General features: G+C 50.8%; 10 protein-coding genes, 1 long non-coding RNA gene and 1 other non-coding gene across 26 annotated transcripts; 7 read left to right on the forward strand and 5 right to left on the reverse strand.

Annotated features, from left to right (window-relative positions):
• Nucleotides 1-2,473: 2,473 nt before the first annotated feature.
• On the reverse strand, nt 2,474-13,213 carry ALKBH6 (alkB homolog 6). The gene is made up of 6 exons (XM_073322341.1): nt 11,907-13,213; nt 8,333-8,401; nt 7,323-7,383; nt 5,741-5,892; nt 4,876-4,992; nt 2,474-3,349 (listed from the first exon to the last, which is right to left on the reverse strand). Exons 1-6 carry the CDS (start codon nt 12,057-12,059, stop codon nt 3,077-3,079), a joined length of 825 nt encoding a protein of 274 aa, XP_073178442.1. The 5' UTR covers nt 12,060-13,213; the 3' UTR covers nt 2,474-3,076.
• Nucleotides 13,214-15,048: 1,835 nt separating this feature from the next.
• Nucleotides 15,049-41,901, reverse strand: CLIP3 (CAP-Gly domain containing linker protein 3). The gene is made up of 14 exons (XM_073322340.1): nt 41,798-41,901; nt 36,791-36,945; nt 27,196-27,335; nt 26,367-26,460; nt 25,169-25,330; nt 24,447-24,565; nt 23,586-23,822; nt 23,287-23,422; nt 22,155-22,283; nt 21,144-21,278; nt 20,844-20,967; nt 20,262-20,326; nt 19,464-19,536; nt 15,049-18,382 (listed from the first exon to the last, which is right to left on the reverse strand). Exons 2-14 carry the CDS (start codon nt 36,924-36,926, stop codon nt 18,328-18,330), a joined length of 1,605 nt encoding a protein of 534 aa, XP_073178441.1. The 5' UTR covers nt 36,927-36,945; nt 41,798-41,901; the 3' UTR covers nt 15,049-18,327.
• Nucleotides 41,902-49,470: 7,569 nt separating this feature from the next.
• On the reverse strand, nt 49,471-63,105 carry THAP8 (THAP domain containing 8). 2 transcript variants are annotated; one of them, XM_073321450.1, is made up of 4 exons: nt 62,913-63,105; nt 60,621-60,813; nt 58,138-59,232; nt 49,471-51,593 (listed from the first exon to the last, which is right to left on the reverse strand). In XM_073321450.1, the coding sequence occupies exons 1-4, from the start codon at nt 62,993-62,995 to the stop codon at nt 51,447-51,449; spliced, it is 1,518 nt and encodes a 505-aa protein (XP_073177551.1). In that variant the 5' UTR covers nt 62,996-63,105; the 3' UTR covers nt 49,471-51,446. The 2 variants fall into 2 exon arrangements, with proteins under 2 accessions (XP_073177551.1, XP_073177552.1); XM_073321451.1 differs by lacking the exon at nt 62,913-63,105 and adding an exon at nt 61,462-61,575.
• Nucleotides 63,106-72,784: 9,679 nt separating this feature from the next.
• On the forward strand, nt 72,785-113,647 carry WDR62 (WD repeat domain 62). 2 transcript variants are annotated; one of them, XM_073321607.1, is made up of 31 exons: nt 72,785-72,984; nt 75,556-75,647; nt 78,183-78,245; nt 78,629-78,686; nt 79,038-79,208; nt 80,678-80,812; nt 81,384-81,566; nt 81,716-81,876; nt 83,392-83,566; nt 85,004-85,141; nt 86,234-86,409; nt 87,030-87,121; nt 87,526-87,651; nt 89,068-89,135; nt 89,511-89,632; nt 91,191-91,266; nt 94,746-94,857; nt 95,672-95,735; nt 96,570-96,692; nt 97,747-97,877; nt 98,255-98,307; nt 99,524-99,727; nt 100,692-100,843; nt 102,627-102,751; nt 103,165-103,323; nt 104,743-104,869; nt 106,006-106,117; nt 107,760-107,826; nt 109,184-109,269; nt 111,229-111,383; nt 111,755-111,806. In XM_073321607.1, exons 1-31 carry the CDS (start codon nt 72,880-72,882, stop codon nt 111,756-111,758), a joined length of 3,615 nt encoding a protein of 1,204 aa, XP_073177708.1. In that variant the 5' UTR covers nt 72,785-72,879; the 3' UTR covers nt 111,759-111,806. The 2 variants fall into 2 exon arrangements, with proteins under 2 accessions (XP_073177708.1, XP_073177707.1); XM_073321606.1 differs by lacking the exon at nt 111,229-111,383 and having other exon boundaries at nt 111,755-113,647.
• On the forward strand, nt 84,099-84,240 carry LOC140902384 (small nucleolar RNA SNORA16B/SNORA16A family). The gene has a single exon (XR_012156059.1). It is a non-coding gene; the product is annotated as a small nucleolar RNA SNORA16B/SNORA16A family (small nucleolar RNA).
• On the reverse strand, nt 108,159-116,481 carry LOC140902022 (uncharacterized). The gene is made up of 3 exons (XR_012155988.1): nt 116,205-116,481; nt 108,629-108,767; nt 108,159-108,220 (listed from the first exon to the last, which is right to left on the reverse strand). It is a non-coding gene; the product is annotated as an uncharacterized lncRNA (long non-coding RNA).
• A 3,942-nt stretch (nt 116,482-120,423) lies between these two features.
• On the forward strand, nt 120,424-123,191 carry OVOL3 (ovo like zinc finger 3). The gene is made up of 4 exons (XM_073322395.1): nt 120,424-120,669; nt 120,903-121,051; nt 122,164-122,347; nt 122,914-123,191. The coding sequence occupies exons 1-4, from the start codon at nt 120,567-120,569 to the stop codon at nt 123,189-123,191; spliced, it is 714 nt and encodes a 237-aa protein (XP_073178496.1). The 5' UTR covers nt 120,424-120,566.
• Nucleotides 123,192-124,345: 1,154 nt separating this feature from the next.
• POLR2I (RNA polymerase II subunit I) lies at nt 124,346-132,285 on the reverse strand. Of its 3 annotated transcripts, none has more exons than XM_073322356.1 (6): nt 131,397-132,271; nt 130,657-130,711; nt 128,833-128,942; nt 127,756-127,830; nt 126,884-126,935; nt 124,346-124,572 (listed from the first exon to the last, which is right to left on the reverse strand). In XM_073322356.1, exons 1-6 carry the CDS (start codon nt 131,453-131,455, stop codon nt 124,510-124,512), a joined length of 414 nt encoding a protein of 137 aa, XP_073178457.1. In that variant the 5' UTR covers nt 131,456-132,271; the 3' UTR covers nt 124,346-124,509. The 3 variants fall into 3 exon arrangements, with proteins under 3 accessions (XP_073178457.1, XP_073178458.1, XP_073178459.1); XM_073322357.1 differs by having other exon boundaries at nt 128,833-128,906; nt 131,397-132,257; XM_073322358.1 differs by lacking the exon at nt 126,884-126,935 and having other exon boundaries at nt 131,397-132,285.
• Nucleotides 131,327-160,269, forward strand: LOC140902350 (sphingolipid delta(4)-desaturase/C4-monooxygenase DES2-like). 6 transcript variants are annotated; one of them, XM_073322351.1, is made up of 4 exons: nt 139,215-139,420; nt 140,542-141,494; nt 158,167-158,909; nt 159,183-160,269. In XM_073322351.1, exons 2-4 carry the CDS (start codon nt 140,918-140,920, stop codon nt 159,324-159,326), a joined length of 1,464 nt encoding a protein of 487 aa, XP_073178452.1. In that variant the 5' UTR covers nt 139,215-139,420; nt 140,542-140,917; the 3' UTR covers nt 159,327-160,269. The 6 variants fall into 6 exon arrangements, 5 of the variants coding, with proteins under 5 accessions (XP_073178454.1, XP_073178452.1, XP_073178451.1 ...); XM_073322352.1 differs by lacking the exons at nt 139,215-139,420; nt 140,542-141,494 and adding exons at nt 145,608-146,697; nt 148,739-149,504; XM_073322353.1 differs by lacking the exons at nt 139,215-139,420; nt 140,542-141,494 and adding an exon at nt 131,373-132,307.
• Nucleotides 160,270-169,427: 9,158 nt separating this feature from the next.
• Nucleotides 169,428-177,603, forward strand: TBCB (tubulin folding cofactor B). 2 transcript variants are annotated; one of them, XM_073321401.1, is made up of 6 exons: nt 169,432-169,623; nt 173,809-173,952; nt 174,854-174,950; nt 176,364-176,555; nt 176,685-176,757; nt 177,206-177,603. In XM_073321401.1, the coding sequence occupies exons 1-6, from the start codon at nt 169,498-169,500 to the stop codon at nt 177,321-177,323; spliced, it is 750 nt and encodes a 249-aa protein (XP_073177502.1). In that variant the 5' UTR covers nt 169,432-169,497; the 3' UTR covers nt 177,324-177,603. The 2 variants fall into 2 exon arrangements, with proteins under 2 accessions (XP_073177501.1, XP_073177502.1); XM_073321400.1 differs by having other exon boundaries at nt 169,428-169,623; nt 176,364-176,757.
• Nucleotides 177,604-185,309: 7,706 nt separating this feature from the next.
• Nucleotides 185,310-189,044, forward strand: SDHAF1 (succinate dehydrogenase complex assembly factor 1). 4 transcript variants are annotated; one of them, XM_073321404.1, is made up of 4 exons: nt 185,681-185,903; nt 186,259-186,348; nt 186,962-187,078; nt 188,053-189,044. In XM_073321404.1, the coding sequence occupies exons 3-4, from the start codon at nt 187,017-187,019 to the stop codon at nt 188,360-188,362; spliced, it is 372 nt and encodes a 123-aa protein (XP_073177505.1). In that variant the 5' UTR covers nt 185,681-185,903; nt 186,259-186,348; nt 186,962-187,016; the 3' UTR covers nt 188,363-189,044. The 4 variants fall into 4 exon arrangements, with proteins under 4 accessions (XP_073177507.1, XP_073177505.1, XP_073177506.1 ...); XM_073321406.1 differs by lacking the exons at nt 185,681-185,903; nt 186,259-186,348 and adding an exon at nt 185,310-185,670; XM_073321405.1 differs by lacking the exon at nt 186,259-186,348 and having other exon boundaries at nt 185,681-186,207.
• A 6,562-nt stretch (nt 189,045-195,606) lies between these two features.
• On the forward strand, nt 195,607-206,691 carry LOC140902053 (NTPase KAP family P-loop domain-containing protein 1-like). Of its 2 annotated transcripts, none has more exons than XM_073321686.1 (4): nt 195,607-195,685; nt 201,914-202,045; nt 202,226-204,015; nt 205,244-206,691. In XM_073321686.1, exons 1-4 carry the CDS (start codon nt 195,643-195,645, stop codon nt 205,577-205,579), a joined length of 2,301 nt encoding a protein of 766 aa, XP_073177787.1. In that variant the 5' UTR covers nt 195,607-195,642; the 3' UTR covers nt 205,580-206,691. The 2 variants fall into 2 exon arrangements, with proteins under 2 accessions (XP_073177787.1, XP_073177788.1); XM_073321687.1 differs by lacking the exon at nt 195,607-195,685 and adding an exon at nt 201,736-201,812.
• Nucleotides 206,692-223,564: the final 16,873 nt, after the last annotated feature.

The following is a 223,564-nucleotide window of genomic DNA, read 5'->3' on the forward strand; positions in this document are numbered from 1 at the left end:
GGAAGGGAAGAGGTGGCTTGAAGCCCCCTTTGCTCTCCCTGCATTCTGGGCCTTGCCCAGCTCCCAGCAATAGTCAGAGCAACCCCGAGGCTGCTCTAACTCACATACTCACTGGGCCCTGGGGAGTATGGGCATAGCGCAGTGTGCTCCAGCCAGGGCCATTTATGCTGCACAGAGCAGCTCAAGTGTAATTATCCAAAGGAATGTCAAGAGGCCTCTTGATCCTGGTCTATAAGTACCTACACAGGCGGCAGATTTCTGTGAGCGGAGGGCTCAGTAAACCAGCAGACAAAGGCTGATGTAGATCTGGACAAATTCACACAGGGAAAAAGATGCAAATTTTTAAACAGAGAGGGAATTAACCCTAGGAACTACTGACCCAGGGACAGGGGGAGTAATCTCCATCACTAGAGTCTTTAAATCAAGATTGGATGCCATTTAATCCACTCTAGCTCGACCACCAGAGAGGGGCTGGATGTAGGAATGGCTCGGTGGGACTCTCTGGCCTGGGCTATACAGCCCCACTCACGCACCAGGACTCATTTGTGCAAGGCATATTAGGTGTACTACAGTAGTGGCAAGGAGCCCCAGCCATGGACAAGGTCCCCATCATGCCAGGCGCTGCATAAAACACCAAAAAGAGACTGTCCCTTCTGGCCACAGACTATGGGAACTGAGCAATTTCCCCTTCATGCACACTTGTGAATCTCCAAGCTAGAATCCAGCCCGAGACACCCACAGACCTTCCCGACTGCCCCATTTCAGCCTAGAGGAGGGGACCAAAAGGAGCCGAGACCACTGTAGGTCTATAGGATTCAGGGTGACACCTGCCTTCCTGGGAGATGTTAGACAAGACAGGGAGTCCCCCGCAGTGCGGGAAAGGCTAATCGATCTATCATACTTCTATAGCAGGATGCACCTTAGATGCCCCTAGGCATACCAGCTTCAGCACCTCCCCCATGCCTACAGCCGATCTTCATTTGCCACAGTTTTAGACAGGTAAGGCACCCCTAGAATGCGGCACCCCTAGGCACATGCCTACTCTGCCTAATTGGAAATATGGCCCTGTTGATAGTGCCCACCACTGTACGAGCTGAGGGTCTTACAACTCCTCTGTGAGGTAGGGCAGTGGCATTACCCCGCCAGCACACAGGTGGGGAAACTGAGGCCCAGAGCAGCTAAGTGACTTGGCCCAGGTCACACAGGAAGGCGGTGGCAGAGCTAGGGCTTGAACCCAGGTTTGCCGAGCCCAAGGGTAGTGCCCTGACCCCTGAGCCAGCCATCCTTCCTCCCAGAACTGGTTCTGCTGCATCCACAGAGCCGGGGAGAGTCTGCAATCAAGGATATCCTCCGCTGTCTCTTCAAGCCCTGCTGGCTGCACCGAGACAAGAGGAGAGGCGGCGGTGGCCCTGCGCTCATCCATTCCAGCCCCGGGGCGCCGCGTTTTCCCCACAGAGAGCAGCATGCTCCAGCATGTCACACAACGGCCTTCACGCCCGAGTGCAGCCGGCTCGCAAGAGAACCAAGGGGGTGGGGTGCACAGATAGGTCAACACGTGCTCTTAGCCACTCACCTCCAAAGGTATTAAGAAAGTCAGAGTCGTGCGGTAAAGGCCAGATTCCCAGGGGGGTGAAAATCCATATGGACACCAATGGAGCAATGGCCTGTTCACACCATCTGGGGATCTGGCTCCTCCATACCTGGCTCTCGGAACAGCCCAGCGCTTCAAGTATGTTCATGAATGAAGCCTCATAACCTCCCCGGGAGATGGATGTATGACATTTCTCCCCATTTTACTGACAGGGAAAACTGAGGCACGCAGCAAAGACGTGACTCACCCAATGCTCCAGAGTCAGTGGCAAGGGCAGGCATAGAACCCATAGGCATAGGCGTCCTGACTCCTGGACTTTGAGCATGCTCTCTTCTCAGACCCAGACTTATAGATCCCAGGGGTCCCGACTCCCAGCCCTTTCTGCTCTAACCACGAGACCCCACTCCCCTCCCAGAGTCCGGAATAGAACCCAGGAGTCCTGGCTTCCAAGACTGCACCCGAAGCTCAGAATCATCTAAATACCATTAGCCTCCAGCCACTGATTCTCCCGGTATTCCTGGTTTTTGTGGTGGATTCCCCACTGGGTATCCACCTCCCGTCCATCTGGAGGCGCTCCAAGCCACTGCCGAGTACAGGTTGCTCCATACTCCAGTTCCCCATCGGCTCCAGCTTAGAAAGCGCATCACTGATGGGAGGTGGATTAACAAGCCCTTAGCTGCAGCAGTTAATGGCCAATCCCTCCCCTCAAACGCACGGTTTCACCTACTAAGCACCCAAGGGCTACGGCAGGGGCAGAGAGCGCAGGTGTGAACGGGGGGCAGGGGCAGCAGCTGGCTGAGCCGAGATCTCAGTCCGGGGAAATGGGCTCAGTGGCATAAGAGAGTTCAGAAGCAGAAATGTAACAGATCCCTCAAACAGCAGCAAGGAGCCCCCAGCGAGGTGGAATGACCCACCCCGCCTTTATTAGAGTTTATCGGTTTAAATGAATGTGTTTGAATGTAGGTAGGAGCAGGCGAGCCCGCCGTGCGCTGCTGAAGTGCTCAGGGTGCTTTACCAACGGATAGCAACCCCTGCCATGTCCCATCCAGGGAAACTAAGGCACTGGGAGGTGGAGAGGAGAGTCCCTTAAGGTCACATGGTGAGGCAGCAGCAAAAGTGGGGAGTAGGCAGCCAGGCCTTCTGGCTTCCTATCCCCTGCTCTAGCCACTAGACCCCACTCCCCTCCCAGAGCCAGGAACAGAACCCAGGAGTTCTGATACCCTGGCCTCTCGCTCTAACCACTAGACCACACTGCTTCCTGTCCAAGGCTCTGCGCCTTCGTACAGATGACCCCAGAGGCTGCTCTTCTCTTCCCCTGCGGGCGAGACGCTCTAGGGCTTGGCTCTTCCCGCTCTCCCAGCGCGCCGCAGGATGGGGTCTCTGCAGCCTTCCACATCTGGGCCTCCCTACCCCCTTGTTGATTGCGCGTTTCACGGCACCATTCTCCGGCAAGAGCCTGGGAAGGAGGGAAGCAAACTTCTCCCCTCACTTCCCCCTGCCCAGGAAAATGGCCGTTTTCAGCACCTTGGGGACATGGCGGATGGTGAGCGACACCCGGGTTCCCCGGCGCAGCTCGTCCCCGAGCACCGCGTCGCAGGCCGCCACGTTGGCCACTTTCTCCGTGATGGCGTCAGAGGCGGCGGGTCGGATCCCGTGCAGGTAACGGACGTACATGTCCTCCTGCAGGACCAGGAGGCTGCGTGGCTCCAGCAGCAGGGACAGGAAGTGGCGCTGCTCCTCTGTCTGGGGCGTGGGGACCTGGGAAAGGAGAGTGGTGCACGTTCAGAACGAAACCTGGCCCTTTCTGCAGCTGCTTCCATGGGAGGATCTCAAAGCACCTGAAGGATGTTAGTTGTTTAAGCCACACAACCCCCCCGGATGTTGACAGCACCACTCCCGTCTTCCAGATGGGGAAATGGAGGCACAAACAGGGCTTTGCCTAAGACCACACAGCGAGTCAGCAGCAGGACTGGGGAACAGAACCCAGGAGTCCTTATTCTCAGGCCCCCCCCCAGCTCTAACCACTACACCCCACTCCCCTCTCAGAGCTAGGAACAGAAGTCCTGATTCTCAGGCCTCCAAGACCCCAACATGTTCTAACTACTACACATCACTCCCCTCCCGGAGCTGGGGACAGAACCCATGTCCATGTGGACAAACTGGAGAAAGTCCAGAGAAGAGCAACAAAAATGATTCAAGGTCTAGAAAACATGACCTGTGAGGGAAGATTGAAAAAACTGAATTTGCTTAGTCTGGAAAAGAGAAGACAGAGGGGACAGGATAATTTTCAAGTACATAAAAAGGTTGTTACAAGGAAGAGGGAGAAAAATTGATCTAAACCTCCGAGGACAGAGCAAGAAGCAATGGGCTTAAATTGCAGCCAGGGAGGTTTAGGTTGGTGTCAGGGTGGTTAAGCACTGGAATAAATTGCCTAGGAAGGTTGTCAAATCTCCATCACCGGAGATTTTTAAGAGTAGGTTGGACAAACCCCTGTCAGGGATGGTCTAAATAATACTTAGTCCTGCAATGAGTGCAGGGGACGGAACTAGATGACCTCTCAAGGTTCCTTCCAGCCCTGTGAGTCTATGATAAGGTGGGCCGGGGGGTGCATGCATACACACCTATAAGTGCATCATCCTTAAACTGTATGTGAGAGAGAGAGAGAGAAGGAACAGGGATGTGTATGTGTGTACTGCTGTAGTCGTTTTTAAGCTGGATGGAGTTAAATTAAAGCACTACAAAATCCACATGCAGACCAGCCCTGCCTAGCTTCGTGCACAGCAGGGATCCCACCGCAGGGAACACGACTCGGGTTATTGGTTTCCCTGTTGTGCCTCCGGCAGAGATTTTTAAAGCTGCCCAAGAGATCTGGCTCTCAGATTAAAATGAGCAGGAACTGGTTATCCCAATCCGCCGATCAGGCTCCACTGCCCGCAGCACTGAACACACAGGGTGAAAAAAAGAGTCTCTGTCCAGCTCAGGTACTTAAGATACCACAGTGATGGGCACCAGCTGAGCGCCTCACAGTCGGAAATGGATTTACTTTCACAACCCTCTACAGGAAGCAGGGGGATTCTACTGGGGCAGGAGCTGCCTTTCTGTTCCAGGTTTGAACAGCTCCCAGTTCAATGTGGGTTTCTGGTCCAGGACTGGGACTCCTAGGCACTACCATAATACACCTATTAGCAATAAAAATGTACAGCTCCCGGCACAATGGGAACCAAAGGGAAAAAAAACAAATCCGTTATTCTCCGGGCTCTGTTTGTAATTCCTTCTGTGCTCACCTGCTCACTGTCTGCATGCTGCCCCCTACTGACGGGATGGTAGAAGTCCAGCAGCGTGTGAGATCCCAGGCTGATGGTGGTGACGGTGGGGAAGTACAGAGGTCCATCTTCATGAGGCTAGAGGGAACCGGGATGTCAGACTAAAAAGGGAAGGAGCACGCACGCACTCACTCACTCCCCCAGCTCTCCTCTCCGGTACCCAGCACGAAACGCAGGAAGAAATGTCTCTACACACAGAAGACACGTGGACCAACCCGTCACACGCAGGCCCTGCTGCTGAGCAGATGCCTCCCTGACGTTGCCAACCTTCGCAGCCAGCGCACGTGGCAAAGCCGGGAGCGTGCACGGGGAGTGCCCTAGGCTCGCATGTCACTGGTACACCACACCCAAGATACAAGCACGGCTGGCGAAGCAATCTGCTCTCTTGAAGTGAGGTCGGGGCTATCAAAAGATGTTGGGATTAAGAGAAGACGTCGGTAGCTGGGAGTCCTGACACACAGCCTAGCCACTAGACCCCACTCTTCTCCCAGAGCTGGGGACAGAACCCAGAAGTCCTGACTCCCATCCCATGCTCTAACCACTAGGCCCAATTCCTTTCCCAGAGTCAGGGACAGAATCCAGGAATCCCAACTCCCAGGCCGCTCCCGCGCTAACCACCACTCTCCTGGGAAAACCTAGTCTTGGCTATCTAGACTCCGCCTCGCTGAAATCTCCAGCCAGCAGGATTTGCCATGGTTACAGGATTTGCCCCCATAGACACGCCTCTGATCAGGTCGGGATCTGCATCTGCCCCTCTTCACTTGCCCCCAAGTGCAGGAACTACCCTGAGGTTGAGTAACGAAGCAGCTGGCCCACGGGTAGTTACCATGATCCCCTGCCCAGGGAGGTACTCGTTCACCAGCACGTGGTTTGCCAGCTTCCCTCCAAATGCTCCGAGGGAGGAGATCTTCTCAGCATAGCTCTGCAGCCAGGCAGGCAGCTTCTCCAGTACCATCCCTTTTGGGTGGGGCAGCCCTCCTGGGAGGCAGAGGATACAGAGAGGAGCTGGCGATGAAAGAGATCCAGCTGGTCCCATCTCGCTCAGAGTGCTGGGAGATCCATGGTTGAAAAGCACTGGGCTGGATCAATTCCTCTCCCTCTTTCGCACCTGCAACCAGCAAATCCCTAGCTCTCAAAGCACTTTACACAATTTGCAGATAGGGAAACTGAGGCACAGAGAGGCAAAGTGACCTGCCCACGGTCACCCACCTGGCCAGAGGCAGAGCCAGGAATAGAACCTAGGTGTCCAAGACCCTGCTTAGTGCTCTATCCTCTAGGTCACTCTGTTTTCCCATCTTGGTTGTCACCTATGCGCTCCAGCCCCTGGATCATTTTTACTGCTCTCCTCTGAACTCCCTTCCAATTTGTGCCCTGAACTGAATGCAATTAGCATATTTATTAGGTATATTACAGTAGCACTGTGGTGCCCCAGTCATGGACCAAGCCCCCATTGTGTCAGGTGCTGTACAAACCCAGAACAAAAAGACAGTCCCTGCCCCAAGGAGCTGACAAGCTAAGTAATATCCCTTGGTCCACTCACCCCAGATCTGACTCTCAGCTCCCCGGCTCAGTCATATTTGGGGGTGTATATGCAGCCCCCCCCCACCCCCATCACTATATCCTCTTTGATGCTACATCCTACTGCAAACGCCCATGCGACTGGCTGCTCTTCAGTCATTGCTGCTTCCCATGGAGGGCTGCAGATCATTTCCCACCACCCTCCAGAGGTGCTTTTGCCTGGAAGCTGATTAAACCCCGGACACGCAGTGAGGTTGATAGGGACGGACGCACTCCGGAGACATCTTTGGAGAACCACCGGTGGAGGAATCTGGGTCATGGGGTCCCAGGGAGGGACCTGGTCTTAGCTCCCACCTGTGACTAATCAAGCCCCATTTACACGAGGAGAAGTTTCTGCAGGAGATCCAGATTCAGCCACACCAGTTACAGGAAAGACCTGACTGGGGAAAGCAATGGCCCAGACATCAGCAAAAGCCCGAGACCTTAGGAGGGGCCTGGGTTACCTGACTTGACCTATGTCGAGCTGCCCTTGAACTATAAACATGTCCTTGGGGAAAGGAACTGAAAACAAACACTGATGGGGAGCTGGCCTGGGGCCTTGCATGAGAGTGGGAAAACTGAGGCAGGGTCTGGCGCTGGGTTTGGGGAGATCTTGTCTCCTCAATCCTGCAGCCAGCCAGCCCACTCACCAGCCAAATGACATTCCTTCCCTCCCTGATGCAGGCTGCTCTGCGTGGTTTCTAAAGGACAAAGCTGACACATACTGATCCTGCGCTGAGCCCAGACTAGACCATCAGCGGGAGCGAATTCCCCAGTCCCATGCACTAACCGGTCCTGGTGCAGTGGGGGAGGTCACCTGGGAGCCAGCGATGGGGCCGGAGAGAACTCACCCCAGTTCTGCAGCTTTCTTCCAGACAGCTGGGTCCACTTGGGTTTGGGGGCAGCATAAACCTGAGGGGATGAACGCAGGGAAGGGATGAGATGCCAGAAAGCTTTGCTTGAGAGGGGAAGAACATTATGGAGAAACAGTACGAGAGGCACAAAGTATTATTTACATTAGCGCCTAGGGATGCCAGCCACACCCCCCACCACACTGTGCCGCGTACTGTCTAGGCACAAAGAAAGAGACCATCCCTGCCAGGCAGAGCTTATAAGCTAAACAGACAAGGCAGACAAAGGGCACGAGGGGAGACTGAGGCTCTGAGGCTAAGTGACCCACCCAAGGCCTCACAGGTGGGTCTGTGGCAGAGGCAGGAATTGAACCAGGGCCCAGGCTAATGACCAAGGGGCTTCACATTAAAGGAGCCTGCCCAAGGGACCAGGGGGGAAACAGAAGCAGAAAATTAAGGATAGGCCTTAAGCACAGGGAGTGGGTGATGGGGCCCAGAACTGAATGTTTAGAGGAAGGCCGGCCCTGTGGTTAAGACCCTGGTGCAATTCCTGTCTCCACCACAGACCCCACAGGCAAGGCACTTCCGTGCTTATATCTATAAAATAGGCACAACAATCCACCCTGCCTACTGAGGCTGCAAGGTCTTTGGGGCAAGAGCTGCCACTCATTCCGGGTCTGTGCAGCGCCCAGCACAATGGGGCTCTGATCTTGGTTGGGACCTCAAGGTGCTCCCATAACACGTGTCATGAACTTAAGATCCCTACTGGTCCTACTACATTGAAGGGGGAGTGTCGGGCGGATTCCAGATCTACAAAAGCTGGGTCCATCTGTGCACTCGGGGTCTGGGACCGAGATCTCCGTTGCAGAGAAGTGAAGTTAACGGACAAACTGCCCTGCTTTTATCCAAGTCAGGCAGGAAATTCCTCCCTGCAAGAGCAGCGTCCACCAAGCACTACACTCGCTTCTCATGCCATGGGAATAATAAACCCAAATGAAAATCTCACATACCTGGTGCAGCAGATAGGCCTCCTCCGACTCAGAGATGAAGTTTGGAATATAATAGACAGTTGGTGGAACCTGTAATTAAAACATACTCATAACACCACCAGATATTCATCAGTAGATCTCAAAAGCACTTTACAAAGGGGGTCAGTGTCATTATGCTCAGTTTACAGACTGGGAAACTGAGGCACAGAAAGGGGAAGTGATTTGCTCAAGGTCACCCCGCAGGCCAGTGGCCAAGCCAGGAACAGAAGCCAGGAACAAGTTCCAGTGCAGTGCTCTATCCACTAAGCCATATGCCACCCCTGCAAAACTCTGTACAACGAGTTTGCTGGGTCTCAGCAGGACAGGTGCCCCTTACACAAAACCACCAGTAGGCTCCATGCAAATTGCCCTTCCACTCCCCCCACCCATCCCAAAGGTGTGGGCCACGTCAGCAGAGAACCCAATGGCTGAACACACCTCTCAGCCTGAACTCTGTTCACACCGACAGAACGGGCCTCCCTCCAGGGCAAGGCAAGTGAGAAGCTTAACGTTATTACGTCCAGGACGGCAGTATCCAGAGGCACCAGCCGAGATCGGGGCCAGGTGCCGCCCAGACACAGTCCCTGCCCAAAAGAGCTCTCAGACTAAATGGACGGGGAGGGGCGGGGGATTAGTATTTCTGTGTTATAGATGGGAATGTGGGGCAGAGAGAGATGAAGCGACTTGCATAAGATCCCACAGGGAGTCTGTGACAGCAGGGAATAGACCCCCTGTCTCCAGCGCACTACTTTAACACTCTAGTCACTAGGCCAGGGGTTCTCACTTTTTTTTTTTTTTTGCTGGAACCCGCTCTGAAAATATTTCAGGCTCTGACAACCCCCCCATACCATGCCACCACTACCTTTATGCTGCTGCTGGCGGTGGAACTGCCTTCAGAGACGGATGTCTGGCCAGCAGCCGCCGCTCTCTGCCTGCCCAGCTCTGAAGGCAGTGCAGAAGTAAGGTGGCCATACCGTTACCCCCCTACAATAGGCTTGTGACCCCCTTTTGGGTCAAAATCTCCACTGCAGTAGGCCATCCCGGTCTCAGTTACACCCATCTGTTGTCTCTGCAATCCCAGCCCAGCCCCTTCACTCCAAAGCCACCCTTCCTTTCTTGCCCCACTGCTGGCCTACAGATTGACAGACGCCTCCGACACACCGTAATTCACCCAGGAATTGAAGGAGATCATCAAATCCCTCTCCAAACAACTCCAAAAGAAACTCGATAACCTCGTCCCCCACAAACCCGCCCCACGGATCTTTTACTTGCTTCCCAAGATACACAAATAAGGGAACCCAGGCAGGCTTATTGCACCTGGCCATGGCACGCTTATTGCACCTGGCCATGGCACGCTTACCAAAGGAATAACTGAACTCATAGAAACCATCCTCAAGCCCAGTGTTTCTCAAATCCGGCCACAGTGGCCACATGTGGCCACCAGGGGTTTTTCCTGCAGCAACAGCAGCCTCCTGGACAGAGATGGGGGAGGGGGTCAAAGCAGCACCCCTTCCCTGCAGCGTCTAGGGGCTCCAACAGCAGGCTTCAGCCCCCTCTTCAGCTGGAGGCTCTGGGCTTCAATCCCCCAGGGTGACGGGACCCTATGCTTCAGCTCCCCCCCAAGCTTCAGCTGTGGGGTTCTGGGCTTCAGTCCCCCAGGATAGCAGGGCTCAGGGCTTCCCCACCCCAGTCCAACCATGGGGCTCCGGCTCTGGGCTTCAGCAGGGCCGGCCTTCCTGGGCACCATGGTCAAGAAGCAAGGAACGGACAGGAGCCTGGGATGTGAGGCTGCAGAAGGGAGCTCGGGGCAATTGGCCCGGGGGGGAGGAAAGAGAGCCGTGGGGCCCGGGGGACAATGGAGAGCCCGAAGGGAGGCAGTGGGGGCCAGAGGTGATGGGTGGGGGGCCATGGGAGGCAGCAGGAGCTAAAAAATCCAACTGTACATTATTTTTATGATTGAGTCTGCAAAATAAACCCACCCTATGTAAATAAATAATATTTGGACTTGTTTATGTGCATATTTGTTTTTCCTAAAGTATTTTAGGAAAATTTGTCAGAGCAGCCACCAGCAAGACTTGGTGGCCACACTCTAGGCCATCCAAAAATTTGTTGCGAGGACCCTAGCCAGTCACCACACAAAGGACCAGCTTCCTCCAGGACACAACTGACTTCCTCCAGAAACTCCACAGCATTAACCATCACCCTCAGATCATCATCCTTGCCACCTTGGGTGTCACCTCCCTCCACACTAACATCCCTCACAACAACAACATGGCCACCTGCCTCAAATATCTACAAGACAGACAGACAATGGACGATACTGGGATACCCACCCCAAGAGCCAAACTCATCCACGTCATCCTCACCCTTAACCATTTTACATTCAACACCACTTTGTCCAGACCATGGGAACAGCTCTGGATACTCGGATGGCTCCCCAGTATGCCAATGTCTTCATGGGCCATCGTGAGGAATGAGGAAGATGTTCTGGACAAAGGCACCACAAAACCAATGATGTACCTGTGACACATCAATATTTTCATCCTCTGGACAGATGACTGACCTCTCACATAGATTTCCGTCACAACTTCAACAACCATCCCACAACCATCAAACTGTAGAACACTCCTGTACCAGTGTCAACTTCCCGAATGCCAAGATCCGCTTCAACAACGGAACCCTACAGACAACTATCTATTCTACAAGAAACCCACGCATCAACACATTTGCCTTCACAGATCCAGTAAGCACCTCAAACACACCAAGAAATCTGTTCTCTCTGTAGTGAGGCACTCCGATACCACAGAATAAACTCCAAGGAGGAAGTCCAGGATACACACCTTAACACACTTAAAACCACCTGCACCGAACAAGGACACTCCACCAGAGAAGTAGATTGTATCCTGGAACAGGCCACCCAAATATCCCAAGAGAACCTGCTCCAATACAGAACAAAACCCCCTCCAACTGTACCCCCTTAGTAGGGAGACCAGATGTCCCAATTTTATAGGGACAGTCCTGATATTTGGGGCTTTTTTTATATGGGCTCCTATTACCCCACCCCATCCCGATTTTTCACATTTGCTATCTGGTCACCCTACTCCTTAGTTGTCACCGACCAGCCCATACTGGAACGCCTACAGGGTAACATTAAACAATTCCAACCTATACTCGACAGGGATCACAACCTGAAAGAAATCCTGGCCAAATCCCCTCTTCTGGCTTTCACACCAACCTAGCGAAGCTCATCATCAGAAGCATGTTCCCCCCAAACCAGGGCCCACCAACTCAAAGCAGCACCAGACCATACCAGAACAACAGATGCGAAACCTGCAGGCATATCTCCACTGCTATAATGCTCAATAACCCCTCCCACCCCAAACTCACCTTTCAAGACCCATGGTTTTTACACATGCCCCAACAACTAAGTGGGTAAAACCAGACGATCTCATCTCTCTCAAATGAACGTTAGGGTATTGCACCAGTGCATAACAACCACATAAAACCCCCAGTTCCCCCTATTGCCACTTCCCAGCTACGTTCCCCGCCTGGTTACCTGCTCTAAACGAAACGTTTCCAGCGCAAGTATCTTGGCACATGGCTCCTCCATCTCAAAGGAGGGGCCTGCGATGGCTGGAAGGTCCAGTCTTCTGGGTCCCCCTCCTGGAACCGTTGCAGATCCATGGAAAGGAAGCAGAGGCGGCACCATTAGCTACCTGAGAGCTAGCCAAGCTCACACTGCAAACAGAAGCGAGACCATCAGGGTCCCCAAGCTGCAGGGAGAGCTCCAACAGGAACATTGGCACGGCAACAGTGGCTCTCAACCAGGGGTACACATACCCCTGGGGATACACAGAGATCTTCCAGGGGGTACGTCAACTCATCTGGATCAGTGTTTCTCAACCTGGCAGTCACCCCCCCCCCCCCAAAGGGTCACAGGGCAGGGTTTAGCGGTGTTGCAAGTGCACAGCTGGCTTTAGGGGGTGGCAAGCAGGACAGCCGCCCAGGCCCTATGCCACAGGGAGCTTGTAAAGTTATATTACATGCTTCAGCCCCGGGCAGCAGAGCTCAGGCTTGATCCTCAGGTGGCGGGGCTCGGGCTTGACTCCTGAAAGTCAAGTCTGGAAAGGTTGAGAACCACTGACCTACAGCACACACGGGCCTTAGTACTGTGCATGGACCAACCCTTGCAATCCCCACTCCGCTTATGGGCAGGGTTATCCTCACCTCACGTACGGGGAAACTGAGGCAGGGAGAGAGGAAGTGTTCAAACGGGCAGAGCCGAGAACAGAACCCAAGAGTCCTGACTCCCAGGACACTAACCTCTGAACCCCACTCCACCTCCCAGAGCTAGGAACAGAACCCAGGAGTCCGGGCTCCCAGCCCCCCGTCGCCGGGGCGAGAGAGAACCCAGGAGTCCGGGCTCCCAGCCCCCGTCGCCGGGGCGAGAGAGAACCCAGGAGTCCGGGCTCCCAGCCCCCCGTCGCCGGGGCGAGAGAGAACCCAGGAGTCCGGGCTCCCAGCCCCCGTCGCCGGGGAGAGAGAGAACCCAGGAGTCCGGGCTCCCAGCCCCCGTCGCCGGGGAGAGAGAGAACCCAGGAGTCCGGGCTCCCAGCCCCCGTCGCCGGGGAGAGAGAGAACCCAGGAGTCCGGGCTCCCAGCCCCCCGTCGCCGGGGAGAGAGAGAACCCAGGAGTCCGGGCTCCCAGCCCCCGTCGCCGGGGAGAGAGAGAACCCAGGAGTCCGGGCTCCCAGCCCCCCTCGCCGGGGAGAGAGAGAACCCAGGAGTCCGGGCTCCCAGCCCCCCGTCGCCGGGGAGAGAGAGAACCCAGGAGTCCGGGCTCCCAGCCCCCCAAGCCAGAGAGAGAACCCACGGAACCACCTGGCAAGTCGCAAAGGCTCACGGGAAAAGCGCTCCGCTGCTGAGGCCCCTCCCCCACCTGAGGCACGAGCACAACCACTTCCGGCTGCCCCTTGATCGAGGTCCCCTCCCCGCCCAGCCCCTGAGAAGCCACGGCTGAGCCAATCAGCGTTGGGGGGAAAGGTTAAGCGGGGGGAGGGAACCAATCGGCCTTTGCGATAGGCGGGGCAGGCCGCAGCCAATGGGCTGGGGGCGGAGGCGGGCCTTGGGCGCCTCGGGGTTCTAGGCGGCCGAGGCGTCGCGCGCGCCCCCTGGCTGCCAGCAGCAGCCTCGTGGGCGAGCGCGTGAGCGCGGCCGGGGGCTGCAGCCCATCCCCGTGGCCTCCCGCCGCTCGCGGTACAGCAGCAGCAGAGGGTCCTCCGCCTCCCCGTGCCCCACACCACAGCTACCCGGCTGCCCCCCCGGGGTCACCCCTTGCAGCGTCTCCCGGGGGCTGCGCCAGGGTGTGGGGTGCGGGGTGTCTCGGGGGTGACTCCCCTTACCCAGCATGGCACGGGGGGCACGGCTTCCTCCAGCTGGGTGCTGTCTCTGGACACCCCCCCCCGTTCCTCCCCAGCACGCTCTTTCCTAGTTCAGGGACTCCCTGCGACCTACACCCCCTGCATCACACCAGGGGCTCCGCACGTCCCACATTCTTCCCCCCCCCCCCTCTGGGGCTCTGTGTGCCCCCCATTCTCCTCCCCCCCCACCATCCCGGGGCCTCTGTGTGCCCCCCATTCCTCCCCAGGGCTGCCCTCCATAACATTGTCTCCTGTTTTCCCCATTCACGCCAGGGGCTTGTGTCCCCCATTTCCCATTCCCCCCATAACAGGGTCATAAGAACGGCCAGAGTGCGTCAGACCAAGGGTCCATCGAGCCCAGTGTCCTGTCTCCCGACAGTGGCCAGTGCCAGGTGCCCCGGAGGGAGTGAACAGAACAGGTCATCATCAAGTGAGCCATCCCCTGTCGCCGAATATCCCCCCAGCCAGAGGTTCTGTGTGCCCCCCATTCCCTCCTCCTCCCATACCAGGGTCTCCCATTCTCCCTCTATGCCAGCAGCTCTGTGTGCACCCTCTTCTGCCCCATGGCAAGGGCTGTGTGTGCATTCTCAACCCCTCCCCATTATCCCTCTTCTTTCTGTCTGAGTGATAAGTCATTCAGGACGTCAGCTCTACTGGGAGGATAGGCAGAGCCGAGATGGGGGCTTGTTATGCTGGAATGCATAATAGCTGCCATCTGCAGCCAGCAGCAGAGGGGCTTGAAGATGTGGCTGCATTCAACTCCAGTAGTTGTCCCCTCCATTCCCCCCCGCGCCACCAAATCAGTGGAGTTCTGCTCACTGGCGCCTAGAATGATCCCCGAAACGTTGGGGTTGATCAGCTGCATCGTTCCAAGGGCGAGTTGAGCCTAGGGCTTCACTTCTAAAGATGCTCTGTTGGGAAGGACGGCCGAGCCGCCAGAGAGCTCAGAGGCAGGGCTGGAGAGGGTCGAAAGAGAGATTAAGTTCATACTCCAGAAAGAGAGAGAAGGTGGCATCTTAAAGCCTCCGCTGAGAATCTCAAATTATTATTTTTTTAAGTTAATTTTCTTGCCCTCACAATTGCAGGGGAAAAGGGGGATTCTAAACTTAGACACTGCAGAGGCTTTCGTTTTAAATGCCCCGCTGACCTGAGATGCCACCTTCCCTCTCCTCATATTATTACAGTACTTCCAAAGAGGAGCTGGGAATGGGGGGGAGGCAGGGGGATGGGACAGAACAGCACTGAGAGGAGTGGAAGCCAGAGGCCGTTTACACAATGCACATAGAAACACTCTTTATTAATGACAGATAAGCAATAGGCATACTGATTTCTTCTCATGCTGAGTTTTCCAGAGATCCTGGATGGAAGGGGAAAGGGACAAGGCATGCAGAGTTAACAGCGAGATCATCAGCGGGAGTAACAAGCCACTCGCTAAACCATTTACAAGGAGAATGGGTTACAAATTTTAAAAATAGTGTTAAAGAAACTCCATCCGACGTGATTTCTATTATACAAACACTGAGGCCATGGCGGGGACCACTGCAAAGGAGTCAGAGCCGGACTAGGGCCAGGTTAGCATTTTGACAGCGGTCCCCGATGATGGTTAGCATCAGGAACGCAGGCCCGGCCGGGGTGACTCAAGGTCCGGATGAAATGGGGGAAGGCCCAGGATACCCCCTCGTGACCAGGACAAAGCTGAGCAATTGCAGGTTTTTTATTGCTAGTAAAAAGAAAATGAGAAAGCAGGAGTCTTTTTATTGGGCTAGAGAGGAGGCAAAGGGGATGAGGTTATGTGTGTGTTTAGTACTCATACAGCTGACAGGGATGGAGATGCATGTTGGGGGCAGCTTTAGGGGCCAGCCCTGGCTTCCTATTCCCAAGGCTCCTTTCCCAGTGTCAGGATAGAACCCAGGAGTCCTGGCTTTTCCCAGCTCTCACAAAATGCAACAGAAAGACATGGAGGAAGGCTGGAGGATTTGGAGATGGTGGTTAGAATTCTGGCCTGGTGCACAAGCTGCTGTTCCATTTGGAGGTGTTTTAAAGTACACTGGGCCCAGGTCCTTTTTTCACTGACTGGTACTGCTCTGTGTTTCCAGGAGGGGCTGCCACTCTGAGGGGCTCAAAGCCTTCTCGTTATGCAAGCTCCATGATCCCTCAGTGAGGTGGGTCAATATCCTCATCCCCATTTTGTCGATGGGGGAAACCGAGGCACACAGAGGCACAGAGACTTGCCCATAGTGTCAGTGGCAGAGCTAGGAAGAAAACCCAGTAGTCTCCCGCCTCTAAACACTTAGCCACCCTCCTTCTCAATGCCAAGAACAGAACCCAGGAGTCCTGGCTTTCTATTCCTTTGCCCAGCGCACCTTTCCTAATGTCAGGAATAGAACAGGTGTCTGGACTTCCTTTTCCCTTGTCCTTCCCAATGTCAGGAATAGAAACCAGGAGTCCTGGCTTCCCCACCTCTAACCACTGGACCAGGCTGCCTCTGCTTACTAACAGGACACCCCAGAGAAAGCAGGTTGACCAGTCGTTTTTCTCCAGCTTTCCTACTTTGTGACATTAGGGGACATGGCAGCAGCAGTGGAGGATGGAAGAAAGGGTAAGAATGGATGGACAGATCCAAGGATAGAGGGAGAAGGATGGAGAGATGGAGGGAGAAGATGGATGGATAAAGCTGAGGAGGGAGGGATAAGGAAGGATGGGTGGCGGGACAAGATGGATGGATCCGAGGACAGAGTGCGATGGATGGAGGGATAGATTTTATGCAGCTGTTCCTGGTTGCTAGCAATGACCCACACCCTGTCTTGGGCAGCCCCCACCCAACTATCTGTAGCTCTCCCCCAGCGAGAGCAGGCCGCGGTACCGTTTGCTGCCCAGAGCCGAGCCCCGGCACTCAGACAGGGAGCTCTCCGCCGTTCCCAAAACCAGCCACCCGGAGGCTGTTGGCAACGTCCCAAATACCTCCGACTTCCCAGCGTTCCCAAGACCTGCCCTGCCCCCAGACGCTGTACCCCTTTCACTAGACCGGACCAGCTGACGTGGTACAACTCCCCTCTAGTGTGGACGCAGCTTTACCCGGCTCAGTGTGCTGATACCAGGATAGCTATTCCCACATGGGAAGGGGAATAAGCTGTTGCAGTCTGAGGCACCTTTATAAACCGCATGGTTATACGGGATCAAAGCTGGCTATTTATCCAGGCTGAGGTTATCACAGGAGAGAACCGGGCAGTGGTTTTTTTTACTGATACCATTACACTGATATAACCCCCGTGTAGGTTTACTTGTAGCTAGCTTATTCCCTTTCCTCTCCACTAGACTGATATAAGCACCTTGATACCAGTATAAATCCACAGTACTGCTTTAACTGGACTGGGACTGGACTGCTTTAACAGGGAGAGTTAAACAGGACGACGGTCGTGTTTAGACAGACCTTTGGCTCAGTGGAGAACATCAACATACCCTCCATGGCTAATTTTTCTTTTAAGATAGTTATTAAGGGTCGTTTTCTTTTCTTTTCTTTTTTTTTCCTAAACAGCTCAAAAGGAAAAAAGCCCGGTGCCTCTGCCTGTGAATAAAGAGCGATTACGCCGAGGGGAACGAATCGATAAGAGTGAAAGAGGGACAGGGGAGCACCAGGCACCCCGCTGTGTTAAGAGACCCCAACCCCTCAGATTCGCCCTGAACATATCGGGTACAAGCTGCTCCAACCTTTGAAGCTAACATCAGATGGTCCTTGGAGCGGTTGTGTCTCAAGGGGAATGCTTAGCAATCTTAGTAAGTGCTGATCTCACTTAGAAATACACTCAAGCACTGATTTCCCCCCATGGTAACTGCACAGTGCGCCCCAGAGTGAATGCCTGGGGGACAGGGGCTTTCTCAGAAGGGGGCCCGCACTGCTTCCAGAGAGGAAGATCCCCCCCAAATCTCACTGCTCTTTAAGGTCCAACAAGAGACCGGTTTCTATAAGCCAGATCTCCTCCCTGGAAGGAATTGAGCAATCTAATCCTGGAAGGTGAGCATTACATGATTCCCAGAGAAAAAGGCGGCTTAAGCTGGGGAGGAGCATTACTTCCACGCTTGGAGTGTTATAAACTGACACTGTCCACACAGCTACAGAGATGTAGAGAGAGGCCAGGTTAGATTAAGTTTCATTGGGGAGCAACTCAAAGGGCCAGGTTCAGGGGATGCTGGATCGGCCTTACCCCGAGCGTCAGGCTCAGAGCAATCAAACCGCAGAGGGAAATCCGTACCAAAGAGGTTTTGTGTTCATGCCACTGTGCTCCGGAAGGGGGTCAGGGGAGAAATCAAAGAGGGGAGCTTCCAAGCCCATGTCACATCTACCCGGGGTGGGAGGTGCATACGCGTGGTGTTTGGGGGGGTTAGTGCAGCCTTTCTCGCAGACTACGGGGGGGCGACGTTCAATGGTACCAAGGCACTGGGGTTCACTAGAACTGCGACTAGGGTGGGGGAGATGAGAGCCCAACGGGGAGAGCAGTCTTTCGGTTAGTTGGAGAACAGAGGACAGAGCGGAGGACGGGAGAGGCGCGCGCCGAGGCCTTAGGACTGCATCTCTGCACGCAGCATCCAGGGGAACCAGCAGCAGAAGAGTAATCTGAAAGAGACGAGAGACGGGGGGAGCGCTCACCGGGCAGCTCGCAGCAGGGACCCCACCAGCAGGGGGAGAGGAAATGAGAAGGCAGCGTGTCAGCTTCTAGGGGCAGGGACTGACTTTTTGTTCGGTGTTTGTACAGCACCTGATCGCAATAGAAATGTACAGCGCCTGGCGCCACAGGATCCTGGTCCAAACCTGATAGGAACAAAACTGTACAGCACCTCACACCATTGTGACTGGGGCTCCTAGGCACTACCATAATACACCTAAGAGCAATAAAAATATACAACACCTAGTACAATGGGGTCTTGCTCCATGACTGGGGGGGTGCTACCGTAATACACTTAATTGCAATAAAAACGTACAGCCCTAGCACAAAGGGGTCCTTGTCTGTGACTGGGGTTTCTAAGCGCTACTGTAATTCCCATAATAAATAACAACAGCTAGGTAGGCAGCCAGGGAATGGGTATTTCCCCCCAGCTAGATCTGAGGGGGGCTCACAACAGGTTAGCCTCCTGAGGACTGAAACGCCAAAGTCTAGCTCAAGTCTTCGGGCTTGATACAGAGGTATCGGGGTCAGATTAGAGGGTCTAATGGTCCCTTCTGGCCTTAACCACTATGACTCTATCAATCATCCCCTGCAAGAGCTGGTGCAGACGTTCCAGGGGTCTGGTGCTGCCACTCTCACTTGAGACAGGGAAGGTGGTTTACAATGGCTTTAAGCCAGCTCTGTCCTCCCCATATGCTTCCTGTGCAGGGGCCTGCCCGGCCAGCATTACAAGTCAGAGCAGCCTCAAGGCTGCTCTAGCAGTCAGTTAGCTCTGACACTGCTCTCATTTCCTGTTTGCTCCTCGTGGGGCCTGGTGGGCAGAGAATAGCCACAGCACAGTACACTCCTGCCGCGTTCCTGATCCTCCCCCCTATGGATCCTGGGGAGCAGAGAATAGAAACAGCAGGCTGCTTTGGCCACATCCCCAATCAGCCCCCTATGGGCCCTGGTGGACAGAGAGTAGCCACAGCGCAGGGCCCCAGCAGTCCAGCTATCGCCCCCTCCCCCCCCACAGCTCCTCCCCCGCCTTACCTAGAGATGGAGTTTTCTGACGTGATGTCTTTTGGGGTCCTGACTGCTGTGAAGTTGCGCTTTGGCTGTGACACTGCGAGAGAAGGGACAACGCCCTCGCTTTAAAGGGAGTCACTGTACCCGGGGGCCACCGACGCCCTCTAACAAACCCAGGTGGAATCACCGTGCAACAAACCCAGGAGGGTGCACAGGCCTAGTGGTTAGGGTGCTCGCCTGGGATGTGGGAGGCCCGGATTCAATTCCCTGCATGGTGGCTGCAAAGGATCGCAGAGATGACGGGGATTACGGCTCTAAACAGGGAGGAGGGAGGGAGTGGCGGGCTGAGGCAAGGGAGGGCTGCTGCTGCATCGAGGGCAGTGTGTGTTGGGGGAACGGCGCTGGCAGAATGAGGGGAGCGTGGAGCAGGGGTTGGAGCATGACCTGCTAAGCCACAGACTCCCTGCGTGACCTTGAGCAAGTCACTTTGCCCCTCTGTGCCTCAGTTTCCCATTCTGAGCAAGGGGGATAAATATTCCTGCCTCCCAGGGGTGATGTGAGGCTAAAAACACCCTAACGATGGTGAGATGCTCAGAGAGGACAGTGCCGGCGGGGGGTCACATAAGCACTGAAGAGAGATTCCATGGGGCCATGCCTTCGGCACAGATGGAATTGCTGGGGAAGACTGGATGTCCCCATGGCCTCACTAGCTAAGTCACCCCCGGTGCAAGGCCAGTGGAGTCACAGGTGGGGTGGGCTTGGCCCCTGGTCCCTCCCGTCGCTGGGGGCAAGGGAAAGGCAGAGGATCCAGAGTATACCTACTAGTGACTTGGTGCACCTTCTTCACCGAACTGCTATCTCCCTGGGAGTCTTTGGGGCCACCGATCCTGAAAGGGAGGGGCAGAGAAGAGAGGCTTGTTCACGGAGGTGTGGAGGAGCCAAGACCGGACCAACGCCAGGGAGTTGCCCAGATTCCAACCCCCGGTGATAGTCCAGGAAGGCTGCTCGCATACCAGTGACGGGGATCAGGGTGAACCCCCGCATAGGCGAGACCTGAGATCTGTCCCAAAGCCTCTTAAAAACAGGAGGTGGATAATCCGGGCAGAAGCCACTTCTGTGACATTTGCCTCAGACGGGGAGAATATCTGCCACTCAAAGGGGCTTCGTTAGGATGATTTGGAGGCTGTCGCGTCCTTGCCAGTGAGAACCAGAGCTGTCAAACGCTGCAGGAAATGGTGCTCACAAACGCCCCCTCAGGGAGGCAGGATTTGAACCCAGCACCTGCAGGGCCACAGCCGTAGGTTCCCACCCTTGAGCGAAAGAAGCAGCACGTCCCTTGGTGGGGTCAGCCACCAAAAGGCAATCGCTCACGCTCACACGCAGCGAGAGCCAGGAGAAACGTACCTCTGGACCCTGGAAGGTGGGGCAAAGACTCCGTGCTTAGGGGGGCAGGTGAAATACCGGACCCCAAAGACCGAGCCATCGTGTTTCCCCGTGGGCTTGTCGAGTTCGATGCCGAACCAGTAACCTGGTGATGGGATAAGAAGCCGTCAGCTGTCCACTTCCCAGCACGAGCCGCGGGATCAAACCCCGGAGCCTCGGATCTACAAGCACCAGACTCCCACTCCAGAGCTAAAAGACCCTGTTATAGTCTTTTCCACCCACCAACCGGCGGCTCTGCCCTCCCGCCAGCCGGTGCCTTACCCGGCGCAAAGTCCGTCTTGCCGTAGAACCGGATGATGCCCTGCTTCTGCCCTGCCACCAGCACCTGGTCCCCGATCTCGATCTTCAGCCCTTCTCGGTCCAGGCTGCCCACGGATGGAGACTTCTTCCTGAGGGCTGAGCGGAAAGGCAGTGAGACCAGCCCAGGGCTGCCCAGACCTCCAGCAGCAGCGGCCCCAGAGGGTAGCCTGGTGCCAGAGTGGGGTAGGAAGGGGGGCGGTGAATGAAACCCCTCCCCCTGCTCACCTGTAAGCCAATCCTGCCGTCTCCCTGCCCTCAACTTTTCCTCTCTCCTCCAATGAGTGACTTGGAGGGAGCAGGGGGAAGAGCCGAGGAGAGGGGGCGTTGAGCCCACAGCAGGAGATGGGTGGGGAGAACTGGTGGGATTGGTTTGTGGGGAGGCTGGGCCTTTCCAATTTGCATATGTAAATAGCATGCAGATTTCCCCTTCCACTCTTTGCGGCACCAGAGCCGGCCAGCTGGCCGGGGCTTTGACATCTCCCCCACCAGACATGGAGGGGCAGGAACGATCTGAGGACAGGGCCGGGGGGGCTCCTGGTTTATCTCCTCGCAAAGAGCCCCTGATTAATTGGCCGTCATGTCAAGCCCCTTGATGAGATTTCAGATCCAAAGGCTGGGTCTGCTCTTTCCACCCACCCCCAGTGATAAAGGATCTTCAGGGTTAATTAGCCAAGTACCTTTCTAGATGTGGATGAATGAGACATGGAAGGAAAGGGGTACAACCAAGGTCATGCACAGAATCAGTGGCAGAACTGGGAGTGGAAACCAGGAGTCCTGTCTCCCAGCACCGTCCCCGCCCCAGCTCTAACCACTAAACCCCACTTTTCCCAGAGCTGGGCAAAGAAGTGAACCCAAGAGTCCTGCCGCCCAGCCCTCCTGCTCTAACCACTTCCCCTCCCAGAGCTGGGAGCAGAACCCAGGAGTCCTGGCTCCCAGCTCCTGCTGCTTCAGCCACTAGAAGTGCCCTGCTACCTTTCTTGTCCTTCCGGCCCTTCCCAGTCATGCGGGAGAAGTCCATGCGGGGGGTTTTTGGGGTGGATGTCACCGATGATGGCGTCTGGTCTGTGGCTTTGGTGATTTTAGACACAGAGGCGAAAACCCCTGAGAAGATGGAGAAAAAAACAACAACAGTCAATGGGGGACTCAGAAAATGCTAAACTGTACAGCCCAGGATCCACTAAGCCACATTCCCTTCCAGAGAGAGGAGCAGAACCCAGGCGTCCGGGCTCCCAGGCCCACCCGCTAGCCTCTGGGCCAGAGGTGGGCAAACTATGGCCTGCTCCCTGCAGCACAGCCCCCCATACTGTCCCACATCTGGCCCGTGGGACCATCCTGCCTGGCCCTTGAGCTCCTGTCCGGGGAGGGTCGTCCCCAGCTCCTCCCCTGCTGTCCGCCCTCCCTTGCCGGGCCGCCAGCGCTCTGGGGTGGGCGGCGGGGCTGCGAGAGCTGCAGGTGTCGTGTATTAAATTGCTCCCCGTAGGAATGCGCTACCTACGGTGTACTACTTACAGCTCCCAGTCCTGGTGCTCTGAGCGGCACGGTAAGGGGGCGGGGGGTGGGGGGGTTGGATAAGGGGCAGGGGGTCCCGGGGGGGCAGTCAGGGGACAGGGAGCAGGGGGGTTGGATGGGGCGGATGTTCTGGGGGGCGGGGCAGTCAGGGGACGGGAAACAGAGGGGGCTGGATAGGGAGTAGGGTCCCGGGGGGGCGGTCAGGGGACGGGGAACAGAGGGGGCAGTCAGGGGGGCAGGGGTGTGGATAGGGGGTGGGGCAGTCAGGGGACAGGGAGGGTTGGATAGGGGGTGGGGTCCCGGAGGGAGCAGTTGGGGCGGGCGGTCCTGGGAGGGGGCGGTCAGGGGACAAGGAGCAGGGGGGATTGGATGGGTCCGGGGTTTTGAGGGGGGCAGTCAGGGGGCGTGAAGTGGGAGGGGGTGGATGGGGGGTGGCAGGCTGTTTGGGGAGGCACAGCCTTCCCTGCCCGGCCCTCCATACAAGTTCAGAATCCTGATGTGGCCCTCGGGCCAAAAAGTTTTGCCCACCCCTGCTCTAGACCCCGCTCCCCTCTCAGAGCTGGGAACAGAACCCAGGCGTCCGGGCCCCATTTACCTTGCTTCGGAGGGCAAATGAAGTAGCGTATTCCTCCAACGCTCCCATCGTTCTTGCCCTCTGGCTCGTCCAGCTCCACCCCGATCCACTGGCCACTTGCGAACTCCGTCGTGCCACAGAAACGCAGGGTGCCCAGCTACAGAGACGCAAACAGATCATCGGCCGGCCTGAGCCCCCACCCCGCTCCCTGCAGCGCAGCGCCCCCTACTGCCACACTGGGGTCAGCGCAGACCCAGCCCCGGCCCAGCCCACCCCCGCTTCGCTTGGGGAGCTCCCAGAGGGGGCCGACGGGCCGGTACCTTCTGTCCGTCCACCACGACGCGCTCCCCCAGCTTGAGGCCCAGGGAGGTGAGCATCAGGTTGCCGGGGATGTTGTCGTAATTGGGCAGCGTGACCTTGGGCAGGTTGCAGCTCAGGGGGACGGCGTCCAGCAGCAGCTGCTTGAGCTCCTTGGCCACCATGGCGGCCTCGGCCTTGTCCAGCGTCATGTCCATGGGGTCGGGCACCACGTCGGCCGGCACCTGCCCTTTGCTGTTCTGCAGGGGGCAGAGGGGGAGAGACGCTGGGACGGGAGGAGGGGACGGGGCAGCCGGGGGAGGGGGGGAGGGCCCGAGAAGCTGTCTGTGTGCGGTCCCCCATCCCCTGTGTCATATCCCAGAGTCAGGGCCCCTCTTTGCCTGCAGCCCCTCCCCCCAGTCCATATCCCAGAGTCAGGGCCCCTCTTTGCCTGCAGTCCCTCCCCCCAGTCCATATCCCAGAGTCAGGGCCCCTCTTTGCCTGCAGCCCCTCCCCCCAGTCCATATCCCAGAGTCAGGGCCCCTCTTTGCCTGCAGCCCCTCCCCCCAGTCCATATCTCAGAGTCAGAGCCCCTCTTTGCCTGCTGCTCCTCCCCCCAGTCCATATCCCCACAGTTAGGTCTTCTCTTTGCTGCCACCTCCCCCTGCCCTCTCCCCAGTCCATATCAGGTCACTGGTTTGATGCCAGCTCCCCTCTCCCTCCCCACCACCCTGATCCGTATCCTGACAATCTGGTGTCTTTTATATGCTGCCAGCTGCCTCCCACACCAGCCCCTATCTTGCCCCAGCTGGTCTCCTGCCTGTATAAGGTCATCCCCTCCCCTCTGGGCAGTTTAGTTCCCGTTCCCGCGCCTGGGCTCTCACCCTGACAGCAGGGTTGGCCCCGTGCTCCAGCAGACACTTCACAGCCCCCAGGCACAGATTGGAGGCGGCGATGTGCAGCGCCGTACCGTGGTTGAAGTCGCTGCAGGTCGAGTTGAGCACTGCAAGGCAAAGCGTGGACGCGGCCCAGGGTGAGGCATCAACCCCTGCCCTGAAGGGACCTGCCGCCCCCCATGCCGAGGGCTAGAGGGGAAACAGGGGCATGGGGAGCGATTTGTCCAAGGTCACACAATGAGTCAGTGGTAGAAGTGGGAACAGAACCCAGGAGTCCTGGCTCTCAGCCCCCTGCTCTAACCACTAGACCCTACTCCCCTCCCACAGCTGGGGATAGAACCCAGACGTCCTGACTGTTAGCCCTCCCCCACTCCCACTCTAACCACTAGACCCCACTCCCCTCCCACAGCTGGGGAGAGAACCCAGGAGTCCTGACTCCCAGCCCCCTCCGCTGCTCAAACCATGAGACTCCCCTCCCCTCCCAGAACCGGGGATAGAACCCAGGAGTCCTGACTCCCAGCCCCTCTCCCTCTCTAACCACTGAGGTCACCTTTGCCTTCCTAGGTATTTTGACATTCACCAGTTACCAGAAACACGGCTTGGGCCACCTGGGCCAGGGCAACGCAACCCCAGAGCCCCTGGGCAGTAGCACTTGGGGGGGAAGCGTCCCCCTCTTTGGCATGTGTCTCCCCCGTCTCACCCCGGCTCACCTTTGGGCTTGGAGCCTTTGAGCAGGAGGCGGATGAGCTCAGGCACGTCGAAGTAGGCGGCATAGTGCAGGGCATTCATGTTGGTCCAGCGGCTACGCAGGGTCACGTCCACCCCCAGGGCCAGCAGCTGGTTGGAGAGGCGGACGGCAGCAGCAGGGTCACCTGGGGGGAGGGGGACAAAGGTGATGGGATCAGAGCCCTGAGTGGGCACAAGAGCCCCTGCAACCGCCCTCCCCCCGAGGCTACTGCACACTCCAGACCGGAGGAAGGCAGAGGCGCGCTGGGCCCAGGCTGGGAGCCCCGGCTCCCTGCGTCACGGGACCCCCAGGAGGAGGAGCTTGGCTTGCACTGGAAAGAAAGCAGCTCTCCAGCCATGGTGAATGGGGGAAAAGCCCGAAATAGAGGAATGGAGTGTGACTAATGCCTGCCAGAGTCTGCCGAGAGCCTGAGCCCATTGCTCTGAGCACGGGGAGCTGTCCTGGGTGTAACTAACGCAGCGACACTGCCTGGGTCTGCCGAGAGCCCGAGCCCATCGCTCTGAGCACGGGGAGCTGTTCTGGGTGTAACTGACACTGCCTGGGTCTGCCGAGAGCCTGAGCCCACCGCTCTGAGCACGGGGAGCTGTCCTGGGTGTAACTGACACTGCCTGGGTCTGCCGAGAGCCTGAGCCCATTGCTCTGAGCATGGGGAGCTGCCCCAGGTATCTCAGTGGGTTTTTTAACTCCCAGCCGCCCTGCTCCTGGGGGTCCGGCCAGCCCTGCGCAAGCAGGGAGCTCTGTGTGGGGCAGATTGGGGAGAGTGCAGCAGGCCCAGCCCCCACCACCAAGCAGAGACACCCCAGCTGCTGAGGTGAGCACTGTGGGGCCGCCACACACACCTCTGTGGAGGAGAAAGAATGGCCCCGATCCTGCTCCACAGGGGGAAGAAATGGGTCCCACGATGCTGGCCCTGCCTCAAGGGGATGGGGGCCACCTGCCACCCCCCTTCAAGTGCGGTTTGGGCCCACGGCACAGGGGCAGAGTCTGCGTGGGGGAGTGTGAGCCCCCCAGCTTGTCCCAATTGTTCCAGGACAGCAGCTCCCCACCCCGCAACCGGGGGATTTGGCCATTCGCGCCTCAGCAGAGATAGAGGGCAACCCCCACCAAGGGAGCCTCCCCCTCCCACCCCAGCCTGCAGCCCTCCCCTGACCCCAGCTCACCGACACCGTGCGCCCCGGCTTTGCAGGCGTAATGAAGCAGCGTCATGTCGGTCAAGCCATCCCGGTCGTTCACATGGCAACCGCGCTTCAGGATCTGGGGGGGGAAGAGGGGAGGAGGGCAGGGGGAGGGGGAAAGAGGGGAGAGAGGGTGGGGGGAGGAGAAGAAGGGGAGGGGAAAGAGAGAGCAGGGGGTGGGGTTGGCCAGAGCTGATCAAGCCTTGTTCCCCCCCAGCCATCCTGCTGCGTCTCAAGTTAATTTCCAGGTCAGCAGCACCCAGCCTAGAGTGGGAAGGTGCCTGGTGATGGGGGCTTGGGGGGTGCAAGAGATGAGCGCGTCTCAGGGCCTGATGGGAGGTTTCTAACAGCAGCCACACGGTGCACCTCTGCCCTGGGAATCCCGAAGGCAGGCACTGCCCCTTTGGCAGAAGGGGGAAACTGAGGCACAAAGTGGGGAAGGGACTTGCCTCGGGTCACAAAGCGACTTAGTAGCAGTGCTGAAGATAGAACCCAGGAGTCCTGACTCCCAGCCCCCCTCTGCTCTAACCCGCTCAACCCCCCTCCCCTCCCAGAGCTGGGAACAGAACCCAGGAGTCCTGACTCCCAACCCCCGCCCAGCTCTACCTCGGAATTTCCTGTGGGCTGTTTTCCAACCCGCTGCAGCGCCGATCTCAGACCCCCGCAGTGGAATCAGACCCTTCTCTGACCAGGATGTGCCGGTTCCACCCAGCTGCAGCCCCCCGCGGCGCGTCCCATGTCCCCAGGGCGGGCAACCCGGCACCTCTCGCGAGCACCAGGTACTGCGCAAGGCGCGTCGGCTCCCCTCACTCACCTCGCTGCCTATGACATCAATCTTGTGTTGCACCTGGGGGACCCACTGTCGGATGATGGCAAACAGCTCTGGGACCGTGGTCTTGGGGTCGTAGAGGATTTCTTGGCAAGCCGGGTCATTCGGGTCAAAGAAAGTGAAAGCTGGAAAGAGAAGGAAGGTCTTTAAAAAGGGGAATCTATCCCTTTATTAGGTGCACTACAGTAGGGGAATCTATCCCCATCCAAAATCGAGACCACGCCATACCGAGCTTGTATGACAGTAGCACCTAGAGGTCCCAACGCAGACCAGGGCCCCCTAGTGCTGGGCACTGCACAGACACCAGTTAGTTCTTGCCTAAACAGACAGAAGTGGGAGGGGAAACTTAGGCACAGAGCGGGGAAGGGATGTGCACAAGGCCACCCAGCAGGCCAGTGCAGAGCCGGGAGCGATGAAGAGTCAGGGTGTTTTCTGAGCACAGCTTGTTTCATTTACACCAGCCCCTGGACAGAGGTGGTTGCAAACAGCATGCAGGCCCCCGTCCACCAGGACTCAGCGATAACCAGTATGTGCCCGCATGCCAGACCTGCGCCTCTCTGAACCAACTCTCCAGAAGCTCAGCTTTCATTTACAAACCAACTAGCTCTTCTGGCTGCCCAGAAAACAGGTCCCCATGCAGAGAGTCTGAAGTAATTGCTCGGAGAGGTGTGAGCCGCTCCCCTCATCTCAGGAAGGTGTGAGCCCGTTTAAACGTCCGCCGCGTTCATAGAATATCAGGGTTGGAAGGGACCTCAGGAGGTCATCTAGTCCAACCCCCTGCTCAAAAGCAGGACCCATACCCAATTAAATCATCCCAGCCAGGGCTTTGTCAAGCCTGACCTTAAAAACTTCTAAGGAAGGAGATTCCACCACCTCCCTAGCGTTAACGATTTCATGTCCAGCCAAGCCAGGGCAGGTCACGGGGATGCCCAATATGCTGGGTGGGGTTTGGGAGCGGCCACAAGAGTTTTTGTTTCTCCTCCGCAATCAGGAAGGAGTCACCGGTTACAATTCAGGGCAACTGCGCCTATATTCCCCCTCTGGGGGCCAGCAGGGGCACCCGCTCTAGATTCCTAGTTCCCCAGCCATCGCCTCTCTTGGGTGCAGTTGTGCATCTCAGCGGGATACGTCCAGGCAGCCCGGTTCCCAGCAAATCTGCCTGCCTCAACCGGATTGCTCCTCCTGAGATACGCCGGGAAGTTGCTCGTAGAGTCGAGCGCACAAGGCAACGCACAGACCCGAGACGTAACCCGGATGCTGAACGTCCCAACAAAGTTGTCTGGCCACCATTAAAGCCCTATCAGTGTCACCCCGTCAGACAAACACCAACGACCCTGTCGCCTCCGCGCTCCGGCTCCCACCAGCCGAGCCCCTCCCGCCCGGGGCAGAACAGCCCTGGGCTGTTAATCGACTCCGCGCTGGAGCTGGCCGGTCCAGAGACGCGCTGCTCAAGTGAGGCTACATCACTGGCCCCAAGAGCTGTGACTGCGGCAGAGACCCTGCAACGCCCGCTGCTCTTCCAGTGGCCTGGCAGAGGGCAAGGATTGGCCAGGCACCGAGGCTCGAACAGGCCCTGGCCCATCATCAGTCCTTCTAATCCCACCCAGCGGGGGGTTGGTTTTTTTGTGGCCACAAATTCACAACGGCTCTCGCTCAGAACCAGCCCCGCCGTGAATCTGAGAGTCACTCGCCGGTCCAGTTTGGGCGTCTGATCTCGTCCCCCCTGTAACAGTTGATCGGCCGACCACGGCTGTCTCCTCGGGGCGCAAGTGAGCTGTTGCCTCAGGCCTGGTCTACCCTACAACGCAATGCCTTAGCGGCGCACGGGTCTCCACTGAAACGTGTCTCCTGCCGATGGAAGTGGCCCGCGACGCCGACAGAAACGCCAGCCTCGCCTCTCGAGGAAATGGATTAACCACAGCGACAGGAGAACCCCTCCCACTGGCACGAATTGCGTCTACACCAGCGCACTCCAGCAGCGCAGCTGAATGGCCGCACCGCGGCAGCGTTGCAAATGTAGACAAGCCCTAGGATACCGACGCTTAATTCAATCAGGTTGGGCCAGGTTGGAGATTGCAGGAAATTGCCTTCTCTGTAGGGTGACCAGACAGCAAGTGTGAAAAATCGGGATGGGGAGTGTGGGGGGGTAATAGGAGCACATATCAAAAAAAGCCCCAAATACCGGGACTGTCCCTATAAAATCGGGACGTCTGGTCACTCTACTTCTCTGTCACACTGAGCCCAGGAGTCTGGCAGAGCCCAGGGGCAAACCAACCCCCTTTACGACTGTCTGCACAGCCCGCTGTGGGCGGAGACACGTGCGCGGGCGGGGCTTATTTAGTGGGCGGGGCTTGGAAGAGTAGCACCTCTTTTCCCCCTCTCCCATCTGACCCCTGTCCTCTGTCTGGCCAAACACCAATGGCTGATTCCCAGGGAGCAGCTCTGCCCAAAGCCTCCACTCAACTCGGGGAGACTGAGGCAACGGCTCAGTTCTCCCGCTGATTGCAACAGCTCCTCCAGAGAGAAACGGCAGCACGAAAAGAGCCCAACTCTGCTCCCAGGCTAAGAGAAAGAACTGATATGGCTGTCACCGTGCCACCCGGTGACTTCCGCCATAACCATATAAACCACCCTCCTTTCATATTTGTGCAGGGATCGCTCACCAGTGCTACCATGCAGCCTCCTCTGGGGTGGGGCGCGGCAGCGTTCAACGGCAACACGGTGCATCCCTTTAGGGTAGAAAGTAAAGGGAAACCCTACATATAATTGGAACGGCATGGGGGGACTGGAAGGAAGTAGGCTCCAGTTAACCCCAGTGCCTTGGCTAAATGGGCTGAAGCCGCTATATTGCAAAGAGCGTCGCAGAACCACCAGAAGGGTTTAGGGTTTCAGTTTTGCATTTTATCTGAAAGACGCCAAGTCAAGAAGCACAGCGCCCCCCTAGTGACGCATTGGGGTCAGCCCTGACTGCAAGGGGAGAGCGCCCCCCTACGGACGCTCTGCAGTACAACGCCTCCTCGCACGGCCTTGGGGTCAGCCCTGACTGCAAGGGGAGAGCGCCCCCCTACTGAAGCCTTGCAGCACAGCGCCCCCTAGCCCCACACTGGGGCACCGGGGTCAGCACTGAATGCAAAGGCAGAGCGCCCTCTACTGAGTCACCCACCCTGCTCCCTGTAGCAAAGCAGGGGGACCAGGACTCATTGAGAGGGAAGAGTATCTCCAAAAGGCTTCTCCACCCACACTTTTGGCTGGACCGATCCCCACCGCCCCAGTACCACCCTGGGGCACTGACTCAGTCCTGACTCATAGGGTCCTTTGAATTAACCAAGGCCTGAATTAACATTCTAGCGAGCCGACAGCTCTGTGCCGTTGACACATATGGGCTGCAGCCACATTTATCCGCTTTGCAGGCAGCCTCGGGCTGAATATCCCAGGCAGTGGGCACTCACACAAGAGCTTGTCTCAGCCTGCAGGGGAAACACAAAGCCTGGATCTTCCCTCCCCCAGCAATGGCAGCTTATGAAACTGCTGCTTGATCTGCACACCCCAACGGCAAACCAGGCCAGCGTGACTGTCGCTCGCGAGCATCACGGCACGGCAGCTCCCCGGGCAGAGAGCCGCGCCAGCAGAAGTAGCCGGACGGCCACGCCTGAAGGGCGGGGGGGGGCCGCATCTCGACACCACAGGTGTGCCGTGCCGTGCCGTGCCGTGCAGAAGGAGGGTGTGCCGGGGCCGCCGGGCGGGGACACGGGAGGCGAGCGAAAGGGGCATCGAGTCACTTGCTGTTGAAATCAACGTGTGAGTTCCCGCCGAGTCCAACAGGCTCAAGCCCGAGTTTATAACCCAAAACCCGAAGCAGCTTTAGCAAAGACTGAAAATAAAGACATAAAAATAGGTCCCATGAATTTTAGGCCAGTGGAGAATCATCCCTTACGCCTGCCAGCAAATACACCCTTTCCTGGCAGCCCCCTAAGCATGGCATAGAATCATAGAATCATAGAATCATAGAATATCAGGGTTGGAAGGGACCCCAGAAGGTCATCTAGTCCAACCCCCTGCTCAAAGCAGGACCAATTCCCAGTTAAATCATCCCAGCCAGGGCTTTGTCAAGCCTGACCTTAAAAACCTCTAAGGAAGGAGATTCTACCACCTCCCTAGGTAACGCATTCCAGTGTTTCACCACCCTCTTAGTGAAAAAGTTTTTCCTAATATCCAATCTAAACCTCCCCCACTGCAACTTGAAACCATTACTCCTCGTTCTGTCATCTGCTACCATTGAGAACAGTCTAGAGCCATCCTCTTTGGAACCCCCTTTCAGGTAGTTGAAAGCAGCTATCAAATCCCCCCTCATTCTTCTCTTCTGCAGGCTAAACAATCCCAGCTCCCTCAGCCTCTCCTCATAACTCATGTGTTCCAGTCCCCTCATCATTTTTGTTGCCCTTCGCTGGACTCTCTCCAATTTATCCACATCCTTCTTGAAGTGTGGGGCCCAAAACTGGACACAGTACTCCAGATGAGGCCTCACCAATGTCGAATAGAGGGGAACGATCACGTCCCTCGATCTGCTCGCTATGCCCCTACTTATACATCCCAAAATGCCATTGGCCTTCTTGGCAACAAGGGCACACTGCTGACTCATATCCAGCTTCTCGTCCACTGTCACCCCTAGGTCCTTTTCTGCAGAACTGCTGCCTAGCCATTCGGTCCCTAGTCTGTAGCTGTGCATTGGGTTCTTCCGTCCTAAGTGCAGGACCCTGCACTTATCCTTATTGAACCTCATCAGATTCCTTTTGGCCCAATCTTCCAATTGGTCTAGGTCCTTCTGTATCCTATCCCTCCCCTCCAGCGTATCTACCACTCCTCCCAGTTTAGTATCATCCGCAAATTTGCTGAGAGTGCAATCCACACCATCCTCCAGATCATTTATGAAGATATTGAATAAAACCGGCCCCAGGACCGACCCTTGGGGCACTCCACTTGATACCGGCTGCCAACTAGACATGGAGCCATTGATCACTACCCGTTGAGCCCGACAATTTAGCCAGCTTTCTACCCACCTTATAGTGCATTCATCCAGCCCATACTTCCTTAACTTGCTGACAAGAATACTATGGGAGACCGTGTCAAAAGCTTTGCTAAAGTCAAGAAGCATCATCTCCCTGAGCTCATCCACAAGCCCCTCATCCTGTCCACAGCCTCATAGTTAAGGCAGTGGGCTGGGACTTCTAGGTTCAATTCCCCACTCTGCCTTATACAAGTGGGGTAGGAGAGAAGCAAATTTTAAGAGCTCACCTCCCTTTCATGCACTAGATAGAAGCAATATTGGGGGGGAGGGATAGCTCAGTGGTTTGAGCATTGGCCTGCTAAACCCAGGGTTGTGAGTTCAATCCTTGAGGGGGCCATTTAGGGATCTTGGGCAAAAACTGGGGCTTGGTCCTGCTTTCAGCAGGGGGTTGGACTAGATGACCACCTGAGGTCCCTTCCAACCCTGATCTTCTATGAATGACCCTCACAAATAAATATTCAGCATGTGTCAAGCGCTCATCTCGCTTGAAACACCTGCTCCGTGTTTCAGGGCTGACCCCAGCTCTTTGGAAAATATGGCCACAAGTGTGGCTTGAAAACTTGACCCTGCCTTCTCTGGGCCTCAGTTTCCACAGCTGTACTGGGGGGAGAATAATCCTGCCTTGGTTTGCCTTGCCTGTTTAGACGGGAAGCTCTTTGGGCAGGGACCATCTCTTGCTGAGTCTGGGCAGCGCCCGGCGCAACAGGGTCCCGATCTTGGTCACGGTGTGTCTGGGCAGCGCCCAACACAAAGAGGCCCTGATCTGGGGGCTCCAGACATTACCACCACAGATCTAATAAAAACAGAAGCTGGCCTCATAAACTGTACCGCACTTCGGTTGCTCAGATTGATTTGCGGAGGAATAAACATTGTTTCAATTGTTTCAATCGTCTGATTGACTCTGGGGCTGAGCTATAGATTTCCTGAGGGCAGGGCCCTTGGACAAAGGAGAGAGCGTTTCAGAACTGGGGTAAAACACAGCTTGTGAGCAGCACAAGAGCTGGCTTGTGTGACGGGGAGGCTTTTGAGTCAATTTCACACGGGTGAAAGGTGCCAGATTGATGGCATCTCTCTGCAAACCAGGCAGCCGCATTGTCTGCTATCCGCCCCCTCCCTCCGCGGCCTCTGCCCCTGTGCCAGCCAGTCCCCCTGCCCTGAGGCCAGATCAACGACCGTGCCCCCTAGAGAGAGGTCCCATATCCCAGTCCCCACCATATTCCAGCCAGTCTTCCCAATCTGAGGCCAGATCAAAGCCCACACCCCCTAGAGGGGAGAGGTCCCATATCTTATTCCCCATCCCCTGAGCCTGCCAGCCCCTCCTCCAGGTCCTGGATTAGAATTGGAGACCCCAAGAGGAGAAGCCTCTGTCGCATTCCCCACTCCCAGAGCCAGCCGGTCCCCCCATCCTGGGGCTGGATCAGAGCCAGTGCCCCCTAGATAGGACAGGCCCCATGTCCCATTCCCTGCCCCCTTGAGTCAGCCAGTCCCCTCCCCGAGGCTGGATTGGAGCCAGCACCCCTTAGATGGGAAGGGTCCCATTCCCCAGCCCCATGAGCTATCAGACATCCCATCGCACCCTGCCTTTCATTTGCCTTTCCTGGGTTCTTCTAGGCTGAGCCAACTGTCCATTTGCATAACATCAGCTGCTCTTTCCGTTTGGCAGGACACCTTCTAGGATCCATCGCTCAGCCCAGGCCACGGCTGTCAATTCCGGTTATGCTGATGATTGTTAACATTGGTAAATGCTGTACAAATGCCCAGCTGCCTACGACTTCGCCCCTCTCCCAGGGCAGCCACTGCAGGAAGGGAGCAGGCCCTGCGGAGCGGAAAGCCCAGCCCCTGCCACGTAAGCTAAATGGGGGCCTGGGTGATGAGTGTGGCACCTAGGTGCTACCACAATACACCTAATAGCAAAAAATATATATACAGCACCTGGCACAACGGAGTCCTGGTCCATGACTGGGGCTCCTAGGTTCTACCGCAATACACCTAATAGCAACAAAATGGGCAGCACCTTGCACAGTGGACTCCTGGGCCATGACTGGGGCTTCTAGGCATTACAGTATTACTAATAATTAATACATAAATAAATAAAAACAACGGATAATAATTATTGTTAAACAAATGACTGTCTTAACTACATAAGAAACCATTTGGGTGGAGCTGCACAGGTCACCGGTTCCAATCCTAGCCAGGCGGGTAGTGACCAGCAGCCATTTACGATTCAAGGGCTGCTTGGTGAAATGAGTCTGTGGGCCTCAGCTCACAGCAAGCAAAGAATCAGGGCCTGAACGGCCCTGGACACTGAACTCTCTCCCCTTTCAGCTGGGGAGCAGTTTGCGCTGGAAATAAACAAACCACGTCTCTGCCTCTCTGGGGCCGTCTATCTGATGCCCACCACAACTGCTAAATTATTAACGCTCCACCGAGACCAGCGCGCCATTGTGCTGGGCGCTGCCCAGACGCAGAGTGAGCAACGGTCCCTGTCCCAAAGAGCACACAATCTAAATAGACAAAGGCAGGGTTAGTTTCCCCATTTTACCCATGGGGAAACTGAGGCACGGAAAGATCGAGTGACTTGTCCAGGATCACACAAGGAGTCAGTAGCAGAGCCCCGGATAGACCCTCACTCTCCTGAGTCTCAGGCAAACAAGATCAGCCTTCCACTCCTTTCACCTTTGGTTTTAAATTGTTTCATTTTGTTTTTTTAAATTAATCACAACAAGGTGTAGGCACCTAGAGACCTGCACAGAGCCAAGGGGTCTCCCACGCAATCCACGCTGCAAAAAAATCCCCCCAAAGCTTATTGTAACAGCACGTGCTATAAGCATATTCCTAGCATGGATTTCATAGCTCATCTTATTTGCCAAAATATTCACAGCATAAGCCAATAAAAATAAATAAAGGATCCAAAGTCACCCTCCCCCCACTCCCTTTTCTACTGCTGGTGAGACACGTACCCCTCTCTCATCTCCCCAGCCCTTATACAAAAATCTATACTTCTCTTGTCACGGTCCTAGCCAAATTCATGCAAAAGCAGCTGGGGGGCGGGGGGGAGGGAGGAGACTTTCCAGAATAATGGCATCCGATGACGCACTGTGTCTGCATCTAGCAACACTGAGTCACTGGGCTGTGTTTAGAAACCGATCACCTGCCAATTCGTCCCCGGCACACCTCCACCGGGTCCTGGTCCTGAGAGGGACGGAGGTGGGTAATTCGTTCGTAAATTTCAGGCCCATGGAGCCAGCAGTCAAAGGAAGGGTTTCGGAACCTCTGGTTCACATCCAGCCTAGGGATTTTGTCTCCCCACCCAAGTTACCAACTATCCCAGTCTAGTTAAAGCAGGAGTCCTGGGTGCCGTTATACAGGCGTAAAGGTGCTCAGACATGGATAACTATTCCTGTATAGGAAGGGGAATGAGCTATACCAGTATAACCCGTCTGGCTTGTATACAGAAGAAGAATCATATTCCCACCTGACACAAACTGGTCCTAACTCTGCTCAGATCAGGCCTCGGTTTCTACGGCTGAACTCCATTAGCACTGACGAGTGGGTTGGCAGCTTACATGAAGCGAGTTTGGCTGGTCTCAGCCCATTTTCTCAGACGGCACAGTCACCTCTTGCTGGCAGTCTCAGCAGAGAAACCGGGGCCTGACTGGGCCATGGAGATTGCTGGCTCAGAGCTGGCCCTGTCCAAGCAGCGGTGAGCCGTTGTGGCTGGGGGGGTGGGGTGAGTGGAGGACGCATGGTGGATAAGTAGAAGGATTCAGACTCCAGGGCACCTGGCCCTGGGGTTAAAAGCTGAATGACACAGAGCCACATGGGAGGAGAATGCAACAACATCCTTGTCACCCATAGGCCAATGCAGGGAGGCAGTGTTGCCTAGTGAATACCCCACTGGATTAGGCCCTGGGTAACCTGGGTTCTAATCCTAGCTCTGCCCCCATTTTGGGGAAACTGAAGCACGGAGCAGTTTCCCCATCTGTAAAATGGGGCTCTGAGACCCCTTAATGAGAAGAGCTAGGGATTTTGATGCTGGGGTCTGATCCCCAGAAGTTCCAAGCACCCGCCACTCTTCTTACATACATCATGGCAACGCCCCGGGATCCCAGCTGAAAGCAGGGCCCCATTGTGTCGGGCTGTGCACAGACACAGAGCAAGAGGCCCCCTCCCCCCCCCAGCATCCGAGAGAGCGGACAGTCAAACCAGACAACAGGCAGGAGGGGGAATTGAGGCACACACAGAAAGAGGAAGGTCAGCGGCAGAGATGGGAACTGAACTGAACTCTCCCGTGGCCCCAGCTGGTGGGCCATGCTGCCTCTCACTGGCTGGTGCTCAGCACCTCTGGGGATGAGGCCCCTCGGCAATGGGAAACATTACCCCACGCAGCTGACTTGGGCGCTGGGGGTCACTGGGATCCAAAGCCTGATCTAATGCAGGGCAAGAATGAGGAAGGAAAGGAGGGTGAGAGCAAGACACTGACGAGTCCTGAGGCAGGTGGCGGGGCAAGCTCACCATAGTCCTTGGGCAAGGGTGCAGGGGCGGAGGGATGGACGATGGGTTTCTTCCTCCGCTCCAGGATGGGGCTCTGGAACTCCAGCGGCTGGCGCGCCTCCTCGGAGGGAAGCTCGGCTGAGTCGTCTTTGGTCATGATGGGTTCTTACTCCTGGCTGGGGAGGAAACGGGGAGAAAAAATGTCCAGGCCTGAGCAATCAGCTGAACCCGCCGCGCCCCCCAAGGGTCTAGTCACTGTCATTGGGCAGGTCTAATACGATCAGACCTGGCATCTCTGCAGCACCCTCTGTCCCATGGGCTCACATTCATTTTAAGCCCCATAGGCTCACCCCCACGTCCCCACAGTGAGTTTGGTATTACTAAATACTGGGCAGGTGATGGGGAAACTGAGGCATGGACCAGTGAATGGGCCGCCTTGCAGCGTCACATGGCAAGGCAGAATGGGGAACTGAAATCCAGGGTGAAATTACAGTGCCCTGCTTTAAACACTAGGCCCCACTCCTGTCTCTGCTCTTTCATCTGTTGTTCCCCAGTACTCACTCGGGCCTGGGTTCACTGGTCCCTCCCCCATGCTTAAGCGGGAAGGCATTTAGCTATGGGCGAGCTTAAGCACACCGTCTCCCAGCAATCACAACAGATAGGACCCCCCCAGAGCTGGGGATAGAACCCAGGAGTCCTGGCTCTAAGCACTAGACCCCACTCCCTCTGCCCATCTCACCAAATCATACACTGCTGCCTCCTGCTCTAGCTTAGGAAAGCCCAGTAGTTCAGAACCCCCTCCCACCCGCATCCCCCAAAGCCCCCTGTGGGAAAGGTGAGCCAGGTCTCTCCTGCCACTGGTCCACACTGGCCTGCCCTGCGGATCAGAACCGTTGCCCCGGCTGCGGATGGGGCTTCCCCAGCCCCTCCCGCTGCCGTGTGTGCAAGAGGGAAGGGAAAGAGGGGGTGTTGGTCTCAGAAGAGGGGGGCCTGGTGGGGGCCCCCTTAGACACTTGCCCCCTCCTCCCCCTGCCTTATACACACCCCTAGCCTGACATCCAAAAATCACAAGAGCCCCAGAATCAGCGGGACTGGTGGACAAAGGGGAAGAAATGGGGCAGCCCAGCAGCGGGGGGGATGGGACCAATGGTTGGGGGTGAGGGAGGAGGATCAGGACAAGAGAATGGAGGGAGGCGATGAGGGGGGTTGTCAAGGCCTAGAGGGGAGAATGGGGCACACAGGGCAGGACTGTGGGGTGGATGGGGATAGGAATGGGTGGATTGGGATGGAGGGGCAGTGAGGGGCACTGTGGGTACAGATGGGAAGGGTGGGAGTAATGGGATGGTTGGGGGAGGATGGAGGGGCAGTGAGTGACACTGAGGGTACAGATGGAAAGGGTGGAGTGATCAGGGGACTGGTGGGGTGATGGAGTAGTTGGGTGAGGATGGAGGGGCAGGGAGGGGTCTGGGGTACAGATGGGAAGGGTGGGGGTGATGGGGGAACAGGTGGGGGTGATAGGGTACTTGGGGGGCGATGGGGTACAGGGGGAGTGATTGGGGGCAATGGGCGTGGACAGGGGAAGGATGGGAGGGGTGATGGGGGGATGGGGTACAAGTGGGGAGATCAGTCAATCAGGAAGGGGGGAGATGGGGTACGGGGGGTTGGTTGGGGGTGATGGAGGTGGATGGGGGGAAGGGGTACAGGTGGGGTGATCGGTCGATGGGGTACAGGCGGGTTGGTTGAGGGGCAATGGGGTGCATGGGGAAGGAGGGATGGGGTACAGGTGGGTTGGTTGGGGGGCGATGGGGGTGGACGGGGGAAGGATGAGAGGGGTTATGGGAGATGGGGTACAGGTGGGGTGATCAGTCGATGGGGAAGGGGCGGGGGGGCAATGGGGTACAGGCGGGTTGGTTGCGGGGCGATGGGAGTGGATGGGGAAGGATGGGAGGGGTGATGGGGGAGGGGGATGGGGTACAGGTGGGGTGATCAAAGGGGATGGGGGGTGATGGGGGTGGACAGGGAAGGATGGGAGAGGAAGGGGGGATGGGGTACAGGTGGGGTGATCAGTCGATGGAGAAGGGGATGGGGGGCGATGGGGGTGGACGGGGAAGGATGGGAGAGGAAGGGTGGATGGGGTACAGGTGGGGTGATCAGTCGATGGAGAAGGGGATGGGGGGGTGATGGGGATGGACGGGGAAGAATGGGAGGGGAAGGGTGGATGGGGTACAGGTGGGGTGATCAGTGGATGGAGAAGGGGATGGGGGGCGATGGGGGTGGACGGGGAAGGATGGGAGAGGAAGGGTGGATGGGGTACAGGTGGGGTGATCAGTCGATGGAGAAGGGGATGGGGGGGTGATGGGGATGGACGGGGAAGAATGGGAGGGGAAGGGTGGATGGGGTACAGGTGGGGTGATCAGTCGATGGAGAAGGGGATGGGGGGCGATGGGGGCGGACAGGGAAGGATGGGAGAGGAAGGGGGAATGGGGTACAGGTGGGGTGATCAGTCGATGGAGAAGGGGATGGGGGGCGATGGGGGCGGACAGGGAAGGATGGGAGGGGAAGGGTGGATGGGGTACAGGTGGGGTGATCAGTCGATGGAGAAGGGGATGGGGGGCAATGGGGGCGGACAGGGAAGGATGGGAGAGGAAGGGTGGATGGGGTACAGGTGGGGTGATCAGTCGATGGAGAAGGGGATGGGGGGCGATGGGGGTGGACGGGGAAGGATGGGAGAGGAAGGGGGGATGGGGTACAGGTGGGGTGATAAGTCGATGGAGAAGGGGATGGGGGGCGATGGGGGCGGACGGGGAAGGATGGGAGAGGAAGGGGGGATGGGGTACAGGTGGGGTGATAAGTCAATGGAGAAGGGGATGGGGGGGCGATGGGGGTGGACGGGGAAGGATGGGAGAGGAAGGGGGGATGGGGTACAGGTGGGGTGATCAGTCGATGGAGAAGGGGATGGGGGGCGATGGGGGTGGACAGGGAAGGATGGGAGAGGAAGGGTGGATGGGGTACAGGTGGGGTGATAAGTCAATGGAGAAGGGGATGGGGGGCGATGGGGGTGGACGGGGAAGGATGGGAGAGGAAGGGGGGATGGGGTACAGGTGGGGTGATCAGTCGATGGAGAAGGGGATGGGGGGCGATGGGGGTGGACAGGGAAGGATGGGAGAGGAAGGGGGGATGGGGTACAGGTGGGGTGATCAGTCGATGGAGAAGGGGATGGGGGGCGATGGGGGCGGACGGGGAAGGATGGGAGAGGAAGGGGGGATGGGGTACAGGTGGGGTGATCAGTCGATGGAGAAGGGGATGGGGGGCGATGGGGGCGGACAGGGAAGGATGGGAGAGGAAGGGGGGATGGGGTACAGGTGGGGTGATCAGTCGATGGAGAAGGGGATGGGGGGCGATGGGGGTGGACAGGGAAGGATGGGAGAGGAAGGGTGGATGGGGTACAGGTGGGGTGATAAGTCAATGGAGAAGGGGATGGGGGGCGATGGGGGTGGACGGGGAAGGATGGGAGAGGAAGGGGGGATGGGGTACAGGTGGGGTGATCAGTCGATGGAGAAGGGGATGGGGGGCGATGGGGGTGGACAGGGAAGGATGGGAGAGGAAGGGGGGATGGGGTACAGGTGGGGTGATCAGTCGATGGAGAAGGGGATGGGGGGCGATGGGGGCGGACGGGGAAGGATGGGAGAGGAAGGGGGGATGGGGTACAGGTGGGGTGATCAGTCGATGGAGAAGGGGATGGGGGGCGATGGGGGCGGACAGGGAAGGATGGGAGAGGAAGGGGGGATGGGGTACAGGTGGGGTGATCAGTCGATGGAGAAGGGGATGGGGGGCGATGGGGGCGGACGGGGAAGGATGGGAGAGGAAGGGGGGATGGGGTACAGGTGGGGTGATCAGTCGATGGAGAAGGGGATGGGGGGCGATGGGGGCGGACGGGGAAGGATGGGAGAGGAAGGGGGGATGGGGTACAGGTGGGGTGATCAGTCGATGGAGAAGGGGATGGGGGGCGATGGGGGCGGACGGGGAAGGATGGGAGAGGAAGGGGGGATGGGGTACAGGTGGGGTGATCAGTCGATGAGGAAGGGGACGGGGGGGCGATGGGGGTGGACAGGGAAGGATGGGAGAGGAAGGGTGGATGGGGTACAGGTGGGGTGATAAGTCAATGGAGAAGGGGATGGGGGGCGATGGGGGTGGACGGGGAAGGATGGGAGAGGAAGGGGGGATGGGGTACAGGTGGGGTGATCAGTCGATGGAGAAGGGGATGGGGGGCGATGGGGGTGGACAGGGAAGGATGGGAGAGGAAGGGGGGATGGGGTACAGGTGGGGTGATCAGTCGATGGAGAAGGGGATGGGGGGCGATGGGGGCGGACGGGGAAGGATGGGAGAGGAAGGGGGGATGGGGTACAGGTGGGGTGATCAGTCGATGGAGAAGGGGATGGGGGGCGATGGGGGCGGACAGGGAAGGATGGGAGAGGAAGGGGGGATGGGGTACAGGTGGGGTGATCAGTCGATGGAGAAGGGGATGGGGGGCGATGGGGGCGGACGGGGAAGGATGGGAGAGGAAGGGGGGATGGGGTACAGGTGGGGTGATCAGTCGATGGAGAAGGGGATGGGGGGCGATGGGGGTGGACAGGGAAGGATGGGAGAGGAAGGGGGGATGGGGTACAGGTGGGGTGATCAGTCGATGGAGAAGGGGATGGGGGGCGATGGGGGCGGACGGGGAAGGATGGGAGAGGAAGGGGGGATGGGGTACAGGTGGGGTGATCAGTCGATGAGGAAGGGGACGGGGGGGCGATGGGGTACAGGCGGGTTGGTTGGGGGGCGGTGGCGGGTGGGGAGGGCAGCAGTGGGGCGATGCAGGGGGGACAGGGGAGGGACCTGATCTTCGCCCGGCTGGGGGGCGGGGGCTGATCCCGGCCGGGCCCCAGATAAACACCGACCCCCACCCCGCATCCCCGCGGGGCGGAGGCAGCTGGGCCCGGCCCGACTCCTCTGTCCCGGTGGGGGCCCGGCCCGGGCCGCACCTACCGGGGACGAGGATCCGTCCGTCTGCTCGGTGCCCGGGCGCTGGCGCTGGGTCCGGAGCCTCGCAGAGCCCATGCGCCGCCCGCAGCATCAGCGCCGCATCCCCGCCTCCTCGGGGGGATGGGGCTGCCGCGGGATCCCGGGGAGCTGGGGCTATGGGGGAAGCAGGGGGCTGTGGGGCAGGATGGGGGGGTGTAGAGGGGAGCTGGGGCTATGGGGGAAGTAGGGGGCTGTGGGGCAGGATGAGGGGGTGTAGAGGGGAGCTGGGGCTATGGGGGAACCAGGGGGCTGTGGGGTAAGATGAGGGGGTGTAGAGGGGAGCTGGGGCTATGGGGGAACCAGGGGGCTGTGGGGTAAGATGAGGGGGTGTAGAGGGGAGCTGGGGCTATGGGGGAAGCAGGGGGCTGTGGGGTAAGATGAGGGGGTGTAGAGGGGAGCTGGGGCTATGGGGGAAGTAGGGGGCTGTGGGGCAGGATGGGGGGTGTAGAGGGGAGCTGGGGCTATGGGGGAAGTAGGGGGCTGTGGGGCAGGATGGGGGGTGTAGAGGGGAGCAGGGGCTATGGGGGAAGCAGGGGGCTGTGGGGCAGGATGGGGGGTGTAGAGGGGAGCTGGGGCTATGGAGGAAGCAGGGGGCTGTGGGGCAGGATGAGGGGGTGTAGAGGGGAGCTGGGGCTATGGAGGAAGCAGGGGGCTGTGGGGCAGGATGGGGGGTGTAGAGGGGAGCAGGGGCTATGGAGGAAGCAGGGGGCTGTGGGGTAAGATGAGGGGGTGTAGAGGGGAGCTGGGGCTATGGGGGAAGTAGGGGGCTGTGGGGCAGGATGGGGGGGTGTAGAGGGGAGCTGGGGCTATGGGGGAAGTAGGGGGCTGTGGGGCAGGATGAGGGGGTGTAGAGGGGAGCTGGGGCTATGGGGGAAGCAGGGGGCTGTGGGGCAGGATGGGGGGTGTAGAGGGGAGCTGGGGCTATGGGGGAACCAGGGGGCTGTGGGGCAGGATGGGGGGTGTAGAGGGGAGCTGGGGCTATGGGGGAACCAGGGGGCTGTGGGGTAAGATGAGGGGGTGTAGAGGGGAGCTGGGGCTATGGGGGAAGTAGGGGGCTGTGGGGTAAGATGAGGGGGTGTAGAGGGGAGCTGGGGCTATGGAGGAAGCAGGGGGCTGTGGGGTAAGATGAGGGGGTGTAGAGGGGAGCTGGGGCTATGGGGGAAGTAGGGGGCTGTGGGGCAGGATGAGGGGGTGTAGAGGGGAGCTGGGGCTATGGGGGAAGTAGGGGGCTGTGGGGCAGGATGAGGGGGTGTAGAGGGGAGCTGGGGCTATGGGGGAAGTAGGGGGCTGTGGGGCAGGATGAGGGGTGTAGAGGGGAGCTGGGGCTATGGGGGAAGCAGGGGGCTGTGGGGCAGGATGAGGGGGTGTAGAGGGGAGCTGGGGCTATGGAGGAAGCAGGGGGCTGTGGGGTAAGATGAGGGGGTGTAGAGGGGAGCTGGGGCTATGGGGGAAGTAGGGGGCTGTGGGGCAGGATGGGGGGTGTAGAGGGGAGCTGGGGCTATGGGGGAAGTAGGGGGCTGTGGGGCAGGATGGGGGGTGTAGAGGGGAGCTGGGGCTATGGGGGAAGTAGGGGGCTGTGGGGCAGGATGAGGGGTGTAGAGGGGAGCTGGGGCTATGGGGGAAGTAGGGGGCTGTGGGGCAGGATGAGGGGGTGTAGAGGGGAGCTGGGGCTATGGGGGAAGTAGGGGGCTGTGGGGCAGGATGGGGGGTGTAGAGGGGAGCTGGGGCTATGGGGGAAGTAGGGGGCTGTGGGGCAGGATGAGGGGTGTAGAGGGGAGCTGGGGCTATGGGGGAAGCAGGGGGCTGTGGGGCAGGATGAGGGGGTGTAGAGGGGAGCTGGGGCTATGGAGGAAGCAGGGGGCTGTGGGGCAGGATGGGGGGTGTAGAGGGGAGCTGGGGCTATGGGGGAAGTAGGGGGCTGTGGGGCAGGATGAGGGGTGTAGAGGGGAGCTGGGGCTATGGGGGAAGCAGGGGGCTGTGGGGCAGGATGAGGGGTGTAGAGGGGAGCTGGGGCTATGTGGGAAGTAGGGGGCTGTGGGGTAAGATGAGGGGGTATAGAGGGGAGCTGGGGCTATGGGGGAAGCAGGGGGCTGTGGGGCAGGATGAGGGGGTGTAGAGGGGAGCTGGGGCTATGGAGGAAGCAGGGGGCTGTGGGGCAGGATGGGGGGTGTAGAGGGGAGCTGGGGCTATGGGGGAAGTAGGGGGCTGTGGGGCAGGATGAGGGGTGTAGAGGGGAGCTGGGGCTATGGGGGAAGCAGGGGGCTGTGGGGCAGGATGAGGGGTGTAGAGGGGAGCTGGGGCTATGTGGGAAGTAGGGGGCTGTGGGGTAAGATGAGGGGGTATAGAGGGGAGCTGGGGCTATGGGGGAAGTAGGGGGCTGTGGGGCAGGATGGGGGGTGTAGAGGGGAGCTGGGGCTATGGGGGAAGCAGGGGGCTGTGGGGCAGGATGAGGGGGTGTAGAGGGGAGCTGGGGCTATGGAGGAAGCAGGGGGCTGTGGGGTAAGATGAGGGGGTGTAGAGGGGAGCTGGGGCTATGGGGGAAGTAGGGGGCTGTGGGGCAGGATGGGGGGTGTAGAGGGGAGCTGGGGCTATGGGGGAAGTAGGGGGCTGTGGGGCAGGATGGGGGGTGTAGAGGGGAGCTGGGGCTATGGGGGAAGTAGGGGGCTGTGGGGCAGGATGAGGGGTGTAGAGGGGAGCTGGGGCTATGGGGGAAGTAGGGGGCTGTGGGGCAGGATGAGGGGGTGTAGAGGGGAGCTGGGGCTATGGGGGAAGTAGGGGGCTGTGGGGCAGGATGGGGGGTGTAGAGGGGAGCTGGGGCTATGGGGGAAGTAGGGGGCTGTGGGGCAGGATGAGGGGTGTAGAGGGGAGCTGGGGCTATGGGGGAAGCAGGGGGCTGTGGGGCAGGATGAGGGGGTGTAGAGGGGAGCTGGGGCTATGGAGGAAGCAGGGGGCTGTGGGGCAGGATGGGGGGTGTAGAGGGGAGCTGGGGCTATGGGGGAAGTAGGGGGCTGTGGGGCAGGATGAGGGGTGTAGAGGGGAGCTGGGGCTATGGGGGAAGCAGGGGGCTGTGGGGCAGGATGAGGGGTGTAGAGGGGAGCTGGGGCTATGTGGGAAGTAGGGGGCTGTGGGGTAAGATGAGGGGGTATAGAGGGGAGCTGGGGCTATGGGGGAAGTAGGGGGCTGTGGGGCAGAATGAGGGGGTGTAGAGGGGAGCTGGGGCTATGGGGGAAGTAGAGGGCTGTGGGGTAAGATAAGAGGGAACAGGGCGGGAAGGAACCTCTTGGTTTGGTATGGGGGTTACAGGAAGAGAACAGAAGGCTATGGGGACTATAGGGGGAGAACAAGGTGGATAGGAGAAGGAGGAGGCTATGGGGTTGTGTGGGGGTTACAGGAGGAGAACCGGGGATATGGGAGGGGTGTCATGGGGAGAGCAGGTTGCTTTGTGGGCTATAGGGAGCTAGCAGGTGTTATGGGGGTTCTGGGGGGAGAGAAGGTGCATGGGGGTTATAAAGGAGGTCTAGGAGTTTATGGGGTTTAGAGAGGAACGTAAGGGGGCAGAGTGCCTGGGGGAAGTGGAAGGGGGTAGAGACGGGCTGTATGATGGGGTACTGACAGAGCAGGAGGTGTGGGGGTTCCAGGGGAGGAACGGGATAGAGGATTAAAACACAGTGAGCGGGAGTATAGAGGAATAGGGGGGGCCGCATAGCTAAAGAGGCATAGGGAAGGGAGCGTGGGTCGTTCTGTGGGGGTGACTGAGTGAGAGAGATGCCTCCCCTCCACTAATGGGGGCCCCAAAGTGCCTAGGAGCCTTTGGGTGCACGGAAATGGGGCTGCCACAGGGGCGGGATCAGGATGGCTCTTTCAGCAGCGCACAGCCATCCTGCACTGTCTGGAACAGGGAGTGACAAAGCAACCCCGGAGCTCCCGAGACTTGAGTTCAGCGCTTCAGGCCCTGTTGTGCCCGGGCTTTTGAACAGAACCACCCCCTCATGAAGCAGTTCGGCGGGCTGAGGTGTTAGCAGACCCAGGATGGGAGACCCAGACCAGATTCCAAACACCCCATGAGTTCTGTGGGGCAGGGCCTGACACTTCCCTCCCACCCATGGGCATTGCCAATCTGCCACAGATTGTAAAAGTTTCTAACTACGAATACCTTCCGAGCATGACCCAATACAGGCCTGTTATATAACCTCCACAGCTACAACAGCCTTCTCTATGTGGGAAGGCAGCTGGTCCCGTTTATCGCAAAAGAATAACTCTGGAACCTAATGATGACCATATACAGTAAAAATGGCAACTACCCCCACACTATGTACAGCGGGCATTGTAGGGAGTTACAGGTTGTTGCTGAAGCACTGCCAATTTTTATTCCTCCTCACCCCCCCAAAAGTGACACCCCACCCCGCCATAATAAAGGCACGAGCCATCTGCAAAATCAGATTAGGAGCTCAGAGGTCAGGGTGGGGAGAGGGTAATAAATTCAATCCCAGCTCCAGAGAAAAGCTTTTCAGTGGAGAAGGCCCATTTCCGCAGTGTGCGTGATCCTTTGTGTCAAGCGTGAAAGATTTTGCCGGTAATTCAGGGGAGGGAGCTGGCATGGAGCTAGGAGAAAACTGAGCGTCCATTACTACAAATCACCTTAAAAGCAGCTATAAAACTCCATCCCCCCATCAGCCGATCTCCTTCCACACACGCTGGACAAAATGGAGGATGGTGGCTTGGAAGCTGCAATGCCCCTGGGAGATTCATGTTTAAAGCACGTATGGTGGATGCTAGTCAAGCATCCGACTGTTCTGGGGTCAGGTTAGCTTTTCCACGCAGACATTCTGCAATGAGAAGATCAATTTGCACATACGCAGCTCTTGTGGGAGCGAATACTGCAGCAGGGCAATGCTGCGCCCTGCCACCGTGTGCTGGAAAAACCTAGTAGCACCACACTAACAACTCAGAGCTAGGGCTGTATTCTAGCTAGGACCAGGTTTCACAAAGAATGGGATGTGCCCTCGAAGAACTCATTGGGGCGGGGGGGTGCAGCCAGACCTTCCACTCGTTCCCCAGAGCCTCAGCTTTTGTATAAAGGGAAAAAATAAGTCTTTGGCGGTTACGCTTACAAAGGAAATCTTCAAAATGTGAAGAGTGTGACTGATGCAGAGACTGCCTGAGTTTGCAGAGAGCCTGACGCCCTGGCAGAGAGAGGGTAACTGTTCTGAGCGTAACTGATGTTGCTGTACCTCCATAGCATGGATGCTTCCCACGTTGACGGAAGAGGAGTTTCTATTGATGTTGCTAATCCACCTCTCCAAGAGACGGTAGCTAGAATTCTTCCATTCACCTAGCCGGGCCTACACTGGGGTTAGGTTGACCTAACTACAGCACTCAGGACAGGAGATTTTTCACAGCCCTGAGTGATGTAGCTAGGTTGACCTAATTTTAAGTGTGGACCAGCACTAAGAGCAATCTGAGAGGGGAGAGCTGCTCCGAGTGTTACCAATTCAGAAGAGCTTGCCTGAGTTTGCAGAGAGCCTGTAACAATAGCTCTGATGTGGAGACTGCCTTACTGATTTCAACGGCTGCTAAGCCAATTATGTTTACAAGGCTTTATCCTGACTCGGAAAAGTGGACACACTTCAGTCAGGCTTAGCTGGCATGTGTTAGCAAAGCCAGCCCTAAACTCAGCTACTTTCCTTAGTCAAGGCAAAGCCTAAATGTCCCCATTGTTAGCTCTCATATGGTACTTATCAGTAGATCCCAAGGAGATAGGTATCCTCAACCCCGAACTGAAGCACAGAGAAGGTGGGGTGACTTACCCAAGCTCACCCAGCAAGCAGAGTTGGGAATAAAACCAATATCTCCTGAGACCCAAACCAGTGCATTATCCACTAGGCCTCCCTTAATTATTAACCATTCCCCTGCTCATTAACACAGGTCAGAAAGGAGAGGGAGGCTCAAATTAAGAAGATCTACAACAGCATTTTGCAGAGAGCGTGCGGGGTGGCAAGGAGACACATAAAGGACTAGCTGCAACCGATACGCTTGGGGGTGGGATTGTGTTTTCCTTACATGGAGTTTGTCATAAATATAAAGGGAAGGGTAATCACCTTTAAAATCCCTCCTGGCCAGAGGAAAAATCCTTTCACCTGTAAAGGGTTAAGAAGCTGAAGGTAACCTTGCTGGCACCTGACCAAAATGACCAATGAGGAGACAAGATACTTTCAAAAGCTGGGAGGAGGTAGAAAAACAAAGGGTCTGTGTCTGTCTGTGTGGGGACAGAACAGGAATGGAGTCTTAGAATTTAGTAAGTAATCTAGCTAGGTATGTGTTAGATTAGGATTTCTTTAAATGGCTGAGAAAATAGCTGTGCTGAATAGAATGAATATTCCTGTCTGTGTGTCTTTTTTGTAACTTAAGGTTTTGCCTAGAGGGATTCTCTATGTTTTGAATCTAATTACCCTGTAAGGTATTCACCATCCTGATTTTACAGAGGTGATTCTTTTTTACTTCTATTAAAAGTCTTCTTGTAAGGAAACTGAATGCTTTTTCATTGTTCTAAGATCCAAGGGTTTGGGTCTGTGGTCACCTATGCAAATTGGTGAGGATTTTTACCAAACCTTCCCCAGGAAGTGGGGTGCAAGGGTTGGGAAGATTTTTGGGGGAAAGACGTTTCCAAACAACGCTTTCCTAATAAAAAATAAACCCAGATAAATGTTTGGTGGTGGCAGTGAAAGTCCAAGGGTAAAATAGTTTCTACCTTGGGGAAGTTTTAACCTAAGCTGGTAAAAGTAAGCTTAGGAGGTTTCCATGCAGGTCCCCGCATCACACAGACCCTTTGTTTTTCTCCCTCCTCCCAGCTTTTGAAAGTATCTTGTCTCCTCATTGGTCATTTTGGTCAGGTGCCAGCGAGGTTACCTTTAGCTTCTTAACCCTTTACAGGTGAAAGGATTTTTCCTCTGGCCAGGAGGGATTTTAAAGGTGATTACCCTTCCCTTTATATTTATGATAGAGCTCAACTTTCAAACGTCCGGGACCCACCCGGCTTCATGGTGTGATTTATAATGGGCTTTAGGGAACGTTCCTTTGGCAGAGAATGGCGTTAGCCCAAATAAAAAATGAAAGAGAACAAGCAGGAGTTTGCCGCAGGAGATGTAGCCATCCAAAAGTGCCTAGAAGGGATGGACTGCCCAGTGGTTCACTGTGTCTCTATACTGCATATTGGAGCCTACAGCAGCAACACCCCCAAGCCTCAGCACAGAACCGCTAGCTCAAATCTGCCAGATAAAGGCTAGCAGGAACGCTTTGATGATGCGAGCTCCAGCCCGAGATGCAACTTCAGAGCACTGTCTATATGGCACTTTTGGAAAGCCAGAGCAAGCCTCACCAGCCCACATCAGTCAAGCCAGGCTGGCAGGCTCCAAACCGCAGCGCAAACGTGCTCTCAGGCACTCTGCTCCAGTACAGACGTCATGTGGACCCAGGACCGGTGCCCCAGCTCCACACGCTGACAGTGGTGGCGTTATTCCTGATTTACACTGGGAGAGAGTGAGGAGGAAAAAATAAATAAATCAGACCCCTGATTTTAATACACCCAATAGGCTGGAAGGAAATGCTCCAGGGAGAATTTTTCACTGTGGAAACCGCACTTCTTTGTCATCATCATTCATTTTTATTAAAGCATTTTTTAACCAGGTACAAACACAATCTCTCTGGTGGAGAGACAAATCAAGATTTAAGCACGATGAGGTCCCCGTCCCTCCCCTCAACACATTCAACAAGATCTAAAATCGTGGTGTCACCAGTCAATCTTTGATTCCGGCTGTTTCATTTGCAAACAATTGTATTAAAAATAAACTTAAATAAAAAAATAAAGTGGAAGAGAATTTATTCACACCCTCAGGAAAGAATCAAGTACACAGCTAGTCAGGGAAAGCCACTGGCAACGGGACAACATGGTGCGGGGGGGGGGAGGGGGGGGGATAGCCTTGCTTTAAAGCCTTTGGAGGATGAGCTATCCTTAGATCTAAACAAAGCTTTCTCTTCTACTGATAACTTGCAATTCAGGGACCAATCCTGCACCTACTCAAGTCAATGGGAGCTTTGCCATCATCCTCAATAGCAGCCGAATTGCTTAACTGCAGTGTCTTCCAAACAGGGAACCTGATAGACAAGAGCTGCCTGCAAAGCTAGGGCACCCAGCACAGAAGCCCCCACTGGAGTCATGGGTCAGGCTCTAAACATTCATGAATTGGGCTCAGAAAAAAGCAGGAGTCATGGGAGTCAGGAGACACCCCCATCTTTCCACCCCCACCCCCGAAAATCCCAGGTGCCCAACCCCTCTGCCAAATCCTTTATCAAGCTTTCTGATGACCCCAACTCCTGGCAGCCACAAACCTCTCCGCAGAGCTAGTGCACACGTCCACGTTCCCTGAAGTGACTGGCCCTGCCCATCTCCCCAGCTGCTAAACCTGCACCATTACAAGCCTTCTACACAGTGTTGCCAACTCTCATGATTTTGTCCTGAGTCTCATGATAAATTATTATTTTCCTTAAAGCCCCAGCTCCTGGAGATGTGATGATTGCAGCCTTCATTCTTAAAGCAAAAGTAAGCTTCTAGCCCTCCTGGCTGGGGAGAAAGCTTCAAAATGCGACCGCAGGGCACCCTAAAGGCTCAAAAAGCAGAACGCCAATAAAAAGAACCCCAAAGCCCTTATTTTCAAGATTTGAAAGCCAAGCTCCTGATATTTTGGTGATGTTTTGAACATTTGGGGTTGGCACTACTGCCTAGAACAAGCCATTTAAATACCATGGCAAACTGCGCACACCCAGGATGCATGGGACCCTGGGGGGGAGCGGAGAGCCTTGTAAAGACAGTGTTTTGGGTGACAATGCAGCTGGCCAGTGTTAACTGATACACAGTCACACATCCCTCCAGGACCTCTGCAGCCCAGATCTGGGGCAAGCACTGGTATCCTCAAGATTTCCAGCCCGGCTTTGCTGGTTCAATCTGCTCGGTCCATTTCCCATCCGCACAGACACTTGTGCATAGGCAGAGAAATTTGTGCTAGGATTCCAAAGCATCAATGGGGGAGGGCTTATACACAGGATGACCCAGGGGAGGCAGAAGCCTCAGGGCCAGCAGCAAAGCAGAGATCTGACAGGAGGAGTTTTCAGCAGCTTAGGACGGGGTGAGTTGGCTTGGCTTATACACACCCCACTCATTTTTGTTGTCACTCAACCAGGTAGCCAGCTTATACGCAGGCAGAGCGAGTACACAAGTAAATACGGCTTTTAATCGGTGGTTATTAAGCCAGTGACAGCAGGACCCGGCAGCTCAAGATGCTCGGGGAGGTGGATGCATGGACAAGCCAGTAACTTGATCCCCCCCCACGAGAAGACCCTATAGAAACAATCATTCCAACCTGAAACAAACCCACCTCTCTACTCCCCACAAAAATAAGGTGCCATGGCATTAAGGCCATTGAATACGCAGCTGCCGCATCACCGCCAGCAGCACGGGAATCGCCGCTCCTGTTGCTGGGGAGAGAAGGACCTGGGCGATCCCTGAACGTGCAGCTCAGTGAAGCAGGGAGCGGAGGGCTCTAGAGGACGGGTCTCTGGGTTACTGCTCTTCCACGTGGATGATTGTCTCATTCCCTTCCTCTGGGAGCTGGGGAACAGCGTACACTAGAGCCCGGTCTTCCTCTTGGCAGATGATGGCAACCGTGCTGCCGCTTTCTGGCATCACCGCGCTGGACTGCAGGCAAGCCTGGGGGAAGAGCAAGACGGGAGGTTAAAGATTTTGCTTGGGGAGGTTTTCAGGCAGCGCTGCTTAAAGGATGGGAGGGGCCAGGGCTCAGAGGTGTACATCTAAGACTGCAATAAAAGATCCGCAGCACAGCCACGGCTTGCAGGGCTCAACATTGCAGTGTAGATGCTTGGGCTGGAGCCCAGACTCAAACCCACCAAGCGGCAGGTCTCAGAATCTGGGTTCCAGCCCGAGCATCTACACTGCCATTTTTAGACCCGCAGCTCAAGTCAATGGACCTGGGCTCCAAGCCTCGGTGCCGTGGGTTTTTGCATTGCAGTGTAGACGCACCCTCTGGTGCTTGGCTGGCTGGTTCTTGCTCCTCAGCGTCAAGAAGGAATTTCCCCCCGGAAGGTCACACTGGCGGGGACCTCAGGGGGTTTTCACCAGCATGGGGGGCAGGTCACTTGCTGGGATGATCTGGGTCTCTCTCATTGAATCATTTCCCTGTCACTGCTGGGGCCTTGGGCACAGGTGCCCCTCAGTCCCTCCTATTCGCTGCCTGTGGCACATGATAATCCAATCTCCTGCAAGCTGTAATACTTGGTCTAATTTCAGTGGCTGCGTTTAGCACGCAGGTGCTGATGGTAGCCTGTGAGATACAGTGGATCAGTCTAGATGGTCTGGTGGTCCCTTCTGGCCTTACGCTCTCTGACTCTAGCTCCAGATCGCTCCTTAGATCTAACCCCAGGGAACAGCAAATGAGTCGTTCCCGTCTGACAGCTGTTTGGTGGCCCATGGACAAAAGGAGTTTGGTTGCTATCGAACAAGGGTGCAGGAGCCAGAGGTGCACAAGCCAGAGGTGCACTTAGGCCCCCATCAGCAGCCTCAGCAGAGAACCCAAGGGCTGATTGGACCCTGGGGGCTGAACTCTCCCCTCTGAGCCCTAGAAAGGGTCCTGCAGATCACAGAGAAAGGGGGCGACAGAGGAGTTCAGTCTCAGTGGCCTGTGCATTCCTTGGCTTCTCTGCCTAGGCTGCTGGGAAGAGGCCTGGTTTGTGATGGGAACCGCAGGCAGAGGTTGGAAACCTCCACTTGAACCGATGACCTAGAAGTGAAAGACGCTGCCTCTCTCCTAGTCAAGCCCACAAGCCATTCGACCCCACCTCAACTATTTCGGGGCTCATCAACATGGGAAAGTTACTCTGGAACAAGGCAGGGTATGGATTTCAAGTCCTATAGATATTCTGGAATAAGAGTATCCATATGGGAAGCTATTCTGGTCAGTTTCCCTGGGTAGACAAACCCCCAGGTCCACAGATCAGTAGTTTTTTTTGTTTTTTTTTTAAGGCTAGAAGGGACTACCACAATTATCTTAGTCTGGCCTGGGTAAAGCAGATCCTGTTTCATGCAACATAATTTTGCTTCAACTGCCTCTCCCATACCCCCTATTCCAAAATGCTACAGGAAAGCGTGGGGGTAAACATACGTCAGGTCTCAGAGCAGCAGCTGTGTTAGTCTATATTCGCAAAAAGAAAAAGGAGTCCTTGTGGCACCTTAGAGACTAACCAATTTATTTGAGCATAAGCTTTTGTGAGCTACAGCCCACTTCATCGGAATAAACATACTGTCATGCTGAAAGGGCTAAAGGCTGCCAGCAAGCAAACCTTGGATCCAAACACAATCACAGGCCCCACTGTAGCCAAGGGGTGTGGCCAAGCACTCTTTTAGGCTAAACAGAAGGAGCAATCAAGCCACTTGATGGCAGCTGCAGACAAGAAAGGCTGGCAGCCCAAGGGAACAGGCTGCATGGCACATCAGAGCTATGCCATGTAAACTGAGGAGGGGCCCTGGCTGCAAACTCAAAAGCTAGGCAAGAGAGCCAGGGGAAAGAGCTGTGAGTGTGACCCTGATAGGAAGCAGAGAGATGGGATTTCTTGGGGACAGCCCGCTCTGGAGGGACAGACTTGAAGATGTATGAGCAAGAAAGATGCCTGTTTTGTTTGTACTGTATTCAGGGAATCAGCACTTGGTAGAGATAGTTGTATATAGACAAGATGACATCGTGAGTCTACCTGACTCGTAAAATCAATTTCTCATCTTAACAGAGACAACTCTGCCAAGCCCCCAACTTCCCAGCCCCACAATACAGTGTAGGCCAGTGGTTCTCAAACTTTTGTACTGGTGACCCCTTTCACACAGCAAGCCTCTGAGTGCAACCCTCCCTTATAAATTAAAAACACTTTTAAATACATTTAACACCATTATAAATGCTGGGGGCAAAGCACGGTTTGGAGTGGAGGCTGACACCTCGCAACCCCTCACGTAATAACCTCGTGACCCCCTGAGGGGTCACAACTCCCAGTTTGAGAACCCCTGGTGTAGGCAATAAATTAAATCAAAGCCTCTGGTTTCAAGACCAGCATGAGTGAGCAGCAGAAAAAGATCCAACTTCAAGCTACGATCTGAGGAAGACTGGGGGATACAGTCCATCCACATGCATTTATCCAGTTCAATTAAAATGATCAAAAACAATAAACTGGCTGAGTAAATTCCAATTGAGGATGAGGGGAAAGTTCAAAGTTAACAATTAAAACCCTCCTAAAACAAGAGCAGTGTGAGAATCTTTTTGCATCCGAGCCCAGCGACAGGGAGAGAATGGTGACTGAACAGACAGCCGAACAGATGTGCTAACAAAGAACCCAACACCACAGCCAATTTGGCACTTAAGGGCAGACACAAGCCATTCCCACAAAAGATGATTAGGCATGGAAGGTTATTGCACTAGTCAATGGAAAGATCGTCTAGTAGGGGCTCTGAGCAACCCTATCTCCATGGCACAAGGTATTAACAGCCTCTCAAGGGGCGGGGGAAGATACAGAGCTGTGAACATTATCAGATTTATTATCCATCTAGGGTACTTCTATAGTGCCCATCACCATAGTATCTGAGCATCTCACAATCTTTAGTGTATTTCCCCCCACAAGACCCCTGTGAGGCTAAGTGACTTGCAACAGGTCATACAGGGGGTTTGTAGCTGCACAGAGAATTGCACTTGGGTCTCCCATACTGGCATCCTAACCCATGGGGCCACCGTGCCTTCTTGCTAGTACTATTTGCAAGAACTGGCTCCTATGACGGTGAGGAAGCTACGCATTGGTTGGTTTTATGACACTGCTGTATCACTGAATGCCTCGGTGTATGTGGGTTCCACCATCTGCTCTCAGGGCTGTAGCATGTCTCTTCCAGACCAGGGACAACGGAGACTTATTAACCTGAATGGCTCTCATTCAATTGGGAGTGCGCCTCAGGACCAGGCGCTGGCTGAAGCTAAGAGGACTGGTTTTCTCCAGCACCTCTGCGGGGGCCTTGGGTTTGGAACACTGGAATTTCCCAGAAGGGGAGAAACAAAGAAACTGGATGTTATTGCTATGCCATATGAACTCAGAGACCATAGAGAGGAAAAAAAGGGACACACTTTCATAGCAGAAGACAGCTTTTCTGACTGCAGTACCACTCAAGGTCAGAGAAGCTCGCTGGAGAAGAAAGAGAGCAAGAGTAGGGTTCAGAAGAGAAGCGGTGAGTTGCAGGAGGAGGGTCCTGGACACCTGTTTTTTTATTGTGTGTCATTGCCCTGCCCCAAAAGTCAATAAAAGGTGCCACTTACTTTTCGACTCTGATCTAAGTCCAAAGAAGTTTCAGAGAGGTGAGGAAACTGATGCAGGGAATGCGTGGAGGTGTGCGTGTTTTGTCTGGATCTGTATATCTCTTGGGCCATCTCAAGCAGAGAGTGATTGTTTTATTTGCAAAGCCTCTGTATTGTGCATGTCAACGGTCACATGTCCCTGAGGAGTTCAACGGCAGAGAGGCCACCAGGTTGGAAACCTTATGTTTCCAAACCCTTATAGTTGCCTTTAGTTTGAATCTTTACCTCGAGCTTTAATGTGGTTTTACTATAGACGTGTCTAAGGAGAGTGCTGAACTGAGAAGCCACTGAACAGGGGTGCACTGCTTCCACACAGACAGCGGATTGGCGCACCCTGCAGGCATCCAGAAAATAGGGGACTGGGCACTCACATGTAACAAAGTGGGGTGTGTAAACTGCTAGCCTGCATTGGGAAAGAGGGGGCTCCTGGAGCCCAGAGCAGTGCACCTGTGTTGCCAGCAGCTGGTGGCTGGGGAGAGTTTCCCCTGGTGTGGCACAGACAGGGTGTCCTCCCACTGTAACCAGGTGGTAGTATTCACCCTGGTCATCCTGGGTAATGCTGAAAAGTGCCCCACTCCCCCTACCAAGGTACCTCCATCATCACCCCAGCAGGGAAGAGGGGGTGTTTGGTCCCAATGGCCCGATGGATTCTGGGCCAAGGCGATGTGGGAGTTAGTGGTTTGGCTTGGCACACAGACCCCTGCTCGCTGCAAAAGACCTCTCCCCCCCACTTCTCCTCACACAGGGACAGCCAGACAGGCTGGCAGATGGGAACAACTTTCCAATGGTTGTTGTAGCCTTGATTCCCATAGCAGTGACATCACCATTAGGAACAGACACCCACAAGACACTGGGCCACCCAGTCACCAGGACAGCATACCAGGCCACATCCTTCCCTGGAGCTGTTCCACAGAGCAGAGTGAAGCCAGCTGGATGAATCTGGCCCCACATATGGTATAGAGTAGGGAACAATAGGCTATACGGTCTGTCCCCCACCCACCGAAGCAGGAAAAAATCCCACCCCTTGTATCCCCACATGAGGCACTCAGAGCATCCTGCTCAGGCTGTTTGTGGGTATCAAACATGGGACCCCTAGCTCTAACTTCATGAGTTGCTACTGCTTGAGCTAAAGGCCCGTATCTGCATTCTTTATGGGACATAGCCACTAGGTAGAACAGAACAGTGTTCCAGTGGCTAGAGCACTGCTTAGGAGACCCAGGTTCAATTCCCGGCTCTGCCACAGGCTTCCTGTGTGACCCTCGGGCAAGTCACTTAGCCTCTCAGAGCCTCAGTTCCCCATCTATACAATGGGGACAAGAGCCCTGCCCCACAGGATTTTAAAGATTGTGAAGTGCAGAGATACCACCATGATAGTACCTACGGCTATGTCTACACTGCAGCCACGGGTTTGTCTTGGAGACGTACTCCAGCTAGCCCGCAGTGCCACATCCTGGCTTCTAGAGTGCAACTAGCACAGGTACATCCACACAGATTGCAATCATCCCCATGTATGCATACATGTGTGACCCAGGGACCTCATGGTGCCAACTGACAGAGGGCTACAGGGATCTCCGGAGTCTGGTATTTACATTCTAGTTCACCAAAGGTCCATGTCAGGGTCTACTGAAAGTGTGTCATACACTGGTCCTCTTGATCATTGTAAGATGGATGTACAGGGGATATTTAAGGAGTTATGTTTCTGTAGAATAATTAGCTAAGATACATTTCTCTCTCTGGTCTGGCTTGTCAAATGCTAACAGAGGGATGTGCCATCAAAGAGAAAGCAGCACAGGAAAAAACAAGCTACAGGGGGTTTATCCTGTTTGCAAACAATGGTTTGGGGGACTATTTCTAGGGGGTGCCTATGAACCCCCATTAGTCCTTCAATCTGTAAGAACAAGCTGTCAGTGGGATTGATTTTATGAGAAGAGGTCTCAACCCTACTGGCTGAAAATGCTGGGGAAAGGACTTGGGGTAGGCTATCTTGTAGGACAGTAGTTCTCAACCAGGGGTCCAGGGCCCCCTGGGGGGCCACAAGCAGTTTTCAGGGGGTCCACCAAGCATGGCTGGCATTAGACTCACTAGGGCCCAGGGCAGAGAGCCAAAGTCCTGCCACCCAGGATTGCACCTCGGGTCCCTGAGTCCTACACCCAGGGCTGAAGCCAAAGCCTGATCAACTTAGCTTCGTGTGGGTCCCGGCAATTGCCCTCCTTGCTACGCCCCTAACACTGGCCCTGGCTTTTATAGGCAGAAAAACCATTGTTGTGGGACAGCTGGACTGTGGAGTTTTTATAGCATGCTGGGGGGGCCTCATAAAGAAAAAGGTTGAGAGCCCCTGCTGTAGGAGGTATGAAAACGCCTTGTGTGAATTAAATATAATCTCTAGAAAGCGTGTTATGATTTTGTTTCATATGTAACCGTTTCCAATATTCCGACCCACTATCACTGGAATCTCTGTCCTTGGATGCTGAACCGATTCTTGTTTTTACTATATAGATACCTATGCAGTGGGATGTGTGTGTACACTAAAGTGGTGTCCAGAGTTGCATTTTACAAGCTGGAGTGGACTTCTCCTTTGGGAACAGCAAATCTACAAGTTCTGTCAGTGTTCAGAGGAACAGGGCTAGGCCCACAGCAAGATGACATGTGCCTATTGCTTACCTGTGTAGAGAAAGAGGGGCCTGCAGAGGCCTGGAAGGCAGCACTTGTGCTCCCGAGGCTGGTAGTTTCAGGAAGCCAACCCACAGCAGGGATAGACAAGACTCCCTCATGCTAAGCGCAACTGGTGGCGAGGGACCCGGCAAGTATCAGAACATACCCTTAGACAGGCAGACAGAGCTTAGACACGCGCCAACCTACCATCTCCAGCAGCTTGAGCTTCTCCTCCGACACCAGGCTCTCCTTCCTCAGCTGCTCCACTACGCCCTCCATGGCTTCCAGTTTGGTGCAGTGACGCCGGTGTCGCTGCTGCAGCACCTTTACCTTCTTCTGCAGGCCCATCACCAGGTCGACCAGCTGCTGGGTGGTTAGCTCGTTCTTGTGGTAGCGGTGCTCCTCGAGCTGCTCCTCCAGGGTTTCGGCACATAGCTCCACCTCGATGGTGGAGGAGTCGTCGTCGTCATCCAGGGAGCCGGCGGCATAGTTCGACACGATGGGCACCGTGGAGACAATGGGCACCGTCAAGGCTGAGGACAACACAGTCTCGGGAGGCGACGCACTGGACGTCAGCGTCCCCATGGCACCAGAGGTCACCACTGGCGCAGTGGGGATGGTCTCGAAATATGCCACCATCTGGGTGGTCGACACCTGCAGGGAGCTCAAGACAGCTGCGGTGGAAGGGTCGGTTTCCAGAAGGGGCTGGATGGACACGTTCTCAATGAAGAGGGTGCCCTGGTCTGCGATCTCCTGTGGGTCCACCGTGGCCACCAAGGTATGCGGCTGATCAGCAGCGAAGGTGCCCTCAGGCTGGTCCACCACAGCAGCATCCTCACAAGAGACCATGATCTCTGTGGCAAACTGCTCGGGCACGTCCGCCACGAAAGAGTCCGGTGAGGCCTCAACGGAGAAATCCACACACTGGTCCATGGCGGGAGGAAACGGCTGGCCCGGGAGATGGATGGGGATGGACTCTATGCCCTCTGTGGGCGAGGCCATGGCCAGGGCTACAGCGTTGAGCGGCTCCACGATCTGAACGAGAGGCATCAGGTTCACCGCCCCGACCAGAGGGGAGGAGAGGGCATGGAGGTCCAGATCCGAGACAGAGGGCTGGGTTTCCACGTAGATCGGGGCTGAGGACAGACCTGGGTCGATAGCTATGGCGAGAGCTTCCAGTGTATCCTGAGTGGGGTGGGCAGCCATGGCTTGTGGCCCCTGCACGGTCCTGTCCATGCTGGTCTCAACAATTAGCTTCTTGGTCTGTGTTTCGCATGGAGGCCTGGCAAGATTCTCCCTTTTCTGCAAGCCACCAAAGAAACAACATGTGTTTGCCTCTGAATGACAATGCAGAGGTGAGGGGGCCCAATTACCTGCCCTGCTTGAGGCAGGAGGAAGAGGCGGCTAGCAGTTCCCTTCGCATTCCCCTATGCTGCGGGAGAGCCTTATCTGGCTTCCAATGTCAATTACAGCAGCCTCAGAGCTGCTCTAAGGTATGCTCTTTTTCCTATGGGCCCTGGGGAGCAGAGGATGGACACAGCACAGTGCACTCTGGCCACCCCCTGGCCACCCCTTGGCCACCCCCACACACACACACTGCTGTGTGCTCTGGCTGTGCCCTGATCTATCCCCAAGCCAGGTGTTACAAGCAGGACCCTTACACCTACTCTGTGCCAGCTGGGGAGGCCTCTGACACAAGAGGGAGGCTCAAGCAGCCGTTTCTGCTCACTTTCGGGCCCCTTTGCACTCTTGAACAGTGCAAAGCGGCTTTAGGTTTTCCAACAGGCCTGATTCTCAACTGCATTACTAGCTGCCATTCCCTGGGGCGCTTTGCAGGGACTGCCCAGATTTAAAGTGCAGTCAAAGGCCTGCCACTGGGATCCCTGAGTCATCAATCCAGCCCCCTCTCCAACACCTTGCACAAGCATGCACAGTCAGACAGAGCCACATGCTCCTCACCTCCCACTCCTATGTTCTGATTAGGCAATTATTTCCTCCATTGCTATTAGCCTTTGTTAAATCACATGACAGAGCTGTTTACTCTCAAGCTGTTTGCTCTGGGAGTGACAGACTGTCAATAGCCTGTTGAACCAGGGGCAGGTATAGGCAGGCCACCTGACAGTGACTAGGCTGGTTTCTGATCATCTTGCCAGATTCATACAAGTAACAAAAACACAGTGACTCAAGCTCCCCTCAAGGGGCTCAAAGCTTCACAGTCCCCTCAGGAAGCGGTCAATATCATTCTTCCTATTTTACAGATGGGACAACTAGGCTACAGAGAGGGGAAGAGACTTGTCCAAGGTAACACAGAGTCAGTAACAGAGTTGGGAACAGCATCCAGGAGCCCTGAGTCCCCAAGTCCCCCATGTTCTAACCACTGGACCCCACTCCCAGGGTTGAGAGTAGAACCCAGGAGCTGCATTCCAGTCCCTCCTGCTCTAGCCACTAAACGCCATTCCCAGGGTCGGGAATATAACTCAGAAGCCCTTACTTTGAGTCCCTTCATACTTCTGTACCTCAGTCTCCCCAACTATAAGTATGGGAATAATTTCTTCCCAGAGTAAAGAATAGAGCTCAGTCCGCTACACTAGCTACTCAGCCATGCTCCCTCCCAAGTCAGCTATTTTGTAAAACTCTCTTCCAAGTTCACACTGGAAAGTCCTCATATCAGTTGATGACCAGAGACTTACCAGGGGGTTTTCAGACAGTTGAAAGATGGTGGGGACAGCATCAGGCTTTAGATAGCGAACCCCCCACCTGTATTCGAAACACGACGGAGCAAAGTGCTCGCTGCATAAATGCTGGTATCTGGTGGGTACCCACTTCTCTTGGTTCATCTGAGAGAGCCATTGTTGGAGTCGTTCTGGGTTATGCAAGGGAAACCTGCATGGACATCAGAAAAGGTCTTCAGTGATAACCAAACCTCACGCTGTCACAGCCACATTCAGCCTCTGATCTCCAAGCAACCCACAAACATTCACTGATTTAGCTTCACAGCCCCCTTTGAGGCAGGTCCATGTTATGATTCCCATTTTACAGATGGGGAAATGGAGTGACAGAAAGGTGAAGAGCTTGCCCAAATTCAAGCAGTGAGTCACCAGGCTAGCTAGGAAGAGGACCTAAAAGTCCTGACTCCCTGAGCACTGCTCTTGGCCCATATGCTATCAAATATCCAAACAGATAACAGTGATTAGAGAGGTGGCAGCAGACACCAGGATCCGGCTGGCAAGGCCTGAATATCAACCCCAGGGTAATGCTAAATTCCAAATATTTGACACCCTGCTCTTCTCCCCCTACACCCCAGGGCAGCAGGTGCATGGGCTCAGCCAGACACCAATAAAAACAGATGCAGTGAAAGAGTCTCCTGCTCTCCAGCCCATTTCCCTGCCCCATTCCAATACCTTACAGTGCCTAGGGCCTATTAGCCATGGCTACACCCTGGTGTTGTAAGCACCTCTGTAACCATACGGCACCTGTCACTCACTGCTATTAAATAAAGGGCCCGCCTACACTGAAAGTAATATACAGTACCTGGCAACACCCACCACGTGGCACATACCGATATGACAGCACCATCCTGCTACTGGGGGAGGGGAATTCCATGCACTTCACCCCTGTATGGCCCACTCCCCATGCCAACTGTGCTCCCCCTCACCCCACTGCCTCCTGCCCCCCAGACCACCCCCCCATCTCACTGTCTCCTGCCCCTCCCCACCACCTCCTGCCCCTTCCACGGTCCTCCCCCTCACCCCACTGCCTCTTACCCCCCCCGACTGACCCCCACTACATCCCACCCCCTCACCTCACTGCCTCCTGCTGCTTCCTATCCCCCCCAACTCCTGCCTGTTCCACGGTCCTCCCCCTCACCCCACTGCCTCCTACCCCCCAGACGGCCCCTGTCCAGCCCCCTCCACAGTCCTCCTCCCCACCCCACTGTCTCCTGCTGCTTCCTGCCCCCCCACACTTGCTGCCCCTTCCACGGTCCTCCCCCTCACCTTGCTGCCTCCTCCCCACTCGACTGCCTCCTGCTCCCCACTGTGTCTCAACCCCTCACACCACTGCCTCCTGCCCCCCAGTATCCCGCCCCCTCACCTCACTGCCTCCTGCCCCGCACCACCACATCCTGCCCCCTTCCACGGTCCTCCCGCTCACGCCACTGCCGCTTGCCCCCCCAGACTGCCCCCACTGCATCCCACCCCCTCACCCTTACCCCACCGCCTCCTGCTCCCCACGGTCCTCCCCATCACCTCACTGCCTCCTGCCCCCCCCACTGCCCCCCACTGCCTCCTGCCCCCCCACCCTCACCCCACTGCCTCCTGCCCCCCCACCACCTCCTGCCCCTTCCACGGTCCTCCCCTCACCTCACTGCCTCTTGCCCCCCCCAGACTGCCCCCCACTGCATCCCACCCCCTCACCCCACTGCCTCCTGCTCCCCACGGTCCTCCCCATCACCTCACTGCCTCCTGCCCCCTCAGACTGCCCCCCACCGCCTCCTGTCCCCCCACCCTCACCCCACCGCCTCCTGCCCCTTCCACGGTCCTCCCCATCACCTCACTACCTCCTGCCCCTCCCCACCGCCTCCTGCCCCCGCCCCCCACCACCTCCCGCCCCTTCCACGGTCCTCCCCTCACCTCACTACCTCCTGCCCCTCCCCACCACCTCCTGCCCCCGCCCCCCACCACCTCCTGCCCCCGCCCCCCACCACCTCCTGCCCCTTCCACGGTCCTCCCCTCACCTCACTGCCTCTTGCCCCCCCCAGACTGCCCCCCACTGCATCCCGCCCCCTCACCTCACTGCCCCCTCATAGCCCTCCCGCTCCACAGTCTCCCACCTGCTCCGCCCCCCTCCAGGCCGGCGCCCGCCTCCCGTCCCGCGTTGCTCGGGGGGGGGGGAGGAGGAATGGGGGCGACAACGCCGCGCGCGTGACACCCCGGACCGGCGCGTGACGCGTCCTGACGTCACGCCGCGCCCGCGGGACTGACCTATAGAAGCTGAGGCGCTCGCGGCCCGGCCGGCGCTGCCCGGCCGAGTTGGAGCAGTTCGGCGCCCGGCAGTACTTGGGCATCGCCGCTCGGCCGCCCCAGCGCCGGGCTGGCCCCCAACTCCCACGTCACACGCGCCACGCCGCGCACGCGAGGCGACGTCGTGCGTCGCCACGCATAACCCCCACCCGCCGGCGCGCGTGCTGCGCTGCGCAGCAAGGTGGAGGGGGCGGAGGAAGGAGGAGCGGCCTAGGATGGGGGCGGGGTTGCTATCAGAGGGGCGGAGCTAGGGGGTGTCACTCCAGGAGGGAGGAGGGGCCTGGGATGGGGGGTTGCTATTAGAGGGGCGGAGCTAGGGGGTGTCACTCCAGGAGGGAGGAGGGGCCTGGGATGGGGGGTTTCTATGAGAGGGGCGGAGCTAGGGGGTGTCACTCCAGGAGGGAGGAGGGGCCTGGGATGGGGGGTTGCTATGAGAGGGGCGGAGCTAGGGGGTGTCACTCCAGGAGGGAGGAGGGGCCTGGGATGGGGGGTTGCTATCAGAGGGGCGGAGCTAGGGGGTGTCACTCCAGGAGGGAGGAAGGGCCTGGGATGGGGGGTTTCTATGAGAGGGGCGGAGCTAGGGGATGTCACTCCAGGAGGGAGGAGGGGCCTGGGATGGGGGGTTGCTATGAGAGGGGCGGAGCTAGGGGATGTCACTCCAGGAGGGAGGAGGGGCCTGGGATGGGGGTTGCTATGAGAGGGGCGGAGCTAGGGGGTGTCACTCCAGGAGAGAGGTGGGGCCTGGGATGGGGGGTTTCTATGAGAGGGGCTGAGCTAGGGGATGTCACTCCAGGAGGGAGGAGGGGCCTGGGATGGGGGTTGATATGAGAGGGGCGGAGCTAGGGGGTGTCACTCCAGGAGAGAGGTGGGGCCTGGGATGGGGGGTTTCTATGAGAGGGGCTGAGCTAGGGGATGTCACTCCAGGAGGAAGGAGGGGCCTGGGATGGGGGTTGATATGAGAGGGGCGGAGCTAGGGGGTGTCACTCCAGGCGGGAGGAGGGGCCTGGGATGGGGGGTTTCTATGAGAGGGGCGGAGCTAGGGGATGTCACTCCAGGAGGAAGGAGGGGCCTGGGATGGGGGGTTGCTATGAGAGGGGCGGAGCTAGGGGGTGTCACTCCAGGAGGGAGGAGTGGCCTGGGATGGGGGTTCACCCTGGAGGTGGGGGCTAAATTAGGGGTCTTGGGCTGGAGGGGTCTCCTTGGGAGTGTTGAGGTGTGGGTGTCACCACAGAAGGGAGGAGGGGTCTGAGATAGTGGGGCATTGCTCTAAAAGGAATGAAGGGCAGCGAAGAGGGCGGGATTAGAATTAGAGGTGACCAAATAATTGATTTTTCGATTCTGTGGCTTTCAGAAGAGCGCTGTGTGCATTTCTTTGCACAGCACAGCTAGAGGACCCCATAAAAAGGCCACTGTCAGGAATTCCCGGTTGATTTGCTCACAAAGGGTTGCACCCTGAGGTCTTTACTGGATCCAACTCTAGATGAAGTTTCTGGGAGTTTTGCATGAGTGTAAATCAAAGCCTGATCTGCACATAAGAATTTTGCTCGCGTAGCTCTAATGCTGAGGACAGAGTGTGTGTGTTTGGGGTGGGGGGGAATCACACCCTTGGTTGACATTGCTCTGTGGCAAAAGCCTTAGACTAGATGCAGTTACACTGGCAAAAAAGTCCATTTTCTAAACGTATAGCAGTTTGAGAACAGGTATAAACTACATCTCTCCTAGGGGTTTTGCCACCATAGTTATGCTTCCTAGGGGGGACAACGTCTCTATTTTAGAAAGGGTTTTCAAAAATCACCTCTTGACTATGCTTGCACTCAGAGCATGTTAGCGGTCTACTGTCCTGGCAAAGTGCTCCTAGTCTGGATGCAGGTATACCGGCAAAGCTGTGCTTTGTGCCTGTATAGTAACCCACTGCCCCATGGGTAAAACAAGCACAGTTTTGCTGGTGTAACTGTGGCTATGCTACAGACTCTGCTGCCCCGGCTCTGTTGGTCCAGGCCGTGAAGAGATGTGATTCCCTGACTGGCGGAAGACTGTACTATAGACCTGGCCTTTGTTTCCCAAGTGATTCTCCTACCTCACTCCAGCTGCAAGTGACTTTCAATAAGATTTGTGTTCTCTCTAATTTTTTACATCTATGTGCGGAATAAATTTTGTTATGTGCAACAATATGGAGGTGATGGGTGGGGCCGAGGGGTTCGGAGTGTGGGAGGGGGCTCAGGGCTGGGGCAGATGGTTGGGGTATGTGCAGGGGTGAGGGCTCTGGTTGGGGGTACAGAGGTGAGGGCTGCTGGTGATGAGGGGTTCAGGGTGCAGGAGAGGGCTCAGGGTTAGGGCAGAGGGTTGGGGTGTGGAGGGATGAGGGCTCTGGCTAGGGGTGAAGGCTCTGGGGTGTGGCCAGGGATGAGGGGCTTGGCATGGAGGCTGCTCCGCGGCTGCAGTGGGAAGAGAAGGCTCCTCTCCCCGGCAGCTCTGGCAGGGCTGGGGAAGGGCTCCTCTCCACACCTGCCTGCATGGCCCTTGAGACCCTGCTGTGCAGCCGCATGGCTGTGCGGCTTACAGGGACCCTAGGGACTCTACACTACAGAGTTAGGTCGATGCATGGCAGCTTACATCAGCCTAAGTATGGAAGTGTCTACAGTTAAATTTTGCTACCACCGACTTAATAACTGCACCTCCATGAGTGGCACAGAGTCAAAAACAACATAATTTAAGAGGTGCTATCAACCTGAAATCTAGTAAATCCAAACAAAAAAAAAAGTCAGGGAGGAGGCTAAAAATAGTCCCAGGCCCTGTCCCTCATCTTTCTCTCTCAGTCCATCTGCCAAAATTGGTGGTTTTAAGATCACATTTTCCTATTTTTACAGTGTTTTATCTCTCTTGTGTTTGAAGCCATGGACCAGAACCCCAGCTGGTGTAAATCTGCATAGCTCCAGTGGATCTACACTGATTTACACCAGTGAAAGGTCTGTCTCTGTGTTAAAGACACACATGAATAATAGGAAAAAAACTGACTAGCCCGTGTACAGGTTCTTGACCACCCTTCTGCTTTTCTTTGCCATAGGGAAATGAGATTGCTAGAAGGTCTGGCCCACACGGAACTGTTTTTGTTCTTTGCTACCCTCTTGCAGAATTACACAGGAATAAAAACTTGACATCACACCAACTGTGAGCAGCACAAGGAACAAACCACACTTTCATCGTCTTTTTACTCTCTCATTGGATGCACTGTTAGCAGGATGAGCTCTCACTAAAATACGTTTAAGGATTGTACATGCTGGAAGTTCTGAAGAAACAGAACAGACAAGGATATGGCAGAATAAAAGAGAAGGAAAATTATAGTACAGTAGGACCCAGAGTCCCCAGTTGAGATCGGAGCTTCATTTATTTCTAAGAGAGGAAATTACAAAAGTGATCAAACAAAACTCTTCTTTAAGAAAAGAAAGCTTCAAATCTTGAGAATCTTATCAACATGATGCCGATTTTAAATGTGCACTTAATTTCTCTGGTGCAACCAGTGATTTTTATAGCAGTGATGTTTGTTTCTGTGGTGCAGTGTGTAATCTCTTGGAAATTTACATGTAACCGACTAGTTTCCTCTCTTTATTTTTTAAAAAGGAGCACTCAATTTTAGAATATTTCAAAATATAGGTTTCAGAGTAGCAGCCGTGTTAGTCTGTATTCGCAAAAAGAAAAGGAGTCATTGTGGCACCTTAGAGACTAACAAATTTATTTGAGCATAAGCTTTCGTGAGCTACAACTCACTTCATTGGATGCATACTTATACTCAAATACATCTCCCCACTGAATTTTCCACTGAATGCATCCGATGAAGTGAGCTGTAGCTCACGAAAGCTTATGCTCAAATAAATTTGTTAGTCTCTAAGGTGCCACAAGGACTCCTTTTCTTTTTTCAAAATATAGTGATTAGCATCTTCACATAAGAAGCTCCCTATTCACAGATAAGACCTTGATTTTAAATAATCCCAATGGTCACAATGGAAGATAGCTACTTTTAATACAAGTCATTTATAACTTGGAGACAGCCTGTTATTCTAATATTTCTCCTTGATTCTTTCACAAATGAACATTCAGAAAAACTCTGCCACCAATATCCATTTAGAAAACAATGACCTATTAGGGTAGGAACTGTTGGTCTGAGGTACAGAATAGGTGCTCCAGTAAAATAAAATCACCATCCCATTATAATGTGCTCTATCACTGGGAAGGTTATAAAAACAAGTGATCCCAAATTCTCCATTTTCCAAAATCATGATTGTCTGATTCATTTGGATTGATGAGGCCTAGTTTATATTGCCTAGTTCCATGCTCATAATTTGCCACAGCTTGCATTGTTGTTGCAAATGATTATATTATTCTTAAAAGAAACTTGCATTATTGCGGCAGTAAGTTCCATAAAAATTGATGTGTTTTGCCGCAGTTCTGTTTAACGTCTATGCCGAACTGTCATGGTTTTATATAGAATTTAACACTCCTCACAACTAGCATTTAATTCAGCACGTGCTATATACAGTAATGCACCATGTGTGAAGGCACAGTGACATCTCGAAAGATGGGCTGTGGCCATTAATTGTATCATGTCCTCAAGAGCCTGGAACAGGTCCTTATACAGCATTTCTGCATTGGTCTCTGGCCAAGATTTCCAGGCAGTGCAGACCACTGCAGTCCAGTTACCTCTGATTCTATAGGAAAAGCCACAGTGCACTGTTGCCAACCAGGTTGGCTGAAAGCACAAAATTCTCACCTCGACTCTTATCCTGAGCCTGCAATGTGACTCCAACTCCCTTCATAGATTCCACCTGTTCACCCCAGAGTCCTCCTGACGGTGGGAGCTCTGGTTTCCCAGTTAGAGATCTATGGAAAACAATGCCAGCCTCTCCATGTCTTCCCCATCCCTGTGAGGCCCAAGTTTAGTCAGAGTCCCTCCAGCATAGGGTTGCCAACTTTCTAATTGCACAAAACCGAACACCCTAGCCCTGCCCCTTCCCTGAGGCCCTGCTGCCCACTCACTACATTCCCCCTCCCTTGGTGGCTTGCTCTCTCCCACCCTCACTCACTTTCACTGGACTGGGGTGCAGGTGGGGGTGAGGGCTCTATCTAGGGGTGCAGGCTCTGGGGTGGGGCCAGGAATGAGGGGTTCAGGGTGCAGGAGGGGGCTCTGGGCTGGGGCAAGGAGATGGGGTGTGGGAAGGGATGAGGGCTCTGGCTGGGGGTGCAGGCTCTGGGGTGGAGCCAGGGATGAGGGGTTTGGGGTGCAGGAGGGGGCTCCAGACTGGGGGGTGGGGCAGAGGGGTTATGGATGTGGGAGGGGGCTCTGGGCTGGGACAGGGGGTTGAGGTGCAGGCTTACCTCCAGTGGCTCCTGCGCAGCGAGGGGGCTATGGTAGGCTTCCTGCCTGTCCTGTCTCCACGCTGCGCCCTGGAAGCGGCCAGCAGGTCAGGCACCTAGGCAGAAGTGTGGCAGGTGGCTCTGCACGCAGCACTACTCTTGCCCACAGGCATTGCCCCCGCAGGTCCCATTGGCCATGATTCCTGGCCAATGGGAGTGCAGAGCTAGTGCTTGGGGTGGGGGCAGCACGCAGAGCCCTGTGGCCCTCCCGCCTAGGAGCTGGACCTGCTGGCCGCTTCCGGGGCACAGTGCAGAGCCAGGACAGGTAAGGACTAGCCTGCCTTAGCTCTGTTGCACTGCCGACCGGACTTTTAACAGCCTGGTCGGCAGGGCTGACCAGAGCCGCCAGGGTCCCTTTTCAACCGGGTGTTCTGGTCAAAACCAGACACTTGGTCACCCTACTCCAGCAGGGTCTTCTGTTTCTGGTAGCTAGCTAGATTAAAGGTATGTCTACATGTACTGCAATCACAGCTCCATGCAGTGTAGATATCCCCTTGGCTTAGACAGCGTTCATCTTCTTAAACATGGCCTCTTTTTTGCCCCTGCACTTGGGCAGCACCAATCCCTCCAGTAGGCTTCTGGGCAGAGAGTGAGTCGAAGTCAATGCTGGCATCAAACGTGTTGTTCCATCATTCAATGCTCACGGCACTTGATTGCTCTGTCACAACTTCCCGGATGTGGTTTGTCCGTCAAGCGTCTCCTACAACAGCGAATGCTCCAAGCTCAGCTAGAGGTTGTGTTCAGGTGAGAGGTTGAACTATAACGTAGCAACCGCAAACCCAAAATGGAATTCATATACTGACACACCTGTATCCCCCAAATCTGTCACGGCCTGGTCACTTAATCCACCACGCACTAGGCTGATAATTCAGTGCAGGTGGGTCAGAGCCCAACTCCCCTGAAAGGGCCAGCCCACCCTGTCACAGCCCCTTTGAAGAATCTCAGGTTTGGCCTCCTTCCCCCCACTAAAAAACAGAGTTATCCGAAATCACTAGTCACTTTTGAAAACCTTGGCTCCTGACTCTCAAGTCATGTGCTCTGATCATTAGACAACACTCCCTCTGCCATGCCTCTGCTTTATCACCTATAATCATAACAACATCTAGGTCTTATCACCCATAGCTCTCAAAGCGCTTTACAGAGGTCAGTATCATTATTTTCATTTTACAGATGGGGAAACTGAGGCACATTGGAGGGAGGCCCAGATCCTCAGAGTTATTTTGGTGCCTAAGTCCCACTGATGGCAATAAGAGTTAGGCACCTAAATATACCTTGGAGGATCTGGGCTGAAGTAACTTGCCCAGGGTCTCATGAGTCCCAGTCCAGGGCTCTGTCCCCTAAATTCCCACTTCGCTGCAAAGTAGCTACTGCTGTCAGAGCTCAGCTTTTTATGAAAAAATTAAGTGATGGCAGCTGAACCTGGGCAGTAGGGAAAGGCCAGGGAGTGTGGTCTGTTGTGAAATTCTTGAAGCTAGCCTTGGTGCCTAGCTATCCCAATGATTAGGCCCTAGGAGATTCCTTGACTGCTGGTGCCACTGATGCAAACAGCACAGGTGTAGCTGTAAATAGATAAATACACAGACCAGCTACTCAGCTTTATTGAGTTCCCTCTGCCTTGCCTTTACCTCCCTAACTGTTAAGTTTTTATACCTCAAATCTAGCTTAGCCATAAGCATTAGGTCTACAGACCAATTTGATTATCATTACATTTGCTTTCTGGGCTTCTCTTCTCACCAGGCATTTAATGATGGCACTGAGACGTGACAAATACATAAAGCTTTAAAAAAAAAAAAAGAGCCCACCCCCAAGGGTTAAAAACTCAGCCCCAGAGCTAGCCTGGGCTCTGATGATGATGATCCCAAGTGATGATCCCTCTGGGGGAAAAACAGCAGAGCCATTTCCCCTGCTTGGAGAGCCCTACATTTGGGGGAGGAAGGAGGAGACCATGGTACCCAGAATGAAAGGAGGAAGGGGAATTAACTGCTCGAAGATAAGCCAGTCAGAGGTAAATGGAAGATGTGCTCCCCTGAATAGGTGTTCTATAGAAGCAGAAATTTTCCCAGGTCTAGCAAGGATGTTTTCAGGTTATTTATTTAAATGTACCAAATTAGACTATTAATATTTATTATGGGGGCTACACACTTTGTAGCTAGTGTAGGCTGAAGTTATTACACACACACCAGGGACTTGAATCCCTCCATCCCCTTCTTTTTCAAGGACTGTGTGTCCCCCCAATTCCCCGCTTCCCTCCCCAGCCAGAGGTTCTGTATGCTCCTATTCCCCCTCTCCCTGGTTAGAGTGACCACTTTTGTTGGATGGAAGTAAGGGAAAACCACATGAAAAATAAGGGGCTGCTTTATTTTAAAGAAACACTATTTTCCTTTGCAAATCATGTATTTTTTTTTCTCTGAAGTGTACATTTCTATGGCCCCCAAGGATACAATGCAATTCTCATTACCTTCACTGTAATGTTTAAAATTGTACTTCTGATCAGAATTAATATATTCTAATACATCTTAAAACAAGGGATGGATGGTCACCTTAAGGGAAAAAAATCAATTAAATAAAAGATGGCCCTTTAAAATAAGGGATGGGGGTCACACTACCCCCATTTCCAGGTCCCCTATTCTCCCTCTATGGGAGGAACTCTGTGTTTGCCCCCTATTCTACCCTGCCTTTCCCTCCCCCCCCACATCAGCTTGGTTGGGTAAGTTTGTGAAGTCCTTGCAGTCAACTTGACAACATTTCTCTGTCTGTAACACATTAAACTCTAGAATGCTTTATTCAATCCACTCCAAAACTTCAGGGAACATTCCTGACATCAATGGCCAGACCCATATACGTTTTGGAATAAACCAAATGGGAAAAATCAGGGGTGGGGGGACATATGGTGTTTCCATCTGGTTAGCACAGCCACAGCTTCAAGCACCACCAGAGGTGCTGGGGGTATGGCAGCACCCCTTGGTTTGAAGTGGTTTCCACCATATACAGGGGTTACAGTTTTGTTCAAGGGCACTCAGTACCCCCACTATAAATATTATTCCAATGCAACAGAGGACCGCTGCAATTGTGTATTGATCAAACAATTGGTAATACCCTGCCTCATCTCTGCTCATCTTTCCAATAGAAATTAGCATGTTGACGACACCCTGAATGTCATCTTTCTGTCTGGGAGGTAAATTCCATGTGAGGGGAGGTTAAAAAGACTGTGACTTTTCAGCTTGGAAAAGAGATGCCTAAGAGGCAAAATGGGGACTAGTGTGGAGAAAATGAATTAGGAAGTGTTATTTACTCCTTCACAAACACAAGAACCAGGGGATATTAATAGGCAGCAGGTTTAAAACAAACAGAAGGAAGTACTTCTTCACGCAATGCACAGTCAACCTGTGGAACTCATTGCCAGGAGATGTTGTGAAGGCCGAAACTGTAATGAGGTTTTTGGTTTTGTTTTTTTTTTAAACTACATAAGTTCCTGGAGGACAGGTTCATCAAATGGGTATTAGCCAAGATGGTCAGGGATGCAACCCCATCTTCTGGGTGTCCCTAGCTTCTGACTGGAAGAAGCTGGGAGTGACTGACAGGGGATGGATCACTTGCTGATTGCCTGTTCTGGTCATTCCCTCTGAAACACTTGGCTTTGGCCCCTGTTGGATGACAGGATACCGGGCTAGATGGATCATTATGGATCCACTATGACTGTTCTTATGTTGTTAAGTTGCTTGGCATACACAAAGCCCCTACCATGGGGGAAGGGGGAAATAGGGGCATGCATAGAGCCTTTTCTGTGTGTGTGTGAGAGAGAGACAAATAGAGGGATGCAGGGAATCACGGGTGCATTGCAATAAGCGTAAGATGTACAAGCTGTGAAGCATTTTCTGACCCTTCCAGTTATATTAGGCTTGATCCAACAAGCCCTAGGCGGCACAGAAAGATCATTGGGTTCAAAGGGAGCCTGTGTACAGAGAGGGCTCGCACAATTGGGCTCCAGTTTTCTCCTCTCAGACTCATGGTTTAATTGCTTATAACTGGTGCTAATTCATTAATTGGGTTTTAAATAATTAACTCATGGCATTGAGTGGGGGCTGGGATTCGAACCTTTAACCTTCAGGCCCCTGGTGGGGGTTAGACCTGAAACAGCCCCTACGAGGAGACAGGGGGCGGGATTTTACGGTAGTTCCGCCACTATTGGCTGATCTGGAAAATGATTGGTTCCCTCCCCGCCCCCCACACTAGATTATACGCACGGTATCTTTCACGGGAGGCGGGATTTAATGGTAGCGCCGCCTCTATGGGCGGAACGAGGGATGATTAGCATACACGTCACCCATTGGGGCGTTACGGAGGCGGGGTTTCATGGCAGAGCCGCCGCCGTTGGCTGCGAGCGGAGGTGTTTGGCGTGCGCGGCGGCCAATGGGGACGGGGAGCCGGGTGCCCGCGCGCAGTTCGGAGCGGTTGCTGCGGGTAGAGGCCGCTTCAGGGGGTCCAGCCGGGGCGAAGGGGCGCCGAGGGCCCCGCAGCCATGGCAGGGTCCGGCGGCGGCTTCTACACCCGGAGCGGGGGCGCCGACTCGCCGCCGCTCTTAAGCCTGAGGCGGAGATCGAGGCACCAGGGGCCGGAGGAGGCGGTGAGGGGCCGGGATGACCGGGAGAGAGGCTGAGGCACTGAGGGGCGGGGCTTGAGGGGGGCGGGGCCCCAGCGAGACGGTGACGGGGAGGGGTGGGCAGATGCAAAGGAGGCGGGGCTGGGGGGAACTGGGGGGAACTGGGAGGGGGCGGGGCGACGGGGAGGGGGCGGGGCTGGGGGAGAAATGCGGGGGAGGAGAACTGGGGAGGGGGCGGGGCTACATGAGAGGCGGGGTTTGGGGAGATGGGAGGGGGCGTGAGACACTTTTGGGGATGCGTGGGGGGGTTGGACTAAGGAAGTGATGGGGGGGGTTTATTGGGTTGGGGAGATAGAGGTGAAAAGGGGCAGTGATTTGAGACCCTCCTGTGGGTGTCTGTCTCAGCCCCCCCCCCCCTTAGATGTAGACCCTGCCCCACCAGTGTCCCCTAGCATGGGCTGTAGGAGCTGGGTGGGTCTAACTTCTTTGGGGAATGGGTGTGTGGCTGTGTGTGTGTTGAGGGTGGGGGTTGTGTCTCAGTGGGAGCAGGGCTCTCGGTTACACACATATGGTACAAGTTACAAATAACCCGCCCCCTCGGCCACTTCAGCAGCTTGAGGGGTTATACAATCTGTCATGCCATTGGGGCGGTTTGTTCGCTTCTTGCACTCTTGGGATTCCTCTTTGCTGTATTCAACTCCTTACCTCCCCCGTCAGCGAGATAGCTAACTTGCTGTAAAATCCTCCTGGAGACAGCATGGGTAGTTTTTTATCTTGACAAGATCAGCCCTATAAACCTTGTGCTCACTGCCAAAACGGGTGTGTCTTTTGCATGGGAGTAACTAATGTGTTATCCTCAGGTAAAAGCACAGTGAAGATTAAATATTTCAGTTTTACAGCAAGGTAGACTTGCTGAGGTCGGCCTCACCTCACGGTACAAATAAAACACCTTATCTTCACTATGCTTTTGTCTTGGGATAGCTCACGTGTTAGTTACCTCGAGGTTAAAAAGCCCATACCTTTTAACAGTGAAGATAAAGCTATTCCCTCAGTTCTGGTTGACCTCGACTGAAGTAAAAACCACAGAGTCTTGTCTCCACTAGAATTTTTCAGTGAGTTAGTTGTCTTGATGTAAACGTATCTTTTTTAAGTGAAGTTACAGTTTCTGATTGGTCTGTTTTTCTTGTTTATATCTCATTTAGGGTCTCGTGTCCCAGTGCAGTGCTGCAGCATATGGGTTAGAAATGCAACAGGAACTGTTAATTTTTGTAAAAAATCGATTACAATATTTTGAAAATCATGAAAACTGATTTCTACAAAGCCAATTTTTCTTTAAACAAACTTGTTCTGACAGCCTCCCTTCAAACGTAACAGATTGGAATCTTTGAATAAAACATTTAAGCTACCAAGACCTGCATTCACAATTCTGTTTCCCCTTCAGACAGTTTGTATCACTGACATCTAAGCCTTTGCAGGGAGCTGTATTCCTATGGTCTCCTTGCCGTGCCATGGATTTCCTGTGTGACCTTGGGCAAGTTACTTAGGCCATTTCTATGCTACCGGTGCACAGCTATGGTGCTGCTGCTGTAGCACTGTGATGTAAACACTTCCTGCATCGACAGAAGGGGTTTTTCTGTCAATTTAGTTAATCCACTTCTCCGAGAGATACTGACTAGTTTGATGGAAGAGTTCTTCCGTTGAGCTAGCTGTATCTATGCTAGTGATTAAGTTGACCTAACTTTTACAATCAGGGCAGGAGATGTTTTCGCTGCTCTTATTGATGTAGCTAGGTCAATCTAATTTGTAAGTGTAGACCAGGCCTTAGACTCTGTCTCTCAGATCCTCAAAGGTTCTCAATAGGAGTTAGGCACTTTTGAGGATCTTGGCCTCTGTGCCTCAGTTCCCCAGCTATAAAATGGGGATATAATGCTGCCTTACCTACCTCACAAGGGTGTTGAGGATAAATGCTTTAAAGATAGGGAGGTGTTCAGATACTATGGTAATGGGGGGGCTTGATAAGTACCTACACTTAATTTATATTGACATAGATGGATCAATCAGGAGTGTGAAGAAAAAAACCCCCACTCCTGTGATCAACACAACTATGCCGACAAACCCCCCAGTGTAGACACAGCCACGCTGATTGAAGAGTATAGTGTCCATTGGGAAGGTGGTGCTCTTGCACAGGCAAAAGAAGTCCTTCTGTCAGTGTAGGCTGCATCTGTGTTAGGGGACTATGCCAGCAGAGTCTAGTATAAACATAGCCTAAGATACTTACTTTGATCTCTGGTTTTGGAAGAATAGGGAAAAAAACATTTCCAGCCACTGTTTTAAAGCCTGAACATATAGTCTCTAATTATTTGGGCTATTAAGCAATGTTTCCATTTTTAAAGAAAGTTCAGTGTTAAGCTCGTTTATTGTACATGATTGATTGCTTGAATTTTTATTGGTTCCCTCTTACCTGATGTGGGAAACCTTGCCTTCCAGGTTGCTGGAACAACTGCGTCAAGAATCTAATAATTGGGAGTTATAAATAAGCTCTTACATAGTTCTGACTGTACTAGACTTCAATATTTTTCCCTCTTTTTTGGGCAGGTTATGCTTGAGAAAGTATTGGGAATAACTACCCAAACCAGTAGTGGTTTAGCTTGTGATCCAAACACCGGGCAGATAGCATATCCTACAGGGTAAGTGTACTATATAACTAAATGTGAAAAAGTGTAAGTTTATGTTGTGTGTCTACCTGCATGATTATAGAAACCACTGCAACTTACAGAGAAAAAAATGGACACGGACCCTGGTTGTTTTGCCAACTGTGTGTATGCAGTAATGTTATTTCACTATTACTTTAGGGCTCCATCTTACAGCCCTTTGTCACTCAGGTAGGCTTTACATAAGCAGAGGCTAATGGGACAGCTTGCACGAGTAAAGGTTGGATCCTATCCCATGACATAATCAGCTACCACTGTAAGCATATTCAGAGTAGCTAGAGGCATGCTTGAGCACCAAAATTCCAACTGACCTCAGTAGAAGATGAAGACATTCAGCATCTCATAGGGCTGTGAGCCCTTAGTAGTTTTTTTTTTCCCCTTGTGGGGCTTCTCTAAACCTTATCTCACAGTGTTCATCAAGCAGCCAAGGGCTGGAAATGGAAAGCTCTTGGACAACTACAACATCTTCTAGATCTGGCTAAAGAGGTGTATTCGAGTGCTTTAAGTTCACCTCATTCATAGGCATCCACAAGTCTGATATCACTGCTGGATTAGACCTGTCAGCTTCATGATAATGGAGTAGCTTAAGCTATACTCTTTCTTTCCTCTGTATTGACCCCACCACTTCCAGGTATAGATGCTGGAATTTAGGGTGCTGGGGGTGCTGCCGCACCCTCTGGCTCAAAGTGGGTTCCATCATATACAGGGTTTACAGTTTGGTTCAATGGCTCTCAGCACCCACACTATAAAAATTGTTCCAGAACCCCTACTTCCAGGGTCAGACTCGGTCTCTGATGCTGAGAGTCCAGAAAGTGACCAAGCAAGAGTCCTGACCTCTGATCCCAGTATGACAGTGCGTGGTATGATAGTTACCAGCTGGCCTGGCTTGCTGTTTATAAAATGTGTTAGGTGTGGGGTATGGAGGACTGTGTTGAAATTGCAAGCTTTCATGCTTAGAATGTGGGGTGGTTTCTTGATCCTGCTTGCAGACTGGGGGGGGGGGGGGTGGATCTGTAGCAAAGCATGCAATCTGAGTCATTCTGAAAAGCGCAAGCTTAAAGCAAGGTGGGGTGAGATGTCTTGCTGCCTTAGGGAGCAGCCTGTTTTCTCTATCTCTGTTTTTGAGTTGAGGGTTCTTGTGTCATCGTTCTGGTTTCTAAGAAATAAAGTCGTATTACTTTGCAACCTTTCAGCAAGAGTGTGTGGTTTTTATCTAACTTCTGTGTGTGTGCTGTGAACATATAACATTAAGCAAATCAAGGGACCTGATTAATCAGTAGCTAACCCACTGAAAGTTATAACGGCACAGGCCAAAATTAGCTTGCTAGGTTACTTAATAGATATATTACAGCCAATTTAAAAAATATTTGCGGAATTAATTATTCAAAAGAACAAAATAAATTTGTATTCTTTAACACAAACTTTTAAATATTTTGTTTCCTTTATGGTGTTCCACTGAATTAGAGGGAAAGAGTCAATCATGTTCAGAATAATTTTTAAGAAACATTCTTACCTATTTTACAAATTATTATTTATTTGTACTGCTGTAGCACATAGCTACCCCAGTCATGGCCCAGGACGGCCTTGTGCTAGCTGCAGGACAAACATAGTACAAAAAGACTGTTGATTTGAATTATTACAACTGAAAGAATTCTTAAAATCAAAAACTTTTCTTCATGTTCTTAACTGTTTTGCATTTCTCTTGGCTTGTTAAAAGCCAACTAACAGTCAGATTCATTTTCTGGCTTGATGCTGTGGCATTTGACATATAAACACCACAGGATTGTCTCTTTTTTTTTTTTTTTTTTAAATCCCACTATTTACACTGGTATTATTTAACACCGCCCCCGACCCCCACAAACAAACAAACACAAAATATTAGCCTTGTAAAAGCTTATTTTAACAAACCCTAAATTTTAAATTATACTTTAAATGGTCTGTTTAACTTAAAATATTAGTCAAAAGTGACACTAACACCATCGGTATCCACTGTCAGAGGCTGAAACCAGATTCAGTTGTGCTTTAAGGGTAAGTGCTTATTGCTGAACAATGGAAACAGGGATTTTAGGTAACACTTTTAGTTGTTGTAGTAATCTCCAGATTAGTGTTAGAACAAAAGCCTTTTAACAATATAATATAACATAAACATATAACAGTGTGGCCTAGTCGATAGAACACTGGACTGGACTCTGGAAACCTTGGTCCTATTCCTGACTCTGTGACTGGCCTGCTGGGTGACCTTGGGCAAGTCGTGTCACAACTTTGTGCCTCAGTTTACCATTTGCAAAATGGGGATAATGATACTGACCCTCTTTGTCAACTTGGGGCTTACTGATGACGAGTTACGGTTATTTTATTTTAAAAAATAGGATGTGCTTTTCTCTGCAACATGTTCCCTTTTCTGGGAAGTCTTCCAAATGCTGAAGAATGCCATCTTCCTCCTAACACCCCACCGCTCCACAAACCAGGTGAAACACTTATTAATGTAAATGTCTTGTTCTTTCTTTTCAGGTGTGTGGTTGTAATTTTAAATCCCAAAAAGAATAAACAAAGACACATCTTTAATACTTCCAGGTATTGTCAATGCTTAATTTACTCACCACCTTGATAGTGCTTAGGTATCTTTATCCCAAACTTGCTTTTTGGGATTTGGGTTGCTGAGAAAGGAATGTGACTCTGAGCCGAACAAAGTGTAACTGCTGATACTGTGCATGGATGCTATATGCCTACTTATGGGGCCACCACTGTGCCAGGGGCTTTACAAACACATTACAAAAAGACAGTGTCTGCCCCAAAGAGCTGACAGTCTAAGTAGATAAGCTATTGTAGACTGTGTGTTTGAATAACACTATGCTGGGTAACATCAGAATGTTTTTTTTCCTTACCTTAGCGTTTATTGTGGTGAGCGCTGTCTGAACTTTCTCTGAGGGAAAACAAAAGCTATATCTTTCTTTCAGGAAAATGCTGAGTGCTCTGTCTTTCTCACCTGATGGAAAATTTATTGTTACTGGTGAGGTGAGTGAAGTGTATCATAGTGCGTACACTTGGAATGGAATTTCTGATTTCTCTACCAATGCAAATGCTTGTATGCGTGGAAAACCTGCCGTAGTAAGACTAGAAGGAATGCCCAATTAGTGCCCTCTGTTTTGATGCTAGATTTCTGGCCTCTGTACATTGGTTGAATTCTGGCCAGTTGATCAGGTATTACTAATTTGGAATTTAAACTACAGACTAAAATGGCTGAACTGTGAGTTGTCTGCACTAGGATACCAGACTAGATGGACCATTGTTCTGATCTGGGATGGCAATTCCTATTTTTTTTGTGTACGATTCAAATGGCAGCACATATTCAAATTACTCTTGCAGAACGGGCACAGACCAGCTGTACGAGTGTGGGACGTCGAGGAGAAGACACAAGTATCTGAACTGCATGGCCATAAACATGGAGTGGCTTGTGTGGCTTTTTCTCCCAACATGAAGTATATTGTGTCAGTGGGCTATCAGCATGACATGATTGTCAATTTGTGGGACTGGAAGGTAAGGAACCACAGATGTCAGGGCAAATAGCCTCTGTCATTTCTCACTGAAAAGTAAAGAATTTACTGATGCATTTACAATAAAATATAATATATCTGTTAGCTATATAATAACGAATGCAATCAAAATAACCCCTCCCTCATTCAAACCAAGAAACCGATCTCACTTGGGGAAAACAGCTGAACTTTGCTATGCGCCTACAAGATTATCAAACTCTAGCATTCCTGGACCAAGGGCAAGTTTCAGGGGACTTTGCCGAGACTATCTGCCTCCCTTTTCCTGATGAATAAGGCACACATTTTTTAACAGGGAGGGTAATTAACCATTGGGACAACTCACCAAGGATTGTAGTGGATTCTCCATCACTGGAAATTTTTAAATCAAGAATGGATCTTTTACCCAAAAAAAAAAGAAAAAAAGATGCTCTAGTTCAAACAGGAATTAACTCGGAAATTCCATGGCCTGTGTAATACAGAAGATCAGACTAAATAATCACAATAGTCCCTTCTATGAACATTATCTGATCTCTCCTCTTCACTTGCTTGTCTATCCTGCCTCCTGCTCCCAGATTAACCCTATTTGATCTCACTGTCATCTTTCCTTCTGCCTCCCCACTGTATTATCTGTCATGCTAGTAATATGAAAGTACCTAGGGCCTGTCATCTTGAGCCGGTGTAGATCACATATCATTCGTGCTGAGCTTGGAAAGTAATACATTGTAACGCCTGCAGGATCACATGCATATCCTAAAGGCTTTATTAACCTTTTGTAGTATGTTTGCTCCCAAAAAGAGAAGTCCAGTGAAGGCACTCCTGCTTGATTGAACCAGCTCAGCCATATACACATGAAGCCTCTAGGTCAAGCTGCTTTTGAGTTATTAGGAGACGGGTGGCGGAAGCATTAGAATGTTTTCAAAAAGTTGGAACACCTTTTCCTCCTCCCTACCCCACCAGGGGCACCGGAATGGGTGGGGGGGGTCCAATGGCCCCATCACTTTTTACTTGCCTTAAGGGTGAGCGATGGGAGGGATGAGGGGGTGGAGAGGAGCAAGAGAAGGGCAGGGCCTTGGGGGAAGAGGTGGAGTATGGGGGTTTTGGGGAGGGGAGGAGTGGTGGTGGGGCCTTGGGGAAGGAGTGGGGTGGGGCCACGGTTCTGGCAGTGGTGGCCCCCCCATTTCGAGTGAGCTTCCAGCGTTCCTGCATCTCACACTCAGGAGAATTGTCGTTTCACAAAAACACCTTGTCCAAATTGTCAGAAAAACCATCTTTCCTGGCAGATTAACTGTATGCTAAATTGTACTTCATGTCAATGTTCATATGAATTGCTAAGTTATGATGATGAGGATGAAGTGGGGTTGTGTCAAAATTGGCCTTGTAGTGGAATTGGAAATTCAGTCATAACTTCCATGTCTCTTGTGCTGTGTATCTGTCGTACAAATTATTGGGTGCTCATTTTTTGTCTCATTACAGAAAGATACCCTAGTAGCATCAAACAAAGTGTCTTGTAAAGTTATTGCGATATCCTTCTCTGAGGACAGCTACTTTGTTACTGTTGGCCACCGCCATGTTAAATTCTGGTTCTTGGATGCATCAAGAGAAGTTAAGGTAAACCTTTCTCGTGTGCTGTACCAGTTGGAAGTGGGAGTAAACGAGTTTAAAAAAAGGTGCTCAGGATATTCAGACAGCTGACTAGATGTTTGTTCCATGTCTGTCACTGCAACAGACAGGGATATTATTTTAGGTGGGTGGTGCCAAAGAGCAGTAAGGCTTTTCATGCCCTACACTCAAGCTCTTTATCATAGCATAACTTCCTGCCCTGCTTCAGGAATGACCTATGGCCAGGTAGCTCTAGCTGGGTTTTGAACCTAGCTTTCTGGAAGTAGTCTACAAAGATCACATTCACAACAGAGCACAAGGGTGAAGGGACAAGAAATTGCTAAATTAACGTTTAAAACGCATTTGCAGGATGTTTCAGTTCTTTGACAGAGCTATTGCATACTTGCCGGATTCCAGAAAACATGAATCAATATGTGTGACAATCCTGTTTCCCATTTTTAAAAAGGAGGAACTTACTTATCTCCTAGTGTTATTCAGAGGCTTTCTTTAGATCCTCAGTGAGGTGTCGGAAGGACATATGTATTAGTATTTATAATGCAAACTAATGTGTTAATTGCAGATTAAAGAGACTGTGCCATTGGTCGGTCGCTCTGGACTTCTGGGAGAACTTCACAATAACATCTTTTGTGGTGTAGCATGCGGGCAAGGGAAAATGTCGGGCAACACTTTCTGTGTTTCTTATTCTGGACTTCTCTGTCAATTTAACGAGAAGCGAATGCTGGAAAAATGGATTGATCTGAAGGTAAAATGCCACCTTGTCTAATTACTGTAAAATAATTCCATTTTGTTTTGGATACCTAAGCTTTCCTTATGTTACTGTAATTGTTTTATAGAAATACATTTTTTTATAACCGAGAACGTAACTTTATGCATGTGGACTTTTTCCTTCAGGTATCACTAGCAAATTGCATTTGTGTTAGTGAGGAGTTTATTTTTTGTGGCTGTGCAAATGGAACTGTGAGGATCTTTCATTCCTACAACATGCATTATCTCACTGATCTACCGAAACCTCACTACTTGGGCATTGATGTAGCCAAAGAGCTTGAACCAAGGTACAAAGTTTTGACGTTAAATATAGTGCTTCACTGTGTGTATTATGTTTGACTTGGCTTGAAGGAAAAAGTGCCTTCTCTTTGTAGATCTTAAATACTCCGTACAGCTTCTAAAGATAATGGCTAAATAGCAAAGGCCAGATTTTCAGAAGTGGCCAGTGACCCTGAGCATTTCTGAAAATTTGATCCTGAAAGTTTGTGAGTTTTAGTCTTACATTTAAGAAAAGAAGAAAATGGATCTCTAAGATTAAATAGACTAGAAATCAGTCATCTTTCAGAGGTCTCTATCCCAGTGTTGTTAACATTAAAATGAGTTTCTGACAGAGCTTGAAGAAACTAAAACCTGATGCTTTGCATATAACAATGTAAGGTTTTAAGACCAATCAGACTTGACAGCGTCTTTGCCTGTTTTCATAGAATCATAGAATATCAGGGTTGGAAGGGACCTCAGGAGGTCATCTAGTCCAACCCCCTGCTCAAAGCGGGACCAATCCCCAATTAAATCATCCCAGCCAGGGCTTTGTCAAGCCTGACCTTAAAAACTTCTAAGGAAGGAGATTCTACCACCTCCCTAGGTAAAGCATTCCGGTGTTTCACCACCCTCCTAGTGAAAAAGTTTTTCCTAATATCCAACCTAAACCTCCCCCACTGCAACTTGAGACCATTACTCCTTGTCCTGTCCTCTTCTACCACTGAGAATAGTCTAGAACCATCCTCTCTGGAACCACCTCTCAGGTAGTTGAAAGCAGCTATCAAATCCCCCCTCATTCTTCTCTTCTGCAGACTAAACAATCCCAGTTCCCTCAGCCTCTCCTCATAAGTCATGTGTTCCAGACCCCTAATCATTTTTGTTGCCCTTCGCTGGACTCTCTCCAATTTATCCACATCCTTCTTGTAGTGTGGGGCCCAAAACTGGACACAGTACTCCAGATGAGGCCGCACCAATGTCAAATAGAGGGGAACGATCACGTCCCTCGATCTGCTCGCTATGCCCCTACTTATACATCCCAAAATGCCATAAATTTTTAGTTTTTTTAAAACTTAGTTTTAATAAAATACTTAGCTTTTGTATCAAGCTTTTCATCAGTAGATCTCAAAGCACTTTACGGCTGAAGTAGGTATAATTAATTTGATTTTTATTTCAGGGTAACTAACTGGCATGAATGTTTTCCAAATAGCTAGGTGGCTTTTCAGAGCTGTGCGTTATCAAAACAGTCCGTTGGGCTGTACCCAGGACAGAGAGATTTTTCACAGATACAAAATTCTGGATGGAAGAGGGTAAAAACCCAAGAATAATATTATGCACTGTAAGACTTGAATTGCACCTAGCATGGACATTTGTGAGACTTATTACATGCTCAGAAAAATCTAGCTGTGGTTTTACGATGTCCGGTAGGCTGGAAGATTAGTGATTTTCAGATGTTTAAAACAGAAATTGTTGTATATACCATACTTGCATTTTTTGTTTCTTAAATTCAGCTAAAAAGACTAATTCCTCTTTCTCCGTCTCTTAAGACGACCAGATTCTGTCTACCCAGACACCATTGCCTTAGCCTTTGACCCATGCAATTGTTGGCTTTCCTGTGTGTATAAAGACCACAGTATATACATCTGGGATGTTAAAGACACAAACAAAGTTGGCAAAGTGTGGTCAGACCTCTTCCACAGTTCCTTTGTATGGAATGTTGAGGTAAGATGTAGTTCATGTGCTAGAAATAGTTATAAAGCTCTAAGATCTGCTCCGTTCTGTCCTCATTGGGGCAAGTATGGTGGCTGCACAGCATAAAGGTTCTGATTTGGAGCTTGAAGTTCGGGAGCTAGCGGTGCTTAGTCCTGATGGTGAGACGTTTCCCTTAGGCCTGTTATCTTTGGCCATCAGAAGGAGCAATGCTAATGACTTCCAAAGAGATCATGGAGAGAGAATCTCCATTAAACAGAGCTTCTGAAGGTGGTTCTGGGGAATAAAAATGCCTTAAACTTCTTTACTATCCACTTAGAAAAGATGATTTTACTATCCTTCTATTATTTCCATATCAGACTAGTAACTGGTTAATAATAAAGGTTTTCCTCTAGTCAGACCATACTATCAACCTTCTTTATAGTACAGTAGCTTGAGGCAGAACAGAGGATGGGAAAAGGCAGAGTTAATCTTTGGGAGGGATTCAGATTTTCAACAGAAAATAGAACTAGGCAGCCTCCAGTTGCTCTGCTTTAATGGTGCCCATGACCCTGGTCGACGCTGTCTCTCTCTCTTGTGTAGCTGATGTGGTCAAACAGGAGCCGCAAGTGACTTGTTTTCATTGACTGTCGCTGTTCAGTTTGTTGCATGGTAGCTGTCTGGTGACATTTCACAAAAATACACCTGTACTTTGTGTTCATATGCAAGCTTTGTGCTGACAGAGTCCAGCCCGGTGATGTCTCGTGATAGGACATGGCAGATTCCTAAATCCAAAGCAAACTCTGGCACTTATTTTCAGGCAAAGTATTTTGGAGGGGGTAGAAAACCTACCCATTGACTTTTATCTACCCTGAAATGGCTCATCACTTTATCTAGAAGAGGAACTGATACACAGGCTGTCATCTTCCTCCTGGGGCCATGGCAAGGAGTCTGATGATGGGGGAGCTCTTTGAAAGAGGGATAATGAGACAGCTGGTCAGAGTGACTCTTGTCTATTACCGTTATAACTGTATCACTGTTCCATTGTGCTTCCTTGTCTGTTGTATCCACCTGTTGTGATCTTATACTTCGAGTGAAAGCTGTTCTGATGGAGACCTATATGTTATACTGTGCCTTACACCGCGAGGATGGGGACCTTTAGGCACAAATAAAGTATCGATGACAATAGAATCTCTTCATCTGAGTTAGGGGAGTTATATTTAAAACAAACAAAACCCCTCCACCCCATTTGGACAAAGGTTTCCAGCTTCCCTTTTTTTATTAGTCAGTTTCACCTAGGAAAAAAGCCAAGTGATGGGGAGAAAATCTCTCCAGTTTTAAGAGGAGAATTGCAGAGGGGTCTTGTAGAACAAACTTCTGCTGTTACTTAGGCTTCTGGACTCCCACTCTGTTTTTAGAATGTAAACTAATTTGTACCCTTCCTCTTTCTTATGTTGTGGAAATATGTAGGTTTACCCTGAGTTTGAGGATCACAGGTCCTGTTTACCTCCAGGATCTTTTCTAACCTGTTCATCCGATAACACCATACGATTCTGGAACGTGGAAAGCGACACGAGACCTATGTTCCAGAATAACATTTATAGTAACGTAAGCACCATAATGTTTTTTTGTTGACAGGCACACACAGCTTTAGAATAATGGGGCCAAATTCACCTGTGGCTTACCCCAGTGTAAAGCCTGGCAGATAAGCCTTTAAGTGTACTACAGGGAGTGAAAATTCTCATGGTGGAAATTATTTAAAATCTCTCTCCTGTGCTGGAGTATTGGGAGAGAGAGCACAGCTGAAAAATTGGTTGGTGCTGGCTGGAAAGACATTGGAATGAGTGGGATATTCTAGTTCAGTACCTCTCTTCAGCAGTAACCTCTCTCTTTCACATGCATTTGTCTGACTCAAGACAAGTTACGTCCAATTTAAATCCAATTAAAGCTATGAGGTATCTAGCTTTTATTTTAAGCCTGTTCAGAGGTTTTACAATGATCTGAAGAACGCAGGGTTCCTGGATATCTTATTCCTGTCTGTAGGAGCAGTTCCTAGCCACATTTATCAGTTCAGCTAAGCCAACAATATTCTGTACAGATTTGCCTTTTTTGAAAGCAAGAGATGGGGATTTAGTGGCTAAAGAACAAGACTGGTAAACTGATTTCACCTTTCTTTACTGCATTTTCCCATCTGTGAAATGGGGATACTGTGTCTGTGAAGCTCAGTCAGTATCTGTCAGTGCTTTGGAGGTAGTGTTGCCTAGAGGCTAGAGCACTGAACTGCAACTCAGGAGACCGGAGTTCTATTTCTATCTGTGCCACTGGGTAACTTTTCCCCAGTGTTCCCCTCTGTAAAAGGGGGCTAATGACCGCTCTCCTTTATAATGCACATTGAGAGATCTGATGATGGAAAGTCCCATATTACAACTAGGGATGATGATGATTTGAGTTCTTGAGATTATAAACATTAAGGTGGGATTTCAAAAACACTTGCGTGAGTTAGGTGCACAGGTCCCATTGAAAGTCCCTGGAGCTTGTGCTCCTCACTCATTCAAACATTTTTGAAAATCCCATCCTTAAGGTACTAGTATACTATTGAAGTCAAAATTACTGTACTATCTGGGACTCTAGTAAGCGTTCCATTGTGTATTCTTATGGTATATACCTAACTTGATCTTTCTTCCCCCTCACAATATAAAGAACTTGCTGAAGGTGGTGTACATGGACCATAATAATCAGCATTTGCAAGATTCAACCAGTGTGCCTGACAGAAATGAAAATGCAGGATATCTAGATGTGAAAGCAGGTGTTCGTGTGATGCAGGTTAGCCCTGATGGCCAGCACTTAGCCTCAGGTGACAGAGGAGGCAACTTGAGGCAAGTATTATCATATCATCAACTGTCACCTCTACTCTGTTTCACTGAATGTTGCACGTTTTAACAGAAATGATCCTGGAAATGCTAGCAAAGCAGCTACAGGTTCTGCACCTGTCAGGATACATCTGTCAGGATACCCCTACGTTCTCGTTCTGCCTTTCTCTGCTAGGTTAAAGAGCCCTTTAGTACCTGGTATTTTTCTCCCCCATGAAGGTACTTGTACACTGTAAGTCACTTCTCAGTCTTCTTTTAGATAAACTAAACAGATTGAGCTCCTTAAATCTCTCACTGTAAGACATTTTTCCCAGTCCTCAAATTATTTTTTGAGGCTTCAGTGGGTTTACTCAATGCTTAAAGATAAGCATGTGCTTATGTGTTCTATGCCTTTCCCCGCTCTGTGTCTGTCTTGTCTATTAAGATTGTAAGCTTTCCAGGGGCCATCTGCTGTTCTGTGTTTGTACAGTGCCTAGCACAACTGGACCACACTCTTGGTTCACCCTTAGGCCACTACCATAATAAATATGATTGATAAATGCTTTGCTGGACTGGTTCCTCTCCTTCCCCCCCCCCCAATCAATGTGTAAAATTGCTGGCTTTTCACTGCTGCATTTTCATTGTAGGATACATGAGTTACAGTTTATGCGTGAAGTGGTTAAGGTGGAAGCTCATGATTCAGAAGTTCTCTGCTTGGAGTATTCCAAACCAGAAACTGGTAAGTATTTGAAAACAAACTCTAAAATCTATTTGAGGAAAATGACAAAAGCACAACTGAACACATGGAAGGTGCTGAAAGTATATTGAAGGATTATTTGTGTTTCTTTGGCTTCAGTCTGCATCAAGCTATGTGTAACTTTAGCAGAAATATTCATCTAAAACTGCCTTCTGTGGATTAGCTCTGTTATATTAAGAACTCCAATAAAATATTTATTTTACTGGAAAAAAGTGTTTTTAAGTAAAATGAGCTTATGAGTCTGACTACACATGCTCATTTGTGTAAGAAGATTCCATTTTTACATTATAATTTTTCAGAATATGACAGTTCAAACAAATGTTGCTTATTTTTAAAGGAAACACAAATCCCCCTGCCTTTAAAAATGTCCCTTTTAACGTCTCTAGGGATGGCACTGCTGGCTTCAGCAAGCAGAGACCGACTGATTCATGTGTTAAATGTAGATAAAAATTATAAATTGGAGCAAACTCTGGATGATCATTCATCTGCCATAACAGCTGTCAAATTTGCAGGTAAGTTTCCAGACTTCATATTAACACTTATTGTTTCTATTAAACTTCCATTGATCTGTCTGAGCTGTGAGGAGAGAACTGCGATTACTTTACAATAGGTTTTTAATTTTTTCTTTAAAAGAATGTCTCCTCGCATAGCTTGGCAGTAGAGGTGGGCAAATAACTCCCCTCCCCTCCCCTCCAATTTTCTGGAAGTTCAGAAAAATTGTGGGGGGTGGGGGGAATTCAGTTTGACTCAAATCGAAACCAAAAATTTGCACACACACAAATTAAATCAGTGAATTAATTGTTTGTTTTTGACAGTGGGAGGGAGCACTTTTAAGTGCCTGGAGGAGGAGGTGGTGAAGTCAGCTCCCTTATAACTAGACTTGGTAGCATTCGATTTTTGTTTTTTGGAATTTTGACTGTTTATTTTTAAGCATTTTTTTTTCTGTTTATCAATTTTTAAATTTTCATAGTTGTGGGAGATTATGGGGGAGTCGCACGGTTTATTTAATTACAGGGGATGTTGAAATTCAAAAAGTTAAAGCTTTATAACCATTTAAAACACATGTATATTTTGACATATGATGACGAAGTAAATAACCGTAAATCAAACTCTGAGTAAAACACTGCTTGAGAACTGCCTGTTTGTAAACTTTTTATTATGAATGGAAATAGTTTTTCATCCATGGGTGGTGAAATCAACGTATAAAAATCGCATCTTTCCAAGCCTACTTTTATCTTTTTAGCCTAGCGGCTAAGCAACCCACCGGGGATGTGGGAGACCTGGGTTCAGTCCCTCCTCTGCCTGATGTGTAGAAGAGATTTGAACTTGGATTCCTACACTGCAGGGGAGTGTCCTAACCTCTGGGCTGTGGCATATCCTGGGCAAATCTTTTTCGGTTCCTCCTGCTGAAGCTGTTCCACCATGTATACATTAGTCATTGGAGCAGGGACTCGAACACTTTTTTACATCTTAGGTGAGCGCCCAAACCACCAGTCTCTTCTTAGTCTTTTCCTGACCCAGGGCCTAGTCCTTGTCATTCAGAGTGTTAATTCATAGATATTCATAATGACAAAAATTACCCCAGTTTGCCAGAGTGGTTTCCCATTATGTTAGTTTCCCCAGATGGGAAGCAATCTTTGGCATGTTCTCATAACTCTCTATTTGTCAGTGTAAATTTGGAACCAAATCCTCATCTGATGTAAACTGAGTAGCTTCATTGACTCTTATACAGCCTAGCAGATTTACATCCGCTATGGATCTGACCTTTAGATCTTGAACATTTTAATTTTTAAAAGGAGCTACTTAGTGCAATTTTAGCTTTCTTGCTTTACAGCCCTTCAATGGGAGGTATTCCAATGAATTCCTATTAGGTCTTGGTGCCTACCTTAAACTCTGACTTCATTTTTCCTTCCTTCCTTTTCCTTCAGGTAATGGAGAAGTTCAAATGATAAGCTGTGGAGCTGATAAAAGTATTTATTTTCGCAGTGCACAAAAGGTAAGTTGTAGCATCCCCCTGTAGATAGCAGCTGATCACTGGCAAAATAGTGTCCTCTCTTGGGGTGTGTACTCTTTAACAAAATTGAAGTTACACTGTATATTCTAAACTTACCCCTGAAAAATCAGCTTGAATAATCTCTGTCTAGAGTTTGAGATTTACTTTAAGGTCCTTGCAGGCACTGTAGATTTACAGGGTTTCTATAGCAGGGATTTATTGGCATTACCTGACACGGGGGTTGCCCATTCTGTATGGGATTTTTTTATTGTACCCATAAACACACAGATGGAAAAATTGTTGACAGAAGTCAGGGTTATATTACAAGAAGCAGAGTGCTCCAATCTTGTTTTCTGGTCTGTATGTCTTTTTATGCAGGTTGCAGATGGGATTAATTTCATTAGAACTCATCATGTTGCTGAAAAAACCACCTTATATGACATGGATATTGATATCACACAGAAATACGTAGCTGTTGCCTGCCAAGATAGAAATGTCAGGTGATCTGTTTTATTTGCTTTATTTATGAAGGCTAGACTATAAAACATGATGTCTCTATTAGAGAGATTTCCCCAATATGTCTGAATAATAGGAATACATCTCAAGGGTTGTCTGGTAGCCTTTGAGTTGAGAAACTCAAAGGTCAGAGAAGACACCAGAGTCTTAAGTGCCCTAATAATGGCCATGTCCATTTTTAATGAAATGGTAATTCTTTATTCAGTAATCCCTCAGACAAACGGTACTCCAAGGTTCTTTATCTTCCTGTGACGCTTTCACCCCATCTTTGAAACCAAAGCTTGCAGCAGTTTTAGTAAGCTGGTTAACCTGAACCATTTGTAAATGTCCAGTTCTTCCAAGAATTCACTTTTAGATAATGGTTCTGGTGGAACCAATCACTGGCAAATACCGTCCTGTCCTGTCCAGTCCTCATTGCTGGCTTTCCAGAACATCGGAGTACTATATTAACCCCCACACTTTTTCCAAAGGTCTGTTTTACTTACAGTAGATAAATTTGTTATGCTACTGGCCTGTCTGCTGTTCTCCATAAACCAGGTATGAAGTAAGCTCTCATTATAGAAACTGTTTGTACATCATACTCTTTTTGAGACAAGTTCTATCTTCCTCTGCATTTAGAAATTGCTTAGCGCATTTTTTTTTTGCACTGTTGAAATCTAAGCAATAACGAAGAAGACTTAGAACTAAAACGTTGCACAACATACAGCAAAAATTTCAAACTGCTTATGAGAGAATAAATGCAATTTTAAAATACCCTGAATATGTAAACTAAAACTGCCATTTATAAATAGTTCTATGTCATTTTGGCAAAGTTACTTTCTTGGTGTATGGGGCTAGAACTTGCACCTAACCAGAGTTTCTAGTTCCAAGTCAGTCTTTTAAAATAATAATTATTATTAATAATCCAACAGAGGTTATTAATCACCCAACAGATTTTCCCCTTTCAGAAGGCCCAGCTGTACCAGAGGGGTGGTAACATGCTTCTGTGAGGTTGCCAAAAGGTGACATCTATAGGGAGACCACATATAGCTAAGTGCATATGAGTTCAAGCAGCATTATTGTCTAGAGAGTTAGGACCTGATTTTTTTCCAGTGTGAATTGCAGGTGCTCGGGATATCAGAGACGAGGGGCTAGTCTACATTAGTCTGGTGAGGAGAGCTCTCCCGTCAACATAATAAAACCACCTCCGTGAGGGGTGGTAGCTGTGTCAGCAAGAGAAGGTCTCACACCAACATAGTGCTGTCCATACTGGCGCTTAGGTCTGTGTAACTTACAACTTAGTCACCCCCTTGAGCAACATAAATTCTACTGACATAAGTAGAAATATGTACAAGGCCTAGGGCACACTGCAGAAGCAAGCTGCTTTGTGCTTTTATAAGCAGGCCTTTGTTTTCTGCTTTTATAAAGGCCTTTCTTGATTTGAAAACTACATGGCAAAGTTACCCTGTTCCATTTGTTATGTGTGCACATGAGGCAAGTCTTGACTGAGCCAAATCACTTGTCTACTGCACACTATTAAAATAAGGAATGACCTTCTTACAGAGTCTACAACACTGTCAGTGGGAAACAAAAGTGGTGCTACAAGGGATCGCAAGGTGATGATGGGTCGTTACTAAAGGTAAGCCAGTCATTGCTGCAGCTTTTCAAGTGCTCTGTTGAAACTTGTGCTATGGGTTCACATATATGAAATTAAAGCATAATGTTCTATGTATTGCATGTTTGTATGTCGAAATTCTAAAGAGACATCATCTGATGTAGAGATTACAGTGCCATTGCTTCTAGATTTACAGTCCGGTGAAATATAGGTGTTTGCAAGGGACTATGGGAATGTTCCAAAGTTTCAAGACCACAGGAATGGTCCTTTAAAGAAGCAGGTTATACAAATTATCACTTGGAAAGTCCCATCAACTTTGACAATTAATCAGAATGCCAAGTGGAATGTTAGCTTGTTCTGTCTGCAGTGTTGTTGTAATCAAGTTGGTCCCAGTAGTGGGACAAGGTAGGTGAGGTAATACCTTTTAATGGATCAGCTTCTGTTGGTGAAAGAGCGAACTGTTCAAGCTACACAGAGCTGCTCTTCAGGTTTGTAGATCTTGAAAGCTTGTCTCCTTCACCCACAGAAGTTGGTCCAGTAAAAGATATTATCTCACCCACTTTGACTGTTCTGTGGAAGATGCACATGCCATTACAAGGGCATGACCTCTTGTGAGTTTTCTCTCTCTAGGATTTGTTACATTTCAGGTTAGCAAGGCAGGAGTCACAGTGGTCCCCTGGTTTGGATGAAACTATTTATTCTTCCTCCTTCCCTTGTCCTGGCAATTGGAGTCAGTTGCTCTTGATCTCCAAGTGTTCTCATCAAGTACGTCTTCCAAGCTGACACCAACTTTCTTCATGTCCTTCAGCAACTTGAACCACTTTTTTTTTTTTTTTCCCCCTAGGTCTTTCTCTTGGTCCTTGTCCCATGACTGCTAGCTCTTGTACTCTCTGGCCAACATATCCCACATCTCCTTGTCTTGCATAACCGTGCAATCTCAGTCAATATTCCCTCAGCTTTTTGATGATGGGGTTACCCGCATCATGGCGCATAGTCTATCAGCTCTTCTCTTACTTGGCATTCACCTGAGCCTTCTCATTTTGGCAGTGTGACGTAGTTGTTCTTCTCTCTTCCTCGTTGGCCAGCATTCCGACCCATATGTCATGGCTGGCCTAAGCACAATCTTATACACTTGGCATATTTTTATCGCAGAGAATTCCCATCAGCTCCCTCCATTTACACCAAGCACTCTTCATGCAGCTGCTAGCATCCTAACGTTCCCATCATGGCTCAACACTGAACTGAGGTATTTAAATTGTTGCACAGACTTTAATTCTATACCATCTAGTTTTACTGGCTTCTCATTTTCCCTCTTAACAAGGGATTGCATATATTCTGCCTTTTGTCAGTTGACTTGTAAGACATTTGCTTCTAATGCAGCCCTCCGCAGTTCTAGCTCTTTTTCCAGTTCACATTTATTTTCACAGCACAACATAACGCCAACAGCGAAAAGCATGTTCCATGAAGCCTCTGTCTTAATCTCTTACACCAAGGTGTCCATTACAACCAGAAATAGGAATGGGTTTAGGGCAGATGATCCCTGATCTAGATCTACCCTCGCTGTCAGTGACGCACCGAAACCACAGCTGCTTCTCACTACTGTTGTGCTACCCTTGTACATGTCCATGATAGCCCGAACCTATGTCTCCGGGAGATTGTACGATCACAGACACCACTTTAACAATTCTGTAGGAACTCTGTCATAAGCCTTCTGCAAATCCACAAACACTAAATGCAGTTCCCTGCTTTTCACCCTATACTTCTGCAATATCCGAGCTGCAGACACGGCATTCCATTGTTGACGTTCCTGACATAAAATCCAAATTGGTTGTGGCTTACTTGATGCTCCAGCTCCTCCAAAAGTCTTTTCTCCATAGTTCTTTCCAGCCATTTCATCGTGTGACTCATTAACTTGATGGGTTTGTAATTTCTACGTTCTTGTACGCTTCTTTATGCTTGAAAACAGGGACCAATGGGCTCTTCCTCCACTTGTCGGGCATTTTTCCAGTACAGAGAATTAAGCTGAAAAAGCTTGTCGTTACCACTTCCCTATGGCCAAACGCTTTAAATGTCTCAATCCAGTCCCACTGCCGATGTCCAAGTCTCCACCATGGTGATAGCTCTTGGGAGGTTGTTGCTTGCGCATACTTACCTCAGCTCTTTCTTCACATTCAGTTCATTGAGCGGTTTTTCATAAACCTGCTGCCACCCCCTAATGATTTCACTGTCATCCATCAGCACTTTTCTGTTTTCATCTTTGGCACACTTTACAGCTCCCAAGTCCTCTAATTCTTTGCTTAGTCTTGGCTGATCTATATATTCCTCTTTCCTCACCGTTCATTAGTAGTTCTGCGTATAAGGCTTTAAATTCCTGACCCTTAGCTGACCCATTAGAATGAAACCATTTATTCTGTCCTAATAATAAGTGTCAATCTCTTGCTGATCACTTTTTCCCTATTTTGTTTATTTCAATTTAGGTAGTACTAAGCTCTGCACATCTCTCGAAATAAGCAGCCACAACACTTTTAAAAAAAATCAGTATAATAATTTAGTTCTTCAGTCCTCCATCCTGCAAGTCTGCAATTAATAGATTTCCCTTTTTTTCTGACTGCCATGGCAGGGGAAAAATATCTACTAGTCCCACAGGTTGCCTACAATATTCTGTACCATCTACAATCCTTATGAACACTTCTCTCCCAAAGTGTGCTTGATGGTCTGGGAGAGATGGGTTTTACAGCACACTTAGAAAATGATGAAATCCAGTTTATAGTGTGGACCAAGGGAGGAAACAAATTCCACAGTTAGATATCCCTCACGTTTTAAAGGGCTACTAGGATCTCCTGTCTTGGGAGTGACCCTTTATTCCAGATACAGCATTGCCAACACTGTCAGCAATGGCTGAACGTGGGCTGTCAAGAGCTGCACCTTTGAGATGTTTTTTGCTGTGGCAGGGTCAAGAGAGCCATCCATACGATGGCTTTAGAAGTGCCAATTGTCAGTGTTTCTTTTTGTTCTGGTTTTGTGTCGGCATTGGTGTATTGTGGAGCATGTTTGATCAGTTCTTCCTTAGGAAATCTCCGTTCAGCTCCCATCTTGAGAGTTCTCTTTATCCATTCAGCTGTCCTATTTTCTCAGAAATCCAACCTCTTGGTAGGTTCCCCAGAGCATGTACTCTGTTCAGAAACCTGAATCTGCTCTGAAACAGTCTGATAGCTGTTTCTTCAAACCTTTTGGAGTATTAATCCCTCCAAGACAACATGTCTACTCCTTGTTTTTTAAAAAATAATACCTCTGGGCATGACGGAGCTGCCTGGAAATCTACCAGTTCAACAGTTTCTAATGCTCCCACAATGGTAAATATGTATAACACCATAATGTGTGGTTGAAATTATCTGGGCACTGTACTTACAGTTAACTAACCCTGTGCTCTTTAGGTTTTGGAAGGAGTATGTGCAGTTTCTCATAATAAGAGGAATTATTTGAAATGTATCTTGTTTCTGCAGGTACAGCTGGATCCCTCAGGAACTTTTCTAGCAACCAGTTGCTCCGATAAGAGTATTTCGGTCATTGACTTCCATTCCGGCGAGTGTGTTGCAAAAATGTTTGGCCATTCAGGTGTGCTTTTCCATTTTATCATTATAGCTGCTTATCTCAAGAATACTTAATCTAGAATTTAGCGCCTGTCTCTTTCACTAGTCATTTCACCTGTGAATTGAAAACAACTAAGTTATTAAAGATTTCCCAAAAGCATTATCCTAGCCAACAGTTTCTCAGGTGAAACTTTACCAGGAATAATCCTATGTGTTCTAAACAAATAGTAAACTATAAAGCATAGTTAGTAGTAAAAGGGACATGATTTTTTAAAAAATGCCTTTCATTAAATGATCTTAACCAGCTCTAATCTTAGTTACATAATTCATTTCATCCAGTATTAGCACATTTTAGAACATTTTTAAACTCCAAGCACAGCACAATGTTTTTTGATTGTGTGGTATTGTCTTCCACACAATACGTTTTTCCAAAGCTCTTAGTAATATTTTAATAGCCTTATTGTAGATCAGAATATTCAGTAAGATATCAAAACCTGCATGCTGACTTAACGCTAGCATCCAGAATTGCTTGCATCCAGAGATCTAATATTTAGGAAATGAGAAGTTTTATCAGGAATCACTAGTAGCTTGTGACTTAACTACGGCTATTCCAGTGAGAAAAGAGGAATATGATTTAAATTAATTCAAATCAGGATATGCCTGTAATTTATCTATGTCAACTGTGTCTTCAGTCACTTCATATCGAACCAAGAATATGCCCTTACTAACCAAAACTCATTTTGTTCCTAAAATCGTCTTGAAATAATACTGAAAATTACTACACAAATTCATTGTCTTCTGAACAAGAGACCAATAGGGCTTAATTTCTTATGTTCCAGAAATAGTAACTGGGATGAAGTTTACCTATGATTGCAAGCATTTAATCACAGTCTCAGGAGACAGGTACGTGTGATTTGACAAAATATGCTGATGTCAACACTACTTTGAATTTAATACTCCAAGGGAAGGTACTAAAGTAGGGGAACTATGAATATTTTAACGCATTTACTCAGTAAGCCATTGTTCCTGGGGGAGGGGAATGGGAGGGAAGGGAGGAGGCTCTGACCCTGAGCAAGCTCCCATCGAAGTTACTGGGGGTTTTGTGTGTCTAGGTTTGTCCTAGAATACACAACTCATTATCACTGGTAGCAATGATGAAAGCTGCAGTGTAGCCAGGGTGCAGGCTTTTTTTTTTATTCGCTACGTAGACATAATTTCTAACATCACTATGTTAGAAAACTGCACCATGTCTATGCTACAGCTCCCACCATTGCTACTGTCAATGGAACATCATCAGTGGAAGATTACAGATCTGTTTTAACTAAGTGTTGGCTTCAATGGGAGTTGGACTCGGTCTACCAGATTGGAGCTGAATCTGATGGTATGAACAGGTGAGGTGGTATCGGATATTTCTGATTCTGTTTTGTGGCTTGATGATGGTGTTTGGAGTAGATTTGATTTGGTTTGAGGGTGTTGGGTTGGGGTTTGGTTTGAGGGTGTTGGGTTGGGGTTTGTTTTTTTCTGTTTTTTTTTTTTTTTAATAGCTCTTCATGGGCACTAGCTCACTGAATTGACTTGATTACCATTGGCTAGAGACTTTATTCGGAACTGAGAAGAGTTCAATAATTTGTAGCATTGGATTTTGTAAACCAATTTGGGATTCTTCAGCCTGAAAGGTATTGCGGAATGCAGACATACCAGAATTTTACGGTCCTAAACAAATCTTTTTATCAACAGTTGTGTGTTTATATGGCACCTTGGCCCTGAGATTACAAACTGTATGAAACAGCACTTAGTGGAGCTCAATCAAATACAGCAGCAGAAGAAAGCCAAGGAATTAAACTGGTCTAATCAAATCAGGTATTAAAGTGGGCTTTCATTAACTGCTTGTTAAGAATTTGATTTTATTGCAGTTCTTATTAATACCTGCAAGTTTTTGGCAGCTCCATGTTTGACCTTCTATGCAAATTATGCAGTGAGCTAACGTGGATATTTGAATAATTCGCAGATGACCATAAAGCTAAGTTTATGGTTAATATACCCTTCCCCAAGCAGTGGTTGGGGGTAGGAAAAGGAGCTGCACAAAACTTGGCAGGTAGCGGTAGGAAGATATCTGAGGGGAAGGGTGCAAGTGGGTGTCTGGGTTAATTGGGAAACTGAGCCCTGCCTAGGGGTAGCTGGGTGTGGTCAAGTAGGGGCATGGCTGCTGGGGGAGTGGGTCACTGGAGTTGGGTGAGTACTGGGGCAGGTAGGTGGGTGGCATCTGGGAGAGTTGGAGGAGCCTGGGGCTAGTATTGAGGCTCCCTTGCCATCTGTCTCCACTCATCAGCCATCATCACCTCCCCACCACTTGCTGCAGCTGGTGCCATGACTGCTCACTATTTCTTCCTTGTGCCAAATGCAGCAGGGGAAGCAGCCAGACAGGAGGAAGACGTGTTCTGTGTCTGCCCAGAGCTGGGCTCCATGGCGGCATCTATTGGCCCACACAGGGAACTACAACTTCAGCCCAGTGGTTGGCCAAATGTGTGCTGCATTGCCTAATGGTATTTTGGGCTGGTAGCCTGAACTTCCCCTGGGGATAGTGGCCACTGCCATCTCTGTTATCTGAATTTGGAACTTTCTTATGTAAGACGTGCATGAGTAACAAGTAAGGCAGAAAGAAAAGGAGTACTTGTGGCACCTTAGAGACTAACCAATTTATTTGAGCATGAGCTTTCGTGAGCTACAGCTCAGTGAGCTGTAGCTCACGAAAGCTCATGCTCAAATAAATTGGTTAGTCTCTAAGGTGCCACAAGTACTCCTTTTCTTTTTGCGAATACAGACTAACACGGCTGTTCCTCTGAAACCTGTCATTAAGTAAGGCAGAGTGGAGCGAGGATGCAGGTAACGGTTGTACACTTACAATGTTTCTCAGGCGGGAGACGTATGTTGCTGTTCCAAGTGGAAGGATGTCCCAGAAAGCAGAAGAGCCGACTGACTACGATACTGACGAGGAGAGAGAAGAGGACTCCTCTCTGCAGACTCCAGCCAAAGACTTTGACACAGGCATGCGTTCCAGCTTAGTGTGTCAATCAGTTGTGATGTTTATGTAAACTTACTGTCTTTTTGCACTCTCCTGCTTTTACACCCTGAGCCTTTTGGAAGTTTGTTGGAGAATCACAGAGGAGGGAGAGGGGAATAGAAAATATCCTAGGTGGTCAAGGAGTCTTTTAAACTTCAGTAGAGTGGGAGCGTGTTCCTGTGGTCAAAACACAGTGTAACATGGTTGGCTGGCCTGTGACCCTTTAGGGTCAGACCATCCTGTTACACGCAGGATTAGAAATCACAAGGTCCCACACTCTTCAGCCCATTCCCCTGCAGCAAATGCTTCCCAACATAAGCTTTATTTCTTATCTCAGCAGTCTCTTGGTTTTGTTTTTCAGATCCGATCTGCATACTAACTAATGGCAAGCTGCCTATGTGGGCAAAGAGACTGGTAAGCTGGGCGTTATTATGTAGCTGTATAAAAGGGCTTTATTTGAGAGGAAGGATGATGCAGTGGCTAGAACTAGCCTGAGACCTGGGTTCATTTCCCTGCTCCACCACAGACTTCCTGTGTATGCTTGGGCAAGTCACTTAGCCTCTCTGGGCCTCAGTTCTCCAGTTATACAATGGGGACAATAGCACTGGGGTGTTGTGGTGATAAATACATTAAAGATTATGCAAAAGATCTTTGAGATCTTTTGATGAAAAGCACTATCTACGAGCTGGCTGGTATTGTTGTCCACACATCCCTCATCTAACAATAATAGCAACAAATTGCTGGCCACATTTCTCTCCCTTGCCTTAAATATACCCATGAGAGGGGCAGGAGCAAAGATACATAGAATCTAACATGAGCTTCATGAAAGGCGAGGCATTTGACAAGATTCTGACTCTGCAGGTATTTTTTTTATTGGCGCCCCGTTTGCGGTTGCATTAAACTCTCTCATAGCATGATCACTAAACCTGTGTTTCTGTCCCACTGCCAGTGCCCTAAACAATTATTGGAGATACAGTTGGGCACTTAAAAAGAAAGCTGTCGTCATCCTTTGCTTCCCCCATTTAATTACGCAAATGATTAAAAAAGTACGGAGCATATGAGATGTTCTAAGGAGTCTCTGTCACTAAACTGCCTCTGTAGGTGCCCACTTTTATGATGATTTCAGAACCCTCAACTCAAACAGTTTGACCATGGGGCAGGGCTAAATGCTCATATAGTGGCCATGGATTTGACATTATAAACCAGATTTATAAAAGGGGGTCACCCCAAACTCTTCCTCTTCTTCCATTGATTTGAACAGTGCCTGGATAGTCTCCCCCAGATCAAGACAGGCCATCCAAATTCAGAAAGTGCATTTGTTCTATTAGTAAAACATCAGCCACCAATCAGTATGGGCTTTTCTGTTTGAATCTTCAGCAAAATGCCTTTCCTTTTAATCTACTAACTGCAGTTCTCCAAATGCGTAACCTTCTGATCTCAAACTGATGTCTTGGCGGCTAAGTAAAACAGTGATTTTTCTCTCTCTCAAACACATTGTTTTTGTTCTTAAAATATTTTAAGTCTATTCTTTTCATTACTTAACTTAGAACTGAAAAAATTATTGCAGTTGCATTTGATCCATAGAAACTACACACAGTGCTTAAAAACCTGGAAAACTTTCTTTCTGTAGCTGGGAGAGGCAGAAAATTCGGACAGCATGACATTTAACCCAAGGGTGAATTACCAGCCCCAAGGACGATGGGCGGAAAGTGCTGACCAAGAGCCAATTAAAACCCTTTTAGACACAGACATGAGTTACTTTACCCCAATAAAAAATGACTTCCTGGGTGACACTGAACTCGAGCCAAAGAATCTGGACCAACTACTCTTGGAGGTTAGTGATCTCACGTTGCTTATAGTTAAGATTGTTTTGACTGTCCTCTTTTTACTCTTTTAAGAGAACCAAAGTCACTTTGTTCAGAATAAATTTTATTTCTGTCAATATCCCTTGTTTGTTGCAGTTGCTATTTATCATTAAATATGACTCCTGGGCACTTGTACCCACCCTACCTTTTATAAAGAACCACATCCAGCCATCTCCGAGTATGTCTACGCTACAGTGCAGTCAGAGATGTGATTGCAGCTCAGGTAGGCATACCTGTGCTAGGTTTCATTTAGCTAGCACAACTTAAATAGCAGTGAAGATGCAGCAGCATGGGCTGTACATATTCTGGATACATATTCATGTTCCTACCCTGAGCTGGGATCCATGTTCCCATGTCGTTGTCACTGCTATTTTTTACAGGTTTCAGAGTAACAGCCGTGTTAGTCTGTATTCGCAAAAAGAAAAGGAGTACTTGGCACCTTAGAGACTAACCAATTTATTTGAGCATGAGCTTTCGTGAGCTACAGCTCACTTCATCGGATGCATACCGTGGAAACTGCAGCAGACTTTATATACACACAGAGAATATGAAACAATACCTCCTCCCACCCCACTGTCCTGCTGGTAATAGCAGGACAGTGGGGTGGGAGGAGGTATTGTTTCATATTCTCTGTGTGTATATAAAGTCTGCTGCAGTTTCCACGGTATGCATCCGATGAAGTGAGCTGTAGCTCACGAAAGCTCATGCTCAAATAAATTGGTTAGTCTCTAAGGTGCCACAAGTACTCCTTTTTCTTTTTGCTATTTTTAGTTGCACTAGCTAGATTAAAACTAACACAGGTATGTCAATGTGAGCTGCAATCACACCTCGGATTGTAGCGTAGACACGACATACCCTTAATGTCTGCAGGCCAATGTATAGCTTGAGAACCTTTGTGTTTTAAGAAGAAATGAAGCTTTGTATTTCTTACAGACTGAGAATTCCCCTAGCAATGTCATTGAGGACTTCAAACGCCCGGATCTCTTCTCAGAGGACGAAACAAATCAGGAGCCTGAATCTCTTGAAATTAGTGGAAACAGCATATATGATGCACAGACTGGGGACAGCTCTTTAGAGGCAGAAAGGTTAGTATTGCTACGCAATAAGATTACATTTGAATGTATCTACATATTAGCCCTCCCTTCCTTTGTGCCAAATTAAAACTCTTTGTAGAGCTGTATCAAGGTATTCATTCATATGTTAGTCTTAGCAGTTCATAGGTCTTATTGGGCTGAGTGTCTCGTGTGATCTAGAATTAATTTCCCCAAAGTACTGGCAATTCTCTGTACAGCACCTAGCACAATGGGGTCTTGGCCCATGTTAGGGGCTACTAGATGCTACGATAATAACTGCAAGACCAACCAGTTGAATGTTTCCTATGGTGGAAAAAGTCAGTTTGCGGCTGGGGGTCAGAAACTGGGAAATATCTGCTTTTTAAGGGCTTTCCATTTAGCCACTTGTCTAGCCACCTCCCTGGTGAATCACCATGTCTTTGTTGTGAGGATGCATCGTTAAGCTCTTCTGTAGTCAAAGGACAATATAAGCCTATTTATGTTGCAAAATATTTCACTTTAAGGCCCTAGTGAGGTTAGAAAGCAATCCAAACAACTATTGTTGGGCAGATTGGAAGAACATAAGAACAGCCATGCTGGGTCAGACCAAAGGTCCATCTAGCCCAGTATTCTGTCTTCCAACCGTAGCCAGTGCCAGGTGCTTCAGAAGGAATAAACAGAACAGGTAATCCTCAAGTGATCCATCCCATGTTGCCCATTCCCAGCTTCGAGTAAACTTGGCTTTATATCATTTGTTGCTCCCTCTCCCCCATTCATGCTGTAAGCAAGTGATGTTCCCCATAGAGTTATGGGTCAGCTGCATGATAGTTGGGACGTGTCTTTGCCCTTCCTTCATAAGGTAGTGCTTGCCTCCTTCACTACCCTGCAGCTAACTTTCCTATAGATCTGGTTGCAGTGTTGAGTATGTAAGGTGCAGGAGTTCGTTCCTCGGCTTTTCTGAGCTCCTTCTGCAAATCTGTTCCGCTTATTAGGCCTTGAATGTCTCTCTCTAGATCTGGTGAAGAGAAGACAAGATAGAACTACTTATCCATAATTGCAGCTTGTTACTCTACTCTTTTCTGTCCTTCTACTATTTTCCTTCTGTCCTACTTGCCTGGTTAATATCCAGCTCTTGGTTTCTCAGATGGCTCAGAAAGCTTCTCGCCTGAGAAGGAAAAGGTGGCAGTTCTAAAGTATCTGCTAGGTTTGAGTAATGGTTCTTGATTGCTAATGGGGAAAAAAGAGTCTACCATCCAAACACACTTACTTGTGATGTGGATATTCTGAGACTCTCAAACAGAATTTCAAAACTAACTTTTTTCAGTGTAACTTCTAAAAGTTCATTCACTCTTATTGCTAGTATTCTGATGTGGGGACTACCTCTCAGGATGAAAGAGTATTTTAGTCTCAAGAAGCAGCAGGCCCAGATGCTCAGAGGTATTTTGGACGTTAGGCGCCTAGATATCTTTTGAGGATCTGGGCCTTAGTCCTGATCCTTCCGGCTGAGCCTTTGAGCTAGAATAATTGTGATGGTGGGATCTTTTTTTCCACTCAGTGTTATCCATCTGTGCAAAGCCAGACTGGAATTGCCAAGTCATATAATGTAGATCAAAATCTACTATGTGATGGCTGAATACCACTGACCTGGATTGGATTTAAATCTAGTTGCCTACAGATGAAAGACCCTCTCTGCCTGAATTATCAACTCTCCCAGTGTATCATAAAAAGGCCAGTGCTTTAACAGTGCTTTGAAAATTGATACATTAAGAATTCTCACAATCTGCTTTCTCCTTTTTTTTTTCCTTTCATTTTCAAGTAAATATGTGAAGGAGCTACATCATCAGCCTCTTTATCAGAAGGAAGTCAAAAATGGGAAAGACAAAGGCTGCCCTGTCACATCTCTGGATTCTGAAACATCTGCTTTTGATCGACAGCAGGAAGGTAATATTTGAAAATACAACAGCATAACCAGCCTTTATAATATTAAAAGGTGGAAGGGTGATAAAGCAGCGGGTTGGGGCTTAAAAATCTCTACTTGTATGGAGCTTAATATCCATGGCAGTTTTGGAAGTATTTAAAACGGTTTTCTAGGATAAGTTCCCAATTCAAAAACACTGTTAAAGCTGGGTGTGACTCTGAGCCTGTGAATAGTCAGGGAATACTTGCACGCTTAAAGTCTCACACATGCTCGAGTGCTATGTTGGTTCGAGGCTTACAGATCTATTTGATCACCTGCCTGTCATAACGTGATTTTTTTTTTAATTAATAAAAAACCTAACACATGCCAGACTCAGTCCTTTTGCATCTCCTCTTTAACTTTTTTTTCTTTCTTGATCTGTGTAATGTAATGCTAGATGAGGACTCCTTGGGCTCAGATGGAGATTTGGACGTAGAAATAGAAACAACTGATTTGGACGGAAACATCCGGAGAGACAGTTCTTTACCCCAAACCCCAGAACAAGAGAAATACCTGAAACATCATTTTGAGACCTTGACAGATGCCCGTGCTGAAGGTACCACTTAAGTTTCAAATAAATTATGAAAATAATGCCATGTATGGTTGGGGCTTTGTAGGGTTGTCTTCATTAAGATGAGAAATTGATGATACAAATCAGGTATATGTTTGTGTGGTCTTGGTGACATACAGAAAATGTCCAGAGGGTCCTGTTTCCCTGCACATAGAATCAAGCATTTCCACATCTGCCCTTCTAGGGGCTCTGTGACCCAGGAGTCCTGTCCCTCTGCTTCCTTTCAGGGTCACTCTCATAGCTCCTTCCTCTGGCTTTCTGCCTTCTACACCCATCCTATAGCTTGCAACCAGTTTCCTAGCCTGTGTCTGCAGCCAGGGAAACCCCTCAGTCCACACAGCTCAGCAGTGAACTGCTATGTGGCCTATTGACAATGGGGGATGACTGCCCAAGGCAGCAGCTGTTTAAACTACCTGAAGAAGCTTGATTTCTCCATTGAGCGTGAAAGAGTGCTGGGCTCACCCATTGGCTTTAACAAGTCTGTGATTGTCTTTGGATCCAAGCCATTAGCACCTTTCAGCATTACAGTATGTAATGTTTCTGTACCCATGCACCTCAATCGTAATGACTGTATGTTAAAATAAATCTATGTAGTGTGGTAAATTGACACCCATTTTGCATCTTATCTGGAATTGTTTGTATAGTAGGATCAGTCCCTCCCATTGAAGTCAGTGAGAGTTTTTTGCATTTGAGTTCAAAGATCTTGTCTTTTTAATCTCAAAGCCAATACAACTGTCATGTATGACTCGAAGACATAATTATTACTGCAGCCTGTCTAACTGCTTGTTGGCTTTCTTGGGGGTATTTCAAGGAGCTTCACTTCTGGCAGCAACCTTTGAAATTGCTTCATGTATGTGAAGTTCTTCTATATGCCTTTATTAGTATGTATTCAGTATCTGGAAGGCACACAGTACTGAGGCTTAAAGTGTAGCTCACTTCAGAACCCAGGCAGATTGCACATGATTCACTCTCTTGAGGCACAAATCCTGTGGCTTGTCTTGGTTTTTCTACTCTGATTCTGTATTTGAAATCAGATGGTAATAAATTCCTAGCTCTGATGTAGCACTTTTCATTCTCTGATCACAAAGCACTTTACAAAGGTGGTCAATATAATTATCACTATACTTCACTTTGCCTGAATATTCTATCCCTTTCCACTGCTTTGTGGGTGTCTAGTCTGCTGGACTGTAAGCTCTTTTGGAGCTGGAGCTGTCTGCTACTGTACAGCGCATAGCACAATTGGACCCTGTTCTCACTTGGTCCCTGGGCACTACCCTAATAAACATGACTTTTTTTTTTTTTTTCCTCTTGAACTTTTTCATTATTGGTCTGTGATTGTAGAGCAGTGGGCCTAGGGAATCCGAACGCAGTTCCGATAGGATGTTTCTCTCTCCTTAAACCCAGAAAAGTTTAATGGCTGCTTAAAGGATTTGAAGCCACCTGAAGATGCGGATGACGAAAAAACCCTGTTCTTGAATCCACGTTTGAGTATTTCTGCAAGATTTCTCTCACGCTGCCAGAAGAACAGTAGGTAGGTGCAGCATGTTTCCTGGGTCCAAATATATCTTTTCATATGGTTATTTCCCCCTTTCACTCACCAGTCTGTCTCAATATATCCTGTTTATAGAGCATCAATCACCATGGTATCTGAAATAACTTAAGACAGCAAGATACTTGGTGCAGAGACTTTGTCTTGTCTGTAAAGTGCCACTTACTTTTTATTCACTTTTTGCCTGTCATTTGAGTTCTCAGAAAGTGGTACTGTTGATCAGTATGACTCCAGCTGCTAACTGTGTACACTAGTTCTTCTAGTCCAAGACAGCTGGATAAAAGATAGTGACAGTGATTTAAAGGTCAGGGGTTTCTAAAGCACCTAAGCAGTTCCAAACTGTGTATCTCCTTGACTTCCAGTGCAACTTTAATCATTTTAAATCCATTAGGTGCTTCTGAAAAATCCTGCACTAAGTCGATAAGGCAGCTGCTTGTGGGCATTCCATTAAAGAGGTTTCATTTCAAGCTTTAAAATGCAAGTTGAGCATCTTAGCTCCAGAAAGTAGAACATATGGACTCTTGCAGGGTCTAATCTTTTTGGAAACTCAAATAGGACTTTAATATTTCACTTGGGAACAGAGAGGACTAACCTAAAGTATTAGATTCAGGTCTTTAAAGGACCTGAAGAAGAGCTCTGTGTAAGCTCAATAGAAGCGTTCCAATGAAAGTGACCTCATCCTCCTTGTCCAACAACCAACCTGGGACAAACACAGCTACAACAACACTGCACACAATACTCGAATGCAGTGATTCTCAAACTTTTGTACTGGTGACCCCTTTCACATAGCAAGCCTCTGAGGGTGATTCCCCCCCCCCCCCCCTTCTAAATTAAAAACACAAATTTTTCTATATTTAACACCATTATCAATGCTGGAGGAAAAGCGGGGTTTGGGGTGGCGGCTGACAGCTCGCATCCCCCTATGTAATAATCTCATGACCCCCTGAGGGGTCCCGAACCCCTGATTTAATGTATGTAAACTGACAAATATCTTGTCTCTTGGCTGGTAATTTCAGGGCTTTTGTGGTAAAGCTCCTTGTCTATCATAAAGGTTGTTTGGTACGCAACTTTAACTGATAGATCAAACCTGATTCAGATTCCTGTATATTTACATCCAGGCTTGCTGCTGCCTTTCTTCCCAGAGCACATCAGCAATTGCAAAGTACTACAGATGCAACAGACCAAGTTAAGGAAGAGAGTAGATTGTCTAGTGAGGCCAAGAATTCAGAGGTATGTTCATCTTCCAAAGAGAACCCTTCCTGCTACAGAATACTGAATGAGACACTGCGTCTTATTACAACAAGTGACTGAAGTGTGACAAAGGGTGTGTTTTGAACCCCAATCCTAGAAACTGATCACAAATCACACTGACTGGATGGGAAATTCTCAACCTTCAAAGCAATAAACAATCACATGGTTCATTGTTTCTTGGTCTAGGGCTCTGTGTAAATCAAAATTTTTAGAAAATTCATAAGAGCGTAAATGGCAAAATATTGAATTTTACAGAGTTTGCACAGAATAAATCTTTCAAGTAAATTTAGTCAATTTCAAGGTTAGAATGAATTTTTACAAATAAAATTTGAGACTTTTTACTTGTAAAAATTCATTCCATCCTTAAAATTGGCTAGTTAAGATAGTTTTTTGTATTAAAGTCTTTTTGCAGAGATTTTCCTGTTCAACCAACCAAGCAAACACAAACAACTTAAAAGATCACTGTTTGGGGGCATTTGGGGGCCATGCCTTCCATGAAATTGATTTACACAGGGCTCTAGTTATCTTTCTCCAACAGTTATTTTTTCCCCTCCCTGTTCTCTTCCCCACCCCCAGAGGTGATGGCATTAAATGAACTAGAGAAGGATAGTCCAGTGGTTAGGGCTTGAGAGCTGGGTGACCAGGGTTCAATTCTTGATCCTCTGCAAACATATTGTGTGACTCTGGGCAAGTCACTTAGGCCCAGATCCTCATAGGTATTTAGGCTCCTAACTTCCATTAAACTCAAAAGCCTAAATACCTTTTGAGGATCTGGGCCTTAGCCTCTCTGGGCCTTAGTTCCCCATCTCTGCAAACGGGGATAATAGCACTGTCTTGCATCCCAGGGATGCTGTGAGAATAAAAATAATAAAGTTGTGAGGCATCAAGATACTGTGGTGATGTGGGAAATAGAAGTACCCCAGATACGGATCCTCCAATCGGAGACTAGCTGGTGTATTGCCCGTGATGATACCCAAAGCAGAAAGGGGACCACTGGGTTTTCAGATGCTCAGTGGCATTTGTGACACCGCCTGTTAGGAAAATCACCGTTTGACATGTAAACTGAATCAATTACAGATTCACTATCACAATTAAAGATTATGAGGCTCTCTGGTGCTATGGTGATAGATCAACAGCTACAATACAGAAGGATTTTCATTGTTCACTTGCTTCCTGTTTTAGCAATGTTATTTGCTCTTAGTGCGGAAAACAGAACTGTTACTATGAGTGTTGGAAGTTGAGGGGAAAAAATTATTTTCATGAGTTTGTAATTTTAAGTCCACCTCTGTATTCTGTTAAGTTTGTAGTTCCTGTATCTAATAAATACTGGTTTCCTCTGTGTTCTTCTTCAGTGGAACATAGCACAATGGCTACTGCAATACGAGAACCAGGATGTATGAAACGTATAGTGTATGTCTTATTGAGACTTGAGGGTGTGATTTATTAAAGTATGTAATGTAGGTGCATAAATCCAATCTGAAAATCAACAGGACTGGAGTATTTTTAAAAATGCCACCTTTAGAGGATCATTTCAAACTTTTGTAACACACTGTAGCCAAACTAAGATCTTTGTTATATTGGTTTATTTTCCAACTTTTCTCTGAATATTTTTTTTTTAAAGAAACCATTGGAGGAGAAGCCCCTTGAGGTAGTGGAAAAAACAGACCCCAAGGCATGCAGTCCCTCAGGTAAGATGCTGATTGATTGTAAGAAGAGATGCATGCTTCATTTGGGAAAGGGGAAAAACATGGAAAATGACCCAAGCACGCTTCACATTTTGTTCCCACAAGTATACAGCTGGCTTTCTCTCACACACACACACACACACACACACACACACACACCTGAAAACATGATTTAGTGCCATTTGTCTGTCGGAGTATAGCAATATAGGTCTTAAAAAGCTTGGGTACAATTTTCAAAAATACCTAAGTTCCATTTTCAAAATCAATGGGACTTAGCTTCCTAAGTCACTTAGGTGCTTCTGAAAACATTGCCCTTGTCTTCAGTTTCACTTAATGACAGCGATGTCCGTAATGAGCAGGAATGGCATGCGCACCACACTTTGAATCTTCAGAGTTGCTGTAAGAAGAAAAGGAGGACTTGTGGCACCTTAGAGACTAACCAATTTATTTGAGCATGAGCTTTCGTGAGCTACAGCTCACTTCATCGGATGCATACCATGGAAACTGCAGCAGACATTATATACACACAGAGATCATGAAACAATACCTCCTCCCATCCCACTGTCCTGCTGGTAATAGCTTATCTAAAGTGATCATCAAGTTGGGCCATTTCCAGCACAAATCCAGGTTTTCTCACCCTCCACCCCGCCACCCCCCACAAACTCACTCTCCTGCTGGTAATAGCCCATCCAAAGTGACAACTCTCTTCACAATGTGTATGATAATCAAGGTGGGCCATTTCCTGCACAAATCCAGGTTCTCTCACTCCCTCACCCCCCTCCAAAAACCACACATACAAACTCACTCTCCTGCTGTAGTAGTTCTCGCCTTTCCTCCTGACTTCCACAAGGTGGCGATGTTTGCTCTCCTCTCTTCAAAAGACCTTTCTTTGTGTCCCTTGTTAATTCATAGTAGCTTTGCTTGTCCCAACACCAGACAGAGCCCTTGAAGTAAAAGTTTTAAGGTGATCAGCAATGTAAATGGGACTGTTTTCCTCCACTAATAAATTCTGTGACACTTGAGCCTTGAACTCACTCTCTGCCTTCTGTGTAAACTCTCCCATGACTTAATCTGCTCTAGCTGTAATTGGTTATTGAGATTATTCTGATGTTGTCTTTTTGACTTTGTGAAGAGAATGAAAGGGTCTAACTTGCCCTTGAAGAGCCAAACACTTGTCACTTCAAGTTTTATACTAGTCCTCTTGGAGAGGTTTAGCGCCGTCATTTAAAGAAAGTAGCTGGCTAAAATAATGGAAGACTACAGCTGAATTTTGCAGTACAACCACTTGATGCAGTTTGTCTAGGAAGGCTCAAGATGTGGAAACTGCATGTCCAAACCCAGTAAATCTTTTTATTCTTAGAAACCCAGATCCTCCTCAAAAGTTTTGAAATGAATCTGCAATCTTTGTGCACTGCATTCCAGGAGACGTTGCAGCTTTATGACAAGGTACAGTGTGGTATAAAGAAATGTGATAAACTGAAAGCACATGATGTTATCGCATCATGGGAAGGAATAACAAATTCCAGCATCCTTGCTAGGAACCCTACCTATTGTTGGAATTACTGACCTTTGAAATTCACTGTGGTGATTATCATCAAAATGGCTGCAAACAATTTGTTAATGATGTATAGATTTAGCATAGAGGAACACTGTCAAGGAGTGGTGTTTAACTTGCCCACTGAGCCTGCTTAGGTGACTTTATAATGTGGTTTATCTAGACTGGATGTGCCATAACAGATTGTCATAGGAGTGGCCATACTGGGTCCACCTAGTCCTGTATCCTATAGTGGCCGGGGCCAGATGCTTCAGAGGAAGGTGTAAAGAACCCGATAGTAGACAGATGTGGGATACTCTGTCCCCTAAATGGCACATGTATGGAGCCAGATGTAGGTAACTACAGATGTAGGTGCTGGTGCTAAATTCTTGTTTCAGTCCCAGCTCTGAAACTGACATGATGTTGTTGTCTTGGGGAAGTAGTTGAGCTGAAATTTTCAAATCCCTCCAGTGTGTGTAAGCTTGTGAATTGTAAACACACACGCTCAGTCCTGACATGTGCACGCTCTTCTGGCACTTTCACACCTGCATCAGAGGGAGGCGTATATTTGACGATTTAAGACCAGATTTTGAAAGGTATTTTAGCCATCTAACGCCCATTGATTTCAATGGGTGGGTGCATGGTAGGGAAGGTGCGTACATGGGTCCATAGCTCTCTGTTGGGGGTGAAAGCAATGGTTAGGCACCTAAATATCTTTGACTTTCAATAGGAATTAAGTACCTAACCTGCTTAGGCACTTCGTAAACGCCACTAGGCCTGCATCTTTAGGTGCCTAAATCCCTTTGTAAATCTGGCCCTTGGTTCTTAACCTTTCTGTCTTTCACCAGCTATAAACCTGGGATAATTCTCATAGCACAGAGGTGCTGAGGCTTCCTTAATAGCCTTATGAAGATACAGAACACCACATGGGAGGTATGGGAGACATGGAAGATAATTGTCCTGCTTTGTTTGGCACGGGTGAGGCCTCAGGTGGTCTGTCCAATTTGGGTGTCACGCTTTAGGAAAAATGTGGACAAACTGGAGAGAGTCCAGAGGAGAGCAAGAAAAAAAATAAAGGGTTTAGCAAACCTGATCTATGAGGAAAGATTAAAAACTGGACATGTTTAGTCTTGAGAGAAGAAAACGGAGGAGACTGATAACAGTGGTCCAATATGCTAATGGCTGTTGTAAGGAGAATGGTGATCAATTGTTCTCCATGTCCTCTGTAGGTAGGACAAGAAGCAATGGGTTAATCTGCAGCAAGGGAGATTTAGGTGAGATATTAGGAGAAACTTTCTAACGCTCAGGGGAGTGAAGCTGAGGTGTCCCGGGGGGCTGTGGGATCCCCGTCATTGGAGGTTTTTAAGAACAGGTTAGACAAACACCTGTCAGGGCTGGTCTAGGTTTATTTGGCCCTGCCTCAGCCCTGGGAGATGGACTTGATGACTTCTCGAGGTCCTTTACAGTCCTACATTTCTAAGATTCTATAAATGCTGGGCCTACGTGCAGGTACGGCCCATTTCCCAATACGTCTGTGCACTTCTCGGGATGGGAAAAGAAGGAACTTGCCCATTAACCAGAGAGAGTGGGGATGGCTGTGTGTGCTTGCTTCGTGTATTTCTGAATGCATGTAGTCGCTCGCCTAAAGGATGGGAGTGTCCTTGCTGCTGTGTTGAAAGGAGTATGCCTGAAATAGCACACAATTCAGCTGGGGTGTGCGCCCCCAGGCTGTGTCCGAGGTAGAATGTCAGACTCCGTGGGATCAGTGTGGAGCTTGAAGCTGGCTGAGGAGAATTCTCTTAAGGAAAATTCCATCCTGAGTGCTTACACTCTGCTGACTTGGATTCCATCTCCATCATCATCTGGAAAAGGTCTTCTTCGCAGAGGCTGACGTGGCATTCCTGTACCTTGTAAAACAGCTGGGTTCCACCCCCTTATGGCTGAAAATGCATATTAACATGGAGCACTTAAACAGCAGCGCATTGTCCAAGTGCTTCACAAGTACTGATCTGAATGCTTCTGAGAGGTAGGCATGAATGTCGCTCTGAGGGGAAACTGAGGTACGGAGGTTGTGACTTCCACAAGTCCACTGAAGAAGTAGGGTGGCAGAGCCAGGCCTGAAGTGTTTTCTAGGCCTTGGGGCTGTGTGCACCCATATGGTATAATTTGCATACCAGCTTGGGTCACTCTTAAGGATCCTTTAAATCTAAGATTCAATACAGCATAAAATGTAAGATTATGTCAATAATCTAGGAGCTTAATGACGAACCTGACCCTATGTTGACAAAAATCCACTGAGGAGGCAGCTATAGATCTGATCAGGACTCAAATAGCTTACTGGGCTGTTAGGGAAAGACTAAGCGTACTGTCCAATTCCTTAAAGCTCTCTCTCCATAGGTGACCTCATGCAAAGAATCCACGGAGGAAGAGCTCCTCCAGATAAAAACCATGCTTGCTAGCACTTTCAGCTGGATGAAAACTGAACTGGATTCCAGAGCGGTCAAAAACAATGCTGACGTCGCAACAGCTACAGACAGTCTGTCCCCTCAGCTCAAGCGCTTGCGTGACAACGAGACGCTTTATCTCTTGAAACATTACTCAGAATCACTGGTGAGGATGGTCCAGGAAAAACTCAATGACTCTATTAAACCAGAAGTGGCTTGAGTGACCCCGGCAGGTAGCTACGCCAAGGGTATGTTTTTATTGCAATGCAGAGCTTGAGAGAACACAAATTAAATCGAGGCCCCACGTGCGACTCCTACGGAGTCCGACCTTTTACATAATACGCGTGTTAACGGTTGTCTTCTGCACTAGTTTTTGTTTTGTTGTGTGTGCATTGTATTTTAATGGCCTTGGCAAACACGGTCCTAAGCAGTAGCCTAACAAACGGCCTTTTTGGAAGAAAGCGCTCAGACTGTTACAGCGGAAACAAGGGGAGAGGATTGACGCACCGTCGATATGTTTTGGATCTGTATATTAGGTTGGTTTGTTGTAAGCTGCTTCGGCAAAAGTATTTTTGTTTTTTAGATCCCTGCCACTTTCAAGAAGCCTTTAAAATAAATATGTTTTGTTTGAAGGAATGATCCTATTGCTTCATAGATGGAATAGATTTTAAAGGGGCCATCATTAGACTATCTTCTCTGAACCTTGCATGGCACAGCTGGAGAATTTCAACGCCGCTGTTGTCTCAGGGCTCGTGTCCCAGCGTACTGGTCTGCTCTAAGGGTTAGCTTTGGGGGAACTGGTGATTTGATGGCTTTGGAAGACTGGTAATGGGGTAACTGAGCCTTTCACCTCTAGTCAGCTGGTTCAAATCCAGCCTACATTGATCATGATAGGAAGCCCATCTGAAGACCACCGAGTAGCATAGTGATTATCTACTATGCTTTTAATATAGCACTCTTCACACCGAGATCTCAAATGTTTTACAGAGGTCAGTATCATTACCTCCATTTGGCAAATAGGGAAACTGAGGCACAGGGAGGGGAAGAGACTGCCACGGTCACCCGGAAGACCAAAAGTCTCCCCATTTTAGAAGGGGAAACTGAGGCACGGAAAGGCAGTGACTTGCTTAAAGCAATACGGGGGGAAGTGGGAGAGTTAAGACTGTAGAACCCCAGAGCTCCTGAAAGAGAGGTTAGGGAAGCTGTGCTAGTCAGTGCCCAAGCTTCGCTTGTCCTACAGCTAAACGGAGCTTCAACCCTTACCCTGGCTGTGGGATTCATAATGGTCACAGGCAGCCAAGGCTTGAGTATACAGCTCAGCTGTGTATATCCGTGAGCTGAGGCACTGTGCAGTGGGAGGCAGCATCCTCTGAGCGCAGGGAAGTGCTCCCCGCTGTCAGATCAGACCAGCACCAGGTGGGGAATGGAATGGCGGTGGTGAGCAAATGCACTTCAGTGGGGAGGACAGTGAAGGAAGGAGGCTAGGCTGGACTATGGCCAGAAACTGACTAGATTTTAAGTGCTGGGACTGAAAAGGGGCTAGAACCAACCAAACTGGTCAGCTGTTTGGAAAGGGCTGACACCACGGGGCTGGGAGGAGAGAGTAAGGAAGCCCTGAATTGGAGCTCAGGACCGTATTCTACAAAGGCTGGCAGAGATCGGAGTGTCTGGTTCCAAGAAGATAATGGGGTAAAGGTTCTGAGGGAAAGGCCAGAGGATGGCAGAGAGCTTTTGGCCAGGGCAATAGCCATCAGAAGATGGGAAAATGGGGGTTCTGTTGACCAGATGAGGTCTAGCAGGGAAAACAGGAGACAAAGGAATTAGCTCTTGCACAAAGACTGGGATTTGAAATGAGATGGAAACCCGGGGGGGGGGGGGGGGGGGGTAGAGGCACAGGGAAGCTCTTCCAGATGGCAGGAGCTACAGAGGAGAAGGCTCTTGTTCCCCCATGGGCCAGAGAGGAGGCCAGCATTAGATTAGCAGGGAGAGAAGAACGAAAGACTAGCAAGACCACGGAGGGTTCTGAGCAGCACAGAGCCACAAAGGAGGCACGAAGAGAAGTGGGTGTGGAGGGTTTTAATTACCAAATGAGAAATGTGTGCAGCATGCTAGCACAGCCTAGCTCTAGTCTCCTCCAAACAAAGAGGAGCTATAAATAACCTCTACTTCCTTCCAGCCTGCCCTTTGTCAGTTACAGGGGAATGCCCTGGGCTCTGTGCAATGCCTGGAGAAATTTACTGGTGTAATTATACGGCTATTGTACTAGTATAACTGCCCGTGTGGCCGTTGCTATTCCAGAATTCGTGCTTGTTATGTTGCTTGTGAAGGGGATTAAACTAGATTGAAAAAAGCCACCACTGTTCCCGAATAAAAGTGTGTATATGGGGCACTAAACTGGTGTAACTAGACCTGTATAACTATAATGGTATATAATGGCTATGTAGACAAAGTCTTGCTCTAAGCTGAACCAAACACACAACCTTTTGAGCACCGGAGTGGCTACGGAATCAAGTCTGCAGCATGAGAGCTATTGGCTGGTGGAACGTTCCTAAGGGAATGATGTAGAAAGCCCAGAACTTAGCGCAGTTAAAACCTAGACTGGATGATACGCTGTACGGAACAACGCCTTTCCTGGGAGGCAGTATGGTCCAGTGGATGATGCACTGGATTGGGAACCAGGAGACTTGAGTTATATTCCTGGCTCTGCCACGTGATCTTTGGAAAGTCCTCTTTCCCCTCCGCCTTCTGTGTCCGTTTTCTTCTCTGCAGAATAAGTGCTGACTTTTATGAAGTGCTTTTGAGGCCTACAGATGAAATGGCTATTAGAGCTAAGCCAAGTTCTTATTACATGAGCCAAAGTGTAGACTGGATGGGATCTATTAGCTTCTTGGGTTCACTAGCCAATGCTCATTGTCTGCTCCTCTGTCACTTAATTGATACCAAAGTAAATAAATCTCTTTTAAACAGACCCACGTTTTCATATCACTCTGCCACAGTTTTGCTTGGTGCTTTCATTTGAATAAACCTGTTTCCATGGACAGCTTTGCGAGCAGTTTGATTTTATGCATTTGCCCTTTATTTGACTAACAAACATCCCAAGAGAGGAGATCAGCTGGTGTTCTCCTGGCTGTGTCTGAACGGCTACATAGGGTGACCTCTTTTCTTTGTTTCACTCCTGCAAATCTAATGATTCTCACCAGAACTGTGTTGGAAGTGCCTTGGATTTGTAGATTTCCAAGCCAGAAGGGACCATAATGATCACCTAGTCTGAGCCCCTGTATAATCCACGAATTCCTCTATCCAACCTAACCGCTTGGGTTTGGACCGAGTGCTGATCTGACTGTTCTTTCTGAAAAGAGGCAGACCCTGCCTCAGAGAGCTTGCGCTGTAAACAAAGGGCTTGTCTGCACTGGCAAGTTTCTGCACAGTAACTCCCGAGGTGCACACACGGCCAAGCCACTTAGTGCTCAGAAACTGCGCAGTTGCAGGGCTGTAAAAAAAACCACCCCAACGAGAGGCGTCAAGCTTTCTGCGCCGGGGGTACAGTGTAGACACTCTGGTCGATTACAGCGCTGCGATTGGCCTCCAGGAGGTGTCCCATAATGCCTGCTCTCGCCTCTCTGGTCATCGGTTTGAACTCTACTGCCCTGCCTTCAGGTGACCAGCTGTCATCCCCACCCCTTAAATTCCTTGGGAATTTTGAAAGTCCCCTTCCTGTTTGCTCTGATGTGTGCAGTGGTCTCAGTGCATCTTTCCATGTGACCATGCCTGCTCCATGCACCAAGCGATCCCCCACTTGGAGCAATGCCGAGCTGCTGGACCTCATCAGTATTTGGGGAGAGGAGGCTGTCCAGTCCCAGCTGTGCTCCAGCCGTAGGAATTATGATACCTTCGGACAGATTTCACGCTGCATGACAGAAAGGGGCCATGAGCGGGACACATTGCAGTGCACGGACAAAGTGAAGGAGCTGCAGAACGCCTACCACAAGGTGCAGGAGGCAAACCACTGCTATGGTGCTGTGCCCACGAGCTGCCGGTTTTACAAAGAGTTGGATGTGGTACTTGGCAGCGACCCCACCTCCACTGCGAAGGCCACTGTGGATACTTTGGTGGCTCGTGTGTCAGTCGAGAGTGGGCCGAGCCAGGAGGAGGAAATCTTTGGATGAGGATGTGGAGGGGGACCCAGAGGCAGAGGATGACTCAGAGATGCATGCAACCTGGAGCTCTCCTCTACCCCTGAGGAGGCTAGCCAGTCACAGCTGTCGGATCTTGGTGAAGTGCAAACAGGAGAGGAGGCCCCGGTAAGTGGCTTTGATTTTGGGAATCACTGAAGCGAGTTGTTGGGGGCAGGAGGGTTGCAGAAAGCAGTCTTGTGTCTGTATGATGCGTGCACCACTACATACTTTGTCTGAGCAGCGGAACAGGGTGTTGATTGACTCCCTCTCTTCACCGCATAAGGGTCAGGGCGGAAGCCAGGGTCTTGAAGAAGACCCTCCCTTGATTCTCTGCTCATCCTCAGCAGCGAGATATCGTCCATAATGATCACAGCCTGTGGAAAATTGGGGGACAGGAATGATTATAAGGCCCCCACTATAGTGCTGGCTCTCCCCAAGAGCCCCGTGTACAGTATGGTCCTGGAACACTGATTGATGTCCCCTGCCCCTGTGGTTACTCACCATTTTGGGGGTCTTTTGTGGCTCGTGTGTGCTTGCCCGGGGTCAGCCAGTTAGTGACAGGTATGTGAACAGTGGCTGTGTTTTAAATCAGTGGTTGCAAACAATACTGCTTCTGTAAAATGTTGCGTTTTGGCTTCACAGATATCCTCACCTTGGGAGCCTAGCCTCCCTCTTTGTTCTCACCAGCTGAATGGCTGCGCAGAATTAGAAAGTGGCCACGAAGAACTAAAGAGGACTTTCTGCGTGAGGTCATGATGCGCTTCACAGCCGAAAAACAAGAATTGAAGGAGTGGTGAGACAGCGAGAAGAGGGACCGAAAGGAGAAGGCGGTGTGCCAGAACGAAGCCACGGAGCGGCTCTTAAACGTTACGGAGTGCCAAGCGGACACGCTCCAGGTGCTACTAGCACTGCAGACCGAGCAGCTCCGTGCCCGCCCTCCCCTGCAGCCGCTGTCGCAAAACTCTTTCCCAGGCACCCCTCAGACACCGCCAACACACGCTTATCAACCTCCTGGCTCCAGTCTGTACCCGCTGCATTCCACTCCCGCCCCGTCACAGTCCATCCCTGCGGGCTCCTGCAGTACCCACTGCACTCAACGCCCATCCCTCTGCAGTTTAGCCCTACTGAAGTACAGTACTGGCTGCACTGTACTCCAAAGGAGAAGGTTGGGTATGATACCTGGACATACACAAATCTTTAACCGTCCCAGGACCCCACCTCCTCCTGGGACTCTCCCTTCCCCTATCCCCCTCAGTGCTGATGTATTTTTGTTTGTTTATCTCTCTCCTCTGGTGGCTGTTTTTTTAATAAAGAATTGTTTTGGTTTGAAAGCAATCTTTATTTCATTAATTGAAAGCAAACCGAGCCCTGCAAAGCCACTGGCAACTTTCTTACACCTTCATAGTGCATCATCTGCACCAATCACGATCACTTCCTAGCATTACAAGCACTGCACTCCCAAGCGTAGCAACAAACATTAGTGGCTTTCAGCTTCAAATTGCTGCCTCAAGGCATCCCTGATCCTTATGGCCCTGCGCTGCGCCCCTCTAATAGCCCTGGTCTCTGGGTGTTCAAGTTCAGCCTCCAGGCACTGTGTGAAGCTTTCACCCTTCCCTTCACAAATATTATGGAGCATACCGCACGTGGCTATAACCATAGGAATATTGTCATCGTCCAGGTCCAGCTTCCCATATAGACAGCGCCAGCGAGCCTTTAAATGGCCAAAAGCACACTCAACAGTTATTCTGCTCTTGCTCAGCCTGTTGTTGAACCAATCCTTGCTGCTGTCAAGTTGCCCCTTGTATGGCTTCATAAGCCACAGCATTAGGGGGTAGGCAGGGTCTCCCAGGATCACAATGGGCATTTCAACTTCCCCTACAGTGATCTTCTGGTCCAGGAAGAAAGTCTCTGCTTGCAGCTTCCTGAACAGGCCAGTGTTCTGAAAGATGTGTGCGTCATGCACCTTTCCAGACCAGTCTACGTTAATGTCCATGAAATGCCCACAGTGATCCACAAGCACCTGGAGAACCATCGAGAAATACCCCTTGCGATTAATGTACTCTGGGGGTAGGTGGTCTGGTGCCAGAATTGGAATATGTGTGCCATCTACCTCCCCTCCATAGTTAGGGAAGCCCATCTGTGCACAGCCATCCACAATGTCATGCATGTTGCCCAGAGTCAAGGTCTTTCTGAGCAGGATGCGTTGAATGGCCCTGCACACTTCCGTCAACACAAGTCCAACAGTCGACTTTCCACTCTGAACTGGTTAGCGACTGATCAGTAGCTGTCTGGAGTAGCCAGCTTCCACAGTGCAATCGCCACACACTTCTCCAATGGCAGGGCAGCTCTCATTCTCATGTCCTTGTGCCGCAGGGCTGGGGCGAGCTCATCACACAGTCCCATGAATATGGCTTTCCGAAGCCACTGTTCATCCTCCCAGACGTGCATGATGATGTGATCCCACCACCCAGTGCTTGTTTCCTGAGCCCAAAAGCGGCATTCCACTGTGGTCAGCACCTCTGTGAATGTCACAAGCAATCTCGGGTCGTAGCTACCACGTGTGGCGAGAGGAGTGTCACACTCCTTTTGCCTTTGTAGTTTAAGGAATAACTCCACTGCCCCTCGTGACGTGTTAGTCAGAGCGACTAGCATATTTTGTCAACAGTGCGGGATCCATTCCTGCAGACCTGAAGAAGTGGAGCGTGCAGTACAGAAACTGTTGAAAGATGGTGCCAAATGCGGACGGAAGCACAGGGATTGCTGGGATGCGAAGCAATGCATCGTGGGGCATTGGGACAGGACCTAGAATGCCCCACGACCCCTTCTGCCTTCCCACAACTCTTAGCGGCGGAAAAGGAAGCGGGGCTCTGGGGGACAGCTGCCCAGAGTGCACCACTGCGAATACCGCTGCAAGTGTGACCACGCTATCGCGCAGGCAGCTGACAGTGTGAACGCTCAACAGCAGATTCCCTTCAGCGCTCTCGGAGCGGCGCTGTATCTGCTGGTACTGTAACTCTGCCGGTGTAGATGTAGCCTGAGTGTGTGGCAAGCCAGGATGTGGAGCTATAGCACGCCAGCTTGCCATGCAGTAACTCGCGAAGTGAAGGTCCAAGGGCGCCCGGTCTGGGTTGGAGTGGGTGATGTATGTGTCTGGCAGGGCGTTCAGAAGGCTCAGTGTCCCATTCCCAGTCCCCAGGGTCGTCCAAAATTATCTGAGCAGGAATCGGTTTTCTCCAAGTATGTCTGGCGCCTGCCGCCAACTTGATTTCTGGTTGGAAGGAAACAAACCAGACAAGGGGTGTTCATTCGAGGAATCATGGCCTAGTGCTTCGGGGCACTAGCCGAGGCTGTGAAAGACCTGGGTCCAAGCCCCTGCCTTGCCACAGGTTCCCTGTGTGACCTGGGCCCAGATCCTCAGGTATTTGGGTGCCTAACTCCCACTGATTTCAAGAACCTCCAGAGAAGCTGGGCCTCGCCTCAGTTCTGCACCTGCCCTCAGTTCTGCACCAGCCTCACAAGTTGGCTGTGAGGGTGACTTCATTGAATATGAATGCTACAGGAGCGGGAGCCAGGTGGGTCCCTTAGATGTGCAGTTAACAAGGCCGGATCCTGATCACCCATGCGGCGTGAGCCCGCTTTCCATCCAAGCCTGCTGACAAAGGGCAGGTAACCGTCAGTGATTCTGCCCGGGGCCAGAGCTGTAGATTTGCATGAAGAGGATGGAGGGTTTTATTTTGTTGACAACTAAGCACAGTGCATGCAAAGAACGAAGCTTCATATTCCTGGCCCGCTCGGGCCATTCAAATCCTCATTGCGATCAGTATCTACACACACGCACGCACGCGCGCGCTTTCCTTGACCTGCTGATCTGGAGCGTAAGTGGTGGCTTTGCAAGAGGAGATTGATCTGGGAGGGTGTTGCTATCCATATATATTTGCTTGACAGGCAGTGTAGGCTAGTCCACTGAGCATAGTTCTGGGAACTTGGACTTCTAATCCTACTGTGATGTGACCTGAGACTAGCCGCACTGACTGGGTGTGCCTCAGTTTCCCCATGTGTCAAAGGAGGGTAAGAAGTAGTGACTCACCTCACAGCGGGGAAGCAGCATGTCTGGATGTTAGAGCAATGGCTTAGAAGCTCAGACTGCTCTAGTGGCTAGAGTGGGGGGTTGGGAGCCAGGACGTCTGGGTTCTATTGCCAGCTCTGGGAGGGGAGTGGGGTCTAGTGGTTACCAGGTGACTGGGAGCCTGGACTCTTGGGTCCTGTGAGCTCAACTGAGTCAGTTCCCCTCTCCGTGCCTCACTTTTTCTATCTGTAAAATGGAGACAGGCCCTCCTTGGGGGGAGCATGAAGCATCCGGGGTTGTTTGAAGATGCTTGGTGCTCTTTGGGATCGGCTGCTTCTTGATCACAAGACCCCGTGTTGCCGCCTGCCAGTACCAAAGGCATTCCCATTTCTACTTGCTCCCCGGTGTCCCTATTACTCCTGGCAACGGGGTGTCGAACAAGGAACGTTGAGGTGGGGAAGCACTAGAACGGTCCACCGGGACTTCTGAGACCTTTCCTGGCTGAGCCTGGAATTGCATCTGCCATGCCGAAGGCTTTCCTGGTGAAAAGGCACCGGGCAACCACGCTGGGGTCCCAGGACTGGGGAGAGCTCTCGGACCAGCTGCGGGGCGACGCCTACGTCCCAGGTAGGTGCCTAGTTCATTACCCTTGATGGGGGATTCCACTTACTTTAGGGCATAGGCCACTCTTAATGCTGGTGAAAGCGACCAGATTCACCGCCCTGATGTTCTCTGCTTACCCACTGAGTGCCCAGCACCAGAGAGCTGCTCCCTCTCTGTGAGGCTGTGCCTGATTTCCACTCGGCGCTCATGGCAGGAAGCAAGGGCAAGTCTAGGTCATGTGTGTTTTGACCTTCCAGGGAGCAGCATGAGTATCTGCCCCGCAGCCTCAGGGGCGTTCCCAGAGGACAGGAAGAGCAGCGGGGACGGACCAAGTCAGAGAAGCTCCCCTAGGCCCCATCCAAACCTGCTGCCCCCTGATACTGCAGTGAAATACCCTAGAGCAAAGGTAAAGTGTGTGTCTATTTGATAAGAGCAGGGAGGGGGACTGGAAGCCAGGACTCCTGGGTTCAATTCCTGGCTGGGTGTGAAGTGTGCCATCCAGTGACTAGAGTGGGTGTGGGGGACAAAGAGTCTGGATTCCTGGGGCCCATGCTTAGTTCTGGGGAATGGGTTTAGCAGTTTGAGCAGATGAATAGCAATCTGGACTCCTGGGCTCTATTCCTGGCTCTCGTGGGTGGGTGGGTCTAGTGGGTTAGAGTGGGGCGGGCTGGGAGTCAGGACTCCTGGGTTCTGTCTCCAGCTGTGGGGTGTAAGGGATTGGGGGAGGGCAGGGAGCGAGGATCCTGGGTTCTATTCCTAGCTCTGAGAGGGGAGGGGAGACTAGTGGTTAGGGTTGGGGCAGGGCTGGGAATCAGGATGCCTGGGTTCTGTTCTCAGCTCTGGGGAGTGGTTTAGCAGTTTGGGCAGGTGACTGAGAATCAGGCTCCTGGGCTGTATGGTCATGGCTGAGGACCAAGCTCCAGAGTGAGGCAGTGGAGGAGCCAGCAATAGATTCCCCCCACCCCCCAATTCCCTGTTGCTTGCTCTAACCGCAGCACCTTGCCCAGAGGGGAAACCTAGTGAGTACCCAGGACAGAAAATCTTTCTCCCGTGCCGGAGGGAGGAGGTTTTGCTCCAGCCCGTACAGCTCCTTTGGAGCCCCTGGGGCTGTCTGGGAGTAGAACAGGACCCAGCATGGCTATGTGCCTGCATAGGGTAGGTAACACCCCTCACCCCTTCCTGTAGGGTTGTGATCACACTCCCCCTTGGGAGTGACCAGGGCTAGATCGTGATCAGCCGTGAGGGGAAGATCCCAACGGCTGCCATGACCCTGGTTGTGGAAACATGGGGTATTTTCTTACCCCTGAGACCAGGTGGAAAAAAGGGATTGGGCACACCGAGCCCCAGGCATGGGAGGAGGAATGTGGGGGCACCCGGAGCCCCTGCTTTCCCTTCCCCACTCTGCCGGGGGCTCTAAGATTTTTCAAGCCAGCAAGCGACACCGCTCAGCCCTGCTGTCAGGGGCAGTGCCCCCCACCTGCTCCATTTCCCACCTCCCTCCCGCACTCCCTTTTGCAGGGGAAAGGGCCCCAGGGGCCGGGCGACTTCCCCTGCCCTGGGTGCAGCAAGGCCTTCCCCCTGCAGCGCATGCTGACCCGCCACCTGAAGTGCCACAGCGCGGTCAAGAAGCACGTCTGCCGATACTGCGGCAAGGGCTTCAACGACATTTTCGATCTGAAGAGACACACGCGGACCCACACCGGTGAGGCTGGGGCTGCACGTGGGAAGCAGGTTGTTTAAGTGGGAGGCTCTTCTGCTCAGTCCCTCCCTTCTGCCCTGAGGCCTCCCCCCACAGGGGCCAGGTCCCTTATAATTAGGCTCCTTCTCCCTCTCCCTTGTGGACTCTCCGGGGCAGGAGAGGGGAGCTAGGTGGAATGGCAGGCAAAGGCAGCACCAGGGCAATTGTGGGAAAGCATTGGAGGACCATCAGTACCCCAGGTAAGCAGCCTGCATCCACACTGCACAAAGTGGCCAGGTTCGAGCAGAGCCTGGGCCCCAATCCAACCCCCCAGCTAGCCTGGGTTTAAAGTACCAGCAAAGCCAGATCTGAGAGTTCTTTGTGTGTGGATGGGATTTGGCCACGGTCCCACAGGCAAATCAGGGACTCGAACCCAGGTCTCCCAAGTGCTCGGTTGGTGCCTTACCCCGGGTCATCCTGCCTCTCTGCCCGCTAACCTGCATGGACTCCCCTCCCCCACGCGATTTGGGGGAGAAGAGGTTAGGTCTTGGGTTCTCTCTGTCCCCTAACCCTGCCCCCGCTCGCTGCAGGCATCCGCCCGTACCGCTGCCACGTCTGTGCCAAGGCCTTCACCCAGCGCTGCTCCCTGGAGTCCCACCTCTGCAAGATCCACGGGGTGCAGCAGAACTACGCCTACCGTGAGCGGCGTGCCAAGCTCTTCGTCTGCGAGGAGTGCGGCTTCACCTCCGCTGCGGGCGATGAGTACTGCGGCCACGTGCGGCGGCTCCACCCTGGCAACTCCCTGCTGCGCAAGCAGGCCGCCGCCTCCCTCCGCTTCCTCCTCTACCCCAGCGGCCATTACGCCTGAGGCTGGGCCCAGAGCCTCTCGTGCAGCGGGCCCTCCAGCCCCAGGGCACGCAGGGATCCCACAGCAATCCGGTCAAGGGGATAGCTAGCCACCCGACAGGGCTAGTAAGCGTTGTTCCCTGCCAGCCAAGCCCTTCCTCAGAGACAAGAGTCCACTGGGCTGACGGGATCCCTGTAATCATTGAGTCAGGCCTCTGTGTAACACAGGCACTAAGGCTGCCTGGAATTGGTTCCTGCTTGACGGAGAGCAGACCTCTTAGAAAAACAGCCCGTGGGGGAGGCTGTCACAGCCCTCCATCACATACAGTGGCTGATTCGCCTCCCTGTAGATAATACAGTAATGAAGAGACACTTCCCAGAGCACTTAAGTGCTACTGTTTTATACCATTTAATCAGCTGAGTCTTCAGCTTCTGTCCCTGGTTGTGCCCTTAGAGGGTCAGCCTCAAATTTAAGGTCAGAAGGGACTGCCCCGCTCAGCTCAGCCGACCTCTGCATATCACAGCCCCCCCGGGACCCGGATGAGGCTAACAGGAGCCCGCCCTGTTGTGTGCCACAGGCAGAGTACAGGAGGGAGGGAGGTCTGTAGCTTTGCGAGGCGGAGTGCCACTACCAAAATGCCAACCCAACTTGTCTTGTGCCCTGTATCTGCCTCCTCTGCCCAGCCTGAATTGCATCAGTGCCCATGGTTGGTATCAGTCACAGGTCCAAGTTGGAGCCAGGCCTTGCCCCAGCTTGGAATAAATGCCACAGGCACAAATCTGGAGCAGGCCACCCCCAGAACTGGTTTCCTTTAATTGCTGGATTCATCCCACTTCCAGCCTGGCTGCCCTTGAGCAGCTCCCTGCAGTTCTACCTACCCCAGGATGTGCTGGTAGGGGGCAGGACCTCTGGGTGGAGCTGGGCTTGGACATTCCCACATGCAACAGGAAATGCAGAGAATTCAGAGGTGGAATGTAATTATCCTGATTTGGATCAAGCCAGGACAAACTTACCACACTAATTCCATGGAAGCTCTAATGATAATGTAGAGCACGGTGACTGATCCTGCCCAAGGGGTTGTGCCCTCTCTCCTGAGAGGCAGGTCCCTCTAGATAATACAGTAGTGAAGACACCCTCTTAGGCTACAACAGACCCGATTTCACAGAAGTACGTGCTTGTGTGACTTGAAAAATAAAACCTTTTTATTAACAAAAATACAGCGGTTAGATGACCCCAGGGCAGAACCAGGAGCAGAGGCTATTCCAAGAAGGGAACTGAGCCCAAATGTTTCTGACAACCGGGGGCCCGAGGTGATGTCAGGTCTCAAACAGCTGCCCCTTTATTCAGTCCAGCGGTGGCCGCAGTGCGGAGCGGTGCACACGTAATACAGCCTCATGGCATCCTAGACAACAGGAGAATGCAACAACTGCGTGTGACCCAGGGACATCTTGATGCCAACTAGTGAAGGGTGCAGGGACTCAGATTCCAAGGCTAGGACAGCCAGTTGTGACCACCTAGTCTGACCTCTATCCTAGCCCGAGCAAGAGAACAGCCCCAGGTCTCTTAGAAACACATCCCCGTCTTGATTTAAACATTGTCCGTGATGGAGAATCCACCAGGACCCGTGTTCCAACGATTAATTATTCGTGCTATTCAATGTACACCTTATTCCCGGTCTGAATTTCTCTAGCTTCAACCTCCAGCCCTCGGAGCATGTTAGCCCAGGGGTAGTCAGACCTCAGTGGCTCAGGAGCCAAATTATCAAGCAACATTACGCAAAAGAGCCACAGTCATGGGAATTCATTGTTTCATTTACTATAGTACTATAGATTCATATTGAAACAGGATGGGAAATATTTAGTTCTATATAATTCTCACAGCAAAATGACACCAAATATTATTATTTTATCAACTACAATTGACTAATAACATAGTAAAAGCATCCTGCTTGGTTGTTAATTAAATCAGTGTTTTAATATCACATGCTGCAAAGAGCCACATTAAAGAGCCACTTACGGCTCTCCAGCGTCTGTCTGAGTATGACTCTGTTAGACCTTTCTCTACTAGACTGAAGAGCCCGTTATTAAATATTTGTTCACCATGTGGTACTGAGAGACCCCTCGAGTCACTTCTTCACCTTCTCTTTGTTATGCTAAATAGATTGAGCTCCTTCAGTCTATCACTATAAGCCAGGTTTTCTAAGCCTTTGATCATTCTTGTGGCTTTTCTCTCACCCCTCTCCAATTTATCATCAACATCCTTCTTGAATGGTGGATGCCAGAACTGGACCCAGGATCCCAGCAGCGGTCACACCAGTGCCAAACACAGAGGGAAAATAACCTCAGCATCTACTTGAGATTCCTGTTTATGCATCCCAGGATCACATAGATCCCAACATCACTCTGGGAGTTAATGTTCAGCTGATTATCCACCCCCCACTCCCAAAATTTATTTCAGCATCACTGCTTCCCAGGCTAGAGTCCCCCATCCTCTAAGGATGACCTGCATTCTTTGTTCCCAGATGGATACATTTAGTTGTATTAAAAGGCACGAGGTTTACAGGGATCCCCTGGGTTTGGTATCTTAGTAGTTCACCAAAGAGTGTCACGTGTCACAAAGTCTCTCCTAAAAGCCTGTGTCTCACTGGTGTCCATAATCATTGCAAAATGTTCATACCAACAACATGCAAGGAGCTGGGTATCTATACTGAACATTCTGTTCTTAGGGGCTGTGGCTTGTCACCAGCAAAGGTGAGAAATGGGTTTCTTTCAGGCAAGAGATGTTTATCTAGCTGTCTGTCTACATGTAAAGTGAGTACTGTATGGGTCACAACGGCATCCATTTACAGTCTGAGCAAAATGCTAATCAAGTGATCGCAGAGTCTCCAGGGGAGACCTTGGGCAGGAAAACCCATGCAACAGGGTTGTCCTGTTTGCAAGTGCGGACAATGGAGTTTTGGACTATAACTGTAAAGACAAACTCCACCGAGGAGGAAAGCGTGCTTGTTTCATGAACAGAAGATCCCAGCAAAGCCTGGCTGTAGTACGCTGGAAGGATTTTGAGGGAGCTTTTGCTTTCATGGCATGCCGTCGTTGTCTTAGTTAAGTTGAGGCTCTAGGATGCGTGTTATGGTTTTATTTTCTATGTAACCCCTTATTTCCAGTAATTCTGATTTCTATCCTTTGATGCTGTTCTTTGTTAAATAAACTTATTCTTGCTTTCTCTACAAACAAATTAAACGCTGTGGGTTGAACGAAGCTGTTTTCGGTGGTGTAACTGATATGCTGTGATATACTGGAAGGAGGAGCTGGGAGTTCTTTGAGTGTCCAGTGGATCAGGGATTGGACACCACAGCAGGATGCTTGAGGATTGCAGTGTCTGATTGTTAACCTGCAAAGAGACAGTGGGGCCTGCGTAGGCCTAGAGGGGAAGCCGGTGTTGCCTGAGGCTGGTGGTGGTAGACAGATAAGCCCCGGCAGGCACAGACCTAGCTGCCTAATGTTAAGGGCAGCTTGTGGTGAGGTGCATCACACTGGGACTAATCCATTCCTTGAAGCTAGATGGACTAAGCTGCATCCCATCAACTTCCAGCCAGTGGATCCTGTTACAACATTGAAACCGCTCCACATGGGCCCAAGACAGGCAGGAACATGAAAATAAGACCCTAACTACTAACTCTACGTTATTCCAAACCTAGGAGCAGATCCCCTCACCTCAGCCCTTGCGCTGTGAGACTGGAAGAATACTGCTTCTTTGTGCCCGCACCTGGAATGAAGGGACAGGTCAGCATGGAATCAGAGTAGGGATGTAAGCTCAGAGAGAACGGATTTGGGTTGGCATGTGCTTTGCTGGGAAGGAACCAGCAGGATCACTGGGAGTCTTTTGGTTAAACACATGATGTTATTGTTAGCCACGTTTATTACAGTTGTGCTGAAAGCCCAGTCAAGATCAGGCCCCTTTGTGCTAGGTGCAATTCTTGTCCCAGGGTATGTCAACACTGCAGTAAAAGACCCAAGAGGGCTCAGGCTGCAGGGCAATGAATTGCAATGCAGAAGTGCAGGGGCGGGCAGGGGTTTTAGGGAAACTGGAGGGGGCAGGAGCCAGAGGAGAATGGGTGGAGGGGGAGTCCAGGAAATGGACACAATCCCCCTGCTATTAAAACGGTGCAGGGAATTTAAGCAGGCAGAATGCAAATACCCAAGCCTGGACACACACAACTGCCTAATTCCTTGGGATCTTTAATGATCACAGGTAGGGAGGCTCTCTGTTTAACATTTCATCTGAGAAACAGCACCTCTAGATATATGGAGCTGCCTTGGAAGGGCCAGCCCTCCATACTGAACACTAGAGCCTGCTGCCACCAGGGTTTTCCTTGAAGGTCTCCCCACCAGGAATTCCTGCTTAGCTTGTGAGAACCGGCAGGACCGTAGCTAGAGCTTTCCAGATAAGTGACTCTGTTGGTTTATCTTCCGACTCTTGGAAATCTTACATGTCAGAGCTCACCAGTTAACGTAACCCTCAAGCCACTGCAATTTCCAGACCTAAAAGAATGGCTGGCAGCAGGCTCGAAAGGGTTAACACTCACTTCTGACATGGGTGATCCTCTGTCCGGGGCAAAGTTGGGTCCTGGGAAACGTCCGCAATGATTTGTGTCAATTCACTGCAATGAAAACAGACCCGTGAGGAGCTAAGAATCTATAAGTAATGAGCTGCCTTCAGGGCAGACAGGGACCGTGATAATCATACGACTCCACCCAACAGTTCCTGTGTTAAGACTGACAGATGTGTGGGAAAGACATCCAGTCTTGACTTAAATATTTCAAGTGATGGAAAATCCACCCTGTCCTTAGGCCAGTTGTTCCCATGGTTAATTACCCTCCCTTAAAAATATGCATCTTATTTCTAGTCTGAATTTGTCTAGCTTAAGCTTCCAGACACTGGGTTCTAGTATGACTTTTTCTACTAGGTGAAAGAGCTGCCCGTTCCCTTCAAGGCAACTGGACCCGTATTCCCCCTCTACAGTCCAGCACCAGTTCCAAATGCTTCATGATGACCCCTCCGATCGATGGGGCTGCCCCGTTCAACAGGGGGAGAAAACCAGGCATTAAGAGGTGAAGTGACTAGCCTAACATCACACGGCGTGGCAGAGCTAGAGACAGAATCCAGGAGTCTTGACGCACCTCCCCCTGCGCTAACCACTAGAGCACACTCATACCCAGAGCCACAAAGAGAATCCAGGAGTCCCGGCTCCCAGTCCCCTGTTTCTGACAACTAGACCACGCTCACTCCCAAAGCCAAGCCTAAAGCTGGGAATTCCTGACTCCCAACCCTACACCAATTTTAGTCCATTAATTTTCACTCCTATGCTTCTTTTCTTTACCAGGCATAACCATAACACAGTTCTTACACTGTATTAATAAGGTGTTTAAACCAATTCAGTCTGTCTTCCTTTTACATCTTTTCTCATTAACATTTGTTATAAACTATTATAACATTTGATAAACTTTTATTCATGGTGCCACAGTTACGCTTACAACTGGGATAGGCCTCCATGAGAGGTGTGTTTAATCAACAGCTCGGTAAATGGGGGGAGGGGATAATCAACAGCTCGGAATCGCCACAGACTTTGTTCAGCACCAGGTCTGAGCCCTCTCATACTCACTCCACTTCATGGGTGATCTTATTGACATAGATGCAGCTGTTGTCGGCTTCCTGTTGGTAATCGCAGTTTCGACACTTGGGAAGGAAACGGAGAGAGACATAAAATGTACCCTAGAATGGGGATATCCAATCAGAAGTTGCTAGCTTAGTAAGCTCTGTTCAGTCTTGTTAATATAACCAATCAGATGCATTTTGCATGACAAATCTAGGGGTAGGTCTTCACAGCACAGTTAGCCTAGGTGATTGGTTCCCAGATCTGAGCACCAAACTTGACCTAGACCAGGTGCAAGCAACCCTACGCCCTACCCACATTACTGTTTCCTTGCTGTTTCTGCACTCGCCTGTGTGTGTCTGGGGTAGTCCCATGGGTCTTCATGCTGAGACGCTCTCTGATTCTTTCCCAGTCATTTATGTTAATTGCAGGAGAACCAGTCTGTCCTTCGCAGGTGAATTGTGGGAAGGGCATTGGAGGGCTATCAGCAGGACAGTAATTTTGCAAAGTAGACAGGTTCCAACCCAAGTGAAGAGCCCGGCTCTAACATCCCCTCTCCAGCCATTCCAGCTACCCCGGACTTAACGCATTTCCAGACCTGGGTCAGAGGTTTTTCTGTGTAGATGGTAAGGGCAGGTTGGGGCTAAAACCTGGGGAAGAGCCCAGGGTAACAGTAAAGATATATCCTTGGTGACTTTATTTCTCACTGCTTTTCCTGGCAGGAAATCTCTACTTAAACCGTTTTGAATATAACCCTGAAATTGTGGCAAAACAGGAAGCACAGAGATATAGCACACGTGTGTGTGGAGAAGGGAATATTAGAGCTTGACTCTGTATTCCTGCACAGACAGAAACGGGGAGCGACGAAGAAAGAGTGCAACACCTCAACCTAGCGATTCACTGTTGACAGCATGAGGTTCACCACCTATCTAGCTATTCCTAACACATCCATTGCTATGGGATCTGAATACCCATATCAGAGGGGGAAGCGATCCTCAGTCCTCCATAGCCAGGAGGAAAAAGGTTGGAGGGAGGGATGTAAAATGAAGAGGAAAAGCCAGTAGGAATCAGAAAAAACATCTCCCCAAATACATACCATTTCCTAACACACAGCAGAGACTAGTCGTTTAATGAGCCCCAGTTAACCCTTATAAAAATCAATGCAACAGGCACGCCAAGTACAAGAATCACCTCTTCCCTCTGTTGGGGTTGGAGGGAGTGTCAAAAGAGCTTAAGTGATTTAGGAGCATACATCCTACTGAAATTCAATGGGATTTGCACTCCTAAATCACTTCAAGCTCAGACCTCAAAGGTACGTAAGCACTTAATCAATGGGAGTTACTGATGGGCTTTGGCCCATGAAAGTTTATGCCCAAATAAATTTGTTAGTCTCTAAGATGCCACAAGGATGCCTCATTGTTTTTGCTGATACAGACTAACACGGCTACCGCTCTGAAATACCTTGGAGGATCATTGCTTTAGGCACGTTAGGAAATCCCACCCTGTTTTCTCAGAAGGAAAGGACTGGGACGGTGATCTCAGTCCTGGAAGGGGCTGGGGCAGGATAAGGACAAGCATACCCATAGCAAGCTCCAGCTGACAACAAAATCCTCAACAGGCTATTGCAGAAAGCAGCCCAAGTGCATATGAGGTTAAACACTAGAATCTTTTAAAGCGGTTTCTTCCCCTCGGGAAGCCAAGATCAGCCCTCGCCTCAGTTTACTGTGAGGGAGAGGTAGCTAAAAGCTGAGTCAGTATGAAATTGGACCAACTCTGCTACAGTCACTGGGCTCAGAGCAGGGCTGAATTTGGCCTTGGCCGTTTGAAACTCACCGCATAGAGCAGGATTCTGTTTTCCTTGTCTTCCTTGGGGTACAGCATGTTGTTGCTATCACAGACACAAAGGACAACAATGAGGAGCAAGGTCCCTGGCACGTGTCAGCGGGGGGCAGGGGACACCCTTCCCTAGCTTTTTAATATTAGATTCCGGGGGTGGGGGGGGCAAAACTTCCCTCCCCCTCTTCGCGGCGGCTACAGGGCGGGTTTGTTACTGTCGGGTCCGCGGGCAGCAAAGCCTGGCTTGTTGCGGCTGGAGTCTCTCCTCGGGCGGCGGACACACCGGATCCGCACTGTCGGGGCCCGTGGTGCCATGCCAGGGGCTCCCGTTCCAAGCCACGCGCCTGGCCGGATCGCAAGGCAAAGAGCCCCCTGCAGCTCCCCAGCCTCTGGGGAGAGGGGTGGGGCGAGATCAGGAGAGGGGGGGGGGCAGGAGCCTGCAGGGGGGCTGGGGCCTGAGGGAGGGGCTCATGCGGTGGGGTGTCCCGGGGAGGGGACCCACAGGGCAAAGGGGGACCCGAGCAGCGGAGGGGGGGGGCTGGGGGACGCAGGGGTTCAAAGGAGACCGGAGGGAGCAAGACCCAGGGGAAGGTTGGGGGAGGGGGGCTGGGCCCCAGAGGAGCCCGAAGGGGGGGGGGCCCGCTGGGGGAGGGGGGCGGTGGGAGGAATCGGGGGACGGGACCGGAGGGGGGGGGGAGAGGTGCAGACCCCCCCCCGCCGCCGCCGCCAGCGCTCACCACTCCTGGCAGAAGCGGATCCCCACGAAGCCCGGCTCGTACGTCCCGTCCGCCTCCATAGCAACCGCGCCACCTGCGCAGGCCCAGAATCCTTTTCCGCCGCGGCCGGGCCGCCTTTGCGCGCGCGCGCGCGCTACGGGCCGCCAGCGGGGGCAAAAGAGGCTCGAAGGCGGCGGCGCGCGCCCAGGGCTTCTCCCTCCACCTGCCCCGCGCGGGAGCGGGACGTGTGACTTTCCTCCGGCCACCTTGGCGTCACGCCGTGCGCGTGCCGGGCCGTGACGTCACAGCAGGCCGGGCCGGGGCCCTGCAGGAAGGGGGCGCGCGCGCGCGCTGCCGGGGGAGTCGGGGGTGCACGACTGGTGCCAAGCGAGGGGGCCGCCATTTTGGGCCGTAGCCGCAGGCAAGCCACCGCGACGCGAGGCCTTCCCCTCCGCTCCCCGCGGACGGGGCCTCGGCCCGGTCTGGGCGCCGGGGCTCGGGAAGGATGGGGGCCCACCGGCGAAAGTCCAGAGAAGAGCACGGAGAACGGTCTGGGCGGCCATGAGCTGGGAGGGACGAGCGAAACCACCGGGTTCGTGTAGGCTGGGGAGGAGAGGCCTGAGCGGGGACACGATCGCGGTTGTCCAGGAAGGCCGGTCTCGGTCGGGCGGCTCCCGTCTCTTCACGTGCGGTGTGCTTATACCCCCCGACTCCATTTTCCGCGCCATGCATCTGATGAAGTGGGTTTTAGCCCACGACGGCTTATGCCCAGATAAATTTGTTCGTCTCCAAGGGCATGTCTGCGCTTACCTCCGGCGCGATCGATCCAGCTGACAACTCGACCGCCAAGCGCTCTTCCCATCAAGCGAGAAGCGCAGGCAGAGGCGAAAGGGGAGCGTCAGCAGTTGACCTACTGCAGTGAAGACGCCGCGGTAAGCAGATCTAAGTACATCAACTTCGTAGCTGAAGTTGCGTAACTTGGATCGATCCCTCCCCCCCCGCAGCGTAGACCAGGCCTCGCGTGCCACAAGGAGTCCTCGTTGTTTTTGCAAGTACATAAAAGGTTGTTACAAGGAGGAGGGAGAAAAATTGTTCTTCTTAACCTCTGAGGATCGGACAAGAAGCAGTGGGCTTAAATTGCAGCCAGGGAGGTTTAGGTTGGACATTAGGAAAAACTTACGAACTATCAGGGTGGTTAAGCTCTGGAATAAATTGCCTAGGGAGGTTGTGGAATCTCTGTCATTGGGGATTTTTAAGAGCAGGTTGGACAAACACCTGACAGGGATGGTCTAGATCAGTGGTTCTCAAACTTTTTTGTTTGCGGACCACTTGAAAAGTGCTGAGGGACTCGGCGGACCACTTAATGATCTTTCCCAATGTTGTTTGTACCATTAGCTAACTATTGTAAAGCGCTTTGGATAAAAGTGCTGTATAAAAATTCTCTTCATTCTCTTGTGTGTGGCCACCCAGGTGCACACCTTAGAGCAGAGGTGGGCAAACTACGGCCCGCAGGCCACATCCGGCCCGCTGGACCGTCCTCCCAGCCCTGGAGCTCCTGGCCAGAGAGGCTTGCCCCTGGCCCCTTCCCTGCTGTCCCCACTTCCCTGCAGCCATGCTGCCGCGTGAGGAGCGCGGCTGGCTCTGTCTGGGCGGCAGGGCTGCAAGCTCCTGCTGCTCTGAGCAGTATGGGTGTGGATAGGGGGTGGGGAGGCAGTCAGGGGATAGGGAGCAAGGGGGGTTGGATAGGGGCTGGGGTCCCGGGTGGAGGGTCCTGGGCGGGGGCGGTCAGGGGACAAGGAGCAGGGGGGGTTGGATAGGTTGGAAGTTCTGAGGGGGGCAGTCAGGGGGCAGGAAGTGGGAGAGGGCGGATAGGGGACAGGGGACAGGCTGTTTGGGGAGGCACAACCTTCTCTACCCGGCTCCATACAGTTTTGCACCCCAATGTGGCCCTGGGGCCAAAAAGTTGGCCCACCCCTGCCTTAGAGGGAACTATCCACGGACCACCTGAATAGGGTTCGTGGACTGCAGGTGGTCCACGGATCACAGTTTGAGAACCTCTGGTCTAGATAATACTTAGTCCTGCCTTGAGTGAAGGGGACTGGACTAGATGACCTCTCGAGGTCCCTTCCAGTTCTATGATTGATTCTATGATCATCCCCTGGTCAGGCTGCCTTGTGATGTCATCGCCTGGGCAATGATGCAACGATGTCTGTGTTGCCATGATGTCTCCTTGTGGAGGCGGGATGAGACACCACTATGATGTCATCGCCCAGTGACACAACACCGCCACATTGCGATGTCATCACTTGGTGATGCGATACCAAACTACATTGTGACATCAGCGGTGCCACGTTTTCCTCCGCAGTGGTGGGATTTGGGGCTGGGGCTGGAGCCACCAGCCTCTAGCACATCTGAGCCCTCTGATTGGCTACCCACCGCCCTGGCCCGTTTCCTGGCGCAGGAGAACCCATAGCGCTGTGCCTGGCTGAGCTCTCTCCCCTTCCCTTCAGCCACCTACCCAAACCCATTCTCACCAGGATGGAGGAGGGAGCTAAAGAACCTAGCAGCTCAGGGTGGCTCTGCCCCCTTCTCCTCCCTTCTGTCCTGTGAGCAATAGGGATAACATGGTGATTCTGCCCTTATCACCCGCCTCCATGGAGCACCTGCCTGGGAAGAGGCATATAGAGGTGAGAAGCTGGGCATTTTTATTGCTATTCGGTGCATTACAGTAGTAGCTAGCATCGAGGACTCGAACCCCAGATGGCGCGGTTCGTTGTCTGACTGGAGAGAGACAGGCAACACCAGCAAGGTCCGAACACAAAGCTCTTTATTGAAGAGTGCACACAACAATAAAGAGCAACCCGTCTCCAAAGAGAACCAGCAGCCTCTAAGTAAAACTAATAGGTTTTTATAGACAGTCCCGTCGTGTCACAGATTTATTAATAAAGCAGCCCACCCACCCCCCATGTTACTTTAAATCCTCTTTCTCTATTATGCATGCACTCTACCCCCTTATTGTAGCTAACTTTTAGCAAATCATAATGCTTCACTAACTTTCTTATCGGTATGGGTGTCAACCAGGAGACAAGGAGTTAAAAACAGACATAACACAAGAGCAGGGGGTGGAAAACAGTGCCTCCATAGCTCAACAAACTGTTCCCAGAACATTTGGTACAAAAAATGCAGGAATGCAGGCCTCCCCTTTTTTCTTACTCCCTGCAACTTAAACAAGTATTCTTTCATTCTACTTATCTCGTTCAGGGACTTTCCCAGCAACCTTTATTGGCCTGACTTTGGTTTGGTTGGCATAACTGCTTCATATTTAATTTTTCTCACCTAACAGTAGACACCCCAGTCATGGATTAGGCCCTCCTTGTTGGAATTCCCTCCGAGACCCCTTTCCATTTGGCTCCCCAAGAACTCAGTTCGATTCCAGCCTCCGTCCCTCTGGTGTCTTTGTTTGGCATACCCCAGCGCTACGCTGAGTTGATCAGATTCAAACGCAGTGGGGGGATGGCCGCAGAAACCTTCTCGCTTTGTATACATCACACATCTCATTGTATTTACTGTACGTTGCATAACACATTTTTGGACAGGCTGAGTTACTTTGCAGGAACAAATCCCTGTGCAGCATGTGCTAACCGCGCACTGACCAGGCTTTGACTTCCTCTTTACCTCATCTCTACATTCCTAACGTCCCTGGCTATCTAGTTTATCGGAAATAGTTCCCTGCGTGTTCTCTTTTCTTAGTTGGCTCAGTTATTCTGTCTTAGCTTACTGACCTAGTTACTTACCTTATTTAGCACAGATAGTCTGTTTTCAACTGGATGATTCATTTATATCCCTAATTCTATCTTCCAAAAAATGAAGCCTCCCGCCATGTGTTAATTACTCACCTCAGGCCAGGCCTCAGCTACAATTGTTCCCAGTGTGATGTTGCACTCCATATGTTTTATGGAAATATGCTTATGAGTGTGAATATGATGTAACTGGAATATGCTTTATGCAAAGGTCTCTTGTAAGGTATCATAACAAAGGTTATAACCTATTGAATATATTCCTCCTATTTGTATGCATGTATCATTCTTGTTATCTGAAGCTAGAAATACGAAGTATAACTCTGAGGTCCTATTGTTATTATGCAAAGTATGGGCCATTAATGGTGGTTTAGAATCTTGATGGCTCCCATTGACTAGGACAATTGGTTGTAAATGATTTATTTACCTGCACGCCTTCCTGTGTAGGTGGGGGCCAACCCAGGAAGAAGGGAGACTAGGGGGTCTTACAGTAGTGACATGTGACCATGTCACATGATAGTGGAATCCATCTTAATTCTTGTACTTTTCCATTGATGAGGTGGGGGGTGGGGACCGGGACAAGCACAGGCAAAAGAGTCCCGCCTTGTGCCAAAGCTATAAAAGCAGGTGGAGTAGGACAAAGGGGTGGCCAGTCATGAGAAAAGAACAGGAGGACTTGTGGCACCTTAGAGACTAACCAATTTATTTGAGCATGAGCTTTCGTGAGCTACAGCTCACTTCATCGGATGCATACTGTGGAAAGTGTAGAAGATCTTTTATACACACCTGGATTTACACACCTGGATTATATAAACCTGGATTTGTGCTGGAAATGGCCCACCTGATGATCACTTTAGATAAGCTATTACCAGCAGGACAGTGGGGTGGGAGGAGGTATTTTTTCATATTCTCTGTGTATAAATAAAGTCTGCTGCAGTTTCCACGGTATGCATCCGATGAAGTGAGCTGTAGCTCACGAAAGCTCATGCTCAAATAAATTGGTTAGTCTCTAAGGTGCCACAAGTACTCCTTTTCTTTTATGCACACAAAGCATGAAAAAATACCTCCTCCCACCCCACTCTCCTGCTGGTAATAGCTTATCTAAAGTGACCACTCTCCTTACAATGTGTATGATAATCAAGGTGGGCCATTTCCAGCACAAATCCAGGGTTTAACAAGAACGTCTGGGGTGGGGGGAGTAGGAAAAAACAAGGGGAAATAGGTTACCTTGCATAATGACTTAGCCACTCCCAGTCTCTATTCAAGCCTAAGATAATTGTATCCAATTTGCAAATGAATTCCAATTCAACAGTCTCTCCCTGGAGTCTGGTTTTGAAGTTTTTTTGTTGTAATATCGCAACTTTCATGTCTGTAATTGTGTGACCAGAGAGATTGAAGTGTTCTCCAACTGGTTTATGAATGTTATCATTCTTGACATCTGATTTGTGTCCATTTATTCTTTTACGTAGAGACTGTCCAGTTTGACCAATGTACATGGCAGAGGGGCATTGCTGGCACATGATGGCATATATCACATTGGTGGATGTGCAGGTGAACGAGCCTCTGATAGTGTGGCTGATGTTATTAGGCCCTGTGATGGTGTCCCCTGAATAGATATGTGGGCACAGTTGGCAACGGGCTTTGTTGCAAGGATAGGTTCCTGGATTAGTGGTTCTGTTGTGTGGTATGTGGTTGTTGGTGAGTATTTGCTTCAGGCTGGGGGGCTGTCTGAAGGCAAAGACTGGCCTGTCTCCCAAGATTTGTGAGAGTGTTGGGTCATCCTTCAGGATAGGTTGTAGATCCTTAATAATGCGTTGGAGGGGTTTTAGTTGGGGGCTGAAGGTGACGGCTAGTGGCGTTCTGTTATTTTCTTTGTTAGGCCTGTCCTGTAGTAGGAGACTTCTGGGAACTCTTCTGGCTCTATCAATCTGTTTCTTCACTTCCGCAGGTGGGTATTGTAGTTGTAAGAATGCTTGATAGAGCTCTTGTAGGTGTTTGTCTCTGTCTGAGGGGTTGGAGCAAATGCGGTTGTATCGCAGAGCTTGGCTGTAGACGATGGATCGTGTGGTGTGGTCAGGGTGAAAGCTAGAGGCATGTAGGTAGGAATAGCGGTCAGTAGGTTTCTGGTATAGGGTGGTGTTTATGTGACCATTGTTTATTAGCACTGTAGTGTCCAGGAAGTGGATCTCTTGTGTGGACTGGACCAGGCTGAGGTTGATGGTGGGATGGAAATTGTTGAAATCATGGTGGAATTCCTCAAGGGCTTCTTTTCCATGGGTCCAGATGATGAAGATGTCATCAATATAGCGCAAGTAGAGTAGGGGCGTTAGGGGACGAGAGCTGAGGAAGTGTTGTTCTAAATCAACTGTAAAAATGTTGGCATACTGTGGGGCCATGCAGGTACCCGTAGCAGTGCCGCTGATCTGTAGGTATACATTGTCCCCAAATGTAAAATAGTTATGGGTAAGGACAAAATCACAAAGTTCAGCCACCAGGTTAGCTGTGACATTATCGGGGATACTGTTCTTGACGGCTTATAGTCCATCTTTGTGTGCAATGTTGATGTAGAGGGCTTCTACATCCATAGTGGCCAGGATGGTGTTATCAGGAAGATCACCGATGGATTGTAGTTTCCTCAGGAAGTCAGTGGTGTCTCGAAGGTAGCTGGGAGTGCTGGTAGCGTAGGGCCTGAGGAGGGAGTCCACATAGCCAGACAATCCTGCTGTCAGGGTGCCAATGCCTGAGATGATGGGGCGCCCAGGATTTCCAGGTTTATGGATCTTGGGTAGTAGATAGAATATCCCAGGTCGGGGTTCCAGGGCTGTGTCTGTGCGGATTTGATCTTGTGCTTTTTCAGGGAGTTTCTTGAGCAATTCCACCATGAGTGATCACTTTAGATAAGCTATTACCAGCAGGAGAGTGGGGTGGGGGGAGAGAAAACCTTTTGTAGTGGTAAACACCCATTTTTTCATGCTTTGTGTGTATAAAAAGATCTTCTATACTTTCCACAGTATGCATCCGATGAAGTGAGCTGTAGCTCACGAAAGCTTATGCTCAAATAAATTGGTTGGTCTCTAAGGTGCCACAAGTACTCCTTTTCTTTTTGCGAATACAGACTAACACGGCTGTTACTCTGAAACCAGTCATGAGAAGACCCTGGCTTACCACCTGAGATGTCTGCTGGATCCAACAAAGACTGTACCAGGGGAGAAGATTGGGCCCAGACTAGGAAGGAATCTAGTCTGTGAAAGAAGCTTATTGGAAGATCTTTGAGGGTCAGATATTACCTGTAATCAGTTTCTTAATGTATGAGGCTTAGATTTATGTGTTTTTTGCTTGGTGACTTACTTTGTTCGGTCTGTTATTATTTGAAACCACTTAAATCCTACTTTTTATACTTAATAAAATCACTTTAGTTTATTAATAAATCCAGAGTAAGTGATTAATATTTGGGGGAGCAAACAGTCATGCATCTTTCTCTATCAGTGATATAGAGGGCGAACAATTTACGAATTTACTCTGTATAAGCTTTATGTAGAGTAAAAGGGATTTATTTAGAGTTTGGATCTTATTGGGAGCTGGGTCCTGGAGATAAGTAACTTGCTGAGCTGTTTTCAGTTAAATCTGCAGCTTTGGGGGCGTGGACCAGACCCTGGGTCTGTGTTGCAGCAGGCTAGCGTGTCTGGCTCAACAAGGCAGGGTTCTGGAGTCCCAAGCTGGCAGGAATAACGAGCTCAGAGGTAATTTCAGCACATCAGGTGACAGTCCCAAGGGGATCTCTGTCATCAGTTCTGTTCGGCCTTCCTCCAGTAGCTTAAAGAGCCTTTAGTACAGGGGTGGCCAACCTGAGAGTGAGAAGGAGCCAGAATTTACCAGTGTATGTTGCCAAAGAGCCACAGTAATACGTCAGCAGCTCCCCCGCCCCGACTCCCAGCGCCTCCCGCCCACCGGCAGCTCCGTCAATCAGCGCCTCCCTGCATCTCCCGATCAGCTGTTTTGTGGTGGGCAGGAGGCTTGGAGGGGCGGGGGGGAGCGAGGGCATAACAGGAAGGGGTGGAGTGGGGGCAGAGCCAGGGGTGGAGCAGTGAGCACCCCCTGGCACCTTGGAAAGTCGGTGCCGGTAGCTCCAGCCCCCAGAGTCGGTGTCTGTACAAGGAGCCACATACTAACTTACGAAGAGCTGCATGTGACTTCGGAGCCACAGGTTGGCCACACCTGGGTTAGTACCTGGTATTTTCTCCCGTGAAGGTACTGATACATTGTAATCAACTCTCTGTATCCTTTTAGATATGTGAACCAGATGGAGTGCTGGGTGTAAGAGATGAGAGGTAATTGTCCTGCTCCAGTCAGCATTGGTGAGGCTTCGGGTGGAGTGCTGTGTCTGCCTGCGGGGGGTGGGGGGGGCGCAGTCTAGGAAGGATGTGGACAAACTGGAGAGAGTCTGGAGCAGAGCAAAAAAATGACAAAAGGTTTAGCAAACCTGACCTGTGAGGAGGAAAGGATAAAAAATATAGGCCTGTTCACTCTTGTGAGAAGGAGACTGCCGGGGGGGGCGGACCTGAGAGCAGTCGTCATAGATGTTAAGGACTGTTACAAAGAGGATGGTGATCAATTGTTCTCCATGCCCTCTGTAGGTAGGATAAGAAGCAATGGGTTAATCTGCAGCAAGGGAGATTTCGGTGAGATATCAGGACAAACTTTCTAACTCTCAGGGGAGTGAAGCTCTGGAACAGGCGTCCAAGGGAGGTCGTGGGATCCCCATCACTGGAGATTTTAAAGAACAAGTTGGACAAATGCCTGTCAGGGCTGGGCTGGTTTATTTCGTCCTATCTCAGTGCAGGAGGCTTGACTGGATGACCTCTTGTGGTCCCTTCCAACCTGACATTTCTGTGATGGTGCTCATTAAGTCTCTCTCTGTAAGGCACTTTCAAATCTTTTTGGTGCCTCTTTCCTGTCTCCTGACTGATCACTTGTTATGACTGTTGTATCACCCGTCGGTCAGCGGCAGGGACTGAGCCTGTCATCTTTAGCTCCAGAGCCCAGATCTCAACTGTGTGAGCTAATGGACTCATTCCAGCAGCTGGAAGCAATAGAAGGCAGTTATCCCTTTCAGATCAGCCGTAGCAGGCGTGCTTGGTCAGTGTATTCCATTACTGCTATTTATGATTTTTATTACAGTAGAAGCTAGAACCCCCAGTAAGTTCTGATGCCCTATTGTGTTAGGGGCTGGGCCTTTGGATTCCCCCTGAGAGCAGTGTAAAGCGGAGGAGTATGGTCCAGCGGGGAGACATGCATGATATTCCAGCCATTAACCTGCTGTCTGGCCTTAAGCAAATCTCTTTGCTTTTGTTTCCTACCCTCTTTTATAGGGTAGGAGTAACCGTCCTTAGCCCTGGTCTACACTAGGACTTTAGGTCAAATTTAGCAGCGTTAAATCGATGTAAACCTGCACCCGTCCACACAATGAAGCCCTTTATTTCGACTTAAAGGGCTCTTAAAATCGATATCCTTACTCCACCCCTGACAAGTGGATTAGCGCTTAAATCGACCTTGCCGGCTCGAATTTGGGGTACTGTGGACACAATTCGATGGTATTGGCCTCCGGGAGTTATCCCAGAGTGCTCCATTGTGACCGCTCTGGACAGCACTCTCAACTCAGATGCACTGGCCAGGTAGACAGGAAAAGAACCGCGAACTTTTAAATCTCATTTCCTGTTTGGCCAGCGTGGCAAGCTGCAGGTGACCATGCAGAGCTCATCAGCACAGGTGACCATGATGGAGTCCCAGAATCGCAAAAGAGCTCCAGCATGGACCGAACGGGAGGTACGGGATCTGATCGCTGTTTGGGGAGAGGAATCCGTGCTATCAGAACTCCGTTCCAGTTTTCAAAATGCCAAAACTGTTGTCAAAATCTCCCAGGGCATGAAGGACAGAGGCCATAACAGGGACCCGAAGCAGTGCCACGTGAAACTGAAGGAGCTGAGGCAAGCCTACCAGAAAACCAGAGAGGCGAATGGCCGCTCCGGGTCAGAGCCCCAAACATGCCGCTTCTATGATGAGCTGCATGCCATTTTAGGGGGTTCAGCCACCACTACCCCAGCTGTGTTGTTTGACTCCTTCAATGGAGATGGAGGCAATACGGAAGCAGGTTTTGGGGATGAAGAAGATGATGATGAGGTTGTAGATAGCTCACAGCAAGCAAGCGGAGAAACCGGTTTTCCCGACAGCCAGGAACTGTTTCTCACCCTGGACCTGGAGCCAGTACCCCCCGAACCCACCCAAGGCTGCCTCCTGGACCCAGCAGGCAGAGAAGGGACCTCTGGTGAGTGTACCTTTTAAAATACTATACATGGTTTAAAAGCAAGCATGTGAAAGGATTACTTTGCCCTGGCATTCACGGTTCTCCTAGATGTACTCCTAAAGCCTTTGCAAAAGGTTTCTGGGGAGGGCAGCCTTACTGCGTCCTTCATGGTAGGACACTTTACCACTCCAGGCCAGTAACACATACTCGGGAATCATTGTAGAACAAAGCATTGCAGTGTATGTTTGCTGGCATTCAAACAACATCCGTTCTTTATCTCTCTGTGTTATCCTCAGGAGAGTGAGATATAATTCATGGTCACCTGGTTGAAATAGAGTGCTTTTCTTCAGGGGACACTCAGAGGAGCCCATTCCTGCTGGGCTGTTTGCCTGTGGCTAAACAGAAATGTTCCCCGCTGTAAGCCACAGGGAGTGGGGAAGGTTGAGGGGGTAGCCACGCGGTGGGGGGAGGCAAAATGCGACCTTGTAACGAAAGCACATGTGCTATGTATGTAATGTTAACAGCAAGGTTTACCCTGGAAGAGTGTAGCCACTGTTTTATAAAATGTGTCTTTTTAAATACCGCTGTCCCTTTTTTTTTCTCCACCAGCTGCATGTGTTTCAATGATCACAGGATCTTCTCCTTCCCAGAGGCTAGTGAAGCTTAGAAAGAAAAAAAAACGCACTCGCGATGAAATGTTCTCCGAGCTCATGCTGTCCTCCCACACTAACAGAGCTCTGACGCAGGGAGGGGCGACTGAGGACACGGCTTACAGGGTTGGCTTCAGGGAGCTAAAATCAACAAAGGGGGTGTCTTTACATCAAGGAGTATTTCAGGCAGGACTTCACGGAGGGTTCCAATAAGAAATGGTGCACCTAAGTTATCGTTCTTATTGGAACGAGGAGGTTAGCCTGGCCTCTGATTGATACATGGCTAGATTTACCTCGCTGCACCTTCTCTGTGAGTGACTGCAGTGTGATCTAGAAGAATGAGTCCCCTAGACGGGGGAGGGGAGGAAGCAAATGAATACAGAACAAATCTGGTCTATTTCTTGTTTTGATCCACTACATCTATCTTTTACATCTTTGGCTGGCAGCAGACGGTGCAGAAGGACTGCATGCCATCCACATCTCATGGCTGCTCGGCAGAAGATGGTACAGTACGACTGCTAGCCATCCTCATCTCTTGCCTGCCCGGCAGAAGATGGTACAGTACGACTGCTAGCAATCCGTATCGCCTGCCTGCTCACCATAAGATGGTTCAATAGGACTGACTGCAGGACTAAAGAGAATGACCTGGTCAAGTCACTCTAAATTAAGTCAGTCCCTGCACCCATGTCTGTCCAGGCGCTCCCAGCCGACGTGGCCAGGAGCACCTCGGACATGACGATGACGGCTACCAGTCGTACTGTACCATCTGCTGCCACAAGGCAAGGGGTTGCTGCTACTGTGTAGCAAAGCCGTACCGCGTCTGCCAGCACCCAGGAGACATACGGTGACGGTTACCTGAGCGGGCTCCATGCTTGCCGTGGTATGGCGTCTGCACAGGTAACTCAGGAAAAAAAGGCGCGAAACGATTGTCTGCCCTTGCTTTCACGGAGGGAGGGAGGGAACGGGGGCCTGGCGATATGTACCCAGAACCACCCGCAACAATGTTTTAGTCCCATCAGGCATTGGGATCTCAACCCAGAATTCCAATGGGCAGCGGAGACTGCGGGAACTGTGGGATAGCTATCCACAGTGCAATGCTCCGGAAGTCGACTCTAGCCTCGGTACTGTGGAAGCGCTCCGCCGAGTTAATGCACTTAATGCACTTAGAGCATTTTCTGTGGGGACACACACACTCGAATATATAAAACTGATTTCTAAAAAACCGACTTCTATAAATTCGACCTTATTCCGTAGTGTAGACATACCCTTAGATAAGCACCTTGAGAAGGGTAAGAACCAGCTTGTTTGGCTAGAGGCAAGAGACCATGATGATTAGGAGTTTACTAAACAGTGCTTTCAGGTAACACCAGAGAGGAAGGATGGCTCAGTGCTTAGAGCGCTAACCTGTCCTCTGGGAGACCAGGATTCGATTCCTTGCTCCGTCATTGTCTTCTGGTGTGACACTGGGCAAGTCACTTAGTCTCTCTGTGCCTCGGTTTCCCCATCTGTGAAATGGAGATAACAGTAGTGCCTTACCTCAGGGACATTGTGACAATAAATACATTAAAGATTACGAGGGGCTCAGATGCTGTAGAGAGGGGAGCCAGCCAAGTCCTTTGGACAGATAGCTTTCCGTTCCATCAGAGATGGATTTTCTCATGAGTCTAACAAAACAGATATCAGATCTTCAGCGAGGAGATGCAAAAGCCATAACGAAAAGACGCTGGCCCTCGCTGCCATAGTCCGGAGGCTAGAATGTGTGAATCTGAGCTGCAAGCTCACCTGTGATGCTGAGACATCACCTTGTCCCGACAGTGTCCCTCAAGGAGCCCTCAGCTAAAGACACAAAACCGCCCAGAGAGGTGACCCATCTGAGGTTCTAAATCAGCACAGAGCCGGCAATATGGCTTCAGTCCTCACTCCAGGGCCCTACACACTGGCACCTTGCTCTGTGCTCTGCTCAGTGACACTTTCTCCACTCGCGATTCCCTTTCTTTCCCAAGCCGTGTCTTCGCTTGCTCGTCCCACTTCCTCGCCGGGGTTGGAGCCAATCCGTATAAATCACAGATTCTTGTCAAGGCTTTTAAATAGGCCAAGCAAGGCTTACAGGTGTAACCAGGCAGGCCAACGCCCACAGCAATGCAGGACACTTCCCTGTTTGGAAAGATGTAGTCTTTCTCCTGGCTCTGGGCCAGATGCTCAGACACAAGGGCTTGCCGTTAGGTTCTGACATCTATATTTAGGCACCTAAAGAAATGGCCCAGGTGTGGGATGGGAGAGTTTTTTCCAAATGGAAGCATTGCTTCCTGGTTAGCCAAACCTCTTCAGGGTGGCTTCCTGCTCAGAATAGGGTCAGCAGCAGTGCAAGCTTCCCATCATGCCCCCCCCCCCCGGGAGACTGCCCCTGTCCTGCGGGGGAGTGGCTCTCGAGGGTACGTTTATTCACCATGCAGTGCAATGCTAGGGGGCGCTGTGTTGCAGGGTTGGAGGTGCTCTCCCCTTGCAGTATGTGCTGACCCCAGTACCCCAGTGCAGTACTAGGGGGCACTGCACTGCAGGGAGCGCGGGTGGGGACGCTCTCGCCTTGGTGTCACTGCTGACCCCAGTGCTTCAAGGTGGTAATCCTTTCCCTCTCGCCCCATAACACCCCCCCACACACACACACATTTTGCCCCTTGGCAGCTGCGGGCAGGAGCACTTGCACAGGGGGCCCCTAGGAACTAGGGGAAGAAGCAGAGGGGCTGGTTAGAGGAAGCAGAGCCCAAAACAAGAGGGTTGGCACTGGGGAGGGGAGTCCCAGAAGCAGGAGTCCTGGCTCGGCACAGTGGCACAGGAGAGAAGATAAGCTGGGAGCGCTCAGGGCGGATGGCCCGGGACCGTCCTGTTTTCTAGCAGGCACAAGCAGCCGAGGGCGTTTTCCTCATGAATGTACGGCAGCCTCTGCCCTTCAGGAACCGGAGTGAGACCAGGGATGTACACTGTAAAGCAGAACTCTCTTTATTCGTTACATTACAGGATGGCTCCAAAGATGCAGACTGGGGTGTGCACCCTCTATCTGCATCTGGTGATTACACACGATTAAACGCTGCCCTACACGGGGACATGCAGGGAAATAAATCTGAATGAACCAGAGGTGTGAATAGAAGTGGATTTGTTCAACCACTTCAGTCCCTGTGTGGATGCTGTTATTCATTGTTCAAATGGCCTGAATTTGCTTTAGTTTAATTCACCATTCAGCTAAACGGAATTAAGGCCACTTTAATTCTGCACAACAATCTCCACACTGGGATTGAACGGGGTTTAAGTAATCCACTTCCAGTTCACCCCTTTCGTTGATCTGGATTAGCTTTCCTAGGTGTCCCAGTTGTAGACCAACCTAATTTCAAAGACACAGTGGCACCATGGGCGACACCTCCCTTTCTTCTTTCTCAAAATCACGCCCAGTAAATCCCATGTCAAACAAACAAGGTCCCCCACCCAGGGCTGACTAGTGTATCAGAGCATTGCTGATGGCTCAGTGTTAAATCTTCCCGTGGGTGAGTCAGAGGTTGTTGATGCTTACCAGTTAGAGCTCATTCCTTATCATTGGCTCAGTCTGTTTCGCTTGTCATCTGTCGCACAAAATTGCCCTCCAAGTCTCGGTATCATTCTGGCACGTGCCCCTGACTTCCATTATCAGTTTACTTTCTGTGACACAACCCAGCACCTGAGAAGAAGCTGGTGTTGATTCCGCTTGGCTGCCAAGTTTGGATGGCTGGGCCCAGGCCCACGCTGTCCTGAGTCCTCTTTTGGGCAAGAGCCCCTTCGCGCTGGGCAGTAGCTGGCCGAGAGATGATTTGTGGCTTTATGGTTTGTGAGGTTCAGCAAACAGGGCTCCCTCGCCAACCTTTCCGACTGTCCTTTATCGAGGACACTGACCACAGTTTTGTCTCCGAGCGTGCCTGGGATGGGCCGTGTTCCCCACGCTCGCACTGAAGGGGTTCACGTAGTTTACACTGAGAGGAGAACCTTAATGGGGGAAGCTCACCTGTGTAGGGACAGGAGGGGTTTCCGTGAAACCAGGGAGCTCGTAGCAGGAAAAGAGCTACTGCTGCTCCCCTGGCAAAAGGGGTTTTGGACTGAAGAGGAAGGATGGAAAAGGCAAGCCTGGGAAGTTGTCCTGGGGAGAGACAGGAAGGTTTAGGGTAGCACAGACCTTGGTGCAGGAGCTTGGGGCCCTGGCCTGGAACCCAGAGTAGAGGGTGGGCCTGGATTCCCCTATTCCTGAATGAGTGGCACAGATGGGCAGTGATCTCGAAGACTGGCGAGGACCATTGGTCTCAAGTTACTGAGGGGGAGACTCAACCAGGAAAGTGGACGTACGGATGGCCGGGGACACTGTGGAGGACTTTGATGGCACCCCGGATGGGGAGGACTCTTGTGACTTAGTCGGCGAGCTAAGCCACCAAGACGGGGTGCGGCAGGAGCAAGAGAGGGGGCCACAGAGCGAGACGACGAGCCAAGAAACGGCAAGAAGAGGGCGTGGGGCTGAAAGAGCTAATCCCCAGAGCGGCCAGCAGGAGGCGCCCCTAGCTGTGAGTAGCAAAACCTGTGATGATGCCATTTCTCATTATTTCCAGACTCTCCATTTCTTGCTCTTTGCCTCAGCTTGGGGACGCTTCTCTGTGTGAGATCAGAACGGGTATCGTTCAAACACAGCGGTTTTCTTGGGGTTACATTCCTCCCTAAGCAGTAACACCGCAGCCAAAGTGGGAGCATTTTCAGATGGTACCTGTCAGACCATGTTACATACACCTCCAGAACCGCCGCCTCCCCCTATGAGCACTAAAATGGCTACTTTTATGTCCTCTTCTCTTTTTTTTTTAATCTGCTCCTATATAGACTTGGAAACCTTGTCCTCATCTTCTCCGATCCTCAGCAAGATTATCTGGGAAGGCTAAAGGCGGGGGTGGCTTGCAACCCTCCATGTCCTAGTTTTTTAATGCTTTTAACTCGTTTACACTCGCTGAGGTTCAGTACTCAGGTTCCAGTTGACCGGTGGATTACAGTTTCTTGTCTGGGTTTAGCAGTTTGCACCGTTTACTAATCTGCTGGGCCCCTGACAAAAACAGCCACTCCTTGGTTCATGCAGAGCGTGCTTTCCACCATGAGGTTAGGTAGATGGATGATGGGTGAGTGGCTATGGGGATAGATAGATAGATAGATAGATAGATGGCCGGATGGCTAGAAAGCCGAGAGTGTCTTCCTTGTGAGTATGCTGCAATCTCTTCGCTTCAAGAACCAGAGCGAGACTAGTTTAAACCAGGACTCTCTTTTAGGGCCATGATGGCTCCTACAGACTGGGAACAATGAGCAGGCAGGCTTGGAGTGGTGTCTGCATCATGGGATGTCCTCTGGTAATTGTGCATGATTAATTTTAAAGAGGCAGGACCACAATATACGACAGAAATGGACTCTCAGGAAGGTGAGCTGGAATGGATTTCCTGAGTGGAAAATTGCTGTGAGCCCCTTGTACTTCGGGATTTTGGGGAGAATGGTTTTACCATAAGGTTTCTGTGGACTATTGTACATGTCCAGGAATAAATTCTGCTCCAAGTGTGGCTGCCTTCTCACATGCTTATAATACCAGAACCTGGAGACTCTCAGTGAGAGTGAAAGCAATGCTCCCTTTCCCCCATTAACACACTGTTCGCCTGTGGAACTCAATGCCATATGATGTTCTTGAGGCAAAAAGTTTTGGAATATGTGGCTAATAAAACACAGAATGCATCCGATGAAGTGAGCTGTAGCTCACGAAAGCTGTTGCTCAAATAAATTGGTTAGTCTCTAAGGTGCCACAAGTCCTCCTTTTCTTTTTGAAAACACAGAGAGGAGACCTGTTTGCCTCCAACCTCAGCCCTCTTGCATCAGAGTGGAAACCAACCTCTTTCCCCTGCTGAGACAAGGTGGGAGAAGTCATAGCTTTTATTGGACCAACTTCTGTTGGTGAGAGAGGACCAGCTTTTGAGTTTACAGAGAGCTCTTCTTCTTTCCCCGTCAAACAGATTATTACACCATTGCCCACGCTGTGTATGTGGGTGGGTGGGTGGAGAGGGCAGGGGAGGAGGTTGTTCCTGGAATTTTGCTCTCCAGCAAGTGAGACTAGCAGCTGTCAGAGACAGGATACAGGTATTGCTGGCCTGTGATCTCATCTAGCAGAGCACTTTTTAAAATAAGTGCCACAGAGCCAAAGATACAGGAAAGTTGCGTCACTTCTCCTGGGCTTGTCTACAGAGGGAAGTTATTCTGGCTTGGGGTAGGGTGTGAATTCAATGAAATACACATTGGGCCAGAAGGAGATACCCACTGTATAGCCCAATGGTTAGGGCACCTACTTGGGAAGGGGGCGATCTAGGTACAAGCCGCTGCTCTGAATCAAGCCAAGCGGGGATTTGAACCCCGCAGGCCCCCTCCCCCGCCCCCATCTCCAGCGGGCGAGGTGAGCGCTGTAAGCATCAGGCGATGGCGGCTGGCTGGTTTGGAGAAGGAATTCCATGGTGGAGCTGAGAAAGTTCAGCCCAAGCTGCCCCTCTTGTGGGAAAAGCTTCGGGTTTGACAGCTTGGTGTTTTCTGCAGGAAACCCTGTTCCGTCCAATACCTCCCGACCGGCTGTCCTTGCCCCAGCAAAAGCCTGTTTCCCAGGAGCTGTTCCAGTCAAGTTTCCTGTGTGGCCGAGCCGCGGTGGTCTGTGTCCTTGTCCTCCAGGGCATCGGTGCGGCACCTGGAGGTACTTCAGTGCAGGGTCACTGGAAGCTGCACCTTAGTGAGGGCTCCACCAGCCTGTTTCCCAAGATGAAACCACCAAGAGCCTGACTTTGATGGGCCCAAAGGCTCTAGAAAGGACGTCCAGGCCGGTCGCATCAGGCTGTCGGTGACCACGCAAGGGAACATCTGCACAGCCCGCCGCAGCGCGTCTCGGGGCCTAGGTTTGCAGACTTGGGCTCCCGCTCAAAAGAGCTGTGCGTACGTGCCCCCTTTGCGGCCAGAGCCATTGATCTGGCCCCGGGCCCAATACCAGGAACTTACAGACCAACTCCACCCCAGGGAGTTCTGATGCCCAGCCAAACAGGTCTGGCAGGTGCTTTGGGGAAGGGCAGGCAGGAAGACATTTCAGCTGAGCCAGGTGTCTGCGTTGCAGTGCTTCTGGGAAAGTCAGTGAGAGGATACAGCACACCTGTGCAGGTGACGCTGCCCCGGCCGGGAGTTCTGGTTCTTTCGGCACAGTGAGAACTGGGCCGGCTCCGGTGGAGAGGACGCAGCATGGGGAACCGGGTCACCAGGGATGACTTTGAGTGGGTCTATACAGATCAGCCTCATACAGAGAGAAGGAAGGAGATCTTGGGTGAGTCTGGTTTGGGTTGGTACCACCATGGCTCCTGTCTGGAAGGGGGATGGCACTGTGGGAGGCGGATCAGAATCAGAGGCGAGCAGGAAGGGGAAGAGGGTCAGAACCAGAACTAGGGTCAGGGAGGAGGTGGGAGCCAGAACCAGAGGCAGGGAGGTCAGGACCAGAGGTGACAGGGACAAGAGGAGAGATGGGTCAGAACCTGGTGGGAACAGGGAGAACCAGAGAGAGGTGAGTCAGAACCTGCAGGGATAAGGGGGTACCAGGGAGGGAAGAGGTAGGTCAGAACCAGGGTCGGGGGAAGATGGGTCAGAACTGAGTGGGAACCGGAGCCACCAGAGAGAGAGGAGGTGAGTCAGAACCAGCTGGTGTTGAATGTAGAGAGTTGTAAGCAGCTCTCTCGATATTAGGCCAGGTCCACACTAAAAAATTGTCGACCCAGCTACATCGTCCGGAGTTGTGAAAAATCCATACCCCTCAGTGGCATAGTGAAGCCAGCGTTGGCTTGATGGAAGACTTCTTCCATCTAGCTACCGTGTCTCGGGGAGGTGGATTAACTACAGCGATGGGAGAACCCCTTCTGTCAGTGTAGCTAGTGTCTGCATTGAAGCTCTTCCACGGTAACCTTTCCAGTGTAGTCAAGCCCTTCTACTGGGGTTAGTAGATATTTGTAGATTGGTAATTGTTATGTAATTAACTCATCACTGTTTCTTTATCTGTGGGGCAAATCGATTATGCATAGGGTGACCATGTTTCCCAAAGGGAAAAGGGGACACCGTGTAAGGCTAGCCCGTGGTCCTCCCCACGGCACATGGGTCTGACCCAAGGTGCTCAGCTCACCTGAGCCCTGCTCCCTCCCGTCCCCACAGGTCTGGGCTGAGCCGGTTGCCTGAGACCTGCCTGCCCCCCTGTGACTGGCGTCGCTGCTCGGCCGAGCCCTGCCCGCCCCCCTGCCCGAGCCCTCTCTTCCCCCCTGGTGTGATGCTGGCATCACCGCTCGCCCCCACCATGTTTCTCTGCACCTTGCTTTTTTGACAAAAGTGGACATTTGTCCCATCCCAAGCTTCATCAGTTGGCAAGAGCAAATGGGACAAATGCCCACTTTTGTCAAAAAAGTCGGGATGGCCGGGACAGGGCTTAAAAAAGGGACTGTCCCAGCCAAAATGGGATGTGTGGACACCCTAATTATAGAGGGATTAGTTTTTGCTGCAGCATGCTTTTGGGCAGAGAAGGGGGGTGTTCAGAGACTCTAAGAAGCATGGAGGTTGCTAAAGGAAGTGTTTCTCTGCTCCCCTCTCCTGGCTGTTCTCACAACACGCGGCTGCCTAAATCCACTGGGACTGTTGTGGAACTTCTCCTGCTCCAAACCCCAGATCCCCACTAATTGAGCTTCTGGAGAATCCCCACCAGCACTTAGCAGTATAGGCCCTATGACACACAGTAGCAGTTCTCATCCCATCCAGCAGAGGGCAACAGCCACATACACTAGCCTGAGCCTCATTCTCAGTCAACTCCGCTCCTGCCCCTGGGGCAACAATGGAGAGGAATGGAAAAGATTCAGGTGACTTTAAACCCTTTTTGTGCTCCCCATATTCTGGGCCTTGCCTGTCCCCGGTGTCATTTAGTGCAACCACATATAACTAATCCATGCTGCTGCTGGAATCCAAGCTCCACACCCTGTGGTCCCGGTGTGGGCACATAGTATACTCTGGCCTCACCCTGGATCCACCCCCTATGGACCCTGTGGGGCAGAGAATAGCTACAGCACAATGCATGCCAGCCACACCACACACCCTCAATCCACACCAATGCAATGAGCCGTGTCCTTAGGCCAGCTCCATACTGCCTGGGGCGGCCCCCTGCATGGAGGGGATGCTTAAGGGGTCGCGAAGCCGGCTCAACCCCCACGCCTCTACCCCAGCACAAAACGCAGCTCCACGGTGACAGTCAGCGCCTTAGAGACCACAGTGATACAAAGCCCTGCGCCGAGGAGACAGAGCTCCGCCCCAAATATACCTGTTTGCAAATCCAGGGGCAATATCCCACACGAGGTCAGGGTAGAACAGCACCAATGTTCAGGGGCTAGGTGGATGTAGGAGACAAGATCAAAAGACCTGATGGGGAGGGCCCTGGCCACATTCGTGGCCGTGAAAAACACGTCACGGACCGTGAAAACTGGAGTCCCCCATGAAATCTGGCTTTGGTAGGAGGGAGGGGGGGTGTCACGATATTGCCACCCTCACTTCTGCACTGCTGCTGGTGATTGCACTGCCTTCTGAGCTGGGCAGCCGGAGAGTGGCTGCTGCTGGCCTTGAAACCCCCTGCTTCCCCCCCCCAACTTCCTTTTGCGTCAGGATCCCCACGTTTACAACCCCCTGACATTTCAGATTTTTTAAAACCCTATGACTGTGAAATTTACCAAAATGGACCTTGAATTCGGTAGGGCCCTACTGATGGGGCTTGATTGTTCTTGGGGGGGCTTCGCAAGTTGACGTGCTCAGTCATCAGTCACATCGGTTGGGTCAACCTTACCAAATGGCTCAGGGCCAGATCATAGAATCACAGAATATCAGGGTTGAAAGGGACGTCAGGAAGTCATCTAGTCCAACCCCCTGCTCAAAGCAGGACCTAATCCCCAGCTAAATCAAAGATGTTCCCAAAGGCGAATTGTGGGGCGACAATTCACAGCCTGTTTTCCTATAAAGTGTTAGGGACGTCTTACGGGGGTCGAGGGCAGCAAAAGCAGCTGGCAGATTTAAAGGGATTGCGTGTCTGTTGCTAGGAAACCATCAGCTGTAGAGTCGATCCTGGGCCCAGCTGATCAAGGAAATCTGAGCACTCTAGAAACAACCGCAAGTTTCTCCCTCTTGATGTTCGTCCCCCCAGGACCGAAGATTTGACACTGAGGCTTACAAACGGCACAGCCGCGTTTGCTGAGGCCAGTCAGACGGAAGGAATTTGAAACGTAAATTCCTTCCCTTTTTACCGTGGGAGGGTTGTTGGTTTGTGCCGTGGCCTTTGGCTCCATTTGGAGTCGTGTGGAAGGGACCATTAGATGACGCACAGAGAGGTCAGGTTGAGTTCTGCAGCTCTGCAGACGTCAGGTGTGAAACTTTGCAGAGTCATCGTGCCCTAGCTTGTGTCACCATTTCACTCCAGCGCAAAGTGCGGGGGTACAAAGCTTCACGCCGGGGGGGAGGGGGAATTCTGGCGTTTTCCACGGACATGGCCAGCCTTTACTCCAGTGCAGAGAGGGGGCAAAATACTCTGGTGCTGTCTTACAACTCACTTTGCAGTGTGACCTCACGCGGCGAAGGGGGATCGGGGCCCTGGTCTGAGAATCAGACATGGCGTTAAACAACCGACTGCTGTCAGCTGTAAAAGACACTTAGCACAGTGCTGCTGGCAGCTGCCACTTTGAGGCGTGCCCGGGTGATGCACTGAGAAAAGCCCTCTCCTGGCTCATCTGGGTGGGGAGTGTTCTTTTTGTGTGTGTGTGTGTGTACGCACAATCGCTGGGGAAACTGAAACAGGAGGCCCTCAATCTTCTTTTTAATAACAAGATCCAGGGATTAATTATTATTATTATTATCATCAGTCAATCTCAGATTGCTTTAGAAGGGGAGGCCAGTATCATAAGCCTTATTTCAGAGATGGGGAAACTGAGGCACGGGGACCAAGTGACTTGACCAAGCTCACCCAGCAGCAGAGGCCGAAGCAGACCCCAGCTTCCTTGAATCCCACTTCTGTGCACTATCCACTAGGCCACAGTGCCTCCCTGAGATGCTACCCTCCTTGAACTCGCTCGCTGCCAGGCATTTTGTCCAGCCCTCAGATCGCTTTTGCGGCTTGGTTTCAACAGGGTGAGGGATGAGGATTTCAATCCAGCCCAGCCCAGCCTCCTGCCTGAGCCCCCATCACCAGCTGGACTGAGGGCCTGAGGCAAAGCTCAGTGGAGTCAGGGCAAGGTTGTCTACTGATGGCACTGGGTGTTGAAGCAGGACCCATTGTGGCTTTTCTGGCTCTCTGCACAGGGCATGATGTTTGCATTCACCAGGTGCCTTTGTGCCTTATGTAACATGCAGGTGGGGTGGGTGCTCCTGGCACAAAGGCGGCTGCCTCTTGGCGCTTTGTCTCCCCAGGGCTAGGCGGCGGCTGCCTCCTGGCAACGGGGCTCTGCACATGCACGGACAGGCTCTGCTGGTTGCCCTGGAGGCTCTGGACGTGATGCACTACAGACACCAGGCAGGCCTGGGCCAGATCCCTCCGGGGAGCAGTCCCATTGGGTTGGTGGCACTTTTCCAAAGAGTTCAGCATGGAGAGCAAGGGAGAATTCCCTGCCCTCCAACCCCGTGCAGACCAGTGGAGACTTTCCCCTCCCTACCCCACTGATATGGATGGAAACTTCCCCCTCCGCCCACATTGAGAAAAATGGAAAATTCCCCCCTTCCTTCCACGGAGAACAACAGGGAAGCTCCTCCATTGAAATCCCCATCCCTCACCCTGTTGAGTGCAATAGAGGCTGTTGGGGGTCTGAGGTAGGGTGACCACACGTCCCGTTTTGGCCTGCACAGCCCCCCTTTTTAAGCCCTGTCCCGGACGTCCTTTTTTGGCCAAACTGGGCATTTGTCCCATTTGCTCTTGCCAGTTGCAAGTTGCTCTGATCTGTTGGCAAGAGCAAATAGAATAAATGCCCAGGCTTGCCAAACAAAAGTGGTTTGCACCCCGATAGGGGGGCGCGGAGGAACATTTGGGGAGGCCAGTGGCAACATGAGGCGCTGGGCGGGGTAGGGCTCGGGCAGTCAGCCCCAGTCCCGAGTGGCATGGGGCGTGGGTGAGCAGCAGGCAGCTTGGCTCAGCCTCATGTGTATCCTGATTGTACTTTGGTAAATATGGGCACCCTAGTGTGAGGCCTTTTAAAATAGGGGTGTGTGTGGTGTGTGTGTGTGTGTGTAACAATGGGTTCCAGGTGTATTTGTGCCACGCCGAGTCTCCGTCAAACGCCACCTTGTAGATCTAGCAGCTGTCCCGAGCAATACCACCGAAATGCACCTGGTCCTGGGGTGGAACACGGCACTTCCTGCCCAGCAGGTTAGGACTGGAAAGGAAGAAGACGACGAATTATGTTGACGCCCCAGGGGATTTTTAATGGAGGATGCCGACAGTTAGCCCCGAGATCTGGGTTGGAACTCCTCCGCTTTCTGGCAGTGTCAGAGCAATTCTGCGACTAGTAAGTGGGGCTTGTGCAGGGAAAGAGCACCCCCTATTAGTTGGCAGGCAGTAGTGGGGCTCCCCAGCCTGGAGACGCGGTCACCGCTCCAACACGCACCCAGCTTAGCGCATTCCACCGAGGTTGGGCCACGTTCACCTGCCCCCAGGGCAGCAGCGGGCCCACATTCTGCAAATTCCCCTGTTTCTTCCTTTGGCTTTGGTTTCGCTACGTCAGGCCCGACTTGCTAATCCCCTTGCCCAGTGCGGCAGCTGCATTCCTGCCCCAGATCATGCCTGATCAGGCTCGCGTTCCCGCCACTGATCGGCTCGACAAGGAACACTGATGGGTCTGGAACCAGAAAAACAGGGTGGAGGCCACCTGACCGTTGGCTCTAACTTGGTATCACCCCTCAGCTGGGCCGAGGCTGCTGCTGGTTGCACTGTGTCACAGGGTGGCTGGCCCTTTACGGGGAGATGTCCCTCGGCCCCACCTGTGACACCTTCCCAGGTGGGGGAAATGAGTGTAGTCATGTGACGGAGAGGTCATGTGACAAACTTGGGCCAGATAGAGGGGTCTAAGGGAGAGCACCGTAGGAGCTGCAAATATTTTAGCGAGGTAGGGCCAGGAGCACCAGGCGGGACAGCGACTGGCCTGAGAGGTGCAGAGAGCAAAGGGATTGTCTGGGAAGGAGGGCCGAGGACTCCTGGCTCAAGGAGAATGAGCTATTTGGGCGATTGAAAGGCCCAGCTGGGTGAAGGCAGCATGGCCAGCATGTTTAAGGATGAAGGCCCTGATCCTCAGAAGGGAGGTAGGCCCCCAAATTGGATTCCCTCCCCACCTCCAGCAGGGACATGTTTTAAAATGCTAGGGACTGGACGGAGTTTTTGAGGAGCCCTTTAAGAGAGGGAAACTGAGGCAGGGTGCTGCAGAGGCACCGCAGGCCATGAAGAGGCGCTCTGGAGGAAAACCTGTTTACGTTCCCCCCCACACACACTTTTTGAGGTGATCAAAGGTTGGGGCCCTGAGGGTTGCTCCAGGTGAGAGGGAAATTGACAAGGGAGTCTGGTACCCGGCAAGGAACATTTAAAATCCCTGTTTCCCTGAACACAGGAGGAACAAAAACAAAAAAACCCCAAACAGGAGGCAACTTCCTTATAGCACCAAGCTCAGGTCGCTGGTTCAGGCTGCAGATGTCTGGCTTTCCTCGTCTCTCTCTGGTCCTCCAGCTTGGGCTGCAGCTCCCCCATATGAGCTCTCTACCCCGGCTTTGCCTTCGGTGCAGCTGCTTAGCTGTCTCTCACAGCTAATGTAAATAAGGCGTGGGGTGACCACAGTTTAGATGAGGTCTAACCCAACCCAACGGATAATATTTGTAGCCTGCTGTCTCCTCCTCCACCCCTTCTCTGCTGTGTAGCACTGGGGATTGGCGATCTAGTCCCAGAGGGTGGGTTCTAGTCTGTGGCAGTGATTTAAAAACACCTGTTTCTGGTATTTTGATGCCTTATTCATGCAAATGGATGGAGCTGGTTCAAAACCAGGCTGGCGTCACTCCCCAGCTGGTGTCAGTCAGGTGTTGTTCCATTGGAATCAGCAGGCTAGATCCCCAGACAGGTCTAAACCATCCCCTCCCTTGGGATTCAAATCCCTTTCAAAGTTCTGATCCAAACCCAAACTTCCCAACCCTATAACGGGCTGACTCCAAACTTGCATCCTCTGTCGCCCCCTTGTGGTAGAGGAGAGCCAAGATTGGGCTGGGGTGCGAATAAAGGGGATTTTCTGGGGGTGTTGGTGGGGTTGCGTAAAGCAGCCAGGGGAAGGGATCTGCCAAGAACACAATTACAGCCAAATCCCGTCTCTTCTGTCCGGTGCGGGACCACACAGCACAGAGCAGCCCTGAGTTCAGCTCAGGTCCATCTTCGGCATATTTCCTGCTGCACTTCTTGGAGATCAGCTAGCATGGGGGAGGAGTATTGGTTAGAGCTGGTTGGGGAATTTTTTGCTGGAACTTTTTGCTGATTCATCAAAACCAAAAGTCTCTGGGGCAACGTCGGTTCTGGTAAAACTTGAGTCAGGAATTCCCTAGGTGAGACAACTCCACTGTAGAGTTGTCACCATCTTGATTGTTAGGCCACTTATTTGGGGATCTAGGTGATGCAGGGTCAAGTCCCTTGTTCCAGTGGCCAAGCTCAAGAGAGACTTTGGATTCTGTAAAAGAGGGAAGATTCATAGACTTTTTTATTTTTATTTTTTTAAGGCCAGCAAAAACTGTTAGAGGAGGACCTTGAACCTGGGTTTCTCCACATACCAAGTGAATATTCGAACCACGGGGCTAGCCCAGTGGCTCTGTGGGGTGTCTCCCTTGTGTAGTTTCATAACAAATTTTGAAAGGTCTTGGTTTGGTTTGGTTTTCCGATGTGGAATCCAAACAAATTTCCAAGCTTCTCAATGTTTTGTGAAAAGGGGCTTGTGTTTTCCAGCCGGCCTGGAATAACAATACCAGTTCACAAACTCAAACCACAGACTCCCAACCCACAAGTTTATACGGGTACAGAACGTGCTTATAGACAGATGGCCTGGAAAACGGGACGTGAGCGTAACCTGCTGCAGGAACAGCTGCTTGAGTTTGCAGAGAGCCTGGGACAATTGCTCTGCAGGGTGGGATCTGCCCCGGCTCCACAGGAGCTCACTCAGAGGCCCAGCAATGGCAGTGGGGATGAACAAGCTCATTTGCCCATTAAAGCAGGTGAGAGAGGATCAGGTTAGAAGCTGGGAGCAACAGCTCATTCTGGCACCACCAGAGGGTGGGTTTATCACCACATCCCCACCCCGGGGGTATTCCATGAGGACCCAGGGTTTTAGGTGCTTTGACTAAAGCACTTGTCTGCTTCCGACTGGCTGTGCATAACCAGAGCCTCACGGTGTCCTCTGTGTCTGGGGAGCTCAGCGCTCAAGGGCGCGGCCTCTAAAGCCATAACCCATGAAGGAGCCAGGCCCAAGATAAATCTTAGATGCTGGAAACCAGAAAAGATTCATAGATTTTTAGGGCCACCTGGCCACCTAAATTAGGTCATCAAGTTTGACCTCCTGTATAACACACCTCTGTCTCAGTAAGGTACCATGGTATCAGAGCGCCTTACAGCCCCGCCATGATACAAAGGGGGAAACTGAGGCATGGATCCACAAAGGAATTAAGACTCCCCATGCCCATTGATTTCAGTGCCTAAAAATTCTTGAGGATCTGGGCCTAGGGAGTCTGTAGCAGAGGAGGGACTTGAACCTCCGTCTTGCAGATTCTTGCCCAGCTTCTCTCCCCAGATTGCCCACCGGCTACGAATGCATTGAACGCAATGGTTTGTGTAAGGCGGTACTGACGTGCCATACCGCCACCGGCAGGCTGGATCCCAGCCCTGCCCTTCCTGAGCTAACGTTTCTGCATCCCCTCCACAGCCAAGTACCCTGAGATCAAGAAGCTGATGGGTCCAGATCCCCAGCTGAAGTGGGTAGTGACCCTGATGGTGCTGACCCAGCTGGTGGCCTGCTACCTGGTGAAGGACCTGCCTTGGAAGTGGGTCTTCTTCTGGGCTTACGCCTTCGGGGGCTGCCTCAACCACTCCATGACACTGGCCATCCATGACATCTCCCACAACGTGGCCTTCGGCAACAAGGAGGCCAAGTGGAACCGCCTCTTCGGCATGTTCGCCAACCTGCCCATCGGGGTCCCCTACGCCACCTCCTTCAAGAAGTACCATGTCGACCACCACCGCTACCTGGCCGGGGACGGGCTCGACGTGGACATCCCCACGGCCTTCGAGGGACGCTTCTTCCACTCGCCGCCCCGCAAGATCCTCTGGCTCTTTCTGCAGCCCGTCTTCTACATCCTGCGGCCCCTCTACGTCAACCCCAAGCCCGTCACTGGCCTGGAGGTGATCAACGTCGCCGTGCAGCTGGCTTATGACCTCTTGATCTACTCCTTGTGGGGACCCAAGCCCATCTTCTACATGATCGCCGGCTCCACACTGGCCATGGGGATCCATCCCATCTCCGGACATTTCATCGCTGAGCACTACATGTATCTCAAGGGCTACGACACCTTCTCCTACTACGGCCCCTTGAACTGGCTGACCTTCAACGTGGGTTATCACATGGAGCATCATGATTTCCCCAGCATCCCGGGCAGCAAGCTGCCACTGGTAAGAACTTCTCTGCTTGCAATCGTCTGGCTGGAAGGGGTAGAATCCCTGGGAAAGTGGGTGGAGCCCAGCAGGGAACCAAAAGACCTTAAAATAGGCAGGGAACCTGTAGCAGAGCGGTCACCCCGCTCCGGGTTGAAAGGGGTTAAAAACAGCCCTAGTATACCATGAACGTGACACCACAGAACGCTGGGCAGTTGTGCATCTCCATCGAAACATCCCAGGGCAGAGATTTGTGTTCACGGTCAGACCCCAGTGTGTCTCTGCTTCCAGGTGAAGAAGATCGCTGCTGAGTACTACGACCATCTGCCCTACCACACCTCCTGGGTCTGCGTCCTCTGGGACTTTGTCTTCTGCGAGTCGCTGGGGCCCTTCGCCCGCGTGAAGAGGAAGTACAAAGTGGCCAAGGCGGAGTGAAACAAGAGGGTTACCCAACAGAGCTCCCCGCTCTCCAGCCTCTCAGGGGACGGGGGGAGGTTTGACATCAGGGGAGTTATTTATACCTGTTGCCTAATACCAGACGTGTACACGCTTCATTTAAGGGTCAAATATTGTCAGAGACTCCACTGACCGAGACATGAGTCATTAGGCAGCCTGATCGGGCCATGGGAGCACTCCTCCTGGCCGCTCGGCTGGTGTACAACTACCCCAGACCACCCACGCCCCTCCCAGCAACCAACACAGGGGGTGCGGCCAGTGGTACTGGGACATGGCTGAGAAGGGGGTGTAGCTAGGGCATCTCCTGGGATCACCAGCTGCTGCTAACAGACAGTGTAGATTAGAGCAGCCTTCAGGCTATTCTGTGCCAGGGACTAGCTTGGCATCCCGATGGCTTTCCTGCCACCTTCATTCCCCCCACACCCCAGACTTCTTATCAAATGGTCCCCAGCCAATTTGGAGCATTGGCTGGTATTTGTACATAGGTATTACTAAGGGCCACCAAAGATACCTCGAATCTAGGCTGCAGCATTACAGGCCTGATTCCCCGCTCCCTCAAAGTGGTGTGAATCTGGAGTGACCCCATTGAAATCAGTGGCATTGAACAAGCATAAATCCATGGGAGTCAGTGGGGCTGATTCATGCCTCCCTCACCCTGCTCTAGACCAGGAGCAACTGCCCTAGTACGGATGTAAAGGAAACAAGAATCGGGCCCCTTATAAAATTTGAACTGTAATAAGTGAATACCCAGATCTGCAAGAAAGGACCAGGCATACATAATGCAAAGAGACAGCCCTACTTAATTAGTCATGTTCCTTATATTAAAAGTAACACGAGGAGAAGCTTCGGTTGGATCAGTGCCTTTTTTAGCTCCTTTGATGGAAAAAAGAGACTGAAAATATACATATATTTTTTTAAACCATCAGAATGTCAACTCTGGCTTGGTTTCTGCTGGAGAGCTGCTTGGAGGTCTCCAAGGTGTCGCTTGAAACCACTCCTGGAAAGGAAAGGGAGAGGCTGGCAGTTTAACAAAGAGAGCTCACCTCCCACCTGTTTGTGGGGTGCTTGAGTTTGTTGGTGTCACTGGGGATCTGGCCCTGGATATCTGCAAACCTTTGGTCCATACCTGTCTTGCATTATCTCTGCGTGTTTGCGGTGGTGGGATCATTTGCTTACAAGTGACAGGTGGGGTTTTGAAAGTGTAAATTAAAGTTGGAGTTGTCAGATCTTACTGTGAAAGGGCGGGGGTAAAGATTTGATGTGGGAGCTGGGTTTTGTTAAAAATAATAATGTCTTATTTTATAGGGTCTTTCATTCTTAAGGATCCCAAGGACTTTACGTAATCTGGAGAAATCGTGTCTTTTGGTGCTGAGGCGTAGTGGCTGTTTCGTAGCGCAAAGCTCCAGACTTCAGAGCGGGTCGTAAAGAAGTCCCATCTCTGATTGAGATTGCTGGGCAAGTTTAGAGAGCTGAACAGAATTACAGGAGTGGGAATTTTGCCAGAAGCCTGAGCCTCTTGGGGGAGGGGAAGCGCCCTGGCATTTTTAATGATCACAAATTAGTCAAGACACTGGGTTGACGTGGCAACACAGCGCCCCCTAGTGCCATGCTGGAGCATTGAGGTCAGCACTGGTGCGGGGAGCGCCACCCTGTGAGTCACCCACCCTGCTCCCCGCAGCACAGCGCCCCCTAGTGCCACACTGCTGTCCCTCTCCCTGCAGCACCGTCCCTGGTTGTGTATTTATTTTCCACACAAACCCCTCCAAGTCCTGACCCATCAGCCGCCCTGCCGAGCTTGTGAGATCTCAACGCAGCCATAGCAGCCCGAGTGGGTAGGTCCAGCAGGCCCCCTTCTACCATCTGTCACTCCCCCGGCCCATTTCAGTTCTGGAACGCCCAGCGCTGGTCCTCCCCTCAGTGGCACGGGAGGAGTTCTGCAGATACATCCACGGTTGTCAGCACGCGACAGCAGACGCCCCCTCCAGACCGATCCACGAGCCCCGTCTCTGTCCCCCAACTATCTGCCTTTCCTCCCCCAGTTTGTGTTGGTCTCTCATATTATTTCTCCCTCGGAACAAGAGGGCCATTGACCGGTGTGTTGAACGCTATTCACTGCACTGGAATCACAGCAGGGGCAGGCTGAGTGGTGTTTTAGGCGGTCTGACTATGTGTGTGTGTGTGGTGCCAATCATGGGGCATCGGACAAGGTCTTTAGGTGCTACCTGAATGCATGTAACAATACAACCCGGATTTAAAAGGCTGGCTTTGGGATACCGGTTCGTTTGACTTTACAGAGCCGTGGAATGAACTGGTTGGTGTGTGTCTGTGTGCACGGCCTCTGCTGAACTGAACATAAGACTGGCCAGCCTGGGTCAGAGCAAAGACCCATCTATCCTCCTATTGTCTTCCAACAGCTGGTGCCAGATGCTTTAGAGGGAATGACCAGAACAAGGCAATTATCGAGTGATCCATCCCCTATTGTCCAGTCCCAGCTTCTGGCAGTCAGAGGCTTAGGGACACCCAGAGCATGGGGTTGTGTCCCTGACCATCTAGGCTAATAGCCATTGATGGACCTATGCTCCAGGAACTTCTCTCATTCTTTTTTGGACCCAGTTATATTACTGCCCTTCACAGCATCCCTTGGCAATGAGTCCCCCGGGTTGACTGTGTGTTGGGTGAAGAAATACTTCCTTATGTTTGTGGCACCTTAGAGACTAACCAATTTATTTGAGCATAAGCTTTCGTGAGCTACAGCTCACTTCATCTTGCATCCGATGAAGTGAGCTGTAGCTCACGAAAGCTTATGCTCAAATAAATTGGTTAGTCTCTAAGGTGCCACAAGTCCTCCTTTTCTTTTTGCGAATACAGACTAACACGGCTGTTACTCTGAAACCTTTCCTTATGTTTGTTTTCATCCCGCTGCCTGTTAATTTCATGGGGTGACGCCTGGTTCTTGTCACAGGCGCCGACCTTTCAAACTGCCGGGGGGTGCTCAACCCCAGGTCCTGCCCCCACTCCATCCCTTAATCCAAGGCCCCACCCTCCCTCTTCCCGCCCACTTCCACCCCCTCCCCAGAGCACCGGGTCTCCGCTCCTCCCCCTCTCTGCCAGCCTCCCTGTACGCTGCGAAACAGCTGTTTGTGGAGGGTGGGAGGCGGAAGGCGCTGATCTGCGGGGCCGCCAGTGGGCAGGAGGCACCGGGGGGGAGAACTGGTGGGGGGCTGCTGGTGGGTGTTCCACCCCTACCATTTTCCCCCCATGGGTGCTCCAGCCCCAAAGCACTCACAAAGTCGGCACCTATGTTTCTTGTGTTATGAGAAGGGGTAAATGACACGTCCCTAGTCACTTTCTCCGCACCAGCCCCAATTTTATAGACCTCGCTCCGATCCCGCTTCGGGCATCTCTTTTCCAAGTTGGAAAGTCTCAGGCTTTATAATCTCTCCTCACCTGGAAGCTGTTTCGTGCCCCTCCTCACTTTTGTTGACCTTCTCTGCACTTTTCCCACTTCTAATATATCTTTTGTGAAACGGGGCGACCCAAACAGCATGCTGTAGTCAAGCTGGGGGCGTACCATGGATTGATACCGTGGCGTTACGATATTTACTGCCTTACGATCTTCCCCTTTCCTAAGGGTTCCTAACCTTCTTGTTGCTTTTTTCTGATGGCTGCTGCCCAGCGAGCAGAGGGTTTTTGGAGCACTCGAGCCGCTCAGCCACATTGTTGGTGCTAGCAGCAGTCCCACGCCGTTCAGTGGAGTCCTGGAAGAGGTTGTGGTCAGGCCAGGGGGGACGCTGAAGGATCAGTGCTGCACCCCAAGGGGTTGGGCAACTGGACAGCAGGTTCCAGCTCTCAAGAAGGGGGTGCTAGCCAGAGGGTTTGTGCCCTGAGAATGTGCCTGGGGACCCCAAGACTGGGGCAGTGGCTGGTTCCAGAGACTTAAAAGACGGTCACGGCCATCTAGTGAGTGGCCGAGAGGGGGCGCTCAGTTGGGAGCTGACTCACCTGCTGTATTGCTAATCACAAGGGAGGTTCCCCATCATCATCTCATGTGGCAGGGGACTAGGGTTCTGCCACAGGGAGATGTTAAGTTCTGTCCTTGCTGCTCCTGTGAAGGTCTGAGCCACTCTGTACGTGCAGCACAGAGCCAACTGTGACGTTCCATGGGTTCTTCTCCAGCTCCGAATCAGAAGCCCGGGGGCTATAGTGGGGGACAGAACCACTGCCTCTGAACCTTTCTGTTGGACCAAACCCACCAGCCACCGATTTCACCATCTGGTTTGGACAGAGCTGAAAACTCATGCCCTGAAGCCAGCTGCAGAACCTAATTTGGATGTCGGCAGAGCTTCCTCATTCCCTTGTTACTGATCAGTTCAAATCTCCATCCCCTGCCCCTGCTACCCTCTTCCTCCAAAATGCTGCTGCAAAGAATCAGGGGAAGGGATAACTTTTATGAGTGAATTTCAGTGCCCAGTCAGGAGTGGCAGCCCCTGGGGCCTGGCTCCTGTGCCTATGGAGAAGGTGACTCACTAAGGTAGGCCAAGGAGAAGCAGGACAAACCACATAGAATCATAGGACTGGAAGGGACCTCAAGAGGTTATCTAGACCAGTCCCCTACACTTATGGCTGGACTAAGCATTATCTTCTAGACCATCCCTGACAGGTGTTTGTCCAACCTGCTCTTAAAAATCCCCAATAATGGAGATTCCACAACCTCCCTGGGCAATTTATTCCAGTGCTTAACCACCCTGACAGTTAGGAATTTTCTCCTAATGTCCAACCTAAATCTCCCTTGCTGCAATTTAAGCCCATTGCTTCTTGTCCTAGCCTCAGAGATTAAGAAAAACAAAATTTCCCTCCTCCTTTCAACAACCTTTCATTGAAAACTGTTGTCATGTCCCCTCTCAGTCTTCTCTTCTCCAGCCTAATCGAATCCATTTTTTTCAGTCTTCCCTCATAGCTCATGTTTTCTAGATGTTTAATCATTTTTGTTGCTCTCCTCTGGACTTTCTCCAATTTGTCCACATCCTTCCTGAAATGTGGTGCCCAGAACTGGACACAATCCTGGGCACAATCAGTGCAAAGTAGGGTGGAAGAATTACAACACTCCTGCTAATACATCCCAGAATGATGTTCCCTTTTTGTGCAACAGCGTTACACTGTTGACTCATATTTAGTTTGTGGTCCACTATGACCCCCAGATCCCTTTCTGCAGTGCTCCTTCCGAGGCAGTCATGTCCCATTTCCCACCTACACACCTATGTGTGTGCTATTTAGGGGAGTTGTCTGGGGAGTTGTCCCCATTCAGGCCTGAAAGTGGAGGCACTGCTGGGGCTGGATCCACAGCCATCGGGCAGATCTGCCAGTTGCATGTAGAAGGGCCCCCGGGAGGCGATTGGTGTGGGCTCCTAGACACATCAGATGAAGTCCTAACAGAGGCGAACCATGCGCCCGGCTCTTCACTCGTTAGAATTCAGCGCACAGGGCGGCTGGCTAGGAAGACAATGTTGTTCTCCCGTGACCCTGCTGTCGGGTGACCATTAGCAGAGCCTTTGATTAAGGGGAAGCATCGATGGAAAATAACTCACGCTGGGCACCTGCCAGCTCCCCTCCCTAGCCACTGTCCCTCCTGTGAGTGCTGTCTGAACTCAGCGCCTGATTCTGAGCCCCACAGGGCCCAGCCTGATTCCCCCTCTCCTCCCCCACCCCGTGCCACTCCCCAGGGGTCCATAGCCACTAGCGTGAAGCAGTCTTATCTGTGCTGTGGCTCAGCTCTCTAAAACCACCAGCCTCTGGCAGCAAGAGCCCTGCCCTGCAGGCCTCCACAGGCCCCGCTCAGGCTACGCAGGTAAGCGATAAGCTCATGCCAAAGTCCTCGACCCAGGCCCTGTTCCGCTGAACACGCTCAGAATTCCCAGGAACTGTACAGCACAGTTCTGCTCAACACACAGCCCTGAGCTATAGTGATCAGGAAACTGAGAATAAGTTGATTATCAAAGAATAGACATTCCAGTGCTGGGGGCGGGCGTAAGAATATTGGGACCAAACGGTTACATATCAGAACACGCTTCCTGGAGACAAAGCACCAGACAAGTTCTCTTCCCAGCTAAAGACGCTTGTCTCGCCCAAAGTCGTGTTCAGCCAAGCCTGGTTGAGGTCCCTTTTTCATGAAGCAAACTCGCTGGCCGTTCGCTGCCAAGGGCAAGGATGCCAGGGCGTCCCCTTTGCCCCCCCCCCAAACGTAGCAGAACAAACCTTTGATGTTCACCCCAACATAATGTCGTCGTCCCCCCACGCCGCTATACCTCTTCCTGTTAGCTTCCTTCTGAAGTCCCCGCCAGGTTTCATTAGCATTTCTAATGGGTGCCCAGTGTGAACCAGACAGTGCTCAATTTACACGTAAAGAGATAGATGGATACATGGATCTTGCCTGGAGGACAATCTTCTTTTCCCCTTTCCTGGTGACCCACTCCCAAGCTGTACCTTCAGAACATAGGTTTCAGAGTAACAGCCGTGCTAGTCTGTATTCGCAAAAAGAAAAGGACGACTTGTGGCACCTTAGAGACTAACCAATTTATTTGAGCATAAGCTTTCCGATGAAGTGAGCTGTAGCTCATGAACGCTTATGCTCAAATAAATTGGTTAGTCTCTAAGGTGCCACAAGTACTCCTATTCTCCTGTTGGTAATAGCTTATCTAAAGTGACCACTCTCCTTACAATGTGTATGATAATCAAGGTGGGCCATTTCCAGCACAAATCCAGGGTTTAACAAGAACGTCTGAGGAGGGGGGTGGGGAACACTTCAATCTCTCTAGTCACGCGATTACAGACATGAAAGTTGTGATATTACAACAAAAAAACTTCAAATCCAGACTCCAGTGAGAGACTGCTGAATTGGAATTCATTTGCAAATTGGATACAATTAACTTAGGCTTGAATGGAGACTGGGAGTGGCTAGGTCATTATGCAAGGTAACCTATTTCCCCTTGTTTTTTACTACCCCCCCCCCCAGATGTTCTTGTTAAACCCTGGATTTGTGCTGGAAATGGCCCACCTTGATTATCATACACATTGTAAGGAGAGTGGTCACTTTAGATAAGCTATTAACAGCAGGAGAGTGGGGTGGGGGGAGGTATTTTTTCATGCTTTGTGTGTATAAAAAGATCTTCTACACTTTCCACAGTATGCATCCGATGAAGTGAGCTGTAGCTCACGAAAGCTCATGCTCAAATAAATTGGTTAGTCTCTAAGGTGCCACAAGTCCTCCTTTTCTTTCTTCAGAACATAATTTTCAGTACAGATCCATAACTCCCGTACATACGTTTCACAATGGTAATGACTTTCATTAGAGATCTTAACCTGTCACCCTTTGGGGAAACTAGGATGTAAATACCAGAACCAGGGGATTCCAGTAACCTTTATGCCCTCTGCCAGCCCAGCTGGCATCAAAAGATCCCTGGGTTACACCTCCCCCCACTCCCCTGACATCCCTGCTGCACCAGATCAGTCCAAGGGATAGCTCTATCTCTCCCTGCTACAGTGGATGAGATTAGTGGGCCTTTCTGGCCCCTTACCCCCCTTCTCTGCTGGACCAGAGCACTGGTCTGCCTAGTTTACAGTTAGGGCTCTCTTGGTTCTTGTCACGCAGACAGAAAGCAGAAGGTCAGAGTCCAAAGTGCAGGCAATGCGATGTGTATTGGGGTTAACAAGCATAACCACAGCTCTTTACACCAGCAGAGCTTCCTTTCCCCCCTCGCTCCTGGTACCGCCCCTTACCATGTATGGTCCTACTCCATTTTGGAGGTTCTTGAGTCCGGGGAGTTCAGTATCACCTCTTTTGTACCCCACGGGAAGGGGAAGGAGTGAGGTTGTGTTCCAGCCAGGGTCAACGTTTCTTTGGCTTTTAGTATTTCTTATACCTTCCCCCCTACCCCGATCCCCTTTGGCCCTCTCAGCTGGTTGCTTGACTTTGTCTTGGGAGAGGGGTCGGGGCAGAACTGTCCTTCAATTGTACATTTGTATATTAAACTCCCATCATATCCAGCAACACTTTCACTGTATTTCTTATCTTTTCTCATGGCACTAAACCCCCGATCTGGCTGTGGCAGAAGCAACACTCAGTGTCTTTGTTCCTTGTTCACATATGTCAATAAGACACAAACAATTATATTTTAAAACCCCCAAACTTCACCTGGCAAACAAAACCCAAAATTCTATCTCAGGCAAATAAATAGGCCTAAATACTATATTACCATCACTAGCACTCACTACCCTGCCATAACAGATCACACAGAGAGTTGTGTAGTCTTCTGTTTGCATCCCCTGTCCTGCTGGGTAAACACTAGCGTGTGATCTCTTGTGCCCTGCATCAGACTAATGGCCCATATGTTATAGCACGCGTTAGCTGACGGGGAGCTCAGAGCCCCAGAGGTATTTAGGCACCTAACTCCCACTGGTTTCACCCCAACACAGACAGCCACCCATTCACCCAGCTCTACACCCTCCCATCCATTGGGCGCCTAAATACCTTTGAGGCTCTGGACCTAAATAACTCACCCAAGAGGTCTGTGGAAGAGCTGGGAACAAAACCCAGAGTCTTAGGCCAGCTGTCTAACCACGGGGCCTTCAGGATGAGCGGATGCCCGAAGGGAGGCCCTACAGAAATATAAAATTGTCACTAGTGTAGGATACTTCAAAAGGTGCTGGAAGTAATGTGCAGCTATAACACAGATGCTGTGCATCTGCCCATATCCATGCACTCTGCCTCACAGCCACCCTCCCCAATGCAAAAAGAAAAGGAGTCCTTGTGGCACCTTAGAGACTAACCCATTTATTTGAGCATAAGCTTTTGTGAACTACAGCTCACTTCATCGGATGCATACTGTGGAAAATACAGTGGGGAGATTTGAATTGGAATTAATTTGCAAACTGGATACAATTAACTTAGGCTTGAATAAAGGCTGGGAGTGGATGGGTCATTACACAAAGTAAAACTATTTCCCCATGTTTATTTCCCCCACCCCTGCTGTTCCTCTCACGTTCTTGTCAACTGCTGGAAATGGCCCACCTTGATTATCACTACAAAAGGTTCCCTCCCCGCCCCCCTCCGCTGCTGGTAATAGCTCACCTTAGCTGGTTTCAGAGTAACAGCCGTGTTAGTCTGTATTCACAAAAAGAAAAGGAGTCCTTGTGGCACCTTAGAGACTAACCCATTTATTTGAGCATAAGCTTTCGTGAGCTACAGCTCACTTCACAGTATGCATCCGATGAAGGGAGCTGTAGCTCACGAAAGCTCATGCTCAAATAAATGGGTTAGTCTCTAAGGTGCCACAAGTCCTCCTTTTCTTTTTGCGAATACAGACTAACACGGCTGCTCCTCTGAAACCTCCCTGATGCATATACCCGCACACCCACCCAGGCACCAGGGTGACCAGACAGCATCTGTGAAAAATCGGGATAGGGGGTGGAGGGTAATAGGCTTCTATATAAGAAAAAGCCTCATATATCGGGACTGTCCTTATAAAATCGGGACATCTGGTCGCCCTGCCAGGCACTGATGCCTGCAGCCGTGACTGGGTGCACAAGTCGATGCATGCAAGAACGGGTGGGTGCATGGCTGGGACGGGTGCATGGTAGGGAAGCACCTACTTCCACATGGATGCAGGCACCCGCACATGGAGCCATGCATCCATGCACCTGTCTGCACATGCATCCACACGCACCCTCCCGTCCTCGCTTGCAGCTACCTGGGCATGGACCGACATAACAGAGAACCCGCCCTGCCCCGCCCTCTCCGCCCAGCTGCCCTCACCGTTCTGCGGCCTCAGCCTTCAACCTGCCTCTACATTCCGCACTGCCATTGGCTGAATGGGCCTCCGCCGCACGTAACGCCGCCTTCTATTGGCTGAGGTCAAAGCCGGGCCGCTTGTGAGTTCCATCTGGAGGCGGGGAGAAGGCGGCTCACAACGCGCTTGGATTGGTTGGTCCGGGCGGCGGGGGCGGGCCGCGCCCGGGGCCGACCGCGGTGCGATTGGCCGGCCTGGGCGGGGCGGGCGGCGATTGGCCGGGCGCGCCCGGGGGGCGGGCCGAATCTTCCAGAAGCGAGCGGGCTCCCGACGGCGGGCGGTCGCTCGGCGGGTGCGGCGGCGGCACCATGATCCTGTCGGGGGCGCTGGGCGCGGCCTCCCCGGCTACCGTGTCCGTCTCCATCAGCAGCAGCCTCAACTCCTTCCGCGCGCAGAAGCGCTACGGGCGGGGCCTCACCATCGCCGAGTTCAAGGTACCCGGGACCGGCCCCTCCCCCGGGAACCGGGCACCGGACCGGACACCGGACCGGGACCGGCCCCTCCCCCGGCCTGACCCACACCCACCGGACCGGCCCCGGCCCCTCCCCTGGGCACCGAACCGGACACAGGACCGGCCCCTCCCCCGACCGGACACCGGACCGGACACTGGACCGAACCGGGACCGGCCCCTACCACGGCCTGACCCACACCCACCGGACCGGGACCGGCCCCTCCCCTGGGCACCGGACCGGCCACCGGAGTGGGACCGGCCCCTGCCCTGGCCTGACCCACACCTACCGGACCGGCACCGGCCCCTCCCCCGGACACCGAACCGGGGCTGACTGACACCCCCCCCCAGGACCAGCCCACGGGGACTTTCGCTCCCCCACACCCCTGTCCAAACTGGGACCTCCTGACCCACACCCTCCCCGCAGTGCAGTCGCCCCTGACAGCAAATCAGGACACGACGGACCCGATGCTGAACCCTCTGGCGCTGGGGTGGGATTGAGATGTCCCTAGGGCTGACTGACCAGGACCAAGCCCTGTGGATCCCCTGACTCCTTCCCAACCAGGGACTGACCGAACCCGTCACTGGACCAGAACCAACACGAACCGTTATTACTCTGGCCCGGGCCAAGCCCTATGGGACCCCCCCATGCCCTCGACACTGGCCTGATCCCCACACTCCTGACGCTGGACCAGATGGATCAACGCTGACCCCACTAACATCTGCCAGGGCCTTCACGGCCTGATCTCCTTGGGACTAACCCCACTCCTGGGAGCCCACTGACACCTGCTAGGGCTTGACCCGCCCTTGGACCCTGGACTGGGATCCCCCACCCTCCCCTCCGAGAACCTACCAGGGCCTGACCCATTCCCAGACCAACACCCCACCCCACCCTACTGCTTGGGATGGATGCTGACACCACCGACACCTGACCCCTATGGCTCCTGCAAGGACCACACTGACTCCTTTTTAGGACCTGATCCTCCCTGGCTCTTCCTGAGCTGGGGACTTCTCTCTGGGACTAATCTACCTAGTACTAGACCTTCCCCAAATCTCTATGGGATCTTCCCACGTGTTGCCGTTGAGGGCAAGGCACTGGGGCTGAGCTCCCATCTGCTGCCCTCCCCAGGGGCCCAGGCGAGGTGGCAGGAGGAGCTAGCCTCTCTCTTCCTCTCCCTGCTAGGCCCTCCCCGACTCCTGTTGCTACTTACTTGATCCCTCACCCTAATCCAGAGCCGGCCTCTGCTCTGCTGATTCTGAAATTGTCCAGCTGATGGGGCCTCTATTGTTCCCCTTCTTCCAGGACCCTTCAGTGACCCCTTCTTGCTCCCCCAACATATGCCGATGAACAGCATCCTCCTTCCATGCTTCCTTTGTTGCCTTTTCCTCGGGTCTTTGCACTGAGCTCTTTGCTTGGATCCCTCAGACGCCACCCCCATTTTCTCCTTAAAACACGCTTGATCCATGTGGCCCTGTTCTTTATATGACCTACCCCAGCTTGGAGTGCTCCTTTCTTTTGTGTTTTGATTGGTTTTAAGGAACCTGGGGTGAGATTTTAATACAAACTCAGGGAAGCTTAATAGATTTAGTAGATCCCGTCAAGCCCAGGTCCTTGAGGCAACACGGGTTATTCCCTACAGCTAGACTGGGAAGGATTAGACGTTTATCAGTAAAAGTCAGTAATCATCAATTTCACCAGATAGCCCCCCTCCAAAAAGACCTCCCTCAATAATAATTGAAATTTACAGAGAAGCAAAGTACATTTCTCAAGCGGCGTTTTTCTTACTTTGATTTAGGGCTGTTTTGACAGGTGGTGGTGGCCAGTTGTGTTCTAATGGTTATCGAGCTCTAACTTTTTGAACTTCAGGGTCTGCTGTCATTAAACAATTAGTCTGTTCTCTCCATGAGTTCCTGCAATTGTGAACATTTAAATAGATAAACGTTAAGAAGAAGAAGCAGCTTAAAACAGTGCAGTTGAGCCAGAACTCAGTTCAGGTGATCGTAAGCAACAGTAATGAGTCCCTGCCTGACTGAATTTCCTGCCTCTGCTCAGCCGAGAGTCCTGGCTGGGGTCTGTGCTCTGCCCGTTCAGGACCACAGGCTCCTTGCATCTGCAGGAATCGGTAGCTCTGCTGCCATGCCCCACTCACTCTGTGACAGCAGGAGCTGTTCAGCGGTGGGATGAGTGAGTGTGGGGAGAGCAGAGACCCCAACCAGGACTCTGTGGGAGAGGCCACCCTGCTGCTGAGTGGCTCCTGCCCCCTCGATTATCTGAACAAAATGCCGGCGTGTCCCCCCGTGCTATTCGGAGAGCTGGGAGTACGCTGTACCTTACCTCTCCTATTCAAGGAACGAGGGATTCCTGTCAGCCTGGAGCAGCGTCCTGTCTCCGGCAGTTGCCAGTGTTCCAGAAAAAGATGGGAGAACCCTGCAGTAGGCAGACCCCATCCTAAATGGCTCCTTGTCCTGGCCTAAGGACTCTCTGTTCCTGGTGCTTGTATCCTTATTTGTCAGCTTTTGCCAGTGACCAATGAGACCCTATAGTAACGGGGGAAATATTCTCCCCCAAAATCACCCCTCAGATAACCCCTTCTCTTCCCCCTAAGCTCCCATAGAGAGACCCATCCGTGCAGTTTACTCTGAAGGCAAGCAAATCCGGAGATCTCCTGATCTCAGCGGAGATCTCCTGATCTCAGCGGAGCTCAGGATGGCAGGGATGGGAGGGTGGACCTACTGGGAAGTGTGTAATGGGATCAAAATCAGCATCTTCAACTCCCCCTTGGAGCCCACTGGCAGGCACTGAGATTCCAGAGCGCAGGTGTAATATACCTGTGGCAAGATGGCAGCTTCTTAGTAATAATACCTTGCCTGTGTGGAGGGCTTTTGATCAGTCATGCTCAAAGTGCTTCACAAAGGAGGGCAATATCGTTACCCCATTTGACAGATGGGGAAACTGAGGCACGGGGGAATATTTGGACCAGGGTCACCCAGCGGGCTAATGGCCAAGCCAGGAACAGAACCTCTGAATCCTAGTCTAGTGCTCTGTCCACTAGGTAACACTGCCTCCCTGTGGAGCGCATGGTAGTTACCTGGCACTGAGGTGCCCAGTACTGATTGTATTGTTTTGGGTTTGATTGCTTTCTAGCTGTATCCCAGAGCAGGGAGACAAAAATACATCTGCAGCCTACAGCCTATTGGCCTGTCTTCCTGTCTGTTCCCCCACCGTTTCCCATGCTTCTTTCTCTCACGAAACTTGACTGCTTTTTTCCCCCTCACCCCCTCTTCTCCCCTACCAGACAGGCGAGCTGCAATTCTCCATCCTGAAGCACCTGCCCCTCCAGCCGCTTTTGCTTATTTCTCTGGCCTCTCTGGTATTTGCAGTGACCCAGATCCTGTCTGAATAACTCTCCCCACAGCAGCTCTGGGGTGCATTGTGGGTCCCTGAGAAGGGCTCCATCAGCAGAAAATCCAGCCATGCCAGGCAGCCAAAAAGTGGATTAACTGCAGCTCAGCAGCTGGGGGCTTGTGCCCAGCTGTCTAACTGATGAGCCACCACTTCCTCCCCTGCAGCAGTTGGCTCTTTGCCAGCTGCTGGCTGCTGTTTGTTGCTTTCCATCAACATGTATTTATTCTCTCGGAAGGGAAAACTGATCTATAAAGCAAAATCTGACCCTGCAGGAGCTGTGTCCAGCTCCCCATGCTGCTAGGGTTGTGCTGAGCACTGATTGGTTTGCTACCTTCTGCGCTCTGTAGGACCATGTCTCTTATCAATCCCCTGTGCTCTGATCTCTCCACGTCTGAATCTGCCTTCCTGGGTGGGTTGCTGCTTCCCCTCTGTTCTCTTCTGCAATTGCGATCACTGCTGAATTAATGCCAGAGCAGCTCCTGGCAAAGCATTGGACCGGGAGCTACCTAGCCTCGGGCATCGCTGCTGAATGCGTCACCATTGCAACCAAAGCTCCATCTGAGAATCTACGAGACTGTCTAGCCCAGATCGCTTCTATCTCTTGCATTTTGTAATGTTCCTGGGTCTTATTTTCTTCTGTAAGCTCCATGATGCCTGCTTGGTCCAGTTGTCCTCTGTGGGTGGCTTTGCGGACTCTGGCTTGTATGTGGCAATGGAGTTGAGGATGTGGAAGTGCTGATCTCTGTTGTGTCTCTCCTTTCCCAGTGCAAACTAGAGCTGGTGGTGGGAAGCCCAGCATCATGTATGGACTTGGAGCTCTACACGTCCGATGACAAATTTGTAATGAAACTGGACAGCGATGAGGCCTTACTGGGATCCTACCCCATCGATGACGGCTGTAGGATACACGTAGGTATCGGGGTTGCAGATCCCCAGCGTAGACAGTGATGTGAACTGCAGTGTATTCTATCCCTGTAGCACTAAAGAGCCCGCAGGACTCGACTTTTCCTCAAGTCAAGAAATGATGTTCGTTTCCTCATAAAAGAGCAGAGATTTTAGGTCTGTGAAGGGGTTTTCAGTCACCAAATGACTTAGCAACTCGAGTCTCGCTGAAAGGCAGCGGGCTGTGGGTTACTGAATCATGCAGGTGCTTTGAAAAACCCACACCCATGATCTAAACCCCCCACCCCCACCCTGCAAAACTTGAAGTTTGTGTGTAAAGTTCTGCTTTGGCTTGTTTCTTTGGAGACTTTTTTTCTGTCAGAACTGACAAAATTAGCAGCACTTGGGTTCATAAATTATAACGCCAGACAGAACCATTAGATCATCTAGTCAGACCTCTGGTGTGACACAGGCCGTCAGGCGTCATCCAAATGACCCCTCTATTGAGCAGCCTTGTCTTCGGTACCGCCTGAGGGCGTGTACACCCAGCAGTCCTTCCCCCCCACTTGGCAGCGAGTCTCAGAGCCTGGGTCTACAGACACGGGCTCGTGCTATGGTGCTAAAACTAACCATGGTGACGTTCCCACTTGGGGTTTGAAGCGGGGGTGGGGGGTTTCAGAGTCCCAGCGTGAATATTTTAGCACCATAGCATGAGTCTGTAGACCCAGGCTCTGAGACTCACTGCTGTGGGTTTCTGTGCTGCATAGATGTAACGTATGGCACGCGTTCCAGGGACCCCTTGGGATGCCACTACCCTGAATTACGCAGCTTTAAACATCAGGTACCGGGGCTCAGTTAACCAAGACTAGGGCTAAAGAAACTGGTGTGAACAAGAGCGGACTCTGGTAATTTCCATTCTGTTCTCTAGGTTATTGACAGGAGCGGAGCCAGGGTCGGCGAGTACGAGGATGTGTCGCGGGTAGAGAAATACGAAATGTCTGCCACTGATTACGAGAAGAGGCCAGGTAAGGGTGACAGCGTTGCCAAAAGACCCATTTTTGCAGGGTTAAAACTTCCATTCCAGGATTGACATTCAAAGCCTGGTGGGTTTGATATCAAATGGAGCTCACTCGTTTGTCTTGGTCACATACGTGTTCCAGAGTGGCGCACATGTAAACAGCAAAGCACCTGAAAATACCCCCTCGGCTGGCTTTGGCTGGGGGGCAGGAGGGTGGTGGGGTGTTCTGGTGTTGCTGTCCCCAAATGGCTGAACTCACATCCCTCCCCATGAGAGAAGAGGGCCGTGAGGATAACGCCCCATACACCAATGCCAGGTGGGTGCATAGTGAGAACCGCAGCATGTGTCCTGGGTGCGGTGGCTCAGCTTCTCAGGGTGCCTGGCTTATCTGTACTAGAAATGCACCATGCGGGCAGCGACCCACCGGCATCCTCCACCATGAGGTGAGGGTTTGTGCATTGTTGCTTTCTGTTTCCCTCAGTGCTGTCCAGTTTAACTCAAACTGTGGAATCAATGGAAGATTAAACAGATCTCACTGGCAGCAACCTTGCCTTGCATAATTTCCACCCACTCCTTGTTCCCCTCACTGCTCTCCTCCCCTGTGTCGCCCTGAAGGACACTTCACCCTCCTTGGCATTGGTACCTTCCCTCTTACGCGTGCTTGGGCAAGGAGTTCCTCCGAGGCGAGAGATGGGGAAAAATGAGATTGTTACAATCCGACTTACTGTAAATCTCCGATAATAAAAGGGAAATCTTCTACTCCCTTTTGCAGGAAGAAATGCTTTCCTTCCTCTAGGGCCAAAATACCGACTGGGATTATTTCACAATCAGTTTACTCTTACACAGGTGAAGACAACCATGAACGCCCCAGTGATCTTATTTTAGGTTTGGGAGGCTTGTATGATTACAGATGTAGTATGATGAGTGGGAACTGAAAAAAGAGGGTCTGGTTTCAAGAGGGACCTGATTGCCTGTGTCACCGAGGGGGTTCATTGTATAATGGGCCATGCTACTACCAGATACAGGCCTCTCAGCATGTAACCTTGGCCTCCCTCTCTGCATGCCCGGTAAAGATCTTTCCAGCACAGCCTCTGCCTCCTGCGTTGCGTATCGCTAACGAAAGATGGATGGCGGCAGTGAGATGTTTTACTGCTGCTAGGTTGATCTGGGCCCCAAAGGTAGGTGTTTGAAGTGGAGAAAATTGACGAAGGAAACATGAAACCGACCAGGGCTGTTGATTTTGTCTGGGTTGAGTGAAAAAAAACAAAACAATGGAAAACAAAAAAAAAGGGAAAAATAGATTTAAAAAAAAAAACTCAGTTCTAATCTTGTGTCCCATGATAGGTGGGAGTAGATGTTAAAATGTCCAAACCTGACTGTGTCCTTTTAAGACCAACCCTTTTCCCCCTCTGGCTTCCAGACTCTGTGCGCTCCTTCCTGAAGCGCAGTAAGGTGGGGAAGTTTAACGAGGAGGAGATGTTGAAGAAAGAGGCTGAGCAGGAGCAGAAACTAGCAGAAGAGAAGGCTCTGGCGGAGACCATTTCAGTGGGTGCTCGGTGTGAGGTACGGGTCTCAGGCCAGCCCAACAAACGGGGGACAGTCATGTTCGTGGGTAAGTGCCGCTGGCCCCCGGCTCTCAGTTCCTTTCCACCCTGTCTGTCTGAAAGGACAATTCTCTTAGTGAAGATCAAGCATACAAAGAGTGTCTGTGACTCGGTTTTGATTCTCCTTCTCTCCGTAGGGCTAGCAGAGTTCAAACCAGGCTACTGGATTGGCATCAAATATGACGAACCCTTAGGGAAAAACGATGGCAGGTAAAAACCCTTCCTCTGTCCAAGTTCTGTCTTGGTGCAAACGAGTAGCCCTGCTCTCTTCCCAATAGGGGCCCATGCCAAGCCAGGTTCTCTCAAAGGAAGCGAGGGGTGTGGTTTGAGCACCCAACGCCTCATCCCTGGACTTCCCCTGGGACCTCGCTCCATGTCTGTGCCTGCAGATTGTATTGAATGTCACCCTAACAACAGTGCTGAGCAATAATCTGGTTTATTGTGGGCCAAACGCACGCCGAGGTGTTAACTGCTCTGGCCTGTATGGAGTGACACAGGGATGGCTCTACCCTTCCGTTAGGCCGGGGGAAGGGACCTATGAGGAAGGCGGCAGTCACGGCTCAGCGTCGGGTGGTGCGTTGCCGAGACAGCTGTGCAGGGGAAGGGAGGGCTGTGTCAAGCCGCTGCCGAGCTCATCCCCGACTCTTCCTCTTCCCAGCGTCAATGGAAAGCAGTACTTTGAATGCCAGCCCAAGTACGGCGCGTTCGTGAAGCCTCAGTACGTCACCGTGGGGGACTTCCCAGAAGAGGATTACGGACTGGATGATGAAATGTGACCGGGAGACAGGAGAAAGGAGTCCACGTGGACCCGCCGCCCTCTTCACATGGCTGTCGACACGCTGCGGCATCTCAGTGGGCTGCTGCATTTGGATCCTGCTAGAAGGCACCTAGGTGAGGGAGAAGATGTGACAAGCAGCTGTTTTGGTTTTTTTATTTCTTCTGATTGTATCTGTTTGTTCAGTGAAAGATGCCATATCCCTTTGTTTTTTCTCCCTCCCCTCCATACGCACCAGCTTAATGCAGTGACACTAATAAAGCTGCCTGGGAGGAACTGGCTGTGCAGCTTAGCAGTGATCCTTGTATCTGGAGTGTGTCTCATGTGCCGAGATCTGGCCCGGTGGCTCCAGAAGCCATTGATCAGTGGTTGGATTGAGGGCACAAGGAACCCACAAAGCTCAGATTTAAACCCATGGGAAGATTTGGGTTGGGCAAAGGGTTTAAAAACGCAACGCATTGAGAAATAGAGCATTGTCCGTGTGACTATCGTGATCGACTGCACATGGATTCGAACGTCCTCACGCTCGAACCAAGGATTAGGATCCTAAACCACAAAATCGGTATCAAGGTTGCAAACCCCTCCAGCATCCTGAGATGTTTGGAGCCAGGGTTTGGCTTAGTTCACATCCCTTTGTCCTTAAACTTTGCTTAATTGAAGGAGGTTACCCCACTAACATGTCCGCTGTGAGACACTCAATTTGAACTCCCCTTTATTCTCAAATCCCCCCCTCCCCTCAAAAACCCCTACCCCAAGCAGAATTCTGGCCCTGTAAAGGGAGACGTGCCAGAGACCCCCTGAAGTCCTTTGCTGTTGATTTTACGTGGAAGGTGCCCAGATGCTAAGGTGATGGGCAGTAGAATAAACATGCATAGGTCTTAATTCTTAGAATGACAAAAGTATAAATACCTGCTGCAGTGCAGTTTACAGTTAGCTACTGATTGACTCAGTTGAAAGCTGCAGTATTCCCCTTCAAGGGTGTGTCTTGGACAGATGAGACAACCCTGAATTCTTGTCTATTACCTTTCCCCTGTGCTGCCTAGCTGCTGCAGTGACTAGAGAAGGCATAAGGTGCATTATTAAATCTTTAGCACCTCCTCGCTTGTGCCCCTGAATTGTTAAGTGTTCGTCTGTGCGTAGCTCTCAATTTCCTGGTGCCTTGAGTTTAATTTTAGACAGCGGTAGTTAAGGAAACAGATGTGTTCCCCAAAATATTAGTCCAGTGGCAGGTGACGGTGCAGCCCCCTCTCTCTAACTGTTGTGGTTGATAGCGTGGAGATCCTTTGCAGCTGGCCGTCTGTGTGTGGATGTGCTGCTTAACCCTTCCCTGCCTCTTGTGTGGGTGACTATAACGTCCAGCAGGGAACATTCTCTAACCCCCTCTCTGCAGAGCTCTCACAGCACCATGAGGGAATCCTCCCTTTTCTGACCGCCTACAGCTTGTATTTCTCTTCCCACAATGAGGCTGTTTCAAGACTCTCCTGTAGCTTAGCCTCCAGTCGCTGCCATTGGGCCGTCCAATGCCCATTGTGCCGGGTCTGTTCTGGCAGAGGCACTGTGTCCCGAGGAAGAGAAGATCCTGAGCGCTCAGCTGGCAGGCTGCTTTCAGAAACGCACCAGTCGCGCCGTGAGGGGCGTAAGCGCGAATAGCATCAAGACTTCCCAAGTAACACGCTGTGACGTGCTGGTTGATCTTGTGACAATTTACGGTGCAAGCTTGATGGGTTTGGGTTCCACTGAGCGCTCTCCTCTCTAGCAGATTTGAAAGGCAAGTCCCCAGATAACCATATTAGAGTTTCCCACAATGCTTTTCACTAATGGAGAACCCCACTGTGGTGTTAGAAATGGCTGTAGGTCACTTCCTATGCAAGCTCCTCAAACACCTGAAGAGATCTTCCCCCGGTCTCAGTTACTGCACTCAGCTTGGGGCAGGGGGGCTCGAACCTAGGATGGTGGTTTCTAAATCCAGGAGCCTCCACTGCATCAACTGCTGCAGGCTCATCGACTGCTATATTGCCCAGGCACCACTAGAGGGGGACATATGAACAGCCATATCGGGTCAGGCCAGTGGTCCTAGTTCAGTATCCTATCTTCTGACAGTGGCCAGTGCCAGATATTGCAAAGTGAACTGAACAGGGCAGTTATCAAGTGATCCATCCCCTGTCATCCACTCCCAGCTTCTGGCAATCAGAGGCTTGGGACACCCAGAGCATGGGGTTGCATCCCTAACTATCTTGGCTAATAGCCATCGATGGACCTATCCTCTATGAACTTGGCTAATTTGTTTTTGAACCCAGTTATAGTGTTGTCCTTCACTTGTGGAACTCCTTTCCAGGGGATGTTGTGGAGATGTACTTCCTTTTGTTTGTTTTAAACAGAGCTCCACACTGAGTTGGTATGGGCTACATGAATGCTTCTAGCGAGCCAAGCCCAAGAATCTTGCACCTTCCATTGTTTTAACAGTGGCTCTGACGCTGACTTGTGGTGTGATCCGTGGGCGAGTCACTTGGCCTCACTGCCTCTGGCTTGTGCGACATGATAACAAGCAAACATTCACTCTGCGTATGGGGTGATCACTAGATCTTGTTTGTTTGTTCTCTTTTGAGGAGGTGATTGTGCCATCCTGGGGCTCTAAGGTCTTGTGTGAAGTCCCTTGGGATGTGTAGTTCTGAGGCTACTTTACAAAAAGCTTCTACTCCACCACATCTACCTTTAGGGTACGAAGGGAACAGGACTTCCTGGGCTGTAGTACGGTGGTCTCAGGATGCCCTACAAATGTTGCTTGCAGCAATGCAGCCTTTGGTCAGTTTCACAGTCGGGCAGCATGGGGGTGTGTGTGGAAAGTTAGTGGTGGTGAGAACTTTGATTTGATGGCAGGTCGCCTGGTCAGAATCGGAGTCTTCAAATGTGTGTGTTTCACAGGATTAGGATCATTCTGTCTTGATTTTTTTTAAAATCGCCTGTTGCCGAACTCTGGCTGAGATGTAAATTTGTAAAAACTGCGATGTAAAGTCATGGTCTTGCTCTTCGAACCCAAGTGGGTTCATCATATTTCTTCTCCACGCTAGCAGCCTCTTCCGAGACCTTTCCACCGGAGGGATTGCTAGTGTATTTTAACCACCCTCTGAGCAGCATTAAACCGTACACGCAGCAAGACTTCCAGAAGACTGGGATTTTTTTACTGGATGCATCAATTTTTCAGATGCACAAACTGAGCCTGTTAAAGGGGTCTGATCTTCGGGAAGTGCAGAGCATCAACTGCCTGAAAAATCACCCTCTTTTAAGGGGTCTCAGTTCAGGTGCCCCCAATCGCTTGTCACTCCTGAAAAATGGTAACCTGAGACATGGAGCCAATGATGTGCTACTGTCAGTAGCAACAATGGGGAACGAAGGAACTCTTGTGGGCATCCAGTTCACAGCTGTTCAGCCAGTCAAAACCAGCGCATTGTTTGTGTCCTTTGCAAACCACACTCCTGCTATTTCCAGAACAGGATGGGGGCTGCAGGACGGACATGACCTCTGCTCTACATCCTCCCCTGCCCAATTGCTCCCAGAAGGGCATAGCTGTAACCTTGCTATGCTCTTGCTAATACTGCTTCCGCCAATGAAACAGACCCCGGCAGCCAGTTCAGCCTCGGGGCCTGGCTGAACTGATGTCTCCAGCTGCTGTGCTGATGACTCCTTCTGCATCTCTTGTAAACAAACTCCCCACGGGTCTTGTGTGACTGACACTGAAGTCACTAGCCGCTACATCACAGCTATTGTGGGTCTGGGCTATTGCTGCACTAAGAAACGTATGTGAGTAATTCTGGTCAGCTCTTCGTGGGTTTCCCCATGTGACTTTGGATCCTGGTGGAGAAAAGTCGTATCTGGTCTGATGCAGTAATTTGGTACGCTTGTATGGATATTGAACAGAGTAAAATGCTTTCTCCAACTGGATCAGTGTGAGGATTATCTGAGCTTACACAGACAATCGCCTGAAACCAGACTAACCGCTTGGTTAAACTTGTGCGTTAACTTTCTGTGGGAGGTTGTAAAATGATCCAGCGGCACTAAATGCACAACACTGTCTGTGATGCCGACCTACAACTGGGCAGGAAGTGGGAGTAAATCTGTTCACTGACACCCCCCTTGCCCTTTCTCCCATCAAAATCAGGGTTGGAACTCGCATTGATGCAGGAGGGAGGAGGCTGGGTTGGTCCTTGGTAAATAACTTCTTTACCCTACTACTCAAATCTAGCAATTCCCTTTTTCTCTCAGCTAATGCTAGGCCATTCCTGCCGTCTGTCACAGCTTCATGGCTTTAAATCCAGCTTGGCCAGTGGCTTTTATTTCACTAGGACATTGAAACCTGGATTAATCAGTCCCTTAAAAGTGTCCCAGGGCAATTACAACCTGTCCCATGTTAATGTTTGTTTGACTGCTGGTTAGGACTTCTAGGACTATAAATGGGTGTGTGTGTGGCGGGGGAAACGTCTCTTTGTACCAATGACGTATTGTTAACATTGGTTAGGATCTTCCTAATGCGTACATTTCTTTTTAAAATGTGGTAACTGGATTTGCTGACCTAGCTCCTTTTGTTTAGCAAACAAAACTTCCACAGATTCTTTTTGTCTAGGCCCTGCCTGTTTCCTCTGTGTGAAGAATTATGTAGTGGTAGCTGATGCTATGCGATCATAATGACTAGAATAAAAAAATCCAAACCAAGAGTGGCCCAGCTTTTGTGCTTGCTTAGGAGGAGCTACAGGTAAGGAGAGAGTCCCAATGTCTGACCATGGGATCTACAGGGCGGCACTTGGTTCAACTCAATCCATGATTCTGCTGCCAACTGCCCCACAAGTTGGTGGACTCTTACAGTTTCAGGGCAACAGCACCTGCATTCCCTCTCTGTGACCCACCAAGGGCACCCACTTACAGCTTCCAGGCTCCCACCTTTCACCTTCCTTGGGTCTCTCCCTTCTGATAGGCTTTCTTCCAGGCTGCACAGTTCCCTGTCTATGCTGTGATATCCCCAGCAAGCCAGACTGCCTAGGCAGGGCAGCTTTCTCTCCAGATGTTATGAACAGTGTAATTACCAGCAGTTCCAAGTTATCACACAGCTCTTTCTAAGCAAGCATGTTTATTCTTAAGGTGAAAGCATTACAGAGAAAACACATTAAAAACAATACAAGAACCTAAACCCATGCTTAAAAGCTTACCCGAGATAAGCCTCAGTCTCGGGTAGGTATCGGTCCTCAAAAACCCGCAACTGGCTTTTTCCATGGTTACAAATTCATAACTCAGATTCAGAAGTAGAACCCAAGCTGGGCAGTTGAACTGTTGGTTTATACAGCTGGGCCCTTTGATCTCTTCTCCTCGGACAGGTGCTCAGCAGACAATGGCCCCCTTCTCAGGGCGCAGCTGCAAAAGGCTGGGGTTTTGCGTAACTGGAAGAGGGGAATTTTCATTCACTCTCCCCTCCGGCTTCCCCAGGAAATCCACTTTATGCTTATTGTTTCATAACTCCACTCCTGCCTGGTGCAATTTTAATATATCCCTCTGCCACTGCCCCCTGGCCTCACATCACCCCACCCCACCGTCCCTGCAGTCCGGCCCATAATAATGCATAACTGTTGCATTTAGTACAATGTGGCCGGTCTACACTTAAAACGCCGCATCGATGCAGCACTTAAGTGAAGATGCTCCCACGCTGCTGGGAGAGAGCTCTCCAGTTGGTGTAGTTACTCCATCTCCGCGAGAGGCTCTCCCGCTGATCTAGCGCTCTCTACGGGGCGGGTTAAGGTGGGCATAGCTACACCACTCAGGTGTGGATTTTCACACCCCTGAGCAATGTAGTTATATCAACATAGGTCTCTAGCATAGACCTGGCCTCAGGTTTTCAAGGATATTACCGGGACTTGCCATATCTGTCCCAGACTCGGTCTCAACCACAGTGTCCAGAGCTGGGGAGAGCAAAAGAAACTTGTTCTGGTCCATCGGCCATCGTGTTAAGCCATCTATCATCCTGTTAATCATAGGAATTATCACATTGGACCTTGTCTAGCCTACACGCCTGCCTGACCGCACTCAGCGTTAGATACTGCAGAGGACGGTGGAAGAACCCCGCAGCTGTGCCATCATCTGCCTGACCTTGGGTTTCATCCTGGTTGCTAATAGAGATGTGTCTAAGTCCTGAAGCAGGAAGTTTAAAATCCCTTCCAGACTTTGTTAACCAGTTATAATGCTGCATATAAACGCTGCTTAGCCTCACCCCCCAATGCTGGCCAGGCAACTCTCTGTTTCCTTAGCAGCTCACGCAGTGAGCTCTACTGTATTTTTCTGTTGCCCTCCCCCAGCTGTCCCCAACCTTCCATTGGCTGTAACTCTGAGCCTTGGAACCAGCCTGTGTCTTTCTGCGGAGGCTCTGTAGCGAGAGGTGGGGCAGTGGGTCTCTGACACGGATAAAAATCCAGTGGGTGGTTTCTGGAGTGGTTGCCCGGGCTTGCAGCCTCTCCTCTGCCCCTTGAGTATTGCAGTTGCACAACCCAGGCCAGGACTTGTCCTGTGGAACAGGGATCAGCAAAACACCAGGCCAAAGCGATGCTCCTGGACAAGTCTATTAGGTTTGTTCTATAGGGCCTTTATGTTGCAAATGAAGAAGGGGGCAGGTTCTCCCTTAAGGTACTTATCTGGCCCCTTTCACCTAGTATTTGAGCACCTCAAAATCTTTCATGGAGGTAGGGAGGGGTTATCTCCCTTGTACAGATGGGGAAACTGAGGCACACAGCAGCTAAGTGACTTCTCTGGCACCACACAGGGAGCCCAGGGTAAAGCAGGGACTTAAACCCAGCTCTCACGCATCCCAGGCTGATGCTCTAACCCGTGGGCCATCCTTCTGCTTTACCCAGCCTGTTGTAAATGGGTACATTTCTAGAGAGCCCTCCAGCCCCAGGCATTCCAGAGCTCTGCCAGATTGCTAGTTTTGTTCTTTGTCTGTACAGGGCCTGGCACACGGGTCCTGGTTGACTCAGTTTCCCAGGTGCCACCGTAATATACCTAATAGAAATAAAAAATGTACAGCGCTTGTCACAATGGAGTCTTGTTCCATGCCTGAGGTGCCTAGGTGCTACCGTAATATACCTAATAGCAATAAAAAATGTACAGTGCCTGACATGCCTGTTCCATGACTGGAGTTCCTAGGTGCTACCCAACATAGGCTAACAGCAGAGCATGCTCCCTCCACCTCCCCTGCTGCAAACGGCAATGCCGAGGTGTAATGGACAAACCATGGTCTCATATGTACAGGTGCCTCGAGGCTGTAGTTACTCTGGACTGATGCAGTTCTGCACAACTGCCTGCTTCATCGTTAGCCGTGATCTGAGGACACTGTGGAGACTCGACTCATTGCATCAACAGGAGGTCCTGCTCAGGGTGAGAACGGTTATGGGAGATTGTCAGAGGCACGGTGCTGGCTACCTACTTAACTCTCATTGACGTTCCATGGGAATTAGGCACCTAACTTTGTACCTTTGGCAATTGTGGGACAGCTCAGTCCATGTAAAACCCACCTGCAAGCTGCTTTATGAATCTCGGCCGAACTACAGTGCTTAAAACACAGCCAACAGACTTTCCCTTGCTCCTCCAGCATGCCTGCTGTGGCAAAAGCTTATACGCACATCGACTAAATACAACAGATGCAAATAATGCGTTGAGCTAATGCCAGTGTCAACCAACACAGTTTGAACAGATGCAACTATCCATAGATTTTAAGGCCAGATGGGACCACTGGGATCATCTAATCTGACCTGTATAGCACATGCAAGGCCCTGCTCTTTCAGTTTTTGTTTAATATTCGCCAGGAATTTATCTGGGTTTATTACAAAAAAAAAAGGGGGGGGGGGTTGAAAATCCGGGCAAAAAATGAAGGGCACGGATTCCTGGCTCGATATTGGATTTAGTTGTGGGAGATGGGAGGACAGAACCAAGCAACAGAGAGAGGAAGGGTAATGAAGGGGGTGTCATGCGGTGGTTTAGTTAGTAAGCCGTGTGTTAACAGTATGTACATCGATGCATGCCTGCTCTATCTCCCACGACTTTGCTTCGACGGACATGGATTGACACCTACTTCCCTCCTCGCCCCGCTGATGAGCAACTTGCAATCTCTCCGCCCCCCCCCCCCCCGCCACCACGTGGTGGGAAGCACATGGTCCTTAGCTCCTCCCTTCCTCTTCTGTGTGCCCGCCCCCCAGCGCCCTGCAGCCAATGGGAAGCGAGGGCTAAGGTTGCCGGTGTCTCAGCGTTCGGAGCCGGCTGGGGAACAGGTGCTGGGGTGGCCGCCGCCGCTGCGGGCCTGGGGGGGCTCCGAGCAGGTAGCGGGGACGGGGGTGCTGGCCCAGCGGCGTTGCGGGGGGCCGGCCACGCACAGGGTTATCAGCCCCCGCGTTTGCCCTGCTCTTGGAGGAGGAGGTGCTGGTTCTAGCGGCTGCTTCAATGCGACCCTACAATAACAAACCCCAGGAGACTGAGTCGCTGCTTGTCTCCCCCCCCAGAAATCGCTCTTTTTCCCTGGCCTAGCCCTGAGGCCCGGGGTTGCTCCTGGATTGTAAGCATGCGGTGATCCCCTTCTCCCCAATGCCCTGAGTGTCTCTCCCTTCCCTGCCCCCCAGCCTGAGAATCTTGAATCCCTGAAGGGACCAAATAGGAAAGGGGCTGGGGGGAGGGAAATTCTTTTCTTTATCTTCCCTCTCTCCCAACGCAGGATCTGTTCTCTGTGTCTATATTTACCAACCAGAGGATGTTCCCCCCCCCCCCCCCACCACCCTGTTTTTTTCTGTTTAGTGACCAGAGTCATTGAACAGAGTCATTGGCCAGAGTCGGGCTGGCTCGAGAAGTCCACCTAGACCTAGGTATTTGTCTAACCTTGTCTAATTCTTTTTTTCCCTCCGATGCTTCCCCAGAAGGGATCAGACAGGCTGAATGCAAGAGGGTGTCTCTTGTCCACCACCCCCTTTGCCATCAGTAATATCCTTTGGCACTGAGTTCCACAGGTTGGTCATACACTTTAAACATGTTGCTTTTTTTAATTAGAGCTGGAAGGAAGTTTTCCAAGGGAATGTTTTTTCCGTTGGAAAATGCCGATTCATCGACCACTTGTGGAAACAAGTCGATTTTGATGAAATGTTGTTTGGAGGGGAAAAAATGGAGGGAAAATCCACATAAAATTTCAGTTTTCCATTCATGAAATGACTCTTCAGTATCTTTAAATTTTATATTCTGTAATCCAGTGTAATGCATTTAAAAAGTCAAAATCTAAACGAAACATTTAGATCAACCTGCAGTGAATTTATTTGCAGAACTGTGTGCAACCAGAAAAAAAATCAAAATCCTTAAATTTCCAGCCTAAATGGAAAATCCAGTCCTACTTTTAACTACCAGATGCCCCCACGGCTAATATTAGGAGAGGGTAAACAAAAGCTCCTTACTGACCTGCCCTGAACCATTCCCTATTTTACATTTTCCTGTTCCCATGAGGATCATATTGATCCCCCTTTGAGAGTTGCTGATGAAAAGTGCTAGAAGAGTGAGGAATGATTATCCACCGGACATCAGTGAACTTAAGGGGCTATCCATTTCAAATGCACGTTCATTTTCTCCTGTCAGGGCTGGTGGCCTCAGACCATCCCAGTCTGGTTTCATGTGATTTCCAACACGTGCTATGCGGGTTTCCTGTCTATTGCAGACCACTGCTGGAGTGGGACCTTTGCATATAGAAGTCGGGTAAGTCCTGGTGGGGTTTTTAGTGAGGAGTGTCATGTGGTTTGGTAACTCATAGTTCTTGGATGGGGCGCAAGGCAAATCCCATCCTTTCGTAGTTGTTAAAGAGAAAAGTTTATTTGCCTTGATGTCCTAGCCAAATTCCTTAAATATCCCCTGACCCTTTATCCTCCAGTTTCAGTTGACCATAGCATTATTATTTATTTTTCACCTTCTGTTCTAATCTCTGGGGTGCTCTTGCTGTGCAGATAGTCTCTGTGCTCCACCCTAGAGCTGGCTGCATTTCAGTGATGTGTAGAAATGAGGACATGTACTTTTTTTGAAGTGCTTGGAGCTTCTTCAGATTATTGTTTTGTGGCTAGAGCAGCCAGTACCGGTTTACAATGGCGCGGTGGTGCTGGGCCCACACTCAGAAGGGTCCCTGGTGCCTGGACCGAGTGCGGGCAGAGCCTCAAGGGGGGGGGAGAAGAGGCCAAGAAGGGGTGGGGCCTTGTGGCCAAGGCTTCAGGGGAAGAGACCGAGGGGGGGCAGAGCCTCAGTGCCAAGGCCTCAGGGGAAGAAGCGAAGTGGGAGCGGGGCCTCAGGGGAAGGGCCTGAGCGGGGGCGGGGCCAAGAAGGGGCGGGGCCTCAGGGGAAGGGCCTGAGCGGGAGTGGGGCCAAGAAGGGGCGGGGCCCTGGGCCCAAGGCCTCGGGGGAAGGGGCCGAGTGGGGGTGAGACCTCAGGGCCAAGGCCTCGGGGGAAGGGGCCGAGTGGATGGCAGCGCCACGGTCCAGGCCCTGGGGCCCGCCAAAGATTAATCCAGCCCTGGCTAGAGCACGTCTCCCTGCAGCGCTGCCAGGCCATTAGTGAAACTGAGGTAAATACTTGCATGCTGGGCTGAAGAGTGCATTGAAATGATTTCACAAGGGTGAGATGAAACTCAGCAGGCTACAAAGCCGTCACAGCTGATCTAATACCTCCACCTGTTCACTTCCAGCCCCTGTTTTGCTGTTGCGGCTCTCCCACATGATCTGAGTGGATCTTCCCGGTACACCATGGCACGGCATAGCAAGCTCCAGAAGCAAGTCTTGAGCTTGTACAGACAGTTCCTACGAGCCGGCAAGGAGAAGCCGGGATTCTTACCTTGCATACAGGCCGAGTTCCGGAAGAACGCCAGCATCCCCCGGACGGATGTTATGCACATTGAGTATCTCCTCCGCCGTGGCCAGAGACAGCTGGAGCAGCTCAGAGACGTTAACACCAAACAAATGGGAACTTTTGTCAAAACCAAGCCGGAACAGCGGTGACCCCTGCTGGCTGGCGCAGGCGGCTTTCTTGTACTGGGACAGTTAGCGTGTGAATTCGGAGACGTGCCTGCTAGATTTTCACACCCCTTTCTGTTTGCACATGGGTATGATCACAGCGAAGGAAAACTGTCCAGTCAGTGCAGTTGTGCTGCCTGGATTGGAGTTCAGTGGGATAAATAAAGCCTGGTTTAGGTGTCTTTACACGAGGAGCCACTAGAGGATGAATTTGAGAAGCCAATCTCTACCATTCCAAGCGTTTTAATCATTCAGGGGTGGATGGGTGATCTGGAGGTGGCGTTCTTGGGACATAATCCGTTCCTACCCCTGTTGTCTCCTCTTTTCCATCCTGTAGCTAAAGTCAAACAGGCAGATTACCCAGAAAAGTAAAAGAAAGGGACAGTGGTGGGTTGAAATCCTATTTCTGTCATTTTTTTAATTATCTGTAGCACCTAAAAGCCCCAGTCATGGGCCAGGCCCCCACTGCGCTAGGTGCTGTACAAACAGTGGATTTGGGTGCTACAATTCTTGAGGGCCCCACCAAAGTGCCTTAGAAGGACCAGAAAGAGCTGAGCGCCTGCCTTCTGAAAATGGGGTTCCCTTTAGGTGTCTCAAGACGGGCGGCTCCCTCCCCCCAACCCACTTCTGAAAATAAAGGCTTTGGGCCAAGGCGTTCTCCAGGGTGTACCAGTGTGTGTGTGTGTTGCCAGGCAAGCTTCCCCCATGTGTCCCCCTCCCTCAGTGTACCTTGGCTCTGCCATGGACGGACCATGTCTAGGCCTGAGAGGCTATTAGCGCGTGGTGGCTGGCTTGCTTAGCCCTGGTTTAAACTTAATAGTTTTACGGCTGTAGCTACCCTGGCCGAATCTTCCTAGCGTAGACACAGCTTATCCCACCAAAGTGCCTTTGCCGGTGAGAGTTTATTCCAATGCAGCGAGTGAAGCAAGCTCTAGAGTCACAGAGTTTAAGGCTGGAAGGAACCAGTGGATCATAGAACTGGAAGGGACTTTCTGGGACAGCAAGTATAGTCCCGAACCCCGTCCTATAACCCCGGTCAAAAATGTATTGAGCTCCATCTTCAGATCAGTTCAATTGTTTGCCCTCAGCTCCTACTGGGAGGTTGTTCCATCTCCTCTGATGGTTATAAACCTTCTGGTTTCCAGCCTGAACTTATTCCTGACCAGTTTCTATCCCTTTGTCTGACCTCTAGATCACAAGCCATAAGATGTCACCTAATTACCCCTGTGCTGAGCCCAATAACTTGTGTTGGACTAAACCATCTTCCAAACGGGGCCCCTGGTCCTTGGATGGAGAATCCAGCATTTCCCTTGGAGGATGGTTCCAGTGATAAGAAATTGCACCTTATTCCTAACTTGGATTTGTCCGGTTTCAGTGTCCAGCCGTCGGGTCTTGTTCTGTCTTTCTCTAGCTGAAAGAACCCTTTAGGACAGAGGTGGGCAAACTATGGCCTGCGGGACCGTCCTGCCTGGCCCTTGAGCCCCCGGCTGCTCCCCTGCTGTCCCTCATCCCCCACAGCCTCAGGCCGCCAGCACTCTGGGCAGTGGGGCTGCGAGCTCCTGCCGGGAAGTGCGTCTGCGAGAGCCGCCGGCCTGCCCTGGTGCTCTAGACTGTGGCTGCCAGTCCTGGTGCTTTGAGCGGTATGATGGGGGGGGGGTTGGATAAGGGGCAGGGGTCCCGGGGGACAGTCAGGGGACAGGAAGCAGGGTGGTTGGATGGGGTGGAGGTTCTGGGGGGGGCAGACGGGATGGGAAACGGGGTTAGATAGGTGTAGGAGTCCCGGGGGGGGGCTGTCAGGGGGTGGGGGTGTGGATAGGGGTTGGGGCAGTCAGGGGATAGGGAGCAGGGAGTTGGATAGGGAGTGGGGTCCTGGGAGGCGTGGTTAGGGGCAGGGGGTCCTGGGAAGGGGCAGTCAGGGAACAAGGAGCAGGGGAGGTTGGATGGGTCGGGAGTTCTAAGGGGGGGCGGGAAGTGGGAGGGGGTGGATAGGGAGCTGTTTGCGAGGCACAGCCTTCCCTACCCGGCCCTCCATACAGTTTTGCAACCCTGATGTGGCCCTCGGGCTAAAACATTTGCCCACCCCTGCTCTAGGACGTGCTCTTTTCTCCTCACGGAGGTACTGCGATCCACGCTCTCATCATCAGGGGTTTTCTCCGGCCCTTGAATTACTTTGATGGCTCTTCGCTGCACCCACTCCAATTTTGCAGTGTCACTTTTCTGCCGGTATAACTGCGTCTACACTGGGGTTCTTGCAAAAAACCAAAAACCCCACTCCCCAATTGCCATGCTGAGAGTGGCAACAGTTAGAAGCATAGGGCGGGCCTTATTTATAGATCTGCTCCTTATCCAAAGGACGCACCATCCCGCAGTGTGGAAACATTCAAGGGAGCTGAACCCAGGCCTCCGGTGTCGTGAAGCTGGTGATGTGTGTATCCTCAGCTTGGCAGGTGCCGTGAATGCCTGGTGCCTTGAAGATGATATTGCTGCCGCTGGTGGCTTGATTCTCTGAAAGAGCAAATCGCTTTGGTTCTCAAATGTGCCGATCCTCCGAGTCCTTTGGCATTTACAGTCCACGCTATGGCTAGACTCTGCTGCAGCCCCTAAAAATCATAGCAATGTCGGGCTGGAAGGGACCTGGAGAAATCATCACGTCAAGCCCCCTGCGCTGAGGCAAGGCCAAGTAAACCCAGGCCAGCCCTGAAAGGTGTTTGTCCAGCCTGGTCTTAAAAACCTCCAATGACGGGGATCCCACAACCTCCCTTGGGAGCCTGTTCCAGAGCTTCGCTCCTCTGAGAGTTAGAAAGTTTTCCCTAACATCTCACCTAAGTCTCCCTTGCTGCAGATAAAGCCCATTACGTCTTGTCCTGCCTTCAGTGGACATGGAGAACGGTTGGTCACCAGCCTCTTTATAACAGCCATGAACATATTTGACGACTCTCTTAGGTCAGGTCTTTGAAACTTGGATCCTTTTTGTTGCTCTCCTCTGGGCTCTCTCCAATTTGTCCACGTCTTTCCTAAAATGTGACACCCAGAACTGGACACTTTGCTCCAGCTGAGCAGGACAATTACCTCCCATGTCTGACATCTGCCACTTCTCTTAATACACCCCAGGACGATGTCACCTTATTGAAGGGGTTTGTGTCTGAAGCAGCTTCTCTCTAAGGTGCTGCGATTGTGTTTCTCCACCTGAACCGTCTCACCGATCTTGTTATGACTTGAATGTGCATGCCACGGTTCACCGCCCTGCCTGCACGTTGGACCCTGGCCTGATTTCCGAGCGCAACCTCCCAGTTGTCAGGCCTCCTGCTTTCACCTCCCCTGGGTGGAATCATGTCGTTCCACCACTCTCAGATGGGGGTCAGGGCTACAGTGTCTTGCCCACCTCTGATTGCTCAGCAGGCCCTCCCCCCAAGACTTTCCTTGGGTGGATGCAGTGCCCCGAACGGCCTTTTCAAAACAAAGTTTCCTTTGTGCTTATCGGTGGGAATAAGGCGTAGCCAGAGAAAAGGGTTTTTCACCCCATCAAAGGTCTTCACATGGGTCAGTCTCATCCCAGAGCCTTCCCATCTCTGGGGTCTGGGACCACTGTTGCACCAACTTTGCCTCTTTTTATAAAACCTGCCAAGTCCTTTGTCGTCCCCTGGAGCCGGGTTTGTCCAGCTCTCCAGGGGGGTCGGAGATAGATTTCAAAGCAGTTGCTTTTCTGCACTGTCCTTTAAATACTGGAAAATGGGGGTAACTGAAACGACGCTCCCCTTTCTTGCTGATGTGCAATCTGGCCCCTGTTTGAATGAATCCTTTGCAATCCTATAGCAAGCAACCCAGGAAGAATCAGACAGACAGATGGGTCAGATTAATAAGTATCACAGACAGCTCTCACGCCCTTCACCAGTCCCAAAGTGTGTGTGTGGTGGTTGGGGGCCGGGGGACCGGTATGTGCAGCTTCTGCTTATAAAGGTAGGGGAAATTTCTGAGCTCAGGGCTACAGGCAGGGAGGGTTCATTCACCTGCTTTTCCAGGCTCCTCAACTGCAGCTGAGCAGCCATGCTTCCCTGGCTTGAAACTGATTGCTTGGCAGGTTTAGCTGCCTGTGTGCACGGAACAGGTAAATAAACCCGATGGCCAGTTTAGATCAGGTGCCTGCATTTATCCAGCTCAAGCAGGGCTGGGGTTTGATTGGGGTGGTGTGGGGTAACCCTACCACTCTGGGTTTCCATTTCTGGCTTGCTGCCTGAGTCTGGGGAAGACACGGCGCTCCCTGCTTCAGTTTCCCAATCTGTAAAACTTCTCCTACTAGGGAGTTGTGAGCCTTGGGCATTAACTCACAACACGTGAGGGACGTTATTTAAATGTTCTTCTGCAAACAGACCCAAGGGAACCATTGGTCCAGTGTGCGAGCGCAATTCCTATGGCCAGTCTAGCAGCCTCTCTCTGGCAGAGCTTCAGAAGAAGGTGCAAGGAGCCTCTACTAAGGAATAACCTGCCTCTAGGGAAAGGACCTTGCCAACCCCCATAGCTGGGGGCCAGTTAATGCCCTGCCATAGAGGGTTTATAGCATAGCTGTAGCTGAGGAATGGTCTTCCCAAGGGAAAGGGGAGGGAATGTGGTTGCTTGGGATGTTTACACTAGGCTGGACAAAGCCCTGAAGAATAGAAGAGAGCAGAATCATTCTGTGTTGAGACCTGGGGCCTAGCTATGGGCTCGTCTACACTACAGAGCCTTGGCCGATATAATTCTACCGGCAGCGCCCCCTACTGGAGACTGCTGCCGGAAGGTGCTCTGCCAGCGTTAACGGACGACCTGAGCTAAGCTGACAGACGCTTTCCTCTGTTTGCAGAGTCGTGGCTACCCTGGAGGTCTTGCCGGCCTCGCTATGTCGGCTGGGTGTGTGGGGTTTTTCACACTCCCTAGCCAACAAAGCTATGCCAGTAAAACTTTGCCAAGTAGACTAAGCCCATGGTAACGGTGGCGGGTTTGTCCCCGTGGTCTGGATCAGCCTGTCCTGGCAATGGCTTGGAATTGCTGGCTGAGAAACTAGGCTCTAACAGAGACATGGGGATGGTGTAGGAAGCAAATCCAAGTGTTTTGGGGGGATGTGATTCTGGGTGGGAGGGATGACCTATACTCCTGCCTGCCACAACCTGCCAGGGCTCTGCCAGGCTCTAAGCACAGACAGCTTTGGAGATCTGAGTTCACTGCTCGAAACCTGATCAGGAGCATAAAAGGCCCCGAGCAGCCTTTGTTCTGTTATCTCGGAAGTAAGGGACAAAGTTCAGAGAGGGTGCCAAGCTGGGCTGGAGTCTTTGAGCTCAGATTTTGCTTTGCCCTTCCTTGAAGGCTGTGCTACAGGTGAGTGCTGTTTTCATCTCTGCTCTGGGAGTATTTCTCATGGGTTTTGTGTCCTGATTTGAGAGGGATTGTGTGTGTGTGTGCGGGGGGGGGGGGGAGGATTAATGTGCCATAAACTTTTTATCCTCTTCTCTGTAGCTAGCCCCAACCTCTAAATCATCTGTTTCCAAGCTCTGTGGCTAACTTAGAGGCCAGCAGTACGGTCTAGTGGATCAGGTATGGGATTGGGTATAAGGTCTCCTGTGACCTGGTGAATAAGGCACAGGGTTGCATGTCAGGTCTTCCCAGTCCTGCACTTGCTCACCGTGTGACCTTGGGGAGGTCTTTTTGGGTCTCCCTTTCCCTGTCTGCAAAAGGCAGGCAAGCAAGATTTAACCACCTGGGGCAAGTGCTTTGAGATCTGCAGCTGGAAAGTGCTGCAGCGTTTGTTTAGGTCACAAGTGTGTAGGGACATGGATTGTGTAAAAGCGTGAACGCACTGCTCGTGCTCAATAAATATTGATTCATAGCATGCGTGAGGCAGCGAATAGCCAAGCGACAGAGAAATTAAGACGCAAAGGAGATTTTGTGGTGTCTGCATCTGAGGGCTGAAAGAAACGAAAAGGAGAGTTGATGAGACCCAAGGAAGCCATTCCAGACAGTAGGAGATGCTGGAGCCGAGGCCAAGTTTGCCGACTGGATCCTGAAGGCAATCGGGAGCCGGGGAGGTGTGTTTGGATTGGGGCTGATGTGGTCAGAGAGTGGCAGCGGGGACTCAGGATAGCCACTGAGGAGGGACGTGCAATAGCTCAAGCAAGATGAGCTGAAAATGCAGGTGATGTTAGCAGTGGCCAGTCAGCTGGATGCAGATTCCACCAGTCAAGGTGTTTGTGGGGCTCATGTTAGTTTCATCCAATTTTGATGCAAAGTTATGAAAGCGCTTTGATCATTTTGACTTTATTATAACACATTGGGATGAAGCACTTTGGGCATATGTATTATAAGCCGAAGGGCTTCATCTCAGTGTATACTCTAAACGAAACATTATTAAACATTACAGAATATATTCTATTTGAAATGAAAAATAATCAAAGCCCTTTGGGCTTATACATGATAAGAAGTTGAAGCATTGCATTTCACCATATATGTATGGAGCCTTATGAAATGTGATATTCAAAGAGAACCGCTTTGAGCAAGTGGTTCCAAAACCATTCTTCGCAAATTTCATTCTGCAGGAAATCTTCACAATTTCATCTTTTTTCTTCCGATTTGGGATGAAAGGAAACGGGGTGGAAATTCCGAGGTACGACCAGCTCTAGGGCAGATGCAGCTGTGACCGAGGTGGGCAGCAGAGAAGGGTGACAAAGGCCAGGAATAGCTCAGCTTTGAGGATAGCCCTGAGACTGCGGAGGCAGAGTTGTCCTGAGTTAGGTTGGACATTAGGAAAAACTTCCTAACTCTCAGGGTGGTGAAGCACTGGAATAAATGGCCTAGGGAGGTTGTGGAATCCCCATCACTGGACGTTTTTAAGAGCAGGTTTGACAAACACCTCTCCGGGATGGTCCAGATAATACTTAGTCCTGCCTCGGTGCAGGGCATGGACTAGATGACCTCTTGAGGTCCCTTCCAGTCCTACTTTGCTATGATTCTATGAGCTGGTGGAGCCAGGTTCTGAAACCTCTGTGTCCTCCTCAAGATCTGATCCCTGCTAGGCTGCAGATACACTGGCTGTCTCTCCTCTCACAGCCCATCCTGGCTGCTGCTGCTGGAATAGCTCAGGTTAGCTTCATCTGCTCTGTCTTGGAGAAGCTTTACAGGAGAACGGCCTATGAAGGCATCTTGCTGATCTTCGGATCTCTTGGTAATTCCTCTGCATTCTGTTTATTTTTTTTTTCCTCCCTAGCTGGCTGATCTAGTCAAGCCTCTTCAGCCCTTGAATGCCCCCAGGAATTCCCAGTGCGATGGTCTCCCATGCCCAAGGTAACCAGCTGGCTAGTTATGGACAGAGTCCTTGGGTCTCAGCTCCACATCAGGCATGGAGGGTTGGTCTGCCGAAGCCAGGTCCATGTGACCTGATAACCAGCCCTGGTTATCAGGGAGGCAGCTGTATTGATCTGAGAATGGCTGGAAGCCACCATGACTCATTGTGATCTGGGGTGGGGAAGTGAAAGGACTTGAGACCTGCGACATTTCCAGTCCTGCCCTTGATCCCAGAATGTCTGGCTATTTCTCCTGATACGGTTGGTGGTGGGCTGGGTATTTACCTAGACGTTAAGCTCTTCGTGTATGTAAGCACCCAGCACAGCGGCGCTCCCCCCCCCCCCCCGATCCTTCATTGGGTGCCTTAAGATGCTACAAATAATACAAGTAATCACTGGCAATGCTGTTAACAATAACATCATCATCAGAGCTAATATCGCTACCCCGAACGAGGGCTGCTCGCTCCTCTTGGAGCTACGTGTCGCAGGCAGACAGCACTGCATAGGGCCCCATTGGGAAGTCTCCTTTTTAGTCATGAGATCTGGATGCTTTAATATGGATAAATATATATTTAAAGCAAAGGTTAGCATCTGTAGAAATGGGTGTTTCCAGCAAGGAGGCAAGGCCTGGAGATAGCCCTCCATAGAGGGCTACTGATCTGCCTTCCAAGGGTCAGATGCCAGGGACTGCGTTGTTGGGTTATTATGGGCCTTGCTTTGCCGTCAGACAGCAGGCTACGGGGCAGCAAGCGGGTGAAGGCTGTGTGCCTGCCTTGGGGAGGGGAGAGACAGGATTCTATCCTGGGAGAGCAGCAGCTGGGGGAGACCATCTGCCTGGGGGGGGAGCCCCAATATCCTGCAGGAATGGGGCCTGGTTTCTTGTTCCAGCCCTTCCCTTAGGTGTGATTGTGGCTGGCACAGTTTCAAAAGCGGAGTTACTTGGCCCTGTAATCCTGAAAGCCGAGTGACTCCGCCTGCTGGCACTTATCACTCCCTCGCCTCTTGCTGTTTAATCAGCTTGTTTAACCAAGGAGGGAGGGAAAAGGGGAACCTTTGGCTATTTGAAGGTTGCGTGCAAATGGAGGGAAAGGGGATGGATAAAGAAGGGCTGAGCGTGGGGCTGCCTCTATTTAAATACATGCCCAAAGATGCCCTGAAAATCTGGGAGAATCACTGGGCGGCTGGCCTGAACGAGATGGCTAAACAGCTTGGCAGCTGGAGTTTTGGAGCCTTGTTATTCCTGGTAATGTGGGTAGATGGCTCCCATTCAGTGGGATTTCTGCCAGGAAGATGACCACAAATAGTGGCCTTTATTCCCCATGTCACTTCCCCAGGTGTCTGACTTTTGTCGCTGAGATCAAGAATTGTATACGATTCAAAGAGGAACGGGCTGGTTTATCTGGCTAGCCAGTGTTTGAATAGTTAATAATAATCCCTTGCTATTATTTGTAGATCTCAAAGCACTTTAAAAAGGAGAATCAGTATCATTGTTCCCATTTTACAGATGGGGAAACTGAGATAAAGAGACTCATCAAAGGTCACCCTGTGGGACAGGCAGGAATAGAACCCAGCTCTCCTGAGACCAAGCTCAGTGTTTGTTAGAGACCAGCATGAGACCTGTGGGGGGGCAGGGGCAGAGTAAACATAAGAACAGCCATACTGGGTCAGATCGATGATCCATCTAGCCCTGTATCCTGTCTTCCAACAGCAACTGGTGCCAGATGCTTCAGAGGGAATGACAGACCAGGGCAATTATTGAGTGATCCCTCTGACAGTTGGAGGCTTAGGGACACCCGGAACATGGGGTTATGTTCCTGACCATCTTGACTAATAGCCATTGATGGACCTATCCTCCATGGATTTACCTCATTCTTTTTGAACCCAGTTACATGTTTGGCCTTCACAACATCCCCTGGCAATGAGTTCCACAGGTTCATGAGTGGGTTGAGTGAATATGTAATTCCTTATGTTTGTTTTAAACCTCCTTACGCCGGTTTTCACTGGGTAGATGATTGCGTTTTAAGATATTCTGAAAACTATGGGCTTCCGAGACGTCTCATGAAGCTCAGCTGCCTCTCAGCATCTGTCTACACTGCAGTCAGGAGGTGTGATTGCAGCCCGGGTAGATGTAGCTGCCCCATATCAAAGCTAGTGTAACTATCGAAGTGAAGCCACAGTATAGATTCATAGATCCCAAGGCCAGAAGGGACCACTCTGATCATCTAGTCCGACCACCTGTGCAGCACAGGCCAGAAACCTGCCTCAAAACCGTTCCTAGAGCAGATTTCTCCAGAAAAAACATCCCATCTTGATTTTAAAATGGTCAGTGGTTATCGGAGAATCCACCATGACCCTTAGTAAATTGTGGTAATGGTTAATTACTCTCACCGTTAAAAATGTATGCCTTATTTTCAGTCTGAATTTGTCTAGCCTCAACTTCCAGCCATTGGATCATGTTAGACCTTTCTTTGTAAGATTGAAGAGCCCATTATTAAATATTTCTTGTCCAGGGAGGTACTGATAGCCTGGGATCATGTCACCCCTTCACCTTCTCTTTGTTAAGGTAATAGTGAGTGACTCAAGGAGCTCGATCTATCGGGCAGGTTTTCTAACCCTACTATGACAGGGTCAGGCCAGATGGCTACAGGAGAGTGATAGATGGTAGATACATTAGCCCCAGAATAAGCAGATCCCTTTTCCCTGGGTAAGATAACAGGAGCTGTTCCAGAACAATCAGGAACTTACTAGATCCAATTAAGGCAGGCAGGCTAATTAGGACACCTGGAGTCAATTAGGAAGCTACTGGAACCAATTAAGGCAGGCTGGCTAATCAGGGCACCTGGTTTAAAAAGGACCTCACTTCAGTTAGTGAGGGGGCGCGCAAGGAGCTGGGAGTGAGAAGGCGTGCTGCTGGAGGACTGAGGAGTACAAGTGTGATCAGGCTTCAGGAGGAAGGTCCTGCGGTGAGGATAAAGAAGGTGCTAGGGGGAGGCCATGGGGAAGTGGCCCAGGGAGTTGTAGCTGTCACTCAGCTGTTACAGGAGACGGTGTAGACAGCTGCATTCCACAGGGCCCTGGGCTGGAACCCGGAGTAGAGGGCGGGCTCAGATTCCCCCCCCAACTCATCCTCCCAACTCCCTATCTGACACAGAAGGCGTTGACCTGGTCTGTGAGCAACACCAGAAAGGAAGGTCTAATTTGGAAAGGGATCTGGCCTGTCCCCGACCCACTAGGTGGGACAGCAGAGATTGTTCTCCCTTTCCCCCATGCTGGCCAGTGATGAGGTTAGCTGAGTGAATGGCAGGTTTGAGCCCACTAGCAAAAGTGGCCAAATTGAGGGCTGCCATGGACCTCTGAGGTGAGCAAATCTGCCAGAAAGCGCAGGACCCACCAAAGCAGAGAAGGAACTTTGTCACACTACATTCTCATGGTGCTGCTCTGACCCCTCTCCAATTTATCAGCATCCTTCTTGAATTGTGTGCACCAGACCTGGACACAGGTTTCCAGCAGTGGTGGAATAGTGCCAAATATAGAGGTAAAATGACCTCTTTACTCAGGCTGAAAGTAAGTAGAGGGACTTACTGGTATGCTGGGTCCCCCCTGGGCAAGGTGTGGGGGCGGCTCTGGCCCCCGGAAGAGTTGGGACCTTGGGCGGAAGGGGCAGGGCTGGGAACCAGACTCCCTCAGCCGGCCATTCAGGGGCCCCATTTGTGGCAGCAGCAGCCGGGAGCCCCAGGGCTCTGGTGGGGATTTGAAGGGCCCAGGGCTCCTGGCTGCTGCCACAGCAGCCAGGAGCTCTGGGACCCTTTTAACTTGCCAGGCCTGCCCAGGGCAGCTGCCCCTTTTGCTCCCCGCCCCCCACTGGCAGCCCCAATGGTCGGGTCCAGTAGCGCTGCTGGACCTGGGGGAGCAAAAGAGGCAACGACGTGAAGCGGTGCTTTAGGGTTGGCCACGTGTGGGCCAGTACTGGCGGCTGGTTCTTACCAGTACGCTGTACCAGCCCGCACTGGCCCACTTCCACCTCTGCCTTTACTCCTGCTCAAGATTCTCCTGATACGTCCTAGGATCCCATTAGCTTTTTTAGCCTCGGTGCTGCACTGGAAGCTCACGTTCAGCTGATGACCCACCGTAATTTCTATGCATTATTTTGTCAAACCATCTTATCTTGTACTCGATTGGGATGTATTTGTATTAGCTGGCCTATATTTCCGTAAATATCTAGAGCCTAGTGCTCTAGCAACAACTTTGCCAAGTTCATGTCCTGGACAGAGAACTCGTAAGCATCTGCTGTACTATGTGGCCTGACTTTGGTTCACAGCCTCTGGCTCAGGCCTCAAACCTTGTACCAGGCCCAATCCTACACCAGCAGGCCATGGTGACGGCATCGCAGAGATGCCAAGGGCTGGCGGGCCGTATCTGTCCTCATGCCCAGGAGTCCCTCTGCTCCACGGATGCCACCGAGGGACACAGGGCGGCGATGACCGGGATGTGGGATTTAGGGCCTGACAGCCCCGGCCTTCGCTCCCAGGACAGCAGTGTCACCTTATCCTTGAGTGGAAACCACCCGTTTCGGATGAGTCCCTTGCTGGAGCTTCAGCTGGACAAGACCGGCCGGACCTGATTGTGACGGTGGGGGGACGGGGAGGGATAACTCAGTGGTTTGAGCATTGGCCTGCTAAACCCAGGGTTTTGAGTTCAATCCTTGAGGGGGCCATTTAGGGATCTGGGGGGAAACTGGGGATGGGTCCTGCTTTGAGCAGGGGGTTGGACTAGATACCTCCTGAGGTCCCTTCCATCCCTGATATTCTATGATTCTATGTTCGGTCAATTCGTCTTTTAACCAGCTGCATCCTTAGCAGCTACAGCTCAGCAGCTACACTCAATCTGAAAGCACTGGCCGCCAGATCTAGTGGCCATGCAGCATGCACTGGCAACAGCATCACCTGCTGTCCCACAAGAAGACAGCATGCAACATCCAAATTGCATCCAAGGACTGCTGCTGGGGAAATTTTCCAAGGCAGAGATGGGCGCTAATCTCCTCCTAAAACTTTAATAGGAAAATGGTGCCATCAGGATGCCAAGTGTTCTGCAACAGATGCTTCGATGAGTGTTGTTTTCTCATCAGGTCTCTTTCCGCTATTTGCATAAATCCCTTTGTAGTAAAGTTGTCTTTCTTCCTGACATAGCAAGGTGCAAGTTTATTAATAAAATAACAACTTAAATAACACTTTGTTGCTTCTATTGGCCACGCCAGGGTCTCTTTGCATATCCCTCCATTTCTCCCTTCCCCCCACCGTGCCATCCTCCCATCCCCCACTATTTTGGGACTTCCTGAAACTCCCCCTATCAATCCCCCAATGCCAGGGGCTCTGTGCGTTTCCCATATCCCCCACCCCCATACCATTGTCCCCCATTTCCCCCCCACACCAGGGATTTCATAGATTCCCAGGCCAGAAGGGACCGTTGTGATCACCTAGTCTGACCTCCTGCATAGAACAGGCTGGACAACTTCTCCAATATAATTCCCAGAGCAGATCTTTTAGACAAACATCCAGTCTTGGTTTAAAAATTGTCTGGGATGGAAAATCCACCACAACCCTTAGTCAATTGTTCCAGTGGCTAATTATTCTCCCAGTTAAAAATTTACTCCTCATTTCCAGGGTTTTCTGTGGTTTCCTCCACTGCAGCTACATTAGTGTGGGAGGCAGGAGGGCTAGCTGCCCCAAGAACATATCTAAGAGGAAAGGAGTACTAGTGGCACCTTAGAGACTAACAAATTTATTTGAGCATAAGCTTTTGAGAGCTACAGCTCACTTCATCGGATGCTCATGCTCAAATAAATTGGTTAGTCTCTAAGGTGCCACAAGTCCTCCTTTTCTTTTTGCAGATACAGACTAACACGGCTGCTACTCTGAAACCTGTCTAAGAGGGTTTCAGATGGGATCACACGTGTGGCAGCTAGACACTGCTATTTTTAGCATGCTGGCTCGCTCAGAACTAGCGTGAGTATGTCTACCAGAGTTGGAAATCCCACCTCCAGTTCCAGCATAGACATACCCTAAGTGGCCCAATTAATGGGAATCTCAGTGCAGAGGCCAGGATCATGGTGGGCCTTGGACCTTTGCCAGGTATTAAAAATTCACAAGGAAAAGAACGGGAGTAATCCAGCATCCACCACTGATGCTCTCGGTGAGGCTGATCTTCGTGTTTTCCCTTGTCTCTGTTGCAGAGTTCCAGACCAAAGAGGACGTCTACTGCTTCGCCTTAACAAAGGCCCTTTACAGTGTGCCCACACCAGTGACTGTCGGGTTTTATGCACCATGGGGACACTGCAAAAACCTGCTCTTACAGAAAATCCAGCGTGAGTGCTGCCCTGGGGAACATAAGGAGGGGAAGGGATGGGAGAGGATGGGGATTACAACCTTATCCCATTCTTGAACGCTCCCTGGGAGGGATGGATTGTCAATCTGGAAGATCCTCGAGGAGGAAAGATTTAAGGTGCTGCCCGGTGTCTAATGTATGCCTTCCTCTCTTACGGCAGAGTACATGGTTAGCGAATCAACAAAGAAAGACCAGCAGGAATTTCGGCGGAACGGGAAAAAGCAGCGTGGAAGCTCTGGCTGGGATCTGCTCAAGCTCCTGTTTCTCATGATCTTCTACCGGCCGGTCCTGACAGAGCAGCAGAAGCAGAGAAAGAATGTCCAGCATGTCTTCATCCATTTCAGTGCCTGGGAGTATGCGGGCAGCGACCATCTGTGGGCAGGCCTCATCACCACACTGTGTGATGGCATTGAAAGCCACTTTGGTCTCCTACCTGTGAGCATTTACAGGGCCGTAGGCAGGAAATGTGGCATCATCGAGAGACCAGGGGATCAGGAATGGGTTAGCAAGAAGTACCTCTGCCTCCCCCTGTGGGCTGCTGTGATCCTTGTGACCGTGGTAGCTATTGGGGTGGGCGTTCTCCTCCTAGTGGTTGGGATCCCCATTGGGGATGCCTCGGGAGACGCAATAGCTGTCGTGGAGGGCATCGGGGTGACGGCTGTTGGCGTCTCTGCGGCCGCTGCCATTCGGGTCGCCATCATGGTGGTACGAAACGTCATCATCACCCAGAAGACCCAGCTGGAGAGACAGATGAATCGGACGGATCTCAGCGCTCAGCTGGGCTTCATGAGCTGTGTGAAAAGCGAAGTGAGGACAGTCACCAGGTTCCTTCACTTCATGGAAATTTTCCAGCGGCGGAAGCTGCAGGTGGTGCTAGAGATCACTCACTTGGACAGGTGCAGCCCTGACAAGGTGGTCGGCGTCCTGGATGCCATGAACATCCTCCTCTCGGATTACAATGCCCCATTCATCTCCATCCTGGCTGTTGACCCGAGCATCATTGTCGACTGCGTGGAAAGCTCCTTGTACATGAAGGGCATGGCCAACAATGGCTACGAGTTCTTAAATCGCATTGTCACCCTGCCCTTCTCTGTCCCTCGGATGGACTGTGTCACCAAGATGAGGCTGATCAGGGACATCACCGAGCGCCGGAAGTGGCAAGAGAGAGACCTAGAGGAGGAGGTAGGCTTCCAGCAGGATCCCAAGATGGAAGCTAACTCCAAATTTCTCTCAGTCCCTTGCTACGATTCTGCCAACCATGAAGCAGAGAATCCAGGTGCAGATGACAGACAGATACCTCTCATTGTCAGAGACCTCAGAACCCAGGAACCAGGAACTGGCGGCTATGGGAAAGGCATCAGAGCCAAAGACCTCATTCAAGAAGCATTTGACTACCTCCTGGATGACTCCTTGAAGGAATACATGACAGACAATGTGGTGCAAATGCGGCGGATCGTGAACACCATCACCATCACCATCAGGATCATGGCAAATAACGTCCCCAAGGACAAGGTGTGTCCAAAGAAGGTGGTGGACTGGGTGCTCCTTGCCAACCAGTGGCCATGCCGTCTGAGCTGGGTCTTGCAGTGCATCGAGGATGAGGAGCAGAGAAGCAGCCTGGCCTGCTGCCAAGGAAGCCCACTTCCCCCTGACATGTTTCTGTGGGAGGTCTACGAGAAGTACATGGAGGAGCTGGACATGCTTAAAGGCCAGATGGAAAAGCTTCTGGAACTGGACCAGGATCCTGAGCTCTTCCACAACTTCTTGAGCAGCAGGTTTCGGGTGGAGGAGGCCATCTTCTACTTGCCCTACACGGTCAACTTAGACCTGTCCTTGAAAAGGCAGATGGAGCTGCAACGTGGCAGTCACAGCCTGAAGCGGACAAAGAAGTTCAACAGGCTCACGACATGCACCCTGCTGGGTATGACGGTGGATGATATCTGCAGAGAGGTAGGTGACTCTCATGCTTCCTGCCACCCCGCAGAGTCAGCAGGAGGTAGACTGTCCCCATGCTACTTAATAGCAAGCCGCGTGACAGCTGCTCCTCATGCTGAGAGGGAGATGAGGGCGACGGGCACTGGAGCTGGGAGAAAACTATCCCATCTAACCGGTGCATTTGCAAAAGCAAACCATATGTGTGCTACAGAACATTTTTGTTGACGCAGGGCTGGACTCAGGGTTTAGGATTGACTGTTATCCTCTGGGGGGGCAAGGGGCCAGAGCCCCATCACTTTTAAGGGGTGAGCAGCAGGAGGAGGGGGCAGGGATGAGCGAGTGGAGGACAGGGTATCAACGGGAAGAGGTGGTGTGGGGATGGGGCCACAGGGGAATGGGTGGTGTGAGGGCAAGGGGAGAAGGGGTGGCATGGAGGCAGGGCCTCGGGGGAAGGAGTGGTGAGGGCCCCCCCCCCTACTTTTAGGGAACTCTAGATGCTCCTGACTTGGTACATGCTTGAAATGGGCCAGGAAATTTCTTGTTGGAACAACAACTCTGATCCTTGGAGCTCTTTTCTGTGACCCCAAAGCCCTTGGCTGGATCTCCAAGGGGTTCCTCCTTTACTCTCTGAAATGACTTCTGTCTGTTTTAGGACTATGGAAGATTCTTAGCTATCTCTTATGTTCACAGCATGCACACAGAGATATGAGATAAAAACATAAATACTCTTGCTGGAAGGTTGTAACGTAACACCACTTTATTTCTTAGAATCCAGAATAACACACAAGAACCAATAAACAGAGGAGACAAAGCAGGCTGCTCCCTAAGGTAGCAAGGCCCAACTCACCCCACTGCAGGTTGATTCTGCATGCTTCCCTACAGAGCCCTCTAGTCTGCAAGCAGGACCAGGAAACCCCCTCGCTCTTAAAGTGATAGCTTGCAATTCCAACACACTCCTCAGTACACCACACTGTGACCTTCCCCCTTAGTTGCCCGATCGACTGTACTTGTCATACCGACTTGATCGGTGGTACCTCCAGTAGTATTCCAGCATACACAAGAGGGATTTTCCAGATACTATTGATAGTCCCACAACCTGCTGGCTGGCACATCTTGTTTGCTAGAATCTGAATGAGCTGACACAGGTTCCTCTCTGGAGCCATCACGGAATCTTCCTAAGAATGTGTTGTGAACATTTCAAATATATGTATGGCGCTAATGGAAGCTTCCTCTTCTCTTCCAGATGGAAACAGTTGGCTTTAAGGAAGAAAACGTCCTGCAGTACCAACAGAGACTGAGGGACCATAATCTAAATGGCCGTGCCCTGGTTTACAGTGACAACAATGAAATCAAAGAAGCCCTCAGCATGAGCCTTGGCGAGTGGACGCTCTTTAGCATATATTTCCTTGGAGTTCTTCCCCAGCCAAGTTCATCCCCTTCTGTTGCATCCTCGGTCCCATTATATGTCAGGCAGGAGGCTCAGAAGAACGTGTCTGGCTTAAGAGAGAACGTGGCTAGAGGGAGCAGGCTGTCTTTGAACATCTCCAGGGAAGAGCTTCGGGAGAAGAGAGAAATCTGAGTCCTGTACAAGACTGGAAGCAAGATCTGAACTTTCCCCATCTTTCTACCTCTCTGCACTGTCAATGACATGTCACGGACAAAGCAATATGCTGGCTATGGAACAATTAGCAATGTGAATGGGGCACTATAGTGTGTCTCAGGGATTTGGGGCACATTCATGTCAACACAGTGGATCTTTAGACACTGGATGTCACAGTAGTTTTGTCTGGTTAGTACAGCAGGAGACCGGGAATCAGAATGTCTGGGATCTATTCCTAGCGCTGTCCCTGGCTTGTTGTGGTTTTGAGCAACTTGCTCCTTCTTTCTGGGTCTCCATTGCCTCATCTGCAAAATGGGTTTAGGGCACGTGTTAGCGCATGGACTTTCCTACCTGTACTGGAGCATTAAGAGCAAAACTTGCCCCATCTGCTGTGTCCCCAGCCACAGTGGAACCAGGATGATGGCCCCCTGAAGGTAGCACAGTCCAGGGAGCTCTCTCATGTGCTATCCCTTGCAGCAGGGCATGGGGAGTGAGGCATGGGCAGAGGCTGGGGGTAGAGGCCTGTGGATTCATGTTTCCACAGATCAACTGGGCAGGATTCCAATCTCACACTATTGTAAGTCAGAAGTGACAGAAGAGGGTCATCCACCCTTCTGTCTACAAAGCACTAGGCCAATATTAACCAGTTAATCCTCATGCATAACATCGGAGATGGGTCACTGTTTTTAATCCTTTCTTTACTTAAGAGGGGCATGGAGCAAGGACGGGTCCAAGGTTACATAGCAAGCCCGTGCTGGATCTGGGAATAGAACCCAAAAATCCTGGCCCTGTATTTTGGACTCATGACTCTGGCCAGGAGAAGCTTTTATAGAGTCCCTTTTCTGCCTATAAGAGCACTTCCAGGCCCCAATCCCGCTCCCAATGCATAGCACAAGCAGCTAAACCTGCCCTGGAGAACTCCTCTTGGGCTGACTGGTGGGGAGAAGAATTCTTGCTAAAAAGCCTTCGAACCATGGTTGGGCTGCTTCTGTAGCAGAATCATCCACATTACCTGTGACATTCCCCCCCACCCCCCCACGCCCCCAGAAATTGGTTCCATGGTGGGCCTGGCTGTCTGTGCAGGAAGGTAACCAGTGAATATTTTTGTGTTTAATAAAATTATGTTAACAAATGGTCCTTTCCCGATCTCTTTCCTTTAGAGGCTTTAGGAATTTAGAGCACCCACCCCAAAAGCATCTGAGCACCAGGCTTGGCAGAATTCAGGTTTTTTTGCTTTACAGTGTTGATGGATAATATTGTCACGGAGTCACAGGCCCGGTGCTCTGGAATTGCTCTGTATGAAACCAGACAAGACTCTGGTGTAGTGTGCCATGAAGTCTTTTAGGCTAAAGCCATCCTGGGTTTGGCCTCAGGGCATTCAGCACCCCCATGCACTTCCAGTAGTGGGGTCCACTTGGCTGGTACCCTGAGGGAAGCCAGGGGGACCCTGCACCCCAACTCCACAGTCAGCCATGACTCTCAGCCAGCATATAAAACAGAAGGTGTATTAGTCAATAGGAACAAAGAGTAGAATAGAGCTTGTTAACACAGAAAGCAGGACCGTTCAGTAAAGTCCATCTTGCGGGGAGGGAACCCCAGACCCTTGAGGTCCTGACCCTCCCCCTTGAGCCCAAAACAGAAGACTGCCCTGCTTCCAGCAGCCTCGCTTGTTGCCCCATCTCAGTTCTTTGTCTTGCTTCCTGGACAAAGTGTCACTTGGTTGCATCTCCCTCCTGGTTCTCAGGTTACGAAGGGGATTGGCCATTGCCTACATGCAGACAGCTGGAGGAGCCTCACCTATCCCTGAGGATCTCAATTCTTATCCTTATTCCCACCACCTAGGCATGACTTCAGATCTGGCAGAAAAGCTTTGCTAAGGAAATAGGCCTTGTATTGTGTTTTTGGCTCTGTAGGTTCTCCTCCATGAGACTATTCCCCAGACATCTCCCGGTGAATATGACTCTTGCAAGCTTTGTCCTGGCCACTGTCCCCGAGGAGCGCTGTTGTCTCTGGGTTGTGGCTGGAGAGCCAGTCCCTAGTATAGCTGAGTCCTGAATTGTTAATGGCCCTGGAATTCAGGACCAAGGCTTTGCACAGGGATCAGATCAGAACTTGGAGCCAGTGCAGAGCGCAGGAGGGATGTGCTCTTGGCTGCTCATTCCACTGAGGAACTGAAGACTTGAGACTTGTTGGCTTCCCCCTTCAATCACCCTTAATCCACATGGAGCAAAAACCTCCCCTCTCCTGCTCTGAAATGTTACCATTCCAGGGGCAGAGAGCCTGGGGCCCAGCGGGGCATGTGACATCATAGATCCCTGGACAGCAAGGGTGGGCCAGCAATTAGGGCATTAGCCAGGAACCTGGGTTCAATTCCCAACTCTGCCACAGACTCCTGTATGTCCTTGGTCAAGTCCCTTAACCTCTCTATGCCTCAGTACAATAGGGATGTTAGCCTGTGCTGCCTTCCGGAGGAGTTGTAAGGAAAAAGACATGAAGTATTGCAAGGGGCTCAGATGCTAGGGTGATGGGTGCCAGGTAAGTCCCATAGAGAGCTCTGCAGACCCAGGCGTTAATATGAGGCATTGATCAGACTGTGCAATAGCCCAGGGGAGCTTTTGGCCTTGTCTACACAGGCAAGTTAATGCTGAAAAACCACCCCCCCGAGTGCAGCAAGTTTGAGCTCTTTAAAGGGCTAGTATGGACAGGCTGTGGGCGCTGGGTGGATTACCAGGAGCGCTCTCTCCCAGCACTCACGCGTGACCACATGCGCACATCCCGGAGCAGCACTTGGAACTTTGCCATGTAGACGACTGTCAAACCCACAGAGTTTGTGGGGATTCCAACACTGAATAGTAACTCCACCCATCTCAGAGCCAACTAGCTGGAGGAGACAGGGCTGCCAGGGCAGTAGGAGAAGGAGTTGCCTGGTTCTGAGTCTTCTGGCCAATTGGTCCAAGAGGAGCTGCAGCAGGAGTGGGGCTGTGGCTCCCTATGCAGTGTGGAGTCTGATGGTTCGGTGCCACGAAGGGAACCCCAGTGGCCACTGCTTTCAAGGAGCTCCAGCCTTGCATCTCAGAAGCTTCCAGCTGCAGTGTCTCTGCTGTTGAGTTAACATTTGGCACCAGGGCCCTGGGGTGAAAGATGCTCGGGGTGTGGATGGGTGAATCATTAACAGGCACTGACAATTCCATGGAAGGCTCACAGCTCGGAGGTGAAATCTCAGAATAAGGTGACAGGCCCCACTTTAGATCTCTGTAGACAGCACGGTTCTGATGCCATTATATTTTTCTCTTTGCTGGAACGGAAGTTCACTTCCTCAGAACTAGCCCGCTGTTGGTGGTTGAACTCAATGTCCCTTTCTGAGTGAAAACCAAGGTTGGCTTGAATTCATTCTGGAGGGAGCCAGAGAGTTGTATTCATTTTCAGTCTCGCAAAGAGCGTTGACTCATGAGTGTGTGATGTGAAGGGGCCAGCAGGTGCAGTCTGAGTGTAGGGTGGAATTTTCAAAAGCATCTATGGCTCAGATTTGTAAAAGTAGCTAAGCATTACTGCACTCAGCTTTGCAACACTTAAATCATTTAGAAGCCTGAGACCAGGTCTGCACGAAGAAATTAAGTCTGTGTAACTATGTCACTTGCGGGTGTGAAAAATCTGACCTAACCCCCACTGTAGACAGTACTATGTCAATGGGAGGGCTTCTCCCTTTGAAATAACTATGGCCTCTCAGGGAGGTGGATTAACTACGATGACAGGAGAAGCCCTCCCATCGGCGTAGGTAGCTTCTTCAGTGAAGCATCGTCATTGCTGCTGCATTTTAAGTGTAGATCTTCCTTGAGTCTCATTTTCAGTTGACAGTCAATGTGATTTAGGCTCCTAAGAATATGGCTACACAGCAATGTAAGCCTATGTTTGAGCCTGGGCTAAAACCTAACCCCCCTTGCATCTAACCTGCAATTGTGCTAACCCAGGGCTTGGACCCGGGGTCCCAGGACCCTGCAGGGCTGAAGGCTCCAAGCTCCAATTAAGCCTGGATCCAGGGTCCAAGCCCAATTACTTTGCAGTGTAGATGTACCCCACTTGACTCAGGTCCTGGGAGTCAACTGGAATTACCCCACAATTCCATGGGACAACTTCCTTAGTCCTCTCTATCCCAAAAATCTGTAACCCATTCTACAGAAAACAGAAGCCACCTATTCTTTGAGAACATCAGCAGCTCAGGTCAGCGGTAGCCCATTCTCTTCTGATCACCGATCTGCATGCACACTATCAGAGAGCCTCCTGGGTTTGCAATGGAGAGCAAACCCATCAAGCTTATTGCAAGGTTCTCCCATTGCCATAAGTAACTCACCTCCCTGAGAGGCGGTAGCTAGGTCGACGGGAGAATTCTCCTGTTGACAAACACTAACTTCTGGGGGTTAGATCAGTTTAACTGAGTCACTTAGGGGTGTGGATTTTTTCCCCAGCAGAGGCTCCAGAAATCTTTGAGTATCCCTTGCATAGAGGAACCAAACCAACTGCTCTGCATCTGGGCCCTTTATAGCCATGCAGAGAGGGCAGGATTTTCCTCTAATGCAGGTAAGCGCTCCAAGGTAACAGGAGAGAGCTGGGCCTGAGCTGCCAAAGTGGATATAGATTTCAATATTTCACCATCAAAATTCAAGGTTATTGGATCAACTGTCACGATCCGAGCCCTTCTCTATAGACACGTTTATGCACCCGTGGTCCCACACATAGGCCACAACAGGAACACACTCACAGTAAGATGTCCTGTTAACCTTTGAAACATGCAGAGTTACTATGTCTGGCCACTTCCCGGAAATACACCCCATACTCCAGATTGGAGCGAGACATTGACTTGAGTCAAACAAGGACTGTTGGGACATCTGCTTAGTTTGCAGGAAGGTGAGTTTTGGTTGGATATTTGGAAATGTTTTTGAACTCTAAGAATAGTTAAGCACTGGAAAAGGCAGCCTGCATGACCATGAACAAGTCACTTTACTGAGTCTTTTGTCGCATCCGTTCCCCTCTGTACAATGGGGATATTAGCACTGCCCTGCCTGCCAGGGGGCTGCGAGGTGAAATGCATTAAAGATTGTGAAGCATTCCGATACTGCAGTGATGGGCGCTGGGTAAATACCACGGTTAACTGCAAAACCAGCCATTGGAATGGGGCATTGATCAGACTGTGCGACAGCCCAGAGCGTGTGACCGTCACACCCACTGGGCTTGTGGGGATCCTAACACTGAACAGCAGTAACTCTATCCACCCCAGAGTCAACTAGTAATGGAGAAATGGCCACCAGGGAAGGAAGAGAAGGAACAGCTCCCTAGTTCTGAGTCTTCTTGCCAGTATGGCCAAATGAACTGGACTGGGAGAGGGGCTGGGGCTCCCTGTACTGTGTGGAGTCCAAACATTCAGTGTAATAAGGGGGCATGCACATGGCCCCAAGGCCCACTGCCTTCAGGGAACTCCAATCTTGTATCTCAGGGATCCCCAACAGAAGGCATCCCTTCTCCTTGTTTCTGGGAGAATTCAGTAATTTCTGGCATTGGGCCCGAGATTAGAGATGCTCGGGGCAAGTATAGCGAATTATTAACATGCACAGTGAGTGCCAGGGAAAACTCATAATTCGGAGGTGAATGAATAGGCCCTGCCAGCCTCATTAAATCTCTCTGTAAATAGCACTCTTTCATCTGCATTTTAGCTACCTCTATCATGGAACCAAAGTTCAGTTCCTCAGAACTTGCCCCTTGTTCAGGGGCAGGCTCGATGCCCCGTCTGTGTAAACCCAGGGCAAGTACATTATGGGAAGCCAGAAAGCCATATCGACTTTCATGTTTTCCAAGGGCATCGACCTGTGACTCTGTTATTGCTCTGTGCCATGCAAGGGTCTGCAAGTGCAGAGAAAGAGTAGGGAGAACCTTCAAAAGGGCCTAACAGTCTGAGGAGCCTAAAGCCGAGCTACAGTTAAAATTTAGGTTGACAGAGCTACATCAGTCTGGGGCATGACCAATCCACACCCCTGAGCACCACAGTCTTGCTGACCTGACCCCCAGTGTACACAGACCTGGGTAGACAGAGGAATGCTTCTGTCAACCTAACTTCTGTTGCTTGGGAAGGTGGAGCTCCTACACCTTTCCATCAGTGTCGTCTGTGTCTAAACAATGGGGCTATGCCAGCATAGCTGCAGCCCCATAACTATGCTTCAAAAACAGTGCTGTGTTTGAATTAAAGTGAATGTAAACTCCACTTAGTGTGGGAAGCTGGTGGGTTTGTGTCTTTAGGGGAACAAATGAACCTGAGGATTTGCTTTGAACAGTCCAGGAGAGGGCTGGACGCTGCAAAGCCTGTGGTTTCGGGAAAATTCAGGACGGGGTGTGTGTGGGGTCACCTTGCTGGTTGTAGCCATGGCTGGTAGAAGCCAGAATGGGGCTGTAAACAGGCTGCTGGGTCAGAGCTGCTGACCCAGGGATGTCTAGCGCACACACACTCAGGGGGTGACCTGCATGCAGGCAGGATGGTTGTGAGAACCCCAGGCTGGGAGCTACAGCAGCAGAGCATTGTGAGGCACCCCAGATTGCAGGGCAAGTGGCGACATGGCCCCTCATTCGTCTGGCTTGCACCCTAAGCTCCATCAGAAGCAATCAGATGAAAGCATTATTTAGAGCCTTTTTCTAACTACAGCTGTGGTGCAAGGGTAGATTTGTCCCGGCTGGCTAAGTCAGACGCTGATTAGTTAGAAGGAAAAAAGAGAAAGGCAAGAACAGAAAACAATATGGTAAAGTGTTAGCAAGAGCCTCATGTTCACATTACAGGTCACATTGTTGTCCAGGGTTCAGCGGACCCGAGGGTGGGCGGCGGTGATGTCACTGGTCCCTTCTCCTTGCCTCGTCTGGTCAGGACATCTGTTAGGATCAGGGGAATGCTAAGATGGAAATCCTGGGGTCCCAGCAGTTGGTGGAGGGGGTGGCAGCCATGACGGTGAGGCTGGCTGACATGCAGTAGACCTTCCTCGCTCCTCCCCTCCTACAAGCTTAAGTAGGTTGCCAAGTAACCCCTGTGACATACTTCCCTGGGGTCAGGGCCGTCCTTAGGCATATGCAGAATTCACAAAAAGAAAAGGAGGACTTGTGGCACCTTAGAGACTAACCAATTTATTTGAGCATGAGCTTTCGTGAGCTACAGCTCACTTCATCGGATGCATACCGTGGAAACTGCAGCAGACATTATATACACACAGAGACCATGAAACAATACCTCCTCCCACCCCACTGTCCTGCTGGTAATAGCTTATCTAAAGTGATCATCAAGTTGGGCCATTTCCAGCACAAATCCAGGTTTTCTCACCCTCCGCCCCCCCCCCCCAAACTCACTCTCCTGCTGGTGATAGCCCATCCAAAGTGACAACTCTCTTCACAATGTGTATGATAATCACTTTGGATGGGCTATTACCAGCAGGAGAGTGAGTCTGTGTGTGGGGGGGGGGGGGGGCGGAGGGTGAGAAAACCTGGATTTGTGCTGGAAATGGCCCAACTTGATGATCACTTTAGATAAGCTATTACCAGCAGGACAGTGGGATGGGAGGAGGTATTGTTTCATGATCTCTGTGTGTATATAATGTCTGCTGCAGTTTCCACGGTATGCATCTGATGAAGTGAGCTGTAGCTCACGAAAGCTCATGCTCAAATAAATTGGTTAGTCTCTAAGGTGCCACAAGTACTCCTTTTCTTTTTGCGAATACAGACTAACACGGCTGTTACTCTGAAACCTGGCAGAATTCACAGCTGCTTAGGGCACCTGAAAATTTGGGGCACCACTGGGTCTTAGTGTCTACCCTCCCGGCTTTCCTATCCCTGTTCGGACCCTTCCTGCAGGCTCCCACAGCTGCCTGCTGGAGCCTGGTGACTGTTACTCCACCTAGTAAGTTAAAAGTGAAAAGGCCTCCAGCCTGCCAGACCTATTCGCACAACACTGAAACTGTTAAAGAGCCATTCAAGGGGTAACGAAGCCATTTAACCGGCATTTGCCAACCCCCAGGTATCTACTGTCAGTTTCTGAATTTACTGACAAAAACAGCTGTGCATGATTGTAATATTTACTCAGAACATGTTAGTCTACAGGACCTTAGTTTAAAATATGCTTTAAAAATATTTCATTAGTGAGTTGATGAAGATTATAAAATCACATGGCTAAAAAATCCTTGCATAGATTTTTAGATGCACAATCATCTTTAGCCTTAAATGCTTGGATCTTCAGACATATAGTTTTTTAAATAAATCCTTCAAAAGACCACCTTTATCTAAAATACACATTTTAATTTTAATTACTATAGTAAAAAAAACTTGCTTCCAAAGTCTTCCTGTCCTTTCTGTCCATCCCTTTCTCCCTTCACACACCCCCACCCCCAGTTGAAGAGAGCCCTTAAAGGGACAATGCCCCTTTCCTTCCAGATAGTTGGACAAAAAGTTTCCCCTTTCTTTAGAATCATAGATTATTAGGGTTGGAAGAGACCTCAGGAGGTCATCTAGTCCAATCCCCTGATCAAAGCAGGACTAATCCCCAACTAAATAATCCCAGCCAGGGCTTTGTCAAGCTGGGCCTTAAAAACCTCTAAGGATGGAGATTCCCCCATCTCCCTAGGTAACCCATTCCAGTGCTTCACTACCCTCCTAGTGAAACAGTGTTTCCTAATAGCCAAGCTAGACCTCCCCCACTGCAACTTGAGACCATTGCTCCTTGTTCTGCCATCTGCCACGGCTGAGCTCCATCCCCTTTGGAGCCCCCCTTTGGTAGTTGAAGGCTGCTATCAAATCCCCCCTCACTTTTCTCTTCTGCAGACTAAATAACTCCAGTTCCCTCAGGCTCTCCTCATAAGTCATGTGCCCCAGCCCCCTAATAATTTTCATTGCCCTCCGCTGGACTCTCTCCAATTTGTCCACTTCCCTTCTGTAGCGGGGGCCCAAAACTGGACGCAATACTCCAGGTGTGGCCTCACCAGTGCCGAATAGAGGGGAATACTCACTTCCCTCGAGCTGCTGGCAATGCTCCTACTAATATAGCCCAATATGCCGTTGGCCTTGGCTACAAGGGCACACTGCTGACTCGTATCCAGCTTCTCATCCACTGTAATCCCCAAGTCCTTTTCAGCAGAACTGCTGCTTAGCCAGTCGGTCCCCAGCCTGTAGCAGTGCGTGGGATTCTTTTACTTCTGACTATCTGATGAACTAGTTTTAAGAGAACCCTCCAGCAAAATCAGTATGTTAGTAAGATATAAAATCCTTTTTTATGCCTAAATTTTTTTGGAAATATATTTATTAAAGTTGGTGAAATTTCATAAACATGTCTATTGTTATGGAGATCACACAAAGTAAATTAGTGTTCCCTTTTTCTAAAAGCAATGAACATTGTTATGAACATGCTAAACCTCTATGACTGATTAATTTAAAATAATGTCTTTGTTTCAGTGAGTTAAATATGTAGTAATCTGGAATGATTACTTTTTGAAGGCTTAAGAGTACATTTAAAATATAAAATCAGCTTAGAAATACTGATTAAGAAAATGTAAAACAGAGAAGAGCTGCATCATATAGTCCATAATATTTAATGTTGTTTTCAGCAAGACAGCTGACTCGCCCTTACTACAGAGTTTTTGCAAATAAGTGTCTGACAAACTTCAGGGCATATCAAAAAACCTGACATTTTTATTTCCAAGTTTAGTGCTTTTAATTAGGTACCTTCTGCATGTCGATTCTGTGTGAGGGAGAGGGCACAGGGGCCTCTGTGGGGAACTGTGACTCTCCGGCACCGTGAGACGGGCCAGCCGTCTCGCTATCCTTTGCTGCCTCGTCCCTCCTCCCCCTCCCCCACTGGGCTGCGAGCCCGGGCTGCCGTCGGGCATAGGGACACCAGTTTAATAATACTGCATAGGGCCCCATAAATCCTAAGGATGCCCCTACTGGGGGGTGCAGTTTGGAACTGGGGTAATGCTGGGCCCTCTGGCTTAACAACCTGGGCTCCTTCTCACACTGTGATGCTGTGGTAAGCTGTAGACCCCTCCAGATCCTGCACTCACACAAACATTCACAGACAGGGACACACCCAGCTGCAGATACATCAATGCTTTCACTAGTCACTCATGAACCAACAACAGAGAGGCTCCAGCCAGCTCGCCAGCCTAGGATCCCAGAACTGTACCATCTTGCCCTGGTCAGAAGCCTGACCACTATATGTTTATTACCCAGTCTGCCCCTCCCTCAATGTGGAGAGGACAATGCACCAGCCCATGTTCCCGCTACACTTCAGACAAAAACACTATTATTTGAGTGTTTGCTTACGTCCATTCTGAGTGGCTTTTGCATGGGCGGCAGCACCTCTAATAGGCAGGGGAAGACTAAGCGTGCCCAAACAGCCCCATGTGGCCCTGCCCACACTCTGCCCGAGGCCCCCTCCCCTCTTGTGGCTACTTGGCTCCAGCCCCCATAGGCTGCTCCTCTTCCAGGAAGGGAATTCTGATCTGAATGAGTGCGCCAAATCTATGCGCTTGGCTCTGCAGGCTGTAACCACGAGATTACATTGTAAGCCCAGGATTCCTGATTCCTAACGTGTCTCTTCACTCTGGGAAATAGTCATGTAAGCCACTGCTGAAGTGTATGCTATGTGCCCTGTAGTGGATGGTCTACAGAGGCAAACCGCCTAATTATGTTACTAATTGAGGAGTGTTATCCACACAGCCAGTGGATGGAATCTGGCCCACCTGACCTATGTTTCCTATTCCTGTGTGGTGACTTCCATGAGTGATGTTGAGAGCAACACTATCGTAACCCATATGCAAAAGAAGCCTGAATGAAAGTTTAAGTCTAGACAACTTTCAGTCTGATGTTTGCTAACTTTTGAGTGCTTGACTTCACAACCTTATTTTAATGCAGCTTTTATATGTAATCTTTATATAGAGGACTGGAATGGTCCACAGAAGCTCTACTTTGGGGCATTTAGGAAGAGAGGGCTGCATTAGTCTCATTGGGAAAATTATCTCTGCAATGAATAGGGCTAGAAATGTAATTTTTTAAAATATGAAAGCAGGAGCTGAGTAGAGGACTAGTGATCACCCAGGTCATTTTTTTAATTGCAAAAATTGCAGAATCCATGGCTAAAACGACAGCATGGCAAAAGAGCAGGGGGAAAAGTGTGTGTGTGTCTGGGGGAACCGAAAGCTGGAAAATGTCAGTAAAATATTTTGTCCAGCTCTATTATTTAGACATCTGTTACATTGGGAGTGAAGGAGTTAACAAGATTGACAGGCTCCACGCTGGCAATGAACCATTAGAGAAAGCTGGTGGATCCTGTTGGCTCTGCCGCACTACACCTGCAGCCAATTTCAGGCATGGAGAGAGAAGATAAAAGGAGAGGATGGTGGACCTAGATCAGCTTAGGGCTAACCAGGACAGAGCTCCGTTTCTCTTGCTGGGAAAGTAGCCTGATTGCAGCCCTGAGCCAGCTAGTTTGCCTGCTAGATCAGCCCTTCTGAGAAGACAACCACCAGAAGCACAGACTGGGAGACTAGCCCTGAATACAAGGCTGGGGCCCCACTGAAGGTTTCTAGGCTGATGCAGATTTTGAGTTGGGTTTGGTTTTGTTTCAGATTACCTCTGAACCTCAGATGCAAGAAAAGAAGTAGGATTGGAGGGTGCTTTGGCTGTTGGGCCAAAATACCACTTTACTGGACCTCAGTTAGGACAGAGACATACCCGTGGAGACTAGCAGCTGTGTGAGTTGGGCCCAGAAGGGCCACAAGAGAGAGTCTCTCTATATGTTACAGCCTCCAACTTCCTCTGGGCATTAACAAATTAGGGAGCTAAATGACTGACAACTAGTATTTGCATCTATTGTCCAAACACCTCTGAATTAAACTTTGTATTTTACTGTATAAAAGATATTTTCCTATAGTCTGACTTTGCTTTTTCTTTCCTCTTAGTGACAAATGAGGCAAAAAAGACAAATGAAGATATATGCTGTAAAGCGTTAGCTATGGCTCTGTTACGTTACCCCTCCAGTGACAATTGGATTGTATACCCCCTGGGGATATCGCAAAAAAATGCTCTTGGACAGAATCCAAGGTAAGTATCAGGAAGGGTGATGGAACAATGATTCACACTTCAATCCAAGTAGGGTGGATTCAGTGGCTTCTACTTACTTTGACCCTTTAAGTCTCCATCTATATAGATATTATAGGTATTTAAATGATGCCCCTTACTGTCATATCTGAGCACCTCACAACACTCCTGTGAGGTAGGGATGTGCTATTTACCCCAGTTTATAGATGGTAAACTGAGGCAGTGACTTGCCTCATCACATAGGTAGTCTGTGGAAGAGCAGGGACCTGAAGCCAGGTCTCCCAAGTCCTAGACTAGTCCCCTAACCCTTGGGCCATCCTTCCTCTCCTACTGTGCACAAAATCCTAATGTAGCTAGGCTCCCTAGTTCAGACAATGGATACCCCCTCAAAGCATTTGCAAATCGGTCCCTCTACCTTGTGTCCCACAGGGGAACTGGAGGCGATCTACTGTTTTTCTGGGCCCCTTTGCAGCTGCATTGGGGTTGTGCAGATCTCTTCCCAATTATCCCGATCCCAACACACTAGCAATTCCTTCAACTGTTTCTGTTTAAGCATTTCTTGTGCTGCCTCAGGTTATTAATTCCTCTATTTTGCATCCTCTTCTGCATGGTTTTCTTTATACCAGTTTGAAAAACACCACAGGCCGACGATACTGGCTACATCTTTATAAACTTCAGTGCCTGGGAGTATGTTGGTAGTGACCATACTTGGGCAGGACTGGTCATCGCACTGTGTGATGTAATTGAAAAGAGAGATAGGATACTCATGAGTGCGTTTAGGGTGTTTGGGAGTGAAGTCAAAGTTGAGACCAAAGGATCACGTAAATGGGTTATGAAAACCTATATGAAGTGCACATTTTATTCTCCTTCTAATGTCTTGAGATCTCCAGCAGGGACACAATAGTTAATATCTTAATACCTACTGGGAGTGCAATTACTACCATATATGTCACAGGATTTGCCTTCCCTGTTCTGAAAAATTTAATCTTCACCCTAAAAGGCAAGCTGGAGAAAGAAATGAGCAGGGAAGATTTCAGTTCTCAGCTGGGCTTCATGCACAAAGTTAAAATAGAGGTTGAGGTAATTACCAAGTTCCGTCAGTTTATGGCCGTCTATAAGCCAAAAGAGATCTGTGTGGTGCTAAAGGTCACTAACTTGGACATATGCACCCCAGACAAAGTGGTTGGTGTTCTGCATGCAATGAACGTCCTCCTCTCAGACAAGGATGCCCCATTCATCTCCATCTTGGCCGTGATCCAAGTATCATCACAGAATGTATAGAAAAGTCACAAAACATGTGACATTTACTCCAAAAAATTACAAGGAGCAAAGGGGAATCAGAGAGAGCATAATAACAGTAAAAAGAAAAGGAGTACTTGTGGCACCTTAGAGACTAACACATTTATTTGAGCATGATAACAGTGTGAATCACCACGAAAAGAACCCAGCAGAAGACTCTGAAAGATCTGGCACTTGCAATGAACAAGAAATCCTCTCAGAAGCTTTTCAGTATCTGAAAGAAATAGGCAATGAATACATGCTAGGAAATAATATCCAGATGAAAAGGATAGTCAATACTGTGATAAACGCTATGCTAATGATCAAAATGGGACTCCAGACTGAGGTGGAGGTAGAAAAAATTTTTGAGGTGCTGTTGGTTAATTGGGTCATTCTTGCTAACAACTGGCCTTGCCGTCTGAGTTGGATTTTGCAATGTGTGGAAGATAATCAGCAAAGGAATCTGCTTAGTGAAACCAATGTTGGAAGCCAAAAAGATGCTAATCTCTTATTGGACATTTATGATGAGAACTCTTTTGAGCTGAATACGATTAAAACAAAGATTGAAAAGCTTCTAGAACTTGACGGTGATCAGGAAATTTCTGAAAAGATCATGAAGACAGAGAAATTCACAGTTAAAAATGTTAAACAGTTTTCCAATCTCACTATCAACTTGGATAGTTCCCTGAAAAGGCATCTGGAACTCATACAGAACATGAATGGCATGATATCAGATAAACTCAACCAAACAATTCCCCATGAACTCTGTGGTGAAAAAGGTGTATGCAAAGCTAGGCAATATTTATAAATATCCTCTTTTCTTCATTTGTCCATATAATAAATATAAAATGGTCCAAGTTATGTGAAAAATGCATAAAAAACCTGGAGATCGGCGTGTAGGGGCTACATCTGAAGAGCCGTGGGTTGATCTCTTCTGCTCAGAACAAAGATCTGATCCTGTGTGAGGAAAGGGACTTTTCACCATGAAATAATTCAAATAATATTGGAAAGAAGGCCTAGAAAATTATTTAATGCATTTATAATACCACATTTATTTGAACCATGATTAGTAAAAATCAATTTCCACATCTAAAATTTGTATAGATTTGATTATGAGCTGAAATTTAATTATCCAAAATTTCAGTTATATCCAAAGGTTCTGGATGCCTCTCCAGGACCTGGATAATTTCAAAACATTTTATAATTTAAAAATGTATTTAAATTTAAATTAATATTTAAAAAAATTAAAAATGGGAAGTCATAAGCTTTTAATACTTCATCTGAATCGATGCTTGTAATGTGAAAATGTATACAAATTTGCAATTTACCGTTTGTTAGAGGATCTTGGCAGATAAGTATAGTACATGTAATTCAAGATACAATAAAGCTTTACAGGCCTAATGCCTGGGCAAGACTTCTAATTTATTGGGCATACATTTATATACTGTATGTGTAAACAGTAATAGTTACCATGTCATGGAGGAGAGAAGGGGAATAAATAAGAAACGAAGTCAAACAAAGGATAAGGAAATCATTAGATTTTTTCTGTTATTTCTTAATCCTAACAAGTGCTTAATGGTTAATCTTAACTTTTGGTTAATTGTTGGTGGGCATGACTCCGAAGAACTTAGTTGTTCGTTTTTCACTGGGTAAAGCAATGTGTTTTTTTTCTTTTTACAGATAAAGAAGGTGCTTAAAGGAAATAATAGTACTGGAAATATTGAAATATATAAAGAGAACATAGAGAAGTACAATCTGAATGGAAAGGCTCTAATATTCAGCAAAAAGGAGGAACTCCGAAAAATCACAGGCATGAATCTGGCCAACTTCAACTGTCCTATTCCTTGGAGTTCGCCTGGAAACTGGTTTTTCCCCATTCATCTCTGCCCAGAGCTGCTCTCTCAGAGATCCTAACAGCATGGACATTAATTCTTCCCTCAGTTAAATGGACACAATTCCTGTTAAAGCTAAAGGGTACCAAAATGCAGAACTGAAACCAAAGCTTAGCTATAAACTGGGTTTAAAAAAAAACCCTTAAAACATGCTGGCATAGTGGGTGTAGAGCTACAGTATAGATTGGACCTCAGCGAATCCCTGAGATCACTCCAGCTCTCTGGGTCTACCCAAATGGCAGATGTTTGAAACTAAACCTACAGCAAAATGAACATGTGCTAAAAAGACCTTGTTTTCCAAAACAGAGAAGACTTTCCTGACTGGACTGGATTTGAGAGGTTCTTTTTAAGTTTATGTGCACTTTGACTGGCTGACTCAAACTTCACCATCTCATAGGTTATAGTTTATCTCAAATCTTAGTTTCCAGCTGTGACGTGTTTGGGCCAAAACTGCAGCTGGAGCTACAGACTGGAGTGGGGCTGCAGTCGTGGTCGGGGCCAGGAGCAGAGTTGGGGGCAGAGCATGGCTGAGTGGCACTCCCTCCCCATGGCCTGTGGGGGCTGGCCTGGCTGCTTGCTGCAGCCCACTAGGGGGTCTCACCCCACAGTTTGGGGACCACTTCATTAAATGCTGTGCTATTCTCTCACTAAACTCAACATTTCCAGAAAAGTGTAATTTGAGGCAAGTTTCGTTGCCAAATACTGCTGCCTTGATTATAGTTCTGAGAAAACATTAGAAGTGAAAACAGATGAATAGGTTTCCCAGACCCTCACTATCTCCCCAAATCATGTGCAGCACAGGGATACTAAGTTTAGCACAGGATAAGGAGGACCTCCCTTGTTTGTAGAAATCCCTTATTAAAATACAGGCAAAGCATAAATGGTTCATATAGTTAGTACCATTTCACTAATTGCCTATAACATACTATATCATTTTACTGTTTTGAACGTGATTTAGTGCTGGAGACACAATGTAGAAATGTTTTTTTTGCAAATCTAGTATCTCATGCTGATCTCTTTAGTTAGAGACAAACTAAGACCTTCACTAAACAAGAATGACACACAAACATTGACAAAGGCTGTTGGGTTTTACAAATCTTGACTACAAGAGTTTTTTGTGGGTGTTCATGACAGGTACTGAAAATCTGTAGGCCGGTACTGAACAGCCTCAACTCTCATTTACTTTAATGGGAGTTGAAAACACTTTATACCTCTCACTTTGCATTTTTCCAGAATGCAGCCTGAATTTATGCAGGTAACTAGTCAAATTACTTCCCTTTTAAGTGCCCTACACTGGCTCCTCATCCAATTCTGTATTAATTTTGAAATTTTATTAATTAAGGCCCTTATTTACTTCATCATGGGGTGTGAGGCTTAAGTCAATGTTTGCAAAATGCCTTGAATATCTCTGATGAAAGGCACTAGAGAAGGGCAAAATAAATTTATATTGGATTGAATTTTTAACACCCTATATCCTTGAAGTGCAAAACAGTAGGACTTTGTCCATGTTACATCTTGCGGTGTCTGAGAAAATCTGGGACCTCTGGTTATTCTCTATACACCACAAATTTAGAACTTACTGCCCATCTGTTCGTATGGCCCCCGGGGGTTGCAGGGGGTAATATAAACTAAACAAACACGGGCTGCTCTTGCTTTTAAAATGCTGCGACATGTCCTGTGCTGGATGCTGTAGAAAGAAATTGTATGGCTGCTGTTGAATATTTGTGTTTGGTCCTTTTAGTCTCTCTCTCTCTTTTTTTGTTGTTGTTGCTTAGTTTAGTAAACATACACCAGTTATCTTACAGCCTCAAGGCAGAGATTCTGTGCTTGGTGAAGGATAGCGGTGTTGGGAACTCAAGGCTGTTGAGTGTTCTCAAAGGGGGGAGTTGTTGGGGACACTGGGGCATGGCCACTAGGTAACTCGAGGGGATGGAAGACCACGCGTGTCGATGAAGCCCCCTTGCACTAGGCCCCGGTGTCCTTGGAGAGACAGCTAACTGACAAACTCAGTCTCCGGGAAAAGGAGGGATGGCTCCATTCCCCAGAAGGGAAGGTCCTCTTACCAAAGGGCCCAATCCGGCCAGTGCTTCAGAAACTACATCAAACCACTCATGCTGGCAGGGAAGCACTTATCCAGCTAATGGGAAAATACTTTATCACTTCCGGACTCCGACCCCTGGCTGCCCAGGTACAGGCGGACTGCTTAGTCTGCCAAATGAATAACCCTCGACCGGGACATCCTGTGCCACCAGCTGCCCTAGAACCCACTCCGGGCCCCGGACAAGTGTGGCAAATAGACCCAAGGGTTCAAATATCTCCTTGTCATAGTGGATCGGTTCAGCGGATGGCCAGAAGCCTTCCCATGCCGTAACTGCACTGCCAGGACAGTGGCCCTCAAGTTTGTTAAGGAGATCATTCCTCGCTTTGGACTCCCCCTGTGGATGGAATCTGACAATGGGACACACTTCACATCAAAAATCATTCAAAGCATCTCACATGCCTTACAGATCCCCTGGAAACTCCATACGCCCTGGAGACCGCAAGCCAGTGGGGTAGTGGAGCGTACCAATCAGACCCTTAAACGGCATCTCTCAAAAGTGTGCCAAGAAGCCTCACTGCGATGGCCTGATGCTTTGCCCCTCGTCCTACTCCATATCCGCGTTCTCCCAAAGGGTAGATTAGG

This window comes from Lepidochelys kempii, chromosome 23 (genome assembly GCF_965140265.1).
Source record: "Lepidochelys kempii isolate rLepKem1 chromosome 23, rLepKem1.hap2, whole genome shotgun sequence".
In the NCBI taxonomy this organism is placed as follows: domain Eukaryota; kingdom Metazoa; phylum Chordata; order Testudines; family Cheloniidae; genus Lepidochelys; species Lepidochelys kempii.

Excerpts from the sequence above, each read along its gene's own strand:
- ALKBH6 (XM_073322341.1), bottom strand. The coding sequence starts at position 12,059 with ATGGTGCCGCCTCTGCTTCCTTTCCATGGATCTGCAACGGTTCCAGGA. Across the intron at positions 7,384-8,332 it reads AGGCCTATCTGCTGCACCAG|GTTTATGCTGCCCCCAAACC; the intron begins GTATGTGAGATT and ends TCATCCCCTCAG. Across the intron at positions 3,350-4,875 it reads AGCATGCAGACAGTGAGCAG|GTCCCCACGCCCCAGACAGA; the intron begins GTGAGCACAGAA and ends CTCCTTTCCCAG.
- CLIP3 (XM_073322340.1), bottom strand. The coding sequence starts at position 36,926 with ATGACCAAAGACGACTCAGCCGAGCTTCCCTCCGAGGAGGCGCGCCAG. Across the intron at positions 23,823-24,446 it reads GGGCCAACCCTGCTGTCAGG|AACAGCAAAGGGCAGGTGCC; the intron begins GTGAGAGCCCAG and ends TGCCCCCTGCAG. Across the intron at positions 23,423-23,585 it reads TCGTGGTGGACGGACAGAAG|CTGGGCACCCTGCGTTTCTG; the intron begins GTACCGGCCCGT and ends GCGTCTCTGTAG.
- THAP8 (XM_073321450.1), bottom strand. The coding sequence starts at position 62,995 with ATGCCCAAGTACTGCCGGGCGCCGAACTGCTCCAACTCGGCCGGGCAG. Across the intron at positions 60,814-62,912 it reads GAGCGCCTCAGCTTCTATAG|GTTTCCCTTGCATAACCCAG; the intron begins GTCAGTCCCGCG and ends ATGTCCATGCAG. Across the intron at positions 59,233-60,620 it reads AACTGTCTGAAAACCCCCTG|AAAAGGGAGAATCTTGCCAG; the intron begins GTAAGTCTCTGG and ends GGTGGCTTGCAG.
- WDR62 (XM_073321606.1), top strand. The coding sequence starts at position 72,880 with ATGGCAGGGTCCGGCGGCGGCTTCTACACCCGGAGCGGGGGCGCCGAC. Across the intron at positions 85,142-86,233 it reads AGAATAACATTTATAGTAAC|AACTTGCTGAAGGTGGTGTA; the intron begins GTAAGCACCATA and ends CACAATATAAAG. Across the intron at positions 87,122-87,525 it reads GTATTCCAAACCAGAAACTG|GGATGGCACTGCTGGCTTCA; the intron begins GTAAGTATTTGA and ends TAACGTCTCTAG.
- OVOL3 (XM_073322395.1), top strand. The coding sequence starts at position 120,567 with ATGCCGAAGGCTTTCCTGGTGAAAAGGCACCGGGCAACCACGCTGGGG. Across the intron at positions 120,670-120,902 it reads GGGCGACGCCTACGTCCCAG|GGAGCAGCATGAGTATCTGC; the intron begins GTAGGTGCCTAG and ends TTGACCTTCCAG. Across the intron at positions 122,348-122,913 it reads ACACACGCGGACCCACACCG|GCATCCGCCCGTACCGCTGC; the intron begins GTGAGGCTGGGG and ends CGCTCGCTGCAG.
- POLR2I (XM_073322356.1), bottom strand. The coding sequence starts at position 131,455 with ATGGAGGCGGACGGGACGTACGAGCCGGGCTTCGTGGGGATCCGCTTC. Across the intron at positions 128,943-130,656 it reads ACAGAATCCTGCTCTATGCG|GGTACATTTTATGTCTCTCT; the intron begins GTGAGTTTCAAA and ends TCCCCATTCTAG. Across the intron at positions 124,573-126,883 it reads CTCACAGCGCAAGGGCTGAG|GATGCCATGAGGCTGTATTA; the intron begins GTGAGGGGATCT and ends CCTGTTGTCTAG.
- LOC140902350 (XM_073322351.1), top strand. The coding sequence starts at position 140,918 with ATGCAGAGCTCATCAGCACAGGTGACCATGATGGAGTCCCAGAATCGC. Across the intron at positions 141,495-158,166 it reads AGGCAGAGAAGGGACCTCTG|CCAAGTACCCTGAGATCAAG; the intron begins GTGAGTGTACCT and ends TCCCCTCCACAG. Across the intron at positions 158,910-159,182 it reads CGGGCAGCAAGCTGCCACTG|GTGAAGAAGATCGCTGCTGA; the intron begins GTAAGAACTTCT and ends CTCTGCTTCCAG.
- TBCB (XM_073321400.1), top strand. The coding sequence starts at position 169,498 with ATGATCCTGTCGGGGGCGCTGGGCGCGGCCTCCCCGGCTACCGTGTCC. Across the intron at positions 173,953-174,853 it reads ATGACGGCTGTAGGATACAC|GTTATTGACAGGAGCGGAGC; the intron begins GTAGGTATCGGG and ends TCTGTTCTCTAG. Across the intron at positions 176,758-177,205 it reads TTAGGGAAAAACGATGGCAG|CGTCAATGGAAAGCAGTACT; the intron begins GTAAAAACCCTT and ends TCCTCTTCCCAG.
- SDHAF1 (XM_073321406.1), top strand. The coding sequence starts at position 187,017 with ATGCGGGTTTCCTGTCTATTGCAGACCACTGCTGGAGTGGGACCTTTG. Across the intron at positions 187,079-188,052 it reads CCTTTGCATATAGAAGTCGG|CCCCTGTTTTGCTGTTGCGG; the intron begins GTAAGTCCTGGT and ends GTTCACTTCCAG.
- LOC140902053 (XM_073321686.1), top strand. The coding sequence starts at position 195,643 with ATGCCCCCAGGAATTCCCAGTGCGATGGTCTCCCATGCCCAAG. Across the intron at positions 195,686-201,913 it reads GATGGTCTCCCATGCCCAAG|AGTTCCAGACCAAAGAGGAC; the intron begins GTAACCAGCTGG and ends TCTCTGTTGCAG. Across the intron at positions 202,046-202,225 it reads GCTCTTACAGAAAATCCAGC|AGTACATGGTTAGCGAATCA; the intron begins GTGAGTGCTGCC and ends CTCTTACGGCAG.